Source organism: Mustela lutreola, chromosome 4 (genome assembly GCF_030435805.1).
Source record: "Mustela lutreola isolate mMusLut2 chromosome 4, mMusLut2.pri, whole genome shotgun sequence".
Lineage (NCBI taxonomy): Eukaryota > Metazoa > Chordata > Mammalia > Carnivora > Mustelidae > Mustela > Mustela lutreola.
Genome location: NC_081293.1, coordinates 11,752,616 through 11,995,222, shown reverse-complemented (window position 1 = coordinate 11,995,222; position 242,607 = coordinate 11,752,616). Strand labels below are relative to the sequence as shown.

Sequence of the window (242,607 nt, the reverse complement as noted above, 5' to 3'; positions counted from 1 at the left end):
GTGGCTTTAAAAAAAAAAAAAAAAATGCGTTTGAGCTACTCATGGATTTTTTTTTTTTTTAAGTTCCTTAACTTCTCCATACACAGAGGCCGGGAATTTTAGATTTTTAAATGCCAAGCTTCACGCCATGTTCCGTAAATCTGACTACAAATTTGAGATGATGTTTCAGAGTCCAGAGGGGCAAAAAAGAGAGGTTACGTAACTATATTATAATTTCTTTAACTTCTCTGCTTTCTCAAATGACAGCAATAGTATATTATAGGAGAACAAACGTTACTGTTGTGTTTATAGGTCATCCCAGCTACTGGTGTTAACGTTGTCTAGAAAAACCTGTTATTATTTACTCTAGCAGATAATGAATCTTTATTTCCAGAGGTATGTAATTAGTGCGAAGAGTCATTTCAGCCGCTGAAAAACCGTTGTCTCGGGTGCACTTCAGTGTCCACATGTATTTGGGCTTCTCAGCATGTTTTCCCACTATATTCTGTGCTATACTTAAGGCAACTGTCCACCAGTCACTTAACAATGATTTAATTCTAGACAGTGCTCCCACATATTAATGGCACATACCCTTTGAAGCACTGCCATGTTTTGAATTCCCTGAACCTGGAACTATACTAATTCTCCGGCCCTGGGAAATTCTTGGAGTATTTTCTTAAGTGAAAGAGAATTGAGTCAAATGCCAAGGGTGGAAAAAATGTAACCTCAGAATTCCGTGCCAGGCAAAAAAAAAAAAAAAAGAAGAAGAAGAAGAAGATGGGAAAAGGAAAACAAATTACAAATTTTTACAAACAGCAACTGGTGGTTAATCAACAGACTTTCTGTGTAGGTGGGTTGGTGGGTATGTCTGGAGATAATGCAGTTTCTACATAATAAAATATTCAATACACAAGATACAAATCATAAATATATTTCTAGTAACATGATCACAAAACATATGAAGCAAAAGTTCATGAAGGTGTAAGAAAGAAATCTACCATCACAGTAAGTGATTAGCACATCTCTAGTAGATTGCAGTGGGTTGAATAGTAGCCCCCGAAAAGATATATTTGTGTCCTAATCAGTGGAATCTGTGAATCTTTATTTTAGAAACAGGGTCTTTGCAAATAAAATTAAAGTTCTTGAGATGAGATCTACCTGGATTAGCCTAGTGGGCCATAAAACCAATGACAAGTGTCCTGCTAACAGAAAGGCAGCAGGAGATGTGAGAAGACAAAACAGACACAGGGTAATGTGACCCCAGAAGCAGAGATTGGAGTGATGAAGCTACATTTCCACTCAGATGTCAACAGCCACCTAAATCTGGAGGAGGCAAAACATGGATTCTCCTCTAGAGTTTCCAGAGAATTCCACCCTGCCAGTGCCTTGATTTCAGATTTCTAGCTTACAGAAATGTGAGAGAATACATTTCTGTTCTTTACCACACCATTCGTTGTAATTTGTTATAGCACCACAGGAAACTAATACATAGATTAAGAGGATAAAAAAATCTTTAGGGAACTAGAAGATCTGAACAACACAATGACCAAGCTTGAGTTAATGTATACAAATAGCACATTACACTTGACAACCATAGAATAAATATACACAAGAACATGTGAAAAGTCGACAAAAGAACATACTAGGTCATAAAGTAAGTCTCTCTACAATGTCTAAAGATTGGTATCATAGCAACCACATTCTCTGACCAGTATGGAGTTAAATTAGAAATCAATAACCAACAAACAACTAGTAAACCCTCGTATTTCTACTCTTCCAATCAACTCACAGGTCAGGAAAATCATAATGGAAATTGGGAAACATTTAGAACTTAAGGGATTGGTACTATCTTGGCAAAAAAGTTTCCATCCTGGCAAGGCCTCACTCCAGAGATTTTTACTCCGCATACTGGTGAACACTGAACCCTTCACATGTATACTGACAAAATGACCAATATAAGACACTCATTTTAGTTGTAATTAAACGCACCATTAAGGAAAAAGCTAATGATGACAGGGCCAAAACAACCACTAACAGGGTGCAACTCGCCATAAATAAGAAATACCACCTACCAAAAGGAAACCAAATGAGTACATTGATAACTGGTTATTTTTATGGACATTATGAGGCATTATTTCTTACATTACACATGTAAAAATACAACTTTACATATAGTGATATGTAAATTAAGGCAACTTGTAATATGTAAATATAATTTACATATTAAAATTACAATGTTTTATAATATAAGATGCTGTAATTAAAGTATATTTTAATAGTTATTAACTTAAAATCTTAGATGATTTGTTGCAGGATATGGAGATAGGCAATAACATTACTAGCGACCCAACATTGGACAGTTATAACACATGTTAGTAATTACTGCAAGCTCCCATGGTTGCAAGTATTGATGTATCTGTTTGGCTTTTAGGTTGATTGGCTGGTTGGTGTCTATTTCCCTCTAGGTTATCGGTTTCATTAAATCAGGATATATATAAAATATACATGTAAGATAGATCTATATAAAGGGACCCCATGGAGGGAAGAAAGCCATTTTCTTTGCTCCTTTTCCTGCTTCTGTTCTTGCTAGGACCTGCACCCCTGCCTTACACATGCCTTAACGTATATTTTTATAAAGGTCAGGAGTTAATGATTTCTTTGGAGTCTTCCAGCACAATACATAACATCTAAGGAGTGATGGGTCAGGGTCATAAACTTCTCCAAGACCATTGACTACAAACACCTTAATGCCAAGACCCCTGGCTCCAGGGCATAAATGACTTATGCAGGACACCTGAGCACTCATCCTTGTTCTACCAGTCCCTGGATGCCTAAGAGCACACGTACACCAGACCACCACCTCAATAAAAACTCCAGACCCCTGAGCAAAGACAAGACTCCTGTTCCCTTGATTTTGAGTTTCCTGGACATTCTGTATTCTCTCTGTGTCTTCAATAAACTCTGCTCTTACTTCCTCTTGGCTTGCATTTGATTGTCCTGTGCAAAACCAGGGACCCTCTTGGCTGGTCATGTGGGACCTGCTCTGGCTCCTCAGACCTGGCCAGTCTGCATCATAAGTTTGTATACAGAAAGAGAAGACTGATTCAAAATACTAATAGCAGTTATCTAGGATAATGGGCTTATGGGCGGATTAAATCTTTGTATCTTTCAATATTTTCTATGTTCTTTACAATGAGTGTGTATTACTTTTATAATCAGAAAAAAATTCTAAAACTTTAAAAAGTAGACAGAGGCACCTGGGTTGGGCAGCTCAGGTCATGACCCAGGCTGGCATCATGCTCCATATCAAGCTCCCTGCTCAGCGCCCAGCCTGCTTCTCCCTCTCCCCCTGCTTGCGGAGGCACGAGCATCCACGTGCACTCTCCCCCCTCCCCAATCATCTTTTCTCCCTCTCAAATAAATTCCTTTAAAAAGTAAATAAACACAACATTAAAAAATATAAATTGGGATTCTGGGCATTAAAATGTTCCTTTTGATTCCCAGAAACACAAATCTCAAGTAAAAACTGCATAAAAATCAAGGCTCTTCATTGACACCAGACTGACAAGCAGGGTAAAGGTAAGGTGTGGTTCAGCCAGGGCTCCAGTTCTGTTCTCTGCATTGGTCTTTGTCCTGATCTCCTCTTTCATAAGTTTGATCCTCAAGCTGTTGGTAAAATGGCTGTCACAGCTCTGGGCCTCTTATAATGGATAAGATATCAAGAAGAGGGCCCACTTGGTCAGTTGAGCGACTGGCTCTTGATCTCTTGATTTTGGCTCAGGTCCTGATCTCAGGGTGATGAGATGAAACCCTACATCCAACTCATGGAGCCTGCTTGAGTCTCTCTTTCCTTCTGTCCCTCCCCCTGCTCACAATGTCTAGCTCTCGCTCTCCAAATAAGTAAATAAGATCTTTAAAAAGAAGAAGAAGAAGAAGGAGGCCCATAACTTCTGGTAGCTATTATGAGACAGCAAGTTCTTTCCCAGAAGCCCTCAAGAAATTTCCTCTCTGTCTCATTGGTTCCTTCCACAACCGATTCCGATGACATTTTAGATATATTCCAGAGCCATTTACTGGGAAAGGTATGGATTTATTTCTGGAAAATAAGCCCACCCCGGAAGCCCAGAGTGTGATCAGCTTCTCCTTAAGTACCCTGGCTGAGAAGTGAAGAATGGATATAAGAAAAAAAACTGGGGTCAAGTGGAGAGGTTTAAATAGGTGCGAGGTATGTAACAGTGCCCATCACAGGCCCAGGAACCGAATCTCCTGGAGCCTGCCCACTACAAAGCCTCATCCCAGCCTCTCCACTCTGTCCCCTTCATTAGCACCTCCCTAATTAACATACTTATGCAAAACTGCATATACACTGATTAGATAAATATATGACTGTCTAAAATAGTTAAAACTTGGAGGGGGTGAGGGAGCTAGACTTTGTCACTAAGAATTTCTCTTTGGGGGCACCTGGGTGGCTCAGTGGGTTAAAGCCTCTGCCTTCGGCTCAGGTCATGATCTCAGAGTCCTGGGATCAAGCCCCGCATTGGGCTCTTTGCTCAGCAGGGAGCCTGCTTCCCCGGACGCGCCCCGCCCCGCCTCTCTCCCTATTTGTGATCTCTGTCTGTCAAATAAATAAATAAAATCTTTAAAAAAAAAAAATAAAAAAGACTTAAAAATGTTAAAAAAAAAAAAAAAAGAATTTCTCTTTGTTTGGCTTTAAATACCGTCATGTCACTTTTCCCATGGAATAGTTCATTGTGATTGTACAATACTTTTGAATAAATACGTGCATGGTTAGCTGAACTCTACCGGAAGTCTTATTCATATCAACAGTTCTTTTTTTTGTTTTTTTTGTTTTTTTGGTCAACTCTTAAAACGTGATCTGTACAGTGAGATACATTTTCCCTAAGAAAAAGTGAAGATGATTATTGCCATTTTTACATCTTCTTATCTACTCTACCCTCCTAATTCTTGCATTGTTAGTAAAGGATGACATTGCTCAGAGGTGAGCAAAAAAGAGGAAAGAAGACAAGAAAAAATGATGTGAAAAAATCCATAGGCCATACATGCCTCTTCTCAGTTGTTAAGCAAGAACTGAACAAAAGATGTGGTAGACAACATACAGCACATAAATGATTTGTTTTAATTGTTTTACTTTAAATTTACTATTAAGTTCACAAAGCCATTAGCACAGAAAACTTAAACACATGACTTTGCTAGAGATAAACTATATTAGGTTCAGGAAGAATGCTTTTTATAATCCTTAGAAGATTATAATAGACTAATACAGCATTTGACAAAGAAATGACTTGTGATGCATAACGCCACTGGAAGTCTAAAGGCCAAGCTATTGGAATGATCTTGACTGGAAGGCAAGAGGATTAGAGACATAGAAATAACTCAAGCCTTAACAGTTGCACACTGAGATTCCTGCTTACAGTGAAGATGTCTAGCCACTCGGGGGAGTGTTCTCTATTCGGTACTTCTTTCCACATTGGATTTTGTTCCTTCCTTTTACATCTTAGCGTCTGAATCTTAAATTCCACTCCAGCAGGGAAACAGATAATGATGCAGATGCTCTCTATAAACATGGTGAATTTAGAAGCTGAAGAAAATGACTTTAGGCTGAAGGAGGCCATCAAGTAAAAGCTGTTTCTATCCACACCTTGTTGCAGACCTATCCCTTCCATTCAGTCATTCACAAATCTTTCTGTGCCGGGCACGTGCTGGGGCTAGAAGAGTAAACAGGCAAAAAGAGTTTCTGCCTCCCGAGAAGTTTCTTTTCCACTGAGGTGTCAAGTATTAAACAACCACATGAGCCAAAGTATGACAAAGCATCGTGAAGGAAACTACTAGATGCTATGAGAAGGTGTTACAGAAAATTATTTTACTTTGTATGATCACGGAGAATTTTCTTGAAAAAGCATATTTCTGCTAAGATGAAAGGAGGGTAGAAGTTCGTCATTCAGCAATTTGGGGAGAAAACATTCCAGGCAGGAAAATCAACATGGGAAAAGGCATTTGCCATCATCTAGGAACCTAAAGAAAGTAATGAGACTCAGTTGGAGTGAGGGAGAGGGAAGGGGATGTGGCATATAGAGGGAAGGGAGAAGGAAGAGAGACCAATTATACAAGTCTTTGTACATCCTTTTGAGGATTTGGTGTTTCTTTTTTTTTTTTTTAAGATTTTATTTATTTAACAGAGATCACAAGTAGGCAGAGAGGCAGGCAGAGAGAGTGAGAGAGAGAGAGGTGGAAGCAGGCTCCCTGCTGAGCAGAAAGCCCGATGCGGGGCTCCATCCCAGGACCCTGGGATCATGACCTGAGCCAAAGGCAGAGGCTTTAACCCACTGAGCCACCCAGGTGCTCCAGGATTTGGTGTTTCTGCTTGAATGGAAAAGGGGTAAGGACGCGCTGTGATGTGCTTTAGGTTTTATAAGGGTGTCCAACTGCCCTGAGGGGAATGGCCTCATAGGAAGGGAAAGAGTAGACAGAGAGACCAAGTAGAGAGTTATGCAAATACTTAAGCCAAGTCACAATGCTGGCTTGAACTAGGGAGATGTCAGTGGGCATGGAAAGAGATGGTGGACTGCAGATTGATTCTGGAGTTTGGCCAGACAGGATTGCTTGCATTAAATACTGAAGATCTGAAGGGTAACACAGCCACTGTGATAGAGACCTGTGTAGATGGTCAGGCTCATCCATAGCTGGGATTTTATCCAATGCATGCAATGGAAGGAGAGTTGGGTGAGTGATAGCAACGATGAATCGGTCCGGGACTTCAAGCTGGATGAGAAAATAAAGACCAGATGGGGCAGATGGCTAGAGAGAAAATAAACTTGTTTTTGGATAAGAAGTCTCCATGAGGTCAAAGAGCTACTACAAGGATGTCTGTCCTTAATTAAGAAACCAGAGGATAAGTCATAACCAAAAGGTAGACTGTTTGAATTAACAATTTGGTATGGCTTCTCTACACCCCACGTCCCCAAAACAAGTGACCATTCCTGGATACCTGAAGGCTTTTGAGTGGTGCCCACCACCTACATACAAAATAGCGATCTATCAGAATGCGGGGAGGACCTGAGCAACAGAGGCACTTAACTGAAAGAGAAGACAAATTAATTAACTTCTGAAATCCTTTCCACTTGGCATTAATGCAACGGATTCTAGCATAACAAAGTAACATTTCCCAGTTGTGCCAACTGTCCATTTTCATGTTCTAATTCACGGCCTTAGAGTCACTCGCTGTGTTAAAGCAATTTGGTTTAATTTAGACAAGATAGATGAGATGCACTTGAAGAGTTAAATGAAACAACAGAAAATCCTCAGATTGTGAGTGAAGTATAGTCTTCAGTACAAAATGTATTCGTAGAAAGTGTATTTGCACTACCCACAGCTACCTGTTACAAAGCGTTGCCTACAAAAGAAAACCAGAATTAAGTTTGTATATTTCACTTTTTAAAGCATTAATTTTTTTACTCTTTAAAGGAAACAAAAAAAAGTTAGCATGATTATGAAGGAAAATCATACAAAATTTCCCCAAATTTCTATAGAGACTATTTTGGACAGTTACAGCTCAAAATGTAATCTAGAGAAAATTTTTAACAAATTAAAAACATGGTGCTACTGTCAGCATTGGAGAATTCAAAAGGAAAATACTTTAAAATACTGTATGGACCTGGATATTTCTTTCAAGTGACAATGAAATTCATGATATTGGTGATAAACAATTTATATAATGAGATTTAAAATATCTATCTTCTATGACACCAATTGATCATATGCAGCTCAACCCCATCAAAATGTCATATATTAAACTCGTGATATAACATGATCCTATGAAAGTGATAGTAAACTCATGGTTCCCGTCCAATCCAAGCATTGCTTCAAGAATTTAATGGACAATTCCAGCTTCTGCAACCTCAGCCAAACATAGTTTCTCCACTTTGAAATCAATGAAAAACACCCTAAGAATCACAGGGTCCCCAGAAGGTTTTCTAATTAGTCATTACTCTCAATAGAACACAAATTATGTGAAAGCCTTGATTGTAACAACATAATTAGTAATTTACTTAAATGAAGCCAAGAAAATTAACTTTTATGGGATAAATATAATTTATGAATTATGTATGACCTCATTTTATCACTTACCCAAATAACAAGCTCCTGGAAAGAGTGCCCAGGCATATACAAAAGCAGCTTAATTCCATCATCTTAGATGTTTTACCATAATATTACATGTACCTTTTCTTGTATCAAGGAGAGGGAATAGGGTATGTGTTAACAGTTGGTCAACTGCATGTATAACATTTAAATATCGGGACATACAGAGGAGCTTCCATTTGTACTCCTGCTGCAAATATTAGAATTGGGCCTGGCTGGGGGAGTGGGGGGGCGGGTCCTGTAAGAGTTCAGAAGACTAGAAGGGCCACCCACATGCATGTTGAAGTTTGCCTCATGGGAACGATGGCAGGAGTTGATGTGGAGATAAAGGTCACCCCAAAACAAAAGTGAGGAGAATAACCCGGAGATGGTCACCACGTGGGAGCAGGGGGGACAACTCACACACAACGTAGTGTGCGTCTCAGTGGAGCTTACAAGGGGGAGCCAACAGCACTGTCCCATTGGAGAACTATGGGGTACGAGAAACATGTGTTTCCTTGAGAGGTCGCAGAGAAGCTGTGCTCAGAGAACAGTGACGATGGGTTAAAGCAGAGACTTGGAGGGAAAACTTGAAGAAAAAAAAAACATCAGAAAACGTGCTGATCCTGCAGCAGTGAAAGGGATTGTGAAGGAGGAGTGGGGTGACAGGAGAGGAGGTTACAGGAAACTTTCGAGATGAAAATGCAAAAGTTTATTAAAAGTCACTGTTGGCGCGTTGAGTGATGAAATAGCTTGGAAAGACCCAGTGTGCATCTAATCCCAGGGGAGCCTTAAGGGAAGGGAACGCCTGGGCCCAAGGCAGTTCAGCGGTGGCCTGGGAGTGAGCCCCTTCCCATGGGTGGAATTCAGGACTGGACCTCCGCCATCAGCCAGCACTGGCAGGTGCCGTGGGCATGTCTGTGGTTGGCAGCAAGGAGCACAAAACACCCAATTCTTCATGGCCAGGCAGTCTCGGCAATTCTCACTGGCATTCCAGGTGATCATGGGGCCAGCAGCCCCAGGAGATCAGCCGAGAGCAGAAGCCAGCCCCTTTTAGACACGCCAATTATCTGGTAGGAGTTAGTATCTATCTTGTCATATTCAAGAAGGGGCAGATATAAATGGGTCTCAACTTCACTTTTTTCACATACATTATATACCCCAAATTGTCTTTTAGATGTGAAACCCAAACATTTCCAGCTCTGGCACAGACCTGCCAGCCAGCAGGTGGGTTTGGGCAGCTCCGTTTTGTTATCTGGTCAACAATTTATGGTCATGAAAATTGCATGGTTTTGCCTTATTATTTGGTAAAAATGGGAAAACGGAAAACCAGATGAACTGATACCAGATGAACCAGATGAACCGATTTTTAGAAAGCTGTGAAGTTCACCCCCTGTAGTCACAGATGGAGACCATCAGGAGTGCTGCAGAGCCTTGAACCCCTGTTGGCCAAACACTGGATTTCAGCCAGTTACTCCAGTGTTTCATTGCAAAATGAAAGAACAAAATTCATTTAGAAGGTAACAAAACACCATCAAGGACTGTCGAAAAGGACACTTAGGACCGAGGATTTTATATTTTTAGCTTTCTGAGAATGGAACCACCTTTTACAACTATGGGGATCATCCATTGTTCAACTTGGATGCATTCGGATGCACCAATATTTTGAGGAACATGATCTTTTTTTTTTTTTTTTTTTAAATAGAGGTTGTCAGGGCAGTCATCAGAGAGTCAAAATGGAAACCTCTCTCCTGGAGCACTTAGTCTGCAAGGTGACAGTTGAAGCATCGTTCCAAGACTTGGCAGGAGAGAACGGGAAAGCCATTGAGCTGTTTGTAGAATTTTAAGGCAGGGAAGACAATGACGAGTTATTGTGCACCTACTATGTACCAGTCCCGTACCAGGGCTCTTTCCAGCCAGCTTGGGCTGCCTTTTCTCTGTGCCCAGAACAACCCTTAACACCCATGCTAAAAAGGATTATGGAGGTCATGAAAGCAGAGCATTCGCCAGCTCTTCCACACGGCCCAGAACACCATGAATAATAATAATAGTAACATTAAGGCTATCAAGAGGAGTGGTAAAAATAGCAAGTACTTACTGCCAATTAGCTATGTGCTAGACTCTGCACAAAGGCATTTTCTATGGATTATCTTATTTAATCCTCGTAAGAACGCTATAGAGTTTTTACAGATGAGGAAGCTGAGGCTAAGAGTGTTTAAGAAAACTCCCAAGGTCAGGGGTGAGACGATCTAGAATGTGAGCACAAGGAGTTTGACCCCAGGAACTACATACATGTCCCCCCTACTCCATTGTCCACAAGTGGGCCATGCAGCAGCAGGAAGTGGGATCCTCCGGTGACCCACCAGCAAAAGGACGGTCTCTTCTGGAGGCAGCCTGGGATGGCAGAACAGTAGAGTCTGGGTCAGATTATCCCTCCGAGGACTGCTGGGAGCATTACCTGAGGTGCTGAGGGTCGAACCCGTTCTCTGATAGCCTCTTTATAAGGCCGTGCTCCCCATATTCCCCAGAGACAACTGGCGTGGCTTGGCCCCAGCTGTGTGCACTTCTCTCTCATCTTCTAGTCAGCCTGCATCATCTAAAATGTCCTCTCTTTTTCATCCTTGTTCTTGCTTAACCATACCCTAGACTGCCAACACCACCCATAAACAATGCCAAAGCTTAGCCCTCAGAAACAGAGCAGATATGCGACGGAGAGTCAAGACCCTGAGCTGAGTTCAGCCAGGTCTGCCCAGGGTATGGCCACACAGGCTTCTGGCGTGGACCTCTGGTAGCCCAGCCAACAGCCACTCCCTGTCCCCACAACCTCTACTAATTTGCTGGGAGGCATCAGGTCACCCTGGGCTCCCGGAGAGTCTCTACACCCAAGCCAGTCAGGGTGACTCCTCAGGAACAGTGGCCAACTTAGGGATGGACCCATATCGCAGTCCTGGCCAAGGAGCCATGAGAAGACTGCTGGAGGCTCAAGGGATGCAAGGAAGGAACGTCCCCTTCTGGGGGCAGGGGAAAGCTTGGGGCTGAAGCAAGCCCTCAGCCTCTTAGGACAAGCCTGAGAACAGAAGCCAGCATGATGACGCTGGTTGAGCAGGGAGATGAAATGAGCCCGAGTCCCCAAGGATGTTTTGAAAGCTCATTAACCCACCCTGGACCTGTGTACCTCCCTATGTCTTACCATGTGAAACTGTAAGTCCCGTCGAGGTCTGAACTCTTCCAGTTGGACCCTTACTTACAGGCAGCTGAAAGTACCCTCATACAACAGCCCAGTAGCATCTGGTGGCCCTTGCCACAATGGGTAGGTACCAGATACCAAATCTGCACCACACTGGGAGTGTTCTGGGAAACTTAGTCCGGCTAATACCATCCCAGACCTGTGGGCGAAATTCGAGTCAGTGGGAAGTTGTTCAGTGAACTTTCCGGGAGGCCAGGAAAAGTGTCAACGCACTTTACAATCAAACCTAATTGAAAACAACAGCTCTTTAATCTAAATTTACAACATAATCAGCCTTCTGGTTACCTAATTATAATTAAATTAGATTGGCAGTGTATTTCATATATGCTAATTAAAAGCACCAAAAGAAAAAGCTGCATTTGGAAACTGCAGTATCTGCTCACTCCCTATGAGAGCCAAGGGTGACAGCGAGCTTCCTGGGCTGTAATTTGGAGACCTGGGTCTAGTCCTGCCTCTGCTCTCACTGGTGGCTGTGTGACTCTAGGCAAGCCACTTAGCCCCTCTGAGCCTTACGGGTCCAACACAAAATGTCATCATGGATTTGTTCTGCCTGTTTTTGATCATCAAATAACTAAAATCATATACAAGGTACTTTGCTTGGTGTCTCATAAGATGCCTACTACGATTTTTATGTGTTTCATTGCCAAAGAAATGACAAACCCAAACTAGCCAATATTGTGACTGTTCAAGCATTAAACAACCCTTGGGGCCCTGAGATTGCACAGGCAGGAAGTTGGCTTGGGCAACCGCCCACCGCAAAGTCAGGCAAACCCTCCAACATGCACTTTAGATGTGGCCCGGGAGATAATGATCAAGGCAAAATCTGCCAGTGCGGGCCGTAAAGAACAATGGACCGGGAGCTCCTCCCAGAAATTAGAACAGAGTCTCATCAGGGAAATTCTCCACCCATGGTCCCACCCGCCTCGGTGCCTGCCCAGCCCAGCTCACACGTGCCCGCAGGGGCCAGTCGCTGCTCTGTCTGCCAGGCTTCCCCTTTCTGAATGTAAGTTTGTATTGTAGTCCTGCTGTGTCTGCTACACCTCTGTGTGTTGGCTGTGAAGGTGGGAGATTCAGCTAACTTGTCCTTCTGGTTTATATGACACCAAAGCAAGCGAAGCCACATCTAAACTCAAGAGAGGACTGGATACCCTTAGCTTTAAGCTAGATAGGGTAACCACGGAGGTTTTGGAATTATCCCCCTTCGGGAGGTGATGTGTTCTGGGGGAGAGATGAAGAAAGATGCACACAGATGCTTAGCTGGTCACCAAGGGCACCTGACACCCTTCAGGAGTGTGGAGCTGTCTCTGGGATGACATTTCCCAGCCCCTTTGCATTTGCTTTATGGAAGTGAAATTAACTTAAAATTGACGTATTGAGAGGTACCATTCAGCAGCACTCCACACACTCACAAGTGTTATGCAGTCACCTCCTACATCAAGTTCCAAAACATTTAATCATCCCAAAAGAAAACGCCATGCCCATTAAGCAATTGCTCCCCATTCTTCCCTCCCCTCAACCTCTTGAAACCACCAATTAGCTTTCTGTCTCTATAGATTTATCTACTCTGGATATTTCTTATTAAGAAAAGGAATCATTTGTTCAGCATGGGATCTTTCGTGTTTGGCTTCTGGCACCTAACGTCACTTTTCTGAGTTCACCCATGTTGTAGCATTTACCAATATTTCAGTCTTTTTTGTGACTGAATAATATTCTGTTGTATGGATCTCCATACAGTTTGCGGATCCCTTCATCTCTTGATGGACCTGTGGGCTGTTTCCACCTTTGGGTTATCATGAACAGTGTTGCTGTGAGCTCTCATGTACAAGCACCTGTTTAAACATCTGTTTTCAAGTCTTTGGGGTCCATACCTAGGAGTGGAATTGCTAGGTCATTTGGTAATCCTGTGTTTGACCTTTCAAGGAACTGTCAGACTGTTTTCCACAGCATCAGCTCCCTTGCACTTTGGTGAGATGGTGTGACCCATGACTCAGTATCCCCGATGGCGAGTGGAAGGGATCATCATCACATCTGGGAAGAGGTGCTTCCCCCAGGCTCAGCACAGTCCTGGCTGAGCACAGAAGGGAGGGAGGAGCCACAACATGGAGGGAGCTGGGTCCTTGGATGAGGGAACACGCCTGACCAGGAACATGCACACACCATGGTGTAAACAAAGCAATAAACTTCTAGGGTGTTAAGCCACTAAGGTTTTGGGGTGTATCTGTCACAGCAGCTGGCATTATCTTCAATGCATGGCTCAAAGTCCATCTTTTAATTCCCAGCTTCCTAGTAGAGGTCTCCCTGAATGATTCTACCCCCAGACATGACCCAGACCAGACACCAGATTTGTCATTTCTATGCTAGACAAGGATATGTTGCTTGCAGGGATCAGAAACCACTTGAACTAGCAGAAGCATTTATCATGAGCCTACTGGGCTCTCATGGACTTTGGAGACAAAGTATATCCAAGCATCATGCAAACAATCAGAGACTCAGCAAGGGAGGAGAGCAGAGGGACACAGGTTCCTGAGTGCCCGTCACAAGGACTCAGGGAGACCACTTTTTCTATTTCAGTTGTGTACTGAGTTACTACTATTCTTAGATATGTTGAACGTGACACTGCTAGTTGTACAGTGTTTGGTCCACTCCTATCTGTCACTTGGAATTCCTGCCTTGGGTGGCTCATTCCTGTTTTAGTGAGTGTTTATCTCATCTCTGCAAGGAGAAGGTACAGCCCCAGTTTCATGCTGGGGTCAGAAGCTAGCACCCCCACATGCCACCTTGTGATCTCAAGCAAGTGACAACATTAATGAGCTTTGGTTTCCCCATCTATAAAATGGGTAGAAGAATAGTACCTACTTCAGTGTTATTGCAAACATGATAGATAGATAGATACATGGATAGATAGATACAGATAGAGATATACATAGATATAAAAGATAATGTTAGCAAAGTACTTGGCAAGGCACTCCTGATACACAGCGAGAGCTCAATTCCAGCTCCTGCCTGAACCCAGCAGGTGCATGGTGAGCAGCAAATGTGATCACTGAGTCCATCTGGTCCTCAGATCAAACCTTCAAATGATCAGAATCATATCAGGAGCTTTCAGGTAGGTTCTGGCCCATCTCTGACTCAACCAGGTGAAAATCCCAGGGTTGGGCTTGGGAATCTGAGATTCTAATAATCACCAGCTTTGACGCCCTCCCTCGAGGATACCCCACCAGGCTGGCGAGGCCTCTTCCAGTAGGAAATAGGGACAAAACTCTGATCTCAGTCCCCAACGGTCGCGGAGTTCCTCCCGTGCTCATTCAAGCCCTTGCTCAATTTCCCCTCCTCAGAGACGCAGCTACCTACCTCCATGTCCTCCCAAAGTCCTCCGTAGCCCATTTCACGGCCCACCCCAGGAGCATGGGTTTCTCTTCCATCCTCTGGCTCCCGCACCCCCTGGCGAGTGCAGGGACCGATGCATCTGGCAGGGACTAGCACATAGTAAATAGATGGGTAAGTACCTAAGTCAAATAAAACAATGAGGCAGCCTCTGCTGTGACCCCTTCCCCGTCCCTTAACAAGATCTCGGGCAAGTATCAGAACTCTCAGATCCCTTTCCTCATTAAAACAGCCCAGTCTGGTTAAGAATGCTATTTTCTTGTCTGATTCCAAGGTCACCCCTGCCCCATCAAAACTGGGCTTGGGGTCTGGGGACCAGAGTGAGGACAGGCAGGCTATTTTCTCCTCCTCCCCACACCTATTAGTGAAGGAGAACTTGGTGTGCCTTTGAGAAAACCCTTTCCTTCTCCAGCTTGTCTGGGATTGGGTGGTGGGACTTGGCAACTCAGGGAAGAGAACGGAGGTCTCCTGCTGAGCTGGCACATCGCAGTCTTCTCTGGGTCAGGAGGTGCAGGTGCCTGGCTAATCCTTACTGGGGGGAGCCTGTAGATGCTAGTGCCTGCGGGGGTAGGCTTGAGTTCTCCTGGATCCAAGAGGTCTCCTGCTTGCCAGTTCTCTGAGTGAGGGATCTGGTTTCACTCCATCTGGTGTCACTCCAAAGCTGCCCCTTTTGGCATTTATACCCACAGTCACTTATTGGTGGGGTCCTTTGGCCCCGGGGTAGCCACCTCCCACCATGTCCCACGGACTCCTGAGAAACTCACACACGTGGGTTTCAGAGAACACACTGGTAGACAGGTGCCTGCCCTTACCCGGCCACCTCTCTCCAGCCCCTTCCCCCTTGCTCAGTGAGGCTCATCTGGAGATCAGCATGTCCAGGGCCTGAGCACTATCTGATCAGGACGGAGTGCCAGGCTCCCCCTCCTTCGGGCACCCTCGTCCCTACAAGGGGTTCTTTTGAAACCTTTCCCCTTCACTGGGCTCCATAGCACAATGAGGGGATCAACACAGTGGAGCAGCCCCTCCCTCCCTCGCTCGCTCCCCCACCGATGCACACATACTGTGGGGGGGGAAGTTGTCCCTCACAGACCTTCCTCACTCAGCCCCATACAGATTGACTCCCTGTCCTCATCAGTCTTGGGCCCAGAGCCATAGAGCAAGTCCTACTTTATAGCCTGTCCAACAACAGAGGCTTCTTGATCTTATCAAAGCTTCCAGTCTTGGAGGCTCTGCCAAATGCAATGAGCCCATGGGCCTTGTGAAAGCCAAACTCCTCGAACAGCAGTAGAAATAAAATTCTCCATTGGCCAAGGAATATAAAGTAAATTGTTGCGCATGACCTCCAGGAAGTGGCTCTTAATGAAAAGGGCAGGATCTTCCCTTTCTCCTGATAGCTAGAAGGTGGACATGATGGCCGGAGCTGCAACAGCTATCTTGGGCTATAAAGGCACCAGAACAACAGAGTAGAAAGGTGGGTTCCTGACAATCATAGAACAGCCTTTCCAACTCTGGGCTACTTGCCTATGGTTCATTTCCATGAAAGAGAAACATACTTTATTTGTTCAAACTTTTCTTTCTTTTTTTTTAAGATTTTATTCATTTATTTGACAGAGATCACAAGTAGGCAGAGAGGCAGGCAGAGAGAGAGGAGGAAGCAGGCTCCCCACTGAGCAGAGAGCTCCACGCGGGGCTTGATTCCAGGACCCTGAGATCATGACCTGAGCCAAAGGCAGAGGCTTAACCCACTGAGCTACCCAGGCACCCCTTGTTCAAACTTTTCAAACTTTCTGCTCCTCATAGCCAAACCTCATGCTGATAGTCTGGCTCTAAGTTTGGGGCCTGCTCCTTCTTGAAAAAAATTATTTGAGATAATTAGGATCGAAAGATAAGTGGAAAGGAAATGAATTTTGCATTATGATTCAATATTATTCAAATGTGTTTGGGCACGAAATTCTCTCTCCTACCAGAGGTGGTACCGATCTCACGTTTTAGAGAAAGCTCCCAGACTTCAGTCATGCAAACCCAGCTTAGAATTTGGTTTCTACCATTCGCTATTGTGTAATCTTAAGCAAGTTACCCAACATTTCTGAACTTTAGTTTTCTGTTTTATTAAATAAGAATAAGGTCTGTCTTGAAGAGTCCGCCTAACACATTTTTACTGTGCATCTGCTACCTACGTGACATTATGCTCGGATGCCATGGAGAAGAAGACAAGGTCTCCACCTTCTTGGAGCTGCATATCCCATGAGGAAGAGCGGATGCAAAAAGCAAATGAATAAGCAAACAAAATAATCATAGTGAACAGTTCACGATGATGGAGAGTAACAGCGTGCAGGGGCACAGGGAACTGGGAAATCATCCCCTGCAAGGACTAAGGGAACAATGTCATGTGAAAGCTCCAAGCACGCTTCCCAGTTCCTATTACAGCCCCTTCCCTGGAAGCTGCCAGACCGATTCCCTTCGGAGAGCGATCTGCCGTGCACAAAGCCCAAGTGCCTCCATCACCCCAGGCAGCTCGTGCACAGCCCCAACCAAGGTAACTCAATCTGTGCTTTTTTTGCCCATCTGAGGATGGATAGCAGGATGGACAGACAGAAGGCCTCATACAGACTGCCAGTAGGGAAAACTATTGGCTGCAGACCCTGCCTGGCAGACACCTTCCACAGAGCTGGCTTGGTCTCTCTGCATAATGGGCACCACCTGGGTCCCAGGGAAGGCAGTTGGCATCAATTAGTTTTCAGTGAGCCCAACCACAGGGGCGCTCTGGCTCTCCTCCCAGGTAGTGGCACTGGGAGCTCCCAACTCCTGGGCTGCATGTCATTTACTCCTAACAACCTCCGTCGGTGACCTCTTCTCAATCAGGCAGGTCTCACCAGGGCCACAGCTGCACCAGCATGAGACGGGGTGCTCGGAGCTAAGTGCTCAGACCCTGCCCGGCACCATATGCCTGCAGCAGCCAGATGTGTGTCCTGAATACAACACGAGTTACAGAAGGACTCTGAAACTGCCATTCCTGGCTTTCGTCAGAATTCTCCCGGCAGAGGACGGGCAGCTTAGAACATGTGGTGTCATGCAGGTGCGAAAGCAGACATATCGGAGAGAGCACGTCCCAGTTTGGCTGCTCCCAACCGTCTGGTCGTAGGCAAGTTACTTAACCTCCCTAAGCCTTAGCTGCCCCATCTTAAAATGGGCATTGTGATCATAGTACCCACTGCATATTTGGGGTGAAGGATTAAGTAAAATAATCCATGTAAGCATATTTTTTAAAATACTCTTTTTTTTTTTTAAGATTTTATTTATTTATTTCACAGAGAGAGAGAGAGAGGGAGAGAGATCACAAGTAGGCAGAGAGGGGGGAGGGGAAGCAGACTCCCCACTCAGCAAAGAGCCTGATGCAGGGCTCGATTCCAGGACCCTGAGATCATGACCTGAGCTGAAGGCAGAGGCTTAACCCCTGAGCCATCCAGGCACCCCAATCCATGTAAGCATATTAAGGAAATGCTTGGTGGGTGTTTGCTACGATCCATCTTCCCTTGACAACTGTGTCTGAGCGTGTAGTATGTGCAAAGACCTTTGGAAATCATCTCATCTGGTGACCATCCACATTTTGGACTGCAACTCTTCTAAACTGGGTTAAAGACCCTATACTCTACCTACCCCGAGGGTCACTTAGCTTTTGTCCTGGAACAAACCACTCCAAAACTTCGTGAGCTCTCATGACCAATCTCCTTACTTTCCCATGACTCCGCAGGTTATCTGAGCAGTTCTTGTGTTCAGGGCCAGCTGGTCAGAGCTGGGTAGGCCAGGGTGGCCCCAGGGACAGGCCCCACGCTCCTCGGCTGCTCTCCTCATGGTCTCTCAGCCTTCTGAGATGTAGTAGACTTGTTCACTAGGTGCCCGAAGGCCCCACAGTAAGAGGGGAAGCAAGCTCCAACTCATAAGCACTTTCCAAGCCTCTGCCTATGACACAGCACCTATCGCCGTATTGGCCAACGCAAGCCACAAGGCCAAGGCGAACGTGGGCGGGGCTCACGCACAGGGAATGAACAAAGGAAGCAAGAACAGGAGCCATCACTGCCGCCGAAACCTCTCTGAGCCCTTCCCACTTCTCAGAGGAAAAGGAATTTGGTAAGAATTAGAAAAGGAATATATGGGGACCACACAGTGGGCACTTCAGTAGCCCCCGGATATTTTTGATAACACATCCCTGGATTGGTCAGCTCAGGCTACCATAAGAATACCAGACTGGGGGTTTCACACAACAGCAATTGCTCTCTCCCGGGTCTAGAGGCCGGAGGTGTGAGAGGACGGTGCCAAGGTGATCAGGTTCCGGTGAGAGCACTCTCCCTGGCTTAGAGACGGTTGCCTTCGCAATGTGCGCCTACAAGAGATCCATCTCTCTCTCTCTCTCCTAGAAGGCCACCCATTCTATAAGATTAGGACCCCATGCTCATGACCTCATTTAACCTTAAGTACCTTTTTAAAGGTCTTATCTCCAAATATAGTCACATTAGGGGTTAGGGCTTCAATGGATAAAGACTGGGAAATGGGAAAGGATCATTGCTTTCTTATTATTATTTTTTTTTAACCTCAATTTCTACCATTTTTCCTGCAGCCGAGTGGATTGTGTTGAGCTCCCCTATTTGGAGATGACTGATTTGCTCTGTCAAAAACAAACATAAGGAGAATCTCACATTTATATGGATTCCCCATATTCACAGAATTAAACTTGATTTTAAAATGTGAGGGGCGCCTGGGTGGCTCAGTCCCGTTGTGCGTCCAACTGTTGGTTTCGTCTCAGATCATGATCTGAGGGTCGTGAGATCGAGCCCCTGTCGGGAGTCTGCTTGGGATTCTCTCTCTCCATCTGCCTCTCGCCCCGATTTCTCTAAAATAAATAAATAAAGGGGCGCCTGGGTGGCTCAGTGGTTTAAACCAATGCCTTCAGCTCAGGTCATGATCTCAGGGTCCTGGGATCGAGCCCCGCATCAGGCTTTCTGCTCAGCAGGGAGCCTGCTTCCTCCTCTCTCTGCCTGCCTCTCTGCCTACTTGTGATCTATGTCAAACAAATAAATAAATAAAAATATTTAAATAAATAAATAAATCTTTAAAAATATATATGTGAGATTTTCACATCATATTCAAATTTAAAACAATGCCTTATACCCAGTGTTTTTATTATTTTTTAAAGACTTTATTTATTTGAGAGAGAGAGAGAGCATGAGAGGGTGGAGGGTCAGAGGGAGAAACAGACTCACCGAGCAGGGAGCCCAATGCAGGACTTGATCCTGGGACTCCAAGATCACGACCTGAGCTGCAGGCAGTCACTTAACCAGCTGAGCCACCCAAGAGCCCACCTTGTACCCAATGTTTTTAACAATCGAGTAGCTAATATAAAGTACCAGGTACATAAATTACATAAAATTGGAAGTCTGTGGGATGACAGGCCATTTGCTCATAAGAAACTAAGAGAGGCTTCCTGTTACCATCAGTGTGTGGCCCTCGGGGAAGACATCCTTAACTCCAGACCTCAGTCCACGCACCGAGCTGTAGGACCCTAGCCCTGTGTTGCATTAGTTTCCTGTAGTCATCATCACAACTACTATAACCCATTTCATATATAAATATATGTATGTATCCTATAATGATGACTTAAAACAACAGAAACTTAGTCTCTCACAATTCTGGAGGCTAGAAGTCCTAAATCAAGGTGTCAGCAGGCCCATGCTCGCTCCCGAGCCCCTCAGGGAGAATCCCCCCTTTACTCTGTCCAGCTTCTGGTGATGACTCCTGGGCTTGTAGCTCACCCAGCTCTGCCTTTACATCGCTTTTCCCTCCGTGGGTCTCTCTTCTCCTGTGTTCTTCAGCAGGACATTTGTCAATGGATTTGGAGTCTACCCAGATAATTCAGGAGGATCTCCTCGTCTCAAAATCCTTAACTGAGTCACTCTGCAAACATCCCACTGCCAAAGAAAATCACGTTTGCAGGTTTTGAGGGTCACCATTCAGCCCACAGTGCATATCCTCCCCACAGTCTTTACAGATAAAGTGGAGCCCAGAAGGTTAACTGGGGTGCAACGTGGACCAACTTCTGTCTTTTCCTCTCTCGTGACCACGCAGGGCTTCTCTGAAAACCATGCTTCATCACAGAAGACTTCCCCATGCAAAGAAGCACTTCCTTGTCGCCGTTCAGGATTAACTCCTGTATCTCCAGTGAAGGCAACGTGAAGCAATTTCTTGCCCTTTAAGGACCATAAGCCTCCTTCCTCCTGTCTTTCCACTACCATTTCCATGTACTTCGTCTCTGGGAATATTCAAAGCATTTTCTGGGAAACTAGTAGCCTAATTTCTGATCTCTGGGGAAGGAGCCAGCCATCTGGGATTTGAACAGTGGGCACTAACAGCAGCACAGACTGGCCAACCCCAGGGGCAGAGTTCTGGCCTCACAAGGAAGGGAAGAGTGGACTAGGGAAAAGTTCCTCTTGGCCTCGGAGTCAAACGATTTTGAAGTTTAACTAGGCATTTGCCCAGTGGTCAGGGTTGCAATATTTAGCAAATTAGAATGCTGGATGCCCAGCTGAATTTGTGTTTCCAACAGACAATGGGTAGGTTTTGTTTTTTTTTTTTGTTTTTGTTTTTTTAGTGTAAGTATGCCCCCATGCATTATTGTTGTATCTACTTATACTGCATAATTTTTTTTAAATTTTGGAAGATTTTATTTGTGAGAGCACAAGCTGGAGGAGAGGAAGAGGGAGAAGCAGACTCTTAACTGAGCTGTGAGCCCAATGCAGGCCTCAATCCTGGGATCACGACCTGAGCTAAAGACAGACACTTAGCCAACTGAGCCACCCAGGCACCCTTTGATGCAGTATCTGGAACATATTTATATTTTAAAAATTGTTTATCTGAAATTCAAATTTAACTGAGTATCCTGCATTTTATCCATCAAACCAATCTATGGCCCTCTCTCCCACCCTGCCTTCCAAAAAGCCTTTGTTTGTTTTTATAATGTTTTTATTTTTTTATAAACATATAATGTAGTGTTAGCCCCAGGGGTGCAGGTGTGTGAATCGCCAGGTTTACACACTTCACAGCACTCGCCGTAGCACATACCCTCCCCAATGTCCATAAGCCTTTGTTTTGAGCCCGTCCTCTGCCAAGTCCTTTACCAGGCCCCGGTAAAGCAGCACTCTCTGCTTCACGGTATTCACAGCACAGGGGAGGAGACCAGCTGGTAACACACACCCTTTACACAATGGGATCCGGTCCCATCCTAATAAATGTTCCCACAACTGGGTGACACAAAGGCAAGAACAATTCGTTCTGTCCAGCGGCAGGGAGGAAGAGGGAAAGAGCTTTGGAGAGGTGCAGAGGTGGGGCTCCTGAGCCAACCCGGATGGACAGGTGCAAAGCAGGCAGGACATGGGGAACACACTATACTCCGGGACTCTGGAGGAGCCCCTGTGGCCAGGGTGGTGAGGGGCCAGCTGTATGCGTCTCTGGGGTGCTGGTGGCATTGATGTCTGGAGGAGAGACAGAAGAGTCTGGAGCCCAGAGTGCAGGGCTCCTTTCACCAGGCTGGGGAGCTGGGGCTTCTCTCCTGCCATCAATGCATCGAGACGATGGCCAGATCATGGCTGACGGCAGAACTCTGACCAGACCTCCGCAGCAACCTCGCCAGGAAGCCAGAACACAGCCTCTGTGGCTCAGGCGATGCCTGCCAGCTTCCCTATTTTTCACTCCTACTTCCAACTCAGGGCCAATGACACAAAACACCCCATTTCCAGTTACGCACCTCCAACTTCCCCAACAATCTCCAACTGGGGCACGCTCAAAGTCTTCCTTCTTCCTCCTATAAAGCTTCCCAACTCCCCTGCCTGCTTTTGAGTTTCTGCTCTAAGCAAATGGCTCGTTTGTTCTTGTTTATGTGGTCTTTATTTATTTCCTCAGTATAGACCATAGGTATCGCTTTTTAAGAGAAAGATAGGGTAATGAGGGTAGTAAGCCCGTGGAAACTAGTACTCCGTTATATGGTGTTGATACAACCACAGATACTGGTGGTATTCACACCTAGAAAAATCTGCTTTGGGGTATCTGGGAGGCTCAGTGGGTTAAGCATCTGCTTTCAACTCAGGTCATGATCGTGGGGTCCAGGATAGAGCCCCACATCATTGAGCTCCCTGCCCAGAAGGGAGTCTGCTTCTCCCTCTGCACCCCCGCCCCTCCTCCCACCCCACTTGCTCTCTCTCTAATAAAATCTTTTAAAAAGAAAAATCTGCTTTTTGGGATCCTTTGCAGTCTCTACAAACACACACACACACACACACACACATTTCTAAATGTTTGTATTCACGGAACATCCCCAAATATCTCTATATTCTGAAACGGTTTTGAATCTTTAATGTGCAATTTAAAAGCAAATATTGTTAAAGTTACCCTTTGTTTTCTTGTTGATTTAATATTTTGTTTCCTCCTGTTAGAGATTGCATCTTTGACTCCAATTTGTCCCCTTCCTTGAATCCTGGTCCTTAGCCATCGGATGCTGAAGCACCTCCCACTAAATGGGTGAAGCCCTCGAGGTTGCAGACTTGGCTATGTGACCTGTTTTGGCCAATAGGACATTAGCAGACATGACGCTAGTGGAGGCTTGAGACGCGCTTACTCACTGGGACTTGGGCTCTCACACCCCTGCCACCTCCATGAGAAGACTATGCTCAAGCTAGTCTAATGGTCACAGGAGGAGGGTGAGGGTCAGGCGGAGAGGAGTCTAGACCCCTAGCCATGCACCGTGGAGATTAGATAACAGACCAGTGAGTTAAATAAATGGTTATTTTTCCAATGCATCTGGAAATTTTTGTGGTTGTCATACAGCTCTTTGTACCAATAGTTGACTGTAACACCCCTTGATTTCAGAATTTCAAGATAATTTCCATTGCCATGAATTAAGTGATTATTAGCAAATCTTACTGATTGCTTCTGCCTTCAGCTCAGTTCATGATATCAGGGTTCTGGGATGGAGCCCCACATTGGGCATCCTGCTCAATGGAGAGTCTGCTTCTCCCTCTACCTCTACCTGCACCCCCTAACTTGTGTGCTCGCTTCCTCTCTCTCTCTCTCTCTCTCTCTCTCTCTCAAATATATGAAATCTGGAAGGAAAGAAAGAAGGAAGGGCGAGCATATAACACAGTTATGGCCAAAGAAATGTGAGACTGGTGAGGGGCCTTCTACAAGGCAAACCTTTAAAAGCAAACCTTTAAAAGAAACCCATAAGGTGATGCTTCCTTTTTTTGTAACTAGATTTTTGGAACTGCTGCTACCATCCTGGAACCACGAGGGAAACCAACAAGAGGACAGATATATTGGGACGAACCCAAGGACAGGATATCCTTGAGAAGCCATCCCATATAGTAAGCCCTCGGAACTGCCCTAACTTGGAGCTACTTACTACATCTTTTCTCTATTTAGACCACGTTTCCTTGCAGTTTCTGTGCCTTACAGCACAATTCTTCCTGATTCAGACACTTCCTCAGAAGAGGAAAATCCAAGTTAAAGAAAAGGATGTGTTGATTATCTTTTCTTTCTTTTGGTTTTACCAAGTGATATGTCACTGGGGCAAAGCCTCTAACAAAATCTTTAAAGATGGGCTTAAAAATGTCCCTTCCAGTGGCTACCTCTGAGATTTGATTTTGAGGGTTTTCACCATGGCTACAATCTATTATGAAATGACTTCTGGCCTCACCACTATGACTCTGTGACATTTGCCCAGTGATATGGGGACCCCTTGAGGACAAGTTCAGAACCTTGGGTGGACCGGCAAACACAGAAAGTATTCCAACAAACTTGGAGTTCCTTGGTGATGACCCCGCTGTCCAAGGAGAGACTTCTGGGTCTATGACCCTTGAGATGCTTGCCTGGCTAGAGTGAAATTAACCCTTTTCAAATGGAAGCTGAATTATAAAAAGCAAACTCAGTGCACAAGAATCATCTCTCTCCCACACAATGAGCATATGATACATTTGCTCAGTATGATACATTTCACCTCAGTACGTAGCATCTTCAGAAAACACATTAAAATGTCATTAGATTTTATCAAAACTTGCTGATAATTTATGTAACTTGGCTATCTCCCCCTCCTCCCATGCTGTGCCCAGCAGAAACCAGCGCTTGCCAAATTATCATTCATTTTACTAAAAACAACACTTCAGGCGGCTCTCTGGATTTGCCAAACTTTCTCCCCCGCCCTGGACCACTGCCCTTGCTCTTGCTTTCCCTGGAATGTCTGCCATCAGTGCAAACTGGCAAAATGCCTAACGAACGTCTTATCACCTGGTGATGCAAAATTCTGATGTCAGTTCCTCTCCAGTGCCTCACCCGAAGCCGAGGCAACAGAGCATGGAGGGTGGGTAAAGTCAGGCCCCCCTGCTTTGGGATCCAGCTCTGTCCCCAGTGAGTGAGGTGACCTCCGCAGAGAAGGCCAGCTTTCCTGAGCCAGGCCTCAGCTTCTCTCCTGTAAAACCAGCAGCACGATTGCCCTGCCTAGAGCTCGTGTGGAGAGGAGATAGAATCGCAGGAGAGGCCTGCCACAGAGTAAGGGCTCCATGTATCTTGGCTGGTGTTACCGGATCCTTTCCCATAGGATCAGAGCGCTTGACAGCCGGAAGGGGCTTCAGAGTTTCCTCTCAACCTTCGATGTACCAATGAATCACCTGGGGATCCTGTCCAAACTTGGGTTCTAATTCAGGTGTTCTGGGGTGGTGCCTGAGATCTGGATGTGTTTCTTACATGTTCCATGGTGCTGCAGATGCTGCCGATCCTGGCGCCACACTCTGAACAGCAACATGGAGGAGACATTGAGTTCCTGCTTGCTTTTCAGAGGAGGACAAAGCCAGGTCAGGAGGAGAGAAAATCCAGAAGCAAAACTGGTGAGCCAAACCTGTGGGCTATGAGAGGGTGGAGAGCTTTGTTCAGGGCCAAGGACGGACAGGCTGATGGAGCTAGGCAGACATCAGAAGCCATGGCTCCACCTAAGTCAGACAACAGGACATCCCAGAGGCACGCAGTCTGACGATGGCTAGTGTAGGCGGCGAGCCAGCCCTGCACTCCACGATGCACAAGATACAGACGTGAATTTGATGAATGTGAGCTTCGCAAAGCGGAGAATCTGCTCATCTTTTCCATTCTCAGTTTTCCTAGCTCCAAGCAATCCTAGCTAACACTTATTTATGCTTAATATATGCCCGGCCTTGTTCGAAGACATTTGAAAAACAGCTTTATTGAGATAGGACCCACGTGCCCTACAAATCACCCCTTTAAAGCTTCCATTCAGTGGCTTTTACTATATCCACAGAGTTGGCAACCATACCCACAGTCACTTTTGGAATATTTTAATTGTCCCTAAAGAAAACCCTGTACCCACTAGCGATCACTCCCCATTCTCCTCGACCCCTGCCCAGAGAACTACTCACCCACTCTGTCTCTACAGGTTTCACTCTTCTGGAGATTACGTGTAAATGGAATCATAGAATATGTGGTTCTTTGTGGCTTCTGTCACTTCGTGGAATGTTCTTGAGTGTCATCCTTATTGTAGCATTTGTCGGGACTTCATTCCCTTTTATTGCTGAACAATCTACAGTTCGGAGGTACCAGATTTTGTCTAGTCATTGATGGATGGACATTCTGGTTGTTTCTACTTTTTGGCTCTTAGGAACATTTCTGTACAAGTTTTGGAAATATGTTCTCATTCCGTGTTCTCAGAAATCTATCTATCAATCTATCTATAAAATTTAATCCTTGGGGCACCTGGGTGGCTCAGTGGGTTAAGCCGCTGCCTTTGGCTCAGGTCATGGTCTCAGGGTCCTGGGATTGAGCCTTGCATCGGGCTCTCTGCTCAGTGGGAAGCCTGCTTCCTCCTCTCTCTCTGCCTGCCTCTCTGCCTGCTTGTGATCTCTCTCTGTCAAATAAATAAATAAAATCTTTTAAAAAAAAATTTAATCCTTAAAACCCTACGAAGTAGCTAATATTATTATCCCGAAGGCTCAAGGAGGTTAATTAACTTGCCCAAGGTCCTACAACTTATAAGTGGTGTGGCTGAGGGAAGAACCCAGGCAGTCCTGCTCCAGAGCCCGGGCCCGTCAGTGCTCTTCTCTACCACCTAGAAGAATGCCTGGCATACTCCATCCGTATTATGGAACGCACAGCTGAATTAGACAGGGGCCCTGGGCTCTCAAGAGACTCGGTGTGGTTGCCTTCTTGCAGGAGCTCCTCTCTAATTAATCTCTGCAGTGTTCTTGGGGTTGGAAATGGGGAGAGGAGAAGGTTGGCAGGAATCAGCTGTGTAAAAGCTGGATGTCGTTGATGCCGACCGCATACAGGGAAACCCTTCGCCCGGGTGGGTCTGGGCCTGTAGGTGCCTCATGGGGAGAAGAGCCAGCACTGGGATCTGAAAGATTTGAGAAGTTACAGAAAACTTCCTCTTCACTGAAGCAAACCGGAAATCTGCTTTTGGGGGGAGGGGTTTTGGGGTGGTTTTTTTTTTTTTAAGGGTTTTTTGGATTTTGGGGGGTTTTGTTTGCTTGTTTTTGAGTAAAGTTGAAGCTTGTTTGTGTGCCTGGTAAGCTCATTTGTGTGCCTTTGTGTCTCTGCGTGAGGTCTCAGACCTTCCCCATGCTCCCTGTGAAGGAATGAGCAGAAGTGCTAATCTGGAGGGTGGGCAGCTGGGCTGAGTCTTCCAGAAGAGCCACTAGTGGGCAGGCGCAGAGGTTCCAGGCCAGGAAGCTGGAAATCCTCAGCGCAGCTTCAGGGGAGCAGGCAGCTGGTTCTTGGGGACAGAGGCCACATGAGACCTCCCCAGCTGACCACGTTCCCCAGGACCCAGCCCTGCTGCCCTGCGGCATCCCCCGCAAAGCTAGTGTCAAAGACATCACTAATCCAGTTCTTCCCTGTCCTACGCTCTAGCACCGACTCCGTGGGCAATCTGATGTTTTGGGGGGTGACAGTGACTTTTACAAACCAGACAGTCATCAACGTGAGTCTCAAACACAGTCCTGACCCTGGCTTTGTCTCGTGTTCTCAGATGTCCTTCACCCCTCACTTCCCACCTTTACCCTTGGACTTGACAGTGCCTCTGCTTCTCGGGTTAGGACCTTCCGCTCTCAGGGATAGGCTCTGGGCCACCACCCAGGGATGGGAAAGTGCCAGTGAAATGGGGCAATCTCATTCTCAGGGCACTGCCAAGATTCCAAGTGCACCACTTCTTAGAACATGGAATTCACCAGAGGTTTACCCAGTGTGGAAGAAAAGACAAGACCTCATCCCCCCCAGGAGCCATACCTGGGTTCACATAGCCAGGGGACTGAAAAGCTGCATTCCTGGAGAGGGTCCAGGGAACAAGGGAAGCAGACACTTTTTTCCCAGGGTAATAAGGCACTGCCTCCAGCCCCATGCAACCCCTCTTTCCACACAGGGTGAACTCATCCCAACTTGCCAGGAACTTTCCTGGTTTTAAAACTCAAAGTCCCACCTCCTAGCACCGCCTTGGTCCCAGGAAGACTGAACCTGTTGGCCACTCAAGTTCCATAGCTCAGTGGGAAGGGATTTCTCCCAGCACAGTGCCCCATGGGAATCAATGACCCTTGCTCCTCTCCCCGCCGCTTCTTATTCCTCCTTCTCCTCCTCCTCCCCTGAGGACTGTAATGATGACATCAGGCTAAAGACAGAAGGCCGGAGCCAGCACTTGGGTCACGTGGGACTGAGGCGCCCCCCTTCTCATCCCTGGGGGCAGGGAGTGGGGGAGCAGAGGAGCTGCAGGACAGCCCACGTTGCCCACGGCCCTGGCAGGGAGAGCTGGCTGGCTTCCAGGAAGGAAGTGATGAGGAAAAGGCAGGAAGGACAGAGCAGCAACTGCACTTCTCAGGAGCGTGCAGGCTGGAGCCCCCGTCCTCCCGGAAACCCCAAACCGGCTCCCAGCCTGACTGCAACTGCGCCTTTGCCCTTGTGGCCCATAGTCTGTGCCTCTGGGTCGCACACCTGCCTGAGTGACAGCAGCCATCTATCTTCCCGGGCAGGTACCCAGCAGTCATTAGGTGGAATGAAGCTGGTCGAATGGAGGCGGCCACAGCTGTAGGCAGAGGCCAGCAGGGCTGACCCCCCAGCACAGCTGACCGCTTGGCACAGATGATGCCCGGCACAGCCAGACCCCAGCACAGCTGATCCCCAGCACACCTGACCCTGGCCTGGTTGACCCCCTCCACAAACGGACCCCAGCCCAGCTGGACCGCCCCACCCCACCCCCCCGCCGGCACAGCTGACCCCTGGCATGGCTGACCCCCCAGCATGGCTGACCCCCGCACTGGCATATATAGCAGTCAACACCAGCTTAGTCAACACCACCACCCCCACATCACAACAAGAAGGGCCTCTTTGAGGTCCTCGGGCCCTTTTTCTAAAGAACAACTATTCATCAACATTTTAGTATAAAGTTCTACAATCCTTCTCTCCTAAGCCCTCGGTGACATCAATCCTAAGGATCCTTGGAGAGCACACCCCAGAGGTCTGGAGGCTGAGCTCTGTGCATGCAGGATCCTATGGCAGGGGAGATGGGGGGCTGAGAGGCGCCACCTTCACCTCTTCTCACCCGATTTTCTCTCCCAGCCCCCTGAGCTGGAATGCACACACCCACCCGTGGACCCAGCACTACCCAGGTCTGGGACCATCCGAACAGGCAGTCTCAACAGCTTTAGTAATGACCCCTGGGACTGGGATAAAGTTCTTCCATCCCCAGGCCTAAGGCTTCACGGCCAGGTCATGCGAGGGGTCAGAACCCTGCATGTGGACCCCTGGGTTGGGCCAGCATGGAGGACAAGGTTCCTGCCTCAGTTTCCCTCCCAGCACTTTGTTGCCCCACAGATCAGGAGCCCAGCTCTGACGCCTCTGTCTGCTTTGCTGGGGACCTAACACTGCTTGAGTTTTTCCAGCTACTTCTCTCATAGTGGGAGTTTGCTTCCTAGACTGTCCAGAGCTTGATGCTGGGCCCTAAATAGTGACCCTCCGATTGGCGTTGCCAGCTGCCCCATCGCTGGCGCCTTTTCCCTTCCCATGAGCCTGCCAACCATCATGGCTATGGCCCCAGCCAGGCTCACACTTGACCTGGTCTCCTTTCTTTCCCTTCTCTTTCTATATTCATTCAGTGGACTGAGAGGTGTGGTCCAGGACAAATGGCCGTTGCTTGACTGAAGGCATAGAGGATCCAAAGTGGGGGGCAGAGGTACGAAGGGCCCAGTCCCTTGGGGAGGTAGGCACAGCTGCTCAGAGGAGCCAGAGCAGGAAGAAGGGTACTAAGGGCAGCTGGGAAGAGGCTCAACGCCGACACAGACACAAATATGACACAAACAAGGACCCCGTGGGGGTTAAATGCCCAGGCTCTGATGTCACACTCCCCAGGCTCAGATAACCTCGGTGGCCTTGGGGTAAGCTACGCATTTTCTCTGCGTCTCATCTGAATTTCCTCAACTGAAAAACGGGCAAACTGAAACCTGGAAGGGCTGCGATAAGAATCCGGTGAGATGGCACACCGACTACTGGGCATGGCGCACAGCAGATATTCTAGAAATAGGGGCCATTGTTTTATTGGAAAATATACATCCTGCTTTGGGTATAGGGACATCACCTTCAGGAAGCCCTCTAGGCTTTCTTTCAAGTTTCTGGAGTACTTTTCAGGGAAGAGAGGACAAAGGAGGGTATGCTGGGGAGCAGGATGAGGGATGAGGAGCAGGACAGGACAAAGGAACAGGAACCAGCATGAATTTGCCCCTTCCTGGGGCCAGGCCCTATGCTAAATCCTCGATACACTGTACTTCAATCTATCTACCCATCAGCCCAAAAAGGGAGATATTCTGGTTAATCCAACGAAACAATAACCCAGCCTCAGTCACTGGACAGGGAACTGCTCCCGAGTGTTTGATGTGGGGACATGCAAGGCCTGGGGGGAAACTAGCTCAGGACTGGCATTCAGCAACAGCTCAAATGCAAGGATTCAGTCTCCTGAGCCTGGAGAGTTCCTGTGCTTCTCTAAGGCTGAGGGGCCGTGAGCATCTGAACACGGCACTGTCTCCCTCCAGATGGCGGGGTGAGAGGAAAGCTACTTCCAGGTCCAGAGCGGGAGCACGGGCATGTGCCTCTCCAGGGTGAAGCCAAACACTGAGCTCAGACGCAGGTTAATGAGACTTCGCATCTTCAAAGCTCAGCCTATTTACTGGGCTGGGTCACAAGGTAACGGGTGGTGCGGGGTTTCTGGAAGGATCTGCTTGGCTCTGGGTAATGGCTGTTTGTCATGGCAACAGGCACTGCGGAGACTCGGAGCCTGCTCAGATGGGAAGATGTTTCCGGGGACATTTCAGACCTCTGTCTTCTCATTGGGCTGGGAAGGGCTATTCACTGAATGCATCCCAGGGACCAGACAGAAGCCCGGAGCACCCCATCTCCCCTTTTGGTTCCAGCCCATGTCTCCCTGTTTTCTAAGAGATTCCAATCAAGGAACAAGAGATGTGAAGAGGAAAGAAAACACAGCACAGAATCTGCTTGGACCAGCCTGAGAATAGAGCTGTTTTAACACCACTCCATGCGGGATTCTTCCACCAAACTGATGGATCCAAATACCAGTCCCAGCCCTCACTAGCCACGTAACTTTAGGTAAATTCAGTAAGCTCTCTGTGTCTCCATTGTCTTATCCCTACCAACAGGTCTCTACCTCACAGGGCTGCTGTAACAATTAATTAGGGTTACACAAAACCCTTAGAGCAGTGCTCCACACAGGGTAAATGCTAGACATTGAGAAACAGATTCTTCTTCTTCTTTTTAGAGGCAGGGGAGGGGTACAGGGAGAGGGAGAATCTTAAGCAGGTTCCACGCTGGGCGTGTGGACACAGGGCGTGATCTCACAACCCTAAGACCATGTTCTGAGCCGAAATCAAGAGTTGGATGCTTAGCTGAGCTACCCAGGCACCTCAAAAGAGATACTTCTTAGCTCCCTCGCAGAAAGCTCCATGGTCCATAGCACAATTTTCTCCCACTGCCACTGTTGCTGGGGAGCCCCTCCTTACAAGTGTCCTTGGGTCCTGCTCCACTGGCCTAAAAAGGCCTAAGTTTATAGGCCCACAGGGGCCAGCCTCATGCATCCAAAGGAAGAGGTCGGGCCAGGCCACAGGTACAAGGGTGCGAGTCTCTGTTGCCCAGGTGAGAACACAGTCTTGTTACAGGCTGGTCAATCAGTTTGCAGCAGAGCTGGGGGTAGAATTCCAGAACTGGGAGGTACCACCAGGGGACACAGCTTTGGCTCCAGCTCATCTCTGGGTCCCAGTCTTGATCCTGTCACCAGGCAGGTGTCCTGTGTCCACCTACTTTGTTCCTGTGACTCCCAGTGTCTGCATCTTTAAAGGTGGACCAGCAGCGGTGTTTACCTTTCTCTTGCTGAAATGGCCTCCTCCTGCCCTGTATCAGTCAGTTACGGCTGCATAACAAAGAGCCTAAAACTCTGTGAGCTTAGAACAGCCGCATGTTTCTTCTGCCTCTAAAGCTGGAGTGTTGGTGGGGCTGGGCAGGGAGCTCTTCTGCTGCATTCAGCGTCGGGTGGGGGAGACATGGATGATGGGGCTGGGCCCCCCCCTGAAGGCTCACTCCCTCTCAGATCCACTGCTCTGCTGGGCCACCGTGGTGGCTCAGGCTCCTTGAGCTTCTCTCTCTCTCCATGGTCTTGCCACATGCTCTCCCCAACGTGGTGTCTTCCATGTAACTAAAACATCTTACCTGGGGGCTCAGGGCTCCATAGGTGCACGCCCCAAAAGAGAGAACTGGGAAGAAGCTGGATGACCTTTTACAACCGAGCCTCAGAAGTCACTTCATCACAGTTCATTGCTGGAGGTGGTCACCAGGGTGGAACACAGGTTTCCCTGCATGATGGAGGTCAATGTCACAGTGTAAGAAGAGCATGAGCTGGGGTGCCTGCTGCTATGGCCATTTCTGCAAACTAGTCTGCCCCGTGCCCCACCCAGCACGGTGCCTCCCCAGAGGCCTGGACGGAAGCCTGGTGACAAACGTCACTACAGCCTGGGCTCACCAGCAAGCCCAGCTCCTTGTCCAGTCAAAACTGAGAGGGTGCATCTGGGTTTTTTGCTCCACCTTCTTTGGCCCTGGAGGCCCTAGTCAAGCAAGACCTTCTCCAGCCAGAAAGCACCAAGCCCATAGCAGGAAAGTAGCTCTGGGGCCAGCCTCTCTCCCTACCGCCTCACCTCCACCAGAGCAGGGCTAAGCAGAGCCAGGGGAAGGCCTGGGGAAGCCGGGCTCCAGAACCATGTCCGCCTCTGCAGGGGTCCTGGGTCAAGGAGGCTGGAGCCCACCCAGGCAGATTCCCATCCCCATTGTCTTAAAGCTTTTACGATTCTTTGGACTTGTCATTTCTGCCATCGACTCCCCAGCAGTGAGACAAAGTCAGCAGATGCCCCAAATGCCCAGCTCCTTCCCTTACCCAGAGGGATGACCGAGGCCCTTTCAAAGCTCTGCTCCGCCTGACAAAGCCCTGGGCTGTAGACTCTGATCTTTGCTTCCAAAGCCAGAGAGATAGAGACACAGGCATCTGACTGGCAAACTGCCAGGAAAATGGGTCAACGTGCCACAGAGCAAAACCATCGTCCACCCACTGTGGGCTCAGGGCTCTGTTCACTTTTCTAGAGTGGCTCTAACCCATGGGTCACCTGGGGTCTCTCTGCCTCTTAAGATCTAGACAACACTACCTCAGAGCCACCTCCCACACCCCAACCCTGTGCCTCCCCCAAAGCATTACATTCCCAAAGCGTTACATGCCCGGGGTCACTCTCCCTCTCATCCTGCCTCCTCTGAATTCCTGTGTTCTGCTCCCAGTCCCCTGGCTGGTTCTGTGTGCTCACGTGACCCTGTCCAACCACGGGCCACAGACCCACCCCGGGCCTTGAGAAGGCAGCAGTTTGCACAGGTGATCTGGAAAGAGGAAGGGCAGATAGATCCGCAAAACAAGCTTAAAATTAACTCTCGGATGGGCCCACTCCCGAAAAGAACCTCAGCCATTCCAACAGCCGACACCTACCAGGATGCTTGGGGTCCTTTTTCATTACCGGCTGCCCTGCCACGTCAGAAAGAACTCCCGCCCTCCTGCGCGACCCCCCGCCCTGCTGCGCGGACCCCCCCAGCTTTCTCAGCTCCAGCCACCTAACAGCCACGAGGCCCCGGGCCTGTCGACCATGGCTCGCTTTCCTAACGCACCAGCACGTCCTGTGGTGCCTCCTGCCTCCGGCCCACATTCACTTCCTCACAGCCGGGGGAAGCACGCCACCGGCATCCAGGAGTTGGCTTGGACTGTTTTATAACAATATTTTCTCCATTATGTGGAGCTGGATCTGCCCTAATCCCGCCCCGTTCTCCAATCTGGCCCCACCCACCTGCCCCTCTGGGGTTCCAGACGGGAGAAGGCAACCCTGGCCCAGGTGGGGACAGGACTTGTGAACGGGCCTCTCTAGCACGACACTTGGAAGCATCAGGGGACGACGGGAACATCAGTCACGGCTCTGATTACATTAGGCCAAATTATTTTACCTGAACAGGTCAGCCTGCAGCTTGCAGGGGCACACAATGAACCACAGAGATCCCAGATGTGTGAGGCCCAACCCTTCACCCCAGGAAGAAGGAAGGGCTCGGTCTGCTAGGACCTCTGCGGGTGAGAAGACCACAGAGCAGTGAACCTCCCAGAACACGCAGGCCTGGCCTGTGGACTCCACATATCCGCTAACGCCTTGCCTTGGCTTGACCTCTGCAATGTAAAAGCGTCCAACGGGCAGGTCCCCGGAGACAGGGATGGGAAGAGAAAAGGAAGGGCCGCTGGCAAAGGGTCGGGAATAAAAGTTGGTCACCCCAAGCAAAGTCTGGCCACACCTGGAGCCCTTCCCACCACTGGGGTCAGGGTGCCTTCTGTTTCATTGGCCTTCCCACGCTCCTCTCTGCCCAGGCCTTCCCCGGGAGCTTTCACCCTTCATTAGCCACCATCTGGCGATGTCACTGAGGCCCTGGAAGGTGGCCAGGAGCTGGCACAGGCTAAGCACAGAGATTTGCTGGCCTATGTGCTGGGCCTGGCTTGGGGGACCTCAGCTCTCTCCTGATTCAACGGTGGGGGAGGTTCTAGCTGCACAGAGAGTGGTCTCCCAAGGCCGACAGATGGGCAGCCCTGGGGGGGGGGAAGCCACATGGCAGGGCCATGTTGTGGTTAAATGCAGCTCATTAGGTTTTATCAGTAAGATGCTGCTCCGTTGGCAGGAACACACCTGCCCCCAGCAATAGTGGCCTCTAGGAGCACTGATGGTGCTGGGACGGCTTCTGTGGGAAGGCTGGAGCCATGGGCCTTGCTCTTAGAGCTTGGCACCCTCTCCCAGACCTACTGCTCTCTACTTGGGGGACCTCAGGGAAGACATGGGGGCATGTCGGTACGCTGAGCCGGAAGCCAAGGAAGCCCAGCATCCCACTCTCGGGACCAAGACATGGGCAAAGCCAGGCCTCTCCACTGGCAGCCAGCTGTCCCTGGGGCTGGACTCTTAGACCACAGTACGGGCCAGGAAACTCTGTCAAGGCCTATGTCTAGGCTTTGTAGGCCAAGAGGCAAAATAGGCAGGGTACATTGTGCAGGTTCTTGAATAAATACTTAAAACTTAGCCACTTAAAAATTTAAAAGCCATTCTTATTTCATAAGCCACACAAAAGCAGGTGGTGGGTCGGATTTGCCAACTCCTGGACTCCAGTCCCCAAGCAAGGAAGCCGGCAGGAGAGGCTGTCTACGGCTTTCCTACAAGGCAAAGCCTTCAAATGTGGGGGCCACAGAAGTCTGGGGGATTACACAGCCCCCACTGCACACCTATCCTCCCTGGGGGCTGGACCTGCCCATTGGTACATCAGCCTCTCTCCAGTCCTGGCCTGCCACCAGGCCCTCCTGAGGGCTCTCTCCCCACACAGTTCCCACAGGCCCCCGAGCTGTAGTGTGGCCAACCTGACATGGTCCTTACTTGAAATGCCATCCATGCCTCCCAGACTGCTAGATCGCAAACTGCACTCAGGCTCAGTGCAACCTCCGTAGCCCGCTCCCCTGTACCCCAGTCAGTCCTGAGCTGAGCTCATCTTGCTGACTCTCTCCTTAGATAACTTCTCATCCCAGCAAATTCCTTAGGCCATCAGCCCCCACCTCGCCCCATGCTCACACCCAGCCACGCCTAGCCACATCTGAATCCATTCAGCCTCTATGCTGGATCACCAATGAGGTCACCAGCCTCACCAAGGACATTAGATTCCCAACCCTGCCCCATCTTAAAGGGAAAAATGAGCAGTAAGAGACCTAGGTGTAATACCTGGCCACAGGACCTTGGCATGTCACCTGGCCTCCTGCAGCTCCGCCTTTTCCCATCTGCAAAATCTGGTGAACACTGTGACTGCCTTGGGGGCCCGTGGATCCAAATCTGTATGTGGAAGGGTCCAGCGTAGGGCATCTATGGCCTGCAACATGTGTAGTCCTCAGTAGCTGCTTCTTGGATCTGTAAGGAAAACTGAAGTCCAGAACCAGGGTGAGCCCAAGGAGATGGTGGTGGAGAAACAGTTATGGGAAAGCAGAGGCGAATGACTGAAGCTGGAGAAGGGGGGATGACCCTCCCTTTCACTTCTCAGGGTGGTGCCCACTAGTCTGCTGCATGCAGGGGGGGAGGGGGACAGGAAACAGGGGGCTGTGGGGTAACTATGAGAGCACCCATCACAAGGTGAGACATCAGGATGGAGAAATGTATCCAGGGTCCTTACGAACTCCTCTACCCTTGAGGAGGAACAGACGCCTTCCCTTGGCTGTACCTGGCCCAGGCTTCATCAGTAACTTAGCTTTGCTTGGGATGACTTTGACTGCAAGAACACCCAAGCAAACCCGGCTCAGACAACAGTGGTTACACCTCAGTTCAGAAGCTGGAGGCAGGAGGTTCTGCGGTGGGTTCATGGCTCTGTGATGTCCGGGCTCCCAGTCCATCCTCTGAGCGTCCGTTCTGACCTTGGCCTTCAGGATGCAGGGGAGCTGCTGCAGCCATCACTTCCCACAAACAACTGCATCCCAAGACCCAAAGTTGGGGGGCAGGGGCCTTCCCATCTAAATAAAGTCCCCAGGAGACTTCCCTCAAGTCCCATTGGCCAGAACTGGGTCATGTGCCCAGCCTTGACGCAAGACAGGCTGAGTACACGGCACCCGCTGAGCACAGCTGGGGTTCTGCTGGAAGGAAGAGGGAAGGGGTGGATGTTTGGTCAGAAATCAACCGAGCTTCCAGGCCCTGTTGAGACTTCTATTTTTTTCACATTTGCATTATTTTTAACTGGAGATATTGTACTGTCAAAACAAGTGAGTCACTATGCCCTTCTCACTGAAACCTGGTGGATTATTAATACTTCCATCCAAATTCCTGGGGAGACACAGATGCCTGGATAGGACAAGGCAAGGAGATGTCAGGCTGCCCTTGGAAGGATGTGCTGTCCTCACACCAGGAGCTGGGACGCTAGGTCTGTGGACGGGGGCTGGGCCGGGCACCCATGTGTAGGGCGCTGGTAACTAATTAAAGGCTTTTCTTTGTTCACTGTGTGGCAGGTGCTCAGTCCAGACAGGAGGGAAATCAGCATTAAAACATGAGGGACAGGGGGAACCTAATTGAATTGTCCAGATAGTTCATGGTGGCTCCAACAAGGAGGGGATACCCTCAGGCCACTAGGGGTCCCTGAGATGGGTCAAAAAGCCATGGGAACACCAGAACAGCACCAGGGCACCAATATTCTGACCCGAGGTGAGACACTTACTCAGCCTCAGTCTTTCCATTTGGAAAAAAATCAGCATTTGGTATTAAAGCTCAAGATCCTTGCTGCTCTGGTCCTCTGACCGCAAGCCTGAGCCAAGAATGACAAGCAGGACTATTTGAGATTAGAGGCCTGAACCCAGCAGCCCCCTGGGTCCTCGTAATTCCCTCCAGACTGGCAGAGATAATGCAGTAGTGATACCGGGGGTGATACTGAAGAGGACGGGGCTGGCCCCTCGCCCACTGAGCTCTTGCTACAGGCCATGTGTCGTCCCGTTGGCTACCTCGTTTAGCTCCCTCCACAGCTCCACATTAGAGTCACTTTTCTTAACCTCATGTCACTGAGGCTTGGCAAGGCTCCTGCCCCTATTCACCGACGATGGACGGGACAGAGTTCCTCCAAAATAGGTATGTGAAGCCTTCACCCCCAATGGACTGTAGCTGGAGATGAGGTCTTCAAGGGGATAACTAAGGTTAAATGAAGTCATAAGGGTATAGCCCTAATCCAGTAAGGGCCAAGAGGATGAGGGTCCTTACGAGAAGAGGACGGGACGTGCACAGAGGAGAGGCCACGTAAAAACATGGCGAGAAGGTGGCCATCTCAGGCCAAGGAGAGGGACCTCAGAAGAATCCAATCCTGCTGACACTTGAACTTCCAGCCGCCTGAACTGGGACAGAATACATCTCTGGGTTCAAGGCACCCAGTCTGTGCTTTGTTAAGGCCACCCAAGCTGACAAACCCATCCCCCAACAGTAGAGCCGACACGGAGACCAGGCAATCTGACTTCAGGGCCATGTTCTTTAAAAAAAAAGTAAGAAGAAGAAGAAGAAAGAAAAGAGGATTTTACTTATTTGAAAGAGCACGGAGAGCATACACACGAGTGGGGGGAGGGCCAGACGGAGAAGCAGGCTTCCCACTGAGCAGGGAGCCCAGTGAACACTCCGTCATGAGATCATGATCTCTAACACTGAGATCATGACCGGACTGAAGGCCGACGCCCAGGCGCCCCTCAGAGCCATATCCTTAAGGACCTCATCGTCTACAATTCCTTGATTGGAGAGGAGGGGAGGCGAGCTCCTGACCGCCAGGTCTGTGAGTACAAAGTACACAGATGTCAAATCTCACCCCAGTTCCTCCTTACTCTACTTAACAAAAGCCACTATTTGGGACTCACCAAGACCCAGGTTTTAGGTGGAAATGTCCCCAAGGAGACAGGGGCCAGAGTTCTGTGGGTGGCTAGAATTATCTGGGCAACATGCAGAGCTGGGTGGTACCGAAAATGCCTGTAGGCACCCAAGAAATTTCGGTCAGAGATTTTAAATGATATCAACATCTGCTCCCTAGGAAACAGTGTTGGGTGATGCCCAAATCAAAGAGACCCAGACTTACATCCTGCCTTCCCCAGGGGTGGGACCTTGGGCAAGTCATGTCACCCTCTGAGCCTCAGTTTCCCCATCTGCCACAAGGAGAGAATTATTCTGACTCTGCCACTGCGGTGTGAAGATAGAGAAGTTAATATGCTTCACAGACAGTCTTCATTCAGTACCACCTAACCCGAGGGACCACCTGAAATCCCGTTAGCTTCATCAAAGCAAAACCCACAGTTACAAATCCCCTGGCAGGCAGCCGCCAGTCCTTTCTGGAAGGAGCTGAATATAAATTATAGATCACAGTCTTTCAGATCTGCTGCTGTTCTGGCTCTCGCCTTACTGTGGGCAGCGGGGGACTGGGCGGGCTCCCTCAAAGTACTGTTCATGGCCCAAGGGATCCCTGCCCCCAGCTTTCCTCTCCCAAAGAGCAAGAGCTCCTTGGGCTGGGGAGGCGGGGTGCCCCAGAAGAATTCCCAGAAAGCTGCCCTGCCATCAGCCTCCAAGACGTGGGGCAGGCCACAGCGTGAGCCGCACTGAGCATGCCCACTCCATCCTCTGTCCCCGGGGAAGGGCTCCAGCTGTGGACACCCAGAGGAGGAGCCGAACACAAAGGAATTCCGGATTCAAGATTGTGAGGCTGCAGGAGGCCAGGGTGAAAGCAGGTCTGTCTCTACCAGCAGGGTCCACCGACCTGAGCAGACTGAGGGCAAGGATGAATCTTTGCCCCTTCCTTTGGCCTTGCACCGCCCCCCTCCACGGGCGCACCCCCCCCCCACCCCCAGGGCCGCGTTCCCAAGCTGCGTTGCACCTGGCTTGCTGTCCCTTCCCCGGCCTCTCTCCAGGGAACCCCCAGCCATTACAGGCTGAGCAAGCAGCCCATGGGGAGATGATGTCCAGATCCGCCTATTTCTCTCTGTGGGGCATCTGGGGTCCTGCTTAGCAGAGAGTAGGACCTACAGCCAGCCAGCCAGGATTCTAATCAAACTGTGCCTTTCCAGCCTTGTGACTTTGGACAAGTTCCTCCCTCTCTAAGCTCCGCCGTCTTCATCTGTAGGAACGCAGACACTGATGGCACCCATATCGCTAGGACAGCAGGAATTAAATGAGGTAACACATTTAAAAATGAGTAGTGCAGGGCCGGACAGGGAGTAAGCTTGAAACAGAGGCTAAGCAAGCTGGGGTGCAGGGCTGGGGTGAAACCAGCAGGGAGTGAGGGCACCAAATGCAGGGGCCTGAGAATAAGGGCTCCTTCAGGTTCCTGTCCTAGCACCTGGCTTCCCCGGCCGATCGCATGCGTGGGGCGTGTGAAAGAGCCCAGCCCCCAGGCACTGGCCAACGTCTGCATGGGTGTTCTCAGCGGGCAGGCGGGGTGCAGCCTCTCTCGCTTCTCCAGGGCTGTTTGCTCATCACGGTGGCCCCTCTCCACCATGCCCAGCCTGGAGCTTTTGGGGGAGCAAACAAGAGAAAGGAGTGTGTGGGATTTGTACACCCCAGGCCCCGGACCACTGGAGAGACGATGCTCACAGGTCAGGATGGCCCTCGTGCAGCCCAGCACCTCTCCCCTGCCCTACCTGCCTCCTGAGCGGAAGGGCTCGGAAGAATTTCAAGTCTCCATTAACCGTGTTCAGTTGCCACTAGATTATCTGACTTCGTACCTCTGTACCTTAGGACGAGAAAGCAAAATTATCTAAAACGGGAGTCACCAACAGAGTAGAGCGCTCTGGAGCAAGACCCCTTCGTCTGGCCTCCACTTGGATTTTTTCAACCAAACCCACCAATCACCAGCCACCACCAATGAATTAAATTGCGAGGAAAATTAGGGAAACAGCTCAGATTTTAATCAGTATTCCTGTCCCTAATCTGCAGTGTTCATTATCTTGGTTACAGGCTAGCAAATTAATTATGAACTAATGAAGTTAAAGGAGGTCATTTGTTAAGGAAAACTGATTACATATTGTTAGCTCTGGGGATTAAATGGAAAACCGCTGTCATGAAAACAGCTTTAAGAATTAGACGTGATATTTGATTTGTGAGGTTGTGCAGCTGGCAGGGTGACGCAGGGGCCTGTGGGGGCCTGCAGGGATTGGACAGCAGGCCACCTGCACCCCTCCTCTGGGCTCAGGTCCTACGGAGATCGGCCCCTGTGATGGGAAGCCGCTTACCTGTGTATCCTGCTCCAGGTGAGAAGGTACTAACACTAGAAGAGGTTTCTTTCTTTGAGGGGTGTGTGTATGCACGGGCAAGCGTGTGCAAACTCAGGGTCTTCTCAGTGGGCAGTTCCAGGGCAGTAGGATGGAGACTGCTCTGCTCGCTGGGGAACAGAGTGAGAGTCATTAGCGGCTCTGCCCTTTACGTGGGTTTCCAGATGCTACCTTGGAAGCAGCAGAAGTGCTGCACCGGAAGGCAGAAAGCTCGGGCTTGTTCAGGAGGTGCATGTCAGTCAGGGCAGCCAAACCTAACGGCCAAATAATGGACTTGCCCTGCTGACCCATCTGCAAGACATGCCTGCTGAGCAGGAAGAAGGAACAGAATGAGCTCGCTGGTGTGAAAATTCATTCAAGGCCTTGACTGCTGCGCTAAGTGAGGCAGAAATTGCTAGGTGCCCACCAAACTTCATTCTCCTGTTCTTCCTTAGAAACAGAACTCTTGTTTAAGTCCAGGTGGCCATGCACCCAGCTCGAAAAACCACATTTCCCAGAGTCCCCTGCACCCAAGTAGTGAAATTCTGGTCAATGAAATGTGAGCAGAGGTTACTGGGTACGATATCTTGGAGAATAGAAAGCTGGGATGCACGTTTTTGCTCTTCTCTCTTCCTCTTTTCCTTGCCTGGAATGCAGGTGTGATGGCTGGAGCTCCAACAATCCTTTTGAAGCAGAGGCAAACTTAGGGATGAAAGCTACTAACAATCGTGGAGCAAGAAGGCAGAAGGAGTCTGGGTCTCTGATTACTCTGGGACAGCACACCAGCCCTGGAACGCCTGCCTCTGGACTTCTGTGTGAGAGAGGAAAACAAAACAAAACAGAACACCTCAGGTAGTATGTCTGTGCTAGGGTTTTTATTGGGGGGTGTGAGGAGGCTGTCTCTTTGTCTCTAACTCACACAATAAGGACTACGGACATTTTGGCCTTTGCAATGGGGACCCCAAAAGTTTGATTCTCTCAGTTTGTCAGGCTGGAAGAAGAAACAATATTCATGAGGGGGAACCACCTGTGGAACAGGGGACAGGGGAAGGACTCTGGTCATAGTGACTCCCCTCACACCACACACACACACACACACACACACACGCTAAGCACACTCCCTCTGCTCTCCTCTCACTGGTTCAGAATATTCCAGCTCCTCTGAAGTTCAAGCCCATTTTGCCCATGTGTTCAGGTCAACGGGGCCAACACAGCCTGAGTGTGTGTTGGGCTGCCATGGCCCTTGCTTTCAGAACCTCATCCACACCCCGCTCTGCTTGGCAGCCCTCTCTCTGGGGCCACTGAGTAGGGAGGTAGCCTCCTTCTAAGTCCTAGAAATCTGTCCATCTGCCTCGTAGAGAGGCCCGGAATGGCTACTGTCAAGATTCGCCTGCACCCACCATGGTAATAGAAGGCGGAAGCCATCCAGTCTTCCTCTCTCAGGGCAGCTGAGGTCCTGAAGGTGGCCTCACTCCTCCATGTCACGTCCAAGAGGAAAACAAAGACTAGGAGAGGCAGGGACGCGTGTGACTGACATCTAGCCGGACAGATACAGACACCAACATGGGCTCCCCCTGCCCCTCTTCTCTGGCTGCCCATCCTGGGTTGGGAGGACAGAAGCCTTCAGTCATGTGGCCATTAATTAAGGCCTGGCGGGGACCTAAACCCAAGCTGAGCCAAATCATACTTCTGTAGAGTCCGCAGAAAGTGTTAACTTAGCCATACTCTGAAATAGTGCTGTGCATGTGAGGTAAATGTACGTCGCATATGGAATTTTAACTTTCCCAGGAGCCACACAAAAGAACAAGGAAACACATAAAATTCACTTTAGTAATACTTTATCTGCTTCAATATATCAGGAGATTATCATTTCAACCGGTTAGCCATCCTAGAAAATCAGCAATGAGGTGTTTTACATTGCCTTTTTCCTATCAAGTCTTTGAAATCTGGTGTGAATGGCTACCCTGTGGAATGGCACACTTCTAGAAGGTTCGTGGGAAAACTTCATGCCCCTTGTGGACATGAGCCTCTTGTGGACAAATACCAGCCAGGTCTGATAATGCCTTTTGACCTGCATCCCCGATACCATGTGGTTTCGCCAATTTTTAAAAAAAATTGTCCATTGGAGTTTTTAACAAAGTGCCTTTCCCTGACCATGCAAGATACAGCCAAGTACATTTTTAAAGGTTGATGGCCAGTTACAGTGGTCTTCTCGGAATTGTCTTCCATCCTTTGCTCATTTTTTAAATTCGGCACTTTAACTTCTTCTCATTGAATAGTTTGAATATTAACTCTTTGTGAGGTACGAAGAAAAAGTTTTCTCTGGTCTATGATGGTGTTTCCCTCCATTCAGTGTGCCTTTTGTCGATCTGAAGGGCTTTTTTTTTTTTTATGTTGTCAAGAGTGTCCATCTTTTCTGGGTTTGGCGACTTGGTGAGGAAGGCTGACACTCCCCAAGATGACAAAAAGATTCTCCTATATATTCCGCAAATATTCTATCTTAGTTTCTTTTTGTTTGTTTAGCTCTTTTCTCCATCTGGAGTTTATTTTTGCCCAGTCCTGTTCCTAGCACAGCTCACAAAATGTCAGCCCCTGGTGCTGGCTCGGCGAGGGTGGGGCTCCCTGGGAAGGTGAGAAACGCAGACGGCCGCTGGAAAACGGCCCTCCTGTGACAGGAGGCCTGAAAAGTGGCGAGGCTGGAGGCTGGAGGCTGGCGGCTCAGGCCTTGAGGGCTTTGGGCCTCTCAGCAACCCCAAAGCCACCAGCAACGACTCCCAGGCAAGCTTTTTCACCACCGAGGACCTCAGTTTATCCTCTACCAAATGAGGCTAGAAATGCGTCCTAGCATCTAGGCTGCAGGGATAAACAGACTCCCTGTGGCTTCATTTCCTCGTTTCTAAAGAGGATAAGACTGTCCCTCCTCGGTTCCTCAAAACTTAAAAATAGAAGTACCCTACAACCCAGCCATCGCCCTACAGGGTATTTACCCAAAGAATAAAAAAGCACTAATTCAGAGGGATACATGCACCCCTATGTTTATAGCAGCTCTATCTACCATAGCCAAATATGGAGACAGCCCAAGTGTCCATCGGCGGATGAACGGATAAAACAGGTGTGGAGTATATATACAATGGAACATTACTCTGCCATAAAAAGAATGAAATCTTGCCATTGGCAGCGACATGGACGGAGCTAGAGAATGGTACTGTACGTGAAACAAGTCCGTCCGAGAAAGGCAAACACCGTAGGATTTCACTCATATGTGGAGTTTAAGGAAAAAAAAAATGAGCTAAGGGAAAAGGAAAAAGAGAAAAACCAAGAAACAGACTCTTAACTATAGAGAACAAACAGACAGTGACCAGAGGGGAGGTGGGTAGGAGTGCAGGGAAATAGGCGATGGGGATTAAGGAGGGAACTTGTGATGAGCACCAAGTGATTAAAATTTTTAAAAAATTAAAAAATAAGAAGGATGCCCCCCCCCCTGCCGTGAGGTAGGTGTACTGAAGTGAAATTAGCTACCACTCTGGCTTACAATAATAGCTTACCTCCCTCGGGTCAGTGAGCTGACAAGGCTCTGCTGGGTGGTTCGCAGTGGAAGTCTCCTGTCCTTACAGTCAGCTAGAGCCATCAGCTAGAGCCACGGCCATCTCGAGGCCTGAGCCGGGTGTCTGAAGTGGCTCAGTCACATGGCTGACAGTGGATGAGACTGCAAGCAGGGGTAGGGACCCCTTTAGACAGGTGATCATGGAGGGCTTTTCTGAGGAGGTGACATTTTTGCTGAGGCCTGAATGGGAAAGAGATAGCGATCCAGATGCCTGGGAGAAGTCTGTCACCTGCTCCACAGCAATTATGAAGGCTAGCATTCCAGAAGGAGCTCTATTTTGGAAGCTCTCCCATGGGCAGGCGAACCCACCTGGCCAACGAACGAGGCAGCTGACACTCTCCGCTTGGGGAGTGAGTTCTCCAGAAGAAAGAGAACACCCAGGGAAGAAGAGGCCAGGCAGGAAGCCCGCCTAGCACAAGGCTGAGGAACAGGAGATTGCGGCCAGGATCCTCCTTCGTCTGGAAAACCGCCTCACTTGCTTAGTCAGGGCCTTCGTACTGAATTAGGACATTTCCCCATTCTTCAAGTGTCATAACTGCCACCAGCGACAAGGCAGTGACAGCATAGTCCAGCAGAAATAGCATGACCAGAGACAGAATGCAAGATAACAAGCCCCCTTTGATGGAGCCCGCCCAGCACAAGCCCCAAACACCCCTCACTCTGTTCCTTTCTCTTTGACATGAACAGCTGCACTAATGTGAGTTTACTCATCAGATTAAAAATAATTTGCTAAATATCACAGTGGAGTTATTTCTTCATTTCTTCAGCGACGGTAATAAGATGCGGGGTTGGGTTAATGACAAGGTGCATCTAGATGACAAAATCAGGGATTTGAAACAAAATGCCAGATAAATCAGACACGTATTCATAGTTGAATTAGGTGGTTTTCTAGCCCGGATTCGTTAGTTACTTGAACTCCCCCAATTTAAATGCTAACTGCATCTGGAAACACCCTTGGAGACACACCCAGACATAATGTTGAGCTAAATATCTGGGCACTCCATGACCCCATCAACTTGACCTTTGATGGATAAAATTAACCATTTCACCTGGCCCCTAGAGTAACTCACTGTACTGAAACACTTTCAGGTGGGTCTCATGATCACCCCATTGTCTAGATCAAGAACAGGAGACCCAAAGCTTCTAAGCTTGCCAGAAGCCTCACAGCTAAGACCGTGCCTTCCTGATCTGAAGCAGGGTCACCGTGACTGCACAGAGTGCTGTTCACTTTCCTCGGGCACCTGGCTGCAGTATGGCTCGTGACCTCTGGGTAGAAAGAGGAGTTTGGGAGCCCCATACCTGGAGAGGGGCTGCAGAGTCTCCTGGCTAGAAGAGAAGTTCTGCTTGTGTCTGGAGCTCTCTGTCTATACAAAGCGCATGCTTGCCTGGGAAGGGGAGGCTGGTCTAGAACTTTGTTAAGCATCTCCCAGTTCTGTTTTTGTTTTTTTAAGATGGATTTATTTATTTGAGAGAGACAGAGTGCTCAAGGGGGAGGGGCGGAGGGAGAGGGAGTCCCAAGCACACTCTGAGCTAAGCACAGAGCCCAGTGGGGGGCTCAATCTCATGACCCTGCGATCACCACCTGAGCTGAAACAAAGTCAGGTACTTAACTGTGTGAGCCACCCAAGCGCTCCCCTCTGAGCTCTTTGGACCTTAGGGTGCCACATTCTTCCTGGGAGCAAACTATGCGAATTGCCTGGTACTGGCTTCAGAGGAAATAAACAAGAAATAAATGGCTTCTTAACAGCCTGGCCTATCCTCCCCTGTGATTTTAGTCCTGTAGGACCATCTGCTCAAAAGGCCCTGTGTCCTACTGAGAAGGAATCCAGAGGCTTTTCCAGACGTTTTCTCCTTGAAATGCGAAGACGAAGCCTCAGAAGGAAAATGCGTGGCAGCCTGGGCAGCTGTGTGATGGCCTGCTCTGGCTGTGGTCAGCCGGGGGACCGGGGAGTGGGCAGGCAATGGTGCACTGCCCCCCCTGCCCCGCCACCCTTCCCCACCCCAGGGAAGGCACCAGGGCCTGTAGCCCCTCTCCACGACCCTCTGCTCCTCTCCTGCCCTCCCTTCCCAAAGGCCTTCCTGGCTCCTTCTCCGAGATCAGTCCACTGGCCTCTGCACCTGGCAGGTAGACAAAGGCAGAGTGAGTCACCCTTCCTGCAAAACTGGGGTCTAGATGAACTCTCAGAGGTCAGGTGGGTATCGAGACAGAAGACGCAGCCCAGCCAAAGAATAGGAAGCAGTTTTACTTGCAACAAGTAAGGAGAACACAACGATGTTTCCCATAGGGCGTCTCCTCGAACAATAACACGGGGACGGTTGAAGCTAAGCATGCGTACATGTTCCCGAAGGGCCTGCACAATGGGGAATACAGCGTGGAACTGGGGCAAAAGTCATCTGCAGGTGACTGAGCCCAGGTCAAAGTCATGAGGGCTGGCAAGGGGCAGTCATCATCAATTCTTTGGCTCTAATTGGTCTCATACCCTAGTGCTCAAAGGGGTTTAGATCCTACGAAGATAGCTTGAGGATGTCAATCTTCACTTTTGAATCCGCCCAGGAACTTTTGCACTGGTTCATTGTCTTTGATATGATTAGGCCACCTGCTGGCCTGCTAGTGGCTGTTTGTTCCTACCTGCTTTCAAAAGATGGCTAGGGCCTAAAAGGACTTGTCTTACCAAGAAAGCTCTGTCTTTGCCCAGGAACCCCTGTGTCTTTCTGCTTACAAACCGGCTTCTCCAGGAGCCATATCCAGGGTGGACTGCTACCAGCGCGAGAACCGCCACCGGAAGAGAGGCGAAGACCTACAGTTTCACGCCGGTGTCTGGCCGTGCCACCTCGTAGTTCACTCAGTCTGTGCAACCAGGGAACCAGGACTGGGCCGGGGGATCAAGGACCCGGAACTATTTTCTAACTTAATGTGTCTCAAACTGTAATGCATTACAGAAGGTCACCTGAGATCTTGCTAACGACCCATAGGTTCTGATGCAGCGGGTAGGATGGGGCCAAGCTCCCCCCGCACAGCTAACAAGCTCCTGGAGATGCGGAGGACTCGGGCTCCCAGCCCCCACTTTGAGTAGTGAGGAGGCTCTGACCCGGTCTACTGTGCTCCCAGTGTGTGCTGTGGCGTGAAGAGGAGACAGCCCAGACGCATATGGAAACAGTATCAAATAATGAACATCTGAGAGCCTGGGTGTCAAATGAGTAGTTATTTCACATGTCTGAGCCTTGATTTCCTGAGCTATAAAATGAAAATAAATTTTTTTTTTTTAGATTTATTTATGTATTTGAGAGAGTGCGCAAGCAGGGGGATGGGAGGAGCAGAGGGTAAGAGAGAGAGAGAGAGAATCTTAAGCAGGCTCCGTGCCTAGTGCAAAGGCCAAAGCAGGGCTCAATTTCATGACCTGGAGATCGTGATCTGAACTGAAATCAAGAGTCAGACTGCTCAACCCAGGCGCCCCAAAAATAAATTCTTCATCGCGGTTTCTGAGGAATGAATGGACTATAATTTATAAAGTCTGAGTTACTGCTTATATCTGAGATCAACACATTAGCTTACAGATCACATTCAACCAAGACGGAGTAATGGTTGTCAACACCACTGGACTTCAAGGAATGATAGACAATGATCCTGAGACACAGGGAATAAATACGATTAAGACCTACGATTGCCTCGTTTGCTGCCTTCAGAAAATTTCCAGACAAGGTGCAGGGAAGGGAAACTCAAGAGGAGCTCCACAGACTCCCTGAATTGAAGAAAAAAAACTAAGGGTTTAGAGAGGCTTGGGCCACTACAAGTTGAAGGATGGAGTGCTAGAGAGGAGAGAGCTCTGGAGACCTGCAGAGGGTCCCCCTTGAGCACTTAGCAGAGACTGATCAGCACATACATACAAGGAAACTATCATAGGTCATGGAAAGAACCTCCCAAACGTAGGGCCAGGAATAGTACCTATTCCCACCAGCCAGACTGGAAACTTCACGGGTTTTGAGTATTCAGAAAGCTCTTGCCTTAGTAGTGGGAATAGTTAGCCCCAGTGAGCACTGCTCTGGTCGTGCCTGCCAATCTTAAAGGCAAGACACGGAAGAGTCAAACTGTAATTTAACTCCATCTCAGGAAAAAGCTCAAGAATTCAAAAACCCAGCACCCAACACGGTAAAATCACAATACAGGACATCCAATCAAAGATGACTAGACATGCAATGAAACAGAAAAGCAGAACAATAGTGAGGAAAAATTCAGTCAATTGAAATCAACCCAGAACTGACACAGGTGTTAGAATTAGCACACAAGGACATTAAAACAATTATTTTATTATTTTTTTTAAGATTCTATTTATTTATTTGACAGACAGAGATCACAAGTAGGCAGAGAGGCAGGCAGAGAGAGAGGAGGAAGCAGGTTCCCCGCAGAGCAGAGAGCCCGATGCGGGGCTCGATCCCAGGACCCTGGGATCATGACCTGAGCCGAAGGCAGAGACTTTAACCTGCTGAGCCACCTAGGTGCCCCTAAAACAATTATTAAAATTGTATTCCATATGTCGAAAAGTTACATGAAAGTTTTTGGGTGCCCAGATAGCTCAGTCAGTTAAACGTCTAACTCTTGATTGCAGCTTAGGTCATGATCAAGCCCCTTAGGTCGTGAGATCAAGCCCCTGCCAGGCTCCACGCTCAGGGGAGGCTGCCTAAGATTCTCTGTCTCCTTCTTCCAGCCCCCAACTCCCACCCCATGAGCTCGCTCGCTCTTTCTCTCTCACAAAAAAGAAAAAGGAACATGAAAGGTTGTTTTTTTAATAAAAGATATTTTTTAAAGACCATAATCAACCTTCTAGTAATGAACACTACAATATCTCAAAAAAAAAAAAAAAAAAAAAAAAAAAAAACACTGGATAGGATTAGGAGAAGATTACATATTGCAAAAGAAAAGATTAGTAAACTTAAAGACAGCAGCAGAAATTACCCAAAATGAAACACAGAGGGAAAAAAAAATTTTTTTTAATTAAAAGCACATCATTGAGCTCTGAGACAACTCTCAACAACCTAATATATGTGTCACTGGTGTTCAGAAGGAAGTGGGGTTGTGAACAGAAAATATTTGTTGCTGAATTACTAGGTCTAGGGCAAGGCCCAAGAACTTCCATTGCTAACAAGTTCCCAGCTAATGCTAAGGCTTTTGGTCCAAAGTTTCAGAACTCTTGCTCTAAAACAGGAATTGGCAAACTATAAGGGCTAAATCTACCTCTTCTGTAAATTTTTACTGGAATGCAGCCATATTACTGACATATTCTCTATGGCGGGCCTTCATGCTCCAAAAACAGAGTTGAGTTGTAACAGAGACTTAAAGTCTGGGAAGCCTAAAGTATTCACTATTTGGTCGTATACCAAAGAGCTTTGCTCACCCCCACTATAGGAGATAAGTGGGGCCCCAAGTGTTTACAGCCAAGGGACCAGCAGCTGATTACTGCCATTCACAATGCAGAATCTGACTCAAGAGGGCCCAGCCAAGAGGAAGCTGTTGCTGAGGGCTAGTTTCCTAGGTGACATGCAAGTAATCCTAACAGGTACTAGAATTTGGTAGAAATGAGGTCAGGGCATTGGACCCCGTCTTTACCAGGGCCTTCTGGAACCACTCAGCTGCCACCTTGTAGACAACCATCTTCCCAAAGAGATGGGGAAAGGCATGTCCCCTCTGCCAGCAATGTTGGTAGCTATTACTGTGAAGGAGGAAAAACCAATGGATGGCATGAGACTGGGACCAGAAATAATCTTCTCTACTAGGGCAACCCAAGGACGAGGAGAACAGGGTCTCAGGAGCCCCTGTCCACCTGTACATCCATGCAACCGCCCATCTCATCCATCTTTCTATCAGTCCAGCCATCAAGCCACTTATTCTTCCAACCACCCGTTCATTCCATGAATGTTTCCAGCTACCATCCGACCATAATCTACCCACCATCCACCGCCCTCAGCTTTCATCCATCTGTCCATTTGGCCATCCATTCAGCCACCCATTCATCCAAAGAAGGTTTACTGAGCACTGTGCTAGCTGCTGGGAATGCAGCAGGAACAAGAGATATGTGGTCCCTGCCCTCAGGAGGTGTAAAGCCTTGCAGGGAAGACAGACGACAAGTGATTACACACAAATACTGACCACAATGACATTTGTGTTAGATGCTCTGAAGAAGTACAGGTAAAACCAGTCCCATCTGGAAGGCTAAAGAAAGCTTCCTAGAGGAAGTGTTGCTGGAGCTGGGGCCTGAAAAGATGTGACATCAGGGCGCCTGGGTGGCTCAGTGGGTTAAGGCCTCTACCTTGGCTCAGGTCGTGATCCCAGGGTCCTGGGATCAAGCCCTGCATCAGGCTTTCTGCTGAGCGGGGAGCCTGCTTCCTCCTCTCTCTCTGCCTGCCTCTCTGCCTACTTGTGATCTCTGTCTGTCAGATAAATAAATAAGATCTTAAAAAAAAAAAAAAAAAAGAATCAGTCGGACCCCAAACCGGGAGGGAGGTGAGCAAGCAGGGTGAGCAAGGCGACAGCTAAGCCTGGAAGGGAGGCTGGACCAGGGGCTGGCCCTGCAGGCCAGGTGAGTACTTTGTTCTGTGTGCTAAGAGAAATGGGGTGACCTTGGAAAACCTAAGCATAGACTACATGATTATACAGCATTTTGATGCAACAGGTGTGTTAGTAATAAACTATAAGTGTAGACTTATAATTAATTAAGTCTACACTTTAATTAATTAACTTATTGTTAATAAACAATAAGTGTAGACTTGTATGACGGGCACAGTTGATGAGAGCCAGAGTGCAAACAGGTGAATAAGTTCAAAAGCTGCTCCCAGGTGAAGATGATGGTGGCCCAGACTTGGGAGGGAGAAGGAGATGGAGAAAAGCGGATAAACTCTAAATACAGCCTTAAATTAGGCTGTGTTTCAGCTCAGAGGGGGCCCAGAAGAAGAGAGGTTTTAGGAGTGGGATTGGGGTTCTGGCCAGGAGGAAAGGGGCCTCAACAGGATGCCGAAGGCCCACTCCCCTGTTCCACCACAGTTCCAAGCCCTCCCTGCAATCAGCTGATTGCACAAGGCTCAGTTCCTAGGTCAGGCCCCACCCACCAGGGTGACCAGGACTGAAGGGATTTCCCAGGATGCAGGCCTTTGGTGCCGGTCAACCTAGGCTCAGTATCACCTTTGTGGGCAGTGGAGGTCTAACAGCAGATAGCAGGTAGCTTGGAAAGTGTAAATCCCAATGTCCAGAGTATGAGCTAAAGGGGCATCATCACCCAGGTTCTGGGCCAAATGGAACACATTTCTCGAGCATCTGAGAGCCCCATCCAACATCCTCCATTTACAGAGTGCTTTTGTCACTATCATCTCTCTGGGCCCCACAGCAGCCTCATGAGACGAAGAGGACCAGCCATGTACTACAGATGAAGAAATTAAGGCTTGAGGTGGCAGAGAGTCACTGTAGAATGGTTTGCCTGAGGGCTCCCAGCTAGACAGGAGCCAAGTCCAAGTCAAAAACATACCTCCCACCTCCAGCCCTGCAGAACCAGGTGCGGCCTTATCCCAGGGCTTTGGTGCAGAGACTTATGTGCACCTCGGAGCCTGGCCTCAGAAAGCAGCAGAGAATAGTGTCCACAAGCCACAGGACAACCTGAGTTCCGTGTGGGGACAAAAGAAACATGGGGTCGTGAGCTCTCAGTAAGAAGGAATGCAGGAATAGGAGCCACTGAATTTGGATCCAGAAGGACTGATCAAACCCCTGTGTCTCTTCATCTGTGGCTCAGAGTACATGGGCAAGGTCACAGCTTCCTCACCCCTAGGCAGCTTGGTGACAATAAACTCTCAGCCCCATCCCAGACCTAACAAATCAGTTTCTCCAAGGAATGGTGGCCCAGGACTGCTTTAGAAAGCTCAGCAAGCAGTTCAGATGATGACTCAAGCCTGAGAACATTCTCCAGCCAATTTCTCTGGTTTCTCCCAACCATGCAAATACCTTAAAATACACATGGGACTTGCCGGAGCGGGTTCTTGGGAGGCAGCCACCTGTGAAACAGGTACTGTTAATATGCCGTTTCACAGATGAGGAAACTAGACCCCTGTGACACCAGCTGGTCCATGGCTCATTGCGTTTGGCTTTAATGCCATCCCCCAGAACCCAAACTGTCTCAGATCTGTGCTTCCAACAGACATTAATGCACAGGTCAGCAGAATTTTTCTGTGAAGTGCCAAACAGTAAATATTTTAGGCACGGCGGTCCACACAGCCTTGGTTGCAGTTCCTTAACTCGGCTGTGATGACACAAAGGCGGCCTTCCACATTTTGTGAATGAGTGAGTATCGCTGTGTACCAATAAAACTTTATGGATACTGGAATGTGAATTTCCTATGTTTTAAGTCACAGAATATTTTTCTTCTTTTGATTTTTTTTTCCAATCATTTAAAAAAATATTCTTAGCTCAGAGGCCATACAAAAACAGGCATCAGGTCAGATTTGGTCCGCGGGGCATAGTTTGCCAACCCCTATACCAATCCATTCGCAACCGGCCAGCAACTCTCCATAGCAATGAGAGGAGTGTCTAGACCCTGTGGGCAGTTTTGCTCTGGGACTTGTCACTTCACTGCCCCTCCCGCTGAACCCCAAGCCACTCATACATATTCCTTCTTGCTTGTCCCTACAGCTGCCCAGCCTGACCTCCTTTTCAGATCTCCACTCGCCACCTGTGCCTGAACGCGGAGTCGGCATTACCCACTGTATCACCCAGCCTCACCAAGCCTCGCCCACAGCCCCCAGACCACCGTTCTTTGGAGAGACCAAACACTTAAGCAGCACATTACATGGAAATCCAAGATTAGGCACATATATTTTCAGAGAAAATCATACCCTCCCAACCAGTTTGCAACCCATAGCCTGGAGTGGAGAGGCATACACAGCCCTGGGTAAGCCTGTGGTCAGAAGTTGCATTGCTCGGGAGCTCTTCCTAAGTAGCCCCTCGACATTTTATCCTGAAGCTCTTGTGTGATGCTGAACTTTTCAGTGGATTATTTGAGCTACTAGCCAGTTCTGCAATCTTTATCCCCTGGGGTCAAGTTCAAAGAGAATTCCAATGTGATTAAGTAAACATATGCAAGTAGTAGATTCATGCACTACTGTGCTATTCTTTGTGATGTTGGCACTGGGCCGGGAATTATAACCACTCCCGTGTGCTCAGTTTATTTCCTAAGCACCTAACTCATCAGTCCCCACTGTGGATGAAAGCACTTCTTGGGACATTTGAAGTTCAAAGTGAAACTGCCTTTATGCCTCTATCAGCTGAAGAGGAGGGGGAGAGAGATCAGGAGGAGCAGATGATTATGAGAAGGGACAGCGGAAAAGTGAGCTGGTGAATCTGCTGTTTGTGGATGTGTGTTGTTATGGAGGGAAGCAGAGGCGAGTCTCAGGTATTTCAGTCCATCGTGATGGAGAAATTGAACTGTGAATCTGTAAATGGTGCCTGGAGCCATGGGCTGTAACTGCCCCACGCAGGGAGTTAATGGACATGTGGAGAGCTTTTCTCTCTTAACAAAGTACTTGAGCAATTATCTCAGGACACCCACCGTGCAAGGGGATCACGCAGGCTGCTGGGTTACCAGGGCAGTTAGAGGGAAAATAAATTCCCTGACAGCCTCGGCAGGCCAGATGCTCTGGTCCTGATGTGCTACCAGTAACAAATGATGTTTGGGACCCAAACCCCTTCTCAGCATCGTCTTCTGCACCCTGGGCAACAACTGGTCAACGGATCCAAGTCATGGCCCCATTCCTATACAGAATTCCATTGAATCCGCAATCACCCGGCAAGGAGGGCTTGTCACCACCCCATCTGCCACATGGAATCCCATTTTACAGTGGAGAAAATTGAGGTTCAGGGAGGTTATCGAGGCAGAGCGAGGGCTGGAAATAAAGTCAGCTAGTTCTGAATCTGTGCTCTTTTCATTACGCCATGGCAATAAGGCCCTCAGCATCCTGAAATACTCTCATGCCTCAGCCTTCACATCAGACCCAAGTAGCCTCTCAGTTCAAGCAAGACTCACTGAGGAAGGTAAAGTCTATGACATATATTAGGTAACTGGAAATTTGAATGCTGACTTAATATTTGATGATATTTTAAGAATCGTTATTAATTTATTTTAGAGGTGGTCATTCTGTTATGGATATGTGTTTTACAAATAGTCTTTATCTGAGGCATCCTTATCTCAGATGCATCCTGAAATATTTACAGTGACTCTAGTTGAACTCTGAATATGTGGGTCACTGGAAGACCTCAGGGCCTGGGCTTCAGTGGGGGTGATGGTGCTGGGGTGGCCCTGGGGTACCCAGGAGAGATCTGGTCAAAGATGGCAGATGCCTAGCAGAACCTTGGGAAGCCCATGGCGCCACCTGGTGGAAAAGGACTTGAACCTCGGCATGTTTAAGTTAGTTCATGGGAACTTCCTAAATTTCTTGGGCTTGCGGACTAGAGATCCTGTGTGTGCAGCTGGGGTAGAATAAGTTTAACTGGAATTGTAACTTGTAACATGACTCTTCTATATGCATAGGCTGCTAAGATCTTCGGAAAGTCAGGTGACTTATACTTAGAAAAAAGTAACAATTTCTTACACAAATCTGAAGGACTTTTTCTAGATATTCAAATTTCCTGATAGCTTCCTACAGAAGAAAGAACACAGTGCCTCCTTCTAACCAAGGTTTAAATAGTTGGGTTTAAATACACAGCCTTTTCTTTTCCTTAGCAAATTTCTCCCAAACCAGTAATGCTTAAACTTTGGAAGGCAGCATAGGTACTTGCTTACTAAAAATACAGTTTCTGTAAAAAACAAAAACAAAAACTCCCAACAAACAAAAGTTCAGGAACACGGCTTCACAGGTGAATTCTACCAAACATTTAAAGAATTAATACCTATTCTTCTCAAATTATTCCAAAAAATAGAAAAGGAAGGAAAGATTCCAAATGTATTGCCAGCATTACTTTAACCCCAAAACCAGATAAAGACACTACAAAAAAAAAAGAGAACTACAATATCTGTGGCGAATATTTGATGAACATCGACATAAAAATATTCAACAAAATATAGGCAACTTGAATCCAATAATACATTAAAAAGGTTATTCACCACAATAACATGGAATTTATTTCTGTCATGCAAGGGTGATTCAATATTTCAATATTTTCAAGTCAGTCAACATGATATATCACACCAACCAGAGAAAGGATAAAAACCATACGATCATTTCAGTAGATTCAGAAAAAGCATCTGACAAAGTACAACATCCTTGCATGACAAAAGCCCTAAACAAAGTAGGTTTAGAGAAAACACACCTCAACAAAATAAAGGCCATATATAAAAAATGCTAAGCTAACATCAGATTCCGTAGTGAAACAATGAAAACTTTTCCCCTAAGATCAGAAATAAGACCAGCATGTCTGCTCTTACCACTTTTATTCAACATAGTAGTGGAAGTCCCAGCCATAGCAATCAGACAAGAAAAAGAAATAAACAGCATCCAAATTGGTAAGGAAAAAGTAAAATCCCCATTATTTGAGGTTGGCATGATACTCTATATAAAAAACCCTAAAGTGGGGCGCCTGGGTGGCTCAGTGGGTTAAAGCCTCTGCCTTCGGCTCAGGTCATGATCTCAGGGTTCTGGGATCGAGCCCCGCATCGGGCTCTCTGCTCAGCGGGGAGCCTGCTTCCCCCCTCTCTCTGCCTGCCTCTCTGCCTGCCTGTGATCTCTGTCAAATAAATAAATAAAATCTTTAAAAAAAAATTTAAAAAATAAAAATAAAATAAAAAACCCTAAAGATTCTATCAAAAACTACTAGATCTGATAAATTAATTCAGTAACGTCACAGGATACAAAATCGATATGCAGAAATCCACAACATTTTTACACTAATTATGAAGTATCAAAAATACAAATTAAGAAAACAATAACACTTACAACTGCACCAAAAATAATCAAATAATACCAAGGAATAAATTTAACCAAGGAAGTGAAAGACCTGTACTCTGAAAAACTATAAAATATTGGTGATGAAAGTATTTGAAGATGACACAAGCAAATGGAAAGACATTTAATGCTCAAAGATTGGCAAACAAATGTTGTTTAAATGTCCATACTACTCAATGCAATCTACAGATCTGAACAATCCCTACCAAAACAAGAACACCGCTTTTCACAGAACTAGAACAAATAGTCCTAAAATCTGTATGGGACCACAAAGACCCCAAATAGCCAAAGCAATCTTGAAAAAGAAGAATGATACTGGAGGTATCACAATTCCAGATTTCAAGATATACTACAAAGCCATGGTAATCAAAACAGTATGGTATTGGCACAAAAATAGACACACAGATCAACAGAACAGAATAGGCAGCCCAGAAATAAACCCATGATTTAATTTATCTGCAACAAAGTAGATAAGAAGATGCAATGGGAAAAAGACAGTCTCTTTAATAAACAGTATTAGGAAGACTGGACAGCTACATGCAAAGAATGAAACTGGACCACTTTCTGGCACCATCCATAAAAATAAACTCAAAAATAGATTAAAGACCTAAATATGAGACCTGAAACCATAAAAGTCCTAGAAGAGAGCACAGGCAGTAACTTCTCTGACATCGGCCAAGGTAACATTTTTCTAGATATGTCTTCAAAGGCGAGGGAAACAAAAGCAAAATTAGAATTAGGTGATGGAAAAAAAAAAAAAAAAAGAATTAGGTGATGGATGCAAAGCCTCATGAATACGGTAAGAACTGCTGAATTGTGCACTTTAAACAGTGTATATTATCATATGTGAATTACATCTCAAAAAGAAAAAAAAAAGCCCAGCTGATAAAAAGCCAGCCAAGAGCCCAACCCAAGTAATTATTCAATCATCCTCTGTTCCAACATCACTCACAATGTCCATTACAGCCTAATACAACCAGAGTCTCTCTGGCGGGGGGTAGGGGGGAATGCCAGGGGGCATTTTGCTACCCACATCTGTTGCTGAAGGGACACTGTTTTATCACCTGATCTAGAGAGGGACATCACTCTTACAGCTAACTGGATTGATAGGGTTGGGGGGGGGGGCTGCAACCCCCACAGCCTGCCCAGAAACCTGAGACCTCAACAGCCTGGCTGGAGATGACAGCTTATCTAAGTCAGATCTCTCTGGAATCTGGAACCGGAGAACGAGGCACAAGAGAGTGAAACCACACACCATGAGTGGAGAGGACACAAGGACGACTGACATTCAAAGCAGCCACTGGAGCAGGTGAGAGGGCAGAAGTCAGGGGGAAGCAGCAATGATGTAAAAGCCCAGGAGGACTGTCAGAGGAGAGTAGGAAGAGTAGGCAGCAGGAAGGTCGGCCTCTTTCCTTCCAGTGGCGCTGCAGCCTCCCTGAGCTGCACTCAAATTCCTGTTCTCAGATTCCCATGAGTCCCTGTGGTATCTTCCCAGTAACCACCTGCCCATCACCTGAGCTCATCTGAGCGAGATCCATTCTTTGCACTAAGAGAATCTGATGAGAACACCCTCGGATTCATGGCCTTAGGGATGGGTTCTCTGAGAAGTCATTCCTTACAAAGAAAATAGCAGGTCCCAAATGACCTCTTCAGAAGCCCCGCTGAGAGGGCACTGGACATCTGCCTGAGATCCTGTACATAGGACTCCAGGAACTAGTTTAGATGCTGGCCTTGGAAGCCCTCAAACCCGCCCAACAAAGAGAAATTCCGTTTGGCACGGCCATATGTGTAGGCTTCTCCAGCACTGACCCATTACGTTTTGGTATCTTTTACTTTCCTTTGTCTTCTGACTAATTTGATATGATTTAGGCTCTGAAATCCCTTAAGTTAGCCCAATATATGTAAGATAAAATTTGATGTGGAATAATAGAGGTACAGAGACCAGATATCTTTTCTGGAGTGACCTTGAACTTATCAGTATTCTTCAAAGTCAGGAGAAGACAGTTCACATCTCACTTTTAATGAAGGAGAAATACTGTTGCTGGAAATATTTACCTTTCATCTCCTGTGCTGAGAGATGGGGGAGATTTGTCTGCTTTGATCTCCACTTGTTTAATTACCGGGAAATGAAATGCACCTGAGCCAGCAGGATCATGAAGTCTCACTCTTGCTGCAAAAGTTGGCAGCAGGGGACCCAGCCTGGACTTTCCCAGATCAAAGCTGAGCCAGTGCCAAGATGGCAGAAGTGTCCTGATGAGATGAGATACGCTTGAGGAAGAACCAGGTACTGGGGTCCAGACCAGATGCTGGTCCCTGGACCAGCATCTCCCAAGGGTTCATCCCTTCCTCCCATCGCACCCTAAGACTGTAGTCCAGGACCCTGCATGGCTCGCTGGAGCCAAGGGTCTGCCCACGCAGCACACGCCAGGCCCCAGCTGGAGGCCAACCCCGGACACCTGTGTACCCCCGGCTTAGTTCTGACCACTGTCTTCAGTGTACTCCTTGTGCTTGATTTCACCTGTTTTGAACCTTCCAGCCACCATCTCAGGCTGGTCCCTTATCTGAGCCTCACCTACACAGCCCAGATAGTTGGAAACATCCTCAGAATAAGACCAGAAGATGGACAATGAGACAAATCTGGCCTTCTCCAAGGACGGAGTGCTCATGACGTGGAAGCTGGGATTTCGTCTCTAGGCACACACAGCTGGCAGGTAACCAACCACTAAATGCGGAGGGGCGACACCGGAGGAAGGGCACGGTCGGAGGCGACTGACAGCATCCAACCCTCCTTCATACAGCGTAACTCCATGATGCTCACTTCTAAAATGAGTGTTGAATTAGACGTTTTTAAGGATCCTTCCCACTTGAACACCTTTAGAATTCTGCTTATCGGGACTCTTCTGTAACCAGAACTACGCTAGCTACTGGAAAAGACCCATGGGATGGTGATGCTGATGATGACCGCAGTGGTCGTGACGGTGACAGCAGCTAGCACGGACTGAACACTCCTTATGGGCCAGATGTCCGACAAAGATTACCTAATTTAATCTTCAGAAATACCCGTGGGATCGGTCCCTTTATTATCTCCATCTGAGAGATGAGGACACAAAGAATTTAAGTAACTTTCCCCCAAGGTCACAAAGCTGTCACGTGACTAAGCATGATGTCAAATCAGGAACTTACATTCCAACCAAGGAGGCAAGACTAACCCACGTGAAACAACCTAAGAGGAAAACAGGACAGAAGGTGAAATTGTGCACTCCAAATGGTAAGCTCTAAAGCCTGTGTCAAGAAACCACAGTACGTGGACAAAGCAGCTTACCACCTGTTTTTGTAGATAAAGTTTTATTGGAACAAAGCCACACCCATTTGTTACATATCCTCTATGGCTGCTTTCAAACGGCCGTGACCAAGCCGAGGAGTTGTGACAGAGACCACGTGATCCACAAAGCCTAAAATCCTCACCATCTGACCCTTTAAAGCTCGCCAACCCCCTGTCTTATGGTGACCGACTGTCTGGGTCTTCCCAGCACTGAGCGTGTACCTGAGATACAGGACTTGGTTTCGAAACCAGTAAAATCCTGGGCAACCCGGGACACGTTGGTCACCCTACCTGCTCTAGAGAAGTCCCGAGGAAGGCAGGATCCACGGGAATCGCAGCGGTGACAAAGGTGGACCTTGATGATCGCACACCATTCGGATATATGGTGGTGGGACATGGTGGGGTAGATGGAGAAAGAACATTCAAGATACGAGGATCCTTCTTCTGGAAGAAGACAAGACCGGAATGCCTGTGGGGAAGTGAGGAGAGGAATCAGTCCGCTCTAGCAGTGAGAGCCTGTGGAAGCAGAAGTAGAGTCCAGTAACTGAAAACACAGAGGATATCCTCACACTTTGTTGGTGGCGGCATGAATTGGTCCCTCCTGCTGGACAGTTTACAAATTTGTGTCAATGTGTTAAATGTGCCTGTGTTATGACCGCTGATGGGACAGGGATCTCCTAAGTGCCCCCCCCCACAGCCTACATCCCACCCTGTAACCAAGCTTTTTAAAACATAACTGTGTAGGGGCGCCTGGGTGGCTTTGGGGGTTCAGCCTCTGCCTTTGGCTCAGGTCATGATCTCAGGGTCCTGGGATCGAGTCCCACATCGGGCTCTCTGCTCAGCAGGGAGCCTGTTTCCTCCCCTCTCTCTGCCTCCCTCTCTGCCTACTTGTGATCTCTCTCTCTGTGCATCAAATAAATAAAATCTTAAAAAAAAAAAAACACCATAACTGTGTAGCTCTTCTCATCTGTACCTCTTGATGGTGAGTTCAGTCATGTGACTTGCTTTGATGGACGGGATGTTGGTAGACCAGTGTCACTGTGTTTTCTCTTACTCCTCTGCTTCTGCCCTGAGGACACATCTGGGCCATGGCACAAAGCTGGGCCACCCAGCCGTCCCTGCTGAGGCCATCCCAATCACCCCACCTGCAGCGGACCCAAGGACACGTGAGTGAGCCCGGAACAGCTCAGACAGACCTACCACACTGCCGGCCCTCAGACTCACACGGTAAGTAAACGACTGTCGGCGGCCACGGTGTGTGGGGTGGTCTGTCACGTGGCTTTGTTGCGCAGATACATAACTGACACCGCCTGATCCTTTTCTGGGAGCTTGTCAAGGAGCTAATCAGACAAACATCCAAAGGTGTGGGAACAGGGGATCCTTTACAGCATTGGTTTCCAGTAGTTTTTAAAAAAAACAAAACAACTTAAAAAAAAAATCTGAATGCTCAGTCAAGTTTATGCAAAAAAATAAATAAAATCCAGTCCACATGTCATTAGCTACAATGTCATTAGCTATTAGAGAGGGTGCCTGGGTGGCCCAGTCAGCTAAGCATCTGCCTTCTGCTCAGGTCGAGATCTCGGGGTCCTGGGATCGAATTTGGGGATGGAGCCTTGCCTCAGGAATCCCTGCTCAGCGGGGAGTCTGCTTCTCCCTCTCCCTCTGCCCAATGCCCCCCCACTCGCACTCTCTCTCTTTGATCTCAAATAAATAAATAAAACCTATAAAAAAAGAGAAAAGGTCATGTATATCAATATGTATTGACAAGGAAACACATCCACTGCATGTTACATTTTTAAAAACAGAAAAACAGCTTTTAAGCTATGATCTGTTATTTCTGTGAACTCTGGAGAGAGAGATGCATCACAATATTAACAGCCATTATCTTGGAGTGGTTGGATTTTTTACTCTTTATCCTATTCCAGTAGTATATGAATCTGCAAAATGACAACGTTATCTTTACACAAAGGGGTAAAAATGGAAATGTCACTAAGAAAAGCTTTCTCTCTCTACGTAAAAACCGTGGCCTTCCAGTCCTGAGAAAACCTCTGCCCTCTCCCCCAGCTTCCCTTGCTACCAACTTCTGTGACAGACTCTGACTGACTGACCTTGAGGTTGCCTTTCCCCACCACTGGCCCAGGAGAACAGAACCCACTGTGGGGGGGAGGGGACAGCACCTTGCTCCAGGGAGGCTTTCTTTGGAGAGGGTCAGGGAAAAGTCTCCCTTCCCAACCTTGTGCAAACAGAGCAAATAAATTACCCACAGAACCAACCCCAGCCATGTTAAAAAAAAAAAAAAAAAAACCCTCCACACAAGTCATAATATTTTTGGAGTGAGATTTACAATATTTTAATAACCGCAGCATTGCAACTGGAAGTCCTTTGTAGCTGGTCTCAGGGGCCTTCCTGGGACGTTGTGCTTAATGAGGTTTATAATTCAATATAACTACATCTGCATCTTTAATTATGCCTAACATTTAATCTTCACTGCTCCACTTGAATTGGAAGAGCTAAAATTAGGCCTGCTGTAGTTTAATCTGATAATAAACATCCATGACATTTAGAGCAAAAATGTACTCATTTCATTAGAGTGGCGGACACATTTACCATTTGCCTGAACTAAACAAATAGTTTCAGCAGTCCTTCTAAGTGCAACAGAGAACATTGTTTGAAACAATCCCCCTGTAGACTCCTGTAACTCTAGACTGTGGAGGTTAAGTAGTCCAACATCACTGTTGTTCAAGGGAGGGCACTGAGGCCCAGAGCGGTTGAATCACTTGTCCAAAGTCACACAGCAAGTTAATACATAGAGGATACTAAAGGAAACAAGACCCAGGATTCTTGAATCCCTGCCCAGTGGTGCATCTGTCATTCCTCTCTTGCCACCCTGGCATGTATGGCTAAATTAGGACATTGTTTCTTGTGGTCAAGCAGCCATCTGGGGAGCACTCCCCTCTGTTTTGTCATTTTTTTAAAGATTTTATGTATTTATTTGAGAGAGAGACAGAGGGGGCACACTTGCACACAAGTGTTGGGGGAAGGGGAGGAGGCAGAGGGAAAAGCGGACTCCCCACCGAGCATGGAGCCCCATGAGGGGCTTGATCGCAGGACCCCGAGATCATGACCTGAGCTGAAGGCAGACGGTTAACCCACTGAGCCCCCAAGTGCCCTTCCCCTCCGTTGTTTGTACAGAACCCAGACGAGACACCATTCAAGGACCTACATTAAGCCTCATGCTCTGACTCCAAACTCAAAGCAATAACAAATAATATATAAAAGGAAAAAATTAAAGATAATATATCCTCATTGAAAACAGGATAAATATGTCCGTGGACCAAACCCCCCAAAATAAAACATTAAATGGGCTGAAGTTTGATGCTACTTGCCTATAGGTCTGGAAGGAGGCAGAGTTCGTCAAGAAAGAGTTTGGTTACCCGGCATACTGAGAACCAAATATGCCCCATTTAAGACCAGAGATGGGAAGCAAGCTCTTTGATTTAAGCTCAGACAGTGACTGAAAAAACTATCTTGCCACTGCCAGGGGCTACAGCACATATTAGCTTGTTTGAGTAGAGAAAGTTGAGAGGTCAGAAGGAACAGGCAAGACCTGGCCTTTGAACTGGGCCTCCAAGGAGAAAGAGAAAACCTTCCATTCCAGATGAGCCTGTCACAAACATGCGTGCGTGTGCACACACACACACACACACACACACACACTTCTGTTCACAGTTAAAAACCACGTGCAACCTAGAAGACAAACTATTATGAAGAGAGCTATCAAATTTTAAAATAGGAGAACTTGTACCAGAAATGGTGGGAAAAATTAGAAACACCTTCAACAGTATATTGAAGTAGATTACATGGAGGTTTCTGGAAGTCCACTCACTGGAAACCAGTCCTCCGCCTAACCAGGGTAGGCTTCGAAATACCCCCCATGTGGTGGCTCCAACTGCTGTAGAAAGTGGGGGAAGGTCTAGCGATGTAGCTATGAATTAGGCCAGAGAGAACTAGGTGTTTTTTCTGGAAAACTAAAAGGAAGAAAAAAAAAAAAGATGAGCCCACAAATCCAAATTCCAAAACAGTGAAGAATATAAAAACTAACATAATAAATTTAATCGGGAGAAGTGTTCACGTCAGACAAAAGAAAAACAGCAGAGTAACCTGATAAAAACTAGAAAATATGTAAGTTTATATTCCTCAAAGAGATAACATTCATGGAAAAGAACAGGAGCTCACAAAGTGAAAACGAACCAAATTTGAAATAAAACAGGCAGATTTTTTTTTTTTTAAGTCAGATAACCCGACATTGGAAAGAGCCAGGAAAAGAGAAGTCAGGTCCCCTGGCCACATCCACAGTATAAGAAAGGCTTGGAATGGCGTCTGAGAACATGTCTTGGATGAAGCGAGTAAAGCGTGTAGAAGTCCATGACTGAGGGCTGCACCCCTGGCTGGCTGGGGAGGTGGGGAACTCCAGTCAGGACATCTGAAAGGACCCCAGCCAGGAACCGAGCTGTGCCTTTCCAGGGTGGCACTGTGTTTCAGCCTGGTTTCCGCAGTCATCAACTCTAGCACCCTAGCAGGATGAAGAGAAAGCACACCCTGCCCTCCCAGTAGCTCACCTAAGAGGATGGCAAGGAGACTTTGCCCTCTCCATCTCAAAGCAGCAGAAAGTGGGTTAAGGACAAGCCATGAAAAACATCAGCAAGATGAGAAAAAAAAAAAACACTCGGGAAAACAAAAAGAAAGAAAGAATGGAGGGAAGAAGAGAGAAAAGGAAGAAAGGAGAAAGACGGGGGAGAGAGAGAGAGAGAGAGAGAAGCGGTGGGGAGAGAGATTCAAAATATAGAAGACGTGGAAGATAGGAAGACGAAGCTGGCACTGTCTTGGGTAATGTCTACCCCACTCTTCCTGCAAAGTAGAAAAAATTAGCTCCATCTTGCACGTGCAGAAAGTGGAGCTCAGAGGGCTGGGTACCTCGCTGCTGCTGCTTAAGAGGGAATACTGATCAGGAGCTCAGGGTAGGGCAATGGACTTTTTTTTAACAGAGATACAGCGAGTGTTACAGATATTGGTATGTGCTGAGTACTATACATGAAAATTACAACAAGTTTTATTTTAGGAGGAAACTGTAGTGGGTTTAGTTAGTGGGAGTGAAATATGTTAAGTTAGTCTATCCAGAGAAGGTATGAGGGCAAACGGCCACCATCAGTAAGACGAGCCTGCCGGCGTTAATGCATCAAACCTCCTGAGCTTTTCGTTACAGCCTTCCAGTCTCTCGAAGAAGCCAGCCAAGTTGGATCGCGGCCAGTGGAGGAGAGGGTCCACAGCTGAGACTGAACGCGGCAGCCCCCTCTCCAGGGTCTCCCAGCTACAAAACACGCCGCCCCCGGCATGTTCATGATCTAATGTGGAAACCACATGCAAGAAGTAAATAGTAATTAGGGAAAGAGCAACATGTGGTCCTATTCCCTGACACTCAAAGTCTGGCCTGTGGACCAGCAGCTTGGGCATCACTCCCCGGGAGCTTGTTAGAAATGCAGAATCTCGGATGCCATCCCAGACTCACCTACTCCGAATGCACATGTTACAATATCCCTGGGTGATTCATGTGCACGGAACCCTTTGGAAAGCTCTGGTCTTCCTAGTTCTGTGCTTGGGAATGGGGGAGCTGGGGGAGCTGGGGGAAGGATGTCCACAAAGCATGAAATCCGACAAAGACGAACGTAGGATGTCGATGAAAGGGCTCGAACTGAGCCCGCACACTTGGTACTTCTTGGGTACCACGGGCCTGATCAAGCTCCCACTGCTTTGGTCACGGTTAGGTTACCAGGGTGGTGTTAATGGAACCTGGGTAATACTCCATTGCGGTCAGTGGGGGCTGTCATGCCCTGTAGGAAGTTTAGCAGCATCCCTGGCTTCTATCCACTAGATGCCAGTAATGTCTCCAATCCCTCGCCACACTCCTCCCCCTCCCACTCCCATCCCTACCATGAGCTGTGATAACCCAAATTGTCTCCAGGCATTGCCAAATATTCCCAGGCAGACAGAGGGGAGGAAGTAGGGATCCTTCCATTGAGAAGTAGAAGGACTGTTAAAGCATTTAGATAGATAAAGCATTTTTATGAATTCATGTTGCCTCATCTATTCTGCCTGGGACCATCAGTACATGAAGGAAAACCCAGGACTGGGACATGTATGTGGAGTTTGTTTTTCTGCTCAGGGTGATGCTGCTGCTGCAATGATATCCTGTTCTCTGCTGCCACAGGGTTGGAAGGAAGTTCAACAATAACTTATAAGGAAGCCAGGATAAAAAGCCAGTCTAGGGATGCCTGGGTGGCTCAGTAGGTTAAGCGGCTGCCTTCAGCTCAGGTCCCACATCGGGCTCCCTGATTGGCAAGGAGCCTGACTCTCCCTCTGCATCTGCCTACCACTCTATCTGCCTGTGCTCACGCACTCTCTCTCTCTAACAAATAAATAAATAAAATCTTTTAAAAAGCCAGTCTATCTGGCATCTAAGCTCATGTTAATTCCATTACACTGTTACCCCCAAGTCAGAGGAGAGCAGGAAGTGCTCTGGTCGATGAGCTATGAGATACAGGCTCTAAAGCCAGCTCAGTCCCTATTAGCTATAGGCTTTTGGTTGAGTCACTTCCCCTCCATGAGACTCAGTTTCCTCTTCTGGGTTGGCCAAAGGATTTCCCCTCTATTTCATTCATTCAATGAAGATTATAGAAATGATCAAAGTTTTACTCATCACCTTCACATGCTAAATCCCCATTTGGGAAACCTAGATACAGATAAGATTGAACTCTTGATTGTCAACTCCTAGCTAGGCGAAGAGGAGATGTGTCCCCCCATTAGGACCAAAAAACCTAGGTGGGAAATCTCACCATTAAAAAATCTGATCCAATGGAGAAAATGGCCAGTGAGAGCAAGTCTCAACCAAGGCACATATTGCCTTTATCTGCAACAGAGGAATGTGGAAGGATAGTTGCCCAAGACCCTTCCAGAATGGACATTCTATGTCTCTAAGGCTGTTGAACCACCCCTCCCCAGGGGACACACAATAACCTAACCATTCCCAGTCCTAGGGCTCTCTTCAAATAATTTGCTGGAACCCAAATAAAACTGAGCCCATCTCAACACAGGGCTGCATCCAAAGTCATCCAAGTCCAATTGCTCACAGCTTTGGAAAGAAACATAGATCCAGACAGGAGAACTCTACAGGAAGTAGCAAAAGGGAAGTCGCTACATAGAGCAAAGCTGAAAAATAGTTTACATTCTCTGCCTGCAAACCCTCTCCTCAACACACCTCCAAGTCCCCCCTGCCACAGCCAAAAGCCAACCTTAGCACACCTTCCCAACGTGTCTTCTGTAGTGTCCTGGCTTGCTCCCGGCTTCTATCCTTCTCCTCTCTGCTACCCACTCCGCATAGCCCTGCAAAATCCCAGTAGCTGCCGATAGCCTCAGAAACAAGTTTGGCTGCATGAATGAGAAAATAAAAAGTATCACTGGCTTAAACACTCAAGGTCTTAGCTTCCCGCATCACAATTCTGGCAATCAGCAGTCCAGAGCTAGTACAGCAAGCCCTTTAAACCTTCCACTCTGCCCTGTGCACCGCCGGGAGTGGTCTCGGTCACCAAGTCTAGGGCAGCTGCTGTAGCACCTGTCATAATGTCTGTTCCCAGGCCCAGAAAGCAGAAAGGGGGGTGAGAAATCCCACACCCACCCTCCGAGGACACTTTCCAGTTTTGCCACTGTTTATAATTTAAAAGGATGTATAGGACTTGATCCTGTGGTAATGACAAGAAAAACTGGGATGAAAATTAAGATCACACTTTTCTAGGAGTCTAGCAGTGGGAAGGATTCAAGGAAACCTTGATGAACTGAATTCCAGAAAGAAACAACCTGTCACACGTACACAGAAGGCCAAGTAGCTTCCCTACCTGAGAAGGGATGGGGAGCTGGTCTGGGTACCTGGGGCATTCCAGGAGGGGAGAGATTTTCCAAGAAGGAGGAAGAACTGGACTCAGTCAGTTCTTCAATCAGGGTCAGGGTCAATCAGAGAAACAGAGCTACCACCTGTGGTACAAAATCAGGGATTTATCTCATGGGTTTGACCTCATGCAAGATGGGCAGCAAGCAAACGGTCCACACAGGGTGTTGCCATTGTAACTAGTATTAAGCCCCGAATCACTAGAGGCCAGCTAGACTAGCCTTCAGAAAGGAAAAATGAATGCGGATGGAAGGTCAGGACAAATTGGAATTGTAGGATGTACCAGGATTTATGGGGACAAACTAGAACCCACATCTGCTGCTCACACTTTCCAAGCTTAATCCTGTGAATTATCGATAGGAAAAGCCAATAACCTTTGCCTTGTGCAATTGACCCACAACTCAAAGATGAAAAGGGAGTTCATGGGACCTAGAGGAGCTGGGGTCAAATGTCCCACACCAAGGGAGTGAACCTTCCTGGTGCCCCTGCTGAGCCCCAGAATGCAGAACAATACAGCGGCAGTTTACCTCCCATCTTTCAAGCCTTGTGCAAAATGTTTCTTGTGGTCTAAGCTGACCCAGAAGTGCAGGGAGGGAAGTTTTGGGAAATATTCTCAGTTCAACCACACTGACAAAATACAGAGTTACTACAGACTGTGTGGGCTGGCAGGATGGGCTACCATCTGGAAGAGCTCCAAATGCAATAGTAAATTACTCAGCTCCGCAATGCTGCCCCCGTCAAAAATTTTGCCAAGGAAGGAGTCATCAAGAAAGGGCAGGTGAGGAAAGACAAACCCCTTAGTCCCATTCAGCTTCATCGTGAACAAGGAGATTGGATTTGGGGGCCCTGAGGAGTTAAATCCAAAATGAACCAAAAATATCTGAACTGCAATCCAATCTCCCCCCAAGTCAACTACTGACCAGGTACAGGGCAGGAGTCATGGTGGACTCGATCTCATTAAGGTTGTAAACTCGATCTCATTAAGGCTGCAGGCCAACCAGACTCAAGGAAGAGTCTGACCAACTAGCCCTGCACTCTATCTGCGAGACAGAGGAGTTGGCGTGCCTGCTCCAGGAAACAGACAAATACTACACTTTCACCTCCACAGCAAAAGATTATGAAACATGGAAAGAGCAGGAACATATAACCAAAAGTCAGGAAAATCACAGTCAGTAGGGACAGATTCACAAACTAGTTGTTGGAATTAACAGTTAAGAAATTTAAATTAGGTGTTATAAATACGTTAGATAAGTTACAGGAAAAAAATGAATACAATGGCTGAATATGTGGGTTATTTCAAGAAAAAATTGAAAAAATAGAAACTCTAGAACTGCAAAATAATAATTCTGTACTATAGACTTATAATGTATGTAAAAGTAAAATATGACAAAATAGCACCAAAGATGAAGGAGAGTAAAAGTTTTTACAATATTCATGAATTCAAGGTAGACTATGAGAAATTAAGAATACATGTTTAATCTCTAGAGAAACCACTGCAAAAGTTAAAAAACATATATACAGCTAAAAATCCAGTAGAACTTAGAAGATAAAATATGAAATAAGTACTGGCTTAATCCAAAAGATAGGAAAGAAGAAACAAAGAACAAATGGAACAAAATGAAAACAAATAATAAGAAGGTAAGTTTAAATATACAACTATAGGGTACCCGGGTGGCTCAGGTCATGTCCTGTGATCAAGTCCCACATCAGGCTCCCTGCTCAATGGGGGGTCTGCTTCTCCCTGCTTGTGTTCCTTCTCATGCTATCTCTCTCTTTATAAAATAAATAAAATTTAAAAAATAAATACATACACACATACAACTATAAAAATAATTACATCACATGTAAATGGATCAAACATTGCTACTAAAAGGAAAAATTTTCAGGGGCACCTGGCTAGCTCAGTTGGTGGAGCATGCAACTCTTGATCTTGGGGCTGTAAATTTGAATCCCACATTGAGTGCAGAGATGACTTATCAACTCTATGATCAAATAGTCTTTGACAAAACAGGAAAAAAATATACAGTGGAAAAAAGACAGTCTTTTCAATAAATGGTGCTGGGGAAATTGGACAGCTATATGTAGAAGAATGAAACTCGACCATTCTCTTACACTATACACAAAGATAAACTCACAAAGGATAAAAGACCTCAACGTGAGACAAGAATCCATCAGAATCAAAAAGAACATAGGCAGTAACCTCTTCGATTTCAGCCACAGCAACTTCTTTCAAGATATGTCTCCAAAGGCAAAGGAAACAAAAGCAAAAATGAACTTTTGGGACTTCATCAAGATCAAAAGCTTCTGCACAGCAAAGGAAACAGTCAACAAAACAAAGAGGCAACCCATGGAATGGGAGAAGATATTTGCAAATGACAGTACAGACAAAAGGCTGATATCCAGGATCTATAAAGAACTTCTCAAATTCAACACACACAAAACAGATAATCATGTCAAAAAATGGGCAGAAGACATGAACAGACACTTCTCCAATGAAAACATACAAATGGCTATCAGACACATGAAAAAATGTTCATCATCACTAGCCATCAGGGAGATTCAAATTAAAACCACATTGAGATACCACCTTACACTAGTTAGAAGGGCCAAAATTAGCAAGACAGGAAACAACGTGTGTTGGAGAGGATGTGGAGAAAGGGTAACTCTCTTACACTGTTGGTGGGAATGCAAGTTGGTACAACCAATTTGGAGAACAGTGTGGAGATTCCTCAAGAAATTAAAAATAGAGCTTCCCTATGGCCCTTCAATTGCACTACTGGGTACTTACCCAAAGATACAGATGTAGTGAAAAGAAGGGCCATCTGTACCCCAATGTTTTTAACAGCAATGGCCACGGTCACCAAACTGTGGAAAGAACCAAGACGCCCTTCAATGGACGATGGATAAGGAAGATGTGGTCCATATACACGATGGAGTATTAGGCCTCCATCAGAAAGAATGAATACCCAACTTTGTATCAACATGGACGGGACTGGAAGAGATTATTGCTGAGTGAAATAAGTCAAGCAGAGAGAGTCAATTATCATATGGTTTCACTTACTTGTGGAGCATAAGAAATAACACGAAGGACATGGGGAGATAGAGAGGAGAAGGGAGTTGAGGGAAATTGGAGGGGGAGATGAACCATGAGAGACTACGGACTCTGAGAAACAAACTGAGGGTTATGAAGGGGCGGGGGGTGGGAGGTTGGGGGATCCTGGTGGTGGGTATTATGGAGGGCATGTATGCATGGAGCTCTGGGTGTGGTGCATAAACAATGAATTCTGTTACACTGAAAAGAAATTTAAAAAATAAAAGTAAAAAAAAAAAAAAAAAAACCATAGTGAGTACCCAATACATTTCTGTAAACATTATGATTGTAATTATTATTTTAAATTTTTAAAAAAATATTTGAAGACAATGATTCTCAATACTTTTATATTAAATTATGTATTACTCCCAATAAGCTAACAAAATGCATTAAGTAAAATATATTAATGTAAATATTTAACAGAAATTCAAATATATTTTACTATGTAGGTGATATATTATGTAGTTATGATGTATTGTTTAACCTAAATTCCACATAAGCATATACATAGATCCAAATAAATACATATAATCAAAAGTAAAAAAAAAAATCTTGTAAAACAATGACAGAGAGAGAGAGAAATTGTTTGACTAGCTATGAAACCTAGGCCAAACTATATGCTGACTGACTTTAACTACAAAGATTAAAGTAAAAGGATGAAAATAATATTCCATGTGAAAACTAATCATACAGAAACTAGAGAGGCTATACTACTATTAGACAAAGTAAAATTTATGATAAAAAATATTACCAGAGATAAAAGAGAGAATCCATAATGATAAAAAGATCAATTAATTTAAAAGACACAATAATCTTCAATGCATATATAACTAATAACATAACTTCAAAATGCATATGGCAAGAAATTGACAAAAATGGAAGAAATAGATCCATAACCATAAAATATATTTTAACATTATTTTCTCAGAAATTCATAGAAGCAGACAAAATATCAATAGGAATATAGCAAATCTGAAAAACACTATCAACCAGCTGGACCAAATTGATGTTCACATATACTAAGCCATGATAAAAGTCCTAAAAAAATTTTTTTTAAATATTCATTTGTTAATTTTTGTGAGAATGAGAGAGTAAGTGAGGGGGCATGAGGGAGAGGGAGAGAAAGAGAAGAAGACTCCCTGACAAGTATGGAGGCCAATGCATGGATTGATCCCAGGATCCTGGAATCATGACCTGAGCCAAAACCAAGAGTTGGAGTCTCAACCGAGACACCCCGGCTCCCCTTAAAATTTTTATATGATCAAAATAATTCAGAGTTCAATTCTCTGACCAAATGTAATTAAATTAGAAATCAATAATAAAATCAAGAAAATCCCTGTATATCTGAAAATTAAGCAACACTCTTTTAAGCACTCCATGGGTCAATGAAGAAATCACAAGAGAAATTAGACAATATTTCCAATAGAATGATAAAAGCACAATTCATCAAAACTTGAGGGATGCAGCTAAAGGAGCACTTAGAGGAAAAATTATATCCTTAAATGCTTATATTAGAGAAGAAAGATTTAAAATCAATAACCCAAGCTTCCACTTTAAGAAGCTAGAAAAATAAGAATAAAAATGCAAAATAAGTAGAAGAAAATAATAAAGAATGAAAATCAATGAAATAGAAAATGTATAAACAACAGAAACATTAATAAATCTAGAAGTTAATTCTTTGAATAGATTAATAAAATTGATAAACCCTAGCCAAGTTAAGCAAGAAAAAAAAAATTACCAGTCTTAGGAATAAAAATGGGGCATCACTAAATATCATATATATACTAAATGGTAATAAGGGAACATGAATAACCTATGCAATAAAGTTGACTTCTTACAAATGCATTGTAAGACATAATTTTGCAAAATTGACATAAGAGCCTTATATCTGCCCCCAAAACCAATGCATTTATAATTTAAAACCTTCTACAGGGGCACCTGGGTGGCCCAGTCAATTAAGCATCCACTTTTGACTCGGGTCATGATCCCAGGGTGCTGGGATCGAACCCCACATTGAGCAAGGAGCCCAATGCAGGGCTTGATCCCAGGACCCTGGGATCATGACCTGGGCCGAAAAGCACATGCTTAACTGACTGAGCCACCCAGGCGCCCCACAAAATAAAATTTTTAGAAGAATCATACCTACAGCAGCATTTTTAAAATACTTAGGGGCACATTTAACAGAAGACATGCAAAACTTTTACATTGAAAAATCATGCACATTGCTGAGAAAAATTTAAGGAGGCCTAAAAACATACAATGGTGTACTGTTGTTTATCGATTATCAAGACTCAGTATTTTTAGGATGTCAATTCTTTCCAGATTCAAAACAACTCTAATAAATACTTCATTTCTGTAGAAATTGAAAAACAGGTTCTAACATCTGTAATAGAAATAAATGCAAAGGACCTAGACAAGCCAAAGCAATTTTGGAAAAAAAAAAATTTGAAAACTCATACTACTTGATGTCAAAACTAACAACAAAGTCACAGTAATCCAAACAGTGTGGTATTTAAATAAGGACAAAAATATGAATGGAACAGAGTCCAGAACTATATCCAAATATATACTGCTAGCTTATTTTTGACAAGACGCTAAGGTCATTCAAGGCCTAGAGGGGGTGCTTTCAAGATATTGTGCTGGAACAACTAGACATCCATGGGGGGAGAAAATGAACCTCAAGTCTTCTTCATCCCGTATACAGAATTTAATTTGAGATGGGTCACAGACCATAAGGTAAAACCTAATCTTATTTTTTCTTAAGATTTTATTTATTTAAGAGAGAGAGAGAGAGCATGAGCAACGGGAGAGGGAGAAGCAGACTCCCCACAGAGCAGGAAGCCCGATGTGGGACTTGATCCCAGGACCCTGAAATCATAACCTGAGGTGAAGGTAGATGTTTAATCAACTGAGCCATCCTGGTGCCCCAAAGCTAACATCATTAAGCTTCTAGGAGAAATCATTTGAGAATACCTTCACAAATGTGAGGTAGACAAAAATGTCTCAAAGAGCACCCAGAAAGTGTAAAACATAAAAAAGGAAATTGACAACTTCCATTTCATCAAAAACTTTTGCTTTTTTTAGAATACTGTTAAACACTGACTGAGGAAAATACATGCAAAGTATGTCCATGATAAAGGACCTATGTTTAGAATCATAAATTACTCTTGCAATTCAGTAAGAAGACAACCAAATAAAAAAAGGAGGGGGCGACAATTTGAAGAGATATTTCACAAAATAAGATATTGAATGGCAAATAAACACATGAAAATGTGAACATTATTAGTCACAGGAAAATGTGAATTAAAGCTACAATTAGATGCCACTACACACCCACTAAAGTGGCTAAAATTAAAACAAATGACAATACCACGTGACGATGAGACTATGGAGAACTAAAACGCTTGTACATTGAGGCCAGGAATGTAAAATGGTACAATCATTTCAGGGAAAAGCATGATAGGTTCTTACACAGTTGAGCATACAACCTGGTAATTCAATTCCTAGGTGTTTGTTTACACAAGAGAAATGAAAACATATCCACATAAAGTCTTGTATATAAGTGTTCATAGAAGCTTTATCATAATAGCCCCGAACTGGGAACCACCCACCAGTTGATCCACCATTCATCAATCAATGAACGTATAAACAAACTGTGGCGCGTCCATAAATGTTACCCAGCTGTAACCAAAAAAAAATATCGATACATGCAATTATGTCGATATAACTCAAGTCTGACACAAAAGAGCATATACCATATGATTCCATTCATTTGAAATTTTACAAAGGGAAAACTAATCTATTAGGGCAAAAGCACATCAGTGGCTGCCCCGGGGCTGGGAGTAGGGTGGTCAAATGAAAATTGGCTGCAAAGAGGCATTTGGAGAACTTTGTGAGGTGATGGAAATATTCTGTATCTGGCTTGTGGTGCTGGTTTAAAGGTATATGCATTTGTGAAAATTCTTTGAACTCTACACTAGAAATTGATGCATTTTTTTTTTTTTTTGCATGCAACGAATTAGGATTCTTATGGGGTGCCTGGATGGCTCAGTTGGTTAGGCAGCTGACTTGGTTTCACCTTGGGTCATGATCTCAGTGTGGTGAGATTGAACCCCACATTGGGTTCTGGGTTCAGCATGGCGTCTGCTTGAGATTCTCTCCCCCTCCCTCCTCCTTGCCCCCTCCTAAGGTGAATGAATGAATGGATAAATAAATAAATAAATAAAATCTTTTAAAAAAACAAATTAGGTTTTTCAAAAATAGGAGCAGCCCCCTCCCCCACCCCAAAATACAAACAGCCCAAATTTAAAATGGGCAAAACCCTTAAAAAGACATCTCATTAAAAAAAAATACACATGGAGAGGCAAATAAAAAGGTCATTTTTATTTTTTTGACAAAATATCATTTGTCCACAGGATTGACTTCCATTAGTTTGAAAATGAAAACCCCAAGAGATACCAATTTGCACCCATTCGAATGGCTGAAATTGAAGACGGAGCATACCAAATGTTGGTGAGAACAGAAAACAGCTGGCAGTCTCATCACACATGTAAGATAGGACAGCCAGTTTGGAAAGCTCTTCGACAATTTCTTAAAAAGTTAAACATACTCCTACCTACTGACCCAGCAATCTTATTCCCAAAACAAATGAAAACATATGTCTGAAAAAAAGACTTGTATAAGAACATTCATAGCAGCTTTAATCCTGTAATCCAGCACCAGAAACCTCCCAAATGTCTATCAATAGGAGATGGACAAGGAAAATGTGATACATCCATTGCAGTACAAGACCTCAGCAGTAAAAAGGAATGAGGAATTGATACAAGTAACAAAAAGAATGAAACTTACAGAAGCAGAGCCAGATACAAGAGGGTACACACTGTGTAATTGCATTCATAGGAAGTTCAAGAAAGACAAACCTAAGGTAGCTGTTGGGAATCAGGATAGTGGTTAGCAGAGGGTCAGAGGTTGTCTGGATTAGGGCATGGAGAGAGGATTAGTTGGAAAGGGGATGTAGGGAACTTTCATGGGTATTAGCAATGTCCTTTATCTCGACTGGAATGTATACATTTGTCGAATTTCATTGAGCAGTACACCTAAGATCTGTATGTAAATTATACTGCATTTTTTACAAGAGATTTATTTGTATTTATTATAGAGTGAGAGAGAGGACACATGCAGGGGGAGGAGCAGAGAGAGAGGGAGAGAGAAGCACAAGCATCGTGGAGCCCAACTTGGGGCTCGATCCCATGATCCTGAGATCAGACCTGAGCTGATACCAAGAATCAGATGTCAGCCCACTGCACCACGCAGGTGCCCCTACTGCACTTTTTTTTTTTTTAATAATGAAAGAAAAAGAAAAAAAAGTTGAACCTACCACTGCTGCCTGGATCCCAAGGACTAAAATTTAGTCACGTGGCCATGCTTAGCTGTCAGAGAGACGAGGAGCTACAGGCATTCCTCCCAGTAGCTCTATGCTCTGTTAAAATTAGGGGGTATTTTGACTGCAGAAGCAGAAACTTGATTTAGAGGGACAACTAATAGTCTCTGCTATTGGCCAACCAAGCAAAGAAATGACTCTTCTTTGTGGGGAGAGGGCAGGGCTGCCTCAAGGAAGATTTCAGACACTTTTAATTTAATAATTCTTCCAATTTTTGCTGTCATGCTACTTTCTATAATTTTTCAATGTTTCCTTTTCCTTACTGTAATAAGCAAGTCCACCCTTGCTGCAATGACCGTAACCTTGAGAATCTGCCAAGGGCATGCTGGTGACAAACAGAGAGGGGCCAAAGGAAGGAGGGTGGCAGGGCTGGAGAGGAAAATGAAACAGCCTTGAGAGTGTGAATGAAAACCTACACCGCAGACTCAGCATGCGTGACATCTGCCACCTTCCAGTCAGAAGAAACTGCCTCCTTTTGTGTTTAAAGCTTGACCCGGCTTCCTTCGGGGGCTACACAGGCTTTCTCTGGTTTTAACCTGTAATGAGAGACACAGCAACAGGAGCATTCCCAGTCCCTGGAAGTCTTGGGTCCATGCAGGGGACTGAAGTGCTAGGGATGTCTGCCAGAGACACAGGAGATCTTCCTGACAACAAACAGTCCAAAGCTGACACTGCTACTGGGCTAGAATTTTCCTCTGGAGACTCTCACTCCATAGGCAAGAACTGGAGAGGACCCTGACTTCATTTCCCATTGAAAACACCCACAACTGATTTCCTTGCTGCATGTAACCCTATACCAGTGCTTTCTCAGTGGGGCAACCTTTATTGAGCTCTTGCTTTGCCTGGCTCTGGGCTCAAAGCTGGGAAAACAGAGAAAGCTCAGAACCGTGGCCTAGACTTGGAGTCCGTCTTGTGTTCTCAGCACACCCCCTGAACAGAGCACCTTTGCCACTGATGTCAGCCAGAACCATGCCTAAGCTCCCCCCACCAAGCACTCTGGGGATGAGCCCCATTCGATTTCCCCAGCCACCTCCGGATCCTGATTCCCCCACACTGGCCCATGCTCCTGCTTGAGCCAGACACAACCTCTTTCCCAATACAGATGGAAGAGAGATGAGCAGAGTCCGCTTGCTGAAATTGGTCCGAGGGCTGCCTCCAAGATCTGGCTGCAAGAGAATGGACTGGAAATTGCACAGTCATTATCTTTGCAGACAACCCCTCTCCGCCCCATCTTTTCAACATAATGAATTGCATGGAGAGCTCAGCTGTCAGGAAAGCTTTTGAATTCCAGCCCTACCATCTTCCAGGACATCCTTAGAGGTTATCTCAGCAAGGCAGGTGGAAGAGGAAAGAGGAACGCTTAACCCTATAAGAATAATTATGATGTATTATTAGCAACTGATGGCAATCTAATGCAGGATTTTCAATATAGACACTGCTGGCTGTAATTTTTCTCTGTCATAGGCGCACACACACACACACACACACACACACACACACACACAGGCTACATTTAATGACTCCAAAGTTCAGAGCAGCTTCTCAGACTAAATTTAGTTCCTTAGAAGCAGTGTCTTAATACAAGACTTTTTAATAAAATAGAGACACAGTCTGAACGTTGGAGACAGTTTTTAGGGTAGACGGAAATGCTAGGAGTATGTTTATATAAGAAGACCACTGGCTGGCATTCGTGCTGAGTTTACATGGACAGGCTAACTGCATTATAAACAGCAATCAGTCACACTCAAAATCGCAGAACCACATTTGCCATTGGATCTAAGCACACCGTGAATAACTTGCAGGCGACAGTCTAATTAGTTCCTCCATCCTCCGCCCCAAGCCCAGTGCTGGACACAGCAGATGTCTGGTCAGTGATCGCTGGTTGGACAGAGGGACAGATGGATGAATGGTTGGCTGGACCAGTGTGCACCTTGAGCAGTTTATTTGAATGGGTTGAGACACTGATCTCGTTACGGAGAGGCTAAAAGCCTGGGGCATAAATTCAAAACACAGAGATACGATTGCCTGGAATCTGTTTGACTTGGTTAAAAATTATCAATACCTGTGTCTGTGAGTTAGTCTTTTGGGTCTCTCCACCCTAGTTAGATGCAGAACACAAAAATTAGAAACTTCTATAGGCTGAGCTCCCCCTAAAGCAGACCTTGAAATAAGGGTTAAGGTGCACGTGGCTTATTTGGTAGGAGGAAGGAGACAGGAAGGGGAGAAAAAAAAATCTATAAAAGGTGTAAAAATGAGAGGTTACCACTCTGGGCAAGTGGGGTTCACTCTCACGGAGGACCAACCGTGTCCGAGAATTTTCCCACGGGGACAGAAAGCTGTGCCGTTAACTGCAAAACCCCATCCCCCACTGGCTGAAATTTGCCCCCAGAACATTCCCACCTTCACCCTTCAGCTTGCCCCTGCATTTAGCAGAGTGAGTTCGAGGTAAAGGAACAGCCCTGAGTCAGAAACCAAGTTCGGCTCAGCCACTTCGGAAGGGAAGCGGGGATCAGCGGCCTTCCCGTAGAGCATTTTAACAGGAATTAGGTACTCACTGCAAGGGCCAGAGAAGCCTTTCTCGGCTGGTCTCCAGGAATGACTCCCAGACAAAAAAAAAGCACAGACTCACCGGGATACCTTTGCCCTGTGATGTCACCACTGCTGTTGGCTGTTTCCCGCCAAATCTCTGCACAGCCAGGAGGCTACAACATGGGCTTTGCAACACGGCTGCAGAAATCCTCAGTTTCCATGACCCAAATCATCAGAAAGCAGCCTAAGGGGGTCTCGTGTGCTTATGTCTAATGGACAGGCCCTGATTCACATCCTGAATGCTAGCTGTCGGACCACTGGGCAATGTGGTATTCAGCTTTCCAACTCTTGAACTGGAAGGAGGGTGGAAGGAGGTGGGGGAAGCCAACGTGCCTTATCTATCATGCTCTTTAGTGACTCACACATAGTTTGTGCGTTCATCACCATCCAGAGCTTCTCAGAGGGGAAGCACACCTATGACCACCCTTCTGCCTGCCCGTGGAAGTTACCAATGATGGACACAAGTCTACCTTTCAATGCAGCCACACCAGCCTTCTCTCAGTTTCTCAAAAGTGCCAAGTTCTCCCTAGCCACAGGGCCTTCACACAATGCATTCCCTCTGCTAGAATGGTCTCCCCACCTCACCATCCACCACCCTCTTCAAGTTAATGTTATCCTTTGAATTGCAGCTCAAACAATGCCTCCTCCAGGAAGCCTTCCCTAACTCCCCAGACAGGATCAACTTCCCCAATTAGAGGCTCACTTAGCAGTAAGGATCTGCTGATCGTTAGCAGAGAGTGGGCCGCCTACTCAGCCACACCCTGTGAGGAGGGCCTGTGAACCTCAGTGTCACCTTGGCTTGTAGGTCTAGACTGAATGGGGTTCAGGCTGACCCTTGGGTGGCCTCGCCCCGACAGCTGTAGTCACCATCCTGGTTCTTTAAGAGGCACTGACATTCATGGTCTCCCTCGTCATCCTTTTAACTCCACATTTAAGTACCCTAACATCACCATTTTGTTTCCATAAAACAGGATAGACCCAAATGGCTCTGACCCTAGTTACGTATCTGAGGTAAGTTACTTCACCTCACCAACGCTCGATTTTCTCATCTTTAAAAAGGGATAATATGCTCTAGATAGCTATTCCGAGAATTAAGTAAAATAACACGAGAGGGACAGCAAGCTCCTGCCTAGCACACAGGACACCTTATGACCGCCATCACCAATCTTTTGGGGACACGTAGGGTCTTCATTAGGGAGTGTGCAATGCCAGAGTTTTCGGTTTTTTTGTTTGCTTGTGGTTTTTTTGCTTTTGTTTTTTGTTAAAGATGTCATTTCTAACTCTTCCTCAGGCAGATGGAGATAATTTTTTTAAAAGATTTTATTTATTCATTTGACAGACAGAGATCACAAGTACACAGAGAAGCGGGCAGAGAGAGAGAGTGGAGGAAACAGGCTCTCTGCTCTGCAGAGAGCCCAATGTAAGGCTCGATTCCAGGGTCCTGGGATCATGACCCGAGCTGAAGGCAGAGGCTTTAACCCACTGAGCCACCCCAGGTGCCCCTAATTTTTGACATTCTGAAGGAAAGTGAGAGCTAGGAACCCTTACGAACTGTTTTCTACACATGCCGATCTAAAGGGCTGTATACAGCCCACCGGGATGGTTGAGGACATCAGCTCACCCGTCTGGAAAAGCATCAGAAGCCAGGAGCTGTCTCCAGCCTCTGGCCCAAAAATTCCACTTGTGGACAACATGCTAAGGAAGTAATTAAATGAAAACAAGTTTTCTTTGTGACAACGTTCATTATAGTAACCCAAGCCTGGAAACCCCCTCAGTTACCGACAACGAGGGAGCAGTTGGGCAAACTGGCAAAGTGATTTTGCAGCCCTTGGAAGAATCACTACAAAGCCCTCTGTAGGAACATGGGAAAACATTTCTGATAGAACGTTAAGAGAAAAAGCCATGGTAGACATGGGGTGAGGCTGACATGCAAAAATGGAATTGCCTTGGGAAGAGGCATAGTCAGAGAATTTTTTTTTAATGTTCTTGGTGTTCAGTATTTGGGGGGGGGGGGGTGGAGAGAGAGAACAAGCGAGCAGGGGGAGAGGGAGAGAATCATAAGCAGGCTCCACACCACCTTAAACCCAGCACAGGGATCAATCTCACAACCCTGAGGTCACGACCTGCGCTGAAATCAAGAGCCGGATGCTCAATCGACAGAGCCGCCCAGGCGCCCAATGTTCTTGGTGTTCATGTTAATGCTATGCTATTTCTACAGACTCAAACCAGGCAGCCTACTGGGTACTTTCTAGCAAATGACTGGAAGCCAAAAGAAAATCCTTGTCCCAACTAAGGGAAATAAAGTGTTCCTTCCCCGCTAGAACAGTATTGATTTGGTGAAGTCCATACTTCAAATAAGACTATCTGAAGCAAGGGCACCTCGGTGGCTCAGTTGTTGGGTGTCTGCCTTCGGCTTGGGTCATGATCCCAGTGTCCTGGGATAGAGCCCTGCATCGGGCTCCCTGCTCAGTGGGAAGCCTGCTTCTCTCTGTCTCACTACCCCTGCTTGTGCTCCCTCTCTCGCTGTGTCTTCTCCTGTCAAATAAATAAAAAAATTCTTTTTAAAAAAAAAAAGATTTTTATTTATTTATTTGACAGACAGAGATCACAAGTAGACGGCGGGGGGGGGGGGGAGTGGCGGGGGAAGCAGGCTTCCTGCTGTGCAGAGAGCCTGATGCAGGGCTTGATCCCAGGACCCTGGGATCATGACCTGAGCTGAAGGCAGAGGCTTTAACCCACTGAGCCACCCAGGCACCCCAATAAATAAATTTTTATTAAAAAAAAAAAAGACTATCTAAAGCAGACAAGGCAAGTAATATCAGAGAGACTAGTTAGCAGGAAACATCAGATCTATTCTAGTCTAGAATGAGGTGGAACATTTATCATCATTTAAAGGGTCATAAATCATGAGGAGACAACCAGGCTCAGTCTTCCCATTCTGATGCACCAAAAGTGGACAAGGCCCGCATTGGGTACCATGGACAGAAGCCGAAAGAGCGGGAAGCACGCCACCTGAACACGGTGATGGTGAGGCTCTGAAAGCTATCTGCGACTTAGCGTGGCACTTAGGACTGGGTCACGGTGTTTGCGTCCAGTATTTCTCCCCAGGCTCTTAAACGAGAAGCTGACTCAAGACCATTCATTCCATGAAAACACCCAGAGACAAGCACTGCCCGTGATTTTCATCCAGCGTAGAACTCAAACTCATGTATGTTCAGCACCACGGGCTTCAGTTTACCAAAATTCCAAGACCCATGTTCTGAACTTTTAAAACACGGAGGCAGACACCCTGAAATCCAAATGCATTCACATCCAGTTAAGGCCAGACACATTCAGTCTGGTCTTCCCCAGTCTTTTCCTGTTTCTGTCTTTAAATCTACAATAAAACTCAAAATCCAGAATGGTGCCTCTTTGGCCTTACAAACTCGTGAGAACCACACCCTAATACTGGCAGCTAAACAGAAGATGCCAGAACCAAGAGCAATCTCAGGAACAGGCAAGGGAAAACCCAAGTGGGTCAAGAGCCATTCTCAGGAATGCCCAGGAGCAGGAAATTAGCCCAGGGCACCTGGACGGACCCTAGTACCAAGTGGGGGGCATCCTCAGTTCTGAAAAAACAGGAGTACAAGGTAGAAGTGCATCAAAAGAAACAAAGCCAGGGCATTATCTCCTGGAACTTGGGCATTGTGGCAGGACGTAGCCAGAGCAGAGCAGGTACCAGGTCCCCACTGGGCTGTGGGCTGAGGGCAAAGGGTGTGAGGACAGGGATTACCCTAGAATTCGTTCTGTTCTCATCAGGCCTGAGAAAGCCTGGGAGTTCCGCACCACGTTCACCTATCCTGACTTCAAATATGCCCTACTGTCAGGGACTGGCCTGCTTTGGTGTCAGGAAAGGACAGTCATTACCTTAACTGGAGCTCCCCTAGAAGCAGATTCAGAGATAAGGATCTGTGGTGCATTTGGGAGGTGAAGAACAGGTGTGCAGAAGGCACCCGTCACCCTTATCCAGTGAACGGTGCTTCATCAGGCCAGCTCCTGCTGCAGGGGATGGAGGCATGGTGTGCACAGACGCAAGACCCTAGGGGTGAAGGCACCGAGCTACCCAGACCCACCGGTCGCCAGCTGGGGGTCCCAGAGAGAGGTGGCACTAATTCCTCAGTGTTTCCAGCATGAGCAGCACAGGTAAATAAAATGGTTGCAATGCCTCAAACTGCCCTCCAAGGCCCAGGGTTGGAAGTCAGGTTTTCCTGCCCTAACTCGGTAAGGATGCGGGCATTTGGGTGGATCATGACGTCACCAAATTTAAAGGCTGTGTAATTCTGTGATGCCAGCTGGTAAGCAGACCTTCCAAGAGTTCCTCCAGTAATAGGGAACCACTGACGATCTCCTCCAGTAATAGGGAACCCATTACCCACCTCCCAAGGCAGCCCAGCATTTCTGTTCCGGGGAGCCTTCTGGGGTAGGAAGTTCGCACCCCCCAGGGACCTGACATTAAGGTCTCTGCAGCTTCCACCTGCTGGTCTCGGCGTTGCCCTCTGAGCCATGCAGATCCACAGGAAGGCTCTTCCCTCCAGGAATTCAATTCCCTTCATGATGGTATTCTTAACTCAGGCAAAAACAGCAAAGCAAGCAAATGCTCTTCGGGAAAAAATTCCCACAAAGGACTGTGCAAACCAGAGGAATATTTTCATTAATTAATACAAAAAGTGCGCGTGAGCAGACAAGTCCCCACCCAGTCCTTCTGGTGAATGAAACGTCCACTGTAGGGCAGTAGGTATTACGAGGTGGGCCAAGGGCCACGTGCGTTGATCATAAAATGCGCAGCTTAAATTCAATATCAAGATGAAAGTCAAATGAAGGCTCCCTGGGAGACGAGGAGCTCTGCTTTCAGAGTGCAGAATATTGCCTCTCAGCAAACAGTACTTCTAATTTGATCCTGCAAAGATTCCCACAAAGAGGAAAGCAACGATATGTCAGGAGAATATGGTGAGTGTACACCCCTCTAGGTATTTTTTTTTTTTTATCACGGCCACATTCTTCAAGATCTCAGTCATCAATTATTTGTGACAGGCAGCCAATTGTTTATCTTTCAAGAACATTACCACTTACTTGCCTTTATATATCTCCCCTGTATTATTGTAGGGACGAGATCATCTATCTTCCCCTCCCTCCCAAGCCCTTCGTCATTTACTGCCCAGCATCCCGGTGTAACGTCCTGGAATGATGGGCTTTGTGAGGCTGTTAGAGAAATTACTTTGTGCTCTCCCCTCACCAGTGGATGCACCAAAGGGCACCAAAACTGGCATTTAATTCAGCCCAAATGTCAGGGCCCTGCTCGTGGAAATTCACCTCTGCGTGTGAGAACAGGTGCTCCTGGGAGATGTCCAGAGAAACTGGAACAGCCAGAAGCAAAAACATCCCCCCCATCCCGGTTCAGAAAATAGAAGCAAGTTTCTGCCACAAAAAAAAAAAACCAATTTTGCTTAAAACACCAGCCTGAAATAATTGCATATTTGTTGGGGATTGACAGTTGAGGGTTTTTTTTTTTTTTCATGAATTTTGCTATCTTTTGACAGTAGCAAATAAGTAGGTAGAGAAATGCACTCTCTCTGGGCTTTTAATGGCAAAAAAAGAAAAAAAAAATCACAGTAGGAAAATTGCACCAAAGAGCATGGCAATATTTTCATACTTTGCTGCACTTAAGGGAAGAAAATGGTCATTAAACGTAACAGGGTTGTTATAAAAACAGCGGTTCTATTTCCGGGTCTTTCATTTGCCAAAAACCATGGTACGCTGTATGCAGTCACTGAAGGTAGGAGCGGCTGAACTGGAATTTCTATAATGTGCCTTGCAAACAACTGGATTTATTCTTAATGAGGCCTTTCTGCATTTTTACATCATGCAGCATGTAATTAGCTATTAAATGACTTAGGAAAACCAACTCAGATTTGTTGGACCCGATGCCTAATGAATAATTTCATGCTGTTCTTTTAAATCAACGCTGTGTTGACTGTAATTTAGTGGTAGATTTGAGGGTTTTTCTGTGGGGGGGGAGAGGGGTTAAAGATCTCCCAGTCTAAAACCTGAAATGACAGCGCAGTATTAACTTAATTATAAACCTTTTCACCAACCCGCAGTCTCCAAGAAGTTCTGGGTAGCACACGCTGAATTCAATGTCTGCAAATCGTGCTTCAGACACTCTGATCAGACACTCTGATCACCAGAGCAAATACACACACACACACACACACACACACACACACACACAAAAGGCCCCCCTTTTTCTACAATGTCAGGGGATATTGTTTTTTTACCTGAATTATTGATTAACAGGTATAAATTTATGAAACCCCTATCATATTCCCAGCATGGCTTGATGCTGGGGTGACAGGTCATCTGCTGTCATCTCCATCTCCATTTTGTTCTGGAAGCACTTTCCCCACACCCCTACCCTGCCCTCCAAGAAGGTGGCTAGGGCCCCTTGGCTCAAAGGCAGCTTGCTCACCCAGGACCTGAAATAGAGGCTGCTTGCAGAAAATCTGCTCGCTTCTATGAGACCATCAGCTCATTAGTGGCTGATGCTAAATGGTCCAGGACATGAGAAGGGAGGGCAGAGTCTCTTTGAAGAGGGGCAGAGCAGGAACGGCAGGAAACTGGGGGGAGGTGAGGTTGCTTGTCTGAGTGGTCAGGAAGACAGAAGTCTGCAGATATTAGATACAGACCCAAAGTAACCCAAAGAACCTCTGGAGGAGGTGATGGTAAAGATCCCCGAGGTGCTGGCTGGGGCACCAGGTCTCCTAAGGCCAAGCAGGGGCAGTTGTAGATGCTACAGAAGCCTTTGCTCAGCACAAGACCCCTGAGACCTGCACACAGCCCTGGCCAGGGGAAGGAGTCACGATCATATCAGAAGACATCGCCAGCCTGGCAGGATGAAGGGCTTGGAGTGAGAGCCAGTACGGTTTTAAAGAGGTACTGGGGCATTTCTTACTCACCCAAGCTTGTCAGGACAACAGTCATGCCCACAACAGCTATTGGTCTTGACTGATGACCTTGGGACCTTTGCCTTCTCCAGTCATGCCACTGCTATTCATATTGAGGGTGAAGGCCAGAACTACCATGACCATTATGGGGGGTGACTCCAGGCTACCATTCAGCATGGCCTGGAATGACAACTTACAAGCCTGCCCGAGCCAGGAGCAGACAGGACCACTCTAGGTCCCAAATCCCACCATCCCCTCTTTCCATGATGGTAGATAACTCCCCTTGCCTGGGTTTCTACTCTGACCTCTACTCTGAAAAATCTGCCTGGTGCCCCACTCCCTCCAAAGCAGGCCCAGGGCCTTTGACCAGGACCCTGGCTTCATGCTCACACCCACCCACAGAGATCTGACCTTCAATATACATCCATTCATTCAACAAGTATTTTTAAACACTTACCACTGTGCTAAGTGCTCAGGATCCAACAGGGAATGAGACAGATGAACTCCCTGCGTTCCCAGGTCCCCAAGGCAGCTCTACTGCACTCCACATTACCACCTGCCCACCTGGTCCCATCCATGAGTGCTTCAACAGCTGAAGCCTGAATCCTGACCGGCAGCCCCAGTGGTCATGTTAGTGCCCATCATCTCCTTGCTCTTCCCCTGCCCACCCCCATGTTGCACATGGGTCCCATGATGCCTCTACACAAACCCACTAAGGGGACAGAAAAAGCTTGGCTGCCATCTTGAATTGGGGAGGGAATGAGAATAATCAGTGAGAGCAAAACATAAATTAATATCTCAATAAGTCATTATAGCACCAGACAATTACTGAAAATTGCAGTGCCGAGAAGATAAGAGGGAACCCTCGGGGCTAGAAGTGGAGGACTGAGCCGAGTGGAAGCAAGCAGGTAGAGGGTCCAAAAGCACAGACATGGAGTGCATCATAGTTTTCGTCTTCTAAGAACTGCCCTTTGAATTACAGTGTAGACAGGAGAAAGCAACGAGCTGTTGCTTGGGCATTGCTGATGCGAGGGAAAGAGGCATAATTTCTTCGAAAGCAATTTGTCAAAACATTTCAAGAGCCATAAAACCTTCTAACCTTTGGTCCAATCATCTCACTTCTGGGAATATATCTGTAAAGAGCAAATCAAAAACCACAGTAAGAAAGGAAATAAAAGGTTATAATAGCTGAGCCAGACACTATTCCAAACACTTTATGCATTTTCTCCTTTAATTCTCACAACCCTATGAGATGGATACTATTTATGCCCATTTTATAGACGATAACACTGAAGCACTAAGACTTTGACAACTTTTCATACAGCCACAGAACTGGGAGCCAAATCTAGAGCCAGTCTTCTTAATTACTAATCTACAGTGCCCCCAAAGATCAAGAAAATGCTAGGCAGCACTGTCTCCAATGGTGCAACAACGGTGCAACATTTTCTGCCCAGTAACATGTGATGGTGGGGACGCCAGCTGACAGAATCCTAGGAAGGCACAAAAGGGATTATAATGAAGACTACCCAGCAACATGAGAGAACATAAAAGGCAGCAGGAGAAACAGATGTCTAGGCTGAATCCAGAGGAATCAGTAAAAATAATCCACTTTGGTCATAGAAATGCTCAAGGGCTCTAGAGGTGTAGAAAGTTACTCCAAGCAGAGGAAGGCAAAGGAAGGAGCCCAGGCTCTTCAAGGAACCACGAGGCCTGGGAATGGCTGAGCCATGGAGACCAGAAGGAAGCATCGAGATGGGGCTGAATCAGAGAGCAGGAGCCAATGGCCCAGAAAACCCAGAGATGGTGCACGGGAATCCAGAGCCACTTAGACAGTGGAAAACAACAGGGCTTGGAGGTAAATCACATGCATGAGTAAGGAACAAGGAACTCTGGGTTTCTCAGTGAATTGCTGTGCTGGGCCCACAGGCAATGTGGTGCAGCCTCATCGAACAGCTTCAGACGCTTCTGGCCTCTGAGGCTCCAGAGATTCATGTAAGCATCGAGAGCTTGTGTATTTTTTTTTTAATTTGGTATACATATACGTGTATTTACACATGTGTGTATAACCACAATAATTAAACGTTGGCATTTGCAGCTATTGAGATGATGTTATTTAGAGCCTGGATAAGGTCTACCATAAGAAATGTTGAAATATGGCCAAAGAATGAATTAGAGGAGAAAAACTGACCCTAAGATTGCTGGGGAAGAGATGAGTCATTGCACGGGACCTGCTTCAGCAGCAGATCACGGTCACTCAGCAGTTCCAGGAACAGAACCTGAGGTCACCGGGACGACCTGTCTTCCTTCAGCTCTCGCAGAGCAGTTTGGAGTTCACTCAGGAATACCAAGAAACCAGAGTCCTTCTAAGGGCTCAGCCTGTCTCCCCAGAAACGGCCCCTGCCACAGGACCAGCAACGGTGGCATTTGAAACGGCAACTTTGTCACGTGGTGTCCCAAGGTCAGCAACAAGTCCCATGTGGAGCTGGGTTGTCATCGGTCTCAGGACCATCAAGGTCCAGTTGATGGCTTGGTCCTGCCTCCTCCCAGAGGCCCTCCTTCCTTGGGCAGCTAAAGAGCTGGTCCCTCACGACTCCAAAGACCAGGGCCTGACTTCACTTGCCCTCCAGATTCCCGGCCCTGAGACCCAGGCTGCTCCAGACACTAGTAACTGGAAGCGTTTGGGAAGAAGATACTCTCCATGTCTCCCAGGTCATGAGGACAAGAAGCCAGCAGCTCAGCCTCCTGTGCCCTGGGTCTTGGCGACATCAGAATTCCCCTAGGCTTTCTCAAGACGTTGGAGCGGGGTGGGGCCAGGGGACCACTTGGCCTGACTACCTTCTTTTACAAAGAGAAGAGAAGGGACTCAGCTGTCAATACATCATGGGGACCAGAGTCCAACTTTCCTGACAACCACCCCAATGCTGAAGAATGTGCCTCACTCTGGAACTCCCTGCAGCGGGCCAAAAATCCCAGTGAGAACAGCTCCTTCTACTTTACCCAAACTACTACTAGATGGGGGAGGGATGGCCTCTTTGCCTCAAGACCAGCCATCCTGCTCCCAATTACACTGTCTTTAATGCATTTTTTAAAGATTTTTTTATTTATTCATTGGAGAGATGGAGAGAGCAGGTGAGAGCATGGATGGGGGGCGGGGCAGAGGGAGAAGCAGACTCCCCGCTGAGCAGGGAGCCTGATGTGTGGGGCTCCATCCCAGGACCCTGGGATCATGACCTGGGCCAAAGGCGTAGATGTTTAACTGAGTGACCACCCAGGCGCCCTGCCTTTAATGCATTCTTACTGAGTATCTACTGCATCCCCAGCTGTTCTGGGCTCCAGGAATATTGAGATGAAAACAACGTGACCCTGGCTGAGGGTCTAGTCATCATTTCTTCTCCAATACTTCATTCTTACTCCCATTAATTCTGTTGACCCACAAACAGTAGCGCCAGGTGAGCTCTGTGCCCAGGAGCTCATGGAACAACAAAGAAGCTAAGATGGGGAACCTGGGTGGCTCAGTCACTAAGCCTCTGCCTTCAGTTCAGGTCATGGTTCCAGAGTCCTGGGATGGAGGCCCGCATCGGGCTCCCTGCTCAGCAGGAAGCCTGCTTCTCCCTCTCCCACTCCCCCTGCTTGCCTTCCCTCTCTCACTGTGTCTCTGTCAAATAAATAAAATCTTTAAAAAAAAAAAAAAAAAGGCAGCAGCAGCAGCAGCTGGGCTTGACCCATCTCCTTCCACACTGTGCTTGGGAAGCCTGCACTTTCCTCTCTGAGGCTCAGTTTCCCCATCTTGAGTACCAACATGGGATCTGAGAGGCTACATCTGAATGCTGCCTAGAGCTTCCAGCCCTGTTGGTCCTGCCCCTGGACTTTCAACCCAAAGAAATGTAAACCCCTTGATGAGAGTCACCAACCCTGTGTCCCTTCATCAGGTCCAACGGAAAGTGAGCACTGAAATGGGTGGAGAGAAACGCCTGCCTTCTTCCAGCACATCCCCACCGAGCCCCAGACACACAAGAGTCATAACATAAGCACCAACCCCACGAATGATCCCTCCTTTCTGGTCTGAGGGGAGCCCGGAAAGGCAGCACCATTCCCACCGGGCCCCAAGCAACCACTGCCACGGGGGGTTGGGTGCAGCACAGTCGTGTGGCTGGTCCCAGCTGCCCCACCCCTGACACGGCGCGGCATGCCCCAGAGCGTTCACGTCAGAGAAGCCAGGAGAGAGACAGCTAAGCCGGGCAGGCAGGTGGCGCGTAGAACAGAAGCCGATGTTTCAGGGCACGGAGGACCATCTGGAGGCAGGCATTTGAGTCCTGTCCCGGGTGTCCTGGCCGCTAATGAAGACAATGCCGGGAAAGGGTTTGCAGAACTGGCTGAGGATGAAGGGGAAAAATCAGTTCAGACAGCTCGCTTTAGATTTAATTGTTCCATTTCGCAAATCCGTCTGGCTGCCGGTAGCTGGGACCGTGTGTCTGGGCCCGGCCCAGGCTGGGGGAGGAAGGGCTCCCCCGATTGAATTCTCGCATCTCCAGGCACTCAGGGCAGCAGCAGCTCTGAGCGGGGGCCAGAGGAGCAAATGACAGCTCCCGAGTCCTGCCGTGTCCCCGGCGTCCCCACCCCCCAGGGCACACAGAAGATCTTCACAGTTCATTTCGTGACAGTCTGTGGTCCTGAAGCCCCAGAGCGGGAATGCAACGGAGGGTCGGACTCGGCACCAATTTCAATTAGGCAGAGCCGGGATGGGGTGGCAGGGGGGCATCATGGGGGCAGAGCGTGGGAATGGGGGCCTGTGGGAAGGCCTCAGCCAGGTTCCAGAATCTTCCTGGTGACATTCCAGGGACTTCACCTGCGGTCACCAGACACGGCCTTTCTCACTATAAATGGAGGTGAAACAAGAGGCCACCACAAAAGTGTGACGCCCTCTGCTTTTCACTCAGGATCTTTGTGCCAGTAAATGAGGACACACACACACGTCCCTTCCTCATTCAGTGGCTGTTTTATCCCTGAGGGCCCGGAGAAAGGGCACTTGCCTGGGAGTCCGGCGACCAGAGTTTAGCACTGAGTCCACCATTTAACTGTTCATTATCGGGTGAATCAGCTTCCTTCTCTGGCTCTCTTTCTAACAAGATCAGACCAAAGCCAGATACCAGAGGCAAAAATACAGCTTCTCGTGACGGCAGTGACGGGCATCAGGGCTGCCCCTCCTGCCCCACCCTGGAAGCCCCCCAGCCCCGAGTGCTGGGACCCGTGGAGCAGTCGTCTGGAAAACTCTGAGCCAAATACCCACAGTGGCAGGCCAGTGACGGGCCCACCAAAGATGGCCATGTCCTCCTCCTCAGAACCCATGATGTGTGGCCTTACACAGCAAAAGGAACTTTGGGGATGTGATTAAGGATCCTGAGATGGGGGCATCTGTCCAGATGGGCCCGAGGTGTTCCCAGGGATCCTCTTAAGGAGGCAGGAGGGGCGCCTGGGTTGCTCAGTTGGTTAAGTGTCTGCCTTCGGCTTGGGTCCCGGGATCGAGCCCCACATGAGGCTCTCTGCTCAGCCGGGAACCTGCTTCTCCCTCTCCCTGCCGCTTTCCTGTGGTAAACAAATAAATAAATAAATAAAATCTTTTTTTCAGAAAAGGAAACAGGAGCACGAAGCAGGAGAAGGCAGCGTGATACAGGAAGGGGCGACGAGCCTAGGAACACAGGTGTCCCCTCGATGCTGGAAAAGGTGAGGAGGCGAGGTCTCCCTTAGAGCCTCTGGAAGGAATGCGGCTCTGCCCACACTTTGGTATTAGGACTTCCGGCCTCCAGGACAGCATGAGAATAAATTTGCTCTCATCCTCTAGGCGGGGGTAACTCATGGCGGCAGCAACAGGAGACGAGCGCACTCACATTCGACAACCCTGTGGGGACAGAAGCGCAGTCGAGAGAATCCCCCCAGGCCAGCCCCTCTCTCTCTCACCGATCAGCTGGGAAGGTGGCATCAGAACCCGTCTCACCAGAGCCACGCCACCCCTCCCTAAAGGGGGCAGGCCACTCCTGCTGCCACCGCCCCGAACCCAGAAAGAGCCCAGGAAGAGCCCAGGGCTGCTCAGCTCCCGGCCATGGGCCACGGACACGGACCCTTCCCTTCCCCGGGCTGGCACCCCCACCCCAAGGGCTTTCACACACACGCCCCAAGACTTAATCCTCATGTTCTGATCTATAGGTTTTCCTCTCTCTTCTCCTCAACTTCCTGCTCCGGAGAGACTAGGAAGGGAAACTTCGGATTTGGTTTAAGGATTTCAATTCAGGGATTAATGCAGGGACATGAATACTGATGAATCCATTCCCTCCTTCTGCAAATCCGTAGGCCTTGGGACTTTTCCAGCCCCCCAAACCTGAGCTGACCTGACTCCCCTCCCTGTCAGGCCCACATGGATCCCTAGGGCCAGCTTGGACAGCTGACAGCACACACACAAACACACACACACATACCTATGAGATGGCACGGCAGGTAACTCATGGGTCACATCAGGTCCACTGGTGCACAGAGGGCTGGCAATCCAAGGAGGTGGGCTGGACAGGGGAGTCCAGGGGACCTAAGGACCAGGAGCAAAGAGCTCCAGAGGCGGGGGTGGGGGAGTGAGGGGAGGAGATGGCCTTCCTCAGGGAAAGAACAGACATGGAGCCCTGGTCTATGGGTGGCAGTAGCTGTCAACACAGAGGGCAAGACCCTTCTGGGAATCAGGTCGGTAAAGAACAAGACTGTTTTCAACCTGCAATGCGTACAAGCTTCCCATCCAGTTTTTGGAAGAATTCATTGAGTGCCTTCCATTCATAGGGACCATTTCGGGTTTTCAGGTAACGCTTTTCCTACTTCTAATGTCTCCTTCCCTGTGGAAGGCGCTGCACGAGCAAACTCTCCTGCACCACCTCCCGCTTCCCCAGAGAGGAAGAGCTTGACCTCGTTGGTGAGGTTGGAGAGAGGAACGGGCCGTCTGCTCCGGTCCCTCGGCATGACAGTCTCTAAGGGGCCTGCCTCACTCATCGACACCAGGGCCACCTGTCTCTGGGAAATCAGCCCAAGCCACATCTGCAAACACCACCTTCACACAGGAATAAAGAGAATATTTTGGCTTCCGTCTGCTGGCTGGGCTGAATGCGCTTAGCTGGACCCGACCCGGGGCGAGGGATGAAGTGCCACCGGGCTCTGCGTCCAGTTACAGCGTCCGGGGAGCACAGCAGTGCACCTGCAGTCGGGCCCCGATGCGCATGAGGCTCTCACCTGGGGTGCCTGCCATCCTGACCCTCATTCTGAGCCTAGAGAGGCCAGAGCCGGACATCCGGAGGGCCACGTGGCCGAATGATCATGTCCCACCCCTCAGGGGCTCCCCCTGGTCTGAAGGGAAGAACCCACTTCCTGTCTGTTTGGAGGCCCCTGCTAGTCTCGCCAACCTTCCCCTTCCCCACTCTCCATGTTATGTCCATGCAGAGCCCACAGCTGACCTCTTTTACCAGTGGCGTTCTCGCTCGGGTCTTCACACTCGCTATCCTCTCTTCCTGACAAACTACCCCCCTCCCTTGCCCTTTCATCTAATCCCTACTAGTCCTGCAGGTCTCCACTAAGACGTGGCTTCCCCTAGGAAGCCATCGTCCCCCTTGCACTGACAACACAGGTCTGGCTTGGACACCCCTCTCATGACTCACAAAATACTTAGTTTTCCCCCAAAATACTACTTACTAAATCCTAATGACACACTTGGAGGCCTACGTCCCATGCAAAGTCCCAGCAATCGACAAGACAAACCAGACCGCTGTCTACAAAGAGCCTACAGTCCATGAGGAAACAGACACTAAAACAGCAAAGCCCACAAACGCATCAGCTCATGAGGTATTTGCTAATTCTGAGCTCAAGATCAAGGGCACGTACATGCGGCATTTGTCACTCAACGTCCTTGATATAAGGACCCAGGCGGTAAACATCATCTCCCTCTTTGTGCCAGAGGGGAAGATGCCTTCTCTGAACACTGCATTTCTTTCCATGAAGAGACTCATCGGAAGCCCATCATATCTCCGCCTCTGTTCCATCTGCCAGGAAGTGCAGGACCAAATTCAGACCTCAATCACAGTAATCACTTCATTTCTGTTTCTGCTACTATCTCTCCTTATCCACGTAGTTTTTGTTTTCTGTAATTTACATGCCCCTGTCTACCCACAGTTGTGTTTTTACCGTAAGTCCTCCAAGCCCCATGGAAGCAGAGGAAACCCATCCAACTCCTTCACGGAAGCAGGCAGAATGCTGCCATGGCTGCTTCTCCTGGCCTGACCCAAGAAGGCCCAGCGTCCTTGTCCTGCCAACCCATGCTTCCACCCACCTGCAGGAAGAAGCTTCTGCTCCAGCCCTAGGTAGGGACAGAGCTCAAGGACACAAGTGGCCCTGGTAAACGTAGTCTGGCCAATGTGCCCTGAGGAGGCAGCCACGGTTGTGTCTCCCGCTGCTGTGCAGCAGAGCTGCTATTTAAAGGGCCAGACCTTCAGGATGTTAACAAAGGGCAGAGGAGAAAAGGAAACATCATGCGAGAGATAAGAAGTAGGTAGGAGGCTGAGGGTACAGAAGTTCTAGGGGAGAATCATCATCTTATCACCAGCCCCCCTCCCTCATCACACACTCCTCCCAGAGGGGCTCAGGTGGGCTCTGCCCAAGAGATGCCAGGGATGCCTTCTAATGCCACTTGGGGGCCTAATCCTATTAGATCAAATTAGATCCTATTAGATCAAAGCTTTCCCATTAACGGGGCTCCAGGTAAGAATCACAGATCTGACATCATGAGTCCACTCTGGGACATGCCATGTAGCCTGCTTATGTCACACTGCTTCTCTGCACCCCAGTCTCCCCATGTCAGTCATTTGGTGAGTGTTTTCTGACAATCCTGAGAGTGTCAGTAAGCAACAGATGAAATCACTGTTCCTGACTAGATAACTATCCCATCTTAACATAATCCTCCACAGGTGTATGATGCCTTTACTCAATACTGCCACACATTTGCTTTTCCATAAACTAACCCTAATAACTCTCCTGAGATGTAAGCAAGATAGATATCAGCCCCATTTCACAGATGAGGAGATTGAGACTCAAAGAGGCAAAGTGACCATCTAAGCCTGAAACTCTGGGCTTCCGTCTGAAAGCACATGCATCTGGCTTGTGAACTTGCAAAGCCCATCTTCCTGTGCCAGACACACCGACTGCGGTGATCAATAAAACTTAGAGCTAAAGTGGGGCACCCTGGGTGACTCAGTCGGTAAAGCTTCCAACTCTGGATCTCAGCTCAGGTCTTGATCTCTGGATCATGAGTTCAAGCCCTACACTGGGCACCATGATGGGTGTGGAGCCTACTTTAAAAACAAAAACAAAAAAAAACTTAGAGCTAAAGCATTTGTGCCCCATGGTCCCCCACCAAAGCCCACTGCCTACTCTAAAAACCAAAAAGCTGCATCCGAATGGGCACTAATGCTGGGCGCCATCTTCCACCTTGGCCGCCCCATGCCTGTCTCCATCTATATGGCTCAGGTGAGAAAGTCACCCTTGAGATGCTCCAGCCCATCCTATGACCAAGGTCAATGACAGAATCACAAAGCAAGGGAGCAGGAAGGGACCTTACAGATTACCTAGTGACCTATCTGGCTGGCACAGTCCATTGTCAACCCTAACTGGGTGGTGGAGCAGGGTCATAAACCCATCTTTTGCCTGCCGGACCAGTGCTCTTTCCCGGTGATGACCTATTGCCCCAAATACATCCCTGGCCCTTGTGCTGTTCTTATAGCAATGGGATGGGTCTGCCATCAATAAATAATAGCAGGATTATTTCATTCCTTCCTTTTTGCCCACTGGACTCTGCGCCAAAGTGACATCTGGTGTTCTCTTGTGCCCAGCACCCCTTCCTCTGCCATCTGGTAAAAACACTCTGCTATTCTTTTGAGAAAACTACCTTTCCCCACTTTATTTGCACCTGGCTTGCCTATCACAGGTCCTTGAGTCCCTTTAACGTAGAGTTGGACATGTGACACAGATTAGCCAATCAGAATGTTCTCTCTCTGGATAGCATGACTGGCTCCGAAATGAACACATGGCCTCCCGTAGGCCAATCAAAGACTTCTCTGAGACTTCAGTGTAGACTCACCAGGTGGGAGTCTTCCTCCAGGGGCAGTGAGAGGCCAGAAGAAGACACAACAGGAACTGCTGTAGCCATCTTATCCAACTGCATGAAACACACCAACTGCAAGATGAAGCCAACACAGCCGAAAGCCAGGCCAAGCGGTGAAAGACAGAGCCGTGACAACACCATCTGAGCCTCTAGACACAGCCAGGCAGGAGCCACGCTTGCCAGCTACGTGAGCTCGGGCTTGTATGCACAGTGTTTCTGATACTTGCAACAGAAAGTGTGTGATACTAAGAATGCTTTATCGCTCTGATTGGTTCATCCTGATTGACTGCATTTTTTTCCCATTTTGTTTTGTTTTTTTTTTAACCTCACCCCATGTCAACACCATTTGTCATATGACTTTGGAATCTTCCCCATCAAGGCAAAGCATATTTGCTCGTCCTTTGATTTTTCAAAGCAGAATCATGCGACTTGCTTTGATCACTAGAATGAGGTAGAAGTGACAGCATGCCCAGTCCAAACCTAGGCCTTAAAAAGCCTGGCCCGTGTCTGCTTACCCTGGTGAACTGCTCCTCACATAATGAGGAGGACATGTGTGCTTGGCCTAGATCAATCAACTTCCAGCCAACTCACAGACGTGGGAGCTAAGTAAGCGCTTACTCTTGAACCGAGATCTTAAGGTTGTCATTATGCCCCAATAACTGACCATGCGAGACATCTGTCACTCTTCTTCTTTGGGCTTCTCACAGATAGGAACCACATCTTAGGCACTGCCATCTCCCTAGGGACTAGGGCAGCCGCTCGTATGTGGAGGGAGGGGAGAAGGGAAGAAGGAGACTGGCTCTCGCATGCCACTCTAGCAGGTTTGAAGTCCTGACCTCAACAAAGGAGGGACGTACCCTCAGGCTGACAGTGACGCTCTCTTCCTGGCATAAAATACACACTTTGGAAATTCTCTTTAGGGACTACAGTTCCGAGGTTGATGCCTAAGGACTGTCCCAGATGCCCAGTCCAGATCCTCGCTCGTCCGCCTGTCATTTGAGGGAGACCATAAAGCCTCTGCCCATTTCTGCCCCCAAGACAGGCAAATGAGATTATGCTGTTGGGTAACCGGGTGCACAGTACCATGGTCACACAGCCACGGATGCCTGCTAACCACACCCAGTTGGTACTTGCCATTTGCCATTGGAAGGCATTTTACAGTGCCTCATTAAAATCAGGAGAAGGATTAAGAGGCCCCTTTCCTGATTAATGACTTTCTCTGCCTGAGAGATATAATCCTATCTATAACCCCAAATAACTAGAAACAAAATTAAATTTCCACGGCGAGATCACTTGAGGCACGTGTTACACCATGTCCCTAAGTCTTATTTTCTTTACATATTTTATCCAGCTTACAGGCACAAGATGTTCTGATCCCCAAAACCAGAGCCGTTCTGAGATAGGAGAAGGCAGCAGCGACAGGAAGGGAATTTCCCTGGCTTTTCTACCACGCTAACGAGCTTATGTTTTCAAAAGAACAGCCACTCTCCCTTAGGTAAAGACCAGATCGGGTGTGCGTAGACAGAGTGAAAATATCTCAAGATCACTCTTTTCCTCACATCCTTTTAAAGAAATAGGCAGGCATCAAGAAATCAAAAACCAAAGCTTTTTCTACTGACTTCACTGATTTCCTTCAATGGATTTCAATTATCAAGAAAGAATTCAGAGGATCATGGACCATTCAAACTAGAAGAGACCTTCAAGACCCTTGAGTCAAATCCTGTAACCTGACAGACAGGGGCTGCCCAGATAGGGAAGGGAACTTACTCAGAATGACGATCGGCTGACTCCTGGTCAGCCTTCCTGTTATCATTCACACTCCGTCTCACTCCATCAGGCTGCTATCACAAAAATACCACAGACTGGGTGGCCACAAAAATCACCAAGTCCAAGATCAAGGTGCTGGCAGATCCTGTTTGAGGTGAGAGCCTGGTCTGTGGTTCATAAATGACCATCTTCTCACTGTGGTTCCATGTGGTAGAAGGAGCCGAGCAGCCCCCAGATCTTTTTTATAAGGCACCTAGGCCTTATATGCGGGTCCACCCTCATGCCCTGGTCACCACCCAAAAGCCCTCCAGATACCATCACACTGGGCATTAGGATTCAACGTTTGAATTCTGGGTGGACACAAATATTCAGCCCATAGTGTGGGCACGCCCACACATGCACACACACGTCGGAACCAACATCCATCAAGCACCTTTTCTATAAGAGCCCTGATGGGGAATCCAAACAAAAAAAGATGCTCATTCAACGTCTGTTCCAACCTCCAACCCCCTTGTGCTGCCCAGAGGTCTGCTCAGAGGAAGCTCATGCAAGGGCTTTCCTAAATTTCCTGGCAGCTAGAGGTTTCGGTGTGATTTAGGTCCAACAGTCACATGTACTTGCATCTTAAGATCTCAAGATATTGAGAACGAAGTCGCATGGAGGAAAAGGTGCTTGTAGCAAGCTTTGACTTGGGAAGGAGTTACATGGGGAGAGAGAGATGCAAAGGCATTCATCCTGCTGATTGATCCTAGCAGAGATGGTGCAGGTCTGGCCCAGGACCTGCGGCAGGTGCCGTCCCTGTTAAGAAGCTCTTAAAAAATAAAAAGTTAAAAAAAAAAAAGAAGAAGAAGCTCTCTGACCATGGAGAGGCAGCAGCTCCCGTGGCGACTGAATTCTGCAGTGCGGTTTTGGAAGTGATTCCCGGAATAGACTCAAGACTGTCTCTTCCACCATCCCAACCATTCTGTGGACTAGCTAGATCTCCCAGTGAGTCATTTCCACCTAAACCACCCACAGTGCTATCATTTGTCTGTAGTTAGCAACCTAATCAGTAACTCAGGAACTTGAATTATTTAAAACAGAAGTTAGGATTCAGATGTTTTTCTAGTCCAGACTGCTCTTTCCACAAGTAGTTCGAATTGGACGTGTTTGATCATACACACAAGCATTGTATGGAATGTATACCCAGAGATTTAAGACCTTTATACGAGGGAGTAGAAAGGGGCTCGTTTGTGTTACTGTGTGATAGATCATATAATCACATTCATTTCAATACAATTTCTAGAAGAGAGTTTCAAAATGGTTAGAATAAGAAAAAAAGGTTATAATTGCACCTGAGCTTAAGCAAGGTAAGTGAAATTCAATGATCTGGAATCAGGTGCAGAATCTAACGAGACATCGGTTCAAAACTGAGTCACCAGTATGAGCAGCCATTGCTGGATGCAGGAAGGAGTAGTCCCCCAGTTGCCAGAGCAGACAATTGTTTCCCTGACATACAAGCTTTCTAATCACCCCGCTTCTGCTATCTACCTCTACATCTGGGACTTGAGACCTAGAAAGATACCCAGTACTCCAGGGTGGGATTGGTCCAGAGGAACAGAAAAGACTGAGCAGAAATGTCACCCCCTGAGACCAATATGGAGCCGAAGGTACTGGTGCTGGAAAAACACAGAGGTGGGAGGTGAGTACCATTGGCTTCCCACCCTGAAACATGGAGAAAGGGGTCTGTTTTCAGTTGGAGAAAATTTACCAAGCATGAGATAAAATGAGGACATACTTGAGATAAAGCAAGCCATAGTTGGTGTGAGTAAAATGTCAGCCCAAAACCTGGTTGCTGTATTTCCTTTACCAACCCCATGAGCTGTCACAGAAGCCTTCCCAGCAATGTAAGCCATAAACCCCTCTTGCTGACGCCCGTCTGATTTGGGGTTACTTCAACCCAAAGAATCCCAATAACTGGCTATAGAAAGTACGGGCCCAGCACCATTAAGACCCTGGTTTCCCCAGAAGGTGGAAATAAAGAAGACGGGTACAGTCAGCCTGCAGCAGCTGCCCCTCCAAGACAAGCAGGCCGCTCAGCTTCCCTGAGGTGAGAGACGCACCTGACTTGGCAATATCACGGCAACATGAATCCTGGTTCAAGTTTATGCATTGCCAGGAAAGCACCCATGCGTGCATGTTTCCCCTTCCCGTATGCCAAAAGCTAAGCCCCGCCAACACCCTCTGAGATGAGTCAGCACCCACCTTGACAGACCTTGGGTTGGGTTGAGCACCACTGCTACTCAGGGGCAGGGCACCCCAGGAAGACTCAGACTAAGTTTCACCCTAAAAGAGAGGTGAGGGGCCCACAGCCAGCCCAATGCTGTGCCCACCATGCTTCTTTCCAGCCCTTATATAGCCTGGGGTGGAGAGTGGTTTGAGGGATGTTATTTATAACCCCCTACACTTTGTGTCCATTCAGGGGGGTGAGTCCCACACCTGGAGGATTATTTTATTGAGTTTGGTTCTACTCACTGAAAGAAGTTACTGGGGCAAAGTGACCTGCTCTAAATAACACAGTGAGAAATGTGCTCTTCTAGGGAAAATGAGAAGGAAGGCTAGACACCGGGTGTCGGGTGGGGCGGAATGGGGGTGAAGTGGAAGTTCTCTCTAGAGAAGAGGTTATAGTGAGTGAAGATTTTTCAAGTAAAGGCTCTCCACTGCATGATGTGATCCCTGCCTAGGCCCTTAGATTTTTAGTAAACAAGGCCAAAAAGTGCTTTGTCTGCCTTTATTTCTCATGGAAACCAGGGAAGGGGTTAAGCTATATTAATTGGAGGACAAGGTGGGAACCAAAACTGAGTCAGAGTCCCCAAACAAGAGGAAACCTGAGGGCACTTGGGGGGCTCAGTTGGTTAAGCATCTGCCTTCAGCTCAGGTCATGATCCCAGGGTCCTGGGATCGAGCCCCACATCGGGCTCTCTGCTCAGTGGGGAGCCTGCTTCCCCCCTCTCTCTGCCTGCCTCTCTGCCTACTTGTGCTCTCTGTCAAATAAATAAATAAAATCTTTTAAGGAAAAAGGGAGGACCTGATATCAGGTTACATTTCTACAGGTTTGAATTCATTAAATCTTAATATAATCTAGTAAACTATGGTACTTCTACTTAATGGAATATCACAGTTCCTTAAAATGGTAAAGCTACATACAGGGGGAAATGTGCAAGGTAGTAGCTTTTAAAAAAAAACAAACTTTGATTTGTATGTTCACTGTGAATATAGCTCTAAGAGTGCAGATGCAAGTCTGAGGTAAAGAGCAAAAATAAGATAAGATGTGTTAAAGTAGGGAGGTTATGGTGGTTTTCTCCTCTTTTCTAAACATTTCTTTCGGGGTTTTCTTTAAGGATTTTATTTCTTTATTTTAGAGAGAGAGACTGTATGAGCAGGAGGGGCAGAGGAAGAGAGAGAATATCAAGCAGATTCCGTGCTGAGCATGGAGCTGGCACAGGGCTCCATCCCAGGACCCCAAGGTCATGACCGGAGGTGAAACCAAGAGTTGGACACTCAACCAACTGTACCACCTAGGAGCCCCTAAACATTTCTTTTAATGTCATTTTAAAATCTAGACCATGAAATCAAGATCATGTGATGCACACATTTGGCGAGAACCTACTACATGCAAAACCCTGGGAAGTGCCCTGATCCTGGTGCACTACCAGGGAGCTTGTAGGCTAGTAAGAAGACAGCATTTATAGCTAATTAGCAGGAAGAAAGTGGTAAGTGCAATGACTGCAGAGGAAAAAGGCCCCCTATGGCTCAGTTGGTTAAGTGTTCAGCTCAGATCATGATCCCAGGGTCCTGGGATCAAATTCTGTATCAGGCTCTTTGCTCAGCAGGGAGTCTGCTTCTCCTTCTGCCTGATGCTCTCCCTGCTTGTCATCTCTCCCTCTCTCTGACAAATAAATAAAACAAATAAATAAAATCTTTGTGGAAATTAAAAAAGAAATCCCGTATGGGGGCACAGAGAAGAAACTATATCCATCCAGTTGGCAGATTAAAAATAGCATTCTGGGGACGCCTGGGTGGCTCAGTTGGTTAAGCAGCTGCCTTTGGCTCAGGTCATGATCCCAGCGTCCTGGGATCGAGTCCCACATCGGGCTCCTTGCTCCGCAGAGAGCCTGCTTCTCCCTCTGCCTCTGCCTTCCACTCTGTCTGCCTGTGCTCGCTCTCACTCACTCTCTCTCTGACAAATAAATAAATAAAATCTTTAAAAAAAAAAAAAATAAAATAAAAAAAAATAAAAAATAAATAAATAAATAAATAAAAAATAAAAAATAAAAATAGCATTCTGAAGGAAGGAATTCAAAAACTTTGAACACCCCATCTGAGGACAGTGGGAGTCACTGAAGGTATATGAAAAGAGGCGTGCCATGAACAGATCCCTGCTTTATAGAAATACCATGGTATCATGTGTAGAATAGAAGGCCAGAAAGATAAAGGCTGTTACAGACCAGGAAGGCTTGGCCTAGAGTAGTTCAAGGGTTAAAAAGGGAAGGAGAAGAAGAAACGGATTAGACTGCAGGTTGTAAAATAGCTTGAATGGGAAAAAAAGACCCCAAGATGGCAGCCTGAGAAAGACCTGATGAGACTGAGCAAACATCTGCATAAAGATGACAGGTCTATTAGTCTACTTGGGTGACCATAACAAAACACCACAGACTGGGCCGCTTACCCAACAGAAATTTATTTTCTCATAGTTCTGGAGCCTGGAAGGTCTAAGATCAAGGCCCAGCAGGGTTTGATTTGTGAGAGCTCTTCCAGACTTGTAGACAGCCACCTCTCAGTATGTCCTCATACAGCCTTTTTTCAGTGTGTGCATCTGGAGAAAGGGAGCTCTTGTTGTAAGGACACTAATCCTGGGGCAGCCAGGTGGCTCACATGGTCAATCATGTGACTCATGATCTCAGCTCAGGTCTGGATCTCAGGGTCATGAGTTCAAGTACTGTATTGGGCCCCGTACTACTAAAAAAAGGTAGGGGTCAGGGAGAGTGGGGACACTAATCCCATCATAAGGTCCCACTTTCATGACCTCATTTAAATCTAATTATCTTCCAAAGATCTCACCTCCAAATACTATCACACTAGATAGAGATGAGGGCTTGAATATATGATGTTAGAGGGACACGATTCAGTCGCTGGCAGCAGGGCCATACTGCCACTCCTTGATTGATGGATATGAAAGTGAATACACACATTGTGTGTATGTCAGATGGTACTGGTCAGGAAAGACATTTATTATATTAGAGGGTAAAAGTCAATCAAGATTAGTAAGTGAGTAAAAATAGAATTTATTAAGTCACAGAATTCAGGGGAAAGCATAGAGGTCACCAAAACACTATAGGAAAGCAGACTGGATAAGAAGAGAAGACGGGGGCACCTGGCTGGCTCAGTTGTAGAGTATGCCTCACTTGATCTAGGGGTGTAAGTTCAAACCCCAAGCTGGATGTAGGGATTATTTAAAAATAAAATCTTAAAGGGGCACCTGGGTAGCTCAGTGGGTTAAGGCCTCTGCCTTTGGCTTAGGTCATGATACCAGGGTCCTGGAATCGAGCCCCACATTGGGTTCTCTTCTCAGCAGAGAGCCTGCTTCCTCCTCTCTCTCTGCCTGCCTCTCTGCCTACTTGTGATCTCTATCAAATAAATAAATAAAATCTTAAAAAATAATAAAGTAAAATAAAATCTTAAAAAAAAAAGAGGAAGACACCAAAATATTCTCATTCTTGCAACCACAACAATGAGTGTAAATAGAATGTTGGGAGAGGGGTGCCTGGGTGGCTCAGTTGTTAAGCATCTGTCCTCAGCTCAGGTCATGATCCTAGGGTCCTGGGATTGAGCCCCGCATCAGGCTCCCTGCTTGGTAGAGAGCCTGCTTCTCCTTCTCCCACTCCCCCTGCTTCCGTTCTCTGTCTCTCTGTCAAATAAATAAATAAAATATTTCATTAAAAAAAAGAATGTAGGTAGAAACTGATCAATAAAATAAGTTTGGACTTCTACTTCCAGTCAAGGTGGAAAAGAAGGACCAGATTTACCCTGCTGCCTGAAACAACTAAAAATCTGGACAAAAATGTTTGAAACAACAATTTTCAAGAGACTGATTATGAGGATGAAAGACAGTAGGGTCCAGAGAGTCAGGAAAGCTTGCTGCCTTAGCAGAGTTTCCAGATTGCAGCACTAAGAGGGAGAATCCAGGCAGCACCAGAAGCCCTGAGCTGAGGAGACAGAATGGAGAGTCCAGGCAGATAGAACAGCTAGTGTTCACAGGACAAGTATCACAAAGGAGACACCTATACAGGGAGAAAACTCTAGAGACCTGCAGAGGGTCCTCTAGGAACATTCAGCAGAGTACTGATTAGCACAGTGTGTGAGGAAACTACCCAAGACTAGAAAATGAATAACCCAAAAGGATAAGAGGAAACAATACACAGCACTCAGAGGACCAGAAATTTCCTGTCCCACCAAACCTCCTAATTCACAGAGCAAGAGCCTTGCTTCCGTAGTGGCAATAATTAACCCCAAACTAAACACAACTCTGGTCCAACCTGACAGATCTTAAAAACAAGACCCCAAAGGATCAAATGTTTCCAAGTAATGCAAGTACATCCCAGAACAATGCTCAATAGTATTTATAGGAAAACACATCCAATGTAAAAAAAAAAAAGGTAAAAGTCAAATTCTAGAATCCAGTGAGAAATTACCAGGAAAGGAAAAAAAAAATCAAGAGAAAGAAAGAAAACAGAAAAATAAATAACAGAAAAATAACAGCCATGATGAGGAAAAAGTTAGTCAGCTGAAACTTCTCCAGAACTGACAAAAGTACTAGAACTATCAGACAAGAATGTTAAAATAGTATTAAACTGTATTTCATATGTTTCAAAAGTTAAGGAGAGCAGTGGAAGACGTAAAAAAAAAAAAAAAATTGAAGCCACAAAATTAAAACTATAATGTCTGAGTTTGAAAATATACCCAATGGGGCACCTGGGTGGCTCTGTCAGTTTAACTGCTGCCTTCGGCTCAGGTCATGATCCCAGGGTCCTGGGACTGAGTCCCACATCAGGCTCTCTGCTTAGCAGGGAGCCTGCTCCTCCCTCACTCTCTCTCTCGGCTTGCCTCTCTGCCTACTTGTGATCTCTGTCTGTCAAATAAGTAAATAAAATCCTTAAAAAAAAACCATACACTCAATGGGTTAATGGAAAACTAAACATCACAGAAGAAAACATTGGCAAACTTGAAGATACAGCAATAAAATCTCTCAAAATAAAAATATAGAGAAAAAAATTATTTAAATAAACAAACTATCAGTGAGCAGTAGGACAACTTTGAGCAACCTCAAATATGTGTAATTGAGTCCCCAAAGGAGAAAAGACAGGAAAGCAAGGATCACAGAAAAAAATATTTGAAGAATTCATGGCTGAAACTTCCAAATCTAATAAAAATTATAAACCTACAGATCAAGAAGCTCAATGCACCTAAATATAAGACATAAGAAGAAATGATCCCAAGACACATTGTAGTCAAGTTACTCAAAACCATCTATTAAAAAAAAAACTTAAAAGTAGCCAGAATTTTTTTTAAAGACACATCACATACACAGAAAAAAAGAGAAGGGTGACAGCAGACTTTTTATCAGAAATAATGTAAGCAAGAAGAGAGAGGGATTACATCTCTAAAGTACAAGAGAAAAATCTCTAACTTAGAACTCTATACCCTGTGTATTACTTTTCCATTGCTACCTATAATAAATTGCAGCCTTATAATAAAACCAATTTTATCTCACAGTTTCCATGGTCAGAAGGGCTATATTCATATCAGACAAAGTGCATTTAAAGGCAAAGAATGGGGCGCCTGGGTGGCTCAGTCATTAAGCATCTCCCTTCAGCTCAGGTCATGATCCCAGGGTCCTGGAATCAAGTCCTGCATCAGACTCCTTGCTCAGCGGGAAGCCTCTTCTCCCTTTGTCTGCTGCCCCCCTGCTTGTGCTCTCTCTCTCTCTCTCTGTCAAAATAAATAACTCTTTTTAAAAATAAAAACTAATAACAGATCTCTAGAAAGTCTTCAAATATTTAGAGACTAAATGACACATTTCTAGGGTGCCTGGGTGGCTCAATGGGTTAAGCCTCTGCCTTCAGCTCAGGTCATGATCTCAAGGTCCTGGGATCAAGCCCTGCATCAGGCTCTCTGCTCAGCAGGAGCCTGCTTCCTCTTCTCTCTCTGCCTGCCTCTCTGCCTACTTGTGATCTCTGTCTGTCAAGTAAATAAGTAAATAAAAATATTTTTTAAATAAGGGATAAAATTCTCAAATCAATGGTCTCAGCTTCTTAAAAGAAGTAAAGAACAAATCAAACCTAAAGTAAGTAAAAATATCAGAAATCAGAAAGATCAGAAATCAATGAAAGAAAAAAGAAAAACAATAAAGAAAATCAATAAAACCCAAAGCTGATTCTTCAAAAACAGGAATGAAATGGATAAATCTAAGCCAGACTGTTCAGGAAAAAAGATAAGAAAGCAGACACAAATTACCAACATTAGGAATGAGAATATCATTATAGATTCTACTGATAATACAATGATAACAAACATGATATTATGATCAACTTCATGCCAATAAACTTGGCAACTTAAATAAAATGGAAAAATTCCTTGAAAAACACAAACTACCAAACCTCACTCAAGAAGTAGCAAGTGCCTGGGGTACTCTGGTGGCTCAGTTGGTTAAGTGACTGCCTTCGGCTCAGGTCATGATCCTGGAGTCCAGGGATCGAGACCCCCATCAGGTTCCCTGCTTAGTGGAGAGCCTGTTTCTCCCTCTTCTCCCTCCCCTGTCATGCTCTCTCTCTATCCTTCTCTCTCTCAAATAAATAAATAAAATCTTTTTTTTTTAAAGGAGTAAATACCTGAATAACCCTTTATTTATTAAAGAAACTTTATATAAAAACTACACACAGAGAGGAGCACCTGACTGACTCAGTTGGTAGAATGTGCAGCTCTTGATCTCAGGATCATGATTCAAGCCCCGTGTTGGGTGTAGAAATTACTCAAAAATAAAACCTTTAAAAAAACAATTTTGGGGGGATGCCTGGGTGGCTTGGTCAGTTAAGCAGCTGCCTTCAGCTCGGGTCATGACTCCAAGGTCCTGGGATCAAGTCCCGCATCAGGCTCCTTGCTCATTGGGCAGTCTGCTTCTCTCTCTGCCTCTGCCTGCCACTTTGCCTGCTTGTGCTCTCTCTCTGTCTCTGACGAATAAACAAATAAAATCTTTTTAAAAAATTGTTTTTAAGTATACTCAAAGAAAAGTCCTGGTCTAAATGGCTTCACTGGTGAATTCTACTAAACATTTAAGGAAGGCATAATACCAATACTATACAAGTGTTTCAGAAAATTGAAGAGGAGAGAATACTTCCCAACTCATTCTCTGAGGCCAGGATCAATACCAAGCCTGACAGATATCACAAAAAAAAAAAAAAAAAAAAAAAAAAAAAAAAAAAAAAAAAATAGAGACCAATATTCCTCATGAATATAGATGCAAAAATTCTAAACAGAATTTTATCAAATCAAATCCAACAATATGTAAAAATAATATACATTGTAACCAAGTAGGATTTACCCTAGAAATGCAAGACCAGTATAACATTCAAAAAAATAAATATAACTCAGGGGCACCTGGGTGGCTCAGTGGGTTAAGCCTCTGCCTTCAGCTTGGGTCATGATCTCAGGGTCCTGGGATCAAGCCCTGCATCCGGCTCTCTGCTCAGCAGGGAGCCTGCTTTCCCCTCTCTCTGCCTGCCTCTCTGCCTACTTGTGATCTCTGTCTGTCAAATAAATAAAATCTTTCAAAAAATCAAAATATCAATATATTTTCAAAAAAATTCAATATACATTAATAAATTAAAAATTGGAAAACCATGTGATTATCTCGACAGACTCAGAAAAAGCACTTGACAAAATCCAATATCCATTCTTCATAAAAACTCTCAGTGAACTAGGAAAAGAGGGAACCTCTACTTTTATAAAGAGCATCTACAAAAACCATACAGCCAACATCATCCTTGATTAAAAAAAAAAAAAAAACTGAATGCCTTTCTCCCTTAGATCAGGAACAAGGCAAGAATGCCAACTCATAACTTCTATTTAATATTGTGTTAGAGGATACACTGAAAAGGAGGAACAACACTGGAGACTGATGATAAAGCTACAATAGTCCAGACAGTGTTCTGAGGGCACCAAAATAGACAAAGAGATCAATGGAATGGAATAGAGAGTTGAGAAAATGGCCACATACACACAGGCAATGCTATCAACAAATGGCCCAGAAACATGTCCCTTGATCCACACCTTGCAGTTCAACTGAAAATGGATCATAGATCTAAATGTAAAAGGTTAAGCAGTAAACTTCTGGATGAAAACAGAAAATCTCTGTGGCCTTAGGTTAGGGAATGAGAGATTACAAGCTTGTGGGCATGAAGGATATGTTCATTTTCTTGATGGCGGTAATAGCTTCACGGTATCTAGGACACCAAGATCACAACTCCTGGAAGGGATTTCCCTTGGGGGAAGGATGAGTGAGTCCATCATCACTCTACACTTGGGTCTTTGGGGGCCCCAACTGGTCTCCCTATTTCCCACCTCCACCCTCCATATGCCTGCCCAGGTGACTGGAGTTCAAGCCAATCAGAGAGCATGATCCAAGGCAATTGTCACATGTCTCCCTGCCACATACAATGGAAGTCCCTGTCACCCCTGTGCATCCACAGAGGAGGGGTGCTTGGCAAGAAAGATGTTCAAGCAGAGACTTGTACAGCCCCATCCTGCCCGATCACACCCACCAGGTGGTTTACGCTAATGGTAATAAGAACAATAATCACTGGAGGGCAATTATTTTAGTAGTGCCAGTTAACATTCATGGGTCACTTGCTCTGAACCAAGCTCTCCCGTAGGCAGTTGATGGCATTGTCTCATTTGACACTCATTACAAGTCTCTTATCTCTACTGAATAAATGGGGAAAACGAGTCTTGGATGAGCAAAGATGAACAAAGGAAACCTTCTAAAGGCTGCCCGTGGCTGCCAACATCAGCAACCAGTGGCAAAAACAGCCACAGCAACTACAGAATGCAAAGGACTACCTCTAGTGTCATATCTATTGGACACTAAAACAGTGTTCCTTTTAGCCCAATATTCTGGGTCATAGTGTGGTTTCTGTACTTTTCCCACAATCTTCAATGCTCGTCACTGAAATTCAGAACTTTTCACATCCTGGGGAGGGGTTGTCCAGAACACAGGTTTTCAGGACTAGAACTGAGACAGTCCCAGACAAACCCAGATGGCTGGTCATTTCCCAAGCCTAAATTTGCCACCTCACTCCAGACATCGCTGCAAGGCCACACACAGTGGTAGCCAGGCTAAGTCCAGCATGGGCTCTGATCCAAATGGTGACCAAAAGGGTGACACGAAGATGAAGCCTTAATTCAACACACCCCAGCTTCTTTCACTTATTATCAGCTCTTTCAGAGCCTTCACTCAATTTCCTCCTACCTCTTCCAGCAAAGGTACGGGAGCTAGACACCAGGCCGATCATTCGAGGCAATTTATAATTAATTCATACGGCCTGAAATGTATGTCCCACTAGGTCTGTATCATTCTTCATCCAGTTAATGAAAGGATTGATTTTAAAGATACCTTTGGTCATTAAAAGCATGATTAAGACTTCCTCCTTATCCCCCCTTTTTAGGAATGAGCAATACATCTTCCTGCAGCAGAACACCTTCAGTTCTCCCAACAAATGCGCTTGCTGCAATTGTGTGTTTAATTAGTCTCCTTCTTCAGATGAAATAATTGTGTCCCTGCTCTGGATTCCATTCATAAGATCACTGACTTCACATATGGCAGGCTTTCTACTGACTCACTCATTTACTGCGGGGCCATATGGTGCCCACAGAGCAAAGCAAGGACTCGTTAGGCAGAAGCTCAGCGGGAGCAGGGGAAAAGCCAACAGTCTGACATCAGTCAGGCCGCCAGCTGACATTTAATTGACTGTCTACTATGTGCCACCAGCCAGGCTGGGGACTCGGAGGTGAGCAAGAAGCACTTTCTCAACCTCAGGACTACGGACCTTCAGGGCCATTTAAGTCTTGGTTGCGGGAGCTGTCCTATTTGTTGTAGGATGAGCCTTTGTGACCTCTGCCCACTAGAAGCTAGTAGTGCTGTTCTCCCAGCCTCCCCCACCCCACTGTATGACAACCAAACAGATCTCTAAGACACCAACATGTGTTTCTTAGGGAACACAGTTGCCCCAGGTTGAGAATCTTAAGGCGTTTGCAATCTAGAAGAGCCACTAAGACAACAACACAACGCTTTGTGATGAAGGACAGCATGGGAGGAATATGGTGGTTGGAAACTCCAATACCCTTGGTAGCCAACAACGGGAATGCCTGGAAGGCAGTGGAGTAGGTCTGATGGGTGAGGACAGTCCTGCCCCAAGGCATCAGCTACAGCTCAACTTCAGCCAAATGTCACCAGATCCTCTCACATTTCTAGTGAATTCTGAAATCTGGAACCCTGTGTGAAATTTCCCAATCTTGCAATGCCCTCAACAGGTTAAAGAACATTTTAATGAAAATGCAACCCTCAAAAATAAATAAACAGATAAAAATATCAAGGGCCTCATTTGGGCACATGCGTCTTCTGTGTAGAAAATTTGGCAGCATCTGAGTCCTACCACTACCTCTGACTCACTTCCACCTGGGCATTGGGGTCTGTTTCTAAAAGTGGCAGGTGGTCCATATGATCAAGCTTAGACAGTGGTTCTTGATCCTAGATGCCCACTTGAATCTCCTGGAGAGGGGCACCTGGGTGGCTCAGTTGGTTAAGCATCTGCCTTTGGCTCAGGTCATGATCCTGGAATCCTGGGATCCAGCCCTTCATCAGGCTCCCTGCTCAGCCAGGAATCTCCTCCCTCTGACCCTCCCCCATCTCCTGCTCTCAATCTTTCTCTCTCTCTCTCAAATAAATAAATAAATTCTTTTTTTTAAATCACCTGGAGATATTAAAAAAAAAAAAAAAATCAATGTGCTGGCCCCACCCCAGACCAGAATAGGAGGTTGGGATCTAGGTGTTTATGTTTGTCAAAATCTCCCAGGTGATTCTAACTAAAGAATCCCTAGCTTAGGAAAAGGAAACCATGTGTGTCAAGACCCACCACTAGGTAGTGGATTATTATAATCTGAGACTCCAAACTCAGACCACTTGGGCTCAAATCCTGCTCTTCCCTGGGTAACTATGGGGTCTGAAAGAAACTTAGCTCAGGTTTCAGGGTCTATATCTGTTAAGTGAAAATAATAACACTACCTATTTTATGGGCTGGTGTAAAAAGTCAAAATCTCTAGAGATGGGGCCGAAGCATTAGTGTTTTTTATTTTTCCAGATATTTCTAAATAGCAACCAGGGTTAAGAAACAATAATTAGGTTCCCACCAGCTTTAATACTCTCTGAGTTTCCTGTTGTGTGAAAAGGAAATGAGGACTAGACACCCACTAAGTCTGGGGCTGAGATGCCCCATTGGGATCCCTCAAGAAAGAGTGGAGATAAAGAGCCAGATGCTGGCTGTATGCGACATAACTCCAAAGAAACACAAGATAACCTCCTACACACACAATCATTAGCTGCTAGGAATAAGAAGTACTTTGAATATCATTCTAAAAGGACTTGGCCTGTAAGTGTTACCTCTACTAACATGAAGGAACTTTCACCAAAAATACTTAAAGACCCCTAAATTCCAAATACTGGGTATTTTGAGGCATCTGATCCAGTGTCATGCGGTAATATTTTCATTATTCACCTGAATTTCCGTAATGAGGTGGGTAACTATGGGGCCTCCATCTGGGACACACACATTTATCATTTGATTAGGAGAGATTACCTATTTTTAGATAAAACATATATCCCCTAACAGGGATGGACAGTTATAAATAACTTGGAAAACTCTAGCCGACGCCCAAAACATCATGATTTAGGTTGAAAGAAAAAGCCTTTCTGATCACTGTCCTCTTGTGTTCCTTAGCACATTTTTCATGTTTACTTGCTGTCACCCCAGATAAGTGATCATCTTGGCTGTATCCCATTTCCTCACGGCTAAGATGGGAGGAAGAATCATCGAAATCAAATAGGCAAGATCAAGGCTCCAAGGAAAAGAGACAGGAGTCTGGTGCCTTGGCCCGGCAATCAGTTAATGAGCTACCTACAATTTATGTAGGAAAACTATTGGGGAGCCACAGAAATGGCTACAAGTAAGGCCTCTACCCAAGCTGTCAGATGGAAGAAGGGCTTGAAAGAAGCCAAGCCTCTCCTTCTACACTGAAATGGAGGTCTGGCCCTTCCATGAGGTGAGGTTCCTTCCTTCCCTGACCCTTGAAGCAACCCAGGTGGATTCAAATGCAAAAAAGGAAAGCCACTCCCAACGACACTCCCAATATACCTGAAAACTCTGAGCAAAAAAGAAAATAATATTGAATTAGAACCTAAAGTATAAAATAAATATCCAAGAGTCCAGAAGATATTTCCATTTCCAGGAAGATGGAATAGACATGTTTTTCCTTATTACTTCCAGTACGTACAACCAAGAACTCTAAATATTGTATCATTATATATAAAATACATAAGTAGACTGAAAGGTAAAGGACAGAAGGTAGATCAGCCAGGGATCTCAGTATCCAAGAAATGAGATTGTGAGCTCCCTCGGCTTTCTTTTTGCTTCATATAGTCCCTACATAGAATGAAGAAGCCAACAATCCAGAAATGCCAACACACACAGGGAGATAAAGAAGATAAAAGAAAAAGAAAAAGAAAAATCCTTCTCTCTCTAGCCAAAGGGTCTGGAAAGAACCAGTCCAGCAAGACAGAACATTTTTAGCCAATAACCATTCTACTTAAGTCAAACACTATAATAAAAATTGTGATCCCACCTCTACTGATGCCAGCAAAGGCCAAGTGGGGAGCCTGTATTTCCATCTTCATGAGGCTATAACAAGGTGCCCCAAATATCAGTCAATTTCAGAGAAGACCAAGTAGGGAAGCAGGGCTTTTATTTCATCCCTGCAGAGTGGTAACACAGCCCTGCCATGTCAGTGAAGACCACATAGGGATCCAGAACTCCCAAACAGCAGTCACAAGGAGCAACCCCCACCTCAGACGTCAACAAATGCCACGTAGGAAACCTGGACTTCTACCTCCACCTGGCAGCTACAAGTAGCACTACAACTTCCCTACTGAAGTGGTGTCAGAGAAATCCAGTCTAAGGTTTAAATAAGATACAGCATCTCATAACATAATACAAAAATGTCCAGGTTTCAAGCAAAAATCACTCATCATAGCAAGACCCAGGAAGAGCTCAAACCAAATGAAAAAATATAATCAATAGGCATCAACATCAAGAAGATAAGAATGTGAGAATTATGTGACTTAAAAATTAAAAGCAGCCATAACAAAAATGCTTAAACAATCAATTACAAATGAACCTGAAGCCAATGAAAAGACAGAAAGCATCAGCAAAGAAAAATATATAAAGAAGAACCAGAAATTCTGGAACTGAAATAAAAGCTCAGTGAATGGCCTCAATAACCAAATTTCCTCCAACAGAGGAAAGAATCAGTGAACTGGATGACAAACCATAGAAATTACCCAATCTGAACAACAGAAAGTAAACAAAAAACAAAACAAAAAAAAAGGAGCAGAATCCCAGAGGAGTGGAGAAAGGGGATGTTGAAAAGTTACTCAAAGAAATAATGGCTGAAAACTCCCCAAATTTAACAAGAGGTATAAATCTACCAATTTAAGATTAGTGAGCCCTCAAACAGGATAAACCCGAAGAAATTCACAAGGAGACACATTATAATTAAAATTATTAAACTTAGGGGCACCTGGGTGGCTCAGTCATTAAGCATCGGCTCAGGTCATGATCCCAAGGTCCTGGGATTGAGTCCCGTACTGGGCTCTCTGCTCAGCAGGAAGCCAGCTTCTCCCTCTCTCACTCCCTTTGCTTATGTTCCCTCTCTCTCCCTCTCTCTCTCTCTCTCTCTCTGTCAAATAAATAAATAGAATCTTCAAAAAAAATTTTTTTAACCAAAGGCAAAAATTCTTAAAAGTAACCAGAGGAAAAAACGACACCTTATCTTTAGGGGAAAACAATTAAAATGACAGTAGATTTCTCATCAGAAACCCTGGAGACCAGCAGAAAGTGGCACAATAATTTTTAGGTGATGAAAGAAAGAACTGTTAACCTAGAATCCTATACCCAACAAAAATATCCTTCAGGAACAAAGGGGAAACAAAGGCATTCACAGGTTGAGAAAACCTAATAGAATTTTTCCCAGCAGATGTAACTCTAAATGAATAGCTAAAGAAAGTTCTCTAAACAGAAAAACATTAAAAACAAAACAAAAGGGACGCCTGGGTGGCTCAGTTGGTTAAGCAGCTGCCTTCGGCTCAGGTCATGATCCCAGCGTCCTGGGATCGAGTCCCACATCCGGCTTCTTGCTCCGCAGGGAGCCTGCTTCTCCCTCTGACTCTGCCTTCCACTCTGTCTGCCTGTGCTCACTCTCACTCGCTCTCTCTCTGACAAATAAATAAATAAAATCTAAAAAAAAAAAAACAAAACAAAAGACCCTTAGAACATCAGGAAGAAAGCACTTAAGTAAAAATAGGAGTAAATGCAATAAACTTTCCTTCTCTTGAATTATCTAAATTCCTTTTAAAGCTTGAGGCAAAACTGTCAGTGTGATTCTAAATGCATGTAGAAAAAACCGTGAAGATAATCATATTATAAGCGAAAAAGGGTAACGAGACATAAAAGAAGTAAGGTTTCTATATCTCACTTGAACTGGTAAAAATGACAATACTGGTTTAACTTGATAAGTTACATATATATAATGTAATACCTATAGATAGTACAATCAATAAAAAAGTTAAATAGAGATACGTTCAATACTACAGATAAATAAAAAAGGAATTCTAAAGAATGTTCAAGTAACTGACAGGAACACAGGAAAAAAGAAAATAGAGAAATAAAAAGAGAGACTAGAAAACAAAAAGTTAAATGACAAACTTAGTCCTACTCTACCAAAAATTGAATATAAATGATCTAACATATTAAAACACAGAAACTGGCAAGGTAGATTAAAAATATTAACCAACTATCTGCTGTCTACATGACATTCACTCAAAGTATAATAATACAGGCAGGTTCAAAGTAAGAGGCTGAAAAACAATCATGCAAACATTAATCAAAAGGAAATGGGAATGGCTTTACTGATATTAGACAAAGGAGACATCAGAGCAAAGAAAATTGCCACAAAGAAGAACATTTGATAATGACCAAGAGGACACAGCAGTCCTAAATGTGTATATACCAAAAAATAAAATAAAATAAATGTGTATATACCATATAATAGAGCTACAAAATATATGAAAAGAAAACTGATAAACTGGATAAAGATATGAACAAACCCACAATTATAATTATAGATTTCAGAAACCCTTTCTCAATAATTGATTGAACATCTGGACAGAAAGTCGGCAAGAATAGAAGTTAACGGTGTCAACCAACAGAATCTAATTGACATTTTTAGAACCCTCTACCTAAAAAAAAACAAAATATACATTCTTTTCTGGTTTTACAGAACATATATCAGGAAAGACCATAGTTTGGGCCTCAAAACAAACCTCAACAAATTGAAGAGAATTGAAATCATACAGGATGTGTTTTCCAACCACAACAGAATCAAACTAGAAATCGACAACAACAACAACAACAAAAAAAAAAAAAAAAAACAGGAAAATCTGCAAACACTTGGAAATGAAACAACACATACTTCTAAGCAAAAAAGGAAGTCTCAAGAGAAATTTTAAAAATAGAAGTGAATGAAAATGAAAATACAATATATCAAAAATTTGGGTACGCATCTAAAGCAGTATTGAAAGGGAAATTTACAGTACTAACTGCATATATTAGAAAAAAGGTACAGGGGTGCCTTAGTGGCTCAGTGGGTTAAAGCCTGTGCCTTCAGCTCAGGTTATGATCCCAGGCTCCTGGGATCGAGCCCCACATCTGGCTTTCTGCTCAGGGGAGAGCCTGCTTCCCCACCCCCACCCTCTCTCTGCCTGTCTCTCTGCCTACTTGTGATCTCTGTCAAATAAATAAATAAAAATTAAAAGAAAAGAAAAGAAAAGAAAAAAGGTACAGTGTCAAATTAGTAATCTAAACTACCTCAAGGGGCACCTGGGTGGCTCAGTGTGTTAAGCCACTGCCTTCAGCTCAGGTCATGATCTCAGGGTCCTGGGATCGAGTCCCACATGGGGCTCTCTGCTCAGCAGGGAGCCTGCTTCCCTTCCTCTCTCTCTGCCTACCTCTCTGCCTACTTGTGATCTCTCTCTGTCAAATAAATAAATAAAATCTTTAAAAAAAAAAAAAAAAAACTACCTCAAGATCCTAGACAAAAAGAGCAAAACAAAACAAAAACAAGCAGAACAAAAGGAATTATAAAGCTATGAGCGGAAAAAAAAATGAAATTGAAGAGGGAAAATAGTTTTTTTAATATTTTTTTAGGGAAAAAAATTTTTTAGTAGAGGATCAATAGGAGGAAAAATCAACAAAACAAAGAGCTGTTTCCTTGAAAAAAGTCAATAAAATTGACACACCATTAGCAAGACGGACAAGGAAAAAGAGAAGATACAAATTATCAGTATCAGGAACAAAAAGGGAGGATCTTACTATTGACCCTGCAGACACCAAAAGGATGAAAAGGGAATACTATGAACAACTCTACACACATAAATTTGACCACTTAGATGAAGTGGTCAAAAAACAATTCATCCAGGGGCACCTGGGTGGCTCAGTGGGTTAAAGCCTCTGCCTTCGGCTAGGATCGAGCCCTGCTCTGCTCGGCAGGGAGCCTGCTTCCTTCTCTCTCTCTGCCTACTTGTGATCTCTGTCTGTCAAATAAGTAAATAAAATCTTAAAAAAAAAAAAAAAACTCATCCAATGTGGAAGAGATCCATTTAGATAGCCCTCTACTGAGGAAATTTATTACTTAAATCATCCTAAAAAACAAAACAAAAACAGAGATCTATAAACCCTGATAGTTTCAAGGCTGAATTCTACACAATCTCTGCAAGAAAACAGAAGAGGAAGTAACAACTTCCCCATTCATTTTATGAAGGCATTATTACCTTGATATCAAAACCAGAAAAAGACAATACAATAAGAGAAAACTCAGACCAGTATCCCTCATACATATAAACATAAGAATCCTTAACAATATGCTAACAAATAGAATTCAGCCATTTATACTCTAAGATCAAGTCTATTCCATGGATGCAACACTAGCTCAACACTGAAAAATCAATGTAATCTACCATATTAACAAGCTAAAGAACAATGCCATGATCATCTCAACGGATGCAAAAACAAAAATCATCTTACAAAATTTAAAACACATGGATGTTAAAAAAAAAATACTCTCAGCAAAATAGGAAGAGGGAACTTCCTTAATAAAGAGCATCTACAAAAAAACCTACAACTAACATTTTACTTAACGGTGAAGACTAACGTTTTCTAAAACTGGAAACAAGGGGAAAATATTCACTCTTATCACTCTTATTCAACATACTGCTAGATGTCTTAACCAGACCAGTAAAGCAAGAAAAGGAAACGGAAGTCAGACAGATGGGAAAGGAAGAAATAAAAGAGTTTCTATGTGCAGGTAACATGATTATTTACACAGCAAATCTAAAAGAACCTACAAAAACTTGAAACTAATAAATGATTTCAGCAAGGTTAGAGGACAGGAAACATAAAAATCAATTGTATTTCTATATATTAGCAACCAACATGTAGACACTGAAATAAAAATGATATAGTATCATTTTTAAATTACTCCAAAAAATTGAAATCCTTGAGTATAAATCTAACAAATCCTTCAAAAATATGGACAGGACTTGAATGCTGAAAATGACAAAATGCTGACAACAGAAATCAAATAATTTCTAAATAAAAAGAAATATCCCATGTTCATAAACTGGAACACTCAACACCACAAAGATATCAATTCTCCCCAAATTTCTCCAAAGATACATAAATGGCCAGTAAGTACATTAAAAGATGCTCAACATCATTAACCTTCATAGATATGCAAATTAAAACCACAAGGACATAGTACTTCACACCCACTACTCAGAAATTCCACTTTTGGTTATATATTCAAGAGAAATTAAAACCATGTCACACAAAAACTTGTACGTGAGTGTTCGTAGCAGCATCATTCATAATAGTCAAAAAATGGCAACCACATGATAACCGTCAACTGATGAATAGATAAAATGTGGTCGATCCACACAATGGAATACAACTGTCAATAAAGACATTACTGACACAAGCTACCATATGGGTGAAACTTGAAAACACTACGCTGAGTGAAAGAAGCTTGTCACAAAAGACCACACATTGTATCATTCCATTAAAGTGAAGTGTCCAGAATAAGTAAATCTACAGAGACAAAAAGTAGATTAATAGTCACTTAAGCTCACGGGGACTTGGAAGAAATGCAGAGAGATTGCTAATAGATATAGGGTCTCTTTTTGGGGTGACAAGAATGTTCTGGAATTGATTGTGGCTATGGCTGCTGCACAACTCTGGGTATACTAAAAACCACTGAATAGTAAGGGCACCTGCCTGGCTCCGTCAGAAGAACATGCAACTCCTGATCTCAGGATCCTGAGTTTGAGCCCTACCTCAGGTACAGTGACTACTTAAATTTAAAAAATTATACTGAATCATATACTTTAAGTGGGCAAATTGTATGGTGTCAATAAAGCTGTTATGAACTTATATAACAGCTTTATTAATTTGTGCAAAAGGAATCCATGAGTCCATACTGATATAAATGATTGAACAAATAAATATATAAATGGAGAAGCATAGGCTCAGTGGGTTAAAGCCTCTGCTTCGGCTCAGGGAATGATCCCAGGGTCCTGGGATCGAGCCTCGCATCGGGCTCTCTGCTCGACAGGTCGCCTGCTTCTTCCTCTCTCTCTGCCTGCCTCTCTGCCTACTTGTGATCTCTGCCTGTCAAATAAATAAGTAAAATCTTTTAAAAAAAAATCATGCATCAATATTTGTTCATCCACGATAACAAATGTGGCACACTAACTGTAAAATATTAATAATAGGGGGAACTGGGTGTGGTGTGTATGGGAACTCTCTATACTATCTTTGCAATTTCACTATAAATTTTAAACTGTTCTAAAATTAAAGGGGTGTTTTCATTTTTTTTTTTTTTAAAGGTGAGGCTAAGAGTTCTCGTGATGGAAGGAGCCAAGGACAGCAGTAAAACTGACCCTCCATAATGGTCAGACCGGCATGTACTGGAACTTTTTACCCCTTTTCTGGTCCTCAGAGTCCTCAAAGAACCAGCCCTGAGCAGAGAGCAGCAGGAAAACAGAGAGAAGCCTGGAAACATCCCTCCTGATGAAACGGTCCGCAACACTAACACAGAAAGCACCGAGCTGAGGCTGAAGATCTCTCCGGAATGTCAGTGAGACCCGATGGCTGCCCAGTCTGTGGGCTACCATGCCTCTGGCTGCCAACCTCTCCACAACATGATGGCATCAGCTATGTGGTAGCACACCAGTGAGCTAAAGGGGCACAGGGGACAGGCAGGCAGAGAGAGAGAGAGAAGAGGAAGCAGGCTCCCCGCTATGCAGAAAGCCCGATGCGGGGCTCGATCCCAGGACCCTGGGATCATGACCTGAGCTGAAGGCAGAGGCTTTAACCCACTGAGCCACCCAGGCGCCCTGATAACTTTTTAAATTTGTATTTCTTCTTAGTCCCAATAAGAGGGATGTGAACCAGCTTTTTCAGGAAAGCAATCCAGCACTGCATGTCAAGAAAACTCTAAAATATCAGCCTAGATGAACCAGTAATTTCACTTCTAAGAATCAAGCCGGAGGAAATAATCCAAAATGAGGCTAAAGCCCAGGAAATGTTCGTGATTGTTAATGAAAAATTGCTAACAATTTCAACATCCATTAGAGGAATGACTAAGTAAACCGTGGTACATATAATTACGGTCATATGATAGACTCTCGTGTCACCGGTAAAACATATTTGTGAAGAGTTTTCAGTGACATGCAAAAATGTGAAAAAGCAGGATATAAAATCAAATGTAAGATATGACCTCAAAATTGGGGGGCAGAAGGGACACCTGGGTGGTGCAGTCCCTTAGTGCCCAACTCTTGGTTTCAGCTTGTGATCTCTGGGTCGTGAAACCGAGCCCGGGTCAGCCTCCATGCCCAGTGGGGGGTCGCCTTGGGATTCTCCCTGCCTCTGCCTCTGCCACTCATGCTCTCTATCATTCTCTCTAGAAAATGAATAAGTCTTTTTAAAAACCTGGAGGGGGACGCCTGGGTGGCTCAGTTGGTTAAGCATCTGCCCTCAGCTCGGGTCATGATCCCAGGCTATTGTAACCGAGTCCTGGCTGCATTGGGCTCCCTGCTCAGTGGGGTGTCTGCTTGTCCCTCTCCCTATGGCCCTCCCCTGTTTATCTGTTCATGCTCACTGTCTCTCCCAAATGAAATCTAAAAGAAAGAAAGAAAGAAAGAAAGAAAGAAAGAAAGAAAGAAAGAAAGAAAGAAAGAAAGAGAGAAAGAAAGAAAGAAAGAAAACAACATTTAAAAATGAAATAAAATTGGGGCACCTGGGTGGCTCAGTCAGTTAAGCCTCTGCCTGTGCTCAGATCATGGTCTGAGCCTGTACTCGGGTCCTGGGATCGTGTCCCGCATCGGGCTCTCTGCTCAGCGGGGAGCCTGCTTCCCCCCACCTCTCTCTCTGCCTGCTTCTCTGCCTGCTTGTGATCTATCTGTCTGTCAAATAAATAAATCTTTTTTTTAAGATATTATTTATTTGAGAGAGAGAGAGCGAGCATGAAAGGGGTGAGGGACAGAGGGAGAAGCCGGCTCCCCGATGAGCAGAGGGCCTCATGTGGGACTTGATCCTGGGACTCCAGGATCATGACCTGAGCCGAAGGCAGTTGCTTAACCAACTGAGCCACCCAGGTGCCCCAATAAATAAAATCTTTAAGGTAAAATAAAATTAAGAAAACTGGGAGGTAGGGGAACATCTATATATAGTACTAATAATGGTTATCTCTAGGAAGCAGTATTAGTGGTCACTGATTACTCTTTTTATTTTGAAAATTGTCAATATTTTGCAATTTTCATCAATGAGCATATATGGAATTTTTAATTAAAAAAAAATAAATCAGGGCGCCTGGGTAGCTCAGTGGGTTAAGCCGCTGCCTTCGGCTCGGGTCATGATCTCAGGGTCCTGGGATCGAGTCCCGCATCGGGCTCTCTGCTCAGCGGGGAGCCTGCTTCCTCCTCTCTCTCTCTGCCAGCCTCTCTGCCTACTTGTGATCTCTCTCTGTCAAATAAATAAATAAATAAATAAAATTTAAAAAATAAATAAATAAATAAATAAATAAATAAATAAATAAATCAAACGAGTATTTTGTCCAGAGCACCTGGGTGGCTCAGTTAAGTGTCTGCCTTCAGCTCAGGTCATGATCTCAGGGTCCTGGGATCAAGCCTCACATGGGGCTCCCTGCTCGGTGGGGAGCCTGCTCCTCCCTCTTCCTCTGCCCCTGCTCATTCTCCCTCTCTCTCTCAAATGAATAAAATCTTTAAAAAAAAAAAAAAAAGAGTGTCTTGTGCAAAGTAAGGGATATGATAGCAGACTGTGAGTTACACCCCAGTACCATCCTGGTATGCCTCTCTTCCTTCTTAAAAGAGCCTCGTTTTTTTGGTGGGAACAAGAACACCTAGTTCCCAACCTCCCTTGTAGGTAGGAGAATTATGGGACAGAATTACCAAAATTATGAGTGAAGAAATTATACCAGGTGACGTCCAAGTAAAAGGATTTAAGGTGGATGGTTTTGTCTGACTTGTCAGGCCCAGGTGAAAAAGGGTTTGCTGCGTTGAGTCAGTGGTGGGATTTGGTGGCAGAGAGGTAAGGTGCCTAAAGGTGACAACTCAAGGAACAGGCCCTCCCCAGCCCCAGGGAGACCCATCTGTGCTCAGGCACCGTAGCAGGTGCTGCCAGGAGCTCCTCTGAAGATTAGACTTGGTGCGGAAGGACGTGGAAGCAGAGAGAGAGGGGCGCCTGTGTCAGGTGGCGGGACCCTGTCCTGGCTCTCCCCAGCCCTTCCTATTTGGGCAGTGTGCCGATGGCCTGAAGGAATCTCTCCCCAGTTCCCTTAAGGTAACATCTGTCAATGGTCTCCATGCCTGGGGATTTCCTTACATGCCCAAAGCTCCTTGAGCAACCTGTCCTTTAAATAACAAAAATCACAGGACCGTGCAGCTGGACAGTTTCATCCAGCATTAGCGGCCTCCTAAAATCTACAAGAACGCCTAGCGTTTGGTGGAGGGACAGCCATTCATCCAAAATCATGGTGTATTTTCCCAGCATTGAGCTCCACACCACGCTAGTTCCAAACACTGGGATGGTGAGGGGACATTTCCTATGGCCAAATATATTTGGGAAATGCTCCATGTGTTATTCTAATTTAGGAAATTCACACTGCATATTAACATTTTAAAAGTTCTGAAAAGTCCTGCAGTAAAAAGAAACTTTTATACCTTAGTATCTTTCCAAATTATTGAACTGTGACTACTCCACGTGAACCGAATCAGGGTCTGGGCAGGTGAAGAACAGAGCAGGGCACCCAGGTGCCTGGAGAAGGCATACCTAGGGAAAGGGCCAGCTGCCCCTCTGCCCTGGTCTACTGCACGCCTATTGGGACAAGCTGATTGTTCAAGAAAAATCTCTAAAGTTTGTGAACAGCTATCAAGTTTTGATCCCTTCCAACTGGAATGGGTTGAAGAGTGTCCTCCAAAAATTCATGTCCACCTGGAAACTCAGAATGTGACCATATCTGGAAATAGGGTCTGTGCAGATGTATGTATAAGGATCCAGATGGAATCATACTGAAGTGAAGTGCCCCCCAAATCCAGTGATGGTGTCCTCGTAAGACAAACATTTCTAGTGTTAACTAATCTGATTTAATAAACAGCCACTTCCAAGATCAGCTGAGAATCCCCCTCCTCTAAGAAGGCCCCCTGGTCCCCAGCTGAAATTCATTTCTTCTCCTCCCATGTTCCCATGGCACTTCGTCTCTGCTCAGGCAGTTGGCCCCGTCTGCTGGTTCTAAAGTGGCACCTGGGGACGCCTGGGTGGCTCAGTTGGTTAAGCAGCTGCCTTCGGCTCAGGTCATGATCCCAGCGTCCTGGGATCGAGTCCCACATCGGGCTCCTTGCTCCGCAGGGAGCCTGCTTCTCCCTCTGACTCTGCCTGCCACTCTGTCTGCCTGTGCTCGCTCTCTCTGACAAATAAATAAATAAATAATCTTTTAAAAAATAAATAAATAAATAAATAATAAAGTGGCACCTGTGCTCAACCCTCTTCCCCTGGTCACGGCATCCCTGGAGGACCAACCATCATCTGGCTTTGGGTCCCCTAGAGCTTCTGACTCAGGGCAGCAGATACTGAATTCCTACTTAGTATAAACTGAGTGTGTGTACTGGGTTTTATGCAGCTCCATCAACCTGAATCTGAGAGTAGTCTAATGAATGCAGCTTCCACCAGTTACCTGATTTCTGTGACTCGTGTTCCATGGGTGCAGGTTACAACAATGAGGTTGCCCTTGGGCAGCGTCACAGTTCATAGAACCCCACCCTTTCAGCCCCAGACTGAACTTCATACCCAAAAGATAAACTCAGATCCTTCCCCTGGCCCAGCTCCAGAAAAAGAGACCAGATCTAAAAATACCCAGGAGTGGTTAGCTCCTCCCCCAGGAAAGAAGGTTCCAACAAACCCCCAGGTCGGGGCGGGTGGAGAAGCAGAAGCTTTCCCCTTACAGAGTAGCTATGCCAAGCAGGTGTTTGGTCATTTGCAAGCAGGTGACTTTTTTTTTTTTTTTAAGGTTTTACTTATTTATTTGACACAGAAAGAGATCACAAGTAGCAGAGAGGCAGGCAGAGACAGAGGTGGAAGCAGGCTCCCTGTTGAGCAGAGAGCCCAGTGGGGGGCTCAATCCCAGGACCCTGGGATCCTGACCTGAGCTGAAGGCAGAGGCTTAACCTACTGAACCACCCAGGCGCCCCGCAGGTGACCTTTTTTCAACTTGACTTTGCTGGTTCCTCCAGCAAATCAGAGCCACAATTACATTGTAATTTAACAGGATTAGTCATGCAGGCACATCCTGGGTACACACTTCTCTTTTAAAGAGAGCCTGAGGGACGTCTGGGTGGCTCAGTTGGTTAAGCAGCTGCCTTCGGCTCAGGTCATGATCCCAGCGTCCTGGGATCGAGTCCCACATCGGACTTCTTGCTCGGCAGGGAGCCTGCTTCTCCCTCTGCCTCTACCTACCACTCTGTCTGCCTGTGCTCACTCACTCTGACAAATAAATAAATAAATCTTTGAAAAAATAATAAAAAAGAAAGAAAGAAAGAAAGCCTGAGGCTGGTAGGTCAGAGAATTGCCTCCACATCTCCCTGGACCCTCAGACACAAAGTGACAGCACATCCAGTTAAAATTTGAATTTCAGACAAGCAACAAACAATTGTAACATAACTATGTCCCATGCAATACTTGAGATCTACTTATACTAAAAGATATTCTGTGATTTCTGAGGTTTCAAATTGAACCAGGTGTCCTGTATTTTTACATAATAAAGATGGTGATACTTTTCAAGCAGGATATTAAAAAAAAAAAAAACTCTAAGGTGTAGGACCCCTGAATCTCTTCCAGAGCAACCTTCTAAATGATAGGAAGATCAGAGAAACCATAATATGGAATCATCTGAGCTATCTGGGGTTCACAAGTGACCATAAAAAGCCTGATCAGACACTCAGTACAACTTACACCAAATGTTTTTCAAGGGCATAATAGCTTGGATAAAACCCATTAGCACACTTAAATTAATTCTGCACTCCGCGTAATAACACAGCCACTCTCCCTTATTTGTTCTTCCCAGGGGAAACACTTGACCACTTCCGTTGGTCACCTGCTTGAATGCCTAGGTACACAAACAGTGTGACAGTTATTGATTTTTGATGAATGACAGAGCTCTCGCTTCTGAGCTATCACTGCTTTGTTTTCAAACCTTACTTAATTGTTCGGTGATTTCTGATTTTTTTTTTTTCTTTCCAGAGAAATAAATGCAAAGTGTTTATTCTCCAAAGGCCGTACACAGAGCTTGCGGGTCTGGTTTCTATGACAACCCCACTTGATACAGCAAACCTAGATTATCTCTAATGACAGACATGAAGTTTAAATTGCACATTCTGAACAAACAGTGCTCTGCTGACCTTTTATTGAAAAATGGAATATGGGGTGATTAGCATAATGTGTTATATAAAAAGGAAAACCGTGTATTCATGGGCATTAGGTACTGGCGATTAGCCGCATCGCTAGTCCTTAACAAACTGCTCGCCGGGATGGAGAGCTTGGGAAATTAAGATCTGCCGTCTATCATTCTCAAATTCCGTAAAGTCTGCGGCAGTAATTGCACTAAACAGTTTTCAAATAACACATGCTGCTGTTTCTCTTACTTATTCAATGGAGTCTTTTAGCAGGGGAGTAAGAATGCAGAGGAAAATTTTACCCATTGTACCAAAAAAATAATAATAACTGTTGGCTCCAATAGCTCTTCGGAAACCATCTCTGCCTCTTAATCCCCTGCTGTAGCTCCTGGAGGAAGCCTGACGTCTTTCGTGTCCTGGCAGCAACCTCCTAGAAGCTGCTCGTTGGCGGGGTGGCACAGCGGGGTCCAGGGTTGGTTAACCGCGGGGGGGGGGGGCATGTAGGCACAGCCCACCCACTGGGAACAGAGACCAAGTTCCATGGTCTCAGCCACCACAAAATGGCCAAGGACTGGAGACTTCAGGTTCTAAAGAAAACCACCTGCCTCCAGTCCTGGCTTTGCCTCCTTCCTCCTTGTGACCTTGGGCAGATTCCCTCCAAGACTGGGGTTCTCTTTCTGCACCACGGGAGTTCTATCCAAGGGGCACTGGGTCCCAGGATAGGACCCGCTTCAGAGGATCCCTGTGAGGATTACAGAGAGCAAAGTGCTGTAGGTGGGGATGGGGGCCAGCCCCCCGTGACCGCTAGCTGCCTTCACTGCCAAGGGTGAGTCAGGTTCCGTCTTCTCTCTCCTCTGCAGTGTACTCATGGCAGGACCCTCCAGATAGGGCTTTTGAGCTCTAATGAGACACCATGGGATACAGAAACAGTATTGACTCATTCCTTTGACCACATCCGCTGAGCAGGGATGCAGCGTGGACCACAAGGTCAAACCGAAGCTGGTCCAACTCTCTTAGCTGTGGGACTTTGTGCTGGTCTTTCAATCTCACAGAAGTAATCTTTATTGGATCCTCCTAACAACCCTGGACGGAGGAGGTCACGCTCACCAACCTCAGTTCACAAATGTTTAACCAAGTCTCCCAGCAATGGCAAGGCAGCTGGGTGGGGTGCACGGCATTCGTCCTAGCACCGGGAGCTGCCGGATGCTCTTGTTCAACTCCCCGCCTTAGGTGGCAGGTAGCACAGTGACCCAGAGGTCTTCAGCCACCCTCACAGGTGGGGACTATCGGTGGGCCCCGTGACCATGGAACCTGCATCTTGCCAGGTCACGGACACCACCCTCAGAGTCCCAGCTTTACCTCGAAACTCTGCCCAGCGGTGGGGGGAAGGAGGGGCCTCCCCAGAACCCCTGGGGGCTACCAGGGGCTCAGTCACAATCTGTCACCTTCCTCCACTCTGGCCTTTTCCCTGCTGCCCACACACCATTCAGGGCATCTGTGGGTTTCTTCCCATAAATCCACCACCTCAGTCAGCTCGTGAGAAGACATCAGGTCTATCGGACCCCTTCTCTTCCAAAGTGTCTGGGTAACGAAAGGCCGGGAAAGATGAAGAAAATGCTCACCAGCTGGGGACATGTGAGGACTCAGAAATAAGAGGAGGATGGAGGCCCTGGGTGGTGCAGTCATTAAGCACCTGCCATCTCCCAGGGCACAAAACCTGCAAGGTGCCAGCCAGCCGTGCGTCCTTCCCTCTGTGTGCCAGGCTCAAATGGTGCAGGGGCCCTCCCAGTCAGGGCCCCATGGTGTCCCCACAGCCCGAAGCAGCATTGCCTGAGCCCCATGTCTTGCAAAAGCAACTACTTCCGTTTCCTGCTTCTAGAGAGACCTAAAGCGAGTCGTTGGAGCTGAGGAGGAAAGCAGACAGACTCCATCCTCCCTCCCCAGTGCCCCTCTCAGCCCCAGGCACACCATGCCCAAATATTATTTCTCCTCCTTGGGCCAAATAGAAAATATCTTTCATGAGATGGTTTTTTTTTTTTTTTGATAGACAGAGAGAGATCACAAGTAGGCAGAGAGGCAGGCAGAGAGAGAGGGGGAAGCAGGCTCCCCGCTGAGCAGAGAGCCCGATGTGGGGCTCGATCCCAGGACCCTGAGATCATGACCTGAGTTGAAGGCAGAGGCTTAAACCACTGAGCCACCCAGGCGCCCCCATGAGATGGTTTTTTAATTTCTTGCCTACCTAATGACCTCAAATCCAAACAGCCCCTATACTGTAAGACAAGATGGCTGGGCTATTATTATTCCCACTTCTCAAAGGAGAGACTTGACTCTGGCTTGCCAGAGGTCACACCAGATTAATAAAGGCTAGAGCCAAGGCCGGAACCTCACAGGGCTGATACAAAACCAAACACCTTCTTCCCAGCCTGTCCCTCGGTTCCAGTAAAAGCTGAAGTGTCTAAATTCCACAGGAGCACAGGAATTGTACAAACCTCCAATTTTTTTCAGTCATCAACCACAGTTACTTTTAGTTTGGGTTTCCTTCTTTTTTTTTTTTTTTAAGTAAATTCTCCACCCAACATGAGGCTCAAACTCACGACCTCAAGATTAAGAGTCACATGCTCTACCTCCTGAGCCAACCAGGCCCTCCTTGGTTTCCTTTTAAAGCACAGGGTCTTACTGGGGCCAACAACTGATTCTCCTCCAGGACATAACTGCAAACAGGACCCTAACGAATGGATCTGCAAACTGTTTCACATTCAGAGGGCGGCCACAGATCAATGGATACGCTGCCGAACAGGCTGTCCCCAGCGGTGTCTCCGGATGGGCCAGAGCTCGTGTAGCCCCTTCCCGCACTGTGAGCTCCCCACCTCTGCCTCCCTCCTGTTGATAGACACACCGACCTCATCCCAGCAAGTGCCCCCCTGCGTAACTCGGGGACTCCCAGCTTCTGTGAGAAACTCTCCTTCCTACCCTGGAGTCAACCCTCTGAAAAAATGCCAGCTTCCTCCGGGAAGCCAGTGCAAACCACATTCTGCCTTCAGTGCAGAGGTGGTGGAGGTGGCCGACCAGAGCCCCCAGCCGGCTGTTACCTGAAACCCAGCGGTTCTGTGAACCGGCCAACAGGATAGGCTTGAGATTCAGGACCTTTGAAAAGAAGCCACGGCCTGGCCTGGCTGCAGAGAGAAGCCAAACTGGTCCAAAACCCGCTGCCTCCCAGCAGAGCATGGGGAGGGAGCAGGAACCTGCCTGCGGAGGACGGCGGGGGGCGGGGGGGGGGGGGCAGAACCAGCGGCCATGGGGTTAACAGCAGCCAAGGTCAGTCTCAGTCGCTTGCTAATCTGCGCCCTCCGGAAGCAAGCACAGAGAAGGGGTCCCCCTGTGGGTTTCTTCCCATAAATCCACCACCTCAGTCAGCTCGTGAGAAGACATCAGGTCTATCGGACCCCTTCTCTTCCAAAGTGTCCGGGTAACGAAAGGCCAGGAAAGATGGAGAAAATGCTCACCAGCTGGGGACACGTGAGTACTCAGAAATAAGAGGAGGACAGGGGCCCTGGGTGGTGCAGTCATTAAGCATCTGCCTTTGGCTCAGGTCATGATGCTGGGGTCCACTGGGAGCCCCACAGTGGGCCTCCCTGCTCAGCGGGAGGCCTGCTTCTCCCTCTCCCTCTGCAGCTCAACTGGCTTGCGTTCCCTCTCTCCCTGTGTCTCTCCTTCTGTCAAAGAAATAAATAAAATCTTTAAAAAATAAAATAAGATGAGGAAGGGGCACCTGGGTGGCACAGTCGGCAGTCAGTTAAGCATCCAGACTCTTGGTTTTGGTTCTGGTTGTGATCCCACGGTCCTGGGATCAAGCCCTGCTGGCATCAGGCTCAGCACTTAATGGGGAGTCTGCTTAAGACTCGTCTTCTCCCTCCCCCACTGCCCCTGCCACTCATGCTTTCTCTCTAATAAATAAACTCTTTTTTAAAAATTAATAAAAATAAATTTAGTCAAAAGCTTCTGCACAGCAAAGGAAACAGTCAAAAAAACAAAGAGGCAACCCATGGAATGGGAGAAGATATTTGCAAATGACAGTACAGACAAAAGGTTGATATCCGGGATCTATAATGAACTCCTCAAACTCAACACACACGAAACAGGCAAACATATAAAAAAATGGGCAGAAGATATGAACAGACACTTCTCCAATCAAGACATACAAATGGCTATCAGACACATGAAAAAATGTTCATCATCATTAGCCCTCAGGGAGATTCAAATTAAAACCACATTGAGATATCACCTTACACCAGTTAGAATGGTCAAAATTAACAAAACAGGAAACAACATGTGTTGGAGGGGATGTGGAGAAGGGGGAACCCTCTTACACTGTTGGTGGGAATGCAAGTTGGTGCAGCTCTTTGGAGAACAGTGTGGAGATTCCTCAAGAAATTAAAAATAGAGTTTCCCTATGACCCTGCAATTGCACTCCTGGGTATTTACCCCAAGGATACAGATGTCGTGAAAAGAAGGGCCATCTGTACCCCAATGTTTATAGCAGCAATGGCCACGGTCGCCAAACTATGGAAAGAACCAAGATGCCCTTCAACGGACAAATGGATAAGGAAGATGTGGTCCATATACACTATGGAGTATTATGCCTCCATCAGAAAGGATGAATACCCAACTTTTGTAGCAACATGGACGGGACTGGAAGAGATTATGCTGAGTGAAATAAGTCAAGCAGAGAGAGTCAATTATCATATGGTTTCACTTATTTGTGGAGCATAACAAATAGCATGGAGGACAAGGGGTGTTAGAGAGGAGAAGGGAGTTGGGGTAAATTGGAAGGGGAGGTGAATCATGAGAGACTATGGACTCTGAAAAACAATCTGAGAGGTTTCAAGTGGCAGGGGGGTGGGAGGTTGGGGTACCAGGTGGTGGGTATTATAGAGGGCATGGATTGCATGGAGCACTGGGTGTGGTGCAAAAATAATGAATACTGTTTCTCTGAAAATAAATAAATTGAAAAAATTAAAAATAAATAAATTTAGTAAAAATAAAAGTTAATAAAGATAAAAAATTAATAAATCTATAAAATCCTTTTAAAAATAAGGACACATAACAACTAAAAGCAAAGGAGGATCTTGGATCAATCGTGGAACAGAAAATGGACATCAGTGGGGGGCACATGGGGAGACTTGGATCAAGTCTGCAATTCAGTTAATAGTACCAGCAATGTTCACTGACTAGTTTTGATAAATGCGTGACAAGTATGTAAGCTGCTACCATGAAACCCGATGAGGGCGTACAGGAAAACGGCATCAGCCTTGCAACTCTCAGCTAAACCTAAAATTACTGCAAAACAAAGTTTTCAAACAAACCACCTCCCCCCACCAAAAAAAAAGAAAAAATGTGTGTGTGTGTGTGTGTGTGTGTGTGTGTGTGTGTAACAGTGTTTCAGGGTGGACATTGGACAGCCTGGGCCCCATAAGCGAGCTGTCGAAATGGTTTTTCCTCTCCCTGTGACCCTGTCCCTTTGCTTTCATCTCCCGGTGGTTGATTGTCCTCTCAGCCCGGCACGGTCCTCATCTGTGGGTCTCGCTTCCCTGTCCCTCCTCCACAGGGAACAGAGCCCATCTTTGGAAGGAGAAAGGATGTCAAACCCAGTGTCAGACCATTTAGTTCTCAGGAGGCCGAGCCCCTTCCCCAGCGGGCAGCCCAGCCCCAGGCCCGGCCAGTCAACTGCTCCCTCCCCTGGCCACAGGGCCTGCTTCGGACATTGGTCCTTTACTCAGTAGGTTCTGGGCTGGGACTGTTCCTAAAATCGTCTGAAAAGAGGCAGTCTTTCTAGTGAGATTGCTCAGCCGGTAGAATATAAACTGGGGCTAGGGGAGAGGGAAACCACACGGAGAACATCCCCCCTTCCAGAACGAAGCCAACAGCCAAGAAAACAGAGGAGAGATGGAGACAACGGAGGACTTCATTTGAGCCCCATGAACCAGCCATGCTTCAAGTTCGTGTCACCATCAGAACTTCTCAGTTCCATAAGCCAACATTTCCTCCTTGTTGCTTAAACTAGTTAGCATGGAGTTTCTGTGGCTCACGACCTCCAAAGCTGAGCCTTCCCTGGTGGCGAGCCCTGTAAGTCTCTCCCCCCTTCCCCACAGGCTCCCGCGCCCCTTCCACCAGCCTTGGTGCCCACTGTGTGCAGCAGGAGAGACGAGACAGGTTCCCGCTAGCCTTCAGGGGCCTGACCGAACATCTGTGTTTGGGTTTCCCCAGAAGCAGAGCCTGAGATAAGGAAGCACGGGTCGGGGCAGGGGGTGAATAAATGAGATAGGGAAGGAGTGTCCCCATGTGGGTTACGGTCATTAGTAACCACGATCCCTCCCAAGACCTCCAAGAGAGGGTGTAGATGCCCGCCCACCTGAGGTCCAAGCAAGCGAAGGGTTTACACACCAAATTTGAGCCTCTCGGGTTGAAGGCTGCTCCTGGAGAAATTAATTAGCATTCCTGCCCTGCCCGCGTGCTGGGCGAGTACAGGCCCAGGCAGACCAGCAGGTGCTTCCAGGATGGACTCATCAGTGTTCACAGAAACGTGAGCACCCAGGGAGACGGGCAGGTCCAATGGCAGCAGCTACGTGTGCCCACCCCATCGGGCGACTGGGCTTCCGCTTAGTTTTCCAGCCTCTGAGGCATCCCCCGGATTCCCAGGCCCTGTGCACTGCTTTCCTGTCAACACCCCAGATCTCCAGGGACAATCACTTGGGACCACACCCTATGGACACGGTCACATTCTGTCCAGGGCCTCCGTGTTCCTGCAGTTCTGGGCCCGCCCACACTGGACAGGGAGGGGTGCCCCATCCTGTAAGACCTAACCTGGCACAGCCTGGCTCTCTGTCTCCGTAGCACCTGCCCCGTCTAGGCCAGATGCCTCTATCCCCGGCCCCCTACCCTCTTCCACAGGACCCGACCCCTCACCCCCATCTTCCCGCAGCTCCTGAAATCCCACCTCCTCCAGGACACTCTCCCAGTTTTAGCCTCCCTGGAGAAAAAGCAAATAAGTGGTCATTTGACTGGAAAGGACAGTTTCTTTTCAAAGGATGCTAGCCCAAGTAGCTCTCCTTCTGGAAGAAAGAACCACTGGATGGTACCAGGTACCTACCTGAAACTATTCACAAAAGTAAGTTCTAGATGGAATGTGTATTCACATGTAAGAAAGTAAAACAATAAAAATCACACAATTTAGGAGACCAAACAAAATGTAAGTGAGGCCTGAGGAAACTTTTTTTTTAATATTTTATTTATTTATTTGGCAGACAGAGATCACAAGTAGGCAGAGAGGCAGGCAGAGAGAGAGGAGGAAGCAGGCTCCTTGCTGAGCAGAGAGCCTGATGCGGGGCTCAATCCCAGGACCCTGAGATCATGACCTGAGCAGAGGCTCAACCCACTGAGCCACCCAGGTGCCCCCTGAGGAAACTTTTTAATGGAGAGAGAAAATTCCAAGTTTATAAAAGCAGTTTTAACCAAAAATATTAAACAGTCCTGAATAGCAAAGGATAGAAGTAAACGGAAAAATTATTGAGTAGGGAAAATATTTTCATTTGAGAGAATCAAGAGTTACTATCTGTCCTGTATAAAGAGTTCTCACAAATTGATAAAAGAAAGACAACAGAAGTAGGCAAAGGATACATTCATAAATTCACTAAAAATCCAATCTAAATGGCTAATAAATATCTGAAGACCAAAAAAAGGGAGGGAGTGGAAGATGCACATGACAAGGACAAGGACTTATCAGAGGCCAACTACTCCTGCCCACTTGAGGCCACACAGCACAGAACATAAAAGCCTGGGCAGCCGGAGCTACACACTCCAGTGCGTGCACTAGCTGTGTCCACGCACTCTGAGCCTGCTCGTCTCTAAACCGGATAATGATGGGACCCAGCATTGGGGACCTGTGGTAAGTTTCAGTGAGATGCTAGGGTACGTCAGCACAGGAACTGGCGGACAGCGAACCCTCAAAACACAGGAAATGCTGCCGGACTGTGGAAGGCGGAAAAGATGTCTTTCAGGATGGTGACAGTTCCCTCCCAACCCAGAGCCACCTGCCACAAAAGGGCTTTGCTTAGGGATTGAATTATGTCCCCCACAAAGATATGTTGAATACTTAAGACCGTAGACCTCAAAATGTGACCTCACGTCTCGGGCTGTTGCAGATATAATTCATCAAGATGACGTCACACTGGAGTAGGGTGGGACCCTAATCCAGTGCAAGGAGAGAGCGACACAGAGACAGATCAACAGATGGAAGATGGGCACACGAAGACGAGGCAGAGCCCAGGATGAAGCTGTCACAGGCCAGCACCCACCAGGAGGCGGCAGAGGGAGCATGGCCCTGCCAACACCAGAAGACACATTTGCCTGGTGGTGGCATCACCCCAGGGTCAAGTCAGGGCACAAGACTGCAGGCTGCTGCAGCTACAGACCGGTGGCCACAAGGGTTACTTCAAGTGTCATTTCGTGGCCATGTTCAGGCATCCCCTGCCTCATTCCCCCCGCACACCCTACACACACACACACACACACACACACGCACGCACGCACGCACACTCTCAGCTGTATTTGCTCTCCCCCATGGCAAACGGTCTCTTGGTTTGATCTGATTTTGTTACCTACCTCCCAACCCCCAACCTCACCCGTTCCAACCAGCTCCCCAACCCCTCTACCCCATCAGTTGACATTTAACCTCCCCTAAAATCTTTGGTTTGAGGGGGCGAACGATCTGGCTCCTTAAAAAAGAAAACCGATTTCCAAATGCTGAGTCATTCACCCCCGGAGCAGGGCCTGAGGGAGAAGTAGGTCAGCCCGGGGTGCAGAAGCGCCTGGCTGAGTACGGCCCGCCCGCGGGCAGCCAGAGCTGCTGAGTGCTGCGTGTGTTCACTGGTTCCAGCTGCACGACAGCCCAGAGGGATGAACTACGATCCTCCCCATTTTCTAGATGAGAAATGGAAGCCCAGCAACCAGGCTGCATGCTGACCCAAAACGAGTTGCTAATCCCAGACACAGCAGCAAGAGACAGGGGTTCATCATTCACTTTCATTCATTCATCAAACATTTGGTGAGCAGCACCCTACCCTCAAGACACTTGCTCTGCTGGAGGAGACAGACAAGAAGAGCCCCTAATTATAACAGTGGGTGGTCAACAGTCTACTGAGGGAAAGCCAGGAGAAACACCCAGTCTTTGGTCTTTGGCAGTGGGGGGGTTGGTCAGGGAGAGCTTCCTGGAGGAAGCAGTCACAGAGTCAGGTCCTGAAAAGGAGTGGGAATTGGCCAGGTAGAAAGGCAGACGTGCGGTAGACTAGAAGCCAGAAGATGGCGAGGGCCTTTGAAGGAAAAGGAGGGGCAGCAAGAGACTGAAGCCAGCTGCGTCCAAGGAAGCGCTCTGACCCACGGCCATATTTCAAGCTAGAAAACCTAGATATGAACTCTGACCCCACCTGTTCCTAGCTGGGTGACCTTGGGCAAACCACCCCTCTGGGCCACAGCTCCCCGCCGTCTGGAGCACGCAGAAAGGAGCAGGAGCTCCCAAAGAGGGCTCTGTAAAGGTGACAGGAGCAGCAAGCACTTGGCCTCTCCAGAGGCCCGGGCTCCGGGCATCCTCACTCTCCTCCGAGAGCGTCAGCCCCACACAAGGCAACACTCGGCCCAGGGTCCAGCGAAGCAGAGAGGCGGGCCTGCGGCTCTCACGAAGGAGAAGAATCTTAAGTCTTGGCATCAGCGAGACCCCAGGAAACCCACCCTCCCACGACTGACCCACATCTTCAGGTCGCCTCCTCCTTCCCAAGAGAAGGCTCAGCCCAGAAGCTGCGCTGAAATTCCAAGAAAGGTCACTGCGAGTTTCCCCCAGCCCGAAGCAGAAACGCACGGCGCAGAGGAAAACATGGAGCGGTTTCCCCGCGCGAGGAAGCCAGCCGGGCAGGGAGAAACCCCACCCGCCTGCTCTTCACCAGACCCGCTGTGTCCCTGGGCAACACGGCAGGAGGTGCGTGTGGAGCGCCCCCGCCGTGGGGACGGCAGGCTGCACAGGGAGGGAGGAGGCTCCAGGAGCTATGACAAGGCTGTGCTCTCCCCATGGCTCCTGAATTTGGAAGGGAAGCAGCGGATTTAAAGTAACCATTAAAAATAACCAGACAGGGACACCTGGGTGGCTCGGTTGGTTGGGCAGCTGCCTTCAGTTCAGGTCATGGTCCCCGGGTACTGAGATCGAGTCCCATGTCGGGCTCCTTACTCCTCGCTCAGTGGGGAGCCTGCTTCTCTCTCTGCCTGCCTGCCACTTTACCTGCTTGTGTTCTTTCTCTCTCTCTCTCTGACAAATAAATACAAAATCTTAAAAACAAAAACAAAAACAGAAATAACCAGACAGAACCGTAGGCTGGAGCAACCCGCACCTGGATCCCTTTCCGGGCAGAGTCGCGGAAACCTTCCCAGGAAACTTCTCAAGCGGTCATCTGGCCTTCCCAGCTAGTGGGAATCCTCCGAAACAGGACCCCAACGCCGGTCTTCAGCCACCCTGGGTCTAATGGGGGAGCGGCTGCTCCTTGACCCTTGACCTCGCTATTTCCACAGCCTTCAGGCTTGGTCAGTCATGGTGAGCACAGGCCACCGCGGGAGAAACCAGGTCTTACTCTGGTTTGTACAACTAGCCTCCAAACACCCCTCTTTATGTTTAAAGATTTATTTTGAGAAAGAGAAAGAGAGTGTACGCGCACACAAGCGCCACACGGGGAAGGGGCAGAGGGAGAGAGAGAATCCTAAGAATGCTCCCCACTGAGCCCAGAGCCTGAGGCAGGGCTCGATCCCAGGACCCTGAGATCATGACCTGAGCCGAAACAACCTACTGAGCCACCCAGGCGCCCCCAATACCGATTCTCTAAAATAACCCTGATTATAATAAATCATACGGAAGAAACTGCCCTTTGCGGGAGGAGGGGATTTTAATCTCATTTATTTAAAAACAAAATAAAACGACTCACCAACTCACAAATGCCACCAGCTACAGTTTGCCTCTCTGGACTCACGGCTTGCCGGTCAGAAGAGAAGGGTGGGGCCGCTGAGGGGAAACATGAGAAGAAATGTCCCCTGAAGGCCCCGAGGACTGAGCCACTGACTGTCAAGTGTGGGGAGAGCAACCATGTGGAAGTTACCAGAAAGCACGAGGGTAACGTGTTTCTGAAGAAATTCACACGCCACATGGAGACTACTTTCCTGCCTCTGATGTTCCTCGAGAGACAGAGTCGGCATCTGCGCTACCTTTAATTGCCTCCAAGGTGCCACACTATCTTCCTTGAAAGCGGCTTCCCACAGAGACCGGGACACAGGGGACCCGTGGTAATAACCCGGTTACCTCGAACTCAGTGTCTGGAAGAGTCAATACTAAATAAATGATCTTTCTTTGGCTGTTATTAATAATCCACTCAGACTGTTTAATCCGAGGAAGGGGATGCCCAAATAGAAGCCTCCAAAGCCCTGGGTCATTAGTCTCCTTCCCCACACGGACACCCAACCTAGCCTGTGCCTGTTGTTGTTGTCTTTTTGAGCGTTCATGTACCTCGAGTTTAGAGACCCACGGAGAAAGGTGCCTCCTGGTCAGGCCACGGCACCCACAAATGAACAGCCCATTGGACACCTGGGCAGCCCAGAAGGTTCCAGAACGCTGATGGATGGAGCCTAACTCATCTGTCAGGAGTCCAGGGGCAGCCTCAAGCCACAGGCTTCATCCCAAAAGATAGAAGTGTCTCTGAGTGTTTGCCAACCTACTGTTTTTCCAAACACCCTGAAAACACCCACGACCAGCTGGTGACAGCTTAGAGAAATGCTGGCTTTTTCCTCCGTGGGGGCTGCCTTGAGAATTTAGAAGTAAGAAGTGGGACCACCAGGAGCTTGTGATACTGTACGGCAACCGGTGTATCTGGGACTTTCTTTGCAGGTGTCTGTCCTAGGGGTCTATAAAGGCAGATCAGTATTTGGGGACCATCTCATTTATGGGAGTCTTTGAGATTTCTTGTGTTTTGTTCTAGGGACTTTTTTTGCTGGTGTTTCTCCCTCAAAAAAAAAAAAAAAAAAATTCCTAGCAGTTCCTAGGCCTGTGAGCAGACAAGGTCACCCCCACTTCCCAACCGAGTTGTAAAGCCCCCAGACACAAAGGGAGCCACTCCCAGTTCTCCGCTTTCAGGACCTGGTCACCCCCCGGGGAAAACAGGTCACATCCAATGGCATCTCTTGTTTCTGGCCTCCCCTGAGTGCCAAGTCCACATGGAGAAACCTAGCATCAAGCTCACTGAATTCTCACAGCAGACTCTGAGAGGGGCTACTGCTATCCCCACTTGAGGTAGAGAAACGGAGGCCCAGGGAGGTAGACCAGTTTTCCCAAGGCCAGAGAGCCATGGGAGATTCAAACCACGTTCTGGCTCACTCCAGAACCCACACGCTTACTACTTGATACCACAGGAGATGGGAAGGAACCTGCTCCAGGTACCTCGGGCCCGTGGCCTGCTGCCAGTGTGCACTGAGGTCATGTGGGGACACTGAGAAGAGCACTGCCTCGGCCTCAGGAAGCACCTGCCGGGGGAACGCCAAGCCCCAGCCCCTAAGAGCCTGCTTTGTCAGCTTTTCCCTGGCCGCCTTCTGCAGCACAGTCCCCAGGATAAGAGGCCATGTGGGAGGAGTATCTGCCCTGGGGCTCCTTCATGCCACCTTCTGCCTCCCAACAAGCACCAGGAGAGGCTCTGGCTCTCTCTCTTGACCTCATGGCAAGGCACTGCCTGCTCTGACGCTTCTTTCGGGGACAACTGTAATTTGAGGGGACCAGAGTACAGAAAGCAAAGCAGTACCTGTCCATCCTACTCAGCAGCTTTTCCCCAACTCATGTCATCCTCCCAAGAACCCTGTGCAGTGAGCAGGGCAGGACCAAGGATCCCTGTGTTACAGATGAAACAGTAGAGGCTCTGAGGGCTTTGCCTGATGTTCTGAGCTTTAATGGAAGAACTGGCTCTGTGCCATCTGCCCTGTGCACAGACTGCCAGCTTTCTCTTCCACTTTCTACTGCTTTCCTTAATGTTCCCAAGGCTCTGAGTGCTTGCATTGAAATAGTCCTCTGCAAACCAGTACCCTGGACAGAGCAACCATGAACAGCCACACAGGTTGCATACTGCACAACTCCAGGGAGTACCATTCACTTGGAGTATGATGCCCAGAGTTTTGCCCTGAGTCCAGACCCCACAGAGGCCTGGCCCAGCATCTCCCCCAGTTATACAGAGCCCAATGCCCCCTGTGCCCTGGTCTTCTGGACTCCTTCAGTTGAGCATGGTCTCATCAGCCTGGACAGACAATCACACTCAAAAGCCTACTGGTCCCAACCGATTCTCACTCTAAACCAAGCCCTATCTGAGGCCGCAGCACAACCCATGAGGACCGGCTGGAGAAGGCTGGGGGGCTGTGCTCAGGTCAGCACAGCAGGAAATCCACCTTCCACAGCCGCAGTCCCATCTTCCCCGCCCCTCGGCTTTACTTCCCAATGCGCCCCGCAGGACCATTATTCAGGGTCCACAGCATAAACATATGCACCGAGTAAATCTAGCCCGAGTCCCCAGGAAGAGGACTTGAGGAGTGTACAGCACTGCCAACAGCTAATGAAATCCCAGCCCTGGACAGGAACCAGGCTCACACAGTGATTTATCCCCGCTCAGTTAATTCTCCCCCATTACCGATCCAACCAGAGACTTGTAACCATGGGCTTGTTAGCAAGAAGGGGAAAAAAAACTAGCCCTGCAGACTCATCATATGGAACAAGAGAAGCTTAGCTTTGAGTCAGAGAACAAGCTTATTTATATTCATTAACCCCAAAGTGACCGTCATTAACTGAGCGCAAACTATGTGTCAGGGGCTCTCTGAAATTCCTTCCGTGTGTCACCTCCGTTAGATTTCAGGGCAACAAAGTGAAGTGAGCACTTTGCTGTGCCCATTTTAAAGACGGGAAACCAAAGGCATAAAGGCAGCAGGATGATCTTGCCTATGATCGTCAGGCAGCGGGCGGCAAAGACCCAGCTCCTGTGCCAGGTATGTATTTGTCCAGCCGCTGCCTCCTCTGTGCCACAGACTTGCCAGGTGCAGCTCACAGACAGCAGAGCCCGTCCCAAGCCTGCTGACTTTGGAGGCTGGCGGCAAAGGTGGCTTTCATCACACGGACGACACAAAATGCACCCGTGGAAGGTGGCCAGGGGAGGATATGGAGGCCTTCTGGTGCAGAGGTGAGGAAGAGGAAGGAAAGAGGAAGGTTAGATCCCATGGCAAGAGGGCAGCAGGATTCCAAGGACTTGGAAAGAGACCGTATATAAGACAAGAACACTTACTGGAAGGTTCTAGCAAAAGTCATCCATCTGTGGTGGCAGTGGTTGCCTGGGCTGGGAGGCGGAACAGGGGAGAGATTACCAAGGGTCACTGACCTGTTCACTATCCTGACGGTGGTGACAGCTACACAGGTGTATACTTGTGTCAAAGCTCGTGGAACTGCACAACGTCCAGCTGACTCACCATCCATAACGATGGCCCACCAAAGATGTTAAGAAATGAATATGGGAGGCCGGGGTGGCCGGAGAGGGACGGGAGAGGAGGCTGGAGGCCCAAGAGGGGCTGGCTCAGCCGGGCTTTACCACTGAGGGCTGGGGCCATATTCGGAGGCACTGGCGACCAGGACTCGAACATGGAAATTTGTGGGGGTCACATTCAACCCCCAACCGGCAGTCTGAGAAGAAGAACTCAGCAAGATGGAGGAAGGAGGAACAGTGGCTGAGAGCAGGCCAGAGTTAGAATTCTGTTTTGCCACCTCCTCTGAGAGTCGGGGCCACACTCCTGCCACAGTGACATGCAGGACAGTACACCCAGGGCCAGGAGAGCACAGAGGACAGCCCGGCTCCCCAGCCTCCTCCGATCCAGGACTCCTCTCCAGCACCTGAACTGAGATACCAAAGAAAAACTGTTAGGGCTCCAGTTCCAAGCCTCAGAGGGCGGGTAGCGTGGTAGACAAAATAATGCCGTCCCCCAAAATGTCCACACCCTCATGCCCCGGAAGCTGGGATTACCTTGCACGGCCTCAGGACTGACAAATGTGAGGATGGTTAAGGATCTTTTGATGGGGAGACTATCCTGGATCACCTGGTACCTGAGCCACTGGAGGCCTTAAAAGAGGAGGTGGCAGACGGAGAAAGGAAGGAGCGTTCGGAAATATGAAACTCCACCCCCTGGCTCTGCAGCGGGGAGGAAGGGGCCATAGGCAAAGGATGCAGGTGACCTCTAGAAGCTGGGAGAGGCAAGAAAACAGGTTGTCCCTGAGCCTCCAGGAGCAACACAGCCCCGCCCACCTGATTTTAGCCCGGTGAGACTTGTGCCAAACACTGGCCCGACTGTTAGAAAAATCAGTCTGTGTGGTTTTAAGCCACTAAGCTTATGATGGGTTGCAGCACGGGAAAGCTCATGTGGGTGGAGTTGGACACTCTGGCCCCAAGAAGAGGATGGGCCCAGGCAGGGTCTAAGAAGCGAAGCGAGGCTGACCCTGGTCCCCACCCTCCAACTGCAAAGGTCCTCACTGGGTCCCCTCCAGTGAGTGAGGAGCTCATCACAGCTGCACTGAAGGGCTGCTGGGTGCTGGACTCATGGGGCAGGAGACTTCTGGTGCTCAGAGCTGTGGTTACTGCTCTGGGGCCGGGACATGAGCAAAGGGACCCCAGAAGACAGGAAAGCTGGGCTGTCGGACCTCACATCACTCCTGTAAACTTGCTTTGCTAAGGAGAAACATGACGGAGAAAGGACACTTGTTCGGGGTCCCTAGGAAGTTAGAGGCCAGAGCCAAAGTAGAACCAAGGTCTCCCACCATCCAGGCCAGCAGGCCAAGAGGGAAAGCCCTCGGCGGAGGCTCCCTGCATCACAGCAAGGGCTCCTGATGGAGGTTTTCTACCTAGGCACAGATCTCGGGCCCCACAAGAACCCTGTATCCCGCACTCGCAGCCTCTGGGGACCTGGTTCCCAAGGGAGCTCACAAGCCCACCGGGTGCCCCACAACGCCCCGCACCATCTCAGGGAAGCCTCCTGCAGCTTCCAGACAGTGCTGAGACAAATACCAAGGCTGCCAAGGACATGGTAAAACTCATTCCCAGGGAGGGCTCTGGAGGCTTGTCCCACAACGATTCGTTTGCACCCTCTGGCCAGGAGGACCTAAGCAGGCCCAGCTGGGGATCTGCATATCCTATCGGCCCTTCTGGACAGGCAGCAGGCGCCAAGGTTAGCTACGTGCTGGAAGTGGAAGGAAGTGACGAGTATGGAAGCCTGAGGTTCCAGCTCCCCAGGGAAAGGCATCTCTCAGGTCTCAGATAACTCACTGAACATTGCCAGCGCATCCCCGTGCAGGATCCTGCCCTCGGTAGGGTGGTGAAGCCACCCGGAGCGTCAGCAGTGGGCCATGACATTATCCCAGGTGGGTTTTGCAAAAACGGTAAAGAATTTTAAAACCTGGCCTCCCTCCCAGCACCACAAGGGCCAAATGAACGGGGCCGCGGCACTGTGGGAACGCAGCCGAGGGAATCCGTCACCTTGGCCGATTCATAAGACACTGTTTAATGCAAAGAATCGTTCAAGACGGCTTCTCCTTGCTTTTCTCTGAGCGCCAGGATATTTTATTGTCATCGTGTGAAGGTCCATTAGCAGCAGTCCTGGGAAATGGCTCTTTCAAGGTCAGGGCAGTACAAGCAAAGGAACAGAAGGAGCAATTACTCCAAATGTGGGACCGTTCAGACGCTTTACATTTAGAGAAAGGGAGGCATCCAGTTGGAAATAAAGCCACACACCGCGATCCGGGACTGGCACATTTTCTGATTGAGCAGGAGCAGCGGGATAGTGCAAACAGGATGCGGTGCTTCGTACCAGAGATGGCTCAGACGCGACTACAGGCTGGTCCGCGGCAACCCGACCAGCTGGACGGCTTCCTGGCCTCCCCACCCTGCTCTGTGCATCTCAGCTTTGGGCTGGGCTTGTCCAGTGGCGGTCCCAGCAAGAGAGTAAGATGGCAGGACAGGGTCATGGGGGAAGGGAGATCTCGGCTATAGACCAGCAGCTCCCAATCCCCCACCCTCCAGCCAACAGCTCTGGATAAGGTGCTCTGCTCTGCTCCAGGCTCGGACACCACTAGCTGGCCAGCATGGTAAGCACCTCATCCCAGGAAGGGGGGGCAGTCCTTTCTTCCCCATCCTCCCCTCTGTGAGCAGTGCCTAAGCCCAGCAACCTCAGGGACCCCCTTGGGTGTGCCCTCAGCTCCTGCCCCGGGAAAGCCGGGATGAGCTTGGGAAAGAGAAACACGAACATGAGTGACCAGAGTCAAGGTAGAGGGGAGGCATCCCTCAAACCCTCCTCCCCCTACCCCTTCCTGCTTCCTGCAGCCAACGGCCCGCCCCAAGGCGAGAGGCAGGACTGTCCTCAAGGTCTGGCATGGAAGAAAACACATCCAGTCAGCGAACGTCGAAAGGTTATCCAGGCCACCCCAAAATCACGCCTCTGGGCCATAAACAAACAAGACCTAGATGCGGGCTAGGCTCTGGCCTCGACCTTCCAAGTCTCCATCGATCAGAGAAGGGGATCCAGTCAGCCTGAGCTTAGTAGTTTGTGGGGTCCCCAAAAGGAGACCCTGATGAAGGATGGGAGGACAGGTAGTTTATCTGGGACACGATCACAAGAAGCACAGGCTCCTGAAGCAGGTACGGCAGGGAAGGGAGGAAGGCCAGCGAGAGGTACTGACCACCAGGGGTGGCGGGCTCGATCCACCGCAAACTCCCGGAGACCAGGCAGAGCTGCCCGGAGTTGTCCCACTGAGAGCCACTGCCTGGAGCTTCAGACTAGCCACGCACACAGACCAGCACATGCCCCCGAGAACAGCCTCGGAAAGAGACACAGGATGTCACCAGGGTGCAGGGACTATCCAGGGGACTTCAGGGATGGGCTGGGGAGCACATCCTCAGCCACTCCCTTCACCTCGCTGAGAAATGGGCACACGTGTTGGGAAGGCTGAGTGGTGGGAAGTTTCAGAAGCTTTCTCCACGCAGTGCTGAGCAGTCAAGAAGGGCTCTGCACAGACAGCCGCGACGTTCCAGAACTACAGCAGTGCCACGTGTCCATGAGCTACGGGACGGAGCACAGGGATCCCGCAGAGGGACTGCAGGTTGGTGCCTGGGAGACTTCCCAGAGGAGGCATCTAAAGACTGGGTCGTGTTTGGGGCACCTGCGTGGCACAACTCTTGAGCGGCCAACTCTTGGCTTCAGCTCGGGTCATGATCTCAGGGCCATGAGGTGAGCCTGCCTTGGGCTCCCGGCTCAGCACAGCGCTGGCTTGAGATTCTCTCTCCCTCTGTCCCTCATACTTGTTCTTTCTCTCTCTCTCTCTCTCTCAAATAAATCAGTCTTTAAGGATGGGCTAGTATTTGATCAGCAGATAAAGAATCCGACTTAATAACCCAACCCTTCCTTTGTGGAATCACAGACACTACTTCCGGAAGGGACCTCAAAGGCAAAGAAGTGATCCCTCCAGAGGAGAAGGAAGGCAGCCAGGGCCCCCAGAAGTGAGGGAGCTCCCAGTGCTTGGCCCCTCCCTGCAGGCAGCCCCAGGGGCCCAGGGAACCATTAGAACAGGTGCCAGTTCTTAAAGGACCAGCTGCCCGGTGCTGCCATCCAACTCAACATGCAGAAGAGCCTCACAGAAGTGCCTCCTTCCGACGGTGATGGAGCCAAGTGAGGAAATGTCATACTCACACCAGACACATTGTCCCACGTGAGTCTCATTCATCTGATTTAAATTGCTTTCATTCTGTCAACACTTACTGAGGCTTTTAGGAACCAGGCTTTGAGAACCAAGTCCAGATTAGAGACAAACAGAAGTCAACGACAACATTCACCAGAGAAGTGTGATACCCAGAGACTTAAAGTACAGTGGAATGCAGGCAAGGGAGCAATTAGGTATGCCGGGGGGACAGACACACGGAGAGCCAAACTGGGTCTTAAAGGATGCATAGGAGTTTGCTAGGCAGAAGAAAAGCAGTGCGGGGGAGGCCATTCCAACTGGAAGAATCAGCAGGGACAAAGAAGAGAGGTATGGAGTGCTCGTGCCCAGAAGGACAGGCTGGGTAGGGCTGAAGAAGCAGGCAGAGAGGAGAGTTGTGGGTGTCACCATGGCAACTCCAACTGTTTGTGGCCAGCACCTGTCCTGATTGGTCAGTACCTGTGCTCGGACCAGCTGTTAAACAATTGGACTATCAGACCCTGTTTGGGCAGGGGCTCAGAGCAGCAAACTAGGATTGCTAGGATCCAATTTGTTTTTAAAGAAAACTCCTGTGTTGAGCTCGGGCAGGAGGGGCTTAGACGTGGGCCGGGATGCCCAGAGAATCCACATGCAGCCGTAATACCAACCCGAGGCCCACACTGCTCTGTGAATTCGAATCTCAGAATTTAAGCTCCAGAAGATCCCTCTGGAGACCACCCAGGTCATGTCCCTTGTTTCACAGATGAGTTACCAGAGATGAAATTAGAACTAATAACACATTCAATCATTCAGCTCATACTGGAGGGCCCCTCTGCGCTACGCACGGCCCGAGGCCTTAGAGGACAGAGCAGAGGACAGAGCAGCCAAGGCTCTCACCCTTGTGAAGTTCACAGAGCAAACAAAAAAATAAGCAGAATAAAATCATACCGATTGTGGGAGGTCGCAGGAGGGAAATGCACGGAGTGACACAGCACAGGGTTTGGCAAAGCACGACCCTCCCGCCAAATCCTGCCCTCAGCCTCCTTGGATGCCAGCAAGCTGAAAACACTCACATTTTTAAGGGCTTGTACCAAACCAAAAATATGTGCAACAGAGACTGCACAGCCCACAGAGCCTATCATGTGCGCGGTCGTGCTGGTCAGGAAAATTCTGCAGACCCCTGTAGGGAGCTGGAGGGGAAGAAAGCTCTCTAACTAGAAGATCTGGGTTCCGGCCTTGTAATACGGCCTCTTCCTGCTCCCCCAGCCCTGCTTCCACCTTGGGGAGGCTAGAACACTGAAATGGTGCATCCAAAGTTCAGAGTTGGCAGCCTGCCTGCAGCCAAGAGTCCGGATTTCTGGACGCCTCCTTCCCCGCCTGCTGTCTGGGGCCTTTCTCAAGCAAACTGATCCTCATCCCAACTCATCCCCAGGTGATGGCCAAGAGCCACAGAGACAACGGCTTCCCCCCGTGGACCCCTCCCCCTCCCCCCTCCAACTCTTGCCTGAACTACTTAGTCAAAAATAGAGCCACATGGATCCCCACTATTTCAGGACATCTTCCCGGGGAGCCAATACCCAGGAACACAGACATATTTCAGTCAAACACATTTCTTAGTCCACAGTGCAGAGTACAAGGTTACAAGTCTAATAGTTCGGCAACAAAAATGTTCAGGGGCTGCCTGGGTGGCTCAGTCGGTTGGGCAGCTGCCTTCAGCTCAGGCCATGATCCCAGGGTCCTGGGATCAAGTCCCGAATCTGGCTCCCTACTCAGTGGAGAGCCTGCTTCTCCCTCTCCCTCTGCCTGCCACTCTGCCTACTGTGCTCTCTGTCAAATGAACAAATAAAGTCTTTTTTTAAAATGTTTATGTCCAAACAAAATCAAACGTACAAGTATTTCCGGACATCTTTCACATTTTTAAGGGGTTGTACCATTTTTAAGTGGTTGTACCACTCTCTGGCAAAGAAAGCCCATAGAACACATTCCAGCAGCAATTGTGAATGGAAATCCACAGGAAGCCAGAAGTATGCCATATATCCCCAAGCTCACCACGCAGCGGCATCTGCGAGACATTCCATGACATTTCTGTGCTAAACGGGAACCAAGTGGTCCCAAAAAAACAAATTAAAAAGTCTGTGCCATCAATGCTCAACACAGAGCCTTTCCACCCACACAGCCCATCACCCTGGAAGGTTTCAGAAGACCATTTTGTTCGCAGCAAAACCTGTGCTTCACAGGCAAATAAATTACACCTGAGCAGTTAACTGTGACACTGCTCAAGTAGCCATTCCCTGAAGTTAAAATAACTCACAAAGCGATACGATAAATTCTTACTATGGCACAGTGAAAACATCTGATGAAAGACACATTCACCTTCGGGATTCCTCCCCAAATCCCATTAAAACCTTAATCAAGGAACAAAATGCACCAGGATAAAAAGAATGAGAGAAACAGCAACAATGAGATTCTGGAACCTGGGAAGCCGAGGGATAATTGGTCCCTGACAGAACAGAATGGAGAAAACAGTCTCAACCTGATCTACACCAAATTAGGGTACCCATTGCGCAAGAGGAAAAAGGACTGAAAACATGATTGGCTGAAAGCCCACCTATGGAACAGTGAGACCCTGACTACTTCTCCGCCTCCTGTAACTGCGCCAAACATCCCTTCTGCCCCTGTGGAAGATAGCAGGCTGGTTCCCTGGAGACAGTAAACAGGGTCTCCACGTTGGGGAACATCCAGGAACCATGGGGAAAGGGAGGGGAACCTGTGCCAAAAACAGGAAATTAAATCAAAGCTTATATATTGGATATTGAGAACCCCAGTGTTCTTCCTTCACTCAGATCTCAGAATGCTAGCCAAAAAAAAAAAAAAAAAGCAGGAGATTGGAAAATTTTTTTTATTAAAGATTTATTTTAGGGCGCCTGGGTGGCTCAGTGGGTTAAGCCGCTGCCTTCGGCTCAGGTCATGATCTCAGGGTCCTGGGATCGAGTCCCGCATCGGGCTCTCTGCTCGGCAGGGAGCCTGCTTCCTTCTCTCTCTCTGCCTGCCTCTCAGTGTACTTGTAATTTCTCTCTGTCAAATAAATAAATAAAATCTTTAAAAAAAAAAAAAAAAAGATTTATTTTAGAGCGAGAGTGTGTGTATACACGTGAGTGGGGGAGGGGGAGAGAGCGAGAAGCAGACTCCCTGCTGAGCACGGAACCCGAGGCAGTCTCCATCCCCTGACTCGGAGATCATGACCGGAGTCAAAAATCAAAAGGTGCTCAACCTACTGAGCGAACTACGTACATGCCCCTGGAAAATCCTTTGTGGGGGAAGTTCTCAACCCAAAAGAGCTCCGGGTACGGACGTGTTTGTTTTGTGTCCTCTAAGGACAAATGATAGACAAGTAAAAAACATTTTCCCTGTTTTTCTTTCAGGAATACATAATTTAGAATTAACTTCTGTCAGAGAAAACACAGTTTCTTCCACCTACTCCCTGTTATTTGCTGTAGTTTCTATTTTAGGACAGGATAGGGTACAGTGGGTCTGACACGTCAGATTACCAGGGTAGGGAATTTTACTTATATTTCTGCTGTTATCAGTGTTCCCGGACAGCTGACCTAGACCACCCCGCAGCAGCGTGGCCAACCTTAATTGCAATTAGAATTGCCCGGGGAGTTTTAAAAACAAACCAATCCCAGAGCCCAGCCCTCCGAGATTCTGATTTCATTAGTCAGGGAGGGGTCAGACCTTGGCGTGGTCAGAGCTCCCCAGGTGACTCTAACGTGCAGCCCAAGTTGAAAACCACAGCGCCTCGGTGAGGCCTAGAGTTGATAAGCCCACTCGTGTAATCAGAGTATCCAACCAGCACACTAATATCTACCTTTAAATAATACGGCTAGATGGGCCAGGGCCACCAGGCATCTGAGGAAGATCTCTAATGTGAAAGACCGAAATAACCAAGGACAGTAGACCCTTGAACGATGTGAATGTGTGGGTCCACTTAGATGAGGAAGGGGTGCCTGGGTGGCCCAGTTGTTAAGCGTCTGCCTTCAGCTCAGGTCGTGATCCCAGGGTCCGCGGATCCAGCCCCTGCATCAGGCTCCCCGCTCGGCCGGAAGTGGGCTCCTCCCTCTCCCAGTGCCCTTGTGTTCCGTCTCTCGCTCTCTGTCCTTCTGTCAAATAAATAAAATCTTCCAAAAAAAAAAAAAAAAAAAAAAGTGATGAGGGAGCAGAAGTCCAGCTGAAGAGAAAGCAGAGGTTGACACCCTGTAACCTCTCCCCACCCCCCACTCCCGAGTGGGACAGCAGCGTGAGTTCAGGAATCTCCCAAAGATCTGAATGTTAATACCTTGCTAGAGGAGAAAACAACCTTAACTCGACAATGACAAGGTCTTTGGTGTCTTGTAGGTCGGTCTCCTTTAGCCTATTAAAGTTCTTTTAAAACCTCCACTTTTGGGGTGCCTGAATGCCTCAGTGGGTTAAAGCCTCTGCCTTCGGCTCAGGTCATGATCTCAGGGTCCTGGGATCGAGTCCCGCATCGGGCTCTCTGCTCAGCGGGGAGCCTGCTTCCTCCCCTCTCTCTCTCTCTGCCTGCCTCTCTGCCTACTTGTGATCTCACTCTCTCTGTCAAATAAAAAAAAAAAAAAAATTATAAAAAAATAAAATAAAAAAAATAAAAAAATTTTTAAAGCCTTTTTTAAAAAATAAATAAATAAAACCTCCACTTTCCTTCATTCCTGAGTCTATAATCACCACTCAAGACACACACACACACACACCCCTGCCCCCACCACAGCAGTTTTTCTGCCCATGGGCCCTGTCCTTGTGCTATAATAAATCACCATTTTGCCCCAAAGAGGTCTCAAGAATTCTTTCTTGGTCGTTGGCTCCAGACCTCAGCCCACCCAACCTCCCCTACATTCCAAAACTCCATCAGATGCAAATTTTTGGATACAATACTGTAAATATATTTTCTCTTCCTTAGGATTAGTAACATTTTCTTTTCTCTAGCTTGCTTTTCGTAAGAATACCATATATGATATGTATACAAAGTATGTGTTGATAGACATTATCCGTAAGGCCTGTGATCTGCAGCAGGCTATTAGGAGTTCAATTTTGGAGGAGTTAAAACTTACACACAGATTTTCAACTGCACGGTGGGTCGGTGCCCCTAAAGCTTGTGTTGTTCAAGGGTCAGTTATATATAAAACAATTAGGAAGAAACAAACTGCAGGAGGAGAACAAAAATATTTTGTGGGAAGGAGAGAATTTCTTGGATTCTCAAAGAGTTAGCAAAAACATTAAATCTGTAAAATTGGAATAGGAGACTATCACTTTAAAAAGAATACTTAGAACCAAATACAGTCTTATGACAGTAGAAATAAAATCGTCCATTGAGGGCGCCTGGGTGGCTCAGTGGGTTAAGCCGCTCTCTTCGGCTCAGGTCATGATCTCAGGGTCCTGGGATCGAGTCCCACATCGGGCTCTCTGCTCAGCAGGGGAGCCTGCTTCCTTCTCTCTCTCTGCCTGCCTCTCTGCCTACTTGTGATCTCTCTCTCTGTCAAATAAATAAATAATTTTTTTAAAAAAAATTTTTTAAAAATCGTCCATTGAGGTTGGAAGTGGAAGATGAAAAAAAAAAAAAAAAACCTCTCCAAAAAGCAGAGCGGATAGAAGAAAGAAAAACAGAAGGGTAAAGGACACTGTCAAGAGATCTGGCATCGTTCCAAAAAAGAGAAAAGAGAAACATCCAAAAAACGGTATGATGATAATAATAATCCAAGATGAAGGCCCTGAGCTTCCAGATCAAAAAGGCTTACCAAGTACCAGCATAATGTGGGAAAACAAGCCTACATGAAGGCATGGTGACAATGATATTTCAGACAGGGAGAAGATTCCACAGGTTTTTACAGAGATAAGGAGGGGAAAATGTCTACATGCGGAAAAAAAAAAAATCAAGAATTATAACGGTATGAAGTTTCTCCCCATTAAAAGCTAGGTAAGGGGTACCTGGGTGTCTCAGTGGGTTAAAGCCTCCACCTTCTGCTCGGATCATGACCTCAGGGTCCTGGGATCGAGCCCTATATTGGGCTCCCTGCTCAGCGGGGAGCCTGCTTCCCCCTCTTTCTCTCTGCCTACTTGTGATCTCTGTCTGTCAAATAAATAAATAAATCTTAAAAAAAAAAAAAAAAGCTAGGAGACAATGCAACAACTCAAAATTCTGATAAATGTTTTCTATCTAGAACTCTATTTCTAGCTAAACTGTCCATTCACCAATAGAGGAGACATTTTCAATTAGCAATAATCGCGCCTCGGATAAACCTCATTGGCTACGATACTGCCACTGCGCAAAGCTAGAGGAGACATTTTCAGACCTGCAAGAATCAAGAACATTCTCCCTCTTGTTACTAGAGATGTTCCACTAAAATGAGGAAGAGGAAGACATGGGATCCAGGAAGCAGGGGGTCCGGTACAGAAAGGAAAAAAAAAAGGAACACCTAGAAGGATGTTGAACGGAGCTCCCAAAATCACTTCTGTAAAGCAGATCTGGAAAACCATTAATCCAGACGGCAGTGGAGCTTTCCCAGAGTCCCTTGCAGCGAGGGTGTGAACATGTGGCCTTGGCCCCACCAATTGGGGGATCCATGTGAGATTTCATTTCAAGAGAAAAAACAGCAGGTGTCCCCTGCTTCTCAGGGGAAGCACCTAACTTTCTGGGACAAGAGCCACAGAAGCTGGACATCCCGGACATTTAGCCCTGCGGTCTGAGAACTGTGCCTGGTCGTGACATCACCAAACCTGAACTCCTAGAGCTGGTCGACATCCTGTAAGGAATTCCTCTTCTAGCTAGAATGAGTTATTTTTTGCAACTGTGATGGATCAGCTGTGACAAAATACTTAGGGCTGAATTCATAGGTATACCAAAAATTAAGTAAACCTAAAGGGCCATTATTAATTCCAAGTAAACAAAATGTGTAAGAAAACAATAATCATGATTCACTACATGGGCCAGTTGGGAGCAACATTTCACCTTATTAATGAGAACACTGTAATCGCATATGAATGTATAAATACACCAGAAGAGGGACAGAGCAAGTATGTGGTGTCAGGGTGGGAGGTCTTTTAGTCTTCTATTGCTGTGGTAACAAATTAGTAGTTTAAACAAACCAATATAGTTTAAAAAAATACCAGCTTATTTTCTTACCATTCTGGATGTCAAGTCTGAAATGGGTCTCACTAGGTTACGATCAACATGTGTGCACGACTGCATCCTTTCTGGAGTTTCCAGGAGAGAATCTATTTCCATGTTCATTCTGGTTGTTGGTGGAATTTGGTTCCTTGCCATAGGTAGGGCTGAAGTCTCCATTCCCTTGCTGGCTCTCAGCTGAGGTCTGTCCCCACTTCTGGAGGCTGCCCACAAGTCCCTGACTCAAGGTCCCCTTCTCTGCCCTCTTCAAAGCCAGCAACAGAGGAAGGGGCTTCAGCTCTACCCTGACCTCTCCTTCCCTTGTCTAGATCTCCAACCCACTCACTCTGTTGCCTTTCACTTTTAAGGACTCAGGTGATTAGACTGAGCCCACCCAGACACCCCGGGATAATCTCCCATGTTCAGATTCTTAACCAGAATCACATGAGCAAAAAAAATCTCTTTTGCCATATAAGGTAATACAGGTTTGGGGGATTAAGGGATGGACATCTAGGGGCTGGGGCAGGGGAGGCTGACATAGCTTTAAATTCCCATCTTCCAGAGTAGGAAGTCATCAGTGTCTAAAATGGGAACATCAAGAAGGAGCAGCAGAAATATTGGAATACAGATGCAGAAATTTGAAGAACTTTGTCTTTTTTTTTAGAGGTTAGGGGAGAGGCAGAGGGAGAAAATCTTAAGCAGACCCCACGCTCTGCACGGGGCTCAATCTCACAACCCTGAGATCAATAACCTGAATCAGACATTTAAGCAACTGGGCCACCCAGGTGCCCCTAGAAGACATTTCTAGAAAAAAGCAGAAAACATGTGTTACCGCTTCGCAGCAAGATGAGGGCAGGGATAGGGTTTGCAGTTTTTACATTGTCAGCCTCAGAGGGCACTATTTAACGTTTAATTTGCCGAACTCTGTACCTTGTTGAGCTGTGTGTACGTATTACCTCCAGCATGGGAGACACCTGTGTCCAGTCTACTCGGTACTCAACACGTCCAGCACGTGTGGCCGCTCAACATGGGGGAAGGCTGTCCCATACCACCAAGCAATTCTGACACCAACCCAAGCCCACACAACCGCAGCCACACTTCAGATGCCAATCCTAAATCCCAAAGCGGTCCCCTGTACTTCTGACCCACGGACTATAAATGAGAAGGCTCCAGCTTCTAGAAGTGGACTTCCTAGATAACCGGTTTGTATGCTGATGGATGCAAATGGCTGAGCCCGAAGAAGGGATTCGTAGGGCAAGGTCTGGAAGGGCCGCCAGCACAGGAGGTCTGTCCCCACGGAGGTGCGGATGTCACCATCCCAGCACACAGGTGCGTTCTTGTTCACCAATCCTGAAGTTCTGGGAGCGCCCACCCAAGGCTTCATTATATCCCCAAGACTGATTAAGTCATGGGCCATGGGCAACTGGCTCCTCTCTCCTTCCCCAAGGTCGAGGGAGGGGAGGTGGGGGGGGGGGGGTGTTCCAAGCCTCTCACTACTTGGTTGGCTCCCCAGGTCAGCAGGCCCCAGCCTTAAGGGATTTCCAAAAGGCCCCTCACCAACATAAACTCCTGTATATTGAAAGGGGCTTGTTATAAATAACAAAAGACACCTTTGTCCTTACTACTTAGGAAATTCCAAGGGTTTTAGGAGGTGCCAGGAATAGGACCAAGATCAAAGACATATTTCTTTCTTTTTTTTTTAAGATTTTATTTATTTGACAGAGAGACACAGCGAGACAGGAAACACAAGCAGGGGGAGAGGGAGAGGGAGAAGCAGGCTTCCCACAGGGCAGGGAGCCCGATGTGGGGCTCGATCCAAGGACCCTGGGATCATGACCCCAGCCAAAGGCAGAGGCTTAATGACTGAGCCACCCAAAGACATATTTCTTATTATATACCACAATATCACACCTCCACCCACCGGATAATGACCACGGGATCTAAACAGCCCTGAATCCTTCCAGGCTCCCCTCTAGCTTTGGTACATTTTAGTTCCTCTGCTGGAACACTCTTTCCTCTAGGCCTCCCTTCACTGTTACCAAACCTCTCCCAGACAGGACTACCACTCTCTGCGCCCACAGCACCTCACACATCCCTGATTACAACTACTTCCCCCTCCAAACTGAAACTACACCAGTCCACCTGCTGGAGAAAGCCTGCATGTAGAGATGAAAATAGAAACAAGCCAGCCAGAGCCGGGGAGGGCAAGCCGGGGAGATGCAGTCATCACCGAGCCATTCTTTCCTGAGGGTTTGAAGCTGAGAGGTTGTGAAGCACGGAGCTGCTGCAGCCATCTTGTGACTCTGAGGTTAGGGCTTGAAAGAGAAGCCGACACAAAGGACAAGAGGAAAAAGGAAAGACAGACATGCCAGGGTATCACTGCAGCTACTGCTGGTCCCCTTCCACATGTACGGCCTCTGGGATTTCTGGTCCTAATGAAAACAATCTCCTTGAAGCCCTGAGAATTACCTGGGAGACCTAAAAGAAAGACAAGGAAAAGGAAAAAAAACATTCAAGCCTCGTCCCACTCCCCAGAGATTCTGGTTCACGAGGAGGGCCGCAGCCCTGGCAGGATGAGGAGGGAAAGGAAAGGACCGGAGGAGAAAAATAACATTTCAGCCAGAACTTCTCGTTTGAAACACACAGTCTGATAAAGCCTGGCTCCATTGCTATTCATGCAAAACAAACACCAGATAAATTTAGTTTCCTTTCTCCTCCCTATCTGTCTGAAAAGTGGGAACTCCTTGACATTTTGGTGGAAAGTAGGAGCAGAGACTGTAATGAGAAAGCCTTAATTCTAGAAAGCAAACACAGGGATCTCTTTTGGGAGACGGGGGAGCATTCCTTCACTTACTGAGCCAGCAAGTCTGGAAACAAGATGCTGACCCAGCAAGGAGCCCACAGCCTGGGGGAGGTGGTCCCAAGCAGGTGGGAAGTGCCCGCCAGGTCAGGGAGGGGGCAGGACAATTTGCCTGAGAGTTGTGGGCACCCTCCCCACCCAGGGACTGACCATGGAAGTCAGGAGGGAACAGGGTAGGCAGGGCTTGCTGGGCAGGGAGACCAGCTCCCTCAAACGTTTGGAGACACAGGAAGGCATATCCTGGCCTCCAGCTGCTCAGGTGAGGAGAGGGAGAAGGCCAGGGCACGGAGGTCTGGGGCACAGGCCCAGTCCGGGCCCTGGAGGGCTACTGGCTATGCATAGAGGAGTCTGGACTTGGCCCAAGCCATCTGGACTCTGGTCTGAGAAACCCCCAGTAGGGGCAGAGGCTCTGAGCCGTCCCCAGCCTGACATGTAGCCCTGGATGTACTTAAAACTATTTTGGACTGAGCCCCCTATCACTCCCCACTGCCTGTCATTGGCACACACCCATGTGGCCCCTTTATAGACGGAAGGTATAAAGAAAGTAAGAGGGGCGCCTGGGTGGCTCAGTGGGTTAAGCCGCTGCCTTCGGCTCAGGTCATGGTCTCAGGGTCCTGGGATCGAGCCCCGTGTTGGGCTCTCTGCTCAGCAGGGAGCCTGCTTCCTCCTCTCTCTCTGCCTGCCTCTCTGCCTGCTTGTGATCTCTCTGTCAAATAAATAAATAAAACCTTTACAAAAAAGAAAGTAAGAGTCCTTTGGGGAGATTCATGAAACACCTCCAACGCCTGCCATCTCTTTCCAACACCCCTGGGGCACCTGATGGAAAGCTGGCCAGGGGGGTGTTACCAAGGACTGTAACTTGCAGAGGAACACAGGTCCTCCTCCGGTCCCCGCAGGTGGCTGCAAACTTTGCAAACTCCTCAAATTCGGGTGAGGGGGTTCTGGCGGCCCCACTGCGCTCAGAGGCCTCGTTCTCCCGTCTGAACTCCATTCCCGGCCTTGTTCAACCCTCACCCAGGCTCGCCCTGGCTCGTGGGTGACCCGCGTGGCCCCCACGTGGCTCCGCACCACTGGCGCTCTGCAGGCAGCCCTGGCTCCTCTCCAGAAGCAGGAACTGGGGAGCCAGAGCTGGAGGCAGGCAAAGCATCAAGGAGAGCAAAATGATACAAAATGCATCTCTCCCGGCTGCTGACAGCTACGCTCTAAACAGCCCGACAGCTGGGAACTGCTGTTAATACCTCCATTTTACAGATAAGGAAAGTGAAGGCCAGACAAGTAAAGGGACTTGCCCAATGGCGTTGGCTGAACTCGCAGCCCGGCCTCCCGATCCTGAGTCCGACATCACAGATCCCCAAACAGAAGGCTGCGGTGCCGTCTCCGGGCTCCGACAGGCCAGCGTCCCTGTATGGTTTAGGCTCTGACTGCGGGACCAGGGGTCTCCAAAGGACCCTGAGCAGGTCACCCTCCTGACCACAGCCCCTGGAAAGGGATTGTACAGGACACCTGGAACTGTCCCCCCATAGCCCCTCATTGTCATTCCCCCCACCCACTACCCAACCGCATTTTTAGCCCCCCTCTTGGCGGACACACAGAGGTGTCTGGCTGTGGGAAGAACACCGGTGTCTTCCAGAGCGGGCACTGGGCAGATCTCTGGTGTCACAGATCAAGAGCAAACCCAGCCTGCCCCTGCGCAGAGTCCGCTTGGCTCGGGCATGGCCAACCCTAGCTCCAGGCCCATGGACCAGTGTGGATGCCTCACCCTGGTGGGCTCCCAGCCAGGGCTCCTCGAGCTTGAACATGCACAGCAATCACCAGAGGATCTTGTTAAATACAGAAAGCACAGTGCGGGGCTGGACGCCGTGGGCATCTGCATTCGTTTGCGGGCGGTGCTGATGCTGACGCTGGGCCAGAAACCAGGCTCTAGACTTTAGGACTCAGGGTTTTCCTATTTCCCTTTCCTCTCCCCGCTCCTTCTCTCTCTCCACACCCTCTTCCTCCCGCTCTCTGCCTCTCTCTGTGCTCGCTTCTCTCCCACTCACCCCCCTGCACCCTCTCTTCCTGTGTCTCTCCATCACCCCGGTTCCTGATGCCCACCACCACCTCCCTTCTGGCCTCTTCGAGCCCATCGCTTTCCCCACCCCCGCCCTCCCATTAGCAACCGCAGGTGGTGAGTGGTCCTTGCAGGCAGTATCCATCCTGCGAAGCTAAAATGTCAGCCCCCCCACCACCACCGATGGCACCTGCACACCTTACTTGCAGAGGGAAAGACAGAAGACCGCTGAACTTAGCATTTTCGGAGCTGGGCTCATTGTCTTCCCTTCTTAATAACCACGTAATGACTTCTATTAACAGCCCATCAAAGGCAATCACTCTTCGGAAGGAACAAAGGCTCCCAGGAGCTATTTTCTCACCATTTGTAGCAAACACTCTCCTTCTCCACCTGCATCCTGGCCACTCTCCCCCTTTTGAGGGCAAATCGTACAGATTTGTCTTTCTCCTGGCCTTCCTCCAGCAGCCTCTCCACTGCCAGCAATTCGCCTACCCTTTCCCGCAGACGGGCTGGGAACCTGGGGGGGGGGGGGACACCTGCACCGCCCTTTCCTTTGGTTCACTTGGTGGGGACATTTGAAGAAGGCACAATCATCGAGCATCGATACGATCTGGGGCGGCTAGCTGCCTCAGTTGGTAGAGCGTGTGACAGTTGATCTCGGGGTTCTAAGTTTGAGCCCTGTGTTGGGTGTAGAGACTATTCTAAAAAAAAAAAAAAAAAGTCTTAAAAAAATAGATACAATCTGTCTTGCAGAAAAATACTCGTAAATGCCTGTGTTTGCAAGCATATTTATGCAGCCTGGATTTGTAAGAGTGGAAAAAAAGGAAACCACCTCCGTGACCATCACTGTCAAATAGAACACGGGAGAACCGCGAAAGAGGACTTGGGCTGCCTCCATCTTGACCTCAAACTTTCTAGCTGGGCTCTTTCCAGCTTGTCTCCCTCTGCTCTGGCGTTAGACCCTAAGGCCAAGTACCCCCTGATGGGAACCAAAACTACTCCCTCAAGCCCCACCCCTTTGATGACTCCAAGACAAGGATGGATTTGACCTTCACTGCTGACCTAGCCACACCCGCCCACCTTTGCCCCACCTTTTCCTTATATAAACCTGGAAGGCTTTCCAGCACCTAAGAGGTCACCAGTGTTGGCCTCACTGAAGTTAAGTTCTCTTTTTTTGTTCCCCGCCACTGGTTTTTCTCTGTCTTTGGATTTTGTCAGCGGTGAGTGGCTGAACCTGGTCTGTTTGGGAACCCAGGAGCCGGGGGCTCTGCCAGGCCTGCCCCCCCAGCTACAGCTAATTTGGACCTAATTAGGTCCAAAACAATAGTAATAGACTACATTAAGTTCACTTACTGCGAGCCTGCCCCTACTCTGAGCACTTTATCATCTCCCTTAAAATCACAACGTCCTGGTCCAGTTATTTCCCAGTGAAGGAAACCAAAGCTTAAGTGTTATCACCTATTTTTTGCCCCAAATGGAATTTCACTCCAGACCAACCAATCTCTATGCTTTAAGCAAATTTTAGTTTGTTTTTTAAGCAAAGTCCACACGAAGTTAAACAGAAGCTTCTAGAAAGTACCTAGGCTATCTACACGACCTTGGGGTGGGCCAAAATTGCATAAGCAGGACAGAGAAACTGTAAGCTTCCTGGAGTTCAGAGCAAGCAAAGGGCGTTATTGGCCCATTTCCTCCCATGCACAGTCTCTCCTGGCACACACGGAAAGTAGAAGGGCGGCCCGGCAGAATTTGCTCAGCGAATGAAGTTCTACTTTACATTTCAGTTCGGTCAGGAAAAGAGGTTAGAAGCTCAGGGAACGGGAACCCATCACTGTGTCTTGCCAAACGAGGCCCCGATCCTCTGGGTGATGGACACCAGGGGGCGCCCTTCAGACAGTGCATCCAGCCCTGGCCTGCGCTCTGGCGGGAGTCCATTGGCCCTGTGTGTCCCTGCTGTCCCTATCCCCCATTCCTCTCTGGCAGTGAGGTGACAAGGATCAAAACCGCCTGCAGAGGTCCGCAACTGGGAGGAAAGGCTGAGGTACCACTAACGCCCCCCAAAACCCTCTCAGCTCACAGAATGCCTTCACCTCCTCCCCTTAGCCTCCCCTGGTCAGGAGCTTCTCCCCCGTGTCGTTGACAGTGTGGCTGAGGTTCAGCGAGAGGGTGGTGACCTGTCTGAGGTCTCTCAGCAAGTGGACAGCAAAGGCCAACACCCGAACCTCGTGCCGACTGACTGCCCAGATCCCAGCTGCCAAGAGGTTCTTGGGAAACGTCATGACACGGTTTAGAGACATAAGTGTGGGCAAAGTATATAAACCTGGTGTGTGTGTGGGGGTGGGCACGATCCTCTATTATGGACACGGGACATCTCCGTGGGCAAAGCCACAGAGTGTGCAACACGGGGGAACGATACTGTAGACTACGGGCTCTGGGTGACAACGTTGTATCAGTGTAGGTTCATCCACTGTAAGAAATGCGGGGGGGGGGGGTGGATCATGGGGGAGGCTGTGAGCGTGGGGGCAGGAGGATATGGGAACACTCTGTACCTTCCTCTCTGTTTTGCTGGGAACCTAAAACTGCTCTTTTTAAGTCTTCATAAAAATAATCGCAGACATTCTTTAAGTATTAGAAGCCAAACAAGGAGCAGTGCAGGAACTGACTTAAAAATCCATCTGAATTGCAATGTGTTTTGCCTCCTCTTCCTGGAAGAGGATTCTCCTAAGGGCTGGAGGTGCAGCTCCCAACCTTACTTACATACCCCAGGGCAAGTCTGCCCTCCCACCCAAGGCCCAGGTGGCTGGGTGCCCCATGTCTAGCAGAGGAGACTTAATTTCGAACGGTCAAGGCCTTATTCCGGGCCCTGTGCTCCGACAGCTGACAGAATCTTCCCTTCGCCACCCCGGCTGCTGAGTTGGGAGCTTCTAGCTCCCTCCCACCCTGCCCTTGGGAACAGACCTTCCTGATGTCTGGAGTTCACCTGAGCTTCAGAGGACCTGGGACCGGGGAGATGGGTTCCAGAGAAACAAGTCTGTTAAGGATCTGTGGCTTGACAATGACCTCAAGGGCCAGTGAGCCCAGCATGACAACAAATCACTCCGAACTCACTGTCAAAGAAGGCCACGAGCGGCTACCGCCAGCAGAGCCTGGGAAGGTGGGGTCCCAGTTCCCAGAGCTGTTCCCTGACCCCTGTCTCCTGGCTACTCCCGCTGTCATCCAAATTCATTCACATTCCGAGTGCATCCCAAGCACCCTCCCTGGCCTGGGCAACGGGCCGCACTATGAACTAGTGCCCTGTTTCCCGCCCTCCCCAGCCTGCAGACTCCCGCAAATCATCACAGTTCTGTGCGCGTCTCTCGCCAGTAGTGTGCGGGCTGGAAAGCAGTAGCCTTTGCCCTTCAAAACCAAAAGGTACGTGTTTTGTCATTTTAAGGGACCAGGTCTGGGAAGGCCTGAAAGCAGCCTCGAGCTCGTGTGAGTGCAGTGGGAATCCGAGCCGGAACACCAGCCCCTTCTGCTCCAGGACTGGACTCGCCCTCTGCATAAGAGCTGCCCAAGGGCTGGAGGGCTCCTCGGTGGGTAGGGCCCTACTCGATGAGCCCACCTGGGGCAGTTACAGGCTGAAATCTGGGCCTCCCTGTCATCGATCCCTAGAGGCAGGCAGCCTCCTTACACCTGTGAGGTCCCTGGGAATGAAGCTTTCCCTTCTTTGTACAATCCTCACCCAGTCCTGTGAGGGAAGCGGAGCAAGGACCATTGCTCCCATTTTGCAGATGGGGAAATGAAGGCCCAGGAAGTCATAGGACTCTCCCTTGAAACTCCTAGGTTCCCCTAGCCAGTGCTCTGCCTGCCTGGCTCTACCTCTGTGCAGGAGGTGACAGCTTGCCTCTTGGTCACAGCAGGCCTTAGGAGACCTCAAGGAGCAGAATCAAAGTGGGAGGCACAGGGGGGGAAGGCCTGTGCCCACCCTGAGGGCTCTTCTCTCTCTTTAGCCACAGGCTCTCAGAGGTCTCTGGCCTGCGCTTGAGAAATGTGAGAGCTCGGCCACTGCTCCCAAAATGCCCCTTTAGCTGTCACCTCACCCCAAGGACTTTCATTTATGGAACCAGGGTGCTTTCTTCAGGAAACCAAGAAAGGATCTGTTGGGCGGGCTGGGAAAGTTGCCTCCTGCTCTTCCATCTGCAAGTCAGAGCCAAGGGCACCCAGGGCCGGCGGAGCGAGCCAGCCAGTGAGGCGCAGGTCAGAGACTTCTCCCACAGTCCCCGTGTGGCTGAGACCCCAGGCCAGTTTCCGACCTCAGCCGCAAGTTCCGGACTGGCTGTATTTGGATTCTGGGTTTGTTTTTATGGCACAAAAACCAGTTTGCATTTTCTCCTCTAAACCCCGGGCTGGTTATAGAGAGGCTGGGAGGCGGCGAATACATTCACATTAGCCGAGGGAAGAGCTCAGAACACGAGGACCATGACCGCAGAAGCTTCCAGACATTAAAATCCCAGTTTTGTCCTTTGCGGGATGCGGGGGGAATGCCTCACTTCCAAGCCGCTGGTCTAGGTTTGGGGAATTCTCTACTATTGTCAATTAAATTGGGTCCACCCCCAAATTCATATGTCGAAATTCTAACCCTCAGGACCTCAGAACGTTACTGTGTTTGGAGAAAAGGTCGTGGATGTTGAATGAGGTCTTTGGGGTAGGTCCTAATCCAATACAATTAGTGTTCTTACAAAGAGAGGAAATCAGGACGCTAGCCCACACAGGCAGTAGACCACACGAGAACACACGGAGAAGACCACCCTCTCCAGGCCAAGATGAGGGCCTTGGAAGAAACCAGATCTGCCGGCACCTGGATCTCAGACTCCCAGCTTCCAGAACTGTGAGACAAGACATCACTATTGTCTACCAGGCAAGTAGACACACCTGTCTTTGTCCCCAGCAGACAAACACACCCCCACCGCCACCCCGTGAGCCTTGATGAGAGACTGCAGGTGCCAAATACACCAGGGGCCGCCCTGGGACTGGAAGTCGAGCGAGAGGACCAAGGCTCACCAGGTCCCAGGGACACCAGCCCCCAGGGGGCTGCACAGCTGCAGCGACCACCTGCCTGCAGCAGACACAGTGGGCTGATGCACACGGCCACCCTTCGGCCCTTCCTCCAGAGCACTGATGACAAAGCACTGGTCAAGGTCAAGTCAGCTGGTGTCCCCGTGGGGCAGGAAGGAGTTCCCACAATAGACCTGGGACTGCTGCCCTAAGAAAGGCTTCATCCGAGAACCTGGACTCGCCTAGTGTTGCTGCCTCTCTGGACAGAGAGGAGGACTGTCTCAGCTCCTCGGGGAGGGAACATCTGAAATGTCTGCGGCTTGGGCTGACACCCGCTTTCCTCCTGGGGGTCTGGAGTTCTGGCACATGCCAGGCGGAGGCTAACTACGTAGCTGACCCCCCGTGAAAGCCTGCACGCCCAGGCTCACAAGCTTCCGCGTAGACAACACACACCTGCCGTCACAATCTGACTCTGGAGTCCGTGGTGACTCCCGGGGTCTGGCCTCCTGGAGACCTGGGCCCGGTGTCCTCCGGTCTTCGTCCCCGCCCCTTGTCCTTTGTATCTGCTGTAGCAAATCTTAGCCATGACCCTACCGTGACTACCTGCTGAGCCCTGGGGGTCCCCGTAGGGACTCAGGAGACCTGAGGGTGATCTTATGAAACCCCTGCAGGCCCACCGACCCACCCCACCCCCACGAAAGATGGCCTTTGACCCTCCACTCACTCAGGCCATGTTCTCCCCACGCTGTGGACCCAGCCCTCCATCCCACTGCCGGGTCTTGGGGGCCTGCCTCACGCCTGCCTGGGGAGCCCGCTGACCACATAGGTTCCCGGGGCCCGGCCTCATCTCCTCAGTGGGTCTGGGGCCAACCCAGGAAACCAGGTGGCTCACAAGCCTCCCGGAGAGTTCTGAGGCCTGGCAGGCTTCGGAACCCCTGGTTTAGAGGAAGAGCCGCCAGCCCAGGAACTGCGTGTCTGGGGGTCAGTACCCACTTAGCCACTGACCCGAGGGCCTCTTTTGGGGTAACTCTTCATCGGGGCTTCATTTTCTTCCATCAGCCAATGAGAGGTTTGGGCCCAGTTCGGGCCTCTTAGTATTCTGGTGCTCACAGACCCCTTGGTGGATCTGACGAAAGCAAGGAAGCCTCTCCCTACGGCACACACGCGTGCACTTACACACACACACACACACACAGTGTCTCAGATCCACACGAAGAGGCCCTGGCCGGATCCCTGCTCAGGCCTTCTGTCTCTCACTCTGTACCCACAACCCAGCCTGCTGTCACCTGGGACCCGCCAGCTCAGGGACCTGAGTTTCTTGCCCCAGTTCCTGATGTCTGTAAGATTGCAAACACCAAGACGAATTTTCTCTCTGGAGCGGCACAGAGATGTACGGTTAGCACGAGCATGGCTATTAAATTTCCATATTAAGACGTGCGCAACCACGGTCCTCAGGAGTCCTTCAAAGCCATTCTGTTCCCCATAATCAGATTTGCACAGTTGCGGCCGGTTCTCAACGTCTTCCTGCAGGTGGAGCAGAGGCTCAGGTCCGGTTCCCGGGTCAGCCAGGCATCAGTGCAGGTCTCAGCTCCCTCTGGGCACAGTGATAGGGTCAGAGATGGGCACGTGACCTAAGTCAGACCAGTGAGATTCAGTCCTGGCATTTGTGCTCCAATGGCCAGAAAAGAGGCATTTCCTTCCTGCAGGGGGATCTGCAGCTGAGGGGGTGGGAGCCTGACCTGCAGGTGTCCACTCCCCTATGCGGGGGAGCACATGCCCATGACAAAGCCGGCTCTGAGGAGGGCAGGGCTGAGCAACAGAGAGAAAGGTAGAGTCCTAATGATCTTCTTTGAAGCTCTGAATCCGGCCACATCTGAAGCCAGTGGCCTTCTTGAGCCTCCTGATTTCATCAACCAATTAATCCCTCTTTGGTTTGAGCCATCTGAGATGGGTTTCTGTCACCCACCACCAAAGAGTCCTGGATAAAACTCCCAGATGCCTAACTCACCTCTGTTGTATTGAGCGCCTTACAGAGCGTACATCCTGGGGCACAAGGAGTGGTGACCTGCTTGAGGTCACGGGGCTGCTTAGCGAGACAGCAGAGCCCAGAACTAGGGCTGCCTAGCTTGCAGACCGTTCTCCCTATGATGCTCTCGTTACCTCTCCTTCTCCTCTGCCCAGAAGTCTGGCACTGGCTCACAGCCAAAGCCACCCTAAAGCCAACACACAGAGTGAGATGCTCATTCAGCAACATCCCACCCCAATCTCAAGACTTGGCCGGGTCCAGACCACAGACAAGCAAAGGTCAAGAAGAGAGGGGCCCCATAGCGCTTGAGGCAGAGGCTGCCTGGAGCCTGAACATGGGTTTGTTTTTTTCATGGACACTTGAATCTGGAGTCAGTGGGGAACCAGGAGAAAGGAAAAGAGCAGACGCCTGAGGTGTCATCCCCAGGTTGTCCCTTGACTCAGCCGTGGCCACTGGAGAACCAGCCTCGGGGACTCACACACCTGCTACTATGCCCGCGGACTTCGCCAGCTTCCCTCCGACCCACACACTGGCCGAGGGAGGGATGATCTGCCCCGAATAACAGAGGATCACTGCCCACAGCAGTAACTGACAGCCTGGCTCCGGTGTCCGATGTCAGGATGTGGAGAGGATGGTTGGAAATTCTGAGAATAATCTTTCTCCTTTTGGGCTAACTTTTCACCTCTTTTGTAACTTGCTTCTGTTGTATATAGTCTCCAGATGATAGTCATTCTTTGGTGTTTGTTGAGACTAGCTTTGGGCTCACAAGTGATCAATTATTTTAAATATCCCACATATGCCTGAAAATGCATATTTAAATGGTAAGTGCAAGGTTAGGCTTCTCTCTGTATTCATCCTATCAAGACTGATAAAGATGTTATTCAAAATTTCTGTATCTTTACTACTTTTTTTTTATCTACAAGAGCTCTCATGTTCCAGAAAGCTGTGGAAAATCTCACACTAAAACTGTAACTCTTCCAATTCTTCTCATAATTCTGTGTACTTTCTGTATATTTTGTAATAATGTCCGTAGAGGATACAAGTCCAGGTGTATCTTCCTAGTGAGTTGTTCCTTTTGCCTGATGGAAGGCCGTGTTTCTCATTCACTTTGTCCAATAATAACATCTCTACCGGGGCTTTCTGTTGGTTGGTATTGTTGGATGTATCTTCTTCCCTATCCTTCTACCTTTCTATCTTTCTACTGTTTTAAATGAACCACCGTTGGCTGTACAAAGTTGGATGTGAGGTGTTGGTGGTCTTGCATTTTTTATTTTTATTTTTTAGATTTTATTTATTTATTTGACAGAGAGAAATCACAAGTAGATGGAGAGGCAGGCAGAGAGAGAGAGAGGGAAGCAGGCTCTCTGCTGAGCAGAGAGCCCGAGATCTTGCATTTTTTAATCTGTACTGAAATTTTCTTTTAGATACCCAGTGCAGCCCACTGATAGGTATTATGATGACTGGAGTGTTTAGATTTCCTCTCCTACTGTCTTATGGTTTCCATTTACTCTTTTTCTTTGCTGCTTTTTAATCCTTTCCTGCTTTTTACTGAATTAATCAGGGTTTTGTTTTATTTTGAGAGGAGCAGGGGGAGAGATAGAATCTCAAGCAGACTCCCCAATGACCCCGGTGCCCCACATGGGTCTAGACCCCACCACCCAGAGATCACGACCTAAGCCAGAACTAAGAGTCCAACACCCAACTGACGAAGCCCAGGCTCCCCAGGGGGAAGAGAGAGAATCTTAAACAGGCCCCATACCCAGCTCAGAGCCTGATGTGGGGCTCGATTTCACAACCCTGAGATGACCTGATCCAAAATCAAAAGTGAGGCACTTAACCAACTGACCCATCCTGGTGCTCCAATGAGAGTTTTTTTTAAAGATTCCTTTTCTGCTGATTTCAAAGTCACACACTCTATTTATACTATTGTAGCTAGTTCCTAGCATATTTTAATATGAATACTTAACAAGGTTCCAAGTCAAGCAACGTCACCATCCCCCACATCAATGACACAAAGACCAGAACACTTTGCTTCCCATCTCACCGAGTTGTTGTGATCTAGTCATTCTGTCCTACCTGTTTCTGGGTCCTCAAAACTGGCTGTTACTTAATGACTGGTTTTCATACACTCAACATTTCTTTGGATTTACCTACACAATTACCAAATTATTGTCTCAAATTACTTCTTAGGTCTTACCTTTTCCTTCTGGGCTAAACTCCATCTAAAGGAAGCACACCCTTTAGTGATCCTTTCAGGAAGGGTCTGAGAGCCCCAGTCTTCTCTTTGTCTGAACATGCCCTTTCTCTGCTCTCACTCTTAGCTGGCTACATAATTTCTGATATAGTGGCATCTTTATTATACAGTTCCATTGTCTTCTGGCCTCCATGGTTACTAAGTCTGCCATCAGCCTGATCACCGTCCTTGTATAAGGAATCTACCAATGCCATAAGGTTGCTTTTAAGATTTCTGTTTGGTTTTGGTTTTCTACAATTTTACTCACCATATATAAGTGTAGACTTACTTGCTTTTATCTTCAGAGGACTCTTTGCTATCAATATGGCGATTCATCACTTTCATTAATTTGAGAAAACTCTCAGCCAGTATCTCTTTGAACACTACTTCTCTCTTATTCTTCCCACCGCCATTCATCCTGGAACGGCTCCTACATGCATACTGGACTTTCTCATTCAATCTTCCGTATCACCTAATGTCTCTCATTTTTCCTTTATCATTCGTATTGCATTTGAGTTAATGTCATCACTCACGTTCTCTGGCCTGTGTCTGATCTACGATTCAACCCATCTACTGTGTATCTTCAGTTTGGTGGCTGTCTTTCTTTCATTTCTATAAATTCAATGTAGTTCTTTTTCAAATCTGCTTTTGCTCTTATTATTGGATCCTGTTCTTTGCTTATTGCTTCTTTTCATTTTATTCCTTGAGTACATTTACATTTTCTCCAGTTCTTAAAATTCTGATCCTATATGCTGTCTCTTCCTCCTGGTAATTCTTCCTATCATATCCTTTGTGATTTGGGATTGAATTTATCTACAGCAGTCCCATGGATGTCAGTTATGAAAGAATTTCCATTAAACGTTTCATATTTGCTTCTGCAAGGTGTCTAGGAGGGACTACATTTTTACGTCACTATCTCAGTTGGAAAAGTCCCCTACCATGGGTTTCAATTCAGTCAGAAGACTGTCACAGGCACAGGGCTTCAGTTTTTCATAGGTTTGTTGGGTTGACTGAGCCCTAGGCTCAAACATGACTATTTGAATAAAGCTAAGGAGTCAGAATTGCCTGGTGCACTGAAGGGGAGGGTGTCCAAAGACCTGAGGAGATTGGGATGCTGGCGTGGGTTGACTGTGGGAGACTTGCTCACCCACCCTAAAACTGAGACCCTTGGGAGGATCCAGAGGACACTCCCTGCACCAAAACTCCAAGAAATACTTTGCTGGGAGTTGCACAGCATCTTGAAGGTCTTTCTAGTGGTTGTTCTCTGTAGACCAGGAATGATGGTGGCATCAAACTGGGCTTCCCGAATTCAATAGGAAAGCTGACATCCTAAGAAGCAGAAGCCAAGGGATGGTATCCAATCACCAGAGACAAGGTCAGCATGGCCTCTGTAATGTGCAGAACCTAGTGTCATTGGTCTGATAAACAGAGATGTTTGGCATTGGCTAAAGATCATGACATTCCTAGGACCTAAAGAGATGGGCACCCTGCTACTTATTTCGTTTGTATAAAGAGGAAAGCTCTAGGCCAGGTGAACAAAGTTTTGGCTTGAATAGCACCAGAGAGTCAAAGCCCCTGAACCCTTCCCAGACTTTAGCCAGTCCAGAGGCCCAGAGGCCCTGAAAATAATGCTTATGCCAAACCAGAACTCAGTGCTTAAAACACCATTTATCCTGCTCATAAATTGGCATTATGGTCAGCTCATCTCTATTCTACTTGGCATCCGCTGGGCAGCGCAAAGGCAGGGGGCTGAAATCATCTGAAGTCTCATCCAGAAGTCTGGCTGTTAAAGCTTAGAGGGTGTAAACATGCACACAGCTGAGTCCTGGAACCCCTGGGCCCTTCAATCCACCCCTTTCTATCTTGATGTGGACTTCACATGTGCTCGCTCCAAGATGGCAGGCTCAGGGAAGCTGGTTGACTTCGTAGACATTGGCTAGGATTTCCAAGGCACATGTCCCACATATATGTGTGCATGTGTGTGTATAGGTGTGTGCAACATGTGTGTGTTTGTGATATGTGTGTATATACATACATATGTGTGTGTAGAAAGAGAGAGAAAGAGAACCATATGGAAACTGTATTGCTTTTTATAACCTAGCCTCACGTCAATCATCACTACTGCCTTTGTACTAGTCAGGGTTCTCTAGAGGAACGAACCAATAGGATGTACACAGATAGACAGAAGAGATTTATTGCTGGAATTGTCTCACATGGTTATGGAGGCTGAGAAATCCTACGATGGGCCATCTGGAGAACCAGGAAACCCAGAGTGTCATTCAGTCTGAGTCCGAAGGCCTGAGCATGCAGGTGGGGAGGGGGGAGCTAATGGTGTGAACCCAGATGGGAGTTGGATGCCCAAGAACCAGGAGTGCTGGTGTCTGAATTTTTTCCCTGCCTCAGCTTTTTTGTTCTAGTTAGACTCTCAGCACCCTGGATGCGTCCACCCACACCCAGGAGGACCCTCTGATTTCCTCAGTTCACCAATTCAATTGCTGATCTCTTCCAGAGACACCCTCACAGACACACGCAGAAATAATGTTTTACCAGGTCTCTGGCATCCCTTAGCCTGGTCACACTGGCCCATAAATTTACCATCACAGCCACATTCCATGGACTAAGCCCATGTTTTAGGACTAAGATGGACCCAGATTCAAAGGAAGAGATCACAGGCCCTACCACTCAGTGGAGGGATCTCAACATGGTATCCTACAGAAAACCGTGTGGGATGAATCACCTTCCGTGAGCCATGAGTTTGGGAAACACAATCTGCCAAGTCCCCTTGAGAACGAACTCGGCTGCCCTGAAACAGCCTTCTACCAGGTTACCAGGTTTTGCTTTGGAGAAGGGAAAATAACTAGACTGGTAGAGACGACTGGACACTGGCTCTGAACGGACACCCGGCACTTGGAAAACATGCATGAGCTCAACAACACGCCCCTCCACTCCTTAAGGCTCATATGGGGACAATGTCTCCACTCCCCAAGGTGACCAGCTTATGATCTGGTGGCAAGCTGATGACTATGGATCACTTGCATCATGGAAGAAGTAGCAATGTTTTCTCATTGGAACAGAGTATTTAAATACGGATTTGCCTTTCCTGCTGCCCATGCTTTTGCTGAAACCACCATGCCATGGACTTAATGATACCCAAGTCACAATCGTGGTATTTACTGGAGAACCAGTGTAAGGAGGAGATGGTGCTGTCCACAGATGAAAATAAAATATGGACAAATTGTAGAATATTTAATCTCCATCGATTTCAGACTTATCAACAGTTTTTTCTAGCAATTTGAGACCAGCAGATGTTATGTTTCAGGGAAGACTTCGTTAAAAAGAATCCTGCCCCACCACACCACAATTGAAATTACGATGAAAGATTAGCCAAAGGAAAAATAAAACACCTTCTAATTTATTATAGGAAAACATTTCTTCAACTGTCCACCAAGGTTTCAACAAGTTGCAGACCTGGAAACATGCTGATCACTTGATTCCATTTTTTTAAAAAAATCCATCATAACTTTTATTCTCACAGCCACTCTAAAAACAGTGCCTGTGTCCCAGGGTTGCATCACCCGAAATAAATCTGAACTCTTCCCCAGGAGCTGAAGCTGTGCATGGCTAAGATTCCTGGCAGGAAGTCAGTTTTCTGTCCGTCATTTCAAATGGACTCCTGTCTAGATCCTGGCCTCGATAACACAAGGGGATGTGCCCCTGACCTCCTGGCCAGCTTCTGGCTGCCCTCCAAGGGGCCAGAAAGCACTCTGCTGTCAGCTCTGTCCCCGACAGGTGCCAGTGCTACAGCTTCAGGCTCTCTTACTCCTCCGGAAACAGTTTTGTCTTCTCTCAGCCACTGGCAGGTCCGAACTGGATCATCAAGGCACTGCCCCAGCCCAGCCTCATTCCTGAAGTAGGAATGTTGGCTGGTGGGGCTAGGTCTGTTTGTTTTCTTAAAGTCTCCTTGCAAGGTAAGATCAGATCCAGCTTGTCCTTAAGTAGAACTGTCAGGCGCTGCAGAAAGGGTCTCCATGCACTCATCCCTCCCCCGATTCGCTCAATCGCTCAATTCACTCATTTTAGTGATACATGGTCTCAGAGCTGTGGGCTGATAAAGGAGGAGGGAGGTCCTACTGAGGAGGACGACTATTGCCAGTGGCAATAGTGTATGAGTTACTAACTCCAAGGAGGCACATGGTGGGAGGCCCCGGGGGTGTCAAGGAAGTTGTGCTGGTCATTTGTCCTTCAGATGCAAGGAGAAGAACCCCATTTCAAACCAACTCAACCAAAAAGGAGATGTGCTGGCTCACCTAACGGGGAAGTCAAGAGTATCTGCTTCAGGTATAGCTGGATCCAGAGGCTGAAGCAATGTTGTCATTCAGGCTCTGTCTGTATATGGTTTGCTTCTGCACAGAAGTGTTCTTTCTATGCAGGCGAAAGGACCATCAGCAGCTGCAGAGTCATGGCATCATGGGTAAGCAGAGAATACTTCTCTCTTGCCATACTCTCCTACCAATCTCAGGAAGGGGTCTGATTGGTCCTGTTTGAGTCACATGCCCATCGCTGATCCTGTCTCTGGGACCGAGGGGTGTTGTATCCTCTGACTGGTCAGCGTCAGCTTGTATCATATGCCCACCCATCCGGCAGAGGCTGGGCTGTGACTGACAGCCCTACCAAACCTAGAAGCATGAGGGACTAGAGGAAAGAAGGGTGGGAAAGCATGCGAGGCTGATGATACTTTCCCATACTTTCCCATTTTCCCATACTTTCCCAGTCCATTGCTAAGGGTTTCACTGAGGAGGCTGCTCGTGAGCTGGCCCAGATTGCTGGGCAGGATTTCCTGGGGGGAGACGGAGGAGAGCAGAGGGTAGAGGTGTGGGACAGGAGTGACCCCAGAGAGTAGCTGAGAAGGAGAGTGCCATAGACTAAATGTTTGTGTTCTCCCTAAATTCCTAACCTGCAATCTAATCCCCCGTGTGAGGGTATTAGGAGGTGGGGTCTTTGGGAGGTGATTAGGTCATGAGGTTGGAGCCCTCCTGAGTGGGATTAGAGCCCTGATAAAAGAGACCATGTCAGGACACAGGGAGAAAATGGCTGTCTATAAACCAGGAAATAGGATGCCCACGAGACACCAAATCTGCTGGTGCCCTGATCTTGGACTTGAGCCTCCAGAACAGTGAACTCAATCTTTGTTGTTTATAAGCCACCCAATCTATGATACCTTACTGTCTTTCATAGAAGCCCAAACTAAGACAGAGGAAAGCAGAGAAGACATCACCCAGCGCCATCTGCCTGCCTCCCTCTCCCAGCCCATCTCTCCAGGGCCATCATGAGGCTTGAATCTGGGGGTGGGGGCCAGGCATGCAGTGGTGGGAGGTGAAGAAACATATAGGACTCAGACTTTCACTTGGGCTGTTTTGAGAAAGGAATCTGGCACCACAAAATCCCAGCTGAAAGCACACGCATGCGCAGTGCGAGGGACCCAGTGGGAAGAAGGAGAAGGAGCAGGTGTAGCTCCCAAGGCCTTTCCAGCAGGTGTGCCTGGTCCCAGCAGCAAGCTGGCTGCAGTCTCAGGGGACAGGCGGGGACAGTCACTATTGGGCTTCAGTAGCACTGACAGTAGCACAGACGAGCCCAGAGCACAGGATTTGGAATCTAGTGTCCTGGATTTGAATTTTGTGTCTCTTTCAGAAATAAGTAAAATATATAACTATACAAAAAAAATCACTTATAATTTCACCACCCAGAGAAAACCACTGTATAGCAATTCTACATATATTTTCATATATATATGAAATACATATATTATATTATATATACATATATATATATACTTTTTTTTTATGCCCAATGTGGGGCTTGAACTCACAACCCCAAGATCAAGAGTCATATGCTCTATCGACTGAGCCAACCAGGTGCTCCTACAAATTTCTGTATTTTTCACACAACATATACAGAGGTAAATATACATGCCAACTGTTTCACAGGACCATAAAGGGGGGTTCTACTGTTCCATGATATTGTTTAATGGTGATCTGCATTAACGTTTCCCGTGCCAGTGCCTGTCCTTTCATTGAGCAGCGGAGAGTCTGAGCTCCGGGGAGGAAACGTGCTGCTATCACACAGGTGGGCCCTCATGCTGCCCCAGGGCTGGCCCACTGAGGGCCCTTTCCAGTCCGTGCTGCAGCTGTGTGGCGAGTTCCCTTCTGAACCTGACAGTTGTGTTCAACATGCTTCAGACACCCCCACGGATTCCAGGGCTCACGCCCCCTCAACCTCACCGCAGCCTGTGGGGCAATCATGTGACTCCACGGCCAGGACCCTGGGCCTTGCCTCCCGGGACTGCTATCTCCGGCCCTCCGGCTGGACCCAGTCACTAGGCAGACCCATGGCCCTCGACTACACCTCTGACCTGGAGACAAGGTGCGGTTAGTTCACCCAAAGGCCATGGGTACACCCTGAGCGTGTCCAGACAGTCAGGACTCATCCTTGGACTGTCAGGGGACACGTGGTGTGTTTTTCCTGTGCCTGGACAATGAATATTCTTTGGCTCCAGGAAGGGAGCTTTTCATCAGCAAAATGTCACAACAGGGGACCTCAGGGGCTCTGACGAGTCTCCAGCCTCCCGGGAGGTAATTCCATCAGGGCTAAACCTTTCCCGGAGCAGGGCAAGTGTAGAGATTAAAGGGCAGCAGGGGACACACCCAACAGGACTGCAGTCCACTGAGGCCGGGGAGGAAGACCACAGGAGAGTCAGGGCCAATGGAGTAAGAGCACTGGCTTCAGAGCCTATCGACCTGGGATCAAAGTCCTTTCCAGCCCTTGCTGGCTGTGTGACCTTGGCGGTGTTCTTTCCCTCTCTGAGCCTCACCCTCCACAGCTATAAAATGGGATTATCCATAATACCTATCCCCCTGTGGGCCGGAGATTACATTAGGTAACAGCATGGAGCTCTTCCTACACTGCTGGACACAGGACCCACAGTCAACCATTATTTACCTGGTGACTAAACGGAAAGAGACCACCTAAGTGAGTACACGTGCAGGATAGACACCACACACCAGTCTATGTGTTAATCACTCTCCAAACTGTGCTCTACACAGCCTGCCTTCTTACACAGATAATTCAGCACCCAATGATTATATCCTGCCCACACACAGTATTCTCTATAGAGACGACCGGATGCAAGTTGTCTGCTCAAATGTTCAGTAACCCAACCCAAGGTGGCTCTGCTCTACCCGCGCGCAAGCTTCTCTGACAGTTTGCTGGTCTCCTCCCTCCGGGCCGGGTTCTCTGCTTTCAACATCACTCCCTTCTCCATCACCACCAGCTTGCGGTCTGAGCTGAGGCACAGGATACAAGGGCTGCTTACGAAGGCACGGAAAGTACAAGTTAATAGGTTCTCATAGAGGACCCGACCCTTCTGCACAGAAAAATGCTTTCGCAGAACTCTGAGATCGTGACCCAAGCCCTCTCCACTCACTTCCCGCTCCTCAGCCCCAGCGCACGTGGATGGCTGAGGGTCTGGGGGTCAGACCCTAGACAAGTGACCACTGCGGTGTCTACCTAATGACACTGCTCACACGGAGAGTGGCTGAAGAGGTTTCACATAGACGTATCCTTATCATCCCTGAAACGGTGGCCGTCTTCCTGTAGTATTTTTCTAGAAATGAGAGATTTCTTCTGAGTTGGACGAAAGCCTCTGATGTGCTGTGTTTCTTGTTTTAGCCCATAAGGACACTCTGAAGACAATGCGGACGTTATCCTAAGGACAGCTACGGCGTGGCCTCTTCTGGACAGCGGGGGTTTCCACATGATCCCTCAGCTTGGTCTTCTCAACTCACTCCGTTCCCTGGGCGCCTTCCTCCCAGCCTTTACCCTGCACTCAGGGAGCTCCCCTCCGCCGGCAGACATTCGCAGAGCTCTACCCTGTGCCAGGCTCTAGGATGGGCACCAAGTTCCTGGCCTCCAGAAGCCCCCCTCTGGGGAGGGGAGCAGGCAGATAGCAGAAGTCAGTCCTACCTTGTGACCAGGACGTTAACAGGTACGAGCTCTTCCCTATAGGAAAGGGGGAAGCTTGACCGAAGTGCGGACATTTGCGCTGAGATTTGAATGCCAAAAAGGAGGGAGGAAAGATCCTGGCAGAGCAAACAGCTTGAGCAAAGGCACAGTGAGGCGGACATTCAGAGCTGGAGCTCGGGGAGAGCTGGGGCAGAGGCTGAGGCCAGCGTGTGAAGGTCCCATCAGCACCAACAACACAGACACGGTCCCCGCAGGGCCAGGAAAGGACCCAGGCATCCCCTGGGGTCCCTTACTTACTGGCTGGAGCCGATCCCAGGAAATCCCCAGTCCTGCTTTAAGATTCAGGAGCCCAAGGTTCCACATCGGTCAGATCCACCCTAGACCCGGGCAGACCTTCCCAAGGCTGTGGCCACTGCTAGAGGCAGCATGTGAGAACGGGCTCCAGCCCCAAGCCCACGTTTGCACTGAGCGGCTGGTCCTCCGGCCAAGTAGGCTAAAAATAATCTCGGGTAGATTTCCAGACCAGACTCTGACGCACTCAAACCAGAAGAACTCCAAGGCTTCGCACAGTTGATGAAAACTAAAATATCAACAGGCTGCTCCAGCCCTCGGAGCACTTTGCCCTGTCAGCGATCCAGTAGAAACCCTTGTTCACTGAGCACCTGCCAGACACAGGAGGGGGCAGGGAGCTTGTCACCACCCCTGAAATAAGCAGGTCCATCTGCTCAGCAGCTAAACGGAGTGGGGTGGCTCTGTATATACTGACCTGGAAAGCCTCTGAGACACATTCATTGTTAAAAAAGCAAACTGCAGGGGCATCAGGGTGGCTCAGTTGTCGGGCGTCTGCCTTCGGCTCAGGTCATGATCTCAGAGTCCTGGGGTCGAGCCCCACATCGGGCTCCCTGCTTAGAGGAAAACCTGCATCTTCCTCTATCTGCCATTCCCCCTGCTCGTGCACTCTCTCTCTCTCTGACAAATTAATAAGTAAAATCTTGGGGGGGGGGAGGGAGTGAACTAACAGACCTAGGGGCACCTGACTGGTTTGGTCAGTGGAGCCTGTGACTCTTGATCTCAGGTTTTTAAATTCAAACCCCACATTGAGTGTAGAGATTAAATAAAATCTTGAAAAAGAAGGGAAAAAAAGAAAAGTAAGCTGCAGATCTATACCACGTGGGGAGACCTTGCTAGGCATGTGCCACTCTATTAATCTTTTATATGTACCGTCTAACCTGACAGTCAAGGCTACACTCGTACCATCTAGTCTGACACGCAACGGCTACACTAGGAGGTGAGAACAGCTGTTGTACAGACCATTTCTCAACAAGGGGCAATTCTGCCCATAAGGGACATGGGGCAAAGTTTGGAGACGTATGTGGCTATCACATTGTCAGGAGGGGGACGGTTGCTATAGCATCTAATGGATAGAGCCCACAGAGGCTGCTAGACATCCTATCATGTGCAGGATAGCCCTTACAACCAAAAATTATCTGTCCCAATAGGTTGATAAGGCTGAGGTTAAGAAACACCACTGGGAGGGGAAAAAAAAAAAAAAAAACCCACTGAAGACAAACTGAGGTTCAAGAGAATAACTTGCTCAGGGTCACACAGCTGGTGTGGCAGGCAGAATAACGAGCACCCAGACTCGTGAGTGTGTTACCCTACATGGCAGAGGCTAATGAACGCTGGAGAAGAAATCAAGGTTGTTAATCAGCTGACCTTAACAGAGGAGATTAGCCTTGATTATTATCCAGGTGGGTCCAATGTAAATCCAAGAGTCCTTGTCTACAGAAGGTGGAGGCAGGAGCCTCAGTATCAGTGAGACTTGAATTAAGAGACTCAACTGGCCATTGCTGGCTTTGGCAGTGGAAGGTCTGTATGACTTCAAAGCTCAGCTCTTTTTTTTTTTTTTTTTTTTTAAAGAATTTATTTATTTGACAGAGAGAGAGGAATCACAAGTAGGCCGAGAGGCAGGCAGAGAGAGAGAGAGGAGGAAGCAGGCTTCCCGAGGAGCAGAGAACCCGATGCGGGGCTTGATCCCAGGACCCTGGGATCATGACCTGAGCCGAAGGCAGAGGCTTTAACCCACTGAGCCACCCTGGCGCCCCCAAAGCTCAGCTCTTAACACGACCCTATGTATGTGGTCCTTAAAAATTGTGACCCTGTATTTTCATATGACAAATATGTTCTGGGAAATATGTGCCATACCCTTTTGTTTGGGGGAAACATTTGCCATGAATAGCTGTTAATTGTTGCCATTTAGCATTTGTTGTTGTTACTTTTTTACACATTTTCATGTTGTCTGATCTAATGCTTTTGCCTTTGGGATTGCATCCATCATCTAAATTTTTAGAAAGACCCTTCCAGGTCAGAGATAGGGAAATGTTTACATGCATTTCATTCTCAGTTGTCTGTGTGTCATTTCATTTCTTAAATTTAACTCTTTGATTTATAACTTCATTATGATCTAGAGTTGCTGGCCATGAGGGCAAAGTTCCCTGCAACTTTTTAAAGCCGTAAACAGAGCCAAATAGCTACCCAGGAGACATTGAATTTGGGCTAGAAGCAATCCCAAATGTGACACACCTAAATTACAAGCATTCTTGCTGTGCCCAGCAGGGCTCCTCACACAAGCAGACCCAGGTTCAAATTTCCTCATCTTCCTGTTTTATCATCAGAGTAGACGCTGGTGTTTTCCTGGACTGCCTCATCCCACCGCAGTGAACCTTCAGCTTCACTAAGGACCAAGGGTCCGACCCTGGGGCTCCCTGCGCTTTCTTTCCCTATCCATGATCTGCCGCCACCAGAAGGAAGACTGGAAACTCCTTGAAGCCACCCGAAGTCCTGACTGGTGTCTGCCTTGGTGGAGAAGCCTTACTGGAGAAGCCCAATCATCAGAGTGATACATCAGAGGATGTATATATACACCACCAGATTGGCAGAATCAAATATTCTGTTACTGTTAAATGTTGACCAGAATGTGGTGGAACTAGAACTCGGGGGCGCCTGTCTGGCTCAGTCAGTAGAGTGTGCCGCTCTTGATCTGCGGATTGTAGGCTCGAGCCCCATGTGGGGCACAGAGATTACTTTAAAATAAAACCTCTTTAAAAAACAATGTGGCAGGGGCAGATGGCTCAGTGGGTTAAGCCTCTGCCTTCAGCTCAGGTCATGATCTCAGGGTCCTGGGATCAAGTCCCACATCGGGTTCTCTGCTGAGCAGGGAGCCTGCTTCCTCCTCTCTCTCTCTCTGCCTGCCTCTCTACCTGCTTGTGATCTCTGTCTGTCAAATAAATAAATAAAATCTTTTAAAAAAAAAAAGTGGCAGAATTGGAACTCTTGTGCATGGCCACAGGGGGTGAAATTGGTAAAATCTATTTGGAAAAAAATTTGGCAATGTCTAGTGAAGTTGAAACCACACATAACCTTGGACTGAGCAGTCAGTATAAACTTCCCACATTATAATCATATTTACTCTCTTATTTATTGGCCATTCAAATTTCCTTCCCACATTATAATCGTATTTACTCTCTTATTTATTGGCCATTCAAATTTCCTTTGCTATCAGGAACTTTTCATCAGTTTTTCTTTTGGGTTATATAAATCATACCAACTTTTTAGGTGTTCTTTTACATATTCTGGGTGCAAAGTCCCTTCCTTATCAATCATAATGTATTGCAAATAATTCCTCTCTGTGACTTGTCTTTTTACTTACTATATGGTGCTTTCTGTGGGACAGGAGTGCTTAATTTTAATTAGGTACTATTTATTAATGTTACAGTTAGTGGAGTTTGTGTGTGTCTTGTTTAAGAAATCCTTTCCTGCCCTAAAGTCATAAGGATATTTTTCTACATTGTCTTTTAAAAGCTAAAGTTTTGGGATGCCTGGGTGGCTCATTTCAGTTAAGTGTCTGCCTTCAGCTCAGGTCCTGGTCTCAGGTCCTGGGGTCCAGCCCAGAGGCTGAGTCCCACTCCCTGCTCAGCGGGGAGTGTGCTTCTCTCATACTTTTAACTTTAACCTTTCTGCATCCTTACATTTTATATGTGTTTTTGACAGCGGATCTATAGCTGTATTTTTTTTTTAAAGTAGGCTCCATGCCCAGCGTGGAGCCCAATGCAGGGCTTGAACTCACGACCCTGAGACCAACACCTGAGCTGAGATCAAGAGTTGGACACTTCACCGACTGAGCCACTCAGATACCCCCATATAGCTGGGTTGTTTTGTTTTGAAGATTTTATTTATTTATTTAACAGAGAGAGAGAGGCAGCAGAGGGAGAGGGAGAAGCAGCTTCCCCACTGAGCAGGGCGCCAGATGTGGGGCTCCTCGATTCCAGGATTTTGGGATCATGACCCAAGTCGCAAGCAGACACTTAACCCACTGAGCCACTCAGGTGCCCTTATAGTTGTTTTCTAAATCCAGACCTGAAATTTTGTATTTGCATTTACTAGAAGGAATTTTATGTTTGGATTTATTTCCACCATCTTATTGTATACTCCCAATTCGTTCTCCCATTTCCATGATGATTTTCCTTCTGTCATGCTCTCTCCTGAATTATTTTTCCTCATTCCATTTCCTTACATCTGCTATTATACCCTCTATCTTTTTCATTGGTTTCCTATATATTTATATAGAGAGACCTAATTTATCAAAATCTAAATTTAATGAACACTGATGTTCAGAATTTTCTTCAAAATGATCCATGGCATGGGAGACGGAGTGAAAAATCAGAGTGGAGATAAGATTCATCATATATCAAGGGTGAATTGGGTTAGAGTTCTTTTTACCATGACCTTTACTTTTGTAATGCTTGAAATTTTCCATAAGTTAAAGAATATTACATCTGTCAGTATCTTCACCCTCCTCCTGAGCAAGGCAAGGACTGTAGAGCATTTATTCTAGCTGGGGTTATTTTGTTGTTGTACTTAGCTGTTTGTTTTGTCTGGTTTAATCACAAATTAAGTGACATCATCATAACTGTTATTTTAAGTTTGTTTAGAGGCCCTGACACACACACTAACTACTTCCTTTGCTCTCCATTCCTTCCTGCAGCTCGGACCTTTCCGTCTGCCTGAGGGCCACACACACACTCACGCACACTGCGCAGGGCCCTCTTACCCCACAGCTTCCCCTGTACCATGTCAGGTCTTGACAGGCAAAGGAAACCTAAGTTTACCAGCCCAGGTGACCTCTGGATATGATAAGGTCTTGGGACTGATGACACTCCTCTGCTAAGGGTTCCCCCTATCCTCCGGGAGGAGGCAGAATAATGGCCCCAAAAGATGTCCCCATCCTAATTCCCCATCCCTGAGAATGCTACCTTAGATGGCAAAGGGGAGTTAAGGTTCTAGGTGGAACTAAGGTTGCTAATGAGATGGCATGAACATGGGGAGATTAGCCTGGATGATCAGGGTACGTCTGCTGAAATCACACAGCGGAAGAGGGAGGCAGAAGAAACAAAGAGAGGGACTTAACCTGCTGTTGCTGATTTTGAAAAAGGAAGGAGGCCAGGAGCCCAAGGAATGCAGGCAGCTTCCCCTGAGAGCCTCCAGCCCTGCAGTCACCTCGACCATAGCCCAGTGAGACCCATGTCAGACTTCAGACCTCCAGGATGGTAGGAAAGGAGGTTCTTGGTTGTTTCAAGCCTCTAGGCTGGGGGTAATGGGCTACGGTGGCAGCAGGAAACTAATATGCCTCCCACTGAAACCTCATCACCTGTTTGCTCCATGAAGTCAGAAGGACATCTGTCGCAACCACCACTCGGTCTGGGACTCGGTCCCAGGCCTTGATGGTGAACACCTAAATTTTAGAACTAGAGAGGACCAAGAAACCACTCAGCCCAACTAGTCATTGTAAGTGAGCGAGAACTGAAGTCCAGAGAAAGGAAATGACTTGCTCAAGGCTACTCAACTCAAACCGTCCTAGGCCATCACTGTACTTTCTGCTTCCTGAGCCGGAGACGCCCCAGGACAGACTCCGCTGCCCACTCATCCTCAGCCAGGCACTTTGAGGACCCCAGAAATCCCTGGGGAACTCATGACAGCTGGGAAAATACAAATGTAAGCCAGGTAGGGCCAGGAGAAGATGTCCAAAATGACAGAAAAAATTCACCCAGAACTATGAGAGCAGACCTGGGCCAGACCCCTACCTGGTCTGCTCAGTTAGCGAGATGTTTCCACCTGCAGCTTTAAAAAGGCTCCTTGGGCACCTAGCCAATGGCACACATGAGGTCTGCTTTCAAGAAGCTTAGCATTTCGTGCCTCTGCCTAGAGCCAAAGCTTTGGGCCAATTAAGAAAAGGTACTTCTTCCACACGACATCTTTAACCATCTGTCAGAGAAAAACTGTCATAATATACCGAGTCCATCAGAAAAAGATACTTTACTCCACATCTGCCAGAAAACTATTTGAGATTCACTCATACACATGACCCCATCTGTGAAGTAAACGGTACCCCCTTGCGTGGAAAGCTCTTGTGCAGTGCACAACTTGCAGAAGCATACCCAGCAGCCCCGCTTGGCACTCTGGTCTCATCCCCTTCATTGACCTTTTCTCCTCCCTGCCCCCACTCCAGCCCTCAGGCCCACTGGAGAACAACCTTAACCTTATCATTCACCATTTCATGCATCACTGGAGAACAATCTTGACCTTATAGCTTATCATTTTATGTATGATTCCTCCCCTCCTGCAGACAGAGGGTGTTGAAGAGGAACAAGAGAAGGCCGGTAGTCCTATTTAGGGAAACACCTGAGACGGGAGGCAGCATTTGTGAATTCTAACTGAATGAATGTCCACGGGCCAGGAGCCTGCCCAGGCCTACAGCACAGGCCATGGAGAAACTCCACCCACTAACTAGCTGGGTGAAGCTGAGTAGTACACTCTTTCCGCTTCCCCAAACCTCATTTTTCCTTTCTGTGAAATGGGTATCACCTCAGGACTGCTGGGAAGGTCTAAGAAAGGACAGGAGTTCATGCTCAGTGCCTTGAAAGGGCTCCATACCTGTGAGCTATTGTTATGATTACTCTGGGCATCCTCGACTCCAGGATACCTGCCTTGCCAGCTGTCAGCCTTCTGGACAGTATGTGCTTTAAACAAAACTGGGACAAACCAGGTTTCTAAGAGGAGACGACATGGCTGGGAAGACTGGGGCGAGTGTCACAAAGAGAAAGCCTTCCTCACTCGACCAATGCACTCGCCACTGGATAAATAGAAAATCCAACCTCTTTCAACCAGAATTGTCTCTGTTGGGGGACAATCTCTGACTCGTGGTGGAATGAGCCCAATTTTGCCTCCCGGCTGGCCGCCTCCACCTCTTGGGCCCCAGACATCCCGTGGCCAGGGTATGACCAGGTACTTCCAAGGAGGGACAAGCCCAGCTTTGGAGTGAGAGGAACACTGGTTGGGAGCCCTGACTCTCTCCGTTTGCACCAGGAGGGCAGTCATAGAACCTGCCTCTCGGGGCAGCCAGGTAGCAGGTGGGGGGGTCTGTGAGGCGACGCTGTGAAGCCCCTGGTCTGAAGGGGTAGGTTATTACTCTCAGCTGGGAGACTCTGGTGCAAGACAGGGCTGGTGACAGAGGAGACACTATGAAGCCCCTGCTCCGGCTCCCCTTTTGTTTCCTCCCACCCCTGTCCGTAAGCCCACAGTTCTGATGTGGCTGTCCCCTCCATCTGGCCAGACCGCGGAATCCTACCTTTCTGACAGAATTACCAAATGCATTTTTCTTTCAGAGTGCTACGAGTTTCACTTAGAACGAACTCAGCTGTTAAGTAAAATCCCTTCCTGACAGTGGCTGAAATGATAAAGTTGTTTAATGGTCTTTTGCAACAAGTCACCAAGTCATCCACAAAAATGTCCCCGAGGCTTTTTTTAATAACTTTTCTGGGGCCACCTGGGTCGCTCAGTCGGTTAAGTGTCTGATTCTTGATCTCGGCTTAGGTCTTGATCTCACAGTGGTGAGTTCGAGCCCCACGTGGGGCTACACATGGCGCCTTCTTAAAAAAGAAGCCATCCCCAGTGTGCCAGCTTCTGGCCCCTGAGACTTATCACACCTCAGGGCAGCCTCAGCTCCGTCACCTGCCAGTGGCTGGAAGAAAGGGAAGCTCCTGGTCTTTGTTTCTTTTCCTTTTACACAAGGGAGCAAATGCCCTCCCGGAGTGCTAACAGACCTCCCCTGACATTTCAGGGACCAGAACTGGGTCATCAACCCCTCCTAAACCAATCAGGCCCAGGGAAATGAGATCTGTCTGGCTGGATTACACCTGTCACAGCTCAACCCCAGAGGCCACGGGAGAGACTCGTCTGGAACCGAAGTAAGTCAGCGAGCAGGGTGAAGCGCCTGCCCTTTGACATGATGAGCCCCTCGAGGATCAGAGGAAGTTGCTGAAGCCCAGAGAGGTTAAGGGCCTCAGCCAAGGCCACACAGGACTCTACAGAAGCGCCACGATGAAAATAGCCACGGCTTAAGGAGCAACCCCCACTTCACCATGGCGCTTCTCGGCTAACTCTAGCTCACTCTAAGCCCAGGGATGGGGTTTCCCTGGGACTCCCTGAGCTTGGCCAAAGGCATGATATAGAGAGTCAACACAGAGTCAACCCTGTGACAGAAGAGCACCCCCAAGGTGTCGAAATATGCCCAACCCACCTGGAAAGAGCTTGGCAGGCGGGTCAGCAGGAGCCCAGAGCCTGACGAACAGCATCTCTAGAGCCTCCTGGACACCTGCCAAGCTGCCTCACTCCCCAAGGCTGACCTCATATTTCTTAAGATCCTCGAGATGCCTGAGGCCTGTGTGTTGCCTCTCGGCCTGGGGGCTGGGAGCCATGCGGAGAGGGGGAATGCTGAGTCCCAGCAGCCCACCTGGCCACCCACCCCTGTCCTGCCAGAGCCTCCTGCCCTTGCTGGGCAGGCCCCATTCCAGAAGAAACCGAGCCACACCCTCCAGCCTCCGAGAGGAGGCCTGTCCCAACCGGTCTCCTGCCTCCACCTATCCAAGGGGATCCCTTGAAGAAATTCTCATGCTCTGGCCGTTTCTGCCTGTTTTGGTTCCAGACTTGTGGCAGGGGGATGAAAAGCCGGCAGACCTCACGGAGGTACTAAGAATATCTCTAAAGCGAGTTCCACCACCTCAAAGAGAGCTGGAGAGCTCATGGCTTGGCTAAGGTCTGTGTTCTGTGACAGAAGGAATTGTTTACTAAAGCCAGAACTGGATCAGGCACCCGCCTGGGCCTTTCTATGGTAACTAACAGCAAAGGCTCCCCAGTCCACTGAGGCTGCACGTGCTGGGGGGTGTGGGGGGAAGCCTCATGCCCTCTGCCTCCACTTCCAGACAGTCTTCCCAGATCAAACAACTTATTGTGGGCAAGGCCCCAAGCAGTTAAGGTGAGCAGCCTGGGGGAAGGGCAGGTAGCAAGCCCCCCAGGACACATGAGCTCCTTCCACCTCTTTCCAGGGCATCTTTCCACTGTCCCCACAACCCACTCACTTGGCCCACAGCCCTACAGCATGGCATTTGTTCTCACCCGGGTTCACTGAAAAGTTTTCATTCCCCTGGCAAACAAACCAAACCAAAAAAAAAAAAAAAAAAACCCACAAGGGCTAAAAATCATGTGATGTGGGAGAGGAAAGGTCTCACTTACTTGCCACACTCCCTCTGGCCCAACCCAGGGGAAGCCGACCCAGAAGCTGCCAGTTTTAAACTTTCCTTTCCTTCCACAAGTTTTTTCACAACAGTGGCTCCCACTCCTCAGAGCTGAAAAGTCTGCATACCTTGAAAGTATGCGAGCTGCAGGGCTGTGCGAACAGAATGGAATTTTCCATTTATAGAATAATAATCTTCATACCACTCTAGGGGCCGGTGTTCTTGTGGTCAGAGCTTGGAGCTCAGTGTCAGCAAACCTGCCACGCTTCTGCGGGCTCTTTTATTTATTTTTGGTGGGAGAGGGGGAGGAAAAAAAAAGGAATGACTTTTTAACTGGAATGCCAACACAAACTTGAAAAAGGAACTGGGTTGGCACATGCAGACTACTACTGCCTGATTTCATGACTTAAATCAACCGTTAGGGAGGAGGAGATGAAGAGGCTGAGAAACATATCTTCAACCCTTCGTGCAGACAGGGGGCTAGAAAAAGCATCAAGTTACTGCCCCAGGTCCTTCCCTGTGGCCGCCACCTGGCTTCCTGCCTGCTCCCTGAGGGTAGGGGTCCAAGCAAAAGGCACACGGGCCTCATCTCATTTCTCTTGATTCCCCCGTGTTCCACATTCAGTTTCTGCTGACGCACACACAGACATACCTTCGGGGTCCATGTGTAACAGGAAGGCCAGCAAGCCGTTTGTGAAGGGCCCTGAGTTCTAGTTCTGGCTGTGACATATTCACCATGTGACCCTGAAGAAATCCTTCTCTTCTCTGGGTCTCATTTTCTTCATCTGTAAAGTAAGGCTGGATTGAATGATCCCAAAGGTCCCTTCCACAGCTGACAGTCTGATTCCCTCATTCATTCTCAAGTAAACCAGTGCCAGCGTGAGGTTCTGGGCAGCCCCTCCTGGGCCATTCTAAACCTGCTAGACACAGAGCCAGAAGCATAGCCTCCTGCCCCAGGAGGGCTGTCAGCCCCAGCTGCCTTCTGCCCCTGTTTCCCCAGCCAGAGCACTCCACCAGAAAGGGAAAGGAAAGTCCTGACCTGCCCGCCTGCCTGGCCACCCAGTCACCAGAGGCGGCATTTTCCCAGTCCCACAGAACCCTGAAGAATCCTTCCCAGTACCTAAGGTCTTTCCTACCTTCCATTTTTTAAAAGGTGTTGTGTCTTCTCCTAGGAAGAGCATGACCACCCCGCACCCTCCTAAGCATAAATCTTCCAATATGCTTTACATCGTTTCTACAAAAATATCTGACTCATTTTGAAGTATTAAATTGTGACCCTGAATATGGTTTATTTTTCAAGCTGCACATACAGCCCATTTTTTGATGCAGCCTCCCCTTCACACACACACCAACCACTGTCAGAGGATGGCAGATTTTGGGGCCCAGCCCCCATCCCTACCTAAGTCACCAGCTAATGGCCACCCAGGCTCTGAACACCTGTTGGGAGTCCGCTGCATGATGAAGTCCTGATGCCTCCACTACTTACTTCGGCGACCACCACAACCTGTCTCAACCTCCGACGTTCGTGCGAAGATTTCACCCGCTGAAAGCTGCCCAAGGCACTGTGCAAACGGAAGTTACTCGACTGCTGGGCAGCTCTGTCTAGATGACTGCGTCCTCAGAGCGCGCCAAACCCTGCCTCCCCACAGCCTGCCCTACTGATGCCGGTGAGCGGGGAGAAGGGCTGACCTGGGGCATTCGGGGCTGGGAGGACGGTGCGCAAACCTTGGGGCATTCCCCCACCCCCGCGCCTACCGGTGTCCTCGGGGAGTCTCGCCACCCGGCCGGGGAGACTCAGGCCTGGTCACCTGCTCCAAACTCAAAGCACAGCGCTCAGGAGAAGGCGGGCCCCAGCAACAGCCCCTCCCCTCCCTTCCCCTCGTCTCCCCCTACTTCGCCCTCCCCTCCCAGCAGCGCAGGCAGGGCACGCCCCCTCCCCCAGATTCACCAATCGGCGTCCCGAGCGGCGCCGGTGGCGCAGGGGGCTCTGGTCAGCAGCCAATTAGCGTCGGGGCCCGAGGCGGCGCTTCGCCCGCCCCCTCGCAGAATGAAAGCCGCCCGCAGCTGGCTCGCCTTGCGCAGCGCGCGGGGCGCGGGAGCTGCGCGGGCCGGAGCGGAGCGCGCGCACTGCCCGCCCGCCCCCGGCGCGCCCGCCTCCGCTCCGCCTCCGTCCGAGGCGCGGATGAGGAGGCCGGGGCGGGGTAGCGCAGGGGGCAGGGCGGCGGCAGGCGGGCCGAGGGGGTGTGTGTGGTGGGGGGGTGGACGGGGAGGAGCGGGGCCCGATAAAAGGCTGCGAGGCGGCCGCACCCCGCGGCAGGCCGGCGGGCAGGCTCGGCGCTCCCCTTCCGTCCGGCCCGCGCGGGTCGCGGGGAGGCGGTGCGCGCGGCCCGCAGCCCGCCCATGGAGGCTTTCCCTTGGGCGCCCCGCTCGCCCAGCCGCGGCCGCGCCCCCCCGCCCATGGCGCTCGTGCCCAGCGCCCGCTACGTGAGCGCCCAGGGCCCGGCGCACCCTCAGCCCTTCAGCTCGTGGAACGACTACCTGGGGCTCGCCACGCTCATCACCAAGGCGGTGGACGGCGAGCCGCGCTTTGGCTGCGCCCGCGGCGGGGACGGCGGCGGCGGCACTTCCCCGCCCTCCTCCTCCTCCTCGTCCTGCTGCTCCCCCCACGCGGGGACCGGGCTCGGGGCGCTGGGGCCGGCGCTGGGGCCGCCCGATTACGAGGACGACGACGACGACAGCGACGAGCCCGGGTCCCGCGGCCGCTACCTGGGCGGCTCGCTGGAGCTGCGCGCCCTGGAGCTGTGCGCCGCGGGCCCCGCCGAGGCCGGGCTGCTGGAGGAGCGCTTCGCCGAGCTGAGCCCGTTCGCGGGTCGCGCCGCCGCCGTGCTGCTGGGCTGCGCGCCCGCCGCTGCAACCACGACCGCCGCCGCCGAGGTGGCGCCGCGCGAGGAGCGGGCCCCGGCGTGGGCGGCCGAGCCCCGGCTGCACGCCGCCTCCGGGGCGGCGGCCGCCCGACTGCTCAAGCCCGAGCTGCAGGTGTGCGTGTTCTGCCGGAACAACAAGGAGGCGGTGGCGCTCTACACTACCCACATCCTGAAGGGACCCGACGGGCGAGTGCTGTGCCCGGTGCTGCGCCGCTACACGTGTCCCCTGTGCGGCGCCAGCGGCGACAACGCGCACACGATCAAGTACTGCCCGCTCTCCAAAGTGCCGCCGCCGCCCGCTGCCCGCCCGCCGCCGCGCAGCGCCAGGGACTGCCAGCCCGGGAAGAAGCCGCGCTGACGGCCTGGGCTCCGTTCTGCTGCCACCTGACGCCACCAGGGCCCCCGCCTGCTCGCTCTCATTTTCGGTCTGCGCACCAGCTTTCCCTCGCTGCTGGAGAGGCGTGGAGCTCGGCAGTTAGCTCCACTGGGGAAGTCTTGTTTTGGGTTTTTTTTGTTCTTGAAAGCAAGCCGGCCGTGCGGAGATTACTTTGCTGTCGAAGAGCGGTTGAGACTAGACGCTACAATTTTGATTTATCTCTGGTTTCTAGTTTGTGCACATCCAGACGGTGAAGGCTGGGTGTGTTTCCCACTACCTGAAATCTGGCAACTTAATGGCACTGTTTATTTACTGTATACGTCGATCTATTTTAGATGCGCATCAGTATGAATTGTCTCAATCTAATCTCGGATGTTTAATTTTATGGAGGCACTTTACTAGGTCTAGAATATTTTTTTAAAAGCCTCATAACTTTACTGGAAACTGGCGATTTTATGAAATGTCGGCAAAATGACTATTTTATTGTTTAGAAACAATATTTCTTAGTTGTCCTTAATCAGTTACTCTAATTCCAGGTGAAGCAAGCCCCTGGCAGCATCACCCTTTTGAGAAGTGAAGGTTTAGTAAACTTTCCAGTATTAATTTGTGTGGGTATTCCCTCCTTGTGGCTTGTTTCAGACTTGGCTGGAGATATAAAAATGCACAATCTGTAGCAGGTAGAATATAGCTCCTTATCTTTTATGTACCAGATCTTTTTATTACTAAACTAGCAACTAGCATTTCCACCTTGAAAATTTGTGCCAAGTTATAATCCTGTTGTGTATACACTTGAAAATTGGTGCTGTTTAAAAACTTGACTTGTGTATTTATACAGTAACAGTATATGAATTCATTTATCTTGCCTATAACTTTGCTACTTGGCCTTTTGTCCATGCACCCACCTCCCCATTTCCAGTTCTTTAAAAACATTTGTGACATTAAGATCAAAAGGGAACAGTATTAATTCACCCTGCTCCATTTCAGTGTTCCCAAATAGCAGAAAGCTCCTTGCAGCTGTAGCCTCTCAAACTAAATGGAAGATGCGATCCTGAGCTCTGGAAGGCTAATGTAACAACCTGTGTTCAAGAAGGTTCCACTATGGGCTTTGTCTGGCTTTAGGGAGCAAGCCGTCCTCAAACCAGAATAAGCACTGAAGGAATTAAATTGTGGAATGGGGGTTGAAGACAAACACAGCTTCCCCCGTGCTCCCTTTTTCCCTAGACGACCCTAGTCTGTTTCTGGAATCCCACCACTTACCACAAAGGAGATTAGACCCTATCCTTAGATGCACGTTCCTAACCCTAACTTTAGCTCCCACCCTCATTTATAGCCATGCCAGATGCCACACCATGGCTTGTAGCTATCATCAGGGCAGATCCAAGAGGCAAAAATGGAAGTGAATTAGGATGAATGCATATGAAATGTACAAAATACATCACTATCTGAAAATGCCAGCAAGAGACTTAGTCATGAATACAGATTCAAGTCGTAGAGCTCAGCTCTAGACTGCTTTTGTATCAAACAGCTAACTTCCTCCACAGCAAATTGGCTTGAACACTCCTTTGAGGATACAAATAGAGGCAGAGGTAAATAATATTGGAAGGCTGTGAGCCTTTTTGGCCAAAGGGGTAACAGAACGGGGCGGGGGGAGAGGGGCAGGTAGACAGTACGTTGGCCAAGAGAAAATCCATGCCTGCTAGTTCAGCCCCAGAATACAGAACTCCGGATGTGACCAGTCTTAAATTCAAGTAGCTTAATAAAAGCATGTGATTATTCTCTTTTGTTGTGCTAGAAGATATAGCGGTTTAATTTTGGTCTTGGGGAGTTGTCAGGTCATAGAATTCGTTATTACCTCTCCTACTTCTACCTTTTCGAAGAGCACTACAAAGTATTCCCCAACTTAGAAGGACTAAGCAGGCAACTACTTTGGATTTTCAAAGAGCCAAACTGTTACTTTGTGTTCTAGCTGTCAAGCACATGGCTTTGACATGTTCAATAATGTTCTCATCACTCCCTCAGTGATGAGAAGTGCCTAATAGAGTTTGATATTGACAACATCACAGTTTTACCAGCAACCATCACGTTCATTCATCTGAAACACACTAATAACGGCCCCCCTCAAATTTGCCTGTTTTCCAGCTAACATTAAAACACTGAGAGTGGGCACCTGGGTGGCTCAGTGGGTTAAGCCGCTGCCTTCGGCTCAGGTCATGATCTCAGGGTCCTGGGATCGAGTCCCACATCGGGCTCTCTGCTCAGCAGGGGCCTGCTTCCCTCTCTCTCTCTCTGCCTGCCTCTCCATCTACTTGTGATTTCTCTCTGTCAAATAAATAAATAAAATCTTTAAAAAAAAAAAAAAAAAAAAAAAAAAAAAAAAACACTGAGAGTTAGAGCATGCACAGAGTATTACTACAGTTAATCTTCTAAAAATCTGTTAGGGAAAGTATACTAACCACACTCTAAGGCACTTAAGAGGAACAAGCCTAGAACTTTCAATCTAAAACTTTATGTACTTGCAAAAAATTAAATTTAGGGTGTGGGGCACTTGGCTGGTTCCATGATAAAGCATGTCACTCTTGCACTCCGAGTTTTACATCTGAGCCCCATGTTGGCAAGTTGACTTTACTTAATTAAAAAAAAAAAAATTAGAAACCCAAGTTTTAAAAAGTAAAAAAAAAAAAATTAGTGTGACAAAGTTACCTTGTTTTTATAAGAATATGTCTGTATTTGGCTAAAAACAAAACAACATATGGATGGAAGCCTCGAAAGTGCTTTACCAGCTGTGCAGGTAGACTGCTTACCTTACCTTGCCTATCCTTTTCTATAGACACATTTGCAGTGAGTGGCTTTTTATTTCTTTGGAATCTAATTTTCCTACGCAGTCCCTTTTGGAAAGTACAGAATTAACTTTGATTACAACTTTTGGCTTTAATTGTAAGCCAAAATTGTCTATTTTAAAATTATACTACACATAGGTCTACCTCAAAGGAAAAGACAGGGAAGGTTCAGTTTTAGTCCTCACTTTCTAGTCGGTGCTTAGCCACATAAGAAACATTCCTGCGTTCCTTCCTGTGTCCAGTATCTATGTCAATTAGACTTGTAAGATTAGAAATGTCTAAATGTCTAACCAAAATATCTTTGGTTAAAAAAAACAACACAGGTAAAGCACATAAAAGCATCCCCACACATGGCCACATTACCACCTCTTTCTGGAAGCCAGTAAGGACTACTAGGGGGGTGTAGTCTTCTCTGGGCCACTGTCTCCACCCTCAGATCCACATGTATTAACTGCAATGGCGCTCCTGTTTAGAAATACAGAAGCCTCTCTCAAATAAATAAAATCTTAAAAAAAAAAAAAAAAAAGGCGGGGGTGGGGGGTGCCTGGGTGGCTCAGTTGGTTAGGTGATTGCCTTCAGCTCAGGTCATGATCCTAAAGTCCTGGGTCCCACATCCGGCTCCCTGCTCGGCAGGGAGTCTGCTTCTCCCTCTGACCCTCCCACTTCTCATGCTCATTCTCTCACACACTCTCTCTCAAATAAATAAATAAATAAAACCTTTTAAAAATGCAGAAGCCGCTGGGAACATGAAGACATTCTAGACATAGTTGAGTAGGCTGGACTGAACATCCAAAGTTTCCTTTGACACATGTGAATACTGGGGGACGGAGGAGAAGGCTGTGAGGCCTTGAGTAGAAACTTAAGAGCTGGACCACAAAGTAGCAGCAGACTCTTCTGCCCCCATCCTGTGCTGACAGGAAGGGTACGTTTGCAGACTAACCTAATCATCAGACATACATCCATAACTCACCTAAAAAATCAGCTTAAATGAACAGTCCCCTGGGGCCATCAGTGCTGTCCTATTTCTAATGAATGGGGAGACTCAGCAGGTTACTGCCCCAAGTTTTGTCATTTATTAAAAAGAGCAGGCCCTTTCCTCAAAGACCTTTTAAGATTTCCACTTGTTTGAAATACTAGATATTAAGAAACTGAATGTTGAAAAAAGGAGGTTTCTGTCACTGGTAGTATCAAACAGAAAAGGCTGCATCTGATAATTTAAGTAAAAAAAGGATCAATACTCCCTCTTCTGGCCTTACTATAGCTGTACCAACAAGTATTCTCACCACCACCCAATACTGGAAATAATTTGCGTACCTGTAGCCACTATCAATTTGCTACTAACATTCTCTCAAATTGTATTTTTTCTAATTTCAGGGGAACACCCAAAATAGTAAACAACCCACCTACCCTTGTATACAAGGCTCACAGAGAGGACAGCATTACAAGGAAACTAAGGGGTTCCTTAATTAAGGAAGGAAGCATCCTAGCCATGTTTTTCTAGTTGAGTTATTTTGATTCTAAATGCTGAGACATTTAATGGCAACAAAAAAAAAAAATTTCAAAACAACAAACTCAACTGGATATGCAAACTCACCACAGTAAGTACAACACTTTGACTGTAACTACAAATCAACACTAAAACAAATTCTGTAAGTATTTTATTTATCATTGAAGAAAAAACACAGCAGCAAGTTCTGTGTTGGCTTCAATAAAACCAAATAGTTAATCTTTGACATAGCTACGACACTCCAAAATTGAAGTCAACACAGTCATTACTACAAATTACTTGTTGAAAGAATCTATCCTGAAGAGAAAGGAAATTAGGAAAAAGAATTTAAACAATTCCTCCAAACCACACATTTATAAATATTGTCATATTTAAAATGCTTGAAAGGCATGGATTCTCCATTAATGGAAAAGCAGTCTGCTATTGGCAACAGAAAAAACTCAGCAATAGTTTTACCAAATGCTTTAAAATTTAAAAGCTCTAACTGTTTTGGATTCATACTTGAGTAGTATTCTTGTCATTACAATAATGACTGCAAATTGCTTTATACTCACCTCTCAAGTAAAATCTACAGAAAATCCCACTGTATCCAATGTTTGTAATGTTTACTGCACTTATAGTGAACCTAAAAATTTTCTAAATGTAGTTAATATAGTAAATACCTCAAAATACCTAGAGGTACGTCTCAACCGCTAATGATGTGGAAGTCATTTCAGCCCCTGCTTTTGAAGAATCTTCAAATACATTTTCTATAACAGAACCATACCTCATTCCAAATCAATAAAGTATTTCAAAAACAAAAGAGAAAGATCAGTTCTATACCAAGATACAGGTGTTACTCCATACCCGACAGGTTCACATTTTAAATTTATTTTTTAGTTTTTGTTTTTTTGTAAACAAATGATTGATGAAATAATGCAACACCTTAAATTCCAGAAAATGGCCTGGCCGTCCAACCTCCTGTGGACACAGTGCACGATCAATCTATTATAGAGGATTAATACAAGTTCATGCTTTTTGTGTTACGGTGAGACAACACTAAAGAATCCAATTTAGACTGGTTGAAGCACAAGTATAATAATCCTTGAATGTGACCAAACCTATGTGAGACATGTGTCTGAATCCATTATCTTGAGATTTAACGTCGTACCGTGGTCCATCCATCTTCATCAGTCTCGTTTTTAGTACGACGAAGAGATTCTCTATCCTTCTCAGCCCTCCACGAAGCCTTCTCTTTTTCACCTTCTCTTTCCCTGTCGCGGTCTCTTTCTCGGTCTCTTGAAAGAGCTGGGGGAGGAACGCGACGAGGCGCTTCCCGCTCTTCTGCCCGCTCATCTCTCCTGTCATCAGCACGCCTCCAAGAACTTACTAAAAAGTTTAATTAAATGAAAAAGAGTGAAGTTTGTACCATATTGTACTGGCTCAGACTAAACAACTTCAGCGAAAGGAATGCCTCCAATTACTCAGAAATCCTGTACTGTAGAAATAAGGATACAGAATCCCCATTTTAAGAAAAAAAAAAAAAAAAAACAGTAAAACCTAAATATATTTTAATCACTTTGATACAATTTTTGACAAGTCCTTCAAAATAACATACAGACTTAAGAGATAACTCAGGGGCACCTGGATGGCTCAGTGGGTTAAAGCTTACTCTGCCTTTGGCTTCGGTCAGGTTATGATCTCAGGCTCCTGGGATTGAGCCCCGCATCGGGCTCTCTGCTTGGCGGGGAGCCTGCTTCCCCCCCACCCCTCCCACCTGCTTGTAATTCTCTCTGCCAAATAAATAAATAAATAAAATCTTTGAGGAAAAAAAGTAAGAGAGAGAGAGACAACTCAAATTTGCCAACAAGAAGAAACCACTGGCCTGGGAGGTGTTCTAATTGTCACAATAATTTAAGATGAGGTAAGAAAAAATCTGAATGAAAACTTTAAAATAAAAAAAAAACTTTTGGCTCTCGTTGAAGAAATCATAATACCAAAATGGCCATTAGCGTACTGTACTTTACAGGTATAAGAAAAACCCTTGTAATCCCCCTGTACAAATGAAAAACGTTTGTGAGGTAACTACTTAGTTAAGTGCAATGGCCATTTTCAACTTTAAAACTTTCAGTACTCATTGTTTTCTGCACCACACCCAGAGCTCCGTGCAATCCGTGCCCTAATACCCACCATCTGGTTCCCCCAACCTCCCACCCCCCTAAAACTTTTTTTTTTAAACTCAAGTTTCAACTATCACAATTTCAGAGTAAGAATGTTTTACACTTTACACTTATCTACCAAGATCTTACTTTTAAACAACTGACAAACTGTTTCCTAGTTACATAAACTTCTAGAGCAATATATACTGCTTACCCTCCAATTAGCCTACTACTATACTTTCAATTTAGGTATGAGCTACTTTCCAGAGGTACTACGAAATTTATGAGAACTGTGAATTTTTTTTAAAAACTTATTTATTATTTGAGAGGGAAAGAGGAAGCGAGCTGGGGTGAGGGGGAAGCGGGTAGGAGGGAATCTCAAGCAGACTCACTGCCGGGCGTGGAGCCCCATGTGAGTCTCCATGTTACAACCCCAAGATCACGACCTGAGCCAAAATCAAGAGTGAGACACTTAACTGATTGAGCCACCCATGCGCCCAGAGAACTGTGAAACCTAAACTGAATATTCACTATCTTATTTTTGATGCTTGTAAGAACAGATGAGGTAGTAAAACCGCCAATTTCCTGAGATCATGGTTTTCCAATAGTCAGCAACGTTCCCAACATCCATACCTTCTTCACGCTCGGATCGGAGAGGAGGTCCTCTTCTGTCTCGATCATCTCGCCTTTCCCTTAGATCACGGCGATCATCTCTCTCCCGACGACGGTCATCCCGATCCCTATCTTCACGGCGATTTGAATCTCTCCAGCTCGAAGACTCTTCCGCTGGTCCTCTTCTCCAGCCTCCTTCATCCCTGAAACCATTCAAAATGACATGTTAAGTTCTGTCGTCAGACTCCAGACAGCACATCCAAGTTGGTGCTCGAGAGTTTACAAATGTAACCGGGATGACCTTTGAATTTCTAACTTGATCTCAATCTGGTGCCTCAGGTGTAAAAGCTGAGTGAGAACATCTGGACCTGTGCTGAACAGCACGGCAACCACTACTTGTATGCAGCCACTTAAATACAATTAACTGAATCAGAATCAAGACGTCCTGTCAGTAGCACTAACCACACTCCAAATGTTCAACACCAAATGTGCTTGCCAGCTACCACACTGGGCCTTGCAGACAGTGTGCTTTCATCCTCACAGAAAACGGCACTGAACAGTGCCATCAGCACAAAGCCACTCAGGTCAGAAGGAGCAAGTCAGAACTGTTACCGCTAATAAAAGTCAAGGAGCTCTGAATAATTTAAGGGCTCTAAAACTGAGTAACTAAACCACAGGGGAAAGGCCATGGACTCGCAAAGATACCTGTGGAACTAGAGTCCTACCCACCTGCAGACAGCCGCCCACTGTCAGCCTCACCCTCTCAACTTTGTAAAGAGGGGAATGTTCAACTGAGGCATGAGGCACACCATTTCTCAAGACTACATGGTTTCCCAGAGAATTTAAGAGACTCCTAACTGTAATTCCAGAGAGTTCCAAAGCAAACCTAGGTCGTCTGAAGCGGTCCTCTCGATCCCCATCTCGCTCTCTGTCCCGCTCTCGCTCTCTCTCTCGGTCTCTTTCTTTCTCTGGGTCCTTGTCGTTTTCATCACGATCCTGGTTTTCTCTCTCTCTCTCCTTTTCCCTATCCCATTCACGTTCTTCTGATGGTCTCGATTCTCGAGGTGGACCCCAACTCTCTTCTCTGGCTTTTTCTTTCTCTCTCCATCCACCTGTTTTTATTTTTTAAAAAAGGAAAAACATTTTTATACTCAAGAAACTCAGGAACAATGAATAGATATGTGAATGCTGACATTAATATCACCACTGCAGGTGCTAATTTAAGACACTCCAAACCTCATTCAAAGAAAACTAAAGGGACGCCTGGGTGGCTCAGTGGGTTAAAGCCAGTGCCTTTGGCTCAGGTCATGATCCCAGGGTCCTGGGATCGAGCCCCATATCAGGCTCTCTGCTCGGCAGGGCGCCTGCTTCCCCCCCTCTCCCCCATCTCTGCCTGCCTCTCTGCATACTTGGGATCTCTGTCAAATAAACAAGTAAAATCTTTAAAAACAAAAAACAAAAACAAATAAAAAGAGAGGGAAAAGAAGACCAAATTTGGGACACCTGGGTGGCTCAGTAGGTTGTGTCTGCCTTTGGCTCAGGTCATGATTCCAGAGTCCTGGGATCAAGTCCCCCATCCCGCTCCTTGCTCAGCAGGGAGCCTGCTTCTCCCTCTGCCTGCTCTGCCTGTTCTGCCTGCAGCTCTTTGTGCTTCTGTTCTCTGACAAATAAGTAAACTCTTAAAAAGAGAGAGAGAGAGAGAAAACTAAAGCTATTTATGTTACTTTACAGAATTACCAGCTCCTATTTATGACTACCTACCACTGTTTCTCTAACATAAAGGGAGGACCATGTAAGACAAGGGACATTTACATAGTCTGGGTTGAGTGTTCCATGTGCTGAGATTTCAGATGTAAAAATCTGTTCTGATAGTAAACAGACAACTCATTTTAAACAAAAAACCTAAAGAGTCAGGGGTAAGAGCCAGATCTCTGAGAGAGCCCCAATTATAAGTTCATTCACATCCTACATTTTCAAAACGACATATTATCAAAATTACATATTACCAATAACTTCCTTTTCTATTCTTGCTCTCCATCACTTACCACCCATGCAATCATGGGACAAAGAGAAGTCCTTTGACCACTATCTCACACTTAGACATGGGATACCCAAATCAAGGAACTTCATATATATATGCACAAAAAGGTCAAAGGGAGCAAATATAAATGAAAATCTGTTGCAAGGTTAATTACTGTCACTATATTTGTATTACCATGTGCCAACAGCACTACTCTAAACCTTCTCTGTGTATGAACTCATTTAATTCTAGCCACAGTTTTGAGCTACACAGATCCCATACCCGCTAATTTACCTACTTGCTGAAACATGTCTGCAAATCATCCACAGACACCCGGGCACTCTGCCCCTCCCCGGCACTCATGCAGAGCCCACCGAGTCCCTGAGCCGCCCGCAGAGTACGCTCACAGTCGAGGCTGAACGAGGTAACGCTCTGCTGCACGCTGCAGCTCTCATACTTTAAACCAAGTACCCTTCTGGTGGTCTGTTTAGTGACAGGTTTTCACATTTTCTTGCATTGTTGGGGATTTCACTGTTCCAAAGGGCCCTTGGGCACTGTGCTCAAATGCTGCTTGTCTAGTGTCCCAAGCACAAGAAGGCAGTGGATGTGCCTTACAGGAAAAACACTCATGTTAGAGAAGCCCCATTCAGAAGCTACAGCACTACTGGCCAGGAGTTCAATGTTAATGAACCGACAACGTGTATTAAATAAGGTTATCTTTAAAACAGAAACGCACAAAAAGTCACATTCATTGGTTGACAGAAATTTTGTGACCAGAGAACTTACGAGAACAGTAATGGTTCAGTATTCATAGCAACTTCGCATAAAACATTTATCGGGACTTAATAAGAATCTATGACACTGTTCTCCCCACTCACACAAGAACAGGAAAGTCACACAGTCAGACAGTGGAATCAACTGAGACCAGAAGAGACAGAAATATGAGACAAAAACACAAACGGCAAGGGAAAGAGGCTACTCGTTGAAATCTTCATGCAGAATGGATTACTCTGGCTACTGCACCAAGACTTGACCTGGGAGTGGGGAGCCTGTGGGGACCAGTAGCAGCAAGAGTTCAAGGAAGGAATGATGGCTGCTCAGACCCACGTACGTGCAAGGGGAAAAGAGAAGTGGGCAGATCTGAAGAACATTAAAAAGGTAGAACTGAACTAAATGAAACATTTAACATAAGAAGGCAAAGGGGAACTCCCAGACCCCTAACTTATACAATCAGATGGACGGTGGTGGCCCTTAAGAGATGGGTGTGGGTGAGAACTGTTTCAAAAGGTTGAATGTGACATGTCACAGACACTTCTACGTAGAAATGTACTATGTGCAACATGCAGCTGGAAAAATGGGTCTGAAGGTAAGCAAAGAAGGCCCCTGGAGAAGATGGTACTGGAAATCAGTAAAATATGAAAAGATGAGCAGGCCCAAGACTGAGAAAGAAAGAAACTGAGCTCTTCCCATAAGAATAACCTCATGGGTGGGCACCTGGGTGGCTCAGTTTGTTAAGCAACTGCCTTCAGCTCAGGTCATGATGCTGGTGTCCCGGGATCGAGTCCCACATCAGGCTCCCAGCTCTAAGGGGAGTCTGCTTCTCCCTTTGACTTTCTCCCCTCTCATGCTCTCTCTCAAATAAGTAATCTTTTAAAAAGAAAAAAAAAGAAGGCAATAAAAAAAGAATAACCCCATGGTTGACAGAGGAGTGCAAGACAAATACTTAGTAAGTAACTTTTTCATTGTTTATGTGCGAATGCTGGTCTAGGACAGAACCAGAGGAACACCAATACTTCAGGGATAGGCATGGGAACAAGAGCCCCCAAAGGGGTCAACAGGCAGAAAGAAAACAAAGTGCCTATCACTAAAGGAGAAAAAGGAGTAAAATTCTTTAACTTCTCTTGGTGTGTGGGACATGAAAGTCAAACTCTGAACATAAAAATCACTGCAGAGATAACCAAGGAAAGATAAAAGACCCATCCATCTGGAAACTAATAATAATACAGCTTGATTGCTGTCAGACATAATTAAAATTTCACATTTTTAGCTAAAAAATAACTTTTTATTTAGATATCTAAATGTAAGCAGTCATTTGAGAGGACCCCTATTTGAAATAACCTGGTATCAACTATGGAACAGTGATTAGCTCACGTAAGATTTCACTATTTGTAAAACGCATCAGATTCTATGGAGCATCTAAGCAAGTTGACAGAATACCAAAATCTTACCTGGCTTGACAAATGGTCTCCAGGGACCAGGTCTTGAGTCATCACCCCTTCTGGGAATCCGATCGTCATCCATGTTTCTCCAAGGCCCCCGGTCATCATCTGCACCACGCCTAGAACTTCTGTCATCATCAGCACTCCTCCAAGGTCCTCGGTCGTCATCCATGCCCCGCCGGGGACCCCGGTCGTCATCAGCATTACGCCAGGAAGGCCGCTCATCATCTGCACCTCCTCGCCGTGGCCCCCGGTCCTCATCCATCCCACGTCTCGGTCCTCTGTCCTCATCAGCTGTTCGCCAGCTTCCTCTGTCCTCATCCAGTCCCCGTCTAGGTGGTCTGTCATCATCTGCATGACGCCAGCTCCCCCGATCTTCATCACCCATTCGTCTGGGAGGCCTGTCGTCATCTGCATTACGCCAGGAAGGTCGGTCGTCATCTGCCCCACGGCGAGAGAACCGGTCTTCATCAAGACCACGTCTAGGACCTCTGTCATCATCCATGCCACGCCGGGGAACGCGATCATCATCTGGTCTAACAGAGGACTCTCTCTCTTCCTCATCTCCCAAACGCCTTGGTCGATCTTCCTCTCTTCTATGAGGCCTTTCCTCATCCCGCCCCTCTCCACGTCTCCACTCCCTACAGAGCAACAAGGCAAACATCTTTAAGAGTCCATTTTCTTAAAAGCACATGATTTGGGGGGAATTATTTCTCTCCCTTTTAAAAACCATTTCAGTCTAAATTCATTATTCCTACTCCTCAAAGAGTATGTGCTCCTGATAAAAAATAACACAATATAAAATCTTACACATCAACAAATTAAGCAGACAACTGCCTTAAAAAGTTATCTAACTGTACTTTATAATAAGCATCCCATTTCTAATCTTTACGATGGCCTTTCAAAATCTAATTTCTGTGTAAGACTTATGACCAGCAATCTTGTTTATCATGAGCAGTCATTTTTAAAGGATGGTTCAATCTACTTAAGAAATTTAAAGAAAAAGAAAAAAAAGCTCTAGAACTGTTCACTCTTACTGTAATCTCTACAGCACTCCGGGAACAAAAAAAATCTGAAGCATATATTTGTCAAAATATTTAGAAGTCGGTAATTACAGCACTGTTGAGGTAAACTATGAAAAATATTTCAGAAAAAAAAAAATTTCAGTAACAAACATTCGCACAGTTCTTGACCATTCTCCTTTCCCCAACTCCACAAAATAAACCGAACTTAAAAACTGTGATAAGGTTTTCAATAGGACCTATGACTAATTAATACTATTTTCCTCGATTCTACTTACTTCTCTGGTGGGCCTCTTCTCCACTCGGAATCGACTTCAGGTCCTTTCCTCCATGTGCCTTCTGAATCTCTATCTCCCCAACGAGAGTCCTACATTCACCAAAGTTAACATGAGGCACTACAATGGCAACACTTATTACAACTACTGGTATTACCACTTACATCAATCTTAAGCCCTTAAATATAAACAAGTTTTAAAGTTGTTTCTTTTTTAATCTTAAGTCAGAGTGACAGTACAGTGAAACCGGCATTCTCACTTATTCTGAGTGACTTTATAAATCAAGTAAAATACCACCTGAAAGTAATCTGACCCCCACCCGCCCTCTGGAATTACTAAAATATCTACAGATTTCCTCTGACCTCAAATTTTCCTTTTGAGATTATGTGAAAAAAGCTCAGTGCCCTAAACGTACATCACAGTTCCTATTAAACAGAGGTTGAACAAATGAAACGTCAAATGGGGGGAAGTGGTTCAATTAACAGTTATCTCCCTCTTCGAAATACTATGCTGTCATTAAAAATTATGGAAAGGGGAGATAAACACCCTTCAAGTAGAAATGTAAATGTGGTACAGTCTTTGTAGAGACCTACGCACACAATTTTATCACCAACACCTCTGACACAGCTTGATTGCTCCAACAAACATAACTTGAGGCCACAACCAGCAATTAAGAACGCTCTGGAAAACCCAAATAAGACCTAGGGCAGGGGTGGGAAGAGAAAGATAAAAATCTGACAAATTTAACAATCCCAAGCAGATGATTAAGAAGATCTTCATTTAAATTTTAAAGTGTTCTGGAAACAAAACCCTCAACAACAACTAGTATAAACTGCAGTGAAGGAAAAAAGCCGAATGGTAAGTCATCTGCCATTGTAAGTGACTCTCAACTCTTGTGGTGGACATTGTTCTAAGAGACTTTCCTGAATGGACACTGTGGGATAAAAAACACAAATGCCAATGGAACTTAGTCACCACAATGGAGGGACTGTACATATCCAGAAGACCAAGTTTATCCTACCCTTCACACTCACTCTACAAATCACACTCAACAAAGAATTCAAGTTATTAGAGGTTTTCCTACAACTAAACCCTCAAAAGAGATTTTTAGGTATGGCTATGATTGCCATTAAACAAAGAAAAAGAATTCTAAAAAGTAACACGATTGCCAAAAATTTTTAACTCAGCTGATAGATCAAACAGAACAGGCCCTGCTAATAAACTTATAAACTGAGCAAGAATCTCAGAGAACCAGTTACAAAAGGACAAAGAGATGAAAAAAATGAAACTTAGAATAGAAAGAACAGGACTTTGAAAGGCAAATATAGACAACTTCTATCAGCTAAGGAAATTTAATCTTCTCTAAGAAAAATAAAATTACATCCTCTGACGAAAAAGGCACAAGGGCCAAAAAGGATTAATAATACAGAGTATATATACACTGAGGTAACTAGACAGTCTCAGTAGAATCTCTACACTCCCCTTTACTCCAAGGAAAGAGAAAATTCTGAAAGTTCCCAAGGAATAAAATAACTATGTACAGAGGTAACAAGACCAAGACTTTTATCAGATCTCCTCCTATCCCGTGTACTAGGACAGTAAGCACTGTCTTGAAACTTCTGAGGGAGGATTCTGCAGGGACTGAATCACTGCACAATTTTTCAACTGGGGGGCGGGGGGTGCTCTTTTGAGACATATACAAAGACAGCCTGGAAAAAAACAACCTGAAAGGATATACAAAACCAACAAAATGTATCTGCAAAGGAGAAGAGATGATACAGTATAAACATATCTGAAACTAAACAGTGTTTGCCAAGACAGCTGTAGGAGTGCACTTACTGCAATGAAACCAAAGTAAAGACAAGCTCAGAAGTTTTTGTTCAGAGAAGAGGTTCTTCAAATCAATATACAGTCTGTTAAGTTTAGATAAATTTTAGGGGAGGGGAAGGGGGATGGTAATCACTAAAGAACACAAAAAACAAAAGTGAATAGAGAAAAGTTCTTAAAATTTGGCTTAAAGGAAGAAGAAGTAGCAAGAACATGGAAGTAAATTAAAAGCTCCAAACTAAATGTTAAGAATAAAACCAAATACAGTCACTACCATGCTAAATATGAACGGATAAATCTAAAGATTCTCGAACTGAAAGGGAAAGGAGGGAGAGGGAGGCACAAAACAGAAATAAAATGCCAAAGGGGCGCCTGGGTGGCTCAGTGGATTAAGGCCTCTGCTTTCGGCTCAGGTCATGATCCCAGGGTCCTGGGAACGAGCCCCACATCGGACTCTCTGCTCAGCGGGGAGCCTGCTTCCTCCTCTCTCTCTGCCTGCCTCTCTGCCTACTTGTGATCTCTGTCTGTCAAATAAATAAATAAAAATCTTTTAAAAATAAATAAAAAAAAGAAATAAAATGCCAAAAATGAACAAAAGAATGGATATGCAAAAACTAAATAAAAAAAGAAACAAAGAAACCCATAATCACAGCACGTTTGCTACCTCTTTTTTTTTTTTTTAACATTTTATTTGAGAGAGAGAGGAGGAGCAGAGAGGGAGAGGGAGAGAGAGAAGCAGACTTCCAGCTGTGCAGAGTCTGACGATGGGCTTGATCCCAGGACCCTGAGATCATGACCTGAGCCTAAGGCAGACACTTAATGAACCACCCAGGTGCCCCAAGTTACCTCCCTTTCTTCAGATGATGAAGTACCCATAAATTAACAGAATGCAGCAAATTAAAATAACACAACACTTCTGATTCCATACATACCCACAGAAATTCGTGCCCAAGAGAAAAAGAATACACTAACTACATGTTTTAGGACACAAGGGGAAAATGTATTCAATTCCAAAAAATCAGAAATTATACAGACCAGGCATGCTTGGGTGGCTCAGTCGGTTAGGCATCTATGCTTGGTTTCAACTCAGGTTACGATCCCAGGGTTAAATCAAGCCACATGGGGCTCAGCAGGGAGTCTGTCGTCCCTCTCCCTTCCCTTCTACCCCTTCCACCACAGGCGAATGTGCACGCCCTCTCTCTCAAATAAATATATATGTATTTTTAAAAGATTTTATTTATTTATTTGTCAGAGAGAGAGAGAGCGTAAGCAGGCGAGTGGCAGGCAGAGGCAGAGAGAGAAGCAGGCCACCCACTGACCAAGGAGCCCGATGCGGGGCTCAATCCCAGGACTCTGGGATCATAATCTGAGCCGAAAGCTGCTTAACCGACTGAGCCACCCAGGCATCCTTATATATATACATATACATACAAACATACACACACGCGCGCGCGCGTTTTTTTTTCTTTAAGATTTTACTTATTTGACAGAGATCACAAGTAGGCAGCAAGGCAGGCAGAGAGAGAGGGAAGCAGGCTCCCCACTGAACAGAGAGCCTGATGCGGGCCTCGATTCCAGGACCCTGGGACCATGACCTGAGCTGAAAGCAGAGGCTTCAACCACTGAGACACCCAGGTGCCCCCTAAATATATTTTTTTTAAATAACAGAGGACATATTCACTAATAACGAAGAAATAAAAATAAAAATTAGCAATAGGAGTAACAAAACCAAAAATCTACCCATAAACATCTTAAAAAGAAATCAAAGAGCAGGCCCTCCAATAAAGAGAAGTGACAATGGTATGGCAGAGATAAAGGAATAGAGAAAGGCAGGCAAGAAATCTCCCAACTACTCACCTCTTAACTTAGAAAGTATCTTCTTTAAGGGGGAACATGGGCATATCCATGGGAAAACAAAGAACATGCAGATAATGTCACAGAAACATGGTAAGGCTTGGAAGAGATAGAACATAGGAAGCATAGGAAGAGACAGTGACTACAAGCAGCAAACTAGAAAGGCCTGGACTGCTAAGGCAGGTAGTCTGGCCAGAAGTACTGAGTACCAATCAAAAGAGAGATGTGAAACCCAAAAGCAGGTATAATAATCAAATATGTGTTATGGGGAAGAAAAAAAAAAATCAAGCAGACCACAATGTAGAGGAAGGTCTGAAGCTGGGAAATGATTATAATCACAGAGAATAGTAAGGAGACCAATAAATAATACAGGCAAAAGGAAATTCTGAACTAAGGCAGTAATGCAGGAAAAGAAAGGAGAGGGAGTGGTAAATTAAAAACTCCACCATTAAGTGGGTAACAGAGTCACCAATCAGGAGCCGGAGTCAGAGACACAAGACAGAGGGGAAACGGGTCAGTTTTGGACATGCATGCATATTTAGAATAAATATTCAGAGCAGCCTCTGAATCACCTGGGAATAATGGGGTTTTTTAAAAAGATTTTGTTTGACAGACAGAAATCACAAGCAGGCAGAGAGGCAGGCACAGAGATGGAGGAGAGGAAGCAGGCTCCCTGCTGAGCAGAGAGCCCAATGCGGGGCTCCATCCCAGGACCATGAGACCATGACCTGACCCTAAGGCAGAGGCTTAATCCACTGACCCACACAGGCACCCCACAATATTGTTAAAATGCAGGTTCTAATTCAGGTTTGGCACTGGGCCTGAGATTCTGCATTTCTAACAAGCTGCTGGGAGACGGTGAATATGCTGCAATATGCAACGGTCCGGCGGACGTCTCTGAGCATTAAGAAGTGAGAGAACTGGGCGCCTGGGTGGCTCAGTGCGTTAAGCCGCTGCCTTCGGCTCAGGTCATGATCTCAGGGTCCTGGGATCGAGTCCCGCATCGGGCTCTCTGCTCAGCAGGGAGCCTGCTTCTCTCTCTCTCTCTCTCTCTCTCTCTGCCTGCCTCTCCATCTACTTGTGATTTCTCTCTGTCAAATAAATAAATAAAATCTTTAAAAAAAAAAAAAAAAAAAAAAAAGAAGTGAGAGAACTCACATCATCTCTGAATTCACAGCAACCCCCTTTAAGGAAGGTACAACAGTCCTTCCATAAACAAAAGAGTGTTCTTCCGTCAAATACTGACATCTTAGAAGACTTCATTCTTACTAAGGACTTCATTCTTACAAAGCAGATTCCTAAACTGAAGCCTAAAATCCCGCTTTGCTGTAAGTCTTATCTTCCCCCATTAAGAACCTATCGCTGGGAAGACAAAATAATACCAGACTTTAAGAGAGATGAATGCCACCAATTCTCCACACCAAGCCCAGACACTGACACGTGCAGAGGCGTATGGATCATGCCAGAGAGCCGGATAACAAACATCGCACAGAAACAGAGTAACCCCTACACTCACCTTTCTAGAAAGTGGATCATCACCAAGTCTTCTCTCTTCCTCTCTGCGTCGTTCCCTTTCTTCAATTTCCAGCTCTCTTTGGCGTTTCTTCCTTTCTACTTCTTCTAATTTCTTGACCCGCTCCTGATACTCTCGGAGCTCTTCCTCGCGTTTGGCCCGTTCAGCGCGCTCTCTCTCCTCCCGCTCTGCATAATGTAGGAGGTAGCGTTATCAAGTGCGCCTCTACCTGCATCTTTCCCCTCTTTGCTAGGTCTACTTTGTTGGTATTCAGCAGGCAGCATAAAGTAGAAGGAAAATTCTTTTTAGAATTTTTAAGTAGTTTATAACCAGCCAAGGGGCAAGAAGATAATCAAGTAAAACAAATATTAATGCCATTCAACGTGAATAGTTTTGTAATGACCATGTAAATCCCTCCCCAACTCCTGAGCATCTGGATTTCCAGATAAAGAATCATTCAACAGATTTCATCTGCCACACGTTCCTCAATAAATGTTACAACTACATAAAATACAGGGATGATATTAAAAAGTGATACTGTTTTTTTTTAAGAAACACCAAAAATGTGGAAATAAGTTGGCAGAGGAAGTAACATCCTCGCCTATAACAAACTTCAGGCAACTAAAAGTCAGCCTCTAGTTAGGTACAATGAAGAAGCCAATGATCTGGGACTCCTGGGTAGCTCAGTCAGCTAAGCATCTGCTTTAGCTCAGGTTATCATCTCAGGGTCCTAGGATCCAGTCCTGCATCCGGCCCCGTGCTCAGCGGGGAGCCTGCTTCTCATTCTGCATCCTGCCCCCTGCTTGTGCATGCTCTCTCTCTCACAAATAAATAAAATTTTTTAAAAACGAAGCCAATGGTCCTGTTCCCTTGTTCCTTTGTTTCTGAATGTGACTACTACATTTAAATTTCCTTTTTTTAAAGGTGCTATTTATTTGAGAGCCATAGAGTGGGCACGACCAGGGGAGAGGCAGAGACAGAGGGAGAAGTCGACTCCCTGCTGAGCAGGGAGACCAACGTGGAACTTGATCCTAGGACCCTCTGATTATTACCTGAGCCAAAGCAAGATGCTTAACCTACTGAGCCACCGAGGCACCCTGAATATGACCGCTATAAACTGAGTATCAACCGTGCCTTATACTACCTCCAATCGTGGTCTATAGATACCTTTTAGCATTTGTTCTTCTGCCCTCCTCTGTTCCTCCTCTTCTTTTTCCCTGTGGTAGGTTATTCTGCGTTCTTCCTTACGTTGCCTTTTACGTTCTTCCAAGCGATTATGCCTTTCTTCTGCTAATCGTTCCTCAAACTGTTTAAGTTTTTCCTATTAACAGAACAGACACAAGAAAAACAAAACAAAAATCAAAAATTTTGAAGACCTATAAACTAGTTAAATTTGAAGTTTACTAAAGCACTACAAACTTCCTGACACTGTAAGAAGCAACTTTCAAGTTATAAAAACTTCCAAACGGGGGTGCCTGGTGGCTCAGTCCATTGCGTATTTGACTCCTGGTCGAGAGTTTGAGCCCCACACTCTGCGCTAGGTATGGAGCCTGCCTGGGATTCTCTCTGCCCCCCACCTCCAAATTTCCAAATGACTGTGAAGCTTTTTCATGTCAATTTTTTTTTAATTTTTTCAATTTATTTATTTTCAGAAAAACAGTATTCATTATTTTTTCACCACACCCATTGCTCCACGCAATCCGTGCCATCTATAATACCCACCACCTGGTACTCCAACCTCCCACCCCTCATGTCAAATTTTTTAAAATTTAAATTGTTGACAACTATTTTCTATACCTACTGGGTTTGCTTTTATGTGAAACAAACCAAAGGATTAAATTAGAATTTAAGAGCAGAACACTTCGATCTGCCTTTTTCCTTTCTAAATCAAATAGTAAACAAGCTTGTATCAAAAGCAAATTTTATCCAGTTTACTTTCACCTTCAGAAAAATTTGTTTATAGTGATGGCTGACTAATAGCCTATATTTTCAAGAACCTTTCTACTAAAATATTATTTGAATGATCACGACAAAAAGTCAAAACAGAATATACCACTGTGTTAAAGAAGAACCTTAAGGCAAAACTAAAAAGCTCATGAATAAATGTTCCCCAGAAATCAGTTAACTTCACCTCATAAACAGACTGTCGTGCGGCCTTGAGTCGCATTACAAATAAATCTCTGTCTTCAAGCATTCGTGACATTCGATTTTTATGTTCAAGAGCCTTTTCACGTTCTAGTTGCATGGTAGTAATCTGCAAGTACATAATACAAAGTTAAATTTCAAAGCAATCATTATCTGATTTATTTACTCTTAATTCTTCACAGATATTCTTTTTTTTTTTTTTAAGATTTTATTTATTTATTTGACAGAGATTACAAGTAGGCAGAGAGGCAGGCAGAGAGAGAGAGAGGAGGAAGCAGGCTCCCTGCTGAGCAGAGAGCCAGATGCGGGACTCGATCCCAGGACCCTGAGATCATGACCTGAGCCGAAGGCAGCGGCTTAACCCACTGAGCCACCCAGGCGCCCTCTTCACAGATATTCTTGAAGAATGACAAGCAGCTCCTCTGCTCCATCCATCTTGCCATAAATACGGAAATGTTACTACATCTATGCCCAATGTCCCTAGGAAGGCAATCAGGGACAGAGGATGGATGATGGAGTTCTGGGAGCATCTGTAAGAAACTGTTTTTATTTAGGCCAAAAGTACTGCAAATTTTTATGAAAGCAAAACTGTAACATATACTGTAAAATACTTCAGAGATAACAAGCACTATGGTTTAATGATAAAAGATATTTTCTCCCTTAAAGAAAACTGGAGGTTAAGGCAGGGTGTTTTAAGGAGGCCTTTTCCTTTGCACTCCAAGGAGGAAAAGGAAGGCTTCAGGGCAAAGACTACAGCAGATCATCTCAAGTACTTTATTTGGTCTGCACTCTTATTTCCCTAATTTTACTTATTACCACAAAATTCTAACTTGTGGGGCGCCTCAGTGGCTCAGTTGTTAAGCATCTGCCTTTGGCTCAGGTCATGATCCCGGGGTCCTGGGATCGATCGAGCCCCACACTGGGAATCCCTGCTCAGCGGGGAGCCTGCTTCTCCCTCTCCCTCTCCCCGTGCTTGTGTTTCCTCTCTCACTGCCTCTCTGTCAAATAAATACAATCTTTAAAAAAAAAATTTTCTAGGGGCACCTGGGTGGCTCAGTTGGTTAAGCCGCTGCCTTTGGCTCAGGTCATGATCCCAGGGTCATGGGATCAAGTCCCGAGTCAGGCTCCTTGCTCAGTGGGGAGCCTGCTTCTCTCTATGCCTCTGCCTGCTTGTGCTCGCTCTCTCTCTCTCTCTCTGATAAATAAATAAAATCTTAAAAAAAAAAAATCTAGCTTGTGAAGAAATGCAAGGCACTGGCAAACAAAGCTCAGAATGCAAATACTCCAATGCAACCAAAAGGCTGCATCCCTCACACCAGTCCCCACAGATGTGCTGTCTACAGTTACTTTTTATTTTTAACCAGAATGGGGCTGCAACAAGCATTCGCAAACCTTCTTTTGAATCATTAGGGTAAATATTACATATACTAACAAAACTACAGAACAAACCGCCTAGTCACAAAGAAGGAACTGCCATACATTATGTGGCTCTATTTATATAAAAAGTCTAAAAAATAGGCAAATATAGAGACAGAAAGGGGACTGCTGACTACAAGAGGCCAGGTGGAGGGGGAGGAAATGAGGAATGACTGCCGAAGCGTATGGAGCTTCTTTTGGGGTAAGTTTTAAAATTAAATGGCTATGCAATACTAAAAACCATGAACTGTACAGTTTAAATGTGAGAACTGTATGGCATGTGAATTATATGCCCATAAAGCTGCTTTTTTAGTGAACTTTTCAGCTGTCCTTTGTATTGTACAAGTTTCATTCTTAAAACTCTGTTGTGAGGGCGCCTGGGTGGCTCAGTGGGTTGGGCCGCTGCCTTCGGCTCAGGTCATGATCTCAGGGTCCTGGGATCGAGTCCCGCATCGGGCTCTCTGCTCGGCAGGGAGCCTGCTTCCCTCCCTCTCTCTCTCTGCCTGCCTCTCCATCTACTTGTGATTTCTCTCTGTCAAATAAATAAATAAATAATCTTTAAAAAAAAAAAAAAAAAACTCTGTTGTGAAAATTTCTATCTGCCAACCCATCTGTTAGTACGCAGCCATTGAAGCACCATTCCTGGCTAAAGAACACAAAATAATCATGGTTTTGAAACCATGGCCCCGTTACTGGCAGAGGATTTAATTACAGTTTACAGCCTACAAATGTTACAGTTAAACAAAAACCTTACCCTTTCTTCTTCCTGTTGTTCCCACAGATCCATGTCTTTAATTCTCTGTTCTTCATAAGCACTCTTTATCAACGGGATTTCCTCCAAGCGCTTAGCTCTTTCAAAATAGTCAATCTGAATGACATGAAAACAAATGCAGTTTAAAGGAAAATTTTCTGTTAACCTGGCACGTTAAGTTTATCAACAACCAGTTCTTCCACCTACCTTCTTCTCTTGATTTTTCAGGCGTTCCTGAAGTTCCTTCTTTTCTTTCTCCAGCTGTTCAACCTGTTTAGCCATGATGAAATCCGGATCCAACTCTTCGAGATCCTGAAAGTATTACAAATGCACAATCACTAAGAAGAATACAAGAGGAATGTATATGGAAAATGTGATTTTTCAAAAATCAAAAACCTAAATTACTTTCTATACAATGAGTAAATGCTCACATTGCGTAAACTTAAGTAATTTAAGAATGCTTTACAATAGTCTTATTTCCACTTCAATGAAGGGAAAACAACACGATCTTAACATCTATTTCTCGTTACTCTAAACTGCACATACCCAACTCCACTTTAACAAGGGTTAAAAACTGCAGAGCCATTAAAAACAAAATGTTTACTTCACCGATTAATGAATCAGCTGTACCAAAGGGAGTGAAAACCACCAGACAACCCAACGTAATCAATAAACAGTAAAGGACTATGCTTCTGAGATGTGGATTCAAGTTAAGAAGTAACGTGTTACATACTTCAATATCAATATCTTTGAAAGCTTTGGCACCCAGTTCTGTTTTCTTGATCTGCTCCAAACGCTCACGGACAGTTTTCTTTTTAATTTGTTCATGTTCCTGTAAGATGCGCTCCTTTTCCCTCTCCTTTGCTTCCTGTCGCAGCCTCTCTTCTTCCGCCTTCCGTACTTTCTGGAGCTCAGCTTCCCTCTGCTCCAGTTCTTCTTTCTCACGCTGAATATTCAGACTCTCCAGGCGCTCCTTCCTTTCCTCGATTGTCTGACGGCGAGCCAGAATACGCTGATGCTCTTTTCGTGAATTTTTAAGGTATGCAGTAACAGCCAACTGATGTTGTTCTTCTTTCTCTTGCTTTAAAGACAAATGCATTTTTAAAAATTCTTGTGTGACACACCATGACATTAGACATCATATAATTATTAAATAACCCTGGTGCATTACCCTCACGTGTCTGCATTTAAGAACAGGAGATGATGTTATTCAAGCTACTAGTTCCCAGCACCAAAGACTATGACCTATACAGTCTTATCAATAGGAGTGATGCAGCTAAAGAACCTTTATTTGCTAAGTCAAGTTTTCTCTGCACCCCATCTACTTTAAAGTGTGCAAGCCACAGGGACATGCTCACAGAGCACACAAAGAAGAACTTAAGCCGAGAGGAAAAGCCCAAGCACAGTACTTCCTATGGGTGTCGGTGGGGGTCATGTGTGTAACAGGTAGAATACCAAAACTAGCCAATACACCTGGAGAGGAAATATAGAATAAGCCCATTTTCTCAGACTCGTCTCAAACCTTTGTATGTAAGACACAGCATAAGGGCCCCTCAAAAATTCTGTAGATCATTTTCCCCCAAAGATACATACCAGTATATGAGCTGGCTTAATGACTTCAAGTGCCTTTGCAAGTACTGAGGACATCGCTGTCAGCTGATTTCTTATCTGTTCTGAAGGCATGCTTTGCAAATGAGGACCAATTGGAGCATCTTCTCGAGTAGCGTAATTCAAATCAGATCCAAAACTAAGTGTCCGAGAAGTGTGGTCAATACGAACCTTTGGAGAATCAAGTAACATCATCAATAGTTTCATCTATAAATAAGTATGAAATCATTCTAGAAATAAATAACTTTTGACAAAAAATTTCAACTGATCGTAAGGGGGAAAAAAATAAGAATGTTAATTAAATACAAAAGCCAGAAGATTCACTCAGTACAACTTTAAAATGGTGCCAGTGAACCAAAAGCTGAGAAACAAAGGGTATGTGTTTTTCAGTCCTTAAAAGTCTCCCACCTCCGTGTCCCTTCCGGCACATACCTGCAGGTCACAGTGCCTCGCTGCATCTACTATAGCCCGTTCCAGTTGGAAAGCATCAACAAAAGGAACCAGAGAGGTCAAACGAGAAAACTCAATGCTCTGATAAATTTGTGCCACCTGCATAAGAAACACAAGGTTAGTAACAACAGCTATCATTTATTCAGCATTTTTTTTTTAAAGATTTATTTGACAGAGGTATTTTTTATTTGACAGAGATACAGAGAGAAAGAGCACAAGTAGGCAGAGCGGCAGGCAGAGGGAGAGGGAGAAGCAGGTTCTCTACTGAGCAGGGAGCCAGATTCGGGGCTCGATCCCAGGACCCCGGGACCATGACCTGAAGCGAAAGCAGACGGTTAACCAAATGAACCACCCAGGCGCCCCTATTCAGTATTTTTTTGGTACAGTCTTACACAAGCCTGAGAGTAGAAATTATGCCCATTTCTCAGAGAAAAGAAACTGAAGCTTAGACTAAGTGTTAACACTACATTGCTGGAGCTGGAATTTCAATTCAAGGTTATAAATCCCAAATGCTATGCTTTGAGCCACCACACTGCACCATTCCTTGGAAGCCCAATCCTTCCAAATTCTAGTTTTATAAAACAGAAAGCCCTAAATCGCCTTTTATTTGTAGATAAAGACTGGCTACTTACCTAATTCACTTAAACACTTTCAATAAATTTGTCTGAAGGAGACTGGCAGCATTACAATTTAGTTATACTGCTAATTAACCTTCAACTATTTGTGTAGCACATAAGAAATAACACTGCTCTCCTATACAAGAGAAGCAGGCCAATGGAATGTGCACAAATACTGCAAGCCAATGTATCATAAAAGCCCCTCCCCGTGAAACAAATGAAGACAAAATAGGAACACTGAAGCCATATTATAAACCATAATCTTTAAACTTATTTAAGTCAAACTAAAATATGACAAAAGACTAACAGTAACTAGTATGAGAAACAGAAAAGGCTTTCCCAATCACTACTGGTAGGAGGGTTCATTAACAGAATCTTGTAGAGCTACTAAAGCTTAAATGTGTAAGCCCTGTAACTAATTCCACTTCCTAGATGATAGAAAGCCACAGAAATATGCAAAGATGTATATATGGAAATGTTCAATGCTGCAACATTTCCTAACAGCAAAAAAACCCTAGAAATACAGACTTCCATCAACAGGGTCTAAATAAATAAATGACAGTAGTACCCTTTAGACAATGTAAAACCATGAAGGTATTAAAAGGAGTAAAATAAATGTACACTGATAATGAGGAAAAATGTACAAAGATGATATTCAACTATAAAGGAAAAAAAAGCAATTACAAATTACATAAAATAACTGCTTTTCAAATCAAACGGAAAGACTAGTTTTGGCAAGGCTGGAGTCTGGTGAAGGGTTAACTTTCTAGTGGTTCCTACATTTTTTACTGTTGAGATGAAAAAAACAACCGAGGGGAAAAATTACAGTTGTAAATAGAACGCTTGTTTACAACTGTTTACCTGCTGCAGAAGACGGAGTATGGTGTTGTTTTGCAGCTGTGGAACATACTGCTGCAACTCTGGCTCTTTTTCAGGCTGTTCCCGAACCCAATTTAGAACCTGTACAATCCAGTACATTAAAAAGAATTATATTTTCTAAGTAACACTCAAACATTTGTGAAACTTCTGGTTTTTTAAACATAAAAACATCGCACAGTGAGGGAAAATACACACATAATACGAAGCTATACTGAGGCTTGTCTGAAGGTGACTGACAGCAATGGCTAAATCAGTCATGCTGCTAATTTACCTCCAAAGGTTTATTTAGCACATCAGAAATATCTTTTTTCCTGATGTAAAGAAAAAAAGACAATGAAATGTGCACTGAATTAAAACGTATAGGACAATACTTGTCTCTTGATATAAAGAGAATCTGTAATAGCACAAGGGCCAGCTATATGATAGTATAACCAAACTAAAATACAAAGTCTTACCTTTGTGACTCTCTCACAGAGTTTTAGGGGGTTAAATTCTACTTCCAGCCAATTGTAAAGGTCCTTCACTTCAGGAACAACATACTGTAGTACGTTGAATCTGACCTATAATAAACAAAAGGTTTAATTTGCTGAAGGAAATTTTCCAACTAGATTTCCAACTGAACTGAGTAGAAGTAAGAAAAACAGGGGATTGGAAATCTGGAAAACATCTGAAAAATTGGCCTCAACTCTCTTTAAATTCATCAGAAGAACTCAAAGGAAAACTATGTTTGAGTCTCTAACCCCAAATTATACATCTATCTACAGTTAAATGTCCCCCAAGAGTTTAGTAAGGATATAAAAACTCTAAATCAACATGATCAATAAAATATTTACGAAGACCACTCATGTGTACAAGCAAATTTATTACCACTAGTAAGTAAAATACCACACCTTACAAGTAACTGTATCACAAAAATTACCTTAGCAACACTACCCATAATAGCCCCAAACTAGGGGGTAAAAAAAATTACATGTAAGATTTTTTTAAAAGATTATTTATTTGAGAGAGAGAGAAAGCATGAGCAGGGGGAGGGGCAAAGGGAGAAGCAGGTTCCCCACTGAGCAGGGAGCCAGAATCCAGGCTTGATCCCAGGTCCCTGAGATCATGACCTGAGCCAAAAGCAGACGCTGAGTCACCCAGGCGCTCCAGTAAGATGTTCTTGTACAAAAATGATCAAAGAATAAACAGCTACATTCAACATATGAGTAAGTCTTACAAATATAATGCTAATAAAAAGAATTTAACATATTCCATATATACAGAACTCAAATCTCATACAAAGTACACAGGCAAACTAGTATGTGGTGTTACAAATCAGGGTAGGCTATGGGGGGGGGAGCAGTGACTAGAAACCACCTTATGAGAATTTACCCAATTACATTTAGGATTTATATTCTTACATAGCACTAGAACTCAGCTAAGTATGCCACTGCATAACATTTCCTAAAAGGAGACAAAAAAGTGGCCTAATTTCATAGACCTCGAAACTGCCATAAGTACATCTTACCTTACACCTAAGCTATAACCTAGAATGCATAATGCATGTGGACCTTTATCCTTCATAAATTGGAACTGCCAACCAGCGACAGATTAACTGCAGGGGCACACCAAGACCTACAAGCACAGGAGTGTGTTCCCATACAGACCTACTTACTAGTCACAAGACTGAGGCAAACAGGGCCACCTGCATGGCTCAATGGGTTAAAGCCTCTGCCTTCAGCTCAGGTCATGATCCCAGGGTCCTGGGATCAAGCCCTGCAACAGACTCTCTGCTCAGCGGGGATCCTGCTTCCCCTCCTCTCTCTGACTGCCTCTCTGCCTACTGTGATCTCTGTCAAATAAATAAAATAAAAATCCTTTAAAAAAAAAAAAAGAGAGACTGAGGCAAACAATGGCAGATCCTATCCCCACACATAAACACTCTAGTCTATCCCCAATACAAAACACATGCATGACTAACGGTCCACATTTCTTGAATACTTCTCTTTATAAATGCCCTTATTACTGAAATTAGCTGTGATATAAGAATTCAAATAAAATTCTTCCAGCTCTAATTTTATTCCTATCAAAAAATTATTGGGGCACCTGGGTGGCTCAGTGGGTTAAGCCTCTGCCTTCGGCTCAGGTCATGATCTCAGGGTCCTGGGATCGAGCCCCACATCAGGGTCTCTGCTCAGCAGGGAGCCTGCTTCCTCCTCTCTCTCTGCCTGCCTCTCTGCCTACTTGTGATCTCTGTCTATCCAGTAAATAAAAAATAAAAAAAAAATTTAAAAAAAGAAATTATTCTAGGGGCATCTGGGTGGCTCCTGGGATCAAGCCATGCATCGGGCCCTCTGCTCAGTGGAAAGCCTCCTTTTCCCTCTCCCACTACCACTGCTTTTATTTCCTCTCTCACTCTCTGTCAAATAAATAAACTCTTGGGGCACCTGGGTGGCTCAGTGCATTGAAGCCTCTGCCTTTGGCTCAGGTCATGATCCCAGGGTTCTGGGATGGAGCCCCACATCGGGCTCTCTGCTCAGCGGGGAGCCTGCTTCCTCCTCTCTCTGCTTGCCTCTCTGCCTACCTGTGATCTCGGTCTGTCAAATAAATTAAATAAATAAATAAAGTCTCTTAAAAAAATTATTCTAGATTCGCCATTTAGCATCCCTTCCCCAAAGAGGAAATATGCTATGATAGACTCAGTCAGCTATTGTCCTGACATCGACCACTACCCTTCCTATAAAATTCTGAACTTATCTATGGGTACGATGAGGACCCAAACTAGACCATCCATCAGAACCACCTGCCATGAATTATAAAACCTGACCATAAAGTTTTCATTCTGAGCTGTAAGAATGCTCAAACTTATACCAACCATATCATTAATAAGGCCAATTCGTGTTGGTGGGGCTTGAAGACCTAGCAGTGTTGCAAGGCGACGTTGTTTCTCGACTATAATGCCGTCCATATCCAGAAGTCGAGCAATATCAGTACGCTCAGGAGTAATAGGGATAGAAAGAGTGGCCAAAAGGACTCTGGTAGACATTCTGGAGAAGAAAATTACAAATCTGTTAAATTTATGTTAACTGATTTAAAAAAAAAAAAAAAAAAAAACACTTCTTAACTATCTGGCAAGACACGCGAGTGACAGAACACGTATACCATACTGGTGGACCATATTCATCTACGTTATTCATCAAAACATGAGATGAAGAGAAACGGACTGTGCTAAAACAAATACCTGGGAGAAGCAGACCTTCACCCACCCACTTACTACTGTCAATATTTGCCAGCTACAGAATAAGACTCTGGGGGCGCCTGGGTGGCTCAGTCATTAACCACCTGCCTTCAGCTCAGGTCATGATCCCAGCTTCCTGGGATCAAGCCCCACACTGGGCTCCCTGCTCAGCAGGAAGCCTGCTTCTCCCTCTCCCACTCCCCCTGCTTGTGTTCCCTCCCTCATTGTCTCTGTCAAATAAATAAAATCTTAAAAAAAAAAGACTGGGTTTAAAATGTAGGTGGGGCGCCTGGGTGGCTCAGTGGGTTGAGCCGCTGCCTTCAGCTCGGTTCATGATCTCAGGGTCCTGGGATCGAGTCCCACATCGGGCTCTCTGCTCAGCAGGGAGCCTGCATCTTCCTCTCTCTCTCTCTGCCTGCCTCTCTGCCTACTTGTGATCTCTCTCTGTCAAATAAATAAAATCTTTAAAAAAAAAAAAAAAAAACATTAAAAAATAAAATAAAATAAAATGTAGGTGAACATGACTGGGGGCTGTGTGGTCGAGCAAGGACTCATGGTGGGGCTAAATCTTAGCTTCCTTAGAACACAAGAGGGAAGTCAGGTTGAATTCAGAGCAATATAGTAGATTAAGGATAGTGGGCTCTGGAGCCCAAGGGTCAAGGGTTAGAATATCAGCCTCACCAGTTTTAAGACTGGAACCTAAGGCAAGATACTTAATTTTCTGAGTCAGGAGGCTACTGTGAAGATTAAGCAAAATAATTTATGTAGAGTTACATAGCCTAATGTTTATTATTATAATACTATTATGATCGCACTTTCTAAAGGGATATTCTGTACAGAGGTACCTTAAGGTACCTCTTTTTAAGTTTGTTTTTTTAATCTCAGACATGGATTACATATAGGACAGTGAATGACGTAATAACCACTCTCCTTAAGAGTTTCAAAGAAAATACACTAGCAAAATTCATTTTGTTGGCTGCATGTATTGGTGTAAAGCTTAAAGAAAAACAATTTGGTGTACAAAATTCTAGCAGAGGCCAAAATAACATGGTCTACCAATATTAAGAAAAAGTGTGGGTGTGAGCTCCCTGAGTCCAACTGAAACATAATTTAAAAAAAAAACAAACATGACTGAAAGAAAATAGGCTGCATGTACTGTTGAAAAAAAATAAAATGGCCTTTAGACTGCTAGGTTATAGACCCCTTTTCTATATTCGAACACACAATCAGTTTTATTTTATAATGGAGAAAAAGTGACCTCATGGCAGCATTTATTTTAATTTTTTATTTTATCCTATGACTAGACTTTAAATACCCTATATGGATAGAAAGCTCATATCTTAACACTGTCTTTCCTAATATTCTATTTTCTCAAGTCAGGTTTACGGCAGAGTTGTTATCAGACAAAAGACAGTTACTTGAAGACCAAGAATTCTACCAGAGAACAACCATGCCTGGAGACACTTCTGATCTTGAGCAGTGTACGCATCATACCGACACCCAGTGGGTATACTAGGGATGCTGCCAAACATCCTAAGGGCAGTCCCCATGACAATAAATTATCCAGCTCCAAATGTCAATGATGCAGAGGCTGAGAAACCCTAACCTGGAACCATGCCATTTAGTAGAAGGTGTTTATTTCATAATTCCAGTACTATTTGACTGTAACACTCTTACCTTTGCATCTCTTCTTGTGTAAGATTCTTTCTCATTTCTCTGGATAGATGGTAAAGACGATGGAGAGTAGATGCATGAAAAAGAGCATTTCCAGATTTCCAAAACACAGTTGAGACTTTATTATAATAATTTGCCATCAACTGAGGTTTAGGTGGTTTTTTAGACAAGGTGAACAGTCCATGAATATCTTCCACAGCTTTGAATGCTTCCTAAAATTAGTAGTATAAATTAGCCACTGCATTCTAAACAAACAAATCCAATTCAAATCTCCTCTTTATGAAATCAAAACACAAAATACTGAATTACAAAAAGTAGAAAGTAAACCTTTATGTGTGGTTCCTTTTATTCACCTTTAATTTAGTATCTGATATATTCCAGAAAACTGCCTTATCACAAAAATACTAAATCCTTAAACTTCTTCAAATTAGAAGAGACTTAAGGAAAAAAAGGGGGAGGGGCATTGCCTTTCAGCCACAACACGACACTCCACTCAGTCCACTTCAAAATGCTAATGAACTTCAGCACTGGTGCTCATAACCTTTTAAAGTAGATAAGGTATATCTGAACATGTGCCAACTAATATAAACAGAACAGAGGCTGTTGCTTTCTTTGTCCCTTTCTTGGCAGCAAGGGTCAATTTTAAGAAGATGCCAATTATCTGCAAGGATATATATCTGCCCCACAGAGAATTTTTTAAAATTCAATTTTATTAGTCTTTCTACCAACCAGCCCCAGCCTGAAGCCTGACTTAACTAGATTAGCTAACAACTATCTTGACAACTTTTTCAACTGTGCTTTAATTTGCAAAAGTTATTTTTAAATCCTATTGACTGTCTTGAAAATGTTTCAAAATATACTTTAAAAAATGTTATTATATGCTTACAAATTTTTCCATGACAGATCATTTTATTGATTAAATATCATCCTTCTGAGAGAAAACAGATCAAGAATCTTTTTTTTTTAAAGATTTTATTTGTTTATATGACAGATAAGTAGGCAGAGAGGGGGGGAAGCAGGTACCCTGCTGAGCAGAGAGCCGGATTGGGGGGGGGGGGGGGGCAGGTCTCAATCCCAGGACCCTGAGATCATGACCTGAACCAAAGGCAGAGGCTTAACCCACTGAGCCCCCAGGCGCCCCAGATCAATGGATTCTTAAGGATAAGGGTGGAGTCAGTTGCAAAGGGGCACAAGGGAGTTTTGAGGACATGTTTTACATCCTGATTACAGTGGTGACTATTTTTCAATTTTCAGGGTGAGTTTTGCGGAATGTCAATTACACTTTAACAAATGTGACAAAGATTTTTTTAAGTGCATCACTATACTACTTCGAAAAATGTGTAAGAAAAAATCTGGAAGGACATAAAGTACAATATAGAGGTTATTTCTGAGTAATAAGATAAGGGGTGAATAGTTTCTCCTTTCTACTTATCCACTTGTTCTAATAATGAGCATGTTTGTCTTCTATAGAAGATCTTTTTCGTTATTTCATCAGGCAGTGTTCTAAGGGTGACCCTACAGAAAGGAAAATATTTTGGAGAGCAGATCCTAGTTTCAATTGGCAGAAAAACTACCAATCTTTTTTCTCTGTCATTTCTTTCTTTTTTTTTTTTTTTAAGATTTTATTTATTTATTTGACAGAAATCACAAGTAGATGGAGAGGCAGGCAGAGAGAGAGAGAGGGAAGCAGGCTCCCTGCTGAGCAGAGAGCCCGACGTGGGACTTGATCCCAGGACCCTGAGATCATGACCCAAGCCGAAGGCAGCGGCTTAACCCACTGAGCCACCCAGGCGCCCCTTTTCTCTGTAATTTCAATTAGATTTTTTCTTTGGTCAAATATTTGAAAGCTTCCAACAGGTCTACAAAATCATGTGAAAGTATCTTTGTGGAATTCTTAACATAAAAAGCCCAAGTAGTTGACAAGTCTCCCAAAACCACCGAGATTTCCAATGTAGGCTCTCCCCACAGATACACTAAGCCGAAGCAACACTAAGAAATCTAGGAGACCATCTACTATAGTGTTTCTCCAACATCCACAGTAAAGGGACAAATTGTTTTTTTAAAGCTTCCAACCTACTACTGCCAATATTTTTATAAATACAGCTAAATTATTACAAAAATAAATTGAAAAGACAAGCTTAGTTTTCCTAAACAGAGTAAACATACATGAAATTACCATGAAACTGCTACCAAAAACAAAACAAAAAACCCCACCCTTAATAAATGTATATTCCCCTCTGTAATTATTTCATCCTAGAGCAGTATATAGTTCGCAGACAGGCACTGAACTTTGAGCAGCAATGAGAATATACTGTTTTATATGGAAAGCTACCTGGTCCAAGAGATTACCTGATTTGGCTCTGATTTCACAGCAGTCAACTAGAACCCATATCCTGAGACTGCCTGTCCAGAACTCTTGGTTATCCACTAGACAATCTTAAATTTCTCAATTATCTACTGAAATTAACCAGTAAGTATCAAGATGAAGATACTCATTTACTCACAAGGGGGAAAAAAAGTAATATGGGTTATTATGACTACAAAAGACAGCAAACAGTTCAAAACATACCTGCCATAATTCCATACTGATAGCACTGTCCAACTGAACAAGCCTGGTTTCCAAATGCATGGACTGGCTCTCTGGATTATTAAGATTGATTGCTGTACTCTGGTTATGGTGACGTTGAATCTGTGACAAGTGCATTCTCAAATTGTCACACAGCTTACGGAATTCCGCCTTACGGGTGTATTGGAGGCAGAATTTGAAAGCTACAAGCATAATTGTAAGATATGTCAAGTACTTTCCACCATCACCAAGTATCTGAATTAGTTTTATTTCGAATATTAAAATCAGTTATTTTAACAAGATTTTATCAAACTTATTATCAGTCTTCAGAAATCATAAGTCAATGGTCACTTCATTTCATGTCCTGACCATCTTTTGGACATAGTCCTGGCCTAGAACTAGAACTTGGTTCTGGTGTTCTAGAAGAGTTTACAAACGGGAAGCCATTGAAATTAAAGTGTAGAAGGGACTCACCTTTCCAAGATCTACCACTTCAAATCCTAAAGGAACAAAAAATTCTAGCCTGAAATATAAAAAGTCTTGCTATCAACAAACTGCAGGTTTATGGTAACCTGATTCAACTGTGTACATAGATGTGTACCTTAACTACTTGCTGTACTAAAATAAATTTCTACCATCATATATGCAATAACAACTGTTTCAGAATTTCTTTGCTCTTAAAAAAAAAAGAGATTTCTATTTCAATAGGCCCAAAACAAAGGGATGCAGCTTAACTTCAAGTTAACATTTGTATCAACAATTATCAAAAACCCCAAATGTTCTTATGTTAAATAAAAATTCACATATGCTAGCCATGTAAGCAAAACAGAACACAGGTTCTAATACTAACAGTAAAATATTCTTAAAGTTACTTACAACTTGAATAAACAAATGCCAATTGTCCCCAAATTGCAAAGAATGGCAATACAAGGTTGTACTAAGGGCAAAGTAAGAAAAAGCCAAAGCTACTCTCAAATCACGCATATTCCATTTATATATAGTTAAAAAGCTGCATTAACAGCAAGTGACAATAAGGAAAAGATACAAAATTAAGAAAACAGACTTCATATAGTTCAAGATTCAAAGTACAGTTAATCCTTAAACAAGGGTTTGAACTACATAGGTACATGAACATGTAGATTTTTTGGTATAGTTCCATAAATTTATTTTCTCTTCCTTATGATTTTAACACTTTCTTTTCCCTAGCTTCCTGTTTTAAGAATCCAGTATATAACATATATAACCTACAAAATACGTGTTTTATCAACTGTTTATGTTACTGATAAGGCTTCTGATTAACAAGCCAGTGGTAGCTAAGGTTCTGGGTAGTCAAGTCGCAGGCGGATTTTCAATTGTGCAGGAGTGGGGGAAAAGGGGTATGTTTGCCAGCACCTCTAACAACCCACCCCTCTAGCTGTTCAAGCACTATCTGTATATGCTGGGTAACAACTGGATACTTTTTATGACTATCCTGACTCGTCAAAATCACTTAGTTCTATATTCAGTGATACTGTTTAAGAAAATAAAACTATGCATTTTTCAAGGAATCTTAGAAGTCCAAAGTTTAAGAAGACCTTAGAAATCCATGGCATGGTTGAGAATATAAACAGTGAAATCAAAAGAACTCAAGTTTATCGGAAAGCAATCAAAAAAGTTCCATTATGGTTTTAGTCACCTGTAAAGTCCCAAAATGACTTTGTCTTTCAAATAGTCATGAAGTGGATTTCATACAGAATTACCCTAACAAGTAAAACAAATTTCTTATAGTCACTTGTTTAATATTTAAATGAACACCAATCATCTTTCATTCAATAAGAATAAAAACTATAAAATAAGTACTGTGGAGACAATCAGGTTAACTCTGTCCATCTTTTGCAAAATATTTTCCTTAAAGTCAACTTTTCAAATCAGTTTTCATCTTACCTTGTTGGGCAATATCATGGTAGAGACGCTCTACTCTAGAATTGTTTCGAAGAAGGTCCAAACACTGTCTATAGGATTCCCAAAGGAACTTCACCCATGGAGTTAAAAGCAGTCTGTCAGTACGATCCTGAGTGTCTTCACCACTTACAGCACTTAAGAGAACACTAAAAAAAAAAAAAAAACGCATTTAAAAAACCAAAACCAACAACGGTCAATATAAAAAAGTGCAAATTCTTCCTGCAACTCTGGATGCACTGTAAAGCTGTCACGCATCCAAGTATCTGAATCCCCAACACATATTACAAACATTGAAATCAGTATCTGCCTCTATCTGAAGATTTACCAGTCTTACAAATTTTGAATAGTATAGTTTTGTTACTATACATTTAGAATTCCGAAGATAAACATTCTTTCTAATGAAAATCTACACCTCAAATGAGGATGATGGAGACACATGTGAGGAAAAAATGTTATCAGCAACTGAACCTCCATACCTCTCAGGGGTTTGAATATTATCCAGATCTTCGATGTCCAGGACCATCTGCTGAGATTCTTCTTTAGCTGCTTCAGTTTTCTCCTCTGCCAACTTCAAATAAGCCCTAACAACATCCTCTAGAGATTTGATGTTCACCTAACCAAAGAGAGAGAGAGAGAAAGAGAGAAAGGAGCCTTTAAACACTTTTTCAACAAACCATGAAATATTTTAAGAGCTAATTTTAGGATATAAAACGTACTATATATACTCTGGAAAGTAAATGCCTCTGAAAGTTACTAAAAGCACTTACTAAAAAATATAAAACCCAGCTCGCTTCATACCTGTTGACAAATGTTCTTATACTGGTATAATCCCTCTTTAGCCAAATGGCTCTTGCGAAGATCCACACAAAGTTCCAAGTATTTCAACATAATCGGCTCGTGTATCTTTTGCCATGTTCTGTGTTTCTTACTTTTCATAACATCATAAAGAACATCCAAAGCAGGCTGCTTTTTGCCAACCTCAAGAAATTCTGGAAAAATAATTCAGGAAAATCAAAGTTCATTATGTATACTATACAGAAGTCTAAATCTTGCTTAAATTGGCTATTTTAATTTCTGAAGTCACTACCATCTCTTTTTAGATCACGTTTATTTTTGACATCTAGAGCTATGCCAAAATTCCGAGTTAAAACAATGAAAAACTGGTACGATCTCAAAATATGGTCTACAGATAAAACTGGATTTCACTCAATTACATTGTACCAAATGTGTTTTAAGTTCCAGAAATTGAAGTCATGAGGGGAAAAAAATCTCTCCCCAGCAAACACCATAAACTCAAGTGTATCTTCAGTCACAGTGATCTGGCTGAGGAAATTTTTACTAGTTCATGCTAAGACTCCAGGTAGAAAAATCATTAGATTGGCAATTTGACAGTCAATTAGATTGACTCTGTTCCCTTTAAGATCAACTGACTGTTTATGTGGGCCTGCTTTTAGATTCTCTATTCTGATCACTCTCTATTCCAACGTTTTTCGTCTTTTGCTAATACTTCACCGTCTTGATTACTATGGTCTTCAAACCAAGTAGTAGGAGTACTCCAACTTTGTTCTTCAGTATTGTTGGGCCTACTAAGTCTTTTACCTTTCCATATAAACTCAGAGTTAGTTTGTTAGTATCTATAAAATTAGCTCACTGGAATTTTCATTCAAATTTTTTATTTGATTTTGAATCTACATATCAAATTTGGAAGAACTGACAATTTAACAACATTTAGTCTTCCAATCTACAAAATAGCTCTCCACTTATTTTTCCAGTGTAAACATGAAAAAAAATATATTAAGATAAACCCCAAATTAGGGGGACATTCCACAAAATACTTGACCAGTACTCCTCAAACTTATCAAGGTTATCAACAAGGAAAATCTAAGGAACTGTCATAACAAGGGGAGGTGTCTAAGGAGATTTGACAATTAAATGTAATATGGTATCCTAGAAGTGATCCTGGAATTCAAAAAAGGACACAAGAAAAAGCTAGAGAAATGTGAAGGAAGTATAGACTTTTGTTAACAATGTATCAGTACTGGTTCATTACTTGTAACAAATATAACAAAATGATATACAATATCAATAGGCTTGGTTTATATGGAAACACCCTATTATTTTTGTAAAAATAAGTCTTGAACTTCTAAAATTAAGTTTATTTAAAAAAATAGGGGTGCCTGGGTGGCTCACTTAGTTGGGCACTGGCCTTTGGTTCAGGTCATGATCCCAGGGTCCTGGGATGGAGCCCCTTATCAGGCTCTTTGCTCAGCCAGGAGCCTGCTTTTCTCTCTCTCTCTCTGAAATAATTAAATAAAATCTTTTTTTAAAAGTTTATTAAAAGGGACGCCTGGGTGGCTCAGTTGGTTAAGCAGCTGCCTTCGGCTCAGGTCATGATCCCAGCGTCCTGGGATCGAGTCCCACATCGGGCTCCTTGCTCCGCAGGGAGCCTGCTTCTCCCTCTGACTCTGCCTTCCACTCTATCTGCCTGTGCTTGCTCTCACTCTCTCTCTCTCTCTTACAAATAAATAAATAAAATCTTTAAAAAAAAAAAAAAAAAAGGCACACCAGGAAAAAAAAAAAAAAAAAAAAAAAGTTTATTAAAAAACAAAGTTTATTTTTAAGACAAAAAATTTTAGAATGCATAGCAAAAAAATATTATATACTTATGAATTTACTACCACCTAAACCTGTCTGCATATGGCAGTATTTCAAAATCCAGCTTCAATCTCAGGTTTTATGTATACAGCTCATTTTGAAATTCAGTCAAAGCAAAGACTCCTCCATCACATTCCTTTTTTTTTTTTTTTAATATTTTATTTATTTGACAGACAGAAAGTACAAGTAGACAGAGCAGCAGGCAGAAGTAAAGAGAGAAGCAGGCTCTCCAAGCAGGGAGCTTGATGTGGAACTCGATCCCAGAACCCTGGGATCACTCCTGAGCCAAAGGCAGCCACTTAACCGACTGGGCCACCCAGGCACCCTCCAACCCGTTATTTCTGACAAAGGTTAAAATTTAACCTATTTTTTTCTCATCTTTTATTTTCCTATGCACAAAACTCAGTAAATGGATGGCGGGGGAGCAATCTAACCTAAGTCATCTCCTTATGTCCAACTTAAAAATCAGTAACTGCCAAACTGCACACAAAAAAAATCTTTCCACCAACATTTGGAAAGTAATTTGGGGAACCAAAACACTAGTTTACACCATTTTTAAAAAAGGTCTTAAACACTACATTTCCACTTTTAAAAAAACATTCTTTTCGGGGCACCTGGGTGGCTCAGTTTGTTAAGCGACTACCTTCAGCTCATGTCATGATCCCAGGGTCCTGGAATCTAGCCCCCCACCTTGGGCTCCCTGCTCAGCGGGAAGCCAGTTTCTCCCTCTGACACTCCCCATTCTGTGCTCTCCTGCTCTGTCAAATAAATAAAATCTTTAAAAAAAAAAAAAATCGGGGGACCTGGGGGCTCAGTGGGTTAAGCCTCTGCTTTCAGCTCAGGTCATGATCTGAGGGTCCTCAGATCAAGCCCTGCATCAGACTCTCTGCCTGCCTCTTTGACTACTTGTGATCTGTTAAGTTAAAAAAAAAAAAAAATCTTTAAAAAAAATCACTATTTTCCTTGTAAGGAAAAAATCTTTAACAAAGAATTATTTTCAAGAGTTAACACCATACAACATTATAAACCATGTAACTGTGCTAGGAAGACAACATGCAGAAATGTCCCTTAAATGGGAGTTTTACTAGATCTACAGATTTAGTAATTCTCTATTATTTCTTCTCCCAACTATCCCATCTTTCAGGAATGTTGCTTCTGAACATTCCTTCCAGCAGGACAACTACAAACAAAACTCCAACTCTGGTATATTAACAAGTTTGCAATGAGATAAATCACAAAATACACAAAAATAAGTATCTTTACGCAGTAACATATGTCACCCCATATTATACCAAATCATATTTTTTTTAAAGATTTCATTTACTTATTTGACAGAGAGATCACAAGTAGGCAGAGCCCCAGGCAGAGACAGAGGGGGAAGTAGGCCCCCTGCTGAGCAGAGAGCCTGATGCAGGCCTCAATCCCAGAAGGCAGAAGGCAGAGGCTTAACCCACTGAGTCACCCAAGCGCCCCTCAAATCATATTCTTCATATGCAAATGAAAACAAACCCTTCCACAATAATTCAAGTCAATGTCACCATTAATCCTGGCAGAATGGCGAAAAGTCCATTTTCATTGGAGTCCATTTTATCACAAAAACAAAAACCAAAAACCCAAAACCAAAAAACACCTAAGAGGGAACAAAATGTAATACAACTAGATACTTTGTTAGAATAATAAGCCTTTCCTGGTCTAAGGGGAGGACCTGCCTATCTTCTTCCTGAAGCATACCTATGCAAGGTTATTTTGTAAAATCCAACAGTACCTCAGGTGTTTTTAACAACTATTTAACAGAAAAGGTTTCTATCAGCCAAAAATTTGGAAGCAAATGTTTTTAGATAAATTTATCATTCACATTATAAATACCACAGCAGCAGCACCCAAAACAATCCACTGTATCCAATTCCCAGTCTTACACTGAGGATTTAGATCTTTTAGTATTCTATATAAACACTTGTCAAAATGCTAATAACACAGAACAGGCACAAAGAGTTAAAGTTGAGAGCTGACCGCAGCATGGTGATGACAAAATAATAAACTGTCTAAAAATAATTCACCTACCCAATCTCTTATTTTTAAATAGGGGAGTGTGATTTTTTTAATCTTGTTTATGGACAGAGGCAAAATTAATTTTCTTTTTTTTTTTTTAAGATTTTATTTATTTATTTGTCGGAGAAAGAGAGAGCATGAGCACAAGCAGAGGGAATGGCAGACATAGGGAGAAGTTGGCTCCCCTCAAGGCAAGGAGCCAGATGCAGGACTGGATCCCAGGACCCCAGGATCATAACGCAAGCAGAAGGCAAACACTTAACCAACTGAGCCACCCAGACATCCCTAAAAGTAATCTTCACTTCCTAAACAGCCAATCAAAATTTATGATTCCAAGTTCCACTCTCAAACTCTGAGCAACAGGTTTAAAGAAACCAAAGCAAATGCACTAAAAAAAATTTTTTAGGACCACCAACACCAAGAAAAAAAAAAGCAAACATGGATACCAAGCAAAGATGTTTTTTAAGGAAAAAAAAATGGAATGGGAATAGATACCATGATAATCCATGAGGGGTGAGTTCCAGTCTTTACCCTAATTTACATACTGGGAGAATTTAGTTCCTCTTAATTATCTAATAAGGAAAAAGAAAGTTTTTAAGGCTAGAAATACCACACACTAAAGGACCTATTACAGTGTTTTTAAAAATGTTCACTTCCCTCATATTCTTGAAATAAAGATTAAAATCTGGAATTATGAACTAATACTCAGAGGATAGGCATTCTGAGCTTACCTTTCAGACACAAGGACAAACTGTATCTATCCTAAAAGATAAAGTTTAGGTCAGCCCTTCAATATTACTAGTTGATTTGTGCTACAGACGAGGACAAGCTACAACGTTACACAATTTGTGGGTTTAATGACAACTTTATAAATCACTGGTAGAATCTAAACTAAAAGGCTGTTACAAGATCAGAAACAATTAATTCCATACTACTGACAACATAATCTGGAAAAGGGGCTTTCTCCAAATGATTCTGGTGCATGAATTTCTTTCCTGTAACTGCTAGGCCAAGTTCTCACCTTCCCAAATGATTACTATTATTGTTTCCAAAAATACTGTTCTGAATTACAAACTCAGAGTAACCTGAACTATTCTAAACTTATTCACATTTTATTAAAATAAAATGAATTAGTTCTGAATGTTTGAGGCCACAAATGTTACAGATAAAACACATACATAAAATGAGATTCTCTCCATCAAATGAAATGTGCTTTGATAATCCTACTTTTGTTAAGTTTTGTAAGCAGTGCCATGTGCCATCCACATTCTGCTCACTTTAACACTTTCAGACAGCAGCTCTCATTCACAAGATCAAAGGTACAGAAGGTACTACTTGAAAGCTAAGGACTCTACTACAGAAACATCCAACCTACCTCTTAAAAGACTGCAGCAAGGAGACAGTACAGCCTTATAAAAACCTACACAAAATTAACCCCCCCCCCCCCGGGGTGTCCCTTCACCTTCTTGCTCATCTTGCCTACTTTAATTTCAGATGCTTTCCTCAACTTTCCTTCACGAATCAAATCTATTTCAACTTAGAAAACATATAAAAGTATTTATGATTTGCTACACATTGGAGAACCCTTCTAATTAAAAAAAATCAGTGAAAACACTAAGCTCATATTTAGATACAGAAGGGAGGAGTAATGAAAGAAACAAGGCCTGAACACAACAAATGTGTAATATTTAGGCCATCAAGACTACAGCACTTCAAACTATTAGCATAGGAAAACGCCTGTCGGTAAACCAACTGACTGTGAAACAGATCTACAATAGCAATTAGAACAGTAACTGAATCCCAGTCATTCTGTATACCATAATATAATTCTAAGTTTTTAAACATAGGAAAAAATTCTAACGTTGCTACAGTTCATTTTATAGTGATAAATTTCCATTTCAATCTATTTTCTTTTCTGGAAATTAACATCCTTGGGCGCCTGGGTAGCTCAGTGGCTGGGTGTCTGCCTTCAGCTCAGGTCATGATCCTGGGGTCCTGGCATTCCGACTCCCTGCCCAGCGGGGAGTCTGCTCCTCCCTCTCCCTCTGATCCTCCCCCCCCCTTCCTGCATACTCTTTCTCTTACATAAATAAAATCTTAGGAAAGAAAAAAAAAAAGAAGTTAACATTCTTAATTCTTGCCTGTTCTATTAGATCACTGGTTAAAATGAGCAGTCATCAGATCTAAGTTGTGGTTTTAACTGATTTTTTTAAACAATTACTGTACTCTATTCCCAAGAATGTGGAATTATATCCCACACTCTTACCAACCCTCCAAATTGTTACTTTTAAAATAACAAGGATGCGACAAACACACCTTTAGTCCTGACAAGTTATCAGCAGTATTAATTTTATGTATTGACTGAAATTGAACTTTTCATAAGAGGAATTTTCAAACAAGCTAACAAAACAAGCTCCATAAACATAAAACTCTTAACAGGCGCGGTATGTCCACCTACAACACGGATAAGACCCAAAAAACTGTTTTGGTAAAGAAAGGGTGAAAATAAGAGCCATGAACGCCCTACACACTTAGAAATTGCTGGGCTTAAAAAACACTAAACGATAAAGTTTTTTAAAAACCAGAGCAATGCATAATACATTTGCACCCCAAAAATGCCAACGTAATAAATGCCTCTTGAATACACCAGCACACGCACAAGTTTTCCTGAAGAGGGCCCGTGGCTTAAGTACACCTAGAAATAAAAAATCGCAGGCAGTAGCGCTGTGGCGAAAAAACGCCTGATCTGAAAGTCTAGAGACCTTGGTTCTAGTCTCCTGGCTCAACAACGAACTCCGAGTGACCTTGGGTAAACACTCTCTCTAGGCCTCATTTCGTTATCTTTAAGCGAGAAACTGAAGTCCCTCTTTTACAGAATTAACTCTGTTCCAACTTCATGTGATCAGGAATGGACTTTGGGGCTGCCAATAATCAATGCCAGAAAAAAACAGGTTAACAGGTTAAACGGGTCAGAGCCCCCGAGGTGGAGATACAGTGACTTGGAAAAAGGGTAAGTGGACCCTGACCCAGCAAAGGCCGGCGCTGGATTTGGGGGGCGGAGGTGTCTGCAGGAGGGCCGGAGGTGGGACTGCCCGGCTCCCGGCGCCCGCAGGAGGTGGAGTCGAGGTTCTCGCGTGCATTGTCCCCGGGAGGGAGCCATGTTTCTTCCTCCCCGGCACTCCCAGATGGCGGCTGGGGGCGGGGGGCCTAAGCAACCGAAAGCCCGGCGACCTGGGGCTCCGGGCGGAGGCGGACAAGGGGGGTAAGGAACTCGGGCCCCGGAAACCTGTCTCCCGGACCGCGGCCCCCGGGACCCACCAGGAGGGGGCGGGGGGATGGAAGGGCCCCCAAAGCGACGGTTCCCAGCCCCGTACCTCCCACCCGCTCCGGTCGGTCGGAGCGAGAAAGGAAACCATGCCCACCCACGGACCCGAGCGGCGGCGGGCAGGTCGCATACGGCCACCTCTCCCGCCTCAGCCGGGCAGCGGAGCAGCGAGAAGCAGGCCGGGGCTCCTCGACCTCCGAGGCCTCGGGCCGACCCAGCCCGGCGCACCCCGATCCCCTACCCTACTCACCGTTGGCGCGTTTGAGGGCATTTTCCGGCCTCTGAAAATAGGCCGGCATCTTGGCGGCAGGCTCAGCTCACCCGGCGTCAGCGAACTCCTTAGTGGCCCGGGCCGGGAGAGGAGACGAAGGGGAACCAGCGCGAGGTTCCACGCGCCTCGCCAGCAGTCGCCCGCGCCCAGCCGGCCAGAGACGGAAAGGAAAGAGCCACGTGACCCCCGCACGGCGGCGCCGCCACCGCCCAGGCCCCGGATGTAGGGGAGCGGGTGCGGGGGGGTGGAGCGGTCCTCCGCGCGCAGGCGCGCTGCTCTCGCGCGCGCCGGCTGACGTGGCGGCTGCGGCCATCCTGCTCGCGCGCCGCTTCCCCCTCCCGCCTCGTCGGGGAGAAGCTGTGGGAGCAGGTTCTCCGGCCTCTTTCTCCTTGAGGGAGAATGGGGGTGAGAAAGGTGATACTTGTGTCAGAGTCTCAGCCTGGCGAGAAAGAAGGCGTGTGCACAGATTTTTGGACGCGCTTTGTGCGGAGTCATGCAAAGTTCCAGTCAGGTCCCGTTCGCCCAAGGAACGGTCTGTCGCCGCTGAGTGAAAATGCCGGCTGTATTGCTTTATCGGACATGCGCTGAGCAGCCGTCGCCAGGCCCGCGCTGCCCGCCGCCGGTTAACAGCAGTGACCTGTCCCTTGACGGACTAGCAGAGGAAGGAGGGACGCGGTAATTCCATGAGCAAGCTTATTACTTCATGTCGGTACAATTAAAAAGTTGCTGACACAAAGGTTGTCCGGAGGATGGGAGCCCTCAGAGAAGGTGAGTTTGGAGCTGAGGCCTGAAGGACGCGGACAGACTGGAGACCGTACTCTGGCAAGAGGACAGACGTTCTGCATCAGAGCAGGCTTCGCACAGTGTTTGAAGATACATGGGCGAGTTCTAGCCTTGACATTCGGCACTCGCCGCAAAGAAGCATGAGAAAAACCGGTGTTAGCTGCAGGGAATCCATTTCTCGGGCCCCTGCTACCGACAGTCGTTTATTACTGATCTGCAGTTTTTTTTTTTTTTTTTTTTTTTTTTTTTTTATTTTTTATTTTTTTTTTTAAAGATTTTATTTATTCACTTGACAGAGAGAGATCACAAGTAGGCAGAGAGGCAGGCAGAGAGAGAGAGAGAGGAGGAAGCAGGCTCCCTGCTGAGCAGAGAGCCCGATGCGGGACTCGATCCCAGGACCCTGAGATCATGACCTGAGCCGAAGGCAGCGGCTTAACCCACTGAGCCACCCAGGCGCCCTGATCTGCAGTTTTAATGCTCGGTCATTCACTAGAACACCTAGACCTTGAAAGCCATTTAAACTGAATCTAATAACTCAAGCCCTAAGTGTGAAAGTAAGAGGAGTTCAGAAGAAAAACTCAGGGGGCGTCTGGGTGGCTCAGTGGGTTGGTTAAACCTCCGCCTTCAGCCCAGGTCATGCTCTCAAGGTCCTGGGATCGAGCCCCGCGTCGGGATCTCTGCTCCGCGGGGAGCCTGCTTCCCCGTCTCTCTCTCCCTGCCTCTCTGCCCACTTGTGATCTGTCAAATGGGTAAATAAAATTTTAAAAAGAAAAAGAAAAATTCAGAAAGCAGCAGTGGAATAAGTTGTTCCAGTTTTATAACACATTTTGTAATGATGCATGGACTATGCGAATGAATGACAGTACTGTAACAGGGGAACAAGGAATCCACAGCACATACACACAAAAAGCATGTTCCGCTCATTGTTTCTGCCTCAGCAAAGAGATTTTTCTATTCAATTAAATTTATCCCTATAAAGAAAGCTTAAGAAATGCAGAAAAGATCAAAGATACATACAGATTCTAAAAAAAGGTTATTTAAAAATTAACTTCAAAGAGTTCTAACCTCAAAATTCTTGGGCCACTCGAAATGTCTAAATTTACTTCCCCCAAATTAAGAGCCAGACAGAGTTGAAAAACAAGTACTAAGAAGCTATAGGAACTGTTTTATGGGGAAGGATCAAGAGACTCGTTTGTGTATGCAGTAATTAAGTCAAAATTAAAGAGCTAAACATAAGAGCAAATAAAGCTTTTAAATGCTCTATATAGAAAACTATTTGGTAGGCCATAGAGAAATGTAACAGAATAAAATAAAAGGAAACCTGACCTAAATATCAGAAAAAGCTTTCTAACATTCTTATCTTTTCATTCTCATATCTTGAAGAAGATGGTAAAATAATATCATTGATTATTACTCATTATGTGGTAGACCTAAAACAAGACAAACACTAGAAAATTTGGAGCAAAAAATGAAATTCAATGTTTCTGCATCTTCAGTCTTTTCTCTCAAGTTAAAGTAGATAAAGCATTTGGTAATATAATAACCAATGATCATTTAAGTGCATTAAGTACAATTAGTGTCTAGTACTGTATTTGTGAATAGTCTCAACTTCCAGAATAAATTTTATTAAATTTTGCCAATAGGAGGGGATGCCTGGGTGGCTTGGTTGGTTAAGTGTTTGCTCAGGTCATGATCCCAGGGTCCTGGGGTAGCATCCTCCGTGCATTGGGCTCCCTGCCCAGCGGGGAGCCTGCTTCTCCCTCCGCGCCTGCAGCTCCCTCCTGCTTGTGGTCTCACTTTCCCTCAGGCAAATAAATAAATAAAGTCTTTAAAAAAAATTTTTTTTAATTCAGCCAGTAGGTATTAAGTACCAGCTAATAGCCTGTTTTCAAGGAGTTGATGTATCACTGGTGAATATGGATGTGTACACAATGAGGAGCAAGATAGGATCTATTCTGAACCAGAAGAAAAGCACAATTGCTTATTGATTAATGCTCACTTTGTAGAAAGCAAGTAACCTGAATATGCTGGAAACCACTTTAGGAAGTAGTAAAGGGAAATGATCAGGCTAGTGAAGGTGTTTCCCTAACCAACCTAGTTTTGTACTACATATAACTGGATAATTTCTCTAATATAATGTTTGGAGGTTTTGAATAGAGCAAATAAGATTCTCAAAAAAAGGGGGCGCTTGGATGGCTCAGTGGGTTAAAGCCTCTGCCTTCTGCTCAGGTCATGATCCCAGGGTCTGGGGATCAAGCCCCACATCTGGGCTCTCTGCTCAGCAGGGAGCCTGCTTCCTCCTCTCTCTGACTGTCTCTCTGCCTACTTGTAATCTCTGTCTGTCAAATAAATAAATAAAATCTTTAAAAAAAAAAAAAAAGACTTCCTCTGCAGAGCCTTAAAGCCAGTGGGCGGCTGCTCAGGCCACCATTAACGAGTAACCAGGCCAGCTCTGGGCACTCTGCTGCCCCGGCAACTGGTGGCTCTACTCCTCCCTCAAACTACTGGTGCCTGAATCAGTGACTGACTAGCTCTTCCCTCTAGCTATTTCTAGAACATTCTCTCTCCTCCCTTGAACTGTGAATATTGAACTTCATGCCATTAGACTAGACCACACGTGATTCCTCTATGTGACAGTCCTCTATAGGCACCTGCAGATCTGCAGGTCACAACCCCTCATTCCTTAACTCTTACTTCTAACTTTCTATCACCAACACAATTGCCATAATTATTAGTGGTTTCTATACCCATGTGGATGGTCCTGCCAGTATCCTGGCCACCTGGCCTTCACAATTGTGTCCTCTACCTTACCTCACTCACTCATACACATGGTGATACCCTAGAGTCTAGACTAAGAAACAGGAAATTTGTTCTGTTTAAAGGACTAGGTAGTAAATATTAGAGGTTTTGCAGGCCACGAGGCCATATTTTCAATTCTTGAAGCAACTGTTCTTGCTGAAAGAATAATAGTCCTTTGGGCACCTGGGTGGCTCAGTGGGTTAAAGCCTCTGCCTTCAGCTCAGGTCATGATCCCAGGGTCCTGGGATGGAGCCCCATATCGGGCTCTCTGCTCAGCAGGGAGCCTGTTTCCTCCTCTCTCTCTGCCTGCTTGTGACCTCTGTCTGTCAAATACATAAATAAAATCTTAAAAAGAAGAAGAAGAAGAATAGTCCTTGTATATATGTGTGTATATTACATTTAAAACTGTAAAAACTAGGGCGTCTGGGTGGCTCAGTCAGTTAAATGCCTACCTTTGGCTCAGGTCGTGATCACGGGGTCCTGAGATCAAGTCCTTCGTCAGGCTTCTTGCTTGGTGGGGAGTCTGCTTCTCCCTCTCCCTCTGCCCCCCTGCCAACCCAGCTTGGGGTCTCTCTCTCTCAAATGAGTAAATAAAATATTTTTTAAAACCATAAAAGCTATCTTGGTGAGCACTGAGCAATATATAGAATTGGTGAATCACTCTATTGTATACCTGAAACTAATATAATAATATATGTTAACTATACTGAAATTAAAAATTTTAAAAAATTTAAATGTAATGACTAAAAATAGTGAAGACTGTTGTTATTCTTTAAAAAAATAAAAAATTGTATGTATTTGACAGAGACATAGCCAGAGAAGGCAGTGGGAGAAAAAGCAGCAAGCTTCCTGCAGAACAAGGAGCCAATGTGGGGCTCAATCCCAGAACCCTAGGATCATGACCTGAGCTGAAGGCAGACGCTTCACGATGGAGCCACCCAGGCACCCTATAAGGACTGTTCTTAGCTCAAGGCTGTGTAAATACAGGCAGTGGGCCCACTTGAGCCCCTAGGCTCTGTTTGCTGACCCCTACACTATACCTTGTCACACCTCTCTCTCAGTTTCCAGATCTTGATTTGAAGCATCTCACATTCTCGTTCATTCCAGTACACCACAACCCCCAACAATCCTGCTGCCTGATGAACCTGCAATCTGGCCATCAATCCTTCCTTTACTCACCGCTGCTCCCCATCCCTCGTGTCCTCTGTGGTTTTTTTTTTTTTTTTTTTGGTTTGGCTTTTTTTTTTAAGATTTTATTTATTTATTTATTTGACAGAGAGATCACAAGTAGGCAGAGAGGCAGGCAGAGAAAGAGAGAGAGAGGGAGGAGGAAGCAGGCTCCCTGCCGAGCAGAGAGCCCAATGCAGGGCTCAATCCCAGGAGCCTGAGATCATAACCTGAGCCGAAGGCAGAGGCTTAACCCACTGAGCCACCCAGGTGCCCCCCTCATGTCCTGTTAACCCCACACCCAACTCGGATTCCATCATTTAGTTCTTTCCTTGCTCTGCTTTCCCTTTATTTGGCCCCAACCCTAGCCAACCAAGCATCCTTCTGCTCCTTGCCCACAGCCCAACATGACTGGGGAAAAATATACAACTATGTCAACAAGTCCCACTTTAAATTCTTGACCACAAGCTGCAGCAGGCCCCGTGCTGCTCTTCAGCCCTCCTACTACTCTGCTTCTCGAGGCTCTGTCCCCATCCTCCCTGGTGACTGTGCTATACTTTGTCCTCTCTCCAGTCCTCTCCCCTCAGCTGTTGGCCTCATTTTCTATAGCACGACAAGCAGTGGAGCCGTTAGAAGAGAACGTGGCTCTGCACTCTGCCATCGACCCACCCCTGCTCCTCTTCTCGACACTGCCTCTCTCCTGTTACCTTCAGTCTGTGCTCCTGTCTAAAGCCAGCCTTTTGTACTGGTGCCCTGGATTCCATCTCCTCTCACACTGCAGGCTGTTCACTCCAGCCTCCCTGAAACGCTGTCTTCACTTGGCTCCCAAGATCCCCTTTTCCTGATTTTCCTCCTACCTCTCTGACTCCTCTGTCTCTTTGACCTGCCATCTCCTCTTCTCTCTGACCTCTGAGGTTGGAAAGCCCCAGGGCTCAGCCCCTGGACGTCTGCCCTCCTCTAACTGCATCCATCCCTTGGTTCTAGCTCATGGCTTTAGATATCATCCCTGTGCTTAGAAGTTACAAAATTACATCACCAGGGCTCTACGTCTCTCCTGAAAGCCAGGCTCACACCCCAGTGACTAAATGATACATCCGTTAAGAGTTTGACATACAACATATACCCAACCTGCCCCAAACCAGGCTCCTGGTCTCTCTGGCCTCCCATCAACTCCTCCCATTATCTTCCCCATGTAAATCATGGCAATCCCCTTCTTCCAGTTGTTCAAACCAAAAATACTGGAGACATCATCCTTAACTCTACTTTTTCTGCCACAGGCCTACATCCAATTGATCCATCAGCCAATCCCATTTCTACCACCTCCACAGCCATCAGTCTGTTTCCCCCAGACTATGTAATAACCTATTCACTTGTCTTTCTGTTTCTCTTCAGCCCCCTTCTTGTTACCCTCCACCACAGCAAGCAGGGGGATCTTTTAAAACAAAAGGTAGGTGATTATGTCAGTCCCCTCATCAAGGTCCCCTTGTGGCTGCCCAGCTCAGGCAGGCAAAGTCAAAGTCCTTACCGTGGCCCACAAGATCCTACAGATCTCCTTCTCTTCCCCCTTCCTGCCATGCCAGGCCAGTGTCACCTTTTCAGTGACCTTTTCAGGCCAGTGTCTTTCCTTACCTCTTAAAGTAATAACAACCTCCCTTCCTTCCATACTTCCAAGCACCCTTTTCTTGATTTTCCTCCACAGTATTTATTTAGTTCTCTCCATTTCATTGATATATTTCATGATCCACCGCTCTAGAATGTAAGATTGATGAAGGCAGGGATTGACGTCTGTTTTGTTCAACAGCTGTCTGTCTAGCATCTGTAACTGCCTGGCACAGAGTAAGCACTCAACAAATATTTGGATTTTTTTAGAAGATTTTATTCATTTTTTTGAGAGAGAGAGAACATGAGTGAGAGAGCACAAGCAGGGGGAGCAGCAGAGGGAGAGGGAAAAGCAGAGGGAAGGGAGAAGCAGACTCCTCGCTGAGCAGAGAGCCCAATATGGGGCTTGATCCCGTGAACCTAAGGTCATGACCTGAGCCAAAGGCAGTCATTTAAGCAAATGAGCCACCCAGGCGCCCCTCAATAATATTTGCTTAAAAAATGACTTCATGGGTTAAAGCAAGCTTTCTGTATTATAATTGCCCATCTGCATGTTAGTTGCCTCCATGACACTGGAAGTCCTTTGGGACATTTCATCTTTGTGTGTAGACAGTGCCTGGCACATGGTCAATAGCCAGGAAGTATTTGCTCAGCGTATATTTCAGAACACCTTGATGGTTCCAACTGCCTGATGATAAAGAAAGTCCAAAACCTTACACGCTTGCATTCTTAATCATGAAAGTGCCCAATGAGGGTTGGAAATCTTTTTAATAGTAGTGTTCCAAGAGCAGATGTGGGGTGCATGGTGCCTGGGTCAGGCAGTTCTTGCTGAACATTTAGGTTGTGCAAATTTATTTATTTTTTTTCAAGATTTTATTTATTTATTAGAGAGAGGGAGAGAGGAAGAGTCCACAAGCAGTGGAGAGTGGCAGAGGGAGAGGGAGAAGCAGACTCCCTGCCAAGCAGGGAGCCCAATAGGGGGCTCGATCCCAGGACCCTGAGATCATGACCTGAGCCAAAGGCAGACGCTTAACCAACTGAGTCACCCAGTCACCCCTAGGTTGTGCAAATTTAAAGCAGGAAATTGGAATGCAGATTCAGTGAAGTATATTCTTAGCAGGAACGTATCCCGGCAGCATTTGTTATTTATTGGAGAAAAGCATCTTACATTCGGGAGTCCTCACCCATTAATATTCTGCCAGACTCCAGGACAAGTCTGAGGGGAAGAAGAGAAGCATGTTTGTGGGAATTGGCATACATAGTCACACATGCCATTGTCATGGCACACAGCCTAGCTCCTACTTGGGAATTTAGGAGACTCTGCTCAAAGCCACACAATCCATTTAGGGCCAAGAGCAGAATGAGTAAGATACCGTGCAGAGTAGCTTAGGGTGTGGTTTGAAAATGGGCTTCTCTGTTAAATGTGTGAACTATGATTAGAAGGAACCCTGGAACCGCAGGGTGTGGGCTTTCATCTTGGGCTTGTGGGTACTAGACAATCACACGGACCTTTTCATTGTGTTATATTCTCACGAAGCAACTAAAATGACACTTCCTTGGAGAACCCCTTCCTGATCACATGGTCTAAAGCTTGAGACTACCTTAGTTTAATTCTCAGCGAAGCGTTTATCACTCGTGGATAGTGTTCATTGTTTCCTTGGTTTCCCTCCCCACCGCACCACACTAAATGGTAAGCTTTAAGCAACCAAGTTCATCGTGTTGAGCACTGTAGCTCCAACTCCCAGAACTATGCTGGGCATGGGTCAACTCTGTAAATACGTGATGTGTGAATAAATAAAGGAATGGAGACTGTGGTCAGCAGGATTCCAAGGTGTCCACAAGATTTCCACTCCCTGATTGTACACGCCTTGTATAAAACCTGAGACCACAAACATGATGGGGTGTTACTTCTCTGATTAGGTTATATTACTTATCTAGTTGACTTTAAGAAGAGATTATCTGGGTGGGTCTAGCCAATTACAAAAGCAGAGGAAGTAAGAGATTCAAAACACGAAAGGATAAATGGAAAAAGCTGCGTAGCAAGGAAATGTGGACAACCTCTAGTAGCTGAGGGCAGCCTACAGGTAAACCCAGTTAGTGCACAGAAGCCTCAGTCCGCAAATGGAAAGAGCTGAATTCCATCAACAACTTGGATGAATGTAAAGGGAAATTCTTCTGCAGAGCCTCCAGGAAGGAACACACCCTTGCCATCACCCAGACTTCATCCTGGCAACAGCCTGAGCAGAGACCTTGTGCCATGCTGGGACTTCTGGTCTATAGAGCTGTGAGCTGATAAATGGGTGTTGTTTTAAGTCACTAAGTTTGTAGTAATTTGTTACACAGCAAAAGAAAACTAATACAGAGACGGTTTCCCCATATTAATTTCTAGAGAAAGAAGAATGAAATATAAGTGGAGTCAAATTCTTTTTTTTTTTTTAAGATTTTATTTATTTATTTGACAGAGAGAGAGAGATCACAAGTAGACAGAGAGGTAGGCAGAGAGAGGGAGAAGCAGGCTCTCTGCTCAGCAGGGAGCCTGATGAGGGGCTCAATCCCAGAACCGTGGGATCATGACCTGAGCCGAAGGCAGAAGCTTAACCCACTGAGCCACCCAGGTGCCCCATGGAGTCATTCTAAAGTGACTTTGCTTTGCATGAAATGAATACAAAAGTACAACTCAGTGGAAGGAAAGGGCAAGACTGTGAAGGTTTAACTCTACAAATTAAGAGAAAGGTTTAACTATACAAATGAAGTGAAAGCCCTACAGAAGGAATCTGAGACTGCAAACACATGTTATAGTACTCCATACTACTGTTTTTAGAACTAGGGGGGGTAAGCTTCATTTCCTAGGGAATTTAGGATTATAAATGCATCTCTGTTCAGCCCATAAGTCTGTCACATTTGGAGCCAGATGGCTTCAAACCCCAGCTTTGCCATTTAGCACTAGGGTATTGGGAAAGTAATCTCACCAAGCCTCCATTTTCTCATCTGTGAAACAGGCATGATTGAGTCCTATTATCAGACTCCATGCTCAGCGGGGAGTCTGCTTGTCCCCCTACCCCCTCACACTCACATTCTTTCTCTCTCAAATAAAATGTTTATTTATTTTTATTTTTTTAAAGATTTTATTTATTTATTTGGCAGAGAGAGCATGAGCACAAGCAAGGGGAACAGCAGACACAGAGAGAGGGAGAAGCAGGCTCCCTGCTGGGCAGGGAGCCCTACTTAGGGCTCAATCCCAGAACCCTGGGACCATGACCTGGGCAGAAGGCAGATGCTTAATGACTGAGCCACCCAGGCACCCCAAATAAATCTTTTAAAAAAATAGAAAAGAAAAGGGGCGCCTGGGTGGCTGAGTAGGTTAAAGCCTCTGCCTTCAGGGTCCAGGGATCTAGCCCCTCATCGGGCTCTCTGCTCAGCAGGGAGCCTGATTCCTCTCTCTCTCTGCCTGCCTCTCTGCCTACTTGTAATCTCTGTCTCTGTCAAATAAATAAATAAAATCTTAGAAAAAAGAAACGGGGAAGAGTAGCTTTGTGGGAGAGAAACCTGACAAATACTGCCTCAGCGGGATGACCAAGGTTTATATCTCAGTGCAGCCTCGATCTGATGTGACGACAGCAGCACTTCTATGGTCTTCCTCCCCAAAACACATGACCAATCATGAGAAAAAACATCAGACAAATCCTAACTGAAAGATGGTCTTTGAAAGTCCTGGCCAGAACTCCTCAAAACTGTCAAGGTCATCAAGAAACTAGGAAAGTATGAGAAACTGTCACAGCCAAGAGGAGCCAAAGGAAACATTTTGACTAAATATGTTATCCTAAATAGGATCCTGGGATCCTATTTAAAAACTAGGTAAAAACTTGGGCGCCTGGGTGGCTCAGTGGGTTAAGCCGCTGCCTTCGGCTTGGGTCGTGATCTCAGGGTCCTGGGATTGAGTCTCACATCGGGCTCTCTGCTCTGCGGGGAGCCTGCTTCCCTCTCTCTCTCTCTCTCTCTCTACCAGCCTCTCTACCTACCTGTGATCTCTCTCTGTCAAATAAATAAGTAAAATCTTTAAAAAAAATAAAAACTAGGTAAAAACTAAGGAAAAAACATGGACTTTAGATACTAATGTATCAGTATTCATTCATTAGTTGTGACAGAGGTACCATATTGAAGTAAGATGTTACTAAAAGAAGAAACTTACTGAAGAGTATGTGGTAACTCTCCGTTCTATCTTTGCAACTTTTCTGTAAATCTAAAACTACTCTAAAAAGAATTTGGATTCCAAAAGAAAAAGAAAATGTCCATTTATAAAATATGAGGGGAAAGGGATTTTAAGACACTGTAGGTAATGAATTCTATCCTCTTTCATATTCTTTGAAAAATCCAAATACAGATCAGAATTTGTCTCAATTACATTTTCTTATTGATCTGTTTCTTTTAATACAACACAGCTTGAAAGCCGGGCTTCTTTGGGCCTGGGATCTACTCAGGTTCCAACATCAGCACCCTGATACTGTGGAGAACGCAGGAAGGATGACTTTCCGTTGGGAATCTTCTGGAAAGCTCACACAGACAGGAAGCTAGTTAATCATCAGGACAGAGTGTCTAGGCATTTGACTAAAGCCCCTTTCAGAGGGGACTTCTTGGGCCCCAAGCAAGCCTGGAATCCCTTAAAAGAGTTGACATCCCAATGCTCTCCTGACTGACACATACCTAATATTTGATTAAATGTGATTAAGGAAAAATAATGAAAAGAAGAGCCAGGGCTCACAGGACTTGGGAGTTAGAACATCTGTAGAAGGTGCTGAGGTCCCTTATCCACATGTCCAGACAGTCGGGGCATTTTTCATATCTGTATCAGTGCCAATATCTGCTTACTCTTTTCTTGGGAACCAGAGAACAAGCAGGCTGTGTGAACGAGACCGAGCAGGCTCAACCAGCTATCATCAGAAAAGCCTACCGATAAGGTAGGCCCTTGGCTATTATTCATGAACTTGGATTTCAGGAGCTCACCCGCCATTCTTGGAATTGACTAGAGTGACTATCTAGACTGCTTGCACCAACAATGGTGTTTATGCCGACTACCTGTTTCCTTCGGAGAGTCTGGAATTTGTGTACGTGCTAGGCACATGTTGCCGCACGACTGCCCCCAATAAAAGCCTGTCTCTAAGAGGCTTCCCTCATCCATGATATTTTGCTTGCGTTGTCACAGCTTGTTGCTGGAGGAATGAAACATGTCCCGTGTGACTCCACGGAGAGGACTCTTGGAAGCCTGGACCTACTTTCCTTTGGCTATCACTCCATGTGCCTTTTCCCTTTCCTGATAAAGCCTGGCCATGAGCACAGCTAGGTGCTGAATCCTGTGGGTCCCCTCAAAGAAATCATTGAATCTGGGACTTCTTTTGGGGACCCCTTTATCTATAATAATATAAAGATTCTTCTTGGGGTGCCTGGGTGGCTCAGTGGGTTTAAAGCCTCTGCCTTCAGCTCTGGTCATGATCCCAGGGTCCTGGGATCAAGCCCAGAGTCGGGCTCTCTGCTCGGCTGGGATCCTACTTCCTCCTCTCTCTCTCTCTGCCTGCCTCTCTGCCTACTTGTGATCTCTGTCTGTCAAATAAATAAATAAAATCTTTAAAAAAAAAAAAAAAAGATTCTTCTTGAGGGGCGCCTGGCTGGCTCAGTGAGTGGAGCATGCCACTTGAGACTTCAGGGTTGTGAGTTTGAGTCCCATATTGGGTGTAAAGATTACTTTATTTTTTTTTAATTAAAAAAAAATTCTTTTTAAAGATTACTTTAAAAAATATGAAATAGGGACGCCTGGTTGGCTCAGTTGGTTAAGCAGCTGCCTTCAGCTCAGGTCATGTTCCCAGCATCCTGGGATCGAGTCCCACATTGGGCTCCTTGCTTGGCAGGGAGCCTGCTTCTCCCTCTGCCTCTGCCTGCCACTCTGTCTGCCTGTGCTCACTCTCGCTCCTCTCTCTCTCTGACAAATAAATAAATAAAATCTTTAAAATAAATAAATAATATGAAATTAAAAAGATTTTTCTTGATTCATACTTTCATTGGAAGAGGCACAGAAGAAAATATGATTAGCTCCATTTGGTCACTGAAGAAATGAGCGCACAGAAGGTGGGCAACATGAATGAATTGTCACAGCCAAGATGGGCAGAGCTGAGATTTGAACTCAGGCTCATC

The 242,607-nt window shown here is 46.4% G+C and overlaps 2 protein-coding genes, 1 long non-coding RNA gene and 3 other non-coding genes across 6 annotated transcripts; 1 reads left to right on the top strand and 5 right to left on the bottom strand.

The window, feature by feature from the left end:
• Positions 1–29,286: 29,286 nt before the first annotated feature.
• On the bottom strand, positions 29,287–185,242 carry LOC131830632 (uncharacterized). Its single transcript, XR_009353250.1, has 6 exons — positions 185,144–185,242; positions 184,041–184,173; positions 60,362–60,539; positions 41,157–41,985; positions 36,157–36,351; positions 29,287–32,688 (listed from the first exon to the last, which is right to left on the bottom strand). It is a non-coding gene; the product is annotated as an uncharacterized LOC131830632 (long non-coding RNA).
• Positions 150,561–150,706, bottom strand: LOC131830867 (U4 spliceosomal RNA). The gene has a single exon (XR_009353424.1). It is a non-coding gene; the product is annotated as a U4 spliceosomal RNA (small nuclear RNA).
• A 247-nt stretch (positions 185,243–185,489) lies between the features above and the next one.
• NANOS1 (nanos C2HC-type zinc finger 1) lies at positions 185,490–187,526 on the top strand. The gene has a single exon (XM_059173056.1). It carries the CDS (start codon positions 185,789–185,791, stop codon positions 186,668–186,670), a length of 882 nt encoding a protein of 293 aa, XP_059029039.1. The 5' UTR covers positions 185,490–185,788; the 3' UTR covers positions 186,671–187,526.
• Positions 187,527–191,166: 3,640 nt separating this feature from the next.
• Positions 191,167–230,299, bottom strand: EIF3A (eukaryotic translation initiation factor 3 subunit A). Its single transcript, XM_059173055.1, has 22 exons — positions 230,056–230,299; positions 222,575–222,765; positions 222,253–222,389; positions 221,759–221,922; positions 219,839–220,038; positions 217,273–217,481; positions 215,233–215,404; positions 212,834–212,938; positions 212,361–212,459; positions 210,865–210,981; positions 210,418–210,603; positions 209,558–209,905; positions 209,032–209,136; positions 208,828–208,941; positions 206,644–206,766; positions 205,680–205,833; positions 204,516–204,700; positions 199,322–199,410; positions 198,031–198,662; positions 194,669–194,894; positions 193,804–193,985; positions 191,167–192,400 (listed from the first exon to the last, which is right to left on the bottom strand). The coding sequence occupies exons 1-22, from the start codon at positions 230,102–230,104 to the stop codon at positions 192,171–192,173; spliced, it is 4,017 nt and encodes a 1,338-aa protein (XP_059029038.1). The 5' UTR covers positions 230,105–230,299; the 3' UTR covers positions 191,167–192,170.
• LOC131831035 (small nucleolar RNA SNORA19) lies at positions 211,541–211,669 on the bottom strand. The gene has a single exon (XR_009353550.1). It is a non-coding gene; the product is annotated as a small nucleolar RNA SNORA19 (small nucleolar RNA).
• Positions 212,595–212,724, bottom strand: LOC131831036 (small nucleolar RNA SNORA19). Its single transcript, XR_009353551.1, has one exon. It is a non-coding gene; the product is annotated as a small nucleolar RNA SNORA19 (small nucleolar RNA).
• Positions 230,300–242,607: the final 12,308 nt, after the last annotated feature.

What these genes read in the sequence shown, in the direction of transcription:
- NANOS1 (XM_059173056.1), top strand. Translation starts at nt 185,789, where the DNA reads ATGGAGGCTTTCCCTTGGGCGCCCCGCTCGCCCAGCCGCGGCCGCGCC.
- EIF3A (XM_059173055.1), bottom strand. Translation starts at nt 230,104, where the DNA reads ATGCCGGCCTATTTTCAGAGGCCGGAAAATGCCCTCAAACGCGCCAAC. An exon ending in TTAAGCCAGCTCATATACTG is followed by an intron (nt 209,906 to 210,417) that starts GTATGTATCTTT and finishes TTGTCTTTAAAG; the next exon opens with CAAGAGAAAGAAGAACAACA. An exon ending in CACGACAGTCTGTTTATGAG is followed by an intron (nt 205,834 to 206,643) that starts GTGAAGTTAACT and finishes TTCTGTTAATAG; the next exon opens with GAAAAACTTAAACAGTTTGA.